Source organism: Heteronotia binoei, chromosome 1 (genome assembly GCF_032191835.1).
Source record: "Heteronotia binoei isolate CCM8104 ecotype False Entrance Well chromosome 1, APGP_CSIRO_Hbin_v1, whole genome shotgun sequence".
In the NCBI taxonomy this organism is placed as follows: domain Eukaryota; kingdom Metazoa; phylum Chordata; class Lepidosauria; order Squamata; family Gekkonidae; genus Heteronotia; species Heteronotia binoei.
The window spans coordinates 101,243,012-101,518,184 of NC_083223.1; the positions used below are offsets into that span (position 1 = coordinate 101,243,012).

A 275,173-nucleotide genomic window follows, 5' to 3' on the forward strand; every position below is an offset into this window, starting at 1 on the left:
TTAGTGGTCCCAGGTCTGATGAAGACTGGAAAGAAACAAGTACTTAATTGATTGGCTTGTTACCACCCTACTTTGGGACTTGAATATACATGTTTTGGACATTTGGACTGATTTCTATATACTTCTTAGTAAATTGGTCACTAGCCTGCATTTGTTGTTGTGTTAACCTCTGTGTGTGGCCTGGAGATCTTGCAGAATTAAAACTACGGTAGTCTCCAGACTACAGAGATCAGTCCTGCTGGAGGAAATAGCAGCTTTGGAGGGAAGACTGTATGGCATCGTGGGCATTTGATGAAATTGCTGAGCAGACAGGTTAAAACGGATAAAAGGAAGTACTTCTTCACCCAAAGGGTGATTAACATGTGGAATTCACTGCCACAGGAGGTGGTGGCGGCCACAAGTATAGCCACCTTCAAGAGGGGTTTAGATAAAAATATGGAGCACAGGTCCATCAGTGGCTATTAGCCACAGTGTGTGTGTATATATAATTTTTTTTGCCACTGTGTGACACAGAGTGTTGGACTGGATGGTCTGTTGGCCTGATTCAACATGGCTTCTCTTATGTTCTTATTATTAGATGCTGGATTCCTCTCCTCTCCAAACTCTGCCTTCCCCAGGTTCTACCCCCAAATCTATAGGAATTTGCCTATCCAGATTTGGCCTCCCTAGATTGACTCTTCCTGCTTTATGAGTCCGGAGGTACCTTTAAGATGAACACAATTTTTATTCAAGGGCTAAGCTTTTTGTGTGCAAGTACACTTCTTCAGATACACACAAAAGCTTAGATGTTGAATCAAACTGAACTCAAACTTCGTCCTGCTGTTTCAGAACAACATGACTTCCCACCTGAATCTTCCTACTTGATTTTATTGTTTCTCTTCTCATAAGAATTAGAAGGAAATTATGATAGTGTGCCTCTGGCTTATTTTAGGTCAAAATGTGACCCACTTGTTGGTTCCAATCTGGGAAGAACCCATGTTTAGACTTTAAAGGCTGCTGGATATAGAGGCTGCGCTCTGAATCTACTCATTTGGAAATTATTGCACATTTCACTACAAGTCTAATATCCATTGAAATATTAGTAAAAAGAGGAGACCGCTCTATAAAACAAAGACTTTAGCATGCTGTTTTCTGTTTAAACATTCTGCCACTCCTTTATCATGTTATCCTTTATCTACTGATAAAGAAATCAAAACATTTCAGTTTTGGCTGCAAGGCGTAGACAGTTGAACCTTTCTAATTTTTAGTCCTTGAGGCCCCAGGGTCTGTGTTGCACTCTGCTGAGACACCTACAAAAGTGTGAAAATAATGCCTCTATGTTAATTTATAAGAATGTCCAATTAATTCTCTCTCAATGATAAAAAACCCCTCCCACTATTTATTAAAGTTTTCCCCACAGCAATACATATCTCTTTAATTAAGATCAGCAACAAACTAATGCTTGCTTTATTCCCTCTGGTTTTTAATTAGCTGTTCATTGATCATTATTCAGCAGACGCTTGACATTCAAGTAGAGCAAAATAAACAATAGGACAGAGAGGCTCGCTTAGAAATCATGCTTCAAGAGTAAAGAAAGCTGTCCTGGTGTAAAAGGCAGCAGGGAATATACTGTTTGTGTGGGGGTGGGGACCCATTCTCATAAGCAAGAACATGAAACATTAAAAGCTATTGTGATGTTTAACGCAAGATTAGACATCATATACTGAGGGTGCTCCAGTCTACCAATGATGGATTTAGGTTTCTTGTCTTTCTGAACTAGGAACTGCATGCAAGGCAGGATGTTGTTTCTGGGAAAACCCCATAGCAGGATGTAAAGAGTTTACGATCAGCCTGGATTAAGGCTCAGGCTTAATCCAGATACCCATGTGCACAAGAGCATGTTGCGTTCATCCTAGCACATACAAGGATCTCTCCTCTTCCTGCCAAAGATACGATTGGTGCCATCTCTGGCTACTTCAGTCATCTGTTTTCAAGGGATGGAATTAACATGGGTACTATGTGTATGCTTGTTTTCTGTTTACATAAATATCTAAATTGGGCCCAGATTATTTGAACTTCTGGGCTGCCAACATCTGTGCAATAGAGCTGATCTTTGGTCTGCTCCAGATCTTGTCATGATTTCAGTTTTTTTGACACAAATAATGTTGAGTGCAGTGCAGACACCATGGCCACGGTCAGACACACTGTTTAACACATCAGTGAGGTGCTCCTGTTTTTGTCTGTCCTTATTTGAATTGCAGTTGCCCAATCAGACTTCCTGACTGTAATCCATCCCGCCGTGTGCCTCTCCCATTATTGATTGATCAGACAGCCCAGCCTGGCACATTCTCTCTTTAAAAAAAAAAAAAAAAGCCTTGGTGCATGTGCATAAACAATGTTGGTTTTGTGTGCATGTGCTTCTATGAGTGTGGACTACACAATGATTGTGTTACAAATCTCAACCTCCCCTTCCCGCCCCCCCACCCCCCCAAAAGCATTTGTGGTTGCTCAGAATGTGTCTCTTGTGGCATATGAGGCCCCTGCCACCTTTCACCAATGATGCGGTTTAAGTGCATATCACTAAGCAGGGCTTTCTTTGTACAAAAAGCCCAGCAGGAACTCATTTGCATATTAGGCCACACCCCTGATGCCAAGCCAGCCGGAACTGGGTTCCTGCTCAAAAAAGCCCTAAGATTAAAAACAACATGGTGCCAATCCAGGACTGACAGGGATGCAAGTTGCGACAGTTTAATGATGCTGGAGTGATCAGACAGGGAAAATCTATTAATGGCTTGGCATCAAGCATTTAGGACTGAACTTTATGTGCTGTCAACTAAGTCCAGAACTGAATCAGGGCAGGATAGGTTGCCTGCAACTCACCAACCATTCCCAGATGTTGCTCTCTGGACGTGTGCTTAAAATCCAACATGCATTCATGGCTATGTTGGATTTTAATGCATGTCTGACTGCGACCCATGAGTAGCTTTCTTTCATATCACATCCACCTTCCGGGCAGGGGGAGGGACTATTGTCTGCCTCAGCCTCAAGTGGGTCATATATCTTTGTTGTCACACTTTCAATAACTTTCAAAGGTGCCCTTGGGTGGCTTCTCATGATAGGAGGAAGCACTGAGATTTGATATGCTATCTACTTTTCATGCTTTTGATGTAATGTACAAAGTGCAAAGACAAACAACATCTTCTACCGGAGGCAGCTCACCAATCTCACTTCAGGGTTCAGGTGGAGGAAAAGAAACAATGTGAATTTCCCTGTTTCCTGTTACACCAGATGTGTGAAAAGTGTATCCAAATATTGCAAGGAAGCAGTAGGCATAAATATTCCCAGTCTTAGTCTAATAGTCTAATTTCAGAGTGAGATTTGGGTTCAAATCCCCAATTGGTACAAAACCAGGTATTCAAATATTTAGTCCAACAGGGCAAATAATAGCTCCTTGGGGTCAGGTCAGGAATATGGCTCAATCCACCTTTTCCTGAATGCAGAACTATCAGTGCTTGTCTGGTTTTGGTTATCAGTCATGAAATTCATTGGGTTATTTTGTGCAAATCACTCTCATTCAGCCTAACCCACCTTATAAGGATATGGTAGAGAAGGGGAGAAATGTATAAGCTCCACTGAGCTGCTTAGAGGAAAGACAGAATAAAAATGTGATAGAATTAACTTTACTTTAAAAGGGCTTCCTTCCTTTCCTCTTGAGTAATGAATTTGGCCTTACACACATCCCATTACACCTCATTGTCCCGTTATTTCATTGTGAGTCTTCTGTCTTCTCTCCACTGGGACATCGTATCAGGACAGTGTGGTCTTTGAACTGTGGTGCCTCATGGCTATGTTACTTCAAATATGGTACAAGATGCCACTATCCTCTACATCTTTTATTTATTTTCTGAATATATGTTAGTAAGCACAACAAGGGTTCAAAAGAATCCTAGGAACTCTTTTAATAGTGAGATTTATGTTTAAGCAAAACGTCTTTACATTCAATGAAACCAACAAATGTGCATGTGTGGGGAGGAGTTCCAACCCCATTTTTTGCAATTCTAGCAATACTGTAATTTGGGTAGCATTTATAATAAATAAGAATACTTATTGCTGCAACAGTAAAATCAACATAAAATATGAGTGTAACACTGCATACAAGTTTACAAACTTCAATAGATTGTACATTGTATATATTACTTCCACACACAAACTTAGACAGCTTGTGAGCTGCTTTCATGTGGATCGAAACTAAAAAGTCATAATGGACTTCACAGTACCAGAAATGGAGTGGAATGATCACACCACTAATACGTTTTCATGGAGCACCCAGGCGATCAGATGCCTGGAAACCTGCCATGGATGCGCTTCACCCAGGCAGCCACTGGAATTTGCCAGTGGGTATTTAATCCATGTGGGAGTTGTTTTAGCACAGGGTAGGGACAAGTGGGGCACAGGAGCCAGATGTGCACATTTGATCACGCCCATTTGATCCAGAGGGGAGGAGTGGCTATGTTGGGCCAAACTGCTTGTGTGATTGCACCCACAGAATATTCAAAGCAAGAGACAAAGAGAGGTAGTTTGCCATTGCCTGCCTCTAAGCTAGGGTTGCCAATCCCCAGCTGGGGGCAGGGGATCCCCTGGTTTGGAAGCCCTCCCCCCGCTTCAGGGTAATCAGAAAGCGGGGGGAGGGGAGGGAAATGTCTGCTGGGAACTCTATTATTCCCTATGGAGATTTATTCCCATAGAAAATAATGGAGAATTGATCCGTGAGTATCTGGGGCTCTGGGGGGGGCTGTTTTTTGAGGCAGAGGCACCAAATTTTCAGTACAGCATCTAGTGCCTCTCCCCAAACTATCCCCCAATTTTCAAAACGATTGGACCAGGGGGTCCAATTCTATGAGCTCCAAAAGAAGCTGCCCCTATCCTTCATTATTTCCTATGGAAGGAAGGCATTGAAAAGGTGTGCTGTCCCTTTAAATGTGGTGGCCAGAACTCCCTTTGGAGTTCAATTATGCTTGTCACAGCCTTGATCTTGGCTCCACCCCTAATGTCTCCTGGCTCCACCCCCAAAGTCTCCTGGCTCCACCCCCAAAGTCCCCAGATATTTCTTAAATTGGACTTGGCAACCCTACTCTAAGCTGCAACCCTAGCAGGCCTATAGGTACATTGGGGCCCCTCAGGGTCCCGGCCCCACCACTTCAACACTACATTGGGGCCTCTACATACACCACTTCAACACTACATTCAACAGCTACATTGGTGCCCCTGAGAGTCCTGGCCCCACTACCCATTGCTGACAGGCAGAGAAGAAAGCACTGCCACTCCTTTCTCTGCCTATCCAGTTGCTGCTGTGCTATAGCTTGGCTTCCCTCCCTCCCTCCAGTTATGGCTGGTGATGTGGTGAGTCACCAGTGCCCCCTGGCCCCCCTAAATGAAAAATCCTGGCTATGGGCCTCACTAAACATGGAATCCTGGCTATGGCCCTGAACCCTAGCCTTCCTTGGTGGTGCTCTATTCATGTACTGACCAGGGCAGACCATGCTTAGTTTCTGAGAAATGATGAGATTGGTCTAGCCTGGGCTATCCAGGTCACGGCCAATGTTCCATCTAAGCTGCAGAGTCTTGTGAGCAAAAATTCCACTTTGTGAGCTAATGGCATTAAAGTCGTGAGTTACTGCATAAATTATTGTGCTCTGGGGCCATTTTTCCTGAGCTAAGACAAAAATGTGTGAGCTGGAGGCTAAAAATCTGTGAGCTAGCGCATACTAACTCAGCATAGAGGGAATACTGGTCAGAGCCTCATTAGCACTAAGAGAAAACAAAGAAGTGTCTTGCCACAGAACAGATCTTACATAATGAAGATAAGCAAAGATAATTCTGTGCTAATTGTGAGGTAATTGACTCACAGGCCCTCTGTCTCTACTCATGTGGAAACTTGGAAGGTCAGACTGCAGTAGGCTTCCCAACCCTCCCGCCCTGGCGGGGGACTCCAGAATTTCCACCCTCTTCCCCTGCTTCCCCAAAAAATGGAAGCGGGGGGAGGGGGTGGAAATGGCGCCGGGGAGCATGGCCAGCCACCGCATCCCGGAGCCGGCAAGGCCGCCGCGCCGCTGCTGCCCCCCTCCCCTCCCACCGCAGCTGCTCCTCCGAGATGAGCCCAGGCTGAGCCCATCTCAGAGGAGCAGCCAAGAGGCGGCAGCAGCACAGGGGAGGGCGAGGCAGGCCAGGAGCATGGCAAGCCGCGAATCCGGGCCCTTCTAGGACCCGGACTCGCAGCTCGCCACGCCCCTGGCCCGCCTCCACCCCCCCTCCGCTTCCACCCCAGAGGCGGCAGCGGTGCGGCGGCCTCTTCTCCGCTCGCCGTGGCTGCTCCTCCGAGATGGGCTCAGCCTGAGCCCATCTCGGAGGAGCAACCACGGCGAGCAGAGAAGAGGCATCAGCTGCGCAGGGGCGGCTCGCTGTTTTTCCCCCTCCCCTAGCTCCACCCCATTGTCTCCTGGCTCCAACCCCAAAGTCCCCAGATATTTTGGGGGTTGGACTTGGGAACCCTAGACTGCAGCAATCACAACAATGGCCCTCTCACTCCCTGTGTAAACCGTTTCTTTCATGCTGCCAGCAACTAGTCATCTGTTCTAGAGCATCTCCTGCTGAAGAACTAGTACTTGAGCACTCTTAGTTGTACTGCTGCCTAGAGTTTCAGTTTTGTGTCTCCCACTTTGTTCATTCAAGCTAATGCTAGGTCAAACAAATGCACTTGTGCTCTCTGGTGATCAGCCACAACCCCTTCCCTTTATACTTCATAGACAAACGTGACTGAATCGGGTTTGATGTAGGTACAGAGATCAGTGTACCTGTGGTCAAAACATTATGAAATTTTATTAACAAATAATAAGCACACAGAGCATTTTTAATTTACAACGGAATGAGCAAAAAAAAGAAAGCCATTGAAATGCAGTTCTAGTCTTAACATATCCTACATATCCTGTACATATCCTAAAAAAATGATTAGAACAAGGTTACATTACTTACGCTTTAAGTTGCATGTTGCAGAAATGATCCTTTAATGTAGTGTCCAAGTGTTAGGTTTCTCCTCTTTATTCAGCAGTTCGTGATCGTGATGACTGCCATTGCAATAGAGCTTTGGTGTAAAATAGTTTCGGTAAGAACCCAAGATAGCCAAGAGAGTTCAGAGAGCAAAAGAGCTTCTTTTTCCTGTTCAAGGTCTTATAATCTTTGCATTGCCCATCCCCGGTGGGTCATCTTTCTTTTTCTGTCCCAACAGGAAGATATGGTGTTTCCCATTTGGTATCCCAAGCTCTGTGGCTTAGGTGTGACTTTCCTACCCTTTGTTCTTCCCAGGCCTGGGACCATCTGCACATCTTTGGAGCTGCATGGCTCAGGTGCTCGGAGATGAGTCACTTTTCTTCTGTGCACTTTTTCCTTTCAGTTGTTTAAAAGGTGCTTCCTAACATCTCAGCCTCTGCAGAGTCAACTATTTCTGGGGTGTAAGGCACTTTACCACACTAATGTTTATGTTCTCCATAAAGTTGGTTCACATATGCCTGACAAACACTAAATGACTACAGCATTAGGTAGTGACTTATGTGTGTGAATAAAGCACCACATATCTCAAACCAGAAATGGGATTTTAATGCCACCACTCAAAAGTGTGCTCTCTGAAATGACTTTACCTATCCTCTCTTGCCATCTCTTATACCCTGATCTTCATCCTGGAATACCTCATTTTTTGTTTCAAATATGTCTTCAAAATACATCTTATCCTCAACAAAAGCAAAATATGTGACTGTCTATACTTATATGCCTTTGTTAGCATTCTTTCTTAGCCTAAGCACTCCTTCTCATGTTAACCTTTCTTTTCTTATCAATTTTCTTCCCTTTTTACTTCTCTCCAGTGTTGGTATTTAAATTGTAAATGCCTTGAGCAGGAGTGGCCAAACTTGCTTAACATAGAATAAATGTCAGATGTTTGAGAGCTGAAAGACATGGATGTCAGATGTTTGAGAGAAGGAAGGAAGGAAAGAAAATGGATGGGGAGGGAGAGGTGGAAATAAAGCAACTTTAAATACATCCTCAAGCCGCTGGCTGTCTTGGCTTGGAGGAGTGATTTAAAGAGACAAATGCCTTCACCAAGCTGGTCATTGGGGTGGTGAGAGCTTCGGAAGCCATACAGTATATGTGAAAGAGTCACAGTTTGGCCATCTCTGGGCCTTGAGTCAGGAACCCAAGTCAACATTTGCTTATTTGTTTATGGATATTGATGGTCAAGTGGATTGTAATATACTGTAGAGAATAAGACAACTGCCTTGAATGTATGTCACATTACTTGTATTGCTAGCAACATGGTAGGAAGTTGTGCCAGGAGGTGGGTGGGAACAGAGGGAAAAGTTTTGGATCTTATGTTAATTTCCTACCTTACTCCAACAAGAATCTTCAGAGGAAGAAGCAAAGGTTTTGCTTCTATTTTCTGTTGTGGGGCAGCCAAATAACCAGTTCTGCTGTGGCTCCATTTTCCCCACCTCATGAAAGGCAGCCTGCCTGCTGCAGAGATTCCACTTTCCAAAAGAAAAGTCACAGGATGAAAAAACAGAACAATCAAATCTACTGTAGTAGAACTGGAGAAAAAAGAACACTTTGGTCCAGAGTAACATTGCTAAGAAGAATCCATGGAGACCCTCTCCCCATCATACCACCGACTAAAGCAAAAGATACTTTATTAGCAATGGAGATCAAATGAGCAATTAAAAAAAATACTTTTCTGAGAATTTAAATACCGCAGGTTAAAGAAACCCTAACAGTAGACCCCTTGTGTAAGCATGTGTGGTATAATATTCCAATTAAAGATACATTAAACCCTTTCAACACTATATTCCGTTTATTAGTCTCTTTGATCCGTGCTGTGGCAATCACACAGCCCCCACCCTGCTGCTGAGAGAGGCCCAGGCTGCATACACACAAGAGGAACATTCAGAATGCTCATGCACATGCTGGCCAGGTGCGAGGCGGGTGCAGTGCACACCTGGCCACTCAAACAGCCGAGAAATGCACCCTGCATTTGTTTTAGAGGTTTGCTACCAGGTTTCCGGTAGCTATTTAATCCAATCCCAGTCTGTCCTCAGACAAGGTAGGTACAGGTGGGACTTGGGGGGGCGGACGTGCACATGTGATCATGCACAGGGCTGGCCCTAAGGTTCTCTGCGCCCCAGGCAAAGCTGCCCCATGGCACCCCCTCCGCGGGGATGCCCTGCAGCGCCAAGCCCCGCTGGCCCTCCCCTCTGCCCACACCCCTCCCTCCCTTGTTGTTTTATTTGTGGTGCCTCAACTTGGCGCCGTGCTTCATTCCCCATGCACCTGTGCGCTCACAGGAGCGTGCCAGCCTCCCCTTACCTGGGCCGCTTTGACCTGGGTATTTCCACAATGCGTTCTCTCAAGAGAACGTGCAATGCGATGAGGCTTCGCTCCTGAGCAAAGCCTTGTCGTGCTGTGCTCTCTCTTAAGAGAACGTGTTACAGAAATGCCCGGGTCAAAGCGACCCGGGTAAAGGGAGTCTGGCATGCCCTATGAATGCGCAGGGGGGGGGAGCGGGCTGGCAGGCCACCTTCCGCCCCCTCCCCCCGGCATGCTGAGAGAAGTGACACCAGCCTCCCCTTACCTGCTTCAATGCATGCATCTCCATAAAGTATTCTTTTAAGAACACGATGAGACTTCTCCCCTGTCCCAGAAGGGAGGGGTGAGCGAAGCCTCGTCACGTCCTGCGCTCTCTTAAGAGAATGCTTTAAGGAGACGCCCACATCAAAGTGGGTAAGGAGAGGCTGGCATCGCTCCTCTCTGTGCGCTGGGGGGGGGCGGCAGCAAATTAGGTGTTTGTCTGGGGTACTGGGAGGGGGGGAACCCAATTCAGCACCCCCTCCCAGTGTCCTAGGCAAATGTCTAATTTGCCTAGTGGGCAAGCTGGCCCTGATCATGCACACTAAATCCGGAGAGGAGGTGTGGCTAGAGAGGCCAAATCTCTTGTGTGATCACTCCCATTGTAGCATTGTGAAAGATTCCCTAATTATTATAGGAAGAATGAATGTCTCCTTTGTGCCATGACTGAGAAGATGAAAGCTTTCTTTTTCAACCAAAGGGGTTGGTATTTGGCACTAATTTCATTATCAATGGGGAAACCCTCCTTCAATCTGCTTGAGGTGTTTTCCAAACAATTATTTGAGCAATTGTATATAACAGTGGTGGCCAAACTTTCTTAATGTAAGAGCCACATTGAGTCAGTGTGAGATGTTTGAGAGCTGCAAGACATGAATGTCAGATGTTTGAGAGCTGCAATGTAGGAATGAAGGCAAGCAAATAGATGGGGGAAGGAGAGAGAGGTGGAAAGAAAGCAACTCTAGCTTTAAATTTATTCTCCGACTGGCTTGGCTTGGATAAGTGATTTAAGGAGAGAAATGCCTTTGCCAAGCCTACTTATTGGGTAGTGAGGGTTTCAAGAGCCACACAATATGTGTGAAAGAGCCACATATGGCTCCCAAGCCACAGTTTGGCCACTTCTGGTATATAACCTCCCCCCATATCTTGTTTCAGTAGGTTTTGAATGCTTGTTTTGGAGATCAGCTATATATGTTACCCAATGTCTTCAGCTTACTCTAAGCCTGCAAACTTGTCACCCACAAAACTGAACACAAGTTACCAGCAATACTCCCTTTAAGCTGTGGAGTCTTGTGAGCAAAAATTCTACTTGTGAGCAACTGGTATTAAAATTTCATGCTTGACCCATTTCCAGGTTGGAAGCCATTGCCCAGCTCTTTCTCAGCCTGCTTAAAAAATAAATATTTTTATCCTATAACATCAAAATTTAAAGTTTAAAAGATGGCTCTGAAGGGGAGAAAGAAAGGCAAAAACAAAGAAGAAAAAATGCAGTGTTTAACAGCCTTTTCCCCAGCTCCAGACATACCATCCACCTCCTCCACAACACTGGGGAGGAGTGAGTCACTGGCTGAAGAGACTCCTCTCACTGCAAACTTTTTAATGCAGGCACCAACCAAACAGAGGCAAGAACAGAGAAATGATATAATAGAAATGCCTCAACCTGTGACCCAACGTTTGGATGAATTAGAAGAGCTTCATAAACACACATGCCAAAAAGCAGAGACAGCTTTTCAGGAAGTAATGGAGCTCAAGAAAAAAAATACCTGAGACACCTTCAGATACTTGGGCATGGAACTGACTTTGGACTAACGAAGCCGTGAGTTATGTCTAAAGTTCAGAGGGTTCACATCAAACGCTGAGGCTGGAACAGAGCTGACTATATTTTTGGCAAACTGGCTAGCAGCTACACTAAATCTTGAAACCGGAATTACACCCCTCCTTGCAGCGAGCTTATTGCACTGGCAAGGTATATGAAGAATCCACCTCATCATCATATACCAGAGATATACTGGTAGAATTCAAGAATCTTCGAACACAACACAAGATTCTTGCAGAGGCAGAGAGAGGGGCGGTTTGGACTATCAGGGGTTAAAGATCCAGGTGTATCCTCATCTCCCTCCTGAATTCTTAAAGATCAGAAGAGATCTTAAAGGCACGACAGTTAAACTGCGGGACTTAGGAATAAGATATAGTTGACTCCAAATGGGCAAACTTTTTGTGCAACAAGGTTCAACTTATTATACTGCCCACGACTCTGCCTCTGGTAAATTATTGCTGACTGCTTTAATTCCTCCCCCCCTGCATCGAGAGTAAACAAGAGGAAGGAGCGCTCTCCCCCTACTCCAGTTAAAGCAAGTCGTGTATGCACTTTTGAAGATCATGGAGATTTTGAGAAGAGTTGACTCCTTTTTAAGAAATTAGGTTTTGGGTACAATTTATAATGGAAGCATAACTCTCTTATATTAGAGAGTGGTGAGACTGTTGTAAGTGTCTGGGCATGTTCCCCCAAGGTATAATCAGGCCATGGAAAGTGGAGTCTTGTTCTCCTCCAGTCCTTAAATTTTAAGGTCTCCAAGGGCTGAGCTATATATTATATTATTTGTAGCATAATTTAGTTCTAATTTGATTTGAAATATATAATGTAAAGCTAATATAATGAGCTAAGATTAACTTGTGAATTTTATAAATTTTATACTTTAATCTTTGAAAGAAGAATGAAGGAAGAAGACAAAGATGAAGAAAACATGAAGATACAATGTTTAAGTGATATTAAGTTTGTACAGTGTAAAATTTTTGTTAGAGTTGTTAATTTTTAAATTCTTCCTTTAATAAAGAAAAAAAATGCAAAATAATAATAATAATAATAAAAAAATTGCATGCTACTGAATAAGTTGGCTTGCTCTGAGGCCGTCTTTCCTAAACTAAGACAAAAATATGTGAGCCAAAGGCTAAAAAACTGAGCTAGCTGACACTAACTCAGCTTTGGTTACCAGCTACCTATTGTGGCCTGCTAGAGGCTCAGTAAACATACAGATTTTGTTCTGCCTGTTTGCAGAGTGAGCATGGAAGCATTTGGAGGCCCACAATACATGGGTTATGTGCTCCATTTGACTTTGTAGTTTACAAGTAGTTTAGGCATCAGGTAGTCTAATGATAATGAAAAGGTATGAATACTTATCATATTCAGTGAGAATAATAGCCCACATGGACAAGTAGTGTCTATTCCCATTGGCAGCACTCACCTAGGGTCTCAAGCAGAGTCCTTTCCCAGTTGTACTACTTGAGAATAGGATGTGGGACCTTAAACAGGCAAAACAGATGCCACAAAGCTATGTCCTAATTCCTCAAAAGGAAGGCCTTGGTTTGATCAAGTGAGAATAAAAGAAAGTTTTTATAATCACTCAGAAAAACAAGCTTTCTTGACTAAAATTTGAACTCAAACCAGTCACTCAAGTATTAAATCCCAAATGCTAGAAAACTGTACTGTTCCATACAGGCTCATAATTATATATAATTCCCCTATGGAGGTAGCCAAATGGAGCTCTCTCATTTGCTAATGGGTGCATTCCATGCACTCAACAAATAATTGGCCCATCACAGCTCACTCAGTGTCTCTGGCCTCCCATTGGCTACTCCCCTGCCCCTGCCTACTGCAGCCTGGAAATGTTGAGCAAACCACCAAAATAATCTTACCTCACAGACAGACACATCTCCAACTCTTCTCCATGTCCTCTCTTTCAACTGGCCTCACAAAAAACATCACCAGTAACAGAAATCTGCTGCCCTATCAACACCCATACAGACAACTTCCCAGCACAAGCAGCCTCTGAAGGCCACAAAAACAGCCAGGGAAATGCCGCTGTTGTAATGTGACTAGGCGGCAAGGACTGGTCCCACTGGAAGCATTTCCTCACAGGCCATGGCTCTTTCCTGTCACTCCCTCTCTCCCTCCTCCCCTCAGCCTCACCCCTACCAGAGGCTGTTGCTAGGCAACCACCTTTTGTCAGTAAAGGGAGAGGCCTCAGCTGAACAGAATGGCATGCAGTTCACTATCCAAAGCAGTTATTTTCTCTAAGGTGGGGAGAGAGATCTGTTGTCTGGAGTTCAGCTGTGATCCCAGGAGATCTTCAGGTTCCACCTGGAGGTTGGCTATCCAAGGCCTGGCAACACCCTCTGGGTGACTTGATGCCACCTGGCTGGCATGACTTAACTAGGCCTGGCTGTTTGCTCCTGTTCAGCCCCCCTACGGCAACCAGGGTGACTTAGCAGTTGCCAATTCCAGGTTGGGAAATTCCTGGAGATTTGAGTGGTGGAGCCAGGAGAGGGTGAGTTTGAGGAGGGGTGGGACCTTAGAAAGGTACAATGTCATAGACTCCACCCTCCAAACTAGCCATTTCTTCGCAGGGAACCACTGTCGTCAATCCCCAGGTGAGGGCTGGAAATCACTCAGAATTACAACTGCTCTCCAGATGGCAGAACTCAGCTCCCCTGGAGAAAACTGCCACTTTGCAGGGTGGACTCTGTGTCATTATACTACTGCTTTGGTTCCCATTGTGGAGAAAGACTACTTTTCCTAGGTAGAGGCTGCAGAGATGGGGGAGGAGATCGAAAGCTGAAGTCAGATTAGTTCCCCTACATAAAATAGCCACCTTGAAACACATCTTCCATGGTATACTATAACACAACCAGGCCAGGCCAAAAAAACCCAGATTCCACCACAAGCTCATGCTGATGCTAAAATGCTGCAAAGCTGAATATGGCAGGAACAGGTGGCAACAATGCACTGCAAACAAAAGGAATGCTGAATTTCAGTGTCTGTGTGACCGTTGTCATTCCCCCCCCCCCGCACTTCCCATAATTATTCTTCTGACTGGCATGACTTAGCTAGGCCTGGCTGTTTGCTCCTGTTCAGCAGCCAGCCCCCTATGACAGTCAGTGTGACTTAGCAGTTACCAACTCCAGGTTGGAAAATTCCTGGAGATTTGAGGAGTGGAGCCTGAAGAGGGTAGGATTTGAGGAAGGATGGGACCCCAGACAGGTACAATGCCATAGACTCCACCCTCCAAGCCAGTCATTTCCTCCTGGGGAACCACTGTTGCCAATCCCCAGGTGAGGAACAGACGATCACTCAGAGTTACAACTGCTCTCCAGATGGCACAGATCAGCTCCCCTTGAGGTGGGGGGAGTGAATGTCTTCACTTGGGTGGCTGGAAAGACAGCAAGGGGGGCACTTGTCCAGAACCTCTTTCTAGAGCCTGTTGTATTTTTCTCCACAATGGGCCTTATTCCCAGTGCTAAAATCAACTGTTTAATCTATATTGTGCATCACTTATCTTGTTGCTCCATACTTGTGACCCATTCACACAATTCATTTGTTAAATTTAAATCTCATTTCCATTCATCATAGAACCAAAGGGGAACCCAGGAGGGCTCCCATCAAGGCAATGGCTAGACCCAGATGGGCTTAGATTAATCAAGATTGCTCCTTGTGTGTCTTCCAACAATAGCGAGGGTCCAGTGCAATCTGGAGTCCTTTTAAATCTTTTTACCTTAATCTGGTTTGCATTTGCCTGTGGACCATGCAGACAGAATGTTACAAGCCTACACAACTAGTACTATGTTGTGTAAGTGACACAGAGCCCATCATGAGCAAGTTGGTGTATCTGGTAATCCTGACACAACAAACAATTTAAGCTGAGAAAAAGTCAACACACCAAGAAAGGGTGGTATTGTTTCATGTTACCCCTGTAACAATCTGTGCTGCCCTAAGTGTGTTAAGGTTCCCCATACACTGATGAAATACTGTAGTTCCTAGGGATGCATTTCCCACTGCTACTGCTGTAGTAGAGCTGGAAAAAAGGAGGAATTGCATGACATATCATCATACCTTACAAAGGAGGCATAGTATGGCACAGGAAAAATCCATGCTAAGAGCAACAGGGGTGCAGCTGAAGTTGTCATCTGGATCCCTTACTCCCACCCCTGTGTTGAAGTCACAATGCAGGTGACATTGAATGACTTTATATTGGATTCAACTTATTGTAGCATAACTGGGAGAAAGTACCAGTATAGGATAAAGTTGTGTGCATCAAGTCTTAATATTCTACTGGTAATGGAATATTAGATATGCACTCAGTTTTTCATTCACTAACTGATAGTAACAGAGTAATCTCAGCTTTTCCTGTCAAACTGGGTTTAAATTAGCAGTCCTCTAGAATTATGGCCAAACATTTCAATGCCTTGTACAAAAAGCACAATAGGGTGCTAGAGATGGCATCACTAATTTTGATGGCATTCAGTCAATTGTAATATTTTGGATATAAAACAGGAATGCAGTGAGAATTTCTGCCCCTTTAAAGAGGTAGAAAAATTATGAAACTCTTTTGAAAAGAACCTGTTTCTCATTCATCCTGCTTTAACAAGAAATCCCATATTTCAAAATAAACATTTTCAACATATAAATTAAAAATATTCCACAGAAAGCACGGGCACTAAGCATGAGAATATCTTACCTACATTACTTGGGCAAAACATATCTATGAATATTCTGGAAAATTCACTTTCAAATAAAGAACATTTTGGGAGGTCTTTTAAGATCTTCTACTAAAACTAAATAGGGAAATGGAATGTCATGAATAGGGATGGACATGTACCAGTTTACAGGTCTAATTTCATCACCATCCAGGGGCCAGTTCATGCTCCATTTGCTCTGTCTGAGCAATTATGGTTTTGATGGACCACAATTTTTAAAAATGGTCTATTTGGTCCACTGGAGCAATCTGTGGGCCTGGCATGCCTAGGGAACTGTGGGCCTCGGGAATCCTTTGAAGTGCTGTGAGTAAGCTCAGGAGCCACTGTGGTACAATACAAGTCAGCTCAGGAGGTATTTAAATCCTTCTGAGCCCACTTCCAGCTCACTGGCGTTGCACTACAGTGCAATCTGGAAGTGGGCTCAAGAGGCATTTAAATGCATCCTGAATTCACTGCCATTGTGCCACAGCGGTGGTACAACCAGGAAGTGGCCAAGACATGTAAATGCCTTCTCACTTCCGGATCCTACCACATCATGAACCTCAAGAACCACAAACTGGTTTGTAAACTGGGAAAGTCCGTGGAATGTTGTGGTTCATGAAATTTACGAACCATGAACCTCCACAGACCTCAATTTTTCCACTGCGTGACCATCCCTAGTCATGAAGGCAGCAAGTAAATACAGACGCCAATTTATAGATGCCATTTCACAGAAACACCTTTTATACCTTTCCTGCAGTGGCTCAGCTTTCCAAATATTCCAATTTGAGAATTTAGTGGTGATAAAGAAAGCAAATGTATCATACAAAATATAAAATTACCCAACAGTTCTATGTGCAAAATGCAAATGAATATAGAAAAAATGCCTCCATGTATTTTTAAAAATTGTTTTAAGAGAAATTGTTGATTAGTAACTGAAGGGCTTTTCTAGATGGAGACATACTACTGTGAATATATCTATGGCTAGATGGGGAAGTAAATACATAGATGAATGTAGTATTCAGAAACTGGGGCTAAGCACACACAATTACACTAGATTAGCAGTACTAGTGCTGAGTACCTCTTCAGGTGGAGAAAGTAGGTTTAGATTTGCTCCTCCCTTTGGGCAGATAGCTGCCTGCTAGAAAATGTGGCAGAGCTTTGTTAAGATTTAAGTCCATAATAATGTTATTACACCAAGGGACTTGGTGTAGTTTTGAAGTTCCAGTGACCCCTACTATGCTCCTGCAAGCATTCTACCCTTAACATTTCTTGTAATACTTATAGAGCTCTTCGCTTAGATTCACCTTAGATTATTTATTGATTTCTGAAAGGTTTTTCTCTTTGTTTTGATTAAACTAAACAGGGCTAAAGCTCCAGGTACTGATATGGAAGAGAGTGGGAGAGAAACATTCTTTCCACACAGAACAGCCTTTTGTTCTAACATTTAACTATGCACTAAGAATACTGCTCAATAAAAGTCATTCTAGAATAATTAGTTCTTTAGAACAAGAGCAAAAATCTTCACAGCTCTCCTAGACTGAATACAGATGTTTTTTGTCAGCTGCATAACAATGATGATGTTCAGGAGCCAAATGGCCAAGGATACCCATACTCCTCTGTTAGAAATCTCACCCAGCTGTGATTTAAATGAAAGAACAAAATCCAAATATAAAATGCTCTCTTTTAATTACTAAATTAAGACAGTTAAACATTTTCAAAATGTAATCTTGCAAATAAGCAACAGAGTGTAATTAAGACTTTAAAATTATTTTTTAAAACCTAAGAGAAATAGAAATAATGGGATTTTTGTTTCTTTTGGTTAAAAGTAAGTAATTCAAGGCTGTTACAAACAGACAACTAAAAAAAGGAATACTTGTGTGCATCCCTCCATTTCCTCCCTCCCATATCACATGAGAGAAGTGCATAGTAATTCCACTGGAAAACTTGCCAATATAATGAAAGTAATTTTCATTAGCAGTACAGGACATCTAGAACACCCACTTTATGATAGGAAATGGTACACACAAAAGCTTATAGCTGATGTTTGATGAATAGTTAGGCAGGTGGACATGGCTAAAATGCTATGAGGTTGAGACTATTTGCATGTGGTTGCAATGTTTATTAAATTAAAAAAATCTGAAAATTTTCAGCATACATATTTTGATACAAGAAAGTACTTGCAGTTTCAACCTTCCAGTCCAAATGGGTAATTGGGTTTCCTTGCTTTTAATAAGTTTGTTTCAATCTTGATCACAAAATCAAATCACGCAGTTGTCAAATGTTGCTGGAAACTCTGCACATAATTTCTGAAAGATCCAAAGTTACAACAACCTACAGGTATATAGTCAAACCAAAAAGTGCAATCCAATTAAAAAAGTCATGCTTGGCAAAAGTCAAAAACTCACTGGATTTCAGAATCTTACCAGTGTTTCAGGTCTACAGTGAAATTAGTCCCACCCACCCACCCAGGTGCTTTGCAGCATGGCTAATCAGTTTTTGAAATGAGTTTCCTCTGCAATAGCACCCACTGACTAGTATATACAAGTATGAATATTTTTACATACATTTTATATATAAAAAGCAAACAGAACAAAAAAAATAAAAAACCCAGGACACTGATCCTGATTTTATTTTGTTAAAACATGAAAAAATGTAGAGAAAGAGAGGCCACTTTTGGAAAATAATACTTTTAGGTGAATCAGGAAAAGACTAGTTAAAATCACATAGTTTTGCATTATTTTTTAAAAAAGGAAAGCACTAGGATCCGTTATTGGCACTGAATTACTATTTACACTGAACAAAGTTTTTGCAGTGTATATAACATCAAAACAATGCAGGTTCAGAGTCTTTGATTAAAAACAAAACCAAATGTTCACTTTCTGTTCATAGAAGACATTCAGATCTTTTGGGCAGGTAGTTAGGTCTCGTCTTCAGGACCCAGCACATCCTGATGCTTTAAGATGCTACTTCTGGGAGCAGCCAGTCACTGTATGTCAGTGGTGAGTGGGATACCTGAAAGTGGAAGTCTGCACAGACCAACAATTTACAGGTTGTCACCTGGCTGGTACTGTGGTTCAGTTGCAGTAAAGTAGTCTTCAAGGAAACCTTGCAAGTACTCAAAAGTTGGGCGTTCCTCTGGGTCTTTCTTCCAGCAGTGGATCATGAGCTCATGAAGGGAGATCGGACAATCCTGAGGGCATGGCATCCTATAACCCCGTTCTACTTGCTCCAGGACTTCACGGTTATTCATACCTACAAGAGATAGCAATAATATATATTTAATGTATACCCTTGAATTTTTGCAACAGTCAGAATATCACACAAGCTATTGTATATTTTAATTCATAATACACAAACAAACCATGTACCATGGAAATGCTACTAGTACTAGACTATCGTAACACAAAAGTTCTAGAATCTCATAAAGTCCTAATATTGGAAAGGATCTTATAAGGCAGTCTAGTCCAACTCCGTTCTCGGTGCAGAGACTGTGAAATTCCTAGTGTGCTATCTTGCCTCTTCCTGTTTCAAATAGGAAGTGACTTCCAAGTCATCTCTGCCCTAATGCTCCCAGGTATTGCCAGTGGCTGGTATTGTTATCACTGATAATTAGTTTAACTGTTCTAACCATTCGAAAATTTATCCTAGTATTTAACCAAAATCTACCCTCCCGGAACTAAAACCCCTGTCTTGAGATACTGTTGTCAGTGATTACAATCAGAAACCTGTACTAGCAAAAAATAAAAGAGAGTTTCTTATATGGATGGACATTTCAGTTTAGGTTGTCCATGTTAGTCAAAGCTGTTTACAAATGTATTAAAACAATTATTACAACATAAATGAGTAGCAATTTAAATGTTACACAAAAACATGTAGCAGTAATGTTTGTTTTAAAAAATAAGCATGGAGGAACTGATAAATTCAAAGGGTAGCATACTGGGCTAAAACGTGTACTTAAATATCCATTGTAGAAAGAGTGTGCTTATTTAAAAATTAGGGTGAAGATGTTAAAGAACAATATTTCTGTAGAATGCAGCTCTTTGGAATCATGTTTGATTTTAAAGAGCAGTTTTAGTAGTATTTTGCCTACTTAAAAGCAATTTCAGCGCAAATAACTCTTATACTGGTATATGATTCTACTTTGAACAAGTATAAGAATTCCTGAATTCACAAAGACATAGTCATATAACTGGAAAAATACAGAAATTAATGTCTACCACCAGAAACCAAAGAGGTTTTACTCATACAGTGGGAAGAGTTTTGTCTACAGATCCAGTCCCCACCCCCAGTTGGTTCTGGCCCATATTACTTCAGTTTATCTCCTGATTTCCATACACATTTTTGTACCTTTAGTTTTTGCTCTCCCCCGTTATTTCCAGTTGTTTTGAGACAACTTTACCCCAATCTTTTTCTGGAAGTTGATTTTAAGTTGCCTTTCCCCCCATGCTTAATGTTTATGTTGGTTTTCTTTGTTTCACCCACTCCCATCTACCTCCAGCCCACTTTCTGATGACTGGACAGTCATCATTATCAAACTACTCCCTCTTCTTCCCCCACCTTGAAGATGAGTGTTTTACAACCCAATCCTAACCTCCGTGGCGCAACTGCAGTGCCACTGGTAGACTTCCTAAGGACTTTGGCATGCTTGGGAGTAGGGAGGAGAGAAGCGTAGCTTGCCGTGAGGGAGACCATCACCATGGCAACTCTGCTGGCATGCAAGAGGTGGAGGCAGCTGGAGGGGAGGGCCAGCCCACCTTCCACAGATTGGCCAGTCCTGGCACATGTGCCATAGCTCGTAACAGTCAGGGGTGGGGAGAGGCCACCCTGGAGAGGCTGATTGCCATCCCCAACCCACCCCGTCAGAGAATGGAGCCAATTGTAGGCGAACAGTCAAACTCCTGTGGTTTCCCGGCATGCCTGCAGGGGACATGGACATTCTCCTGGTGACAAACACAAGTGGGCCCCCTGCCAGCTTACCCGGCCTTGGAGACTCTCTGTGAAGCCTTGACGCCCCCTGCGGTGTGCATGGAACTCCTCCCCCAGGGGCCGCAGAACACAGAGTGCAGCCATGCATCCACTCTATTCAACCCCCTCTGCCCACTGTTGGTTGTGCCCTGAGCACAACAGCCCTGTGGGATTGGGCAGGCTGTCAGGCCAGCCAGACTGAGGTGCGGCACCCAGCCTCCTGTGGGAGGAGGGGGGCAAAGCCCCCCTCCCTTGTCCAGCCTTGTGCATGCAAGATGGTTCATAGTTCCCCCCTCCCCCCCATGACCAAGTGAGCCTGGCCCCAAGACGTTCCCCCAGGGAGCCCACCGACAAAGTGGCAGAGGGGAGGGGCACAGGGAATGTGCAGCAGACGGCAAGCAGGAGAGACAAAGTATTGCACATCGCAGACTTTATTGGGCTGGAACCAAGTCCAACAGTATCCCAGGCACAACTTGGACAGTCTTGCAGGCTGCAGGGCTCCACACTCAGAGAGGAGAGCAGGAACAGCTGACAGCTGACTGAGTAGAGAGGAGGGCAGGAACAGCTGACTGAGTGGGGGGGTGAAGGCTTGATCCGCCACACTTGGAAGCTTCTGTGTCAACTTCCCACCTGTAAAAGAGAAACAGAGATCAAGAGCCAGTGAAGGAGCAGCAGCTGCAGCACGAGGCTGTGTTTTGCTGAGGGGATCTCTTAAGGGGACAGTCCCTGATCCACCTCCCCGCAGGCATTGGAGCAGCTGCCAGACCCCCCCTTCCCCCGGTGCCCTGCCAGCAGTGGGAACAATGCAGAGGACAGATGGGGGGGGGCTCCAGCAACATGGGAGCCCTGTGGCATACACCCCCTGCTTGAGTTTGCAGTCTGGGTCCAGTCCTGGAGATGCTGGCACTCTGCCCAGTCGTGAGTGAGTGGAGGGGGAGGAACTTTGGGGTGTACAGTCGTACTTACCCATTCGTGTGCGACCACCTCGGCACGCTGAGCCCCTGGGGACTGGGCACCTGTTAGAACTTGGGAAAAAGCAGTTAGCCACAGAGGAGACGCCGCGCTCTCTTCCTTGCAAGTCAAAGAGTTCGCCCTGCCCTGCCCAAGCAACCTCGCTGTGCAGTGCCCATCACCAAGGTGCCTCATCCCTTGCTTTAAGTCCTCGTGGCGGGGAGCTCCCCAGCAGAGCCCCTTGCTGCATGGCCTTCCCTACCTAATGACCTGTGTGAGGCTGGAATGAAAGAATTTCTAGGCAGTGGGGAGTGGCGACTGGGTGTTGGGGAGGGGGCTTGCCCAGCCCGGGGTGCACAGGGATAGGTGAGCCACTTACATGACTCCCTAAGGGGTTTGCAGGTTCTCATGGCAGCGGGGGCAATCTTTGTTTTTGGTTTCAATGAGTGCCTGTAGGACATGCCACCGTTTTCGTGGACTTAACTTTATGCCTCTCAGGGTGTGTGTGTCATAGTCCAAAGTCTTTACGGAGCAGCCTAAGCCTGGCTGTGCCCCTGACTCCACCCCCTCCTGTGCTGACGTGGCTTGCTCTGCCAGACTTATGCCTCCACACGAGCACAGCCCTCCGGTGCTGCTGCTCTCGGGTGGGGCAGCGCTCTGGCGGCCCTGCGCCTACATAAGTCACCTCCGCCATGCGCAACTGTGACTTCCGCAGGTGCAAATGCGACTTGCACCAATGTAGGCAATAGTTTGCTCCCAAAGCACTTTCGCCCCCCCGATGGGATTGTACTCTTAAACACTAACATTGATATAGCATTGTAATTATAGGTTTAGCAGGTTCTCTGTATTCCCAGCTTTCATTTAAAAAAAAAGTAGGGGAGAGGCATATCTCCACAAGGGAAGGTATTAAGATACTTTTCTTAAAAAAGAAAGCTGTGAATTCAGACAACCTGCTAAATCTATCATTACATTGCTATATCAATATATCATATTTTAGTGCTTTTTAAAAATGCAGCCATAGTATCAACATATGGATATAAACATGGACAAAGCATAAAAGGGTGCATGTGCTGTGATACCACCAATGATGCCATCACCCTTCCTTGAAAATCCTGATTATTTAAGGCGTGCGCAGAAAAAAACCATGACTCCACCACTGTGGAAATGTAGCAGGAGAACAGATATATAGAACTGTTTCTAGCCAAAGTTCAGTACTTGTGGATTGACTGCCATAAAAAGAGCAAGTGAAGCATGCAGAGAAGCCCACAGTGCTACAACAGTTTCTACTGTCTGAATCAGGATCATATTGCATACGATACATGTATTATTTCTTTTGATCCTGATCTTAAAATCTAGTGCTAGGTGAAGTACCTCCCCACTGTGTATGACTCAAACATAAAATGCTTTTAAGGAGCACTTCTGTAGAGTCCTTGTAAGCTTCCCAACAACCATACAGACACCAATCTATCATGACGTATTCTGATGTCTTTGCTTACCTGGATATGGCACTCTCCCTTTTGTGACTAACTCTGTTAGCAATATTCCAAAGGACCAGACATCTGATTTTATTGTAAACCTTCCATATAATGCAGCTTCTGGGGCAGTCCATTTTATGGGGAACTTTGCACCTAAAAGAAAACAAACAAATTACCATCAAGGTATCTGACAAATAGGTGACTTCATTCTGTGGGTGTGATATTAAAAACACAACTGTACTGCCTGATTTATAAATACAGAAAACTTTGACTTGATATTCTGTACAATTATGAGCCTTGAGAAATAATTCACATTTTTTTACTTGACTCTAAATCCCAGCTATCTAGATCTGACTGCTGCCACAATGTCGCCCATTTCAATAACAATAAAGGCTTTCAAATAAATTTTAAATCAGCAAAAGCTGGAATTCTCAATATCCACCACAGGACAGTACATTGGGAACTGTGGAAATTCTATTTGTTACAAACACCTAAACTATCAGGCTGTTTTATGAAGAAATACCTGGTTGTCTATGGAACGTGGGAAAGTCTTGAATTGTTAAAGTATTCAGAAACGATTCCTAAAGGGATGGGTCTTCCCTATTGTTATGTCTAAGATGGATAAGAGCATCCTCTTGAGACTGCCTTCAGTCCAATCATTTAGGAAATGAGGGCATGTAGAGACTAGCATCTTTCAGGAACAGTGTATTCAAGTCTAGCTTTAGAAGACTGAATTAATATTATTTTTCTACTTTAATTTTACCACCTAGATGGTTTTCATATTGTCTTTCAAGGAGACATACTACATATTGGAATTTAAAAGCCATATATCTAATTCTCAACAGTCCCCTCTGCATGCAGATACTTATTTCTGCAAACTGAGGGCACACCCTCCCCTGACAGGTTTTTCTACAGATCCAGGGGACTTTGTGTATCTGCAGAAAAACCTAAGAAAGATTTTTTTTTTAAAAAAAATACATTGGAGGGGCTTAAATTCCACCCAAACAAAAAAGTGCTGTCTGCATATGTGCAGGCAACACAACTTACCATTGAGGGCCTGGCTGCGGACTCAGATATCTCAGAGAACCTATATGCAGCAAAACTGTCTCACTACAGCTCCAAGTACAGCACACCTGATGAGGAGCAAGGCCCATGCTGTGCCAGGGTGCCAGAATTGGACAGCTTGAAGAAACCCATCAGCAAGAATCCATTGCTGGAAGTAGAGGAGTCATCTCTGCCCCCACTGGCAAATAAGAGTGGTGGTGGTGGCAACACTGATATCAAGCCACCATCTTCAGTGGACTTCCTGATCAACAACTTTGACAGGAAGGCCCCACAGAGAGGCGAGGCTTCCCAGAGAAGCTGGGTCTTGCTGGCAGAAGAGAAGCAAAAGAGAAAGAAGGGGAGATGGGGCAAGGGGGGAGAAAAACAGAAATAAGAGGAGATTGTCTGAGGGAGAGAAGCAGAAAGAAGGGGGTTGTCTGAGAGGGGAGAGAGAGAAAGAATACGGGATTGCTGTTGGAGGGAGAGAAAGAGAAAGAATGGGAGACTGAGGGAGGGAGAGAGAAAGAGAAAGAAGAGGGGCAGATTGTAAGGGGGAGAGAAATAGTGGAGAGAAAGAGAGAGGCAGACTGAGAAGGGCTGGGGAAAAAAGGAAATTGTCTGTGAATGGCAGGGGTATGAGAGGGGTAATACATGCAAAAGGTAAGAGAAGAAGAAGAGGAGGAGGAGATTTCATGTATACCCTGCCCTTCACTCGGAGTCTCAGAGTGGCTTACAATCTCCTTCCCCTTCTCCTCCCCATAACCGACACCCTCTAAGGGAGGTGGAGTTGAAAGAGCTCTTTCAAGAACTGAGAAAGGGGGTAAAGTAAGGTGTGACGGACTCAGGAACTTAGCCTGAGTAGCTGGAGAACAGGCTTGCAGCGATTGGCTGAAATGTTGCCCTAGCAACGAAAAGTAACGAAATGAGGCTTGCTTAGCAGAAAAACACCTCAGGAGTTGAGTTCTATCTGGGGGAGTCTTTGAGTTAAGGCTGTGAGGCTGAGCTCCTTGTGGAAGACAAAGCCGTGTGTCGTCTCTGTCTGAAAGAGAGTTTGAAGCCAGAAGGGGGCAAAGCCAAGCACCTTCTGTGGAGGAAACTCTCTGAGGGAGATTTTGCCAGCACAACCAGGCAATCTCCTGTGCATAAACTGAGATCACACAAACACAAATAAGGGAGGACTGGATTCTGGTGATCAGCAGGGTTATTCCAAGACTCAGACCAGGAAATTAGCTAGGGTTGAGACACACCAGGTGTGAGGTGTGAGTCCTGGAGGGAAGTGTGGAGTGTCTTGAGGGAGAATTAAACTGGCACCAGTCAGGAGTTCTATATGTGTGTGTGAAGAGTGACAGTCAGTTTGCTATTTTTTTTAATTTGAGTAGCCAGAGAACAGGGCTATTTGATCTGAACTGAAGAACATTCTAAGGGCCCAAAAGGCACAGTCCGCCTGCCATAGAATTCAGTTGTATTCTGAAGCCTGACTGCTGTTGTTTTAAAGCTCTTCTGCCAGTGTTAAATACTTTTGAATTTTACCTCAGCCTGACAATTCTCTGCATTCAGTATTTGATTATTTGCCATCCATCTGCTGCCAACTGATTTGTCTTTTAAAATATTGAACAGATAATCAATTTATTTTGATCCCTCTCCCTTGCCTTTTGTTATCCAATAAATCTGTTTTGTGGTTTCTGAGTTTAATACTGTCTGGTGCCTATTATTTTTGAGAGTTCTGACAGGATTTCTGAGTGTGTGCTTAAGGGACTGAGGGAAGGTGTCTGGGGAGAAATTTATTGTGGTTACCCTTCCAAGCAGGCTCTGACCGCTCCCTCGCATAAGGATTGCTAGAGAAGGGGGTAGGGAGGAAAGCTGACACAGGAGGGGTGAGAGGAGAAGGGGAGGTGAGGTGAGGGAAGATTGATAGATAAGGGGTCTGAACGACAGTGGAGGGAACTTTGATTCAGAAGGAGGGAAGAGGGAAGCAAAGGTGGGGGAATGCCCCCACTCTGCAAGTTTCTTGTGGGACTCCTCTTGTTAATATATATTACATAAGTATTAGTAATTAATACTAACTTGTTTTGCAGAGTAAGATTTTAGACCTAGGCTGCTGCTAAAGGGGGACCCCTGAATAATTAATAAATACCCCTATAATAATGAATGAAAGAATGCTTCTGCCTTCAAAAAGAGGGTGTCTGATGCAATGTTCATTAGTAGCACAGACAGCCTTCAGTGGGTGTGAGTTCACAGATGTTTATTAGGATAACACAAAGGGGCCTCATTGAGAAGCTTCTTGCTGGAGCTGATAAAGCATGGAGACAGGAGGCATGGAAAAGTACTAAAAGGAATGAAGGGAGTGGGGAATGTTGAACCAGATAAATTTGTGAGCCTGCCTGCTAAGCTTGCTTTGTGCTTAAAAAGACAGTCTGAGGATCAGGGCCGAGGTTCAGTATTTTTGGAGCTATGATGCTCAACTGGATCCTGCTTTTGGTACCAGAAGTAAAAAACCTCGCTTCATACCAGTAATGTGTGTGGCTCTGTTATTTTCCTGCTACACTGCTCTAGTAAAGACTGTAATATTGTGATAAAAAAACAGAGGGCCCTAAACAAATAATTTTGCATGTGGCTAAAGTTTTGACAGCTGTGATAAAAATCACATTGGTAGCAAATCTTAGGTTTCCTTTTTAGTCTGTTTCTGACTCACTGTTTATGACTTTTGAATGTGTAAACATTAGTTAAGAAGAAGAGGCAATATATAACAGGAAACCACAAAAAATATTAAAACTGCTGATATGTGTAGCTAGCAGATAACAAGCTCTGTTTCATAAAGCAATCATTTGCATGAATGTCTGAACTGACAAAAGGCATTAGTGATAGCAGGGCTTTTTTTTCTGCCTGAGTCCACTAGAGCAAAGCTCTGCCTGGGCTGGTCAGGGCTCTGGTTGTGCTGAATTAACAAGTGGCCGTCTGCAGGAGCTAACCTCCTGGGCTACTTTAGACACAAAGATGCAATGCTTCCAACTTACCCTTCAAACGTCCCTTTGCATGTAAAAAAAATTATTTTTGCAAGAAGATCAGAGAGGACCAGCAGCCAGCCAAGAGTTAGCAAAGTTGTTGCGTTGCCTTTCATCTACTGCCAAACAGAATCCTCTTTATTTGACACAGTGTGCGATGGCATACTTACCCCTCTCCCTAAACCTCCGGATTCTCCTTCAGCTCATATAGGACAATTGCTCCTTTTTCCAATTTGCCCACAGACACGTTCCCACCCCCAAAGAAAAGGAACTAGAAGTCAAGCTGCAGTTGGCCTCAGCTTAGTACAAAAGCCATGTTTGATGGTCCTGTGCTCATTAGGATTATTTTCTTCCCCTCCACTTCAGGGAATCATTTGCGTTGGGGCTCCAAGACCTCCTAAGCCAATTGAGCAGGGACAGAGGCTTGAGGCAGCGTATGCGTCAAGAGGGTTTCTTGCCATGAGTGTAGGCATACTGTATGCACTGTAATAACCCTAGGCATTGTTTTGCTATCGTCCTTGCTTTGCTGGCTGAACACTATCTCTCTTTTGTAACAAGAACAAGTATTTATTTAGTTCCATTTATATCCCGCCCTTCCTGCTGAAGCAGACTCAAGGCGGCTTAGATACGCAAGTGTATGCATGGGTATAAACATATAATAGGGCATAAAAACCATAAAACAATTTAAAAACATAGAAAATTTACATTTCGATGCTATGCAAGGTTGTTGCGTAGTTCTCAGGAATTCAGATTGCACCTGCAACAGGGCCTGGGAATAAAACTTTGGAGGGAGGGAAGATACGCTTGGTGCCTTAACTTTGTTAATATCATGGTTACTTGAGGGTATATGAAGGGATACAATCCCGCCATTGTCAGTTTTCACAAGGACTGTCCTGCCTTGCGTTGCCAGTCTATCAATAAACATATCTTGCTTCAATAAGAGTGTGTGGTCGATTGGAAGTTCGGGAACTTGACATATTGTGAAAACTGACAATATCACTTATTGTTAATGACCATGTTGGATGACGGGAATGGCACAAGGACCCTCAAGATAAACCTGAGGAGGCACCAATAGGTCTGCAGTCTCTAGGATCCCACTTTATCACCACCCAGCTGGAAGGGCAATCGATCCTAACCTGGGAGAACTGGCTGGTTCCATGCCCGCAAACCTGAAGATCTCATTTGTCGGGGATGTGAGGAGAGCAGCACACCAGGGGTTTGAGCAGTGAGGATGAGGGCAAAGCGGGCGCCACTGTCGGCGGATTGGGACCCCTTCGCAACCCCTCCAGAGCCATGGAAGCCAAAGTGTGTTTCAGGAGAATATGAAAGCCCAGAATACCCAGATGCATGATGACATGATGAGCATGGGAGACTATATCCTTCATGAGGTGAGAACTCTCACCCGCCAGCTACAAGGCATAGCTGGACTAGTCGCTGGGGCATCTCCACCGCCACCACTGCTAGTCCAACCAGCTGCACTGGTGGCACCAGCAGTGCCAGTGGCACTGGCGGGAGGAGCCGGGGGTCAACCAGCTCTGGCAATATCTGCCGCTCTGGGAGGCCAATTGGGAGGGCTGAAGGCATTGGATATGAGGTTCAATGGTGAGCTGGCAAAGCTAGGGTACTTCCTGGTGCAGGTTCATGGGTGCCTATGCATTTGGGAAAGAACCTCCCACTCTGAAGAGGCCAAGATAATCTATCGGGGTCCTGCTTGGAAGGGGCAGCAATGGCTTGGTATGTGACCCTCCACAAGACAAGGGCACTGGAACTCAGAACCGCCTGCAACTTGCTGTAAGCCTTGAGAGAGCAGTAGGAGGACCCCCTCCAGGAGATGGAGGCCAGAATGGTGCTGAATGAACTCAAACAAGGGTCAAAGTCAGTCTAAGAATATATGGCCAAATTCCAGATGCAGGCAAGCAACTTTCACAGGTGGGATGAGTGAATGAAGATCGAGCGGTACAAGAAGGGCCTTAGCTCCAGTATCTTCACTAAGGTGCTGGCAACTGACAACCCCAGTGGCGTGTGAGATCGAGAACTGCCAAATAATTGTCAATTTGCTCCACCAACAAAAGAAATTGGGGTCACAAAAGAGCTCTAAGGGAGAGCCAAAAACCGCAGCTAAAAAGACCCCAACTTCGGTGGGAAAAAAAGAAAGCTGAATCAAACATTGGCTGTCTTTCAAATGTGGCGGGATGTCCGTGCAGGGTTGAGCCGGCTACCTCTTCAGCCCCAAAGAAGAGCAGAGACAAGAAGAAGACCCCGGCCCCAAAGAAGGTGACGGGTAGAACTGCGTTTCTCCACTTCCTGACAGGTGGGGACCAGGCCGGCATAGGGGCATCGTTGGGTGAGAGGAGTGGGGAAGATCAGCTGGTGGAAAACTCCAACAACCTGCTGTGATTGGCACAACCCAGCAGGTCCTGGATGTCATGGCACCACTACAGGTGAGAATCACTGGAACTCTTTATTTTCTGTTGGTAATGATAGTGGACCCCATGGTAAAAAGATTTATGCATGTGAGGGCCCTAATAGACTCAGGTTGTATGAGGGACTTAATCACCCCGGGAACTGTTGAGGCTTTTGACTTACAAAAACGGGTCTTGTCCGAGCTCCTCCTGTTTGAGCAGATGGACAGGGAGCCAATGAAGGGGGACCATGTACCCACGAAACCAAACTGTATGCGGTGGGGGTGGGGCCGCATTGGAAACGTCTCTTCATGGAGGCCTCCTTGGCAAATTTCCAGATGATGTTGGGGGTTGGCTGATCACGACCCCATAATCCACTGGAGTGGCCATGCAATATTCTTTAGAGATGAAAAATGTGACTCTCATGTGTGGAAAGAGGAATTGGGTCTGGAACCCCCACCTGCCTTTTTAAAAGGTTATGCCTAACTAAAGAGGAAGCAGAGTCTATCCCTTTGGTGTACAAGAGACTTACGGAGAGTGTTTGAGGAAAAGAAGGCTGATGAGCTCCCCCCTCATCGTCCTACGGCCTGTGCCATAGAATTAAGAGGGGGAATGAATGCTCAAAGCTAAGTTGTATTCCATGTGCCGGTAAGGGATGGGGGAACTCCATAAATTTATTGATCTGAACTTGGCAAGGGGATTCATACGATCTGCCAATTCCGCCCCCCCACTGCCCCGGTCCTATTTCGGAAAAAGAAGGATGGAAGTTTGTGGATTTGCATGGACTACAGGGGCATCAACGTGGTATCTATGTTGAATGTGTACCTGATCCCCCTTATCAGAGACTTTGCTAAGTGAAATTGCAAAAGGGAAAGTCTTTTCCAAACTTGATCTCCGGGACGCTTATTATCGGGTAGAAATTAGGGAGGGGGATGAATGAAAAACAGCTTTCAACATACCTATGGACCAATTCAAGTATCTGGTGATGCCTTTCGATCTACAAGGGGCACCAGGAGTGTTCATGAACCTGATTAATGACATCCTGAGAAAATTCCTATTCAAGGGGGTCATTGTTTACCTTGATGATGTGTTAATTTATTCACAAGACCTGGAGTCACATGTAAAACTAGTCATGGAAGTGTTACAGACCCTCTAAGAGAACAAGCTAAATGCTAAGTTGTTGAAATGCAAATTTCACAAGGACTTCCTGGGGTACAGGATGTTGGGGAATGGTTTAGCCATGAACCCAGAGAAAGTTAGGGCTGTGGTTGAATGGGACCCTCCCTGGACCAGAAAACAATTACAATCATTCTTGGGATTCTCCAACTTTTATCACTGTTTCATCAACAACTTTGCTCAAGTTGCCTTTCCCCTAATGGAACCTTTGAAAACCAAGGGGAAAGGGGCAGAGGCAAAACGCCCCAGACCCAAATTGGATTGGCCTTCAGAATGCCATAGGGCAGGGGTGGCCAACAGTAACTCTTCAGATTTTTTTGCCTACAACTCCCATAAGCCCCAGCCAGCATGGCCAATGACTGGGTCTGATGGGAGTTGTAGGCAAGAAACATCTGGAGAGCTACTGTTGGCCACCCTCGTCATAGGGTGTTTGACAAGCTGAAGAGCTTGTTTATCTCTGAACCTATTTTGGCCCACCCCAATGAGAACAAAAAATTTGTGGTTCAATGCGACGCTAGTGATGTGGCCTGCGGAGGGTACTCCTCCAAGAGGGAGAGGATGGCAAGTTTAAAAAAAGCATCCTTTGCTCCATTTGGTGCATACAGTCCCAGTAATAACGGGGTTTTTTGCATTTAATATTATTTCTACTGCTACAAATCTTCCATCTTTATCTTTATATACTAATTTCGGGTCCAATTCTTGTTTAATATAAAAAATCACTCCCCTTTTCTTTTGTTCAGCCAATGAATGAAATTCTAGTCCCAATTGCTTATTCCATAAAAATTTGTAATCCTTTTGATTGATATGTACTTCTTGTAAACAAACTATATTACAATTTTGCTTTTTAATCCAATGAAACATTGCCTTTTTTGTGTGGTGAATTTAGTCCATTTTCATTCCAAGATAATAATTTGTAATCCATCATGGTGCAAATTCTTTATGTTCTTCATAAAATCCACGCAGTTCCTGTGTGCTTGTAATTGTAATCTTTTTTCCTTGTAGCTCAAAGCTCAAACCTTCAGGTATTATCCATCTATATCTCATTTCATTGTCTCGTAATTTTTCTGTCAATTTCTGATATGCTCTTCTGTCATTTATCACTTGTCTTGGCAACTCCTTCATAATTCTTACTCTGCTGCCTCCCACTATCAATGTCTTTTCAAAGCTTTTATTCATTTTTCCCACCATTTCTTTTGTCATATATCTTATAACCACATCTCTTGGTTGATTTTTTTTTTTGGCATATAGTGAATTCACTCTATACATATAGTCATACATGTTTCTAGTTCCTTCAGGATCTTCCTCCAAAAATTCTGCAATTATTTTTATTATATATTCTTTCAAATCAGTTTCTTCATCCTCAGGTACTCTTCTCAGACGTATCTGGGTCTCCATCAATTTGCAGTCATGAATTGCCACTTTTTCTTGTATTTTTAACAAGGTGGAATCATGTACTTTCACTCTCCCTTCCACCTCTTGCACTTTTTTTGATGTCACCACAGTCTCATTTCTGAGATCCTCTATATCTTTTTTTAGCTCTTCAATTTCTTTTCTAATTTCTTTTTTGGAAGCAGTTATCATCTCTTTCATCCCTTTCATTATCCTGGCTTCCATTGCATCTAATTGGTCCTGCATTTTCTCCAGTGAAGCAGTCCTTGCATGGGTTTGCTTGTGGTCTGACATGTAAAAACACCGAACATTTTGACCTCACCAAATTTAAAAGAGTAAGGCTTGCTCTTTCCAATAAGCCTAATTTTGCTGTCCTCAGAGCCTCATGGGCTCAGATATTAATTTTTAAAGTTTTTATTTTTTCCAAAATGGCGGTCGCAACTTTCTGCTTCACTTTAATTTTTTTTTCCTTTTTCCTCTAGAGGCTTCTAAAATGGTTATTAACGATAATGTCCAATAATCTTTACCTTATAATAGTCACCTAAGTCGGCTCCACCAATTTTTAATGTCCCGAACACTTTAAAAATTTTATTTAAATTTTAGCCTCCTAGCAATGACTGCCGATGTTTTTCTATGATATTATAGTCCTAGAGTAGGCTGGCTGCTTCAATGATTTCCCTTTTCCATCCGATACTTCCTGCTTTGCTTGCAACCAAATCCCATTTTCGCTGGTAGAGAGATCTCATGATATTTGATGTATTTCCTGTGTTGACTGTGGGAGCTGCAAATCTATGACGATGAGGCTTTTTCTCCAAAACCGCAAGTAGACAAAACAATAAATTCCTTTCCACTTTTTAGCACTGTCCTTTAAATTTACAAAGTCCAAATTTCGCCCCTTCTCCTTCCAAGCTTTCTAGATTTCAATTTCCCACCTTCTGATTTTATTTTGTTTAACTTTAATTAGTCCCGGAATGAAAGATAGCAATCTGTACCTTTTCTGTAGTTATCCAGATCAACACTAGTCTTGTATAGCTTTAGATGTTTAGCGGTATCAAAGAAGATTAGGATCCTGTCGAGCTTATGTCAAATAAATGACTCTGGAAACTTCTGCAGATGATGAAAATGCAACTCGTCTCTGGAGACCCCTCAAAGGAGCCCCCCCCCCCCCGGACTCCCTTTTAGCCAAGGTAAAACTCCTCAAAGTTTCCTGTGCATATCTTGGACTGATCTCTGACTGAGAAAAGTAGGCAGTAGGCATTAGATTGCCTTCCACTACCCCGAACAGAAGTTCCAGCCTGCTCCCCTTCTGAGAAGGAGTTCAGTTTGGCATTTTCCAACCCCAGAAGTCCGGGGCCTGGGAATAAAACTTTGGGGGGAGGGATGATATGCTTGACGCCTTAACTTTGAAATTGTCATGGTTAATTGAGGGTATATGAAGGGATACAATCCTGCTATTGTCAGTTTTTGCAAGTACTGTCCTGCCTTGCATTTCCAGTCCATCAATAAACATATTTTCCTTCAATAAGAGTGTGTGGTTGATTGGAAGTCTGGGGACTTGACAGCATGCAGAGGCATAAGCCATAGAGTGAGGAGGCAGGCAGAGCGTACTGCCAAAATCCAAGTGGCAGCTGCCGGGATTCCTAGGTGGGTCTGCCACTGAAGCTGGAATCTTGACTTTGTGAATGACAGACCATGGGGGAGATGGGCAAAGCAGATCAAAGGTTGTGCACAGAAATCTGGAATTCCAAATTAATAAGGTGCGGAATTGTTGGCTTGCACTGTGCAAACCGTCCTCCCTTTTATTAACAGCTTTCAGTAAATGCTATTTTTTAAAAGTTGCATGGTGTTTAAGCCTTGGAGAAAAGTAATTTAAGCAAGCTGAAGAAAAAAACAGGGTTTCTTTTGTAGTTTTTCAGACTGCAGAAAGGGGGGGGTCTGAGATCAAGATGTGGGCATAATTATGGATCCACTGTTTCAACAAGCCAGGGCAGGTGTGTGGAAGCAAGGGGGACGGGCCTTCCTGCAGTGCATCTAGGGAGGGAAAACAGAAAGCCCAGTTCAGGGAAGCTGTTCAAAAGTGTAGGTCCAGAATGTGAGTGAATAACCAGCTTGATGTTCTAAAATGAATGACAAGGATGCCCACTGGGAACAGTGGGAGATGCTTGAAGGCCCACTGGATACAGTGGGAGGCAGAAATACCAACTGACTTGCATGGGCTCCCTTGAGATGTATCACAGCACACAGAAGTTACAATAAAAATGTAGAATGGATTTGGTGAAACTTGCCCTGAATCTGGAATTACAGTCTCTGTCACTAGTTTACGTGTATCTGGGACTGGTATGGTAGTCCCGAAAGTGGAACGATGGTCCCTTGGCTCAGAGAAACTGCTCTGTGACAGGATGAGAACCTCCAGAGCTGAATGATGGTCCATGTTGTCAATGATGACACTGCTGGCAATGTCAGGGGGTGTGGCCTAATATGCTAATGAGCTCCTGCTGGGCTTTTTCTACAAAAAAGTACTGAGTGACAAAGTGCAAATTCCCCCAAACACTGGGACTTTGGAAAAAAAATACTCTGCCGGTCATGCCCCAGTTGATCTGTGTTACTCAGCTCTGTGATTTCCTCTTCTTTTCATCGAACACTTTAATTAAAATCTTTGGGCTTCTATTTGGATTTCCTTAAAAATTACTTACAGTTTCCAGAGGTGCTTAAAAGAAGTTTTGAGAAATATGACAAGTTCCTATTATTTTAGCAGTAGTTCAAATTTCAAGGAAGAACTCATAAGAACTCTGATATTTAACTAAATAGAAGCAGATATAGGCTTGGTTCTGACATAATAATATCCCACAGTTGCAGCTACATGAATGAGCCTATTCCCTCTTCCCCCTCCCTCTTGCCTTCATGCATGGTAAGATAATTAGTTTTCCAGGTTCATGGCCAATCACAGTTTGTTATAACAGCTGAACTGAGAAAGTACAAACCACAGATTGCTAATTCAGCTGTACTGAAAGGCTATAATCCGCTGCTAACCAAGAAATAAACAATTGCCTTCCCCTGCACAAGGAAAGAAGGAAAGGAAGGGATTGAATCTGAACCAAGAAAGGTTCTTCTAAGATCTACTTTCTCCATTTCAGTACTGCATTAAAATGCCAAACGTCTCCTGAGAAAGAAAACATGATGTGTGATGGCAAAGTCCTATGCTGACATAACCAGCCTTGCTATTACATGTGTATGTTTCTTCCAAGGGGCCAAATAGTAGCTCTTACACTAGGAAAATGGTTAAATACCCCACTTTCCTCCAAGTCATGGTCCAAATCCAAGCATGGGGAAGACTGCTTGAATGGCCATTCATGAATCTTCTGGTGTCTTACCTAGTCCAACTCTGTATCTTTCAAAAATTTCTATCTCTTACCTTCCTCACATAAACTTTATATCTTTCTCTACTCCCTTACTAGAAGGGTGTCATGTCCCCTAAAATCTGATTGCAATAATTATATATCACAGAGAGATTCTCAACTATCTCACTTTTAAAATCTACCTTAATTATAAAGGGAAAGTTTCAGAAAGAATTATCATGATAATTTTTGTAATTCTTTATGCATTATCTAAAATGTATGAACAAAACTCTAGAAAAGCACAAACTGTTGCTAATGCCTTATAAATGGCTTTCCAAAATGGTTTATTAAAACAATTTAGAATTTCCAGTTAAGCAAAAAAAAAGAAGTGATATGTGTAATAATGAATTATCAAGATTAGAGTTAATACATTTTTACTTAACATTTTGATTGCTACAAATACTTTTGTCCCTTACATTTAAATTAGTATTAACAAAGTCTGTATGCATTCTTCTAGGGGCTAGACAACAGTATTGAGATTAGTAATGCTTTTCTTACATTTTATTTTAGTCTCACTGAAGCTATTACTATTTTGAACTGGTCTATGAGAATATAAAATATGAACACTCTGATGGATTTATTCTCTTCTAATAACTGTTGTGACAATAAGACAACTTGATTATTTGACGATTCTATTTTGGTTCTTACTAGAATAATAACTTTAACCTATGATGGCTATATCAGTCCATAGTCTAATTGCTTTGTATCAATATGTTATATTGCACTGTCTGACCAGTTCCTAGATTTTCTAATATGTACGGAACATCAGGGAAAAAGAGAGTCTTCAAATTTTTGTACAGCAGTATTCATAACTGCTGCTATTCTGAACAGGTGTATGATTTAATTTTTAAAAATGCTGCTTTTCCCTGAAGTGATGGAGAGCCGTTTATTTAGGACTCTCATTGTTATCCTAAGGATGTTAAGCCCATAGGACTGTGAAGGGACCAACATTCAGGGAAGCCGAGATATGGGGACTGGTGGACAAAATTCAGGGGGCAAAAACTTTCCTGGGGTCTTGTGAAGCTTTAGTTGTGCTCCACTCAGTCAGTGCATTTCAATTTATTTTCATTTTAAATCTGGAATGGAGTGAATGCCTTTGTTTCAATTTATATGAACTAAGGAAAACAATATTCTAGCTTAAATACATGACTATAATTTCTGTTTGTGCTTTTAAAATACATCTTGTTTATATTTAGTTAAAGCACATATAAAGTCTGTGATTGTGATTAGAACTCCTGGCTCCCAAATAATTAAAAGTGATTTAATTACATATTAAACACTGTTCAAGCAACGGGTCATATTATTATTACACTACTGATGGGATGTCTGATATTTAGCCTTTTATAAATGCAATTTTGCTACTGTAGACATTAAGCTTCAACTGGCACCTACTTCATCAGATGTAAAAAGCGTATCCTTTGTGTTTGTGTATAAATATAAAATTACAAAATTAGACACATGACTTTAGAAAAAAATATTAATAGACATAGACTATGGAAACTCAATAGAGGATATAGGGAATCCCCAGGGGCTGATACAAAGAGAATAGGAAAATTTTCAGAATCTTTAAATAATAAAACAGGAAGGCATTTTTGGCAGGAATAATTTGGCTGGAAAGGGGTGAGGAAAGCTGCTGGTGCTTCTTTGACACAATTGCGAAGGCTTATATAGATATACGGAAGGTGACATGGTAAAGCCCAGTCCTGTCAGATATCAGAAGGTAAGCAAGGTTGGTACTTGGAAGAGAGACTGCCAAGGAAGACTCTGTAGAGGAGGGCAATGGCAAACCACCACTGCTTCTCACTTGCCCTGAAAGCCCCTTGCAGTGGTCACCATGAGTTGGCTGCAGCTTGACAGCACTTTACGCACATATATAGATATATAGGCTATACTAATATAGAGGCTTATAAACTACTGAATGATGTGAAGAAAATTAACAGTGAGAATTTTTTTTCTGTCTCAATGCCATAGTGCATTTGATTGGCAGTAGATCCAGGATAGCCAAAAGGAAATGATGTGCTGCATTTATCAGTTTGTTGAATAAATTAGCATAAGAGGTGACATCCATTGGGTTAGAAGACAATTAGACAGATTCATGGAAATGGACAGGTCTGTGAGAAGGCATGACTGGTGATGGCTAAATAGCACCTTCATGTTCAAAGGCAGTACACTCTTCAATGCCAATTTTGGAGGGGGGGCAACTGTGCAAAATAGCTTTATTACCTTTATTCCCTGCTGATGAGCTTCCCAGAAACATCTGGCTTACTGGTGAGAGAAATGTTACAGCACTAGAGAGATCTCTGGTATGATCAAGCAAGCCTCTTACTCTTATGAAAGGTACACAAGATGGCTCTGGGTGACTCTTGGCAGGTCTGGTGGCATTTTCCTTCTATTTCTAATCAGGAAATTATATTAATTGCAAATCTATAAGCTGTTATTCTTCTTGCCTCCCCTGACTTCTAACTTCTGGTATCTGAATAAGTGTATGTTTCAGAAATTATGTTTCTAACTGAAGTCCGTTAGTTAAAATCAGCAAGAGGGATCATAGTTCAAACAAATGACACATGATAAACAGCCTTGCTGTTCTAAAACTGTACTCATAAATCAAATAGTGATTTACATTCCATTTTCACGATTTCTAAGCACACAGAAAATCATCAACATTTTAGCTGGTCTGTCAACCTTTTCTATAAGGGCAATCAAGATTACACTGTGTGCTGACCCTACCTTGTCTGGCTGTGTATTCATTGTCTTCAATTAATCTTGCTAATCCAAAATCAGCAATCTTGCATATTAGACTATTTCCCACCAGGATGTTTGCAGATCGTAGATCTCTGTGTATATAATTCATTCGTTCAATATAAGCCATCCCTGCAGCAACCTGTTAGATGTATAATACACAATGCACTCTCCTTATTGAAGAAAACAGAAATTTAACATTGATACATGTAACTAATCATATACTCCAGGGTTACCTGTGCTGCCATGTCCACCAAGTTTGGCAATTTCAGGGCTCTTCCTTCTCCATCCTTTAAGAAATCTAGCAAGCTTCCTGCAACACAACATTAATACATAAAGAAATGAAGCTCCTTCCTGAAGCTTAACAGCAAAATTTTTGACTAAAAATGAAGTCGTACCAATTTTAAAGAGGTAAGTGGCAAAAAGGATCATTTAAAATATACAACTGGAAAACTTCAGACTGCTATATCATTCAACTGCTAAGTAAGACTTAGTGAAAATGTTAAGCTGCAGAAGGAATGAGATTAGTTCAACTAAATAATCAAATTTCACAATTTTAAAACTTTGTCTTATATTTTCTAACACTTGCAAATATTCTGTTTAATGCATTTTTTCATTCAAAGGAATCACTCCATTAGTAGTATTGGAGATCATCCAAATTTGAACACATAAGATTAAAGAAAATGGTTTATACTGAATCATATGATATGACTGGTAGTGGCTCTCTGGGATCTCAGATGGAAGTCTTTCACAATACAAAATAACTCATCATTTTAATTGGAAATGCCAGGGATCAAACCTGAGGCCTTCTGCATGCAAAGCAGATGTTCTACCACTGAGCCACAGTCTCTCTCATGATGGACCATGAAAGTAGATAAAGGTATAGTAAGGTTTTCTTAATAAAGCATTCTTTGCGGAAGCATAATACCAAAGCTTTACTACTTTTATAGTTAGTCTGAAAAAAATCAGGACAAAATAGAACAAAGGCTATCCAATCTTAAATAAGATCAATCAGTAATTTTGCATAAATATTAAGAAAGGAGGTAAAAAAGTACAGTTTATTGGAATTATTTATTTATTTAGAGCATTTCTTTGCAGTCTTTCCACCCAAATAAGGTCCCCAAGGCAATGAACATCAAAACATTAAAAGCATTTAAAATTAATTATCATCATAGATAACTCCCTAATGAAATTGACCAAATCCAGCTCTCCCAATGGCTGGGCCCAGTCCTCTCTCCCACCCACTCCTACCCACTCTCTGTGGCATTCGGCAGTGAAAGTAGACAGCAGTGGTGGGAAGACAGAGAATGAAGGTGACAATGAAACTAGGCAGCAAGGCCCCGCCCCACCAGGAGTATTTTCTCAGAGGCCATGGCAGTCACCTCTTTCCTGTCACTCCCTCCCTCCTTCCTCCCCTTAGCCTCACCCCAGGAAAGATGAGGATTGAACCATTAGGGAAGCTGCTAGCCAGAGGCTGTTGCTAGACAACCAAGCTGAATAGAAAGCCACAGAGTCCATCCTCCAAAGCAGTTATTTAAGAACATAAGAGAAGCTATGTTGGATCAGGCCAGTGGCCAAAAAATTTTATACACACACACACACGCACTGTGGCTAATAGCCACTGATGAATCTCTGCTCCATATTTTTATCTAACCCCCTCTTGAAGCTGGCTATGCTTGTAGCCACCACCACCTCCTGTGGCAGTGAATTCCACATGTTAATCACCCTTTGGGTGAAGAAGTACCTCCTTTTATCCGTTCTAACCCGACTGCTCAGCAATTTCATCGAATGCCCACGAGTTCTTGTATTGTGAGAAAGGGAGAAAAGTACTTCTCTCTCTACTTTCTCCATCCCATGCATAATCTTGTAAACCTCTATCATGTCACCCTGCAGTCAACGTTTCTCCAAGCTAAAGAACCTCAAGCGTTTTAACCTTTCTTCATAGGGAAAGTGTTCCAAACCTTTAATCATTCTAGTTGCCCTTTTCTGCACTTTTTCCAATGCTATAATATCCTTTTTGAGGTGGGGTGACCAGAATTGCACACAGTATTCCAAATGAGACCGCACCATCGATTTATACACGGGCATTATGATACTGGCTGATTTGTTTTCAATTCCCTTCCTAATAATTCCCAGCATGGCATTGGCCTTTTTTATTGCAATCGCACACTGTCTTGACATTTTCAGTGAGTTATCTACCATGACCCCAAGATCTCTCTCTTGATCAGTCTCTGCCAGTTCACACCCCATCAACTTGTATTTGTAGCTGGGATTCTTGGCCCCAATGTGCATTACTTTGCACTTGGCCACACTGAACCTCATCTGCCACGTTGATGCCCACTTACCCAGCCTCAACAGATCCCTTTGGAGTTCCTCACAATCCTCTCTGGTTCTTACCACCCTGAACAATTTAGTGTCATCTACAAACTTGGCCACTTCACTGCCTACTCTCAACTCCAAATCATTTATGAACAAGTTAAAGAGCATGGGACCCAGTACTGAGCCCTGCGGCACCCCACTGCTTACCGTCCTCCACTGCGAAGACTGCCCATTTATACTCACTCTCTGCTTCCTATTAATTAGCCAGTTTCTGATCCACAAGAGGACCTGTCCTTTTACTCCATGACTCTCGAGCTTACTAAGAAGGCTTTGATGAGGAACTTTATCAAAAGCTTTCTGGAAGTCAAGGTAAACAATATCTATCAGGTCTCCTTTGTCCACATGTTTGTTCACCCCCTCAAAGAAATGTAACAGGTTAGTGAGGCAAGACCTTCCCTTACAGAACCCATGCTGAGTCTTCCTCAATAACTCGTATTCATCAATGTACCTACTCATTCTGTCCTTGATAATGGTTTCTACCAACTTTCCTGGTATTGAAGTCAGACTGACTGGCCTGTAGTTATCCGGATCTCCTCTGGAACCCTTTTTAAAGATGGGGTTAACATTTGCTACCTTCCAGTCCTCAGGAATGGAGGCAGATTTCAATGAAAGATTACATATTTTTGTCAAAAGATCCACAAGTTCAACTTTGAGTTCTTTCAGAACTCTTGGATGTATGCCATCCGGACCTGGTGACTTATTAGTTTTTAATTCATCTATCAGTTGTAGGACCTCCTCTCTTGTCACCTCAATCTGACTCAGGTCTTTCAACACCCCTTCCAATATAAGTGGTTCTGGAGCAGACAAACACTTCTCTTCTTCCACAGTGAAGACGGAGGCAAAAAATGCATTCAGCTTCTCAGCCATTTCCCTATCTTCCTTCAGTAATCCTTTGATCCCTTGGTCATCCAAGGGCCCCACTGCCTCCCTGGCTGGTTTCCTGCTTCTAATATATTTGAATAAATTTTTCTAATATATTTAAATAAATTTTTATTGTTGGTCCTTATATTTTTTGCAATATGCTCCTCATAGTCCCTTTTTGCCTGCCTGATCACAGTCTTGCATTTGATTTGCAAATGCATTTGATTTGATTTCTGTCAGTACAGGGAGAGTCCACCCTCCAAAGCAGTTGTTTTATCCAGGGGAAGAGAGCTCTGTTGTCTGAAGTACAACTGCGATCCCAGGAGATCTTCAGCCTGCACCTGGAGGCTGGCTGCCCTAGGCCTGGTTGCTTGCTACTGTTCAGCATCAGCCCCACCTCCATGGTATAGGAGGGGTGTCAGAGCAGGGTCTGTCAGACCCAGGTTCTTGCTGTAGAAGCTGACTGGGAGATTTTGAACCAGTCACAGACTTTCAGCTTAACCTACCGCACAGGGTTGTTGTGCAGATCACATGAGGGGCAGAGGAGAATGATGTAAGTTGCTTTGGTCCCTCCCACTGTGAAGAAAGACTGTCCTTTTCCTAGGTAGAGGCTGCAGGGAGGAGAGAGGAGATGGAGAGCTGAAGTCAAAGGGCCAGATAAAAGGAAGGAGATAGGGTTGCCAACTCAAGGTTGGGAAATTCCTGGAGATTTGAGAAAAGAGAGCATGGAGAGGGTGGAGTTTGATGAGGGGTAGGGCCTCAGGCAGATAATGCCACAGACTCCATCCTCCAAACCAGCCATTTCCTCCTGGGGCACCATTGTTACCAGTCTCCAGGTGAGTGACTGGAGAAAACCCTAAGGTGTTCTGTGATAATCAGCCTCCAAAAAAGCATAAAGATACTTACATACAAAACACACTTCTATGTTATTAGAAACACTCTCAGACAAACCATCTTATAAACATACCCTGATATACAGAACACCTACAGTGAAAACAAAGGAAGGACACAATCTAGAAAGTTCATAAGAAGCAGTCCCACGTAGTCAACAATCAGTCCTTCCACATTCATAGTCTTGAAAACTGTAACTTAATTGTGTGCAAAAAATTGGAATCTTGCCATGCTCTGATAGAGTTATTGAAAGCTGGTCAAAGCTTCTAGTGAAATGAGGGAATCTAAAGTACTACCTCGTCACTGTGTTATGCTGTGTACATAACATATTTGAAATTGGGACTATTCAGAAACACTATGGGGTCTCCTTAGGAACAACTGGACTAAGGATTCCTTTGAATGTGGAAAGACCGATTGTTGACTACGTGGGACTGCTTATTATGTGCTTTCTAGATTGCGTCCTTCCTTGGTTTTCACTTTAGGTGTTCTGTATATCAGGGTATGTTTATAAGATGATTTGTCTGAGAGTGTTTGTAATAACATAGAAGTGTGTTTTGTATATAAATGTCTTTATGCTTTTTGGGAGGCTAGTCACCACAGAACCTTAGGGTTTTCTCCAGTCACTCTCTGCCAGTTTCTCTGTTTGTTGCATAGTCTCCAGGTGAGGGCTAAAGATCACTCAGAATTACAACTGCTCTCCAGATGGCAGAGATCACTCCCCCTGGAGAAAATGGCTGCTTTGCAGAGTAGACTTTGTGTTATTGTACCCTGCTGAGGTCGCTTCCCTCCTGCTTTGGTCCACAATGTGGAGAAAGACTGTACTTTTCCTAGGTAGAGGCTGCAGAGAGGGGAGAGGAGATGGAAAGCTAACGTCAGAAAACAGCCAAGTTGAGGCATATACTCTATGGTATACCATAATTACAACCAAGTCAGGTACCCCGCCCCCCCCCAGATCATGCCACAAGCTCATGCTGATGCTAAACACTGCAAGGCTGAATATGACAGGAAAGGGCAACAAAAATGCACTGCAAGCAAAAGGAATGCTGAGCTTCAGCATCTGTGTGATTGTTGCCATGCCCCCCCCTCACACCTCCTCCATAATTATTCTTCCTTATCTCCATTCTGGGCCTCTTTCAGGGCTTTGAGCCACCACAGAAATGGGACACACACACACACACACACATGCAGGGGTGGGGTGCAGAAGCCAGCATCTGTTTTAGCTGTGGGGTGGGTGAGAAGACAGCAAGGGTGCAGTGAGTGAATGTCACGGGTGGGGGGGAGTAGTGGTGTGCCAAGGCTGTGGGGGGCAGTTGAGAGGAAGAGGTGGTTGTGGGGGGTAACTGGAGGGGGGTGGGAAATTTGGGGGTGTGGGAAGACACCAAGAGTGGGGGTGGAGTAAATGCCTTCACTTGGGTGGGTGAGTGGGAAGGCAGCAATGGTGGGAGGTCACTCGCCCAGAGCCTCTTTCTAGAGTTTGTTGTATTTTTCCTCACAACAGGCCTTATTCCTAGTATAGAAAATAATTCAATAAAAACATAAAAAGTATGCAAATACACATAACAGCACAATAAGTTACTGGGGGGGGGGGTATGCCAAACAAAAGGAGGGAAAATGGCATGATATAACCTGATTTTATCAGATCTTTGAAGCTAAACAGGGTTGATATTTGAAAGGGAGACCACCAATGAAGATTCTGAAGACGAAAGTAAGAGTAAGCCACCTTTGCTTCTCACTTGCCTCTAAAGCCCCTTGCTGGAGTTGTCACGAGTTGGTTGTGACCTGATGGCATTTTACAGACACAACAATGCCAAACAAAACAAAAAAGTTGATACATTGATTTAGGAATACCCTGAGGAAGAATTCCCAAATTTTGGCGCCATGACCAAGAAGGCCTAATGTGACCAAGGTTTGTTCCCAAAGCCAGGTCTGAAGCCTGATCAAAAAGGGCTCAGGGCAGATGTCTCATTCAGGAAAACCTGGAGCTCCTAGGCCCCTGCTTGCTCAATTAACTTCCCCAGAAAAAGCAAATTAGACACTGGGTAAGCATACACTCAATCAAGAGAGTAGAATAATAATTCCATATATAATTTAAAGTTACACCTTCTTACTTCAGTAGAAACAGTGGGTCCAAAGTATAGTTAATTTGCATCAAAGAGCTAGTGAGTACTTCCCTACTCTGCAGCCATCTACAGTTAGGTTGAGATCAGATGAACCAGTTGCCACGGCAGCCTCTTGGCTTTAAAAAAGTCAATCCAGGTTGAGATGTGCTGTGATGATCAGACAGCGCCTGCCTGGTGGCCAAGACAGGCATGGTCTGCACATATGCAGGGTGGAGTGTACAACCCGCTTCTGGGTGTGCATGGCATGCCTGGGCCAATCACAAAGCCTAGAAACGTGCCAGAAATGTGCAAGGGAGGCACAGCAAGGACTTTGCCACCAAGAAGTTCCTTTAATGCATTGGGAGTTGTCTTACGATGAGGTAAGGACAAGCAGGCCACAGGGAACGGATGCATGTGTGTGATTGTGTATATTAAATCCACGGGGTAGGAGGTGGCTATGGCGGGTCAAAAAGCCCGTCTGATCACAACCTCAGTTTGAACATATTAAACTAAGGAGCTATTCTTAACCTACCTTTACTCATGTACTCTGTGACTATGTAGATGGGTTCTTCAGACACCACAGCATAAAGCTGGACAAGTTTGTCATGCTTCAGCTTTTTCATAATTTGAGCTTCCTCAAGAAATGATTCTGGGGACATTGTACCAGGCTTCAATGTCTTTATTGCCACCTTAGTATTTCCATTCCAAGTACCTACAACAGGAACCAAACATACAGTCAGATAAAAGATCCCATGATCAAAGTTTGCATGTTGTAAATATAAAAGTACCAGAGTGCTAAAGAGCAGGAAATGAGGCAGTAAGAAGTGAGTGCTACTGATCCTGTACAATTTTAGTTACTCTGTTTAAACAAGATTCATACACTGCGTTGGCTACAGTGTCAAGCACAGATGCAGCAAAACAGCTTCAAATCCTCATCTGTGAAATTCACTCATGACCATATGCAAGTAATTGTATCTCATCTTTGTCAACCTAACAGGGTTATGTGGTGAAAATCCAGCCCTTTGTTCTTGGAGAAAGGGAGTAATACAAATGGAACAAATTAAACAAGAACTGTTAAACCTCACTACTATTGTAGCACCAGGGTTAAGTTTAGTGACCTAACTTCTATAGGATTTCTCATCTTCTGTTGCTAGTCCCAGGATGGAACCACCAGCTGCAAGGCATTAGGCCTTGATTACCAATTAAAGGCTGGTGGGCTAGTAAAAGAGGAGATTTCTCCTCCTAGTTTTAGTCTTCTGAGCTGCTTGCTCAGGCAAGGAGCTGTGGTGACCTGAGGATCAGTAAGAGTATTATTGGGAATCCTGGTGGATTTGGCTGGACTGCCTCAGAAGGGACTGCCCGTGGAACTCTAAACCTTTTAGCTATCTACAATTGGCCTGAGGGTCAAGGTAACTAGACAGCTTTTTAAGCTTTTGTTATTTTGTTACATGGTGTTGGGAAAATACCTGTACTATCAGAATAAAGTTTGTTTAACTTTTTGTTTGGTGTCAGTGGCTTGCAGTGCCTTTTGGCCCTACGCAGAAGAGAATGCGAATGCCATAAGCGTCTCTATGGACATTTGGAGATTGTTGATCTTTCAGGGGAAAGAGGGTTGGATTGGGCCTGAAAAATACCAGTCTGGTGGCAGCAACCTTGGGGGAAGGTGGAAGAACTTTGCCTCCCTCTTGGGATTAGTCTTAAAGTGCCCTGGTAGTAAGTTCCTAAGACTGGCCTCCTCACAGGGAGCTGGGAGGTGGCTAGCGGGGCTACTGGGCACCACATCTATATATTTTGAAACTTTGAAAATGTTCCTGGGATGCTAAATCTGGACTAAATTGGCAATCTCTACTGATTACCCCTTCTTCCTGCAAGCCTCCCTCATGCCATTCCCTTGGGCCCTCTAATAGCAGAATTTTGTGGAGATCAGTGGTCTGCAGAGGGAGGATGGAGGCAGGAAAGTTCCATTCTGACATGAAAAATTTTAGTTTAGATCCAACCCAGTATGTACAAATATTGTTTCACAAACCTGGGGAAGGATGAGGAAGGAAAGTTCCTACACTACAAAGGACTACATTACTTTGCAAAATTGAAGTTCTCATGACTCCCAGCAAAAGACTAGATCCAATGGATATAGTTCACTTTTAGCAACTCTTCTCCAGAAGTTTCCTGAAAAAGTACTTCCTTGAAAAAGTACAACTGCTCTCACAAGACTGGAGGAGGATTCCTACACAGTCCCCCTCTTTGTACTCTAAGGCATATTGTTCTGGATGTCCCTGGAAAGTGAGCAGCCACTTCTAGCAGGTGTGAAGATTGTAGAGGAAGACAATAAAATAGCATCTGTGAACTCACTCTGTTCCCAAAACACTGGATCCTTACCAATGTATTTACTGCTGCAAAGGATATTTATGTCATTATTACTAGAGCACCCAGTTTCTGAGGAAATTATCAGCTGAGTTCTAATGTTGATTGATATTTCAGTGCTAAAATTAGTTGATTTTACTTGAGACAATTTATCAGAAGAGAGACTATGGCATGAATCCTGTGAACTATTTTCAAGTGCATGCCTTTTCCTTCTGTACTGGCATTAGCACTTCTGTTTGTGCAAGGGTTCACTGAAAACCACAATCTTTCAGAAACTTAAGTGCTAGTGGAAGAGGAAGTGAATTCTGGGTAAAGGCTGTCTAAAATGCATGGAACTTCCTAATAGAATTCAAGCCTATGGAAAAATAAGGAGAGCTGTATTTATACCCTGCCCTTCACTCAAGTCTTACAAGAGCAGCTTACAATCTCCTTCCCTTCTTCTCCCCACAACAGACCCCCGGTAAGGTAGGTGGGGCTGACAGAGTTCTGAAAGAACTGTGACTGACTCAAGGTCACCCAGCTGGCTTCATGTGGAGGAGTGGGGAATCAAACCTGGGTCTCCAGATTAGAGTCCACCACTATTAACTACTACACCAAACTGGCTCTCCAGTTACCAAATAGTATTCTTTCAGAAAGGTAACATATAGAGAAAACATATGCTGTTCAAGTTCAAATTAGATATGCACTGAACCAGCACCTGAGTGTGTGGTAATGCACAGAGCTATACCTACTGCAGCTCAGTTATTTGTTGTAATGTTTGATTTATTTATAGCCCCAAATGTTTTCTGCCTAACCTAAATGTAACCCTGGATTTTTTTCGGTAATGTTCTGAAATAAGCACTTTATGTGAAAAATCAACAGACTGTACGATTATAATTGTCAATGCATACAGTATGTTTCCCCATATACTGCTGAAGCAGCAACACCTGAGTTTATTAAGAAAGGCTGCTTAGCTATTTTTTTGATCACCCAAATACTATATGAGTTTTGCCCTCACTGCAATAATACCTCCTAGTGTGGTGATTTACTTTTCCTCATAGAGGTTTACTAAAGCTATTAACATACATGGGATAAAAAGATTAAATAAGAGATAGTGCTTAGAGGGTTTAGTATTATTTATATTCTTTTTTCACATTTAATTTATATTCTACCTTTATTTGATTGACGTTGTAGTGGTATAGATATTGTTCCTGGGCACTCTGCCATTCAGGGAGGGACTTATTACAACTGCTTAGTGATGGTCAAGTAACTGCATCATGTGCCTCTGGAATTCTTTTCCAAAATAAATTTGTCTATCCTTTTCTATTGACATCTTCTGCAATCAGGTGAAGATTTTTTGTTTTGTTCTGTTTAGCGATTCTGTTTAGAATTCTTCCCAATTTTTAATTGGTGTTTTTATGTATTTGTGTGTATATATATATTTTAGCTTTGGTTTTAATTGTTTTAAAATGTGATTTTGTGTGATTTAAACTTTAAAAAATCTGTTAGCTGCCTTAATGACCCTGATGAAGGTAGAAAGGCAGGGTATAAATAAAATTAAGTAAAATAATGATACCCTTGTTTCTGGGTAGCCCTGGTATCTGGTGCAAGTTTTTTATGGTCCAAATTATGTGCCGTTTCTTAGTTCCATAAAACATGAGAACCAAAGGCACCAGCCCTTATCTGCCCAGTCCTACCCTTTCTCAGGCTAACTGTGATGAAACTTAGGAACTCACCTTTGTCATTGTTCTTGCTTTAATTTTAAGTACATATATTGTACAGCTAACTGCACTGATAGAATAATAAGTTGGATCCAAAATGTGCTTATGGAAGAAATTTCATCTGGGAAGGGAATCTATGGCTGATAACAGAAGGGCAGTTTGGGCTGGGCGCTGGAACACCCTCGACTTATTGTCTTGGGTGACTTCAATGTCCATGCTGATGACGCAGCCTCTGCTCAGGTGACGGACCTGGTGTCATCCATGTCGACACTAGGACTCTCTCAATATGTGACATTACCCACCCACCAGGCTCGGCACACGATGGATCTGATCTTTGTGGCAGGAGTTGTAGTCAACCGGATTACTGCTGAGTCAGTGCCATGGTCGGACCACTATGCCCTGAAGTCCCGTATGGACATGTCACTTTCACCCCCGTTTAGGCGATGAGCATGTTTTGGCTCACCCGCAAAGCCTGACAGACCCAATGCGGTTTCGGATGGCCTTGAGGGATCCCTGGAGGCTCATTAGAAGAGCTTGCGGAGTCCTAGAACAGCTGACTTTCTACAACCATTGATGAGATCGCACCTAGGCTTCCTCTTCACCCCCACTCATGACTCGCACCGTGGTATACCCTGGAATGGCAGTCAATGAAGCAGCAGCTTAGACGACTGAAGAGACAGTGGCGATGTACTCGGGATGAAGCAATGAGAACATCTTATATGTCATTTATGCGGACCTATGAGGTGGCAGTCAAGACCACAAAGAAAGCTTACTTTGTGGCCTGGATTGTGTCTGTGACCTCACGCCCAGCCCAATTATTTAGGACAATTTGGTCTTTAACTGCCCTACCACAAGGCAGATCAAATGCTAGGGAATTGGAAATTGGCTGTGAGGCTTTTGTGAGTTTTTTCACAGATAAGGTCTCATCACTCCGCCATGACCTCCCTGCCACACTTGAAACAGTAAGTGAACTCAAGGCTCCGAATACGTCTTCAGGTCCATTTCTGGATCACTTTGGCCTACTCAGCCTGGAGAAAGTTGACAGGATTCTCATCTCTGTGCTCCCTATAACTTGCCTTTTGGATCCGTGCCCGTCCTGGCTGATAAAAGCTTGCTGGACGGTGTTATGTGATTCACTTTGATCTATTGTCAACAGATTCCTCATAGAGGGGTCTTCCCCACACCTCTTAAAGAGACTGTGATCCGCCCTCTCTTGAAGAAACCATCTTTAGACCTGACCAATTTGGCCAACTATCGGCTGGTGTCAAACCTGCCCTTTTTGGGAAAGATTATAGAGAGGGCGATGGTGACACAGTTACAGGGTTTCCTGGAGGACGCTTCCACACTGGACCCATTCCAGTCCAGCTTCCGCCCAGGCCACAGGACGGAGACAGTGCTGGTTGCCCTCATGGATGACCTCCTGAGACATCTGGATCGGCAGTACTGCTCCTATTAGACCTGTTGGCTGCATTCGATACAGTCGACCACCAACTGCTGTCCAGCCGTCTTGCCAATGGGGAGATACAGGGGTCTGCCTTACAGTGGCTTTCCTCTTTCCTCCAAGGTTGGGGACAAAGGGTGGCGATTGGGGAAATGTTGGCCCAGAGACACCACTTATTTGTGGGGTGCCTCAGGGGGCAGTTCTTTCTCCATTGTTGTTTAATAACTATATGCGCCCCCTTGCTCAGATAGTCAGGATGTATGGGCTGGGTTGTCATCAGTATGCGGATGACAACCAGCTGTACTGGTAGCAGCCACTGTCAGAGCTGCTTTTTTCCACCTTCGGTGAACACGGCAGTTGGTCTCCTACCTTAAGCATGGTGACTTACCAATGGTGATCCACGCCTCGGTCACCTCGAGAATTGATTACTATAATGCTCTCTACAGGGGGCTGCCCTTGACTCAGATTCGGAAGCTGCAGCTGGTGCAGAATGCTGCAGCCAGGCTACTAATGGGGTTTCCCCGGCAGGAGCACATTCAGCCTGTGCTGAGAGCACTGTACTGGCTGCTTGTTGCATACCAAATCCGTTTCAAGGTCCTGGTATTAACCTTCAAAGCCCTATATGGCCTAGGACCTACCTATCTGCGGGACCGCCTTGCCCCACTGATTCCCCAGAGAGCACTTTGATCAAGCTCTCAAAATCTTTTGCCTGTCCCTGGGCTAAAAGAGGTTAGGCTTAATTCCACCAGAGCAAGAGCCTTCTCGGTTGCAGCCCCAATACTCTGGAACACCCTCCCAGAAGCCATCAGGGCCCTGTGGGACCTATCGCAGTTCCACAGGGCCTGCAAAACTGAACTGTTTCGGATGGCATATGACATCTAATGGGAGAGGGCTGCCACCACATCTGGATCCATTGCACTTTCATACTAACTGCCTAGGATCTGTATGCTTTGAGAAAGGAAATATTATATGCCTGAAGTAACGCCACTGCAATTTATCTGATTGATTGTTTTAATATTGCTTATTGTTTATTGTGTATTTTATGTTGTTAGCTGCCTTGAGTCTGCATAGAATAAGTGGAATATAAATATAACATAAATAAATGGATGGGAGGCATCTCAAATCAGGCCAGCTCAGAAAGAACCATCCTGAATTGTCAACATGCTCCAGCGCAAGGTACCCTTATCCTGCTCATGGGGTGCCTTGGTATGGTCAGATGACTGCTGCACACCATTCTCTTGGCGTGGTTTGTTTTTCTTTTTTCCATACATTTTTAGTGGGCATGTGCATATGTGAGCTCATGTGCTTTGGGTAGTTTGTTTTTTAAAAAGCTGGAAGCAGCTTGGTGGGTTCACACCGCCAAGGTATCTCGCTTGCATGCTTCCATGCCCAGGCGCCAAGGAGGCGACTGGCGTGCAGCTCAAAAATTTGCTACCACTTCAAAAGTGGTGTTTTTTTGAGCTGCTCTGAGAACACTGGAGGATGGGATGAGCACGAGATGGGGTCGAGCAGCAGTTAGCGTTTGGAAGGATTTTTCATGTCAGTTTCTGAGGCATCTCTGAGTCAGCCCAAACTGCCCATCTGTTATCAGCCTACGATTACTGTGGATTTTCCACTCAAGCTACAGTCCCACTTGCTGCAAGCCTCCACCTGGAGAAACAGCTTTTTGAATGATGCTGTGGAGGCTTCCAAAGACTGGGGGGAGGGGGGGGGAGATGTTGGAAAGCTTAATTCCCTAAATCCAACCCTATGCTTTGCAAAACCAGTGAAGAAGTGTTTGTAGTGCAGCATTAATGCAGTGCTTATCACGGCTTAACCCCATACAATTCTGAACTTGTCTTGCACTGTAAATAAAGAGACTCACCCATTATTGATGGACTATATCAGAAATGGTAGCTGAATCTGGCTACATCACATTACTTAGTTTCATTTAGACTTTTTTTTTTTTAAATTGACTTTTCATGACCTTTGCAATTATTCATCCCAAAGAAAACAGTTTCACTGCCTTACCACACCACACTTCAGCGAAACAGCCCTGACCCAGCTTCTTTTCCAGAAACAATGAATCCCGTGCAACTTCCCATGCATCCTTAGCCAATCCGACAGTTTGTGGAGTGTAATTCGATGCAATCACAGTTAAGTTAAAACATAAACCATCAGCTTTCTCTACAGGAAAGGAAATTAATAAATGAAATTCTTATAATCTAGGTAGCTATGCGTGCACTAAGAAAGATGGAAGATGGTATGTTGTTCACTGCCCACACTTAGTTAATTAAAATGCCCGTAGTAAACCTTTGTATAACTGATTGGAATGAATGAAGCTTGATTTGGTAAGATGAAAGTAGCTTGTCAAATCTGACACCTACAGCCAGGGACATACAGTATCAGCTTCCTTTAAAAAATATAAATTATTCAGTGCTTTGAATAAAAGCTTTTTAAAGTCAATGAAGATATCTGCTTTTTTGATACTGTTGGTTATGATTCATTTTGCTTCCACATTCCATCTTCCATCTTGTCTCCATATCTGAGAGCCTATTTAAAAATAGTAATATTAGCTCGGCATACCCATCCATACTTCCCCAAACTGCCCATTTCCCAGTCTCTTGATCAATTGTAGTGATTCTCGTGGGATTTCCCAGACATCTTTGGTTTTGACTGACAGATCAGTAAGCCTTGGCATTCCTTTATGACAAGGGACTACTAAGCGGCAGCAAAGACCTGCAGCTCTCTCTGATGAAGCAGAAATGAAGCCAAGGGGAAAGAAAAGAGTAACAAACATGAAAAACATGGCAAGCAAGAAAACAGTGCAAGTAAACAAGTTTCTTTATCTGTTAGTAGCATTTGAAACAAAAGCTTGAGGATAAATAAACAGCACACTTAAAACATTTGATTGAAAATATATAGAGGTATTTTAAATACTACTGGGTGATTGCCTGAGGATGTCACATAAGTACAGAGAAGGCAGAAGGGTCTGTCAACCATAGCTGAACTCACCAGCTCTTATAAAAATTGTATGTGGCAGAAGGACCTACAGAAGGGAGGCTAGAAGCAGCAGCAGTTCAGGAAAGGAAGATAAAGGGGCCCCAAGGAAGCAACAGTCCAAGAAATAACCTAGATAAAATGTGGTGGTGGAAGAGGGAATCATGCAGAGATATAAAGAGAGCCACAGGAGCAATGTGTATAGCCAGGAGTGAAGAGGAGAGGAAACTATAAGTTCAAAAACAGCAGTGGCCAGTGAAGTAGTAGAAGAAGATGATATTGGATTTATATCCCACCCTCCACTCTGAATTTCAGAGTCTCAGAGCGGCTCACAATCTCCTTTACCTTCCTCCCCCAGAACAGACACCCTGTGAGGTGGGTGAGGCTGAGACAGCTTTCCCAGAAGCTGCCCTTTCAAGGACAACTCCTACAAGAGCCATGGCTAATCCAGGCCATTCCAGCAGGTGCAAGTGGAGGAGTGGGGAATCAAACCCGGTTCTCCTAGATAAGAGTCCGTACACTTAACCACTACACCAAACTGGTCTAGAAAGCAATGAACAATTGCTGCAGAACATTAACTTAGAGGGAAGAGAATTTTGTAAGCTTACTGATTTAGAGAGGGGTGGATCCTACCCTGTCCTGCCACTCTGCTGAGTGAAGTTTGAAGCCTCCCTCCAGCCCAAGGAGCCTTCCTGCGACTTGTGGCTCTTCCACTGGAGGAAGGCTTCTCAGAGGATGGATGGATCCACTTCATTAACTATATTCTCCACAAACAGTAAGCAGTAAAACCAGAGAATGTAAAATCAGTAAAATCAATAATACCACTAAAACAGTAGAACAACATAGCAGCATGAGAAACAGTAAATAATTCAACATGGGTTCCTTAGAACAGTTTCAGTAAGATACATGCTGATAAATGGCTGGCAGTTCTCTGTCTAGAAATGGGATAATGTTGTCACTGGCCCATTTCCACACATGTCACTGCTGGCTATTTATCAGCAGTGTACCTGCACCGTGCTGTGAAAACTGCATCTGCTTTGACTATCTTTAACAGATGGTAGCTGATAAGGATGCAGGCTCTCTCCTTCTCAATTGTTGCTCAGCAGCATCCATTTACTGTTTTCCATCGTACTCCACTGGCTACTGCTACTCACATTTTGATTTGAAATAACTAGTCAAATCTGTAGCTGCAGACCTATAGTCTTTCATTATACAGAAACAAATGCCTCTTTAGCAACAGTTTCTCCCAACAGCTGTAAAATCTGCCATGGATTAATATTCTGGGACTACACCAACAGAACAACCAAGACAAGAAGTAAAAAAATATTGGCAGATAAGAAGCAGAATGTGAACTAAGTAGAGTTCAGAAGCAAGTAGGAGCGCTTAGTTTTGCAATACAATAGGGAGTTATATACAGTATTAATTATTAAATAGGCAAGGCATAAATTACAAAGTCTTCTAAGTAGTATAGCCTTAGAACAAGTAGAAAGAAAAGACCAGAATTTACAAAGCTACACAGAAACAGAACAATGCAGGATAGGCAATGGGTGCAGTCAGACTGGGAATTTGCCGCGGCAGTCTCTCGGCTTTTAAACAGCAGATACAGTTTAAGATGTGCCATGGCGATCAGACAGCACCCATCCACCGAGTCACAGGCTGCACATGTGCAGAGTTGAATGATCACACCGCTCCTGTGCATCCATGGTGCACCAGGCAATCAGATGGTGGGAAATGTGCCATGAAAGTGCTACAACGACTGCCACTGGGAAGTTTCCAGTGTCTCTTTAATGCATGTGGGAAGGATCGCAGCACAAGGTAGGTGCAAGTGGGCCGTGGGAGACAGATGTGCTTGTGTGATTGAATTTATTAAATCCAGAGGTGGGGGTGGCTATGGCGGGCCCAAAAAGCCCATCCGATCACACCCAATGTTTAGTAAACAGGTAATGTTTATTCTGCTTTTTAAAAAAATATTCAACATTCTTGGTTGTAGATATGTTACCCCAAATAAACAATTTAAAAATTAACATTTTTTGAAACAAAATTAGATCCTTTCAAAAATCTCTCTCTCTCTGTATTCAAACACACAAACACATTCTAAAATGTATATATTTAAAAGTATTCAATTATACAGATGCATTTCTGATGATTTCATAGCTAGGGAATGCTATTAAGCAAATAATATATGATCTCTTTAAAGTGAAAATACATATTTAGCTATAGTACATAGAAAAAAAATCATACATTTCTACCAATTTTACCAGGTAACTCCCTTTATAAATCGATATATTAAAATGGGGGCCTTAATGTGGTACTAAACAAATAACAAAAATCTGTTGTGGGTACAAAGGAGAAAATTAGCCCAAGTATTCCATATCAATCACAATCCACAACACATCTGTGCAATTCTAAGCAATGAACAAGGATTGTATATTTTATCCTAATACTACATTAGTAGTTGATAATGTAGCATTTCTATTCATATAAAAATGCAGATTTGCGAAAAATGGATTTTAATAAAACATATAAGGCCTTAGAACAGATGCGGCACAGGGGCTAAATCAGGCCCCCAGAGGGCTCCGAGCAACTGGCTGTCATCTGCTTCCTTCTCCCTCTATCTTGCTTCCTTCAGCATCACAGCTGGCTTTGCCAGGCTTGCTCAATTGCACAGGAGCTACAGAGCAAAACTATTTTTTCCACTGGCTGAGGCTTCTCTCTGGGGGAGGAAATGGGGGGAGAGCTTGCTTTTCCAGGCTCTCTCAACTGCACAGCAGAGCTATTGAGCTAAGCCTCTCTTCCTTCTATTGGCTGAGGCTTCTCCCCATCTTGGTCCCATGGAGAAGGAAGCAAAGAGCCAGAGTTTCCTTTGCCCAGTTCTCTGGATCCCATTGGAGAAATACAAAGAAATCACCTTTAAGACCAACAAGTGCTGTTTTAAGCATTTTTTTAAAAAAATTGTGTTTGTCTGTGTCCTTCATAAAGTTTATATCTCTGCTACCTAATCTTAAATAGGTACTCACATGGCCTGGCCTGAAAAGGTCTCATGTATGCCAGATCTGGCCCTCATAACAAATGAGTTTGACACCCCTGCTTAGAACCTCTGGAAGTCCTGTACGGTATCTTCATTGCAATTCAAGGGAAAACTTTTAATTACTAGTTTTCCTCAATCAGATGCAGCAAGCAATACGCATGAGCAATAAGTATGAACAACAGCTGTCAGTATCATACATTTGTGTTTTGTAGGGGATAATGTAAATCATTTGTAGACCACCTTTGCTATATCACAGTGAACACAATTAGTGAATTTTGCTCTGCTGCCTATCCTGTTTTGAGTGAAAGACAAGGGACAAATGAAAGGAGGGAAACACTGCCCTTTGTGTCCTATTCCTTTCTCATAGTGAGCCACATCGATGCTGACAAGAGCAGCTTCTCATCCACTTCTACTTTCCATAATCTTTAAACTACACTTGGCTAGGAGCAGCAGAAGCACCAGGAAAGGTGACCCTTTCCCTCTTCATGAAAGTGGTGGTAGCACTGGAGATGCTTTTGGAGGAGAGTCGGGATGAAAAAACAAACTGAGAGAGCTGCCACAACTACCAGAATGGTAGAAAGAAAGCTTTGCTTTCATATGATCAGTGGTAATGGAGGTTTTAAGGATAGCTCCCTGGGAATGCCTTTTATGGGTAATATTTAGTAGAGACATTGCAGATTTTCTGTCCTAGCCACACTAAACATGAGCCAGAGTGTGTGCACGCACGCACATAAATAAGTTCTTTTTTAAAATGAGATGGGGCCTCAACGAGGTATAATACCATAGAGTCTACCCTTTAAAACAGCTGTTTTCTCCAGGGGAACTGATCTATGGAGAAGAGCTGTAATTTCAAGTGCCCAGCCCTCACCTGGAGGTTTGCAACCCTATTTGGCAGCAAATTCCATAGGCACTCAAGACTATAAGCATGTGAAAACAGGCTCTGAATCGTTCATCAATTATAACAGCATTTGCTGCTCACTCAAATAATAATTTAAAAAGCAATTTTAACAGAGAAGCGAGTGACCCAACAAGCTACTTAAAATCTGAAGGCCAAAATCAAGATGATGCTGCCTGTGGTTATTTATAATGTGCTGTTCCCAGAATTCAGGAAAAGTTAATGCGTACTCACTGGGTGGATGGAGCAGCAACAGGAGGAAAAAGGGCTTAGCCCTCACACATTTCTGCAAACAAAACTGATTTTCCTCTCTGGTACCATTGGCAGCTGTGTGCAGAGGGAAGGGTTTGCAGAATGTATTTCTTTTCTTACTAGGTTGTATAAATCTTAACATTTAAAAAGTCTTTTGATTCTTTAATTGCTACTGTTTATATAGCTTTCTCTACTGTTTTTAATGGATTGGTTCCAACATTTCTGTACTGCTACCGGTGGAGTTTTTCTCTGATGCAAGGAGTGTTGGCTGTGCAAGGCTCTCTGTGCCCATGGAATACTCTGCTTGCATCACAGGAAAGCTCCACCAGTAGCCGAACAGGAATGCTGGAACCAACCCAGTATTTTCACTACTATTTATCAGTCTTTTTTTAATGTATATTTAAACATCCTTCCTTTATATATTTTTCATTCTAATGGATCAACATGTCAATACTGTGTATATTTTATTGTATCCTTTAGAACTGGAAAGGCGGGGTACATACATAAATACATTAGAAGGGCCAATAAACTCAGTGATACTAAGCTCCTTAACATTTTCTCCTGAAAGGGTTTCATAGAAAATATTTTATACCTTAAAAGAAGTGAGAATATAACATATATATATACATATATATATTTGCAGTTACCTGAATAGTGCTGAACAAGTTGCTGAAGTGTTTCAAATTGTGCCCTTGTTGTAATGTAATATCCACCATTGTCGAGTTTACGAATTTTATAATGTTTAACATGATCTCCTTTCATATCATCCCAGTCACGAATAGATAATGAATAGGCACCTATTAAAGAAGGAAAACAAAAGTTAAATGTAACTGGAAACACTTATTATTAACAGTAATTAAAATGATAATGTATTATAGTCCGAACAAAAACAGGGTTGTACAATGTAATTATGAAAAGCTTAAAGCCAGTTTTGTGTATAGTGGCTAAATGCATAGATTCTTATCTGGGAGAACATGGTTTGATTTGTCACTCTTTCACATGCAAATGCTGGAGTGACTTTGAGTCTGTCATAACTCTCTCAGAGCTGTTCTGCTCAAGAGCAGTTTTTGGAGAGCTCTCTCAGTCCCACCTAGCTCACAGGGTGTCTACTGTGGAAAGGGGAAGGAGATTGTAAGCTGCTCTGAGACTTTTGGGTAGTGAAGGGTGGGATATAAATCCAAGTTCCTCCTCCTTTTAAGAATGGATATGAAAATTGCTTCTTCATATCGTGTCCGTTCAGGGCTGTAGCAAGAGGTATAAAAACTGAGCATGTATCCAGGACTTTAGGAATGTAGTTTTTAAAGAGCTCTGAGAAAAACTAGGTATGGTTTAAATCCAAAGAGAAAAATGAGCTCAAAAGGCATAAGAGACTTTGAAAACACAAACTATTCCGAACAAAAGCAAATAGGAGACATCTAAAAAACCTGATGTGGCTGAACAAGAAACTCTCTGATGAACTGAGACCTAAATGTACGGGATATGACAGAAGGGATATATAAACATGAGGAGATACAAAAGAATAGTCCAAATCTGCAAAGCTGGTATCGAGAAGGCTAAAGAGCTAAGGCTTGCAAGGGAAGCTACAAACAACAAGGGCTTCTTGTTAAATGCAAAGCAAGAACAAGGAAGGATGCTTTGGAGAACGTGGTAAAATCTTCACCAGTAATAGAGACAAGGCAAACCAATTAACTCTTTTAGCCTTGGTATCTCCTATAAGGGGAATTATGTCCAACCTGAGAAAAGCAAAGCATGCAATCATAGAATCACAGAGTTGGAAGGTACCTCCAGAGTCATCTAGTCCAAACCCCTGCACAATGAAGGAACTTCATAAATACCACCCCCCACATACATCCCCAGTGACAATGAGAGGAATGACTTGCAGCAAAGCACAGGTAAGGAGATAGAAAACATCTAATTATACTAGATGAGTTCAAGTCTCCAGGGCTAGCTGAACTGTATTTCAGTGTACTGAAGCAGCCTGCAGATGTTATTTAAAAACTCTAATTCTAATCTTTGAGAATTCTTGGAAAAATGGGTGAGGTCATGGAAGACTGGAGACAAACAAATGCCACCCCAGTCTTTGAAAAAGAAAAACTACAGACTGGTCAGCTTGATGCTGGTGCCTGCTAAAATTCGAGAGCAGATTACTAATGTCTGCAAGCAACTAGAGAAGAAAGTGCTGATTACTAAGCAGCCAGCATCAATTTATCAAGAGTAAATTAGACTACACAAATCTGTGTTGGATAAAGTAACTTGGTAGACTATGGGAATGCAGTCAACATAGCATATCTTGATTTCAGCAAAGTATCTGACAAAGTATACCATAGTATGCTTCTGAACAAGTAGGCAAACATAGGATGGAAGATTCTACTTTCAAGTGAATTCATATTTGGTTGAGCAACTGTACCAAAGTGATCAGTAATTGTTCTGTATCAAGCTGATGCAAAGCTTCAAGTGGAGTACTGCAGGGGGTAGGCGCTGTGCTGTTCAGTGCTTTTATAAATTACTTTGATAAGGAGGACATAGAAGGATTGCTTATCAAATCATCAAATGCCACAAAGCTAACACCAAAGGAGAAATTATTGGGATTTAAAATACTCTCGATAGGCTGGAAATATTAGGTCAAGACAAACATGATGCATTTCAACAGGGAGAAATGTAAACTGTAAATAAAGAAAATGTAGGCAAAGAAACAAAAGCACAAGCGTGGGATGGGGGAAACTTGGCTTGGTAGCAGTATATACAGATAAGTATAGGTGTCTTAGTTCAGCACAAGTTAAGCATGAGAAAGCAGAGCAATTTCTTTTGTGCATTTTTATTCTCCATTCCTCCAAGGAACTCAGGGTGATAGACATCTTGTTCCGCCCCTTACCTCACATCAATCTTGTAAGGTGGACTAGGATGAGAGGAAAATGACTGCCACAAGGTCACCCGGCAAGCTTCAAGACAGAGTGGGGGTTTGAATCTGAACCTCTCAGGTCCTTGTCAGACGTCCTAACCTTTAATGTAAATGCTAAAGAATAATAATCTTGGGCTACAATACTAGGGTGTCCATATCAAGATAAGTATTTGTTCCATTCTGTTTTGCACTGGCCAGATCTTAGCTGGATTATTGTGTCCAGTTTTGGGACTACATTATAAGGAGAACAAACTAGGCTGTGTCTGAAGTAAGACTATGAGAATTATGAGAGGGAAACACTTGGGCATGTTTAGCCTGTAGAAGAAACAAGAGGAGACATGACCACTGTCTTGCAATATCTAAAGGGCTGTCACATAGAAGATGGGAGCAGACTTTTCTCTCATTCCAAAGAGCAGGATGAGAATGTATACAAATTACAAGGAAACGTATTTTGGCTGGATATTGAGATAAACTTCCTAATGGTAAGAGTTATTCAGCAGTGGAACAGGCTGACTTGTGTGATGGCGGATTCTTCTTCACTGAATGTCTTTAAGCAGAGGAAATATATACAAACTGATATTTCTTTTATTTACTACACTTATTTACATTCATAAATTCTTCAGCAACCTATATAGTAGCACTGGGGCCTTATACTTGTTCCAAAATGAAAAATAAGCATTCATGTATGCAGAAACAGTCTTCAGGGCAGACAAAATGTCTACTAAGCTGCAAACAGAGCTGAATGAGACTTCAAAAGTGCAAATTCAACTAGCTGTAGAAAAAATGTGGCTGGCTTCAAAAAGAATGTGGCTGCAGTTTGTGGCTGCAATTGATGAGTTGCCTAGGTTGAGTCTTGTTTCTAATCTGCATCGGAATGTTATCAATTTCACCAAGCCATATATTCACAAGAAGCTTAAATCTGGAGCTAGTTACAAAGCATAAACAAAATACGTTGCTGAATTAAACCTGCTGCAAATATATAACATACTTACAAAAAAGTACGTTGCTGAAAGAAAACTTACTCAAAATCTATCTTAACGTTTGAAAAGCCAACCTCATCTTAACAAGAAACGTACAAGGCTTCCACCACTGAAGGGCTGGTGGAAAGTTCTCAATCTGAACAATAATTGTTATTGGTATTAACAGGAACTACTGTTGTTAATTACTTGCAGCTGGGTTAACCCACTTCATCAATTAAAAAAATCCATCCAATTTTAAACAAAGTTAACACCAACACAGATATGAGATTCTTTCAGGTGCTCATAAAAATCTAAGCAAGTCCAGGCTTTGGCTTAAACCACATTTAGCATAGGGTTGTAATCTCTAAATCCATATTGCTTCATGATGTAACAAAGCTTTTTAAAATATATAAAGGATGTGAATTACACTTAAAAATAATAACAACAAAAACACAGATCATCAGTCATGGCCCTTTATAACAAAATGAGAAACCAAAGGTGCTTTATCCTGTATTTGTGTTCCAAAATACTTGTTTTTATGACTTGTGTGCTGCTTCCTATATACAGTAAATAACACGGACACAATTACATGAGCCACTCGTTTTGTGTTAAGTTGCTAATGTGAACCGATTTTATAGAACATATTCCTTGGGGGAAAGGAAAGGTCCCCTGTGCAAGCACCAGTCGTTTCCGACTCTGGGGTGACGTTGCATCACAACGTTTTCACAGCAGACTTTTTATGGGGTAGTTTGCCATTGCCTTCCCCAGTCTTTTACACTTTCCCCCCAGCAAGCTGGGTACTCATTTTACTGACCTCGGAAGGATGGAAGGCTGAGTCAACCTTGGGCCGGCTACCTGAATCCAGCTTCGGCCCGACTCGAACTCAGGTCATGAGCAGAGAGTTCAGACCACAGTACTGCTGCTTTACCACTCTGCGCCATGGGGCTGCTAATCCTTGAGGATGATGGAATTCCTTGAATTCAATGGTAAGAAGACACAGGGCACAGTTGCTATACTTAAAATGCCCCTGAACACTGAGCCCCTCTTGTGGTGTCCTAAAAATATCTGAACATATTATGACATCCCTAATGATTTTTGTACATCTGAGGTCCACTTGTGGTATATTTTGATATCCTGGAATGTTCTTAACTAAATACCAATGTTTAAAAATCACTTTTTAAATAGCATTTGCTAATGGAGTGTACTTGGCTGGGTCCAGACTGATAGCTTTGGGCACACTGGAAGCATCCCAAACTGGGCTGGTTTAAAATGGAGTGGCCGAACCCTGTTCAAATGATCCTCTGCAAAGCGCCCATATTCCACGTGGGATGCACTTCCGCACAGTCAGACAGTGCTGTTGTGCACTATCCGCATAGCTTGGTTTGGGTTTCTTTCCCCTCCATTCATTTATTGGTCATGTGCATGTGCGCCCATATGCTTGTAAGCAATGTATTTTTTTTTAAAGCTAGAAGCAGCTTGGGGTGGCCTAGCAGGTTCACACCACCAATGTACCTTGCTCATGCATTCTGGTATTCAGACGCCCAGAGAGGCAGATGCTGTGCAGTGCAAAAATTTGCTACCACTTTGTAAGTGGTAGCTTTTTGAGCTGCCTCAAAGATGCCCAAGGAAGAGGTGAATATGGGAGTGGGATGGGTGACAAATGTGTACATTTGGACTTGATTTTTTTTATCCTTCTGGGAGCCGTCCCTGTGTTTGCTTAAAGTGCCGGTCTGGACCCAGCCTTGAATGTGCATGTAATATCTATTCTGCTCTGTATTGGGTTCTCTTTAAGTAAGAATTCTCTATTAATAGATTGGGCTCTATATCTTGTTGGTGTCACATGTCTAGGGTAGCCATGGTCAACTAGCTTGATTTTCTATTCTTATAGATTTACGAAAAAAATATTGTGAGTTGGCAGAATTCCTTTTCAGTTTTAATTGTGGTAAATAGTGTTTGTATATATTTCCTCAGTGTTACATTGTGTTCCCTGTTATTCTTTTCTCTTTAAACAGAGATTGGATGACCATTTGTTTCACATAGTCTAGTTGCATATTCCTGATGTGAGCAGGGTGTGGGACTAGAGTACACCCAAGAATCTTTCAACTCTATGACTATAAAAGAGGACTTTACTTGGTTGAAAACTGATTGGTGCAGCTTTCAGTAGCTGAAGGTCAAAGATATCACTGTAGAGGCAAATGCCTGATAAGACCAGCTGTAAGTAACAATTTTAGCATGTGTAATTTTAAAAAAAATCAAGAATACTCTTCAACTGCTAGACAATTAATGGTCCATTTAAACCTCATTATCAGCAAATGCTTCCTCCACTACTCAAGCAAAATTGTTTTGATAAGAAATCAGAATGTAGGAGTCACACATTTTATTTGACCCCTTCTTCATTTTCAATCTTTAGGCTGCTAGAGGCCACCCCTCTCCCTCCCCTGGTGACAGACTTGGAGTGCAAATACACACGGGACACCCTCCCTTCTTTCTCATAGCTTTTTAAAGTATCCTTTAAGTGCTTTGGGGGGAAAGTGGGTGGTGGCATGCAATTTTAGGGGAAAGTGGGTGGTGCCATGAGAGCCAGTTTGGTGTAGTAGTTAAGTGTGCAGACTCTTATCTGGGAGAACTGGGTCTGATTCCCCGCTCCTCCACTTACATCTGCTGGAATGGCCCTGGGCTAGCCATAGGTTTCACAGAGGTTGTCCTTGAAAAGGCAGCTGCTGTGAGAGCCCTCTCAGCCCCACCCACCTCACAGGGTGTCTGTTGTGGGGGGAGAAGATATAGGAGATTGTAAGCCGCTCTGAGACTCTGATTCAGAGAGAAGGGCAGGGTATAAATCTGCAGTCTTCTTCTTGGAAAGCAGGCACTGGTTCTCAACATGATGACATCACTTTTGCATGATGTCATCACTTTGGGGCTGTTCCCGTCCCCCAAGTCCCCCACTGGAGACTTGGAGGCACCTGGCAACCCTATCTGAACATAACAGAATTTTATGCACTTGCAGCGAAGTTTTGACTTGTCAGTCTTGAACTCTGCATTTCCACCCTTCACTCAGATTGTTAAGAGTGGGATCAGACAATCATGCCCTCTACGGAAGTTATGATTTGGAACTCGTGATTATTCATCAACAAATCATGCTAGATTCATTTTTGGTACTTGCAAGTTGCATTAAAAATAAGTAATATCTGTTTAGGAAGCATTTGACGCTGACAGATCACTCAAAAGCTTATACACTTGTCTGTCTGCACAGCAACTAGAAAACTGGTCATGTTACCTTTGGTGGTTTCACTCTCTCGAATCAGGAAGGTCCCTCGTGGGTTACCAAATGATAACAGCTGTCTCTCAGCATCCTTTCGTCCCAGCTTGCCAAAGTACCACCTAAACAAAAACAGAATTGATAAAAATAACATTTTAAGTTGATAGCTTCTAAGAAATTGGAATGGAAGAAGGAAATTGAGTAATATTGCTTAATATGTACAGCTTCATAAATAAATTTTTTTTTTAAAAAAGATAATTAATGGAAATTTATGCAAGCTTTGTATCTTGAAAATACAAAAAAAACCCCAAAATACAAAAACTTATTGTGGAAAGTAAGTAGTACAGACTTTTTTTTACTATTAAAAAAACTGTTAAACTATAAAAGCAGTAGTAAATATATATTCCATGCTGCTGTTCTCTTGGTGACAGTTGTCAATATCTAGCTCCTGAGATATACTGAAAAGCCTTAACACAGAAGCATGCAGCTGTTTACTTAAAAGATTAATTTCCAGAGGGAACAGATTACATAACCAGGTCCACTGAAACTAACCATGTTATTTATTTATTTATTAGCTTAATTTATAGCCCACCCTTCTGACAGAAACTCTAAGTGAATTACAAAATATAAAAAACTATTCAACCTGTAGTGTAAGACAACAGATAATGCAACAGAACCAGGGTTACAGAATTAGAAAACAATGCAGCACTGAAATCATCACATCTAAAGATGAGTTATTTCTAAACTTGCATTATTATGCATTTACTTCTGGTCATTTAGCTTGTGCAAAATGCAGGCAGCCTCTATTCTATATAGATGTACCAGCTCTGACATAAAGGAAATCTAGACCGCAAGATGTTGCATGTTCCCTTGTTTGATTTGATGGAAACGAGCTTGTTCTCCTTTTTGTTCCATATTATTAATTTAAAATTTTTATATACTGCCTTGTTTCCTTAGAATGAAGACAACTGACAAAACAAGTAGCAAACAAATAACAATAACAGTCCATTAAATAAGATGAAAATGAAAGACACAGCCTGTTCTGCCAAAACACTTTAGCCTCCATCAAATGCCCTCTTGAAATAAAATGGTTTTATACACCTGGTTGCAAGCAGAAAATGAAGGTGCCACACACACCTTGCTCTGGTGGGCCATTCCGAAGGACTGGACTTTTCCAGAAAAAACTTGCAGCCTGACAGTTGCCAGACTGCCAATCCTAAGTGAGGACATAACAAGGAGAAGACTGTCTGCAGAATGTAGCTGGCACATGGGTGTATACCAGGATATGTGATTAATAAGTGTGAGGCCTCTGAAGATAGTACCTAGCACTTGGAATTAAAAGCAGGTACCAGTGTGACTGATGCAGCGCTTGAGTTACGTGTTCCGGGCAGCTCAGCCCAGACAGCAGACTTACTGACATAGTTTGTATGAAATGAAGTTTTGTAGGTGTCTTCAAAGGCAGCCCTAGGCAGACTGCAGAGTAGTCCCATCTGAATAATCATAGATAGATTGACAGAATCTAAATAAGGGCCACCTTATGAACTAAATGTAATTGAAAGATACTGTGAAAGAAATGCCCCTTGTAATAGGAACATACTAATATTCTTCCAAAGGGGAGCTTTCTTTCAGAATGATTTTAATAGCGAAGATGGGCAAAGAAACGAATGTGATGTTACACTGTTTGAACATCACCACAACAGTACAAATCCCTGTATTTCTTCAAGTACAGAATTAATCAGCATTCCATAAAATGAAAAAAACAACAACTCCATACTCCTCTGCTTGGATGGAGTCGACGGGGGCCACATAATTACTAGGAATGTAACCAGTTTCTCCTGTAGTCAAGGAACGAGCTTCCCACCAGTCTCCTTCCCTGCAAAACAAGAGAGAGCATTAACAAGAAGCCAAGGTCACCCCTATCAATTTAAAATTGTTCATAACTTTCAATCACTTCCCATTATTACAAGTTCATTCTGTGGACTATGAGTAGTGCCCTGTTACCACATGCTGCTCAGGATCATGAATTCTGTCAGCGCAGAGCATGTTCTAAGATACAACAATAACAAAATGGACCTTACTCTGAGCCAATGTGGCAATGTGGTTTTGGCCAAATAAATGCTCTTCAGTATTGTCTATTTGATTATGACCTTCTTTATGTGGCAAGAGCCAATTGGATAAAACTTTATATCCAGGATTCTAGGTGTGAATTGGATAATTTGAGGTTTCTTTTAGCAGGGGTGGATTTTAATATTACATTAGCAGTTGCCAAGGTCTTTTCTCAATCAATTAAGATTAAAAATTACTAAATCCTTATATAGGTATCAATAAACTTTCTTTTTAGTTTCAGTGTGACACTGCTGAGAGCCTAATCGGCTGTACTAGCAGTATCATTAAAGTAATTAATACCATTAATGTTTTATTATTTTTATTTCATAAGTTACTTCAAGGAGGTTCCTGGAGAGGTGGCATTGTTTTTTTCTTATTTTTTTTTTAAAAAGGGACAAATCAAATATGACATAAAAAACCCAAAATCAGCATTTACTTACTTTTTAAAAAAAGAAGCAATGGAAGACGAGTGATTTGAGCCTGATAAATGATACAGGGAAACTGTCCTCCATGCCATTTTCCTGATTTAAAAGTGGGGCAAACAGCAGTTATAGGGGCAGATTTAGACTGGGAAACAGTGAAGGAGGAAACTTTTAAAGAACTCCTCCTTCCACAAGTGCTGCTTCATTTACTTCTCTTAGTACCACTATTCCAATTCAATTTGTCTATCACATCCCCTAGATGATTTGGAACATAAGGGGAAAAAATGTGTGCTATCCGCATCATGGATTTCTGACATCATGTCTAGTTTAATCCTAATTCAAGCCCATAACATCAAGAAAGCCACAACACACTCATGAAACTTATTATCTTTCATAAACTGCAAAAAGCTATTAAAAAGGCTTTTAAAGAAATTGGCAGGTCTTGTGTATACTCTGTATGATTTATGAGGTCCTCCACCTTTAAATTGCCAAACATTACAACATACCTTGAACTGCTTTTGAAATTTACTTCAATGTTGAATATATATAGGAAAATATGTATTACTTGTATACTATAGTATGTGATAAAAGCACTTGTGTATATTTCACCCCCTGTAAGTATTAGAGGTTTACAAGATTATGCATGGGATGGAGAGGATAGAGAGAGAAGTACTTTTCTCCCTTTCTCACAATACAAGAACTCGTGGGCATTCAATGAAATTGCTGAGCAGTCAGGTTAAAATGGATAAAAAGAAGTACTTCTTCACCCAAAGGGTGATTAACATGTGGAATTCACTGCCACTGGAGGTGGTGGCAGCCACAAGCATAGACAGTATATATATACACAAGCATAGCCAATATATATTGGCCACAGTGTGACACAGAGTGTTGGACTGGATGGGCCATTGGCCTGATCCAACATGGCTTCTCTTATGTTCTTTATGTTCCTACATGGAAGTTATATTCTTACAGGAAAATAGTCTTTAGCAAAACAGCCTTAATACTGCATGAAGAGCTCTTTGTCATTGCTTGTTATTTTGCTTTTGATGTAGTTTCCAAAAATCCCACTAGATGGAGATATTTTATCACATCCATAAATAATTGTGCTAAGTCTTGAAAAGCTATATGAAAGAGTAAGATAGGCAAGAGACACATTTTTATTTCATATAGTAGACTCTTCATATATAGCTTTAATCATGAGACACACACACACATACACTGTGTACTTTAACTAACTTTCCCAAACTGGAACCCTAAGAGACATCTGGTGAGGTGTCTTAAAGACATATGTGTTGAAAAGCCACTTGCAGTGTGGCATGCAGGAAGTGAAAAGTTAAAAAGACTGTACCCTGAATGCTATCAAGCTTGCAGGCAGGGATACTGAGATCATTTAGCTTCATATAAGGAGTAGATGATCCCTTTGTGTCACTGTTGTCTAAAGGGGAACATTAATAAGTTGCTTATGTAGTAGTGTCAATTATAAAACCATACAAAGTGATCCTTTGATTTTTAAAAAACCTATATGTTTTGTGCCATATAGTAATATGGGGCTACATTTCCATCTTTTCTAGGAAAATCCATATAAAACCTATAAAAATCTTTTCTAGGAAAATCCATATAAAACCACAAAGGGTTGAAGGTTTGCTCAGTTTGTTTACATTTTGGGCATTATGATGCTCACATTTAATGGCATAACTGTTGCAAGTCCTGTAAATGCAACCAACATTATATTCCTTTTTTTCAGCAAAATATACAATGGACTATTAACAACAACAATAATAATAATAATTGGGTTTTATACTCCACTTTTCTCTACCTTAAGGAGTCTCGAAGTGATTTATAATCTCCTTCCCTTCCTGTCCCCACAACAGGCACCTTGTGAGGTAGGTGAGGTGAGAGAGTTCTGACAGGACTGTGACTGGCCCAAGATCACCCAGCTGACTTCATCTGGAGGAGTGGGGAATCCAACCTGGTTCTCCAGACTAGAGTCTGCCACTCCTAACCTCTATACCACATTAGCTCTCTTTAGTACTATTCCACTCTGCTGCAATATGCATACCCCATCAAATTATTCCAGTGTTGTTAGTTCTCTTTTCCCCCTGCATTTCAAGTTTCTTTTCAGTAAGGATTACTTGGAACTCATCCACTGATAATATGATTATAATTAAGAATTTGAAATAGATTTGCTTTTCAAGTACTACTTTGTTATTTCTTCAGCGGCTGTATCGTGAAGCATAAAAATAAGTGGTTAATGTAAATCATTTGTTAGTTTTATTGCTAATTTAAAAGCAAACAATAATTTTTTAATAACTGTTTTCAAATTTAATGTTGAAGTTTCTGAGCTTTAATGTACATCAAAGCTGTTCACCTGTGCAGATAATTAAATTACTTCCTCTTTTCAATTGAGTTTTCTACACTGCCAAGCATCATAGTGGCGGCGGGGGGGGGGGGGGATGTTATGTAGTTACAGCAAGAACTCATCTTGCCCTAGGAGCAGAAACAGGAGAATTTCTCTGGATATGTCCAGGACGCATAAATACTGTTAGACATATCAGTCAAACAGCAAGATGCAAGAGGAAACTGGACAGGTTGATTTATTTGCCTCTCTCTCCTCATCAACTACCTGCCTTCCAACCTTCCTGCTGTGTGCTGGATCATGACCAAGTTGCTTTGTGATATTTTATCATGACTGAATCCTTTTTTTCTTCCTCAGGAATAAGCTATGAGGACTTGCTAGGGTTACAACTTAGATCTGCATTTTTGATAATGGATTTGTTCAATGTATGCACAAAAATAATGACAAACGATGAGATATTACTGCATTTGTGTTTCAGATAGCATGCACAGCTGGTTTCCATTCATGAAATTCAGCAACTAAGCTGAGAAAGAAAGCATATCAAAGTCAAAAGAAATGCAGCAATGGAATCATGGCTGAAATGTCATTTTTACTTTTGTGTTGGTACACAGGGAGATATAATCAATTTAAATCTTTGGTGCTGGTCATTCCCAATTAATGCTATTCATTTTTTAATTTTTTTAAAAAATGCACATTTGCAGACTTAAAATGATCTTATTTGCTTTCCTTTTAATCTTTATGCCAATAAAGATTGTGATGATGATGATGATCTTATCCAAGTAACTTCAAGTAAACTTTTACTTCTCCTTACATTTTTTTAAAGTGATCTAACCTAAAGTGCATATTTCCAGAGTCCAGAAGCGGCTTGGGGTGGCCTGGTGGGTTCAAAAACACAACCAGAGGGTTTAAGTAAATTGGTGTTGTTTGCATTACAAATCACTTTATCAGCATTATGAATGTGATAAAAGAACATATACTTACGAGCTGTTAAGTATCTGAAATTTTTCTCCTTTATGAAAACTTAAGTCATCTTCTGTTCTTGCTTCATAATCATATAGAGCCACAAAAAGAGTTACACCTATGGAAAGACATGTAAATATGAATATACTCCTGGAAAGTATGGGAAAAGGAAAAAGAGGGCTTGTAGCTTATGCAGCAAGATTCTTTTTTATTGTTCAGAATTTGTTGGGTTTTTTTTTACATATATCACAAAACAGTATTTTTGTCACAATTTGTCTCCAAGATCAGATAAATAATCCCTAGCATTGATAAAGGATTTTTTCCAAGTCTGAAGTGTTACACATATATCATTGTATAGTAATCTGTACGAAACAGTTGCAGAGTTAATGAGTATTATTATTCCCATATTTCAGGGTACTGGTTGTTTGGGGCTCAGAAAAAAAGTTAATAAATGGTACAAATCAGATTTGAGCCAAAGACTTAAGTCATAGCTCAGACTCTTAGCCACTGTGCTATGACAGCTATCATAAAAAAGGGGGTAGACAACATTTTCAGTCAACTATTTAGACTGCAAGTGTATTGTGTGCATATAAAAGTGTAAATAGTGTGTATGTACATAAGGATTATGTATGAGTAATACGAATGGATATGCATGCTTGACCCCTGATCTGAACAGCCCAGGCTACCCTGATCTCATCAGAACTTGGAAGATCAGCAGTGTTGGTCCTGGTCAGTATTTGGATGGGAGACCACTAAGGAAGTCCATGGTTGCTATACAGAGGCAGACAAAGGCAAATCACTTCAGAACTTCCTGCCTTGAAAACCCTACAGAATCTCCATAAGTCAGCTGCAACTTCATGGCAAAAAAGAAAAAGTATCCTTGTGCCTGCAAATGGACAATTGTATGAGAAAGTGCAGATGAAGACCACAAAAACACATATGTGAATTACCATGCTCTCCTGTATTGTGACCAGCCCTTCATAAAAAAGAACCATTTTACTGCCCACAAGTTACCTAGTAATAAAAGGCTAACATCTTTTTATGCCCCCAAAATATTCCAGCATGCTTAACATAAGGATAAGAGATGCACTTGTTATGATCTACCTGTTCCCCCTCTTGTACGCAGGGTGCCAGTATGTGATGAGGAGTTGACACCACCAAAAACCGTCAATCCCTGTCCTCCAGTTGTGGGAAAGTTATTGTAGTTTGGAATTGAAGTCACACCAAAACTTGGATAATGCTGTGGGGTTGGATCTGTCCCATAACGATAACCTGAACTCTGGTTTAAGCTGCCATCTCTCTCATCCGTCAGTTTTGTTGCTTCTTTATCCTTACATTGCACACAGCCCATTATCTAAAATCCTGGGAAACATAAAAAAGGAAATATACTGTTAACACAATTCCTAGAATTAATGCTATGGCCCCTATAGATTGAAACTTGTCTTTGAAAGTTCATAGGCATCAAGTAGTTATATGTATAAACAGCAGCTTCTTGAACTTTCAAACTGGCAACTGCATTTTCCATAAGATATATGGGAGATCGCCAAAGTAGATTCTTTTAAGAGATAGCCTCCTTTTTGGCACAACCAAAGTACACTTTTGATATAGCCTGTGCCAGTCCTTTGCTTGCTGAAATGTGGATAAGCACAAGGGATAAACTATGGATTAAAAGGATGTAAAAGTACACAAGAGAACCACCAAGGCGATTAAAGGGGTGCAGCACCTTTCCTGCGAGGAAAGGCTGAAAACTCAAGGACTTTACAGTTTAGAAAAAAGACAACTAAAGGGAGACATGGCAGAGATTCATAAAATTATGCTTTTGTAGATAAACAGAGAGCGTTTTCGCACTGACCTTTTACTGGCGCGACCACCCTCTTCACAGAAACCGCCAAGAAGCAGGAAAACGTTTGAGCGGCTTTTGCGACGGAAGTCGCTGGCTCTTTTGGGTGCGCCGGCGCTTCTTGTGCGAAATCCGCGCAGATCCTCCGGTGTGAAGAGGGTGGTCGCGCCAGTAAAAGGTCAGTGCGAAAACGCTCAGAGCTTTCTCCTCCCTCTGCTATAATACTAGAACTCAGGGGCACCCAGTGAAATTCATAGGCAACAGATTCAGGAGAGACAAAGGAAATACTTCTTTATCCAATGAGGAAATAAACAATGGAATTCACTGTCAGTGGATGCAGTAATGGACACAAGCATAAACTGGTTTAGAATGGGGTTAGATACATTCATAGAAGATAGCTCCATTAGTGGCTACTAACCCTAATGAATAAAGGGAACCCATAGACACAGACAGCAAATATGAAGCAATATTAGGGGATTGTCCAGGCCTCTGTGCCCTGTTTGCAGGCACTATTAGGTAACTGGTTGGTCACCATGTGAAACAGGATGCTGGGTGAGATGGAGCACTGCTCTTATGTCAGATCTGGCCCTCATAACAAATGAGTTCGACTCCTCTGTTCTAAAGTATTTCTACCTCTGTTATTAGGCTTCCTTTTAATCTATTTCAGATTACAGGGATTTTCTGCTCTTGTTCTTTTTTCTGCTGTAGGTGGCAATGAAAAGAACCAACAGCTGCTGCTCATTCTCCTCTCCCCCTTTCATGAATGAGGGCCAAGCATAATTTTTCTACATTTATACTTGTAACATGCCACTCCCCTGTCTTGGTCTATCTCACACATGCAATTCAATGTGACATGAAAGAAACATTCCTACATTTCTTCTAAAATAATACAAATAGCATATATGATAGTCCAGGCCAACAACCTCAAGCCCTGGCAAAATGTGTGTATTTCCTCATCTGCTCATGTTTGGATCTGGCAGGGCCATCCCTAGGCTGTTTGGCACCCTAGGCAAGGCAAACTTCTGGTGCCCCCCCAGCATTGATAATGTCACTGAGTCACATTGAAGGGGGGGGGGCAGCCAATTTGGCACCCTAGGCAATTGCCTGGTTTGCATAGTGGCAGGGCCAGCCCTGGGCTCTGGGCATGTTTACCTCAGTAATTAATCCCAGATACCATATAATAATAATAAGTGTCTGGTTCACACTACCAAATTTCTCCAGAAGACCTTGTGAGTTGGTACAGAACCAAGTGGGAAAAGGCTAGTGTAGACTGGACTGTATAGCTAATGTACAGGCAGCTTTCTGGGCTGCAAATCTGCCAGCAACTGCTACCATAGTGACAGCTACCAGATTCTTGCCTATATAGCTTGTATGCATACATAACTGCATTGTATGAGTCTGCTTTGTTTCCCACCCACAGCATGACTCATGGGCAGAAGCATCCAGCATCTTTGTAGAGGCAAAGACAATCACAGCATGAATTTAACTTCCAGCCTACCCACTCCTATCAGATGACTCTGAGGGTGTATAGATCAAAAAAATCACAGTCTTCTAAGTCTCCAAACATCCAGGGGTCAACTTGTTCACCTTGCATTCTCTGAACAGGGCTGAAGAACAGTGTATTATATCTTCCATGTACTTTGGATAGTCATACTTTAATCAATACCAGTTACCATACAATCGTGATCTTGCAGCCTGCAGCGTAGCTGCTAGGCTGCTTGGATCTGTTTGCCCTCCAGGGCGGGAGAGTTGGTCTGCGCCCTGTTTGGGCGCGCTTTGCAGGGGGCGGGGTTTAGCCGCGTCAACGGCTAGCTCCCCGTCCCTCTCCTCAGTCCCTCGACGATCGGCCCTCCCACCCGCCCTGTCTGCTATGTGGGCATTGCTGGTTGCCTCATTCGGGGAGCCGGGTAGGAATTTTTTACGCCCCAGCTGATTGGCTGGTGCTGGGGTGTGTTTTTCGCCTACCCTGCATAGCAGTGCAGTGGATTGTGGAATTGGCTCTGGGAAGGTGCCTTTAAATAGGCGGTCACTTTAGTTGGCAGGTTTTAGGGGTTTAGGACACTATGCGGCTAGGGGAGGACTGTGAAGCATCCCCCACTTTGGGGGAAATTTGGGGTCTGGCATGATCGGCCTTGGGGTTTGGAGACCCGGGTTGGAGAATGCAGACTGTCCAGGAGGTTCGGCTAGAGGGTGCCTTTCCGCCGAGACGTGCGTCTGGGTTTGGGCCCTCTGGTGCGGGCCTCCCTGCTGGGCCTGCCTGGAGGGAGCTGAGCAGCTCAGCTCCGGAAGGGGGGCTGGGTCCTCGCCCGTTAATGGCAGGGGAGCGGTCACGGTGACCTCTAGCCCTGGCCAGGCCGCTGGTGGAGTACCCTTGCTGTTCATGTTGTAAGTTAATAAAGTGGCCCAATTTCAATCCAATGCATCGTGTCCGACTCGTTATTCTGACCTTGGTGGGCAATGTCTATAGTATTATGGCACCATGCTATCAGGAATTTTTCTTTCTTTTTCTTGCAAGAATGAATTCACTTCCACTTGCTGTATTACAAGGATGATTTACAGGCCACGAAAGGGGGTCTAAAGTTTGTATCTGTGATAGGTCTTTGGTTGAAACTGAGCATTTCTTCTTTTTCGTGTAATTTATTCAGATCTGAGAAGAAAATTTCTGGATCCTCATCATACAGAAGCCTGTTTGCTCTTGTAACTATCATTTAATGATGCTGTTAGTAGACCTAGATTTTAATATAACATTAGAATTGTTCAAATATATAGCTGCTGCAATTAAATGTTGTTTGCTTTTGACGAACAGCAAAACTTTTTTGTTATATTGTCTTTTTCTGATTTAACACCCTACTGGCTTTAAGTACTAGATGAAAAATATATCCTCAAGACACAGATTTTCTCTCTCCCAAGGTTCAGATATCAGAATTACACAAACACATGAACACATTTGCACCATTCTGTCTTTTTGCTTTGTTTCTCATACCACTTTAATTGTATTTGAGAAAATGTCAGATTTAGCAAGAATGTGCTTTACTGCAGAGGAAGGGGAGGATCTGACCCAAAATTACTGTTCACATGCTGAGCAAGCACGAATGTGAATTACTAACTGAAACTTGCCAAAAACAAAAAAAGGAAAAAGAAAGCAGTTATTCAAGAAATGAGTGCCAAATGAATAAGCATCTTGGAAAACTATGCCAGCAATGAATATGTGCATAGTCCTTCCAATTTTTTTTTAAAAATCAGGTTTATAGAAAGGTTAATAGTGACATCAGTATAACAGATAGCTCTTAAATGAATGGATTGTAGCTTCTTTCTTTCTTGTGTGTTTTCTGTGAGAGATTGGGAGGAGAGGGTAGGGAAGTTTGATGGAAAGGTTATTTCCCCTTTCTATTGTCAATTTCTACTTGGCTCTAGTGTGTGGGCTGAACATGTATAAAGGATGCTTGATTACAGGACCTTGTAAGATGTGACAGAGGGTGTAACCTACATGTTTCTTTTCAGGCCAAGACTTTGAAAGGTTCTCCATTCTTCACTTAAAGACACCAACTAAACATGATATCATTGGCTGCTAGTTAAGATTCAGAATAAACTAAAAAGCACATTGCTGGGCTTGATTCAAAATGACTCTAGGGGTTTTAATATATAATTACACCCTCCATGCACAGCTTTACATTGAGTGCAAGGAAGTTTTTTTGTCTTTAACACAAGCTTCTCTACAGTAAATATAGCCATTAATGCTTTGGAAAACCAAAATCTTGCATATGTCAACCAGCAAATGATGATATCATTAACAAAATCTGCAAATCATTTACACCAAACCCTTTGGAGATTTATATCAAACAATCTGTGTTTAATTTACAATAAACAGGTTTTTCAGAGTAAATATATTAAATGGCATACTTCCCCTCCGATCTCTAGATTTCTATGTCATATGATTGATAATTTGTTGTGGATATTATGTGTGAATTCTGCACAAAGACCAATCCTGATGCACTTTTCCACTGGTTGTTTATAGAACCAATGAAGCATTGAGTGCACATATTGTTTTACTCTGGGCTTTTCTGCATGCCCCCCCCCCCCAAAAAAAATCAGTTCTGATCTCATACTGCTTTGCTTTATCTCCTAATTTTGTGCTTTTAGTTTCTGCATAATTTTTGTTCTCCCCCCCCACCCCCGCAGTCCTTTTGAGGCCACTATTGGACATATGAAGCTGCCTTATAATGAATCAGACCCTTGGTCCATCAAAGTCAGTATTGTCTACTCAGACTGGCAGCAGCTCTCCAGGGTCTCAAGCTGAGGTTTTTCACACCTATTTGCCTGGACCCTTTTTTGGAGATGCCAGGGATTGAACCTGGGACCTCAGTGGTAGTTGCTCTACCACTGAGCCACCGTCCCTCCATATGCATAATATTTTTGTCAGTTTTCTTTGTCCTGCTCACTCCCATAAACCTCCAGTTCACTTTTTCGATGATTGGACTGTCATCATCAAGCTACTCCCTCTCTTCTCCCCACCCTGAAGCTGAGTGGTTCAGTTTTTTAAAAGAGGCATTAAAATACCCATATCATGTTGTGATGATAGTGTAAATAGATTCTCTGAATTTCCAGCTTCCATTACAAAAAAAACAGTAAATCTGTAATCCATTCCCTCAGAGAGGTATAAGGAAAAATGCCTATCTCAGCAAGGGAATGAGTTAGGGGCTGACTTTTTTTTTTAATGGAGACTGGGAATTCAGAGAGCCTGCCTGAACTATCATTACAACACTATCACAATGCAGCCATGATATCAATATATTCATATAAGCATGTGCAAAAAATAAAATAAACTGACTTAAAACTGTACTTAAAACTGTAAAAATGCAGAGGAAGGGCAAATGTTTGAAAGAGCTGTGCTCAAACTGATTCCAGTGCTGGTGGATCAACTGCTAAAAAAATCAGGAGTAAGTTGAGTGTGCAGAACATTTGTTCAAATTTTTATATGTGTAATTCTAATTATTTTATATTTTATTATGATGGAGAAGAGGAGGAGGAGATTGGCTTTTTACTCTGCCCTTCACGCAAAGTCTCAGAGCAGCTTACAATCTTCCCTTCCTCTCCCCACAACAGACACCCTGTGAGGTAGGTGGGGTTGTGAGAGCTCTTCTGAGAACTGCTCTTGAGATAACAGCTCTAAGAAAACCTGTGGCTGACCCAAGGTCACCCAGCAACTGCATGTGAAGGAGCTGGGAATCAAACACAGCTCTCCCAGATTAGTCTGTGCTCCTAACTACTACATAAAACTGGCTCTGAAAACAATTATTCTGTGCCTGCAAGATGCTGCAGTTGCCAAAGTGACAGATTACTTATGCAGGAATAAAGAGACACAATGAACTTTTGTGAAAAGGATGAAGAAGGAAAATTTAACACTGTGTATAGGTTTTAAAAAGTTTAAATGCACAAAAGCTATGGTTAATAAGCAAGAAACAAATTAGTTTTAAAACTTATTTTGGAAGAAAAAACAATAATGAAGGCAAATAGCATCCAATGATCTTTTACACTGGCACCTTAATCTTAGATATATTAGTTCAATTTATCTGCAACACCTAGAAGGTCTTAGTAGACCATATGCTGAACACAAGTCAGCAGTAGGATGCAATAGCTAAAAAAGGCAAATGAGATTTTGGGCTGTATCAACAGTATAGTGTCCAGATTAACTGATGGTGTCTCTTTAGTCTGCACTGGTTAGACCTTACCTAGAGCACTGTGTTCAGTTTTGGGAACCACAATTTAGGAAGGATACAGGCAAGCTAGTATGTGTCCAGAAGAGGGCAGTGAAGATGGTGAGGGATCTGGAGACTAAGTCATATGAGAAAAGGTTGAAGGAGTTTGATATGTTTAGCCTAGAGAGGAGATGGCGGAGAGGTGATATGATCACCATCTTCAAGTACCTGAAGGGCTGTCAAATAGAGGATGGTGTGGAGTTGTTTACTATGGCCCCAGAAGTTCAGAACAGAACCAACAGGTTGAAATTAAATCAAAAGACTTTCTGCTAAACATTAGGAAGAACTTCCTGACAGTTAGAGCAGTTCCTCAGGGGAAAAGGCTTCCTCAGGAGGTGGTATGCTGTTCTTCTTTGGAGGTTGTTAAACAGAGTCTAGACGGCCTTCTGACAGCAATGCTGATTCTGTGAACTTAGGCAGTTCATGAGAGGGAGGGCAGGAAGGGCTGCATCAGTGCTTAGTTTTCACGGCTCTTTCTTACACACCCAGGGAAATGCTGATCAGCACTTTGGGGTCAGGAAGCAATTTTTCTCTTGGCCAGGGATCCTGGAGGTTTTTTGCCATCTTCTGGGCGTGGTAGAAAAAGTACTCTCCGTGTTACAAAACAATGTCAAATTATAATTGCAATACTTTCCATTACAACAGTATATTACAATACAATATAAATTCCAGTGACAAAATACCATCCAAAGCACACAACTTCACAACTGTCCATAAGATGATATCAAATTCATTTAGTACAATACAGTCCAACGATGATGCGTTCTGAAATGCTGAGAGATGGAAAAAGAACAATAGCAGTCTGATAAAGAAATAAATTAGAGAAAGCCTGGAAAACAGTGAATAGTAAGGAGATAAGGCACCGTCAGACTACTGCACTCAAAATCAATAAGAAGGTCCCAGAAGAAGGATCCAAAGGATCCAAAAGGAGAACAGATCGGTTTTGCATCATGGAGCACAGAGAGTACTTTTTCTATCATTTCCTAGTTGTTACACCTCCATGGTCCTGGCATTGTTTGACATCTTCTGGGCGTGGAACTTGGGTTGTGATATCTGTGACTTTCCTGCATCATGCGGGGGTTGGACTAGATGAACCTTGAGGTCCCTTCCAACTCTATGATTTTATAAGGAGATATAACTGTAACTACTAGTGTTAAACTTTCATAATGGAAATTAAAATTAGTATTAAGGCAAGACATTTTAACCTGTTGCCAGGCATTTGTTGGATAATCTGAATCACACACAAAGTTGAATTTGTAGAAAACCCAACCAAATCTATTGAAAAATCAGCCTGTGATACTTAGATTTTGAATGTATGCCATATTCCCTATCTCAGGGAAGCAAAAAGTTAAATTATTTAATCAGGGGTCATTTTGTAGGGGGAAAAGGTGCAGGAGCTCAGTAGCATATTCATTTGCATATGCCCCAGGATCTGTGTGCAGTGAGGGGAGAACTCCCTGCTGCTTGCAAACCCTGGCTGGAGGTTCAGGAGCTGTGCTCCTGTGAACTCATGCTGAATTCAAGCCCTGTATTTAATCAATAACATTTCCCATTTCCTTCTTTGATATGAGTGTCTGGACTTATGAGACTGTATTTTTATTTTAGATAACCATTATTCCGTTTTCTGTTTCCATCCTGGGGAAGGAATAGAATGTTCCAATCCCCCCACCCCCGCTACATGGTAACTCATACAATATGACTATAATGATTGATTCACTAGAGAGAAATTACACTAATTAATAAAAAGTTTTCCATAGTTTTGACTATGCAGAAGTAAAGTAAGAGGACAAACCCTAGAAAAATTAATAACCGTTCCCTCAAGAAATATGAGAAAAACCAACCTCAGGCCCTCGAAACAGAATACTTTCCCCCAAAAGGTAGATGTCTCTGTCTCCTCCTGGTCACAAAAAGCTTCTCAAGGAAAAGCTGTGCTCTGGGCAGCACTCCCTAGACTCAACTCAGCGGGAAAACTCCAGTTCAGTTAAGGGGGCTAGTCAATGCACAGCTAAACTTACAGAGCATAGTAGTTTGTTTCTCATATTATTGCCAAGGGATACCTGTTGCTCATCCCAACCTGCTTTGTAAATGGTATACAAGAAAACACTGTTGCTTGGAAGCAGGGCTTTTTTTGAGCAGGAATGCACAGAAATGCAGTTCTGGCGGACTTTGCATCGGGGGATCTGGCCTAATATGCAAGTGAGGTCCTGCTGGCCTTTTTCTCCAAAAATGTTAACTACCACATAAAGTAGATTTCTTTTCTTGAATTTCCTTGTACTTTCCCAGTTGCTGCTTCCCGTGTTACTTTTATGAAACAAAGTTATGGTTCAGCATTTTGGGCATTGTGATGCCTTTGACCAGAAACTACAAAGCAAGATGGTAATATATACAGTTCTGACCATGTGACTGTGTACTCTAGAAAAACAAAGAACAAAGCCATTTGATTGCTATTTGCATTTAGGTTGGATGTGTAACAAAACTGGCCATTTCAGATGAAATGTAACTTATTAAGAACTCTCTGAGAAAAACTGAAGAAAGCTCAAGTAACAAAAAATTGTGTTCTTTTAATAGAGTTCCATAAGGAAAAAAAATCTAGCAGTATAAAGGGTACAACGTAAGTCAATAGGAGGAAAGCTCATCAAAAGCTATCTTCCTAGTTTTGTTATTCAGAAAACACTAATCAAAAGCTATCTTCATAGTTTTGTTATTCAGAAAACCACCTCTCACATTTCTGCTCCGAGGCACTATTTTTTGAACAACACTAGGATATATTCACCACCAGCTGAAAAGAAACAGGAAAGTCAGTGTTCCATCTGGACAGCAGTAGCAGAAAACTGACTTCACTTGCTGTGCTTGTTTAAGGAACAGTCAGTGTGGTAGAACTGGCTTGGTGCCCATGAGTCAGGGGGTCACCTGGCAAATCCGCAAGAAAACACATTAGCACAAAGTGGCTGTTTGAGCAGGCATGATCAAAAACTCTCCAGTGCAGCAAATGAAAGAAGAGGAGGCTCACCTCCAAACTCTTAACAAAAGGCCACTTTGCCACTCATCCTAGTTTGTAGAAAGTTCCGTTGCTAGCTAATTCTGTGAGTGTTAGGGCCTTTTATTTGTTTTTTTAGAAACAGAGAATTCTTTTTCATTTTCTTTGCTTGTACCAGTTTCAGTCAAGGAAAAAACAGCGCCCATTGGGGAAAAATGAGTAACTGCAATACCAAAAAGAATGCAACATATCAGTGGGCACAACCAAACTTGTGCATAAGAAATATCCCAGATTTGGAAATTGTTGGTTTTTAGCAAACTGATTTTGACTGAACAATATTCACTTAATATTACATAAAAAATAAGCAAACAAATACAAAAAAACCAAACAAAGAAGAAAAATACAACTTTAGATTGCAGACCACTAGGTGATAAAAATGGGGGACCCACGAAGACAGGTAGACAGATTGCATTCCTCATATCCCCTTTCCCACTACTTCCTCTTTCCCTCCTCCTGGCAGTTCCCATATACTCATCCCTTTCCCTGCTTCCTTATTTCCTGCCCACCCACAAGCCAAACCTACCTTTTATTTGCCTCCCATCTTCAGTTATTTTTACTTCATTTATACTGCAGTTTTCTCCCCAGTGGAGACAGGAAAGCAGTTTATATCACTTTATTGTCCTCCATTTCACACTAACAAAACCTTCTGAGGTAGATTAGGTTGGGAGTGTGTGACTGGCCCAAAGTCATCAATAAGTTGCAGAATGGGGAATCAAACTTGTGTCTCCCAAATCCTCACCTAAAATTATATACCACCCTGGCTTCTGTATAGTGGCTGCTATTGAATAATAGTGAGCAGCTGAGCCTGGACCCAATCAGTCCTCACTCAAAAGCCAAAACAGGCCTGTCCCTCTCCTCCTTTTTACTGACAGAAACCAAGGCTAGGAGGCTGGCAATATTGTTGAAGTTGCCAGCTCCAGTCTTCAGATTTAAGTATCCACAGATGAGGCCACGTTGAGAATTATTGATGACCTAAACTATGGAATTACTTAAACAAAGCAGAGAAACTAAAGACTGTGCTCAGCATTTTCTCTTCTTTGTAAAAGAAATAGAAAGTCACAGCTAGCATACATACTCATATTGAGAGAAGCAGTCTTTCCGTTGTGTTGAGTTCCAGGCAGCAAAAGGCTTTAAAGGTTAAAATCTTAAACTGAGACCAGAAACAGAGAGGGAGGGAGGGAGGGAGGGAGGAAATTCAAAATCTTCAGAACTGATGCAATATACTGAAGGTGCCAGGTTGGGGGTTAGGACTACTGCTATAGTGGGAGACAGCTTGGCCTGCCCCCACCTCCAAATTCCTAAGGCAGTGAGAAAAATGGACAGAAGGTCTTAGTGATGTACATTACGTCCTACATGAAACCAGAAGTGATGACATCACATGGGGAAATGCTTGAGGATTCAACCTGAACTATAGTTTATGGGGTATGTCCTCCCAATATTGTATTCATTCTGAGGCTGACTGGTAGTAGTCATGGAGCTTTGCCCTTTTAACATGATAAAAAATATGACAACATTGATCCAGTCCAAAGGTTTGTAATAGCTGAAAGACAGTGTGCAAACACTCCCCCCATTATCACTATAAGGAAAAAAGGTAAGACTCAGAGCTAAGTTTCACTGTCAAAATGTTGTGGGGCAACTGAGTATCATTCACCTTTTCATCCTTTAGTTCCTTACAGAGCTTTTCCTCATACCATGCCAAGTCACACTGCACTGCTACATGTATCACAGCATATTAATTATGGACAAAATTTGTCACATTCAAACAATAGGCACACCTTGAAAATCTGTTGTGTTATATGCTGTGTGTGAAGTCACTTCCAACTTATGAGGCAACCCCCTATGAATTAATGACCTCCATAATGTCCTAGCATGAACAGTCTTGCTTAGATCTTGCAAAATGAGGGCCATGGCTTCATTGATTGAGTCAATTCATCTCACGTTGGGTTTTCTTCTTTTCATGCTGCCTTCAACTTTCCCTAGCATTATTGTCTTTTCCAGTGACTTTTCTCATAATATGACAAAAGTATAGTAGCCTCAGTTTAGTCATTTCAGTTTTTAGAGAGAGCTCAGGCTTGATCCGATCGAGAACCTACTTGTCTTTTTGGAGGTCCACAGTATTGTTTCTAATTGCTCTCACTGCAGCTTTTCCTTCACTTTCTAAAATGTTGTAGATTTTCTTATATAAGAGTCTTCACACTACATCATCTTAACAATAATCTCCCTCCTTAACTTGGAGCTCTTGGGGTCTTTGCAACCACACACAAAAAAGCTTCATGCCTTTACTCACACTTATCAAAACATAAGAGAGAGGCAAAAAGGGCGACCAAGTCAAAAATATCTCTAACAAGTGAGATTTCAATAATTTTTCCAATAGTTTCATGTTGGCTGAATTAAGGAGAGGATTCTGATTTTTTTAATAGAGGGTCTAATAGCAGGTCATCAGTCTACAATTTAATTAGTGGCCTGGTGGAGGCAGTGGACAGTAAAGCTTATTTATGAAAAGTAATGAATGGCATAAAATTGGAGGAGTGAATGCCTCTGTAGGGTCTACCACCTTGAGACATGGACAACTGAGTAACTCCCTCATTCTCTGTGGTAGAAACAAGGACCTGTGGGTTGTTTTACCAAATATTGTACCATCTTTTCAACTGTAGAGTTGGCTGCTTTTCCATTCATTTCCACAGGTATGTAGATAACAATGGAAGTTGTCCCTGCCAATGGAGCCATTAGCCAGTCAATTGCAAATCTATAACACTGTAGAACAAGGGGTGTCAAACTCATGTTATGAGGGCTGGATGTGACATAGAATCATAGAGTCGGAAGGAACCTCTAGGGTCATCTAGTCCAACCCCCTGTACAATGCAGGAAACTCACAAACACCTCCCCCCTAAATTCACAGGGTCTTCATTGCTGTCAGATGGCCATCTAGCCTCTGTTTAAAAATCTCCAAGGAAGGAGAACCCACCACCTCCTGAGGAAGCCTGTTCCACTGAGGAATCGCTCTAACGGTCAGGAAGTTCTTCCTGATGTTGAGTCGGAAACTCTTTTGATTTAATTTCAACCCACTGGTTCTGGTCCTACCTTCCGCGGCCACAGAAAATAATTCCACTTCATCCTCTATATCAGGGGTGGCTAACGGTAGCTCTCCAGATGTTTTTCGCCTACAACTCCCATCAGCCCCAGCCAGCATGGCCAATGGCTGGGGCTGATGGAAGTTGTAGGCAAAAAACATCTGGAAAGCTACCGTTGGCCACCCCTGCTCTATATGACAGCCCTTCAAGTACTTGAAGATGGTATTCACATCACCTCTCAGCCGTCTCCTCTCCAGGCTAAACATTCCCAGCTCCTTCAACTTTTCCTCATAGGACTCGGTCTCCAGACCCCTCACCATCTTCGTCACCCTCCTCTGGACTCATTCTAGCTTGTCTATATCCTTCTTAAAATGTGGTGCCCAAAACTGAACACAATACTCCAGGTGAGGTCTTACCAGAGCAGAGTAAAGCGATACCATCACATCACGTGATCTGGACACTATACTTCTGTTGATACAGCCCAAAATTGCATTTGCCTTTTTAGCCACTGCATCACACTGTTAACTCATGTTCAACGTATGATCCACTAAGACCCCTAGATCCTTTTCGCACATACTACTGCTAAGACAAGTCTCCCCATCCTATAACCATGCACTGGATTTTTCCTACCTAAATGCAGAACTTTACATTTATCCCTGTTAAAATTCATTTTATTGATTTTAGCCCAGTTTTCCAGCCTGTCAGGGTCATCTTGTATCCTGTTTCTGTCTTCTTCTGTGTTTGCAACCCCTCCCAATTTAGTATCATCTGCAGATTTAATAAGCATTCCCTCTATTCCTTCATCCAAATAATTGATAAAGAAGATTACACACACACAAAGGTCAAGGGGCCCATTTTGAACAAGCAAATAGGGTGAGCCAGCTAGCTTCCTAGAGGCATGGGGTGCAGAAGATTTACTGACATTTATTACAGAAAAGAGCTGTTCAAAGATGTCAACACAGACAGAATTTTAGAAGCAAAAGCCTTAAGTTGGAGGTAATTCATACCCCAAACTGGTAATTCTCCACTATACTAGATCAGCAACTGTTTTGTCTGCAAACCTGGAAGCACTTTTGTGGGCGAAGCAGGGTTTCTTTCCCATGAGGTCCATTCCAAAATGTACACACATGATGTAAATTCCCCAAGAAACTGGAGCCACTGCACTCAACACGTGCTCAATCCACTACAGAAATTGTGAACCCTCCACAGATTCACCAGCCACCTGTCAAAGACCAGAGTTCAAGTCAGTCAGCCAGTCAGTCAGAACTCCTAAATCAGCCACTTTCTCCCACCATCTGTGTGATTCATCCACATCAATCCACTAAATCTCAAGTCTGTTCCCAGTGATGACTCCTTTCCTTGTACTTCAGTCCCACTCACAGACTTGACCATCCACATAGACACACATGCAACCCATGGTGGTGAGGCTTGAGCATATGGACTAACAACTGGAAGACCCAAGTTCATAAGCCCCTGCACAGCTATTGTGAGAACAAAAACATGGATGGAGAGATGGACAGGTTTCTTACCTGTAACTGGTGATCTTCGAGTGGTCATCTGTGCAGTCACACATATGGGTAATCCACCAGGATCGGGCCCGACCTCGGAGAATTCAACGCAATCTTGAGCGTTAATTTTAGCGTGCCTTCCCCTCATCCTGGGGCGGAGGCATCATCTGTGCATGCCTGGACGAGGGGGAGGCGCCTATCCCACTCAGTTTCTTCCCGCCGCCGAGAAGGTGGAAAAAATTAAAGATGAGGAGTATCCAGCAGCGGGGAAGGCTGGGTGGGTATGTGCGACTGCACAGATGACCACTCGAAGATCACCAGTTACAGGTAAGAAACCTGTCCATCTTCTTCGTGGTCTCTGTGCAGTCCCACATATGGGTGATTAGCAAGCTATTCCATCAGGAGGAGGGTGCTGGATCTGCAAGGAGAAGCATGAGTAGTTAAGACAGTATAAGGTGATTGTACTCACGTTAGAGCGTGAAGAATCAGTCAATCAAAGATGGAACGCAGCACAGCCTGCCCGAAGGCCGAGTCACGCCGAGCGCGAACGTCAAGGGCGTAGTGCGAGGCAAAGGTAGACGGAGAGGACCTAACCGCAGCAGCACAGATGTCTTCTATTGGGATGCCCTTGTAAAAGGCTGATGAGGTTGCAACGGCTCTGGTAGAATGAGCTCGTATATGCTCTGGTATTGGCTGTTTTGCCAGCTGATAACATAAATTGATGGCAGCCACAATCCATTTTGAAAATCTTTGGGTAGAGATTCTGCTGCCTTGGTTGTGAGTCGCATAAGTTACGAAGAGACTCATGTCCTTACGGAACTGCCGTGTCCTTTCAATGTAAAAAGCGAGGGCTCTACGAACGTCTAAGTTATGTAGAGCCCGCTGACTGGCATCTGCAGGGTGTTGGAAGAAAGCCGGTAGAGTGGAGGGCTTCCCTAAATGAAACGTTGAAACAACTTTAGGCAGGAAAGCGGGGTTGGGGCGTAAGACCACCCTGTTGTGATGGAAAATTGTATAGGGAGGATCCGCCCTAAAGGCACAAATATCACTAGCTCTCTTGCCAGTGGTGAGTGCTATTAGCAAAGCCATTTTCCAGGAGAGCAGATGAAAAGGAATGGATGCCATAGGTTCGAAAGGTGGTTTCATGAGCTGACTCAGGACGAGGAAAAGACTCCTGGTAGGGAGGATTTGTCGGATTCGAGGATGCAGGCGAATAACGCCCTTCAGGAAGGCTTTAGTAGCGTGGTGAGAAAAAAACTGTGGAGCCCTCAATATGAGGGTGGAATGCAGAAATAGCCGCAAGGTGGACCTTTAAGGAGGACGTGGAAGATCAGATTGCAGTGAAGAAAAAAGCAGGAGACTCAGCGAGGTAGGTGTGATCTGGATGGCGGTAAAGAAGAAACTGAGTGGGATAGGTGCCTCCCCCTCGTCCAGGCATGCGCAGACGATGCCTCCTCCCCAGGACGAGGGGAAGGCGTGCTAAAATTAACGCTCAAGATTGCTTTGAATTCTCCGAGGTCCGGCCCGATCCTGGCAGATTACCCATATGTGGGACTGCACAGAGACCACGAAGAAGATCAATATTTGCTTTGGGCCTCTATTTAGGGAGAAAAGCAAAGTAGAGAAGTCTAGAAAATAAAAATGATGCAAGAAAATCTCAATGCCCGTTTTATCTTAGCTTCCAACTACATCCCTGCTCTTGCATGCCACCCTCCCCAAACACAAACACTCAGAATCTTCCCTCACCCCAACAGCTATATTTTCTCTCATCTCCCATGGCTTTCCAAGTGGTTTCCACCATGCACCCCATTGCACGTACTTAAATTTTCCCCTTCCATGCCCCTCCCGTCTCTTATACTCCTCCAAGATACATTCTGGCATTCCCATTCCTACATTCCCCTAATACCCATTTCCATCAGCAGCTCCGTGCCCACTTTCACACATAACGACTTTCTCCTCTCTTCTTCCTTCCCTGCTCCTTCATATCAAAGGGCTGTTTCTTCTGCATTACTACGGAGAAAGAGGAAGTGAGGTAGGAAAAGAAGAAGAAGAAAGTGGCAGAGGCAGCTTCTGCTGATGAAGCAAAGGGGAGGCGCAGTATGCATCCATACAGACTGGAAGGCAGTGACCTCCCCACCACTGACAGGTGGAGGAAAGGGGGCAGCAGAGCACATGAGCAGCCTGGCCCAACTGAGAGACAGCAAGGGTGGGATATAGACACTCAAGCCAGCCCACCTGATGCAGGTCTTTTCACTGCTCTTGGCACTGCTGCCACCACTCTCCTCTTCCTTCCTTGCAGGATGGCGGACAGAGGTAGATGGGCTGGTTCTGGTCCCTGGGTCATATGGCACACCTGCCTTAATAAGTCCTTCTTCAAAAGCCAAAATAGGCCAGGAAAGGGTTATGCTCCCCCTTCCCTTCTTATGCACAGAAACTGAAGCTTGGAATTCTGTAGTTGCCTAGCAACAGCCACTGAGGGAATCCATTGCTTAAAGCTACATGCCCTCTTTTTATCATTTTCAGATTTTTTCCAACTGCCCAGTGGGGGTCCCCCCCCAATTTCACATTTTTCTGCAAATCTCAGGCCCTTTTCAGGTTTGTAGAAAGATCTGTCCTGCCCATTCACAGATCCAGTCAGTGGACATAGGTATTCAAAGATATCCTGACATTGCTATTAGAATATATGATACACATGCATGTATGTGGAGGGTATGTGCAGTGTGCTGCAGCCTATCCCCAATCACTAACTATTGCTAGCTTCCACATAATGTTAGGTCTGTGCCAATTCTTACTTACATTCCTCCAAGGATCCTTCATAGAGGGGGCACCAAGGAACTGACTATATCACACTCCTTTTTCAAACTTGTTACTACAACTGTGCTTTGAACCTTTAGACAAATCCAATATTTAAATAAGTTATTAGATGGAGTTATCACAGGATAACTGACAACATGAGCACAAAAAACCACAAAGGCATTTTTTGGTGCCTAACTTGTGTTCTGGATGCAGAAGCAATAAAATAAAGTGACATCTTTCACTTAGGTTTGCATCCTGTTAGTATCTGTCTTATAGAATCAGTTTGGTATAATAAGAGAAGAGGAGCAGACTCTAAAATGGAGAACTGGGTTTGATTTCCCGCTTCTCCACATAAAGCCAGCTGGGTGACCTTGGGCCAGTCATAGTTTTCTCAGAGCTCTCTTGGCCCTGCCTACCTCACAGGGTGTCTGTTGTGGGAAGAAGAAGGGAAGGTATTTGTAAGTCGCTCCAAGACTCCTTCAGGTAGTGAAGGGCAGAGTATAAAACTAACTCTTCTTCTCGTAGGAAGCCACATGGTATACTCTAATTTGAGAACAAGGTTCAACTGAAGCCAAACTGGGTGATCTTGGGTCAGTCACAGCTCTCCCAGCTCCCCAAAATAAGCCTAGCTATGCTAACTGGAGAGCCAGTTTGGTGTAGTGGTTAAATGTGCGGACTCTTATCTGGGAGAACCGGGTTTGATTCCCCACTCCTCCACTTGCACCTGCTGGAATGGCCTTGGGTCAGCCATAGCTCTGGCAGGGGTTGTCCTTGAAAGGGCAGCTGCTGTGAAAGCCCTCTCCAGCCCCACCCACCTCACAGGGTGTCTGTTGTGGGGGAGGAAGGAGATTGTGAGCCGCTCTGAGACTCTTCGGAGTGGAGAGCGGGATATAAATCCAATATCTTCTTCTAAAAAAAAGAGCCAAAGCTTCAGGCTGCCAAATAATCCTAGGATCCCTTGGCTATACCACACAAAATGCCGTATGATAATTTAATTTTTGTTTTGTATTTGTAGTGAGATGCTACCTTCAGCTACAATTACCATAAGGGGATATTTAAAAGCATATGCACACACAAACAAACATATAAAACACTGGAAAGAAAGGACATGTTTCACCTACTATTGTTTTCTCTGATAACTTGCAAAAGAAATCAAGTTAAAACATTTGGAATGGCTAGATTCAAGTTGCAAGCTGAATGCAAGGAAATAGGCTGGAACCCATAAAGAACTATAAAGGGTTTTAGCTACAGAAATCACTCTCTCCAGCAACCCATCTGCCAGTGTGCACGTTTGGTATGCTTCAAGGACACAGTGCAACCTTTTGTTCTCCTTCATCTGGGACCATTGCCAGGAGCTTCAGTCCCATCAATGAGCATGGGTGGGTAGTAGCTGGGTTAGAGAGGAGGGGAGTTGTTTGGCCTGTGGCAGCTGCTGTCTCTAGTTCATTTTGATTCCTGGAATGAATCCCAGGCAACATAATAGTAAGGAGCAACTATAAAATCTACAATAAAGAAAAATAAATGGTAATATATTTTATCTAAAAGCTGAATTATATGTTTAAGTTACTAGTTATATCTGGTATAAAATATTGTAATGAAATTCATGCAAAATGCCAAGGGTTTTATTGCCAAGATATTTTTTCAGGATGGCAAACTTTCTTAGTAATATAGGGTTCTTAACTTGAAATCTCAAAGTTTAACTGTTTCTGCTCTCACAAACAATATAATACTTCTGATTTCCTCCTGTAGGGGCTATAGCAATGTAGCCTTCTCCCTTAGTGATCCATATACCCGCAGAGCCTCTAGTGGAACCTTGGCAACATATCTTTCTTGCTTGACTTACCCAAACCTTCGTAGAGCCTTCATGTTAGCTCGCTTTGGTGTCCTTCCTTCTGCTGTGCTGTATGGGCGATTTAAGAAAATTCCATATTCCAACAGGTTTTGTGGTTGTGGTTCAAGGGACATAGAAAGTATTGAACATGTTCTCCTGCATTGTACATTTTACTGTGATATTTGTGCCATTTACTTAGATCCTCTTCTTCAAAATCATGAGGGACAATCTGATAGTGGTAAGACTCTTTTCCTATTGTCCTCTCATAGATCTGAAATTATTGAGACTGTGGCAAAATATCTGTGCTGTGCTTCTAAGAGGAGAGGAATATTTCCAATGTTGGGGTAATATGTGTTTTCTCCCTTGCTGATTGTGCTGTTATGCCAATAAAGGTGGTTGTTGTTGTTGATTTCTCTTTTGTCCGTCTCTCTCTACCAATAGGTGGCATGGGTCCAAGTACCTTGGATTAGGGTGGCCATAATTTCTGCAGGCCAGCCAGGGACACCTTGAGGGGGGAAGGAATGTGTGTGCCCTCCAGCGACCAGCGCCGGCCTCTCCGCCACCTCCCCAGCCTCCGCCTGCAGTGGAGGCCCGCGCGCGGGGCCCGGCGGCGGAGGCCGGGGAGCTGCCGGAAACAGGAAGTGACGTCACTTCCGGTGACGTCACTTCCGGCGATGTCATGCCACCGCCGAAAACAGGAAGTGACATCACTTCCTGTGGCATCATTTCCCCCGCGCCACCTGCCGGAAACAGGAAGTGATATCACGCCGAAGCAGCCTGTCACTAATAACACAGGTCGAGATGCAGGACAGGAACCCGGAAGTGACCGACAGGCTGCTTCAGCGGGCCGCTGCGCCGGCCCCCTGGGCCCCACAACGATGGGACCAATGCCACAGGGACGGGCTCGAAACACTCTATAACCCCTCAAAAGAACAGCAGTCTAGCTCGCTTCCCCCGAGCCCTGCCGCCATAAGCCTCAAGGGGGCTCATTTTGCGGCATCTCCCGGCGGGAGGGTGGCACCCGCACGGGACACATATCAAATGAAAGAGGGTTGTGGTCTGGGTTTTAGCAGTTTACATTTGCTGCGCAAAAGCCACGGCACTTTCTGTAACTCCGATGCAGATAGTGGGAAATCTGACGGACGCTGCGGAGAGAACAGGAACGTGACCGCGTGGAAAGCTGTGTGCGAAAACGGTACCATGGTTTTTAAAAGACAGTAGCAAAAAATCTCATATGTCTACAAACAAAATTCAAATGATTAGGCAATGTAGTATTATCTCTGCCATCTCCTTCAGACCAGTATTTGCAAACATTAGGAAAACTCGTAACAAATTGTTCTGCACTTTCAATTCAACTGCATTTTGCAAAACTGCTCCCCATATGGTTTGCCTCCTCACTCACTTTTTCCATTACCATATGGTTCTACTCTCTCCCTTTTCCACATATGGCCTGCCTTCCCACTCACTTTTCCCTTCCGGTTCTAAGGGCTGTTTCTTATCTGATGTTTAGTACGTTGGTGCTGACTACCAGGTACAAAAATACATGCAAATACTATCAGATATGAATGTGAAAAAACAGTCGCTTTTCGTATTGAAATATATGTAAAGAGAGGCATAATTTTCCACTTTTGTTTGCATGAATTTTAAATAGAGAAGCAGTAATTTACACAGGAGTATGTTCTTTTTATCTGTGCACTTTAACTGGGTATTGGCAACTGAACATAAATGGTCATCTAAGCAACAGCTATCAGACTCCTTAGCATCCTCATAATCTCTCTGGAGTGCCCATGAACTGGATGAAGTAGGTTTCCATCTTTACCCCCATGCTGAAAGTGAAAAAAGCTGGATGTGATTCATGGTTCTTGCCAAGCTGAGATGCTAGAGTTGCAGCCAACCAACTACTGCCAAAAAGAGATAGAGCTGAAACGCATAGCTAAATTTTAAGATTAAAGAGAAGCTGAAGTGTAATTACTGAATCTGAAATTCTCCTTTTAACTTGCAATGGAAACCAACCACCCATTAACGCATATGACTGATGTACTGCACAACCACTCTGACAAGGAACAGAACAATGACAACTGGGACCTTCCAAAATGATCTGCTGATAAATCTAATTACATACTATGTCATCCTACACAAGGTGGCTCACAATAATTAAAATCATATGATGTGTAAATGATAAAATGAATAAGATACAAATAAAATGTCTAAAACCCAGCAGTTTTGAAGGCCTCAGCTCCCAAGTGCCCTTTTAAACAGAGGCCCTTCTCAACCATCAGGGAAGTTCACTGGCACATTTTGTTAAGGATATAATTATACAATCCTGGGACTATTGCTTAAAAAAAACCTCCTTTGGGACTTATGCATCTGATAGAGTAGACTCTACCCTCCTATTAGGGATCTGGCCATGGATCAGTGTAGAGTGCCTGCTTTGCATGCAGAAAGCCCCATGTTCAATCTCCTTGTAAAAGGATCCAGTAGTAGGTGACCTGACATATCAACATCAAACAAATGCTGCCAGTTGGACAAGACAGTACTGACCCTTATTCAATTCAGAATGAGGCAGCTTTATGTGTGTTCATCTTCAGTGATCACAAACCTAATACTTCTACTTCATTTCATGACATTCTGTCCCTTCTACTTACAATCTTTTCTTATAGTCTGCAAGGTATCAAATACTTATTTGTTTTGCTACTGAAAATAAATATGCTTTTGCCTCTGAAACTGTTTTAGGGAATGCATTAAGCCACAGTGATATTTTCTAGTAAATTCATCATTTAGTGTTCCCTGGTCAACTTCAAGGGGAAAATGGTAATAACAGATGATTGCCAGAACAGCACGCAAAACCACTTGCCCACCCCCGAGACTGCTAACTTTGCAATAATGGAAAAAAGTAGAAACAATTTGTGGATTTAGCACTGCAGCATTTTGCAAGAAAAGAAGCCACTGGTGTACATCTACTATTTCTAAAGATGGGTTTTTTTTGCTAATACATCCAAAACTACTTTTTTAATTCATAGGAGATTGCAGGAAGAAGCTTCTTAGAAGAATGCATATGAAAGTAGTCAGAATGTGCCTTTCTGATTGTGCCCAGCAAGAGCAGTACCTTCTTAGCAAGGATTAAAGCATTAACAGGATTGCTCAAGATATTTGAGATTTAGTAGGTGGCTTCATTGACAAGTTGTCATCAATGCATTTAAATCAAACAATAAATGATTATTCTGTTATGACAGATAATAATTCATACTAAAAATATCACCTGTAGATTTATTTAATACCTCACTCTCATAGCAGCATGGTCTGTGCTGACCCCCATGGTAATTGCTCTTTGAAGGCTACAGAGGTGACAGTCCATGACTTGTTAGGATAGGGTGCGCTGAATGAAAAAAATACTTGCTCCAATAAACTTTGTCTGATTCATCGTTAAACTGTTTTTTGTTACAAATCTGGTCAGGCCTGTAACTATGGTGGGGCCCCTCCACTCTCACACCTGCAAAAACTGGCTGGCTCCACCACTTAGGTCGGTGCTGCCGCTTTCTCGCATGCACCCCCCAGACAGCAATGGGCGGCTCTCAGAGGTGCAACTTGTTTCCCCCAATGGAGTAGACATGCAGCTCATCTTTCAGTGGGGTGGGGCATGATGGGGGGCTGCTTTGCCTGCCCCTGGGAGATGAGCAACAGCTCACACTGCAGCTGCTCAGCACTACTCACCTTGCCTGGATTGCTGCACTCCACCTCCACACCCCAGCTCAGGCACTGCCTTGCAGCCAGGCAGGGCCCAAGGGTCAGCCAGAGCAGCCCAAGAGTAGGACCCAGTAAGGCTGCCCAGCAGCTGCTCTTTCTCCCACTGCCACCCCCTTCACAGCAGAAACGTCCCAGCCACCTTGTCTAGCCATCATCACGCTCTGGTCACTTCCTAAAAATACTTGGTTGGCTCCAGGACAGAAAAACAACTGATTGGAAGCCCTTATCTATGAGGACTTTGCAATGTGTGAATCAGCCCCCAAATGACTGAGGTCAGAATTTCTAGAAAACAAACATTATGAACAGATGAATCCCAGAATCGTGGTTGCATTAATGCAGCAAACACACAAAATGTCAAAGCACCAAAAAGGTAAAACCAAGCTACTCTTAAAGGTGCCATATGATTTTTCTTTTCTGACCAACCTTAAAGTTCTGTTGTAAGAATCACAATGTGAAAAAGTATGCAAAATGCTCTGAACACTCTAAAGCAGGGCTTTTTTCTGAGGGAACAAAGTGGAACAGAGCTCTGGAATCTCTCGTGAAAACAATATTATTTTAAAAATGTTTAAAGGTTCACGAGGGGCACTAGGAGAGTATGATGTCACCTGTGAGATCACAAAAATATTAAAACCTAAGTTTAAAAATTAGATTTAAATGAGGGTATGCCTGTCAGCAGCTGCGGGCAAGTGGGGAAGCAGCCAAGCCAAACAGTGCAAGAGACTCGTTGCTCTTGCCAGGGGTGAGACACAGGCTGCAAATCTGGGGAGAGTCTGGGGTGGGAGAGAAAAAATCAACTGCAGCCTACTGGAGAGAGGCTTTTTTCCCTCAACAGCAGTGTGTCCTGACTGCTGCTCCACACATGGACTCCCAAGCAAGTCAACTTGGAAGCTACTTGGCCATGCCCCTTGCCTGGCTCCTCTGATGTGCTGAGGCCTGTGTGACCTGGGAAGGGTGCTCCTTGGCCATAGAAAGTTTAGAAACTTTTAAAGTAGAGGTAAGTCCTAGCACATTAAAATAATATTGTTTCAAAGAATCCCATGTGTTTCTTCTTCATTTCCCTTTTGAGAGTTCCGGCACCCTTTTTTCCAGAATAAAAGCCCTGCTCTAAAGTACTGTATCAATTATACAGATGTGGGCTTTCTTTGCTTAGCATAAAGTTTTGATTGGCCACTGGATAAGGTAAAGGTGCAAGCACCAGTCATTTCCGACTCTGGGGTGACGTTGCTTTCACAATGTTTTCACGGCAGACTTTTTATGATGTTTTGGTAGTAACTGCCATCTCAGCCCAACGACTGAGTGACTAAAGATAAGCTGAAAACTGGCTGGCCCTGACTGCTGTGGCAACCAATTGTGGCAACCATTCTGTGGCTGCACCCACCACACTGTGTAAGAACTGTAAAGGTGCCTGTAGGCTAGGGCTGCCAAGCCCCCAGTCCGGGTGGGGATTCCCCTGCCCGGGAGGTTCCCAACTCGCTGGCCCACATTGGGAAGCAGAGGACTTGGCAACCCTACTATAGGCTAAAAAAAAAGTTGGGGTCCCTTACTATAACATGTTAAACATTCAACTTGCTCGGAACATTTCCCAAGTGTACAAGCAGTCAGTTTGAAGTTTGGTTTGGGGAGGAGGGGCAAGAGGGAATTTACTTTGACCTGGATAGCCCAGGATAGCCCAATCTATCCTGGGCTATCTAAGGAATATCAGGGTTGCAACATGGAGACAGGCAATGGCAAGCTACCTCTGAACATCTCTTGCCTCAAAATCCTCATGGGGTAGCCATAAATCAGCTGTGATGTGACAGCAAAAAAGGAGGGGATTATATTTAAAAAAAAATAAATTTCTATCATCTTTCTGTCCTTGGTGAAATGGAAGTATTGTGGAGCTGCAGCGCTGTCTTCTTCCAGACAGGTCCTTGTGTCTTAATAGTGATGTCTTTATATATAGTTATTCCATAGAGAAGAGTTTCAATTACTGCAGTAAAGTAGTAAACAAAAGAATGCCCAGTATCTCCAGCTCTCCTGATCTTCCTAGTAGCCTTATTTTCTGCATGAGTGGTCTTGTTCTACATTGAACCTAATCATGTCATACCTAATTGTAAGTGATACATACCCGTACATCTGTTTTCTCTGTAGAGCCTTTTAGAATTCTTTGAAGGGCACAGGAAGGATGTGGGCTTCTTTTTAGATTCAAATGAGCCAAATTAGCCTTACATTGGGTGCTACAAAGTAATGCCTATGTTACATTTAAGCGTGAGAAAGAGGAAAGGAAAACACCACACTACTCTATGTAGGTTAACAGTCTTGCCAAACTTCGTCTTCGTACTCAAATGGTTTTTAAACATTCCACATCCCATGCTAATGTATTAGGAATAGTTGCCATGAGAAATAGGAAATGTAAAAAATTATAACAAGTAGTTTATGCAGACAAAAAGAAACAACTATCTTTTCATCTGTTTTAAAATTTGTACATAGTTTTAAATGTGCAATACAGAATGTTAAAAATGCTCTCTGACTTCAAGGATGGAAAAGAAAACCTTATAGTCAGGAACATCTGTAGATGCTTGCAAGCCTTGGGCAAAAGGCATTTATGGACCCTTTATTACAGTTCTCTGCTTCTGTCATTTTGCTGCTCTTATTCCACATGCTTCTCCCTTCCTCTTCTCTCCTCCTGCTCATTTTGTGGTTTCCCTGCTCTTCTTTGCTTCACATTTCAGAACTCTGTTCCCCACTCTCCATCACAACTCCACCACAGGGTTGCCAGACCCCCTAGTGGATCCCTGTTGTCAGGCCCCATTGGCCTACTGCCAATCAACAGGCCAGCAGAGGGAATTTACCTAGAAAAAAGGGGAATCCAGACAACATGCAATGACATGTCTACATCACTGCTTATATAACCTGGAAGTGATGTCATCATGTCAGGAACATCAAGGTGATACTCTAGTTATTTGGACACAAACTTTATGGTAGAACTCAAATTTACCATGGAGTTTTAGCCAAATACCAGAGCATTACCCTGAGGTGCTGACATCAATTCTGGGTCATGTGGGCAGTGATGCAGGCACACTGCTACATGTTGGCTGGTCCTCCCTTCTGCTCCCAGTAAGTCTTCCCTCAATTGCCAACCAATTCCACCAGAAGAAGCATAGTACAATTCTTTCTAAGCTCCTTTATTTCTGTTGACATCATTGCACTAAAAGCAGTCACTGCTCTAATTTCTTCAGACTCTCTAATGTTCCTTTATATCTCAGTCAGAACAAGAACAGACACACTCCCTGAAACACCACAGCGGCCTTGTCCAGTTTCCCAGTGAGACAAGTCCTTGGAGCCAATGTTCTATCTAATTTTCCCCAATAACTGCTGTAATCTTAAAATGGACAGTGCAAGACTTGGGGGTGGTGCCCAGGGAGGGGCAATATGATATCACTGTTGATGTAACTTCCTGTAATGTCTGGGTCAAAGGCCAAAACACCCAACCCCTCCCCTTCCTGTGACATCATCTCCAGACCAGAGGTCAAAACAAGTCCCATCACTTCCTCTGACTTCACAATCAGGCTACACTTCATCCCTCCCCTTTCGATGACATGACTTCCCCATAATTCAGTTTTTGAAATTCAATGTTGAAATGCTTTTCCTCTTCCAGAGACATCATATCAATAAACCAGAAAGTAAATTGACCTCAAAATACCAAATTCAAAGCTGTCTTCTTTAGAATTTTGCTCTGTAGCAGTTTCCTAAAGTTGTATCAAACTCTACAAGTAGTGAAATATACTGGATAGATAAAGCAACAAAAATTCTCTCCACAGAAGAGATAGAAAATTGGAATTTATTTGTAGACATCAGTGTACACAATGCATGGAGAATTAAGCACCCTGTAGTTAAAGATCAACATCAAATGATCAGACCAAGTGTGCATACCAAGCCAGTTTAAAAAAAAGGAAAAGGAAACAGGAGACCAGAACCGCAGTCTAACTAAATTATCTCCAATGAACCCTGACTGAAAAGCCCTTGATACAACCATTGTTGAATAGTCTGGTTTAACTCAGAGTGCTGAATAGATAACATGACAACATGGAGAAGCGTCAAAGCAGTAGGGGGGGGGGGGGTTAATAGGGTTTGCAGGATCATTGAAGTAACCACAATACAACATACAGTAGTTTAATGAACACATTAGTATAGTTTGGGAAGTTGAGTTGTCACCAAAATGGCTTGCTTTTTATATCTGTAGGATGCAAGGAGCTTATAGAGAAGAAGCAATGTGGACATTGGATTTCCCCTCTGAAAAGAGACATCAACCTACTCCTTTTACAGGGGAACAGTCTTCTGATTTCCCATCAGCTGTGTGGCTCCTGCTGGGATCTCGATAAATTGTCATGATTCAACAAGGGCAAATAAAACAGAACTGTACCTCTGTGAAATGCAGAGTCATAACTGAACAAACTGTTTTGTTATGTGGACAAGATGGCACTAGGAACCCACAAAAACCTTTCTAATGACAGTGTGCTTCTAAAGAATGCTAGCAGCAATACAAGGACAAGTATATCTTCAGTAGGCAAGACTAACACTAATTAACCAATTTCAGATGGTAGTCCTTTGCTGATGCCCACAGGGAGTAGACTGTGTCAAGATCTATCTGTAACCCTGAATTTTGGTAGGATTTGATCCTCATTAATATTTGGAAATAGAACACTTCCAGTTGGTTGCAAATCTTTGTTATGATCATGTTCATGAGACTGAAACCACATTCATAACCTAAACTGGATGTAAGACACATGGCACTGATATCCAGAAGACATGCTTTGTCACAGAAGTGTTCCTCATGGAAAGCAAAATGGACCACATTGTCAATGGACCTCATCAAGCTACATTTGACTTTCTCTGCTACACTAACAGTGCAATCCTAAAGAGAGTTACTCCAGTCTAAGCCCATTGAAATGGATGGATTTAGACTGAAGTAACAACTTTCTTTAGGATCGCATTTAAGGTTGTGATCACACACACACTAAATAACACACTTTCAATCCACTGTCAATGCACTTTTCAACTGGATTTTGCCAGTTCACATAGTGAAATTCAGTTGGAAAGTGGATTGAAAGTGCATTATTTAGTATGTGTAATTGCAGCCTCCATCTGAAGTCCTGGTACTGGTCAGTTATCTTCACAGTTTCATTACTCTCAGAACATGGGGGGGAGGATATAATTTATTTATTTATTTAGGATTTATATCCCGCCCTTCCCACAAGTGGCTCAGGCAAATAAAGGCCAAGGTTGTTTCTAGACTTCTGCTTTTCCTTTGTACTGAGAGGTACAAAAGGCTTTAGCTCACCCCAACTCCGCTTAGAGGGAATGGCCTGGGAGTCACCCATTCATGCCTTTGAAGCCCCAAGTCCTGTGTTGGTTGTCTGGCAGGGGCTTAGCCCCCACCGAGAAAATCCAGGGGGAGGGCTCTAGCCCCCCAGCCCCCGCGTAGTTTACGCCTATGCTTTTGACAAAACTGACTGCAGTTTGTCCAAGCAAGTTAGAGAAAAATAAATCATAAAAGGCTGTTTATATCTTGACAATTAAATCTTGATTTAAAACCAGAGCCCTTCAAATACCTCATTAAATAGGAACCCTGTAATTGCCTCTATGTCTGTCTGCAGTTTTTCTGAAACTCTTGAAGGTCTTAATAAAATTCAAATGTATGATTTATAAACCAATTCAACTCTGACACAGATTTAAGAACATATGAATAAAAGGTGAAATGTTGGCACACAAGATTCTCTAACACTATGAAAGAGTATGAACAACATATATTGAAACATATGCAGCCTGTATACAGAAGATAATGAACCAGAAGGAAATCCAACACACAGCTTAATCACAGTGGTTTTAGTAGATTTACATGCATTCAACTCTGGCCTAGATGTATGTACACTCCAACATTTACTGAAGTCAAAGTAGGAATAATTACATTTAGGATCAATTGGAAGCCATATTGCCTGATATTTATTATTCTAGTAAGTTGTACGGTATAACTCTCCTTGTTAGTAGGACTCAGCAGGGATGGGCATGATGAGGACACTGTCCAAAACTAGAAATGTTGCTGTCAACCAAGATCATCACAATTGGCTCATTGTGATTGGACAAATTGGTATGCTCACTGTTTCTACTTTCTGCTTCTCACTGCACCTTCAGTTGTTTTAGGAAGATGTTGAAGGATCACTAAGCTGAAGAGACAACATAATTTCCCTTTGCTGTCACTACTAGCACATCTTCTTTATACTTCCTGTGTATTTAATAAGGGTTCTGGAATATGGGACAATCTTTAGTGCAAATCTTAGAGAGTGTGTGTGCATGTGCTCGCATGCATGCATGTGCCAAGAGAGATAAAACCAGAACTGGCAATTGTGTGGTTTGCTCCCCACAATCCCTCAATCTTTATTGTTAATACTAATTCAATGTTTTTTTAGAAAACTTACATGTCGCCTCTCCAGATCTGATCTAGGCAGCTCACAATAAAACAAAATCAAGAAAACATATACAAATGATACCAATGCAAACGTAGCAACAAAGCAGTCCAAGTCATTAGTATCAATAAATCAAACCCAGTCAGTACAATTATGCCAATTTAAGGGGGATGGGGATGGAAGCAGCCCATAAAAGCAAGCCAGGACATAAAAGCACACTAAACAAAGTAGTCTAAAATCATATTAGGAACATAAGATGAGTATTGCAAAATCAGATCAGTGGTCTATCCAGTCCAAAATCCTTTCTCACATAGTGTTCAACCAGTTCCTCTGGCGGTACAACTATAGAGCATAGAGGTCAAGACCTTCTCCTCTTGGCACTGATATTCAGAAGGTTACTGCCCCTGAATATGGAGGCTCCCTTCAGTCATGGTTAGTGGCCACTGACAGGTCTGTCCTCTTTTAATCTGTCTAAGTCCCTTTTAAAGCCTGTGACCATCATTACATCCTCTGGCAGCAAATTCCACATTTAAATCACTCACTGTGTAAAGAAGTGTATCTGTTGTCTGCCCTGAAGAGAAAAAGTTTGCTGTCAACTCCCTTGGGAGAGCAAAAGTTCTATTTGTCAACTCTCTTACCCCATGCATAATTTTATAAACCTCTATCATGTTCCCTTAGTTGCCTCCTTTTTAAACTGAAAAATCCCAGACTCTTCAGCCTTTCCTTATAGAGGTGCTCCAACTACCTAATCATCTTGGTTGTCCTCTTCTGTAGTTTCTCCAACTCTGAGATGTCCTTTTTGAGATACAGTGACCAGAACTGAACACAGTATTTCAAATGAGGCTGTACCATAGCACTGTACAGGGACACTATCCATCCATCCATCCATCCATCCATCCATCCATCCATCCATCCATCCATCCATCCAATTTTATCTATCAATCATCTATCCATCCTCCAATGTCCATCATCTTAAGCAGAAGTTAGAACCAAAATTATTTTAAAAGACCTTGTGATGCATAGAAGGATTTTACAACTGTCCTCCCTACTCTCAAGGCTGTGTTCCTTGCTAGATTGAAGCATCTCTTACATGGAAAGTACACTTAGATTCCCAGGTATTTAAACCAATTGACCTGTTTCATAGGTTGGCCAGCTACATCCCATTTCCCCTTTTTGGTGAATACTATGACCTTGGATTTTGATAGACAAGCCCTCACGATAACAATTAAGCTCAATTTTTTTTATCAGCTTGCAGAGGCCCATAGACATTATCACTGCATCATCAGCATACAGAAGGATTGGAACTTCATGCTTGGATAAATGTGGATGACATGCTTCTTTCAAGAGACAGGATCTGAGGTCATTTATATATAAATTGAACAACAGGGGGATTACAATATTGACCAATTTATTTTCAATCCCTTTCCTAATAATCTCAAACAATGGTTTGCCCCTTTCATTGCTGTCATACATTGGTTTGACAGTTTTATTGAACTATTTACTATGACCCCAATATCTTTTTCCCTCTCAGACCCCATTAGTTTATACCTGAAGTATATACTTAGTGTAGTATAAGTATATACTTTAAGTGTAAGGTGATTTGCATCACCTTACACTCTACCAACAATGAACTTCATTTATCAAATTGGGTGTTCACTCATCCAATTTGTGGAGATCCTCCTGGAATTCTTCACAGTCATCTTTTGTTTTCAGCATCCTGAATAATTTTGTGTCATTTGCAAACTTGCCACTACAATGCTTACTCCTAGTTCCAGATCATTTATGAGCAAATTAAATAGTAATATCGATCCTTGTAGGACCCCACAACTTCCGTCTACTCGCCATTCATCCTTACTGTACCTTTATTCCTACTCTCTGCTTCCTGATGTTTAACCAATTTTTAATCCATAAGAGAATCTGTCTTCTTATCCCATGAATCCTGAGTTTATTCAGATATCTTTGGTAAAGTATACTATGTCAAAAGCCTTTTGAAAATCCAAGTAGAATATCTGATTAAGATGAATGTTTTCCCTAGATTGCTATTCCTATTTCAGACAATCTCGGACTTGACAACAGATGTACCATTCAAACAATGGTAGGAAGATATACGTAAATTTGTATGGCAAGGGAAAAAACCCAAGGGTTAAATATAAGATATTTCATGATTTTAAAGAAAAGGTTGGTTTGAGTTTGCCAGATCTGAAACTGTATTCTGCGGTGTTGCCTGCTATGGATGAAAGACTGGATTTTGCTAAAAAATAAAAGATTGTTAGAACTAGAAGGATTTGATCTGAGACTTTTGCTTTATTAGCTTGATGAGCACCTGGTTTAAGCCCATGTCTTGCTGTTACTCTCAGATGTTACAAACTTCATTAGTATATGTTGCATTTATATTCTTAATCAGTCTGAATTCTTCATTAAGCCAGATATTTTTGGTATAAGGATGTGCAGCAGTCCTGGTACAAAGACACTTCTTTCATTGTTAGAAAGTATTTTGATAACGGCTTTGTAAATATCTCAATTTGTTGTGTATACATGAGCATGATATGAAATAGTTAGCATAGATATTCGTTTGTGTAGACTGTTTTTGTGTCATTGTAAATTTAGGATGCGAGTAAACAAAAAAGACAAATACAAGTACGGTATATTCATATAAAATTTATTTTCTAAAGTATGATGTCTGACCTTGTACACAGTGTTCTTTTCCATTATGTGTATTATATACACTGTGGTCCTGTTGTTTTTTGGCTATTGTACCTGTAGCAAAAGAAAGCACTCTGATGCATGTATTTGCAACCACTTGCATAAAATGCAAGGTGGTATAACAGACGATACAACAAAAACTATACAGAAAAGAAAATGAGCCACATTTTGGAGGTGATATACATGTGCATACACAGACATACTTTCCAACACTAGTTTGATAGGTAGCAAAACCTGATTTGACCTTTTTACAATGCCAGTGGCATTTAATTATCTACATATACAGAACTGACAATAATGCTAATTACCCATGGGGTGTAAAAGAATCAAACTACTGATGGGAAAACAGAATGGCACATGTATCTGCACACAGGCATCTTCTGTTGCACTCTTTGAATGAAAAGCCTATACAGTACGGTGGTCCTGAACAGCAGACTCACACCCACAGCTGTCAAGGGATCACTGCTGTCATTTATATGCAGCTGAAAATTTAGTGTCTATGTGAAAATTACCTTTGGCAAGAAAGTGCAACAAACCAATGCTTTTGTGAATGAATGAATGAATGAATGAATGAATGAATGAATGAATGAATGCTTTTCCTGAATGAATTTCACATTTTTGCAAGAATGAATTTCATATTGTTGCAATACTAATTCTGAAAAAAAAAATAATTCAGAATGTTTTGCCAAAAATGTGAAATAAATAACTATTTTTTAACATGGGTTCTTCAACAGCCAGGTTTTAGCATAGGATAATGCATTTACCTTCATTAAACCTGTTAGGCTGGATGTCTGTAAATAGAATGCGTTCACAGAAGTGCATCTTGCCTGCCTACTCCTTTCCTCTATATGCCCTGAAAAGAGATGCTTGCTGTAATCAGAGAAGCCAAAATGTCATGCTGCTCATGGGCTAAATGGGAGAGGGGGGGAAGGGCTAGTGCAAGAGTAGAAGGAGGAATTTCATTTGCATCCACTAAGATGCATGGCATTTTATTCAGGAGGGATTCCTTGGCCCTTTATAAAAGCACTTCTAGGCATGCAGGGAGCTAGTGGGAAAGGCAGAGACTATTTATTTATTTAAAACATTTCTATGCCACCTTTCTATCTAAACAGGGTCCCCAAGGTACTGAACAACAAACAGTAAAACATTTTAGATGTTAAAATAGTATTTAAAATAAAGTATATATAAAATATTTGAATGATGAAACATATAAACACAAAACACACGTAACAACACAATTCGGGGGGACGGGACAGTAACAGTTACTGGGAGGATGCCAAAACAAAACAAAAGCCTTGTTTGGCAAAAAATTATTGGCAGAAGACAATAGAGGAAGGGAGATAAATCTTCCTGGGAAGGGAGTTCCAAGGTTTTGGAGTGATGACAGAGAAGGCCAATCCACTTTCCTACACATCTTCTGCTTGAGAGCCAGTTTGGTGTAGTGGTTAAGACTAGCCAGCAGTATTCCCTCTAAGCTGAGTTAGTGTGAGCTAGCTCACTGTTTTTTAGCTTCCAGCTCACATATTTTTGTCTTAGCTCAGGAAAAATGCCCCCAAAGTAAACTAATTTATGCAGTAGCTCACAACTTTAATACCACCAGTTCACTAAGAAGACTTTTTGCTCACAAGACTCCACAGTTTAGAGGGAGTATTGGCAGCCAGGGATCATTTTGTACAAAAAGAGGTGCCAGATGTTATTACTATAACTCATTTGCATAACTCATTCACATATACCAAGCCCCTGACATCAAATTGTATCAGAAGGCAACACCCACCATTCAGGCTCCACCCCCCAAATCTGAGACTCCTTCAGTAGTAAAGTTCTGAGACTCCTTCAGGTAGTAAAGGGTGGGGTATAAAACCTCCTCCTCCGCCTCCTCATCCAACCCAATGATTTTTAATTCTTCTATTCCCATTCTTACTGGAAGTAAACTCTAACGACCTTGGTAAAATTTACAATATGATCCTATGTTAGGTTTGTCATTTGCCCAGAAGGGGCAGGAGATCTCCCACTCTGCAGCTCCTGTTGCCTGCAACCATTTTGGTGGGAGGAACAAAACAGACAGTCTCAGGTAAGTGACCATTTGGAAATATCTGTAAATAAGTAGTCTCAGGTAAGTGACCATTTCTCAGCCTCCACCCCTCTTTTGCCAAGTAGGTGTGACTTGCTTTAGTTGGATGTTCCAGAAATCATGTATGCAAACATTTGGAATGTGGCTATTATTAAATAAAAATCCCTGGGCAGAGGCTATGGCTACAGGGAAAGCAAGTTTTAGGCTAAGATGTACACACTGACACACTTTCGACACAGTAATGTCTGCCTCAGCCTCCCTGATGGTTTTATCAAAATGCACCAGGAAGTAATCAACTAAAAAAGAGGGAAGAAAGTTTTAAATTATACTGTCAACTAATAAACAATATACTTAGTTATTTAATTCATTTAAATTATTATCTATCTTAAGCCATCAGGACACAACTGATATATTTATATCAGTCTTTTCCTGATGGCTTAAGCTGAATAATAATTTAAAATCTTTACTTCTGTCCTTACAGGAACATAATCAAATATTAAGGAACCAGTACTAAAGTTCTTGATGGTTGTGAAATAATATAAAAGATATTATAGCACTGGAAAAGGTGTAGAAAAGCGCAATTAAGATGATTAAGGGGATGGAAAAAGAAAGGGAAAATGTATATGACTGGGGAAGGCAATGGCAAACCACCCCGTAAAAAAGTCTGCTGTGAAAACGTCATGATGCAACGTCACTCCAGAGTCAGAAACGACTGGTGCTTGCACAGGGGACTACCTTTACCTTTAGTAGGTTTAGAACAGATAAAAGGAAGCACTTCTTCACCCAAAGAGTAATTAACACATGGAATTCACTGCCACAGGAAGTAGTCGTGGTGGCTATAAGCATAGACAGCTTCAAGAGAGGATTGGATAACCATATGGAGCAGAGGTCAATAAGTGGCTATTAGCTACAATGTATAGATGGGACCAGGCCTTTTTATGCAGAAAAGGCCCAGCAGGAACTCATCTGCATATTAGGCCACACCTCCTGCATCACCATTGTTTTGCACAGGGCTTTTTTGTAGAAAAAGCCCAGCAGGAACTCATTTGTACATTAGGCCACTGCCCCTGACACCAAGCCTGTCGGAATTGCGTTCCTGCTCAAAAAAAGCCCTGGATAGGAAAATGATGCTGTGTCCGGGAAAGTGATGCTCTGTATTCTTGGTGCTTGAGGGGGCTACAGTGGGAGGGTTTCTGGAGTTCTGGCCCACTGGTTGACCTCCTGATGAAAGCTGAGTTTTGGCCACTGTGTGACACAGCGTGTTGGAATGGATGGGCCATTGCCCTGACCCAATATGGCTTTTCTTATGTTCTTATGTCTGGAATTACATCAATCTACTTCTGAAAAAAATAGTTGTTGGGGTTTTTTTTGCACAAAATGTTACAGCATCTGCCAGAAAACTACTTGAAAATGGATGTCTTGGCTTCTTATTTATCTAGCACATGATGTAATTACCCAGAAGATTAAAGAATGAAGAAAAAGCACTTAAAATTATAGGCTTTCTAAAATCAAGCCACTTCTAAGGCTATTAAATGGAAGCTATATTTGGGGTTTGGAGGAGAAAAATCTTTCCCCCAGCAATTTGAAAGATCCTCATCCCATGCTGTCCCCTTAAAATGCAAATTTGGAGACAGTGCATTTTGTAAGAAGCTTTTCCAGACAGCCAGGAAGGTGCCTCAGAGATGACCTAGTGAAAAGGGACCACTTTGAAAGTGGTGCCTTTTTGAATTGGCTCCTGGCAAGCTGGGGGCGGGACCAGGGCGGGAGGCAGATGTGGAGGCACTTTTTTGGTCCGTCTGCCTCCCGTCCCGCGGGCAGCTTTAAATGCCCATCTGGTATCACCCTTAAAGCCCTATACAGCTTGGGTCCAGCATACTTTAAGGACAGCATTCTTTCATAAGAACTGACCCACCACCTACTCTGGTCATCTTTGGAGGCCCTCCTTGAGATACCTCCACTATTTAAGACTAGATGAGTGGAAATCCAAAAAAGGACTTTCTTGGCTGTGGTGCCAAAACTTTAAAACTCCCTCCCCAGTGAGATTTATATGTCCCCTTCAATCATTGTCTTCTGCCAGAGGGTGAAGACTTTTTTGTTTTGTTTGGCATACCCCCAATAACTGTTATTGGCTCTCCTCCCCAGTTTTGGTGTTGTGTGTTTGTGGTTATGTGTTTTTAAATTACTGTATTTATTATTTTAAATGTCTTGGGAAGCAAAAAAATATTTCAAATAAATTAGTACCTTATTTTGAATATCATTATTTTATTTATTTAGTATTTTTTTATCCTACTTTTCTGTCTGGTGAAGATCCAAAGCAGCTTTCGGAAATACACCTAAAATGATATCAAACAGTATTTTAAAACAGACAGAAGCAAAAAATAAATGAGACATTTTGAGTTGATGTCCACCAAACTAACCATCTGGCCAAGTCCACAGGCTATAATCTATGGGCTAAGAACCACAGGTTAAGATCTATTAGCCACTTGCCCTTTGACTTGCACTTAAAAGTTCCTAACTTCCAGTGACTTAAACTGTGCACTTTAAAAGCTCATAAGTGCTGCATCAACATGTAACGGACTGTGAAGGGTTAATGCCTCACAGAGCCAGAGAGTCTTTGAGTGACAGGCTGCTCAAACAGATTTCACTGGTAGCAATAGTTGAGAAGAAAAAGTTGAGAGAATTCAGTTTAGTAATGACTGAGGACTTGGAAATGTTGAAAAGGAGATGGGTGAGAATTGGTAAAGACATTCATTTGGGCCAAAAAAAAAGGATAGATCTTCTAGTTAGAGAAGTGATTCCCTGCCTTGTTGGAAAGGGAGATAGCTCAAAGAGTGACGTGATCCCTGGTGTGTTTAGAGGAGGAATTTGGGTACTTGGTAGTGTATCCATGCCTTCTGAAACCTGAAGAGTCAGTTAAACTCAAGAAAGTGAATAGGAGTGTTTAGGAAACAGTGAAACTAAAGCCTCTCATTTCTAAGAGAGTCAAAAGCTTTAAATTCCACTTGCTGGAAACATATGAATGAGTTCATTATAGATTTAGCTCAGACATTTCATTCCTGATTTCACCTGACCCTGTCTGTTACAAGATAATGCATGGGATGGAGAAAGTAGAGAAAGAAGTACTTTTCTCCCTTTCTCACAATACAAGAACTCGTGGGCATTCAATGAAATTGCTGAGCAGACAGGTTAAAACGGATAAAAGGAAGTACTTCTTCACCCAAAGGATGATTAACATGTGGAATTCACTGCCACAGGAGGTGGTGGCGGCCACAAGCATAGCCACCTTCAAGAGGGGTTTAGATATGGCAGGGGTCTCAAATTTGCCTTAACTGTGCCTCTCTGAGTCAGGACACAAACAAGCTTCATTGAAGTCAATGAAAAGGGGAAGGGACACTTATTTTGCGGGATGCACACTCATTCCAGGCTTGGAGGAAGACAGCACACTGATGGCAGGGACGGAGGACGGGGGAGGCACAGGGAACTAGATGCCCTTGAAGAAAAACTATGGAGTTGCTCATCTAACTTCCAATTACTGTTAATGACTAAAGAAACACTATGCAAACTGCTAGAGATTTCTCATTGCTGGCTTCTGAATAACCTACTTTCTTGTCTCAAAAACATGAACAGTTCACTGAACTAAGATGAAGCACTACAACCCTAGAAGAGGCTTCATTTATTTCAATGAAAGATCTTCCAAATCAATACTCTAGCTTGTTTGAGATGCAACAGATATATAAGACTTATGGCTCATAAATTTTCTCCTGTCTTCCCTCTCACTTCCCCACCTAATTAAAGATTTTCACTTTTATAGCAAACTGTTCATTATGTTGTGGCAATTCATGGTCTTCCCAAACTTTTATCATCCCAAGTGAAGAAATCTTCCCAAGCCTTTAATCTAAAACAAGAATTGCTCACTGTTCAATCATCAAGTTTGGAAACTGAAGGAAAAAATGATGAAATGACTGGAAGACTTCACATCTAAAGCAAACATCCTTACATGGACCATCTCAAAGGAGTTCTATATGCCAAAATTGTACGTAGCAATGAGTTCAATTTTAAGAGAAGGGTATAAGAGATGAGAAACAGATGTAGTATGCCAATTCCTACACTGCCAATTACAAAGTAGTTTCTATGTACCGTTTATATAGTTGGGTGGCACCATTTCTGTGAGAGTTGCAATATTCGTTCAATGGTGGCATAATTAACTTTATTTTTAAGGCAAGGTTTTATATCTCTTGTTTAGATTTTGGCTCCAAGACTTTTAAGTACTTTATAAAAACCACAGCAGAATAAATAAAGAGACATTTAATAAATTAAACTGTCAAGTGCATTCCTTGCCTCCAGGCTCAGGTTGATTGCTTTCTCATTGCAACCTGAAAACATTGAAGAAAGAAAAGAAAAGATAAGGGAAGAAAATATTGCTATACTAGTGACCACAGTGGGAAACTAAATATTCCCAATTGGTATACAGAATAAGCTCACTTACTTCACCATTGACATCTCCAATCAATGTCTATTGTGATGCAAGTACTGGGCGGGGTGTGGAATGATAATTTTGCCTGTGTTTATATGATAAGACATGGAAGAAAAAAATCTTAGCACAATATACAAAGTGAAGGAAAGAATATTCAATAGTTGACATATCATCACATGGCATCAAAATACAATTAATTAATAGCAAAAGAAGTAGGTCAGCTAAGACAGAAAACAGTTTATGAACAACATCCTAAAACATCTTAGGAAAAATATGTAAAATGCTATTGCAATATGAAACAGAACAAGTGAAAGACTGTATGATCAAATGGATGAAAAACTTTGGAAAGAATAGTTCAATGACTCAGTGGGAAAACGTATGGATAAAAGAAATCAAGTTTACTGAATCTCAAACCCTAAGGGAGAATTGGTATAAAATGTTCTTTAGATGGTACATCACACTCAAAGAAACTGCAAAAGCTAACAATTTAGTAGACAATATTGATAACAAATTACTTTCCCCCTTATTTTTATGCTTTTGTTGACTAAAATATGATTGCTGATATATAAAAAAACTTCTGTGGTATTTTTGTCTTATCTTACTTTTTTCAATGTTTGTATTGCTCATATAAAATAAATATATATATTTTAAAAAGATTTCCAATTGGTATAGAAATTAAATTAGAATAAAAACATAAAAGCAATGTAAAGGACACAACTGTGAAGATACAGGGTCAGATCCAGACTATACAGGCAGTTTCCATAGATTCCCCCTTTCTGCTGAAGACTTTTGACATTCCTCAGGATGCCCTATCCCCAAAGGAGACCCATGGTACTGAGATCAGTGGGCTGCAATAGGACAGGGGAGATATAAACTTTCATTCTTCTGTTGGAAAATTTTGTATGATTCCAAACCATAATGTATAGATCACAACGTTGCTTACCAGAATTTCCACCCAGTAAACACAGCAACCTTTTATTCAGCACATTTTTTCAAGTACTTCTGTAAGCCTTGGTCCTGCAATAAAAAAGAAACAATTGCTCATACATTTTCATTGTGATCTTCCTTATCACCATACATTGTCCAAATACATGGCTGTCTCTGACAAATCTCCTGGTATAACAATCAAATGTTTATAATGCAACTGGGGCAGGTACCCACATGTAATGCTGATAAGTATATAGTTACTTTAGACAGAGGCAGCATTAGGGAAAGCTTTGATGCCACCATCTGCCTTTCATAAATATTCCTTTCTCCTCCTTGCAAAGGTATAAGTTACTACCAGTCTAAGTTGTATTAGCTCCACACCAACAGAATTTGAATGCACAAACTGTTTAACTTTATTTGGAAACCAAGGAAATGTTATAATACTTACAGAATTCCTTCAGACCTACTCAGACAGATGATTTCTTAGATTGCAATAATGCAAACAGCCTTCTCAGATATATGCTGTGTGTTCCATTAACATGACCAGAGGGTAGAAGGTTGCACCTGCTGGCACCACATTCAGCAAAATACCTATAGAAAACCCTTATATGTGTACACGAGTGTGTATTGGCTCCTCCAAACTATCAAGAATCATGCAAGAAGCAGGACCATGATTGCATGGTAACATGGGTAAGAACTTACTGCAGAGCTTTGGCTGAAAGTGTGGATGTTAGAAGGAGGGACAACATATAGGATTGCCAACTTCTCAATCTCCAGACCTAAAAGATCTGCTCACCTGGAGCAAATGGCAGCTCTAGATGACAGACTCTGTGACATTACATCCCTGCTGAGCTTCCTCCCCACTCAAAATCTCCAGGCGTTTCCCAGCCACAGTTGGGAACCCTAGTCAGTAAGGGAAGGGACGGTGGCTCAGTGGTAGAGCATCTGCTTGGTAAGCAGAAGGTCCCAGGTTCAATCCCCTGCATCTCCAACTAAGAAGGGTCCAGGCAAGTAGGCATGAAAAACCTCAGCTTGAGACCCTGGAGAGCCACTGCCAGTCTGAGTAGACAATACTGACTTTGATGGACCAAGAGTCTGATTCAGTATAAGGCAGCTTCATATGTTCATATGTTCAGCAGGCAAAATCCCTCAATGAGTGTTCAGCAACTGTATGAACAAACTTCTTTAAATGCTAGCAATGAATTATGTACAATCAAGTAGTTGTAGGAAATAATATCTCTAAATTACTCTAAATTACATCACCCACCTATTTAGTACTTATCTTTTTGGAAAATTGGAAAGATTGTAGAAACACACTTCTCAGTAGTTTTATTGTGAAGAGTAAAAATGCACATAAATAAGAAACACAACAAGACTGTGCATGTAACTGGAAACAATTAACTAGAGTTAACTGAAAGTCAGAATGACATACATGACATAATTCAGAGGTAATTTGAGAAGCAATAAGGGTAAAATGGACAAATGCCACTGTTTTGCCAACCCAAACTGAATTTCTCATGACAGCTAACTCCAGTTCTGCCTGTAGGCTGTATACAAAGACAAAATAGCTTGCAGAGTAGACAAGTAACACTGTCATAACAATTTTTGGTAATTGCCATTGGAAGAGAGTAGAGCCTGTGTCATGTGTTGCTGTATAAATCAGAAAAGATAACAAGCACGACTGGGAAAAGGTTGAGGTTGGGGAAAATGCAGAATGCCAACTAGGGCCTGTCAAGTCAAGTAAGTAGAAAAAATACACAGATTAAATACCTTAACTTTGGGTAGGTCAGGGCTGTTTCATCATTATTAAGACAGTGATAAATGGTGTTTATGATCCTTTGAGATGTTTGAAGTTTAAAACTTAAAAAAAATCAAAACAGGAAAAAGGAACAGGAAAGAAAAAAGTACATATGGAGCAGAAACAAAAATATAACAATGGTGCAGAGTTCTACACATAGATTTCTATAAAAGATTTCCAAATATCTAAAAATAAGTCCATATGCAATAGTTGTCTATATGCCATGCATTCAACTACTGATAAAGCTGTAAGGTCCTCAATCCATTGATTTACAGCAGGTGGGCACATCTTTCCAATGTTGTACTGCAAGTCTTTTAGTATGGATAGCCCATTTTCATTGACCACTGGTTAGCCTCCAAGAGATGGGCAGATAATCTATTAGAGACTGGTATACTTTTTAACCATGCTCATACAGACTTGGTACCCAGCCATAGTTAGGGTTGCCAAGTCCAATACAAGAAATATCTGGGGACTTTGGGGGTGGAGCCAGGAGACTTTGGAGGTGGAGCCAAAAGGCATTGAGGGCAGAGCCAGGAGCAAGGGTGTGACAAGCATAATTGAACTCCAAGGGAGTTCTGGCCATCACATTTAAAGGGACAGCACACCTTTTTAAATGCCTTCCTTCCATACGAAATAATGGATAGGGGCACCTTCTTTTGGGGCTCATAGAACTGGACCCCCTGGTCCAATCATTTTGAAACTTGGGGGGTATTCTGGGGAGAGGCACTAGATGTTATACTGAAAATCTGGTGCCTCTACCTCAAAAAAGAACCCCCCAGAGCCCCCAATACCTCCAGATCAATTCCCCATTATACCTTATGAGAATCAATCTCCACATAGGGAATAATGAAATGCCCAGCGGACATTTCCTTCCCTCCCCCCACCCCCCTGGTTTCTGGCGACTCTGAAGCGAGGGATTGGCATCTCTACTCACGAGTTACTGCCAACTTCTTCAAAGTAACACAGGCACACCATCCCAAGAGGAAGCCTTTCCAATCGGAGACTGAAGCCTCCAGAGGTGGAAAGTCACATGGTGGTGTGGGGGCGGGGAGGAGCCTGGGAAAGCGGAAGAACCCCCGCTGGGGCCTGGGGATTGGCAAGCCTAGCCATGGTCCAAACACAGCTTGGAACTTAAGGAGCACAGCCAGACTGCAAGCTCATTACTACAATATGGCCCATTTACAACATTAAAAACAATTCTGTTTATGAGACATGAGATTCTATGTATGGTATGTAAAGGAAGGAAGTCTGTGTTACAGAGATTTCTACTGGGTTTAGCACAATAATATCTGAACTCCATGCCCAACTGATGCTGTCCTTCACAAGGTCCTAATATTCACTTCAAGGAACACTAGGCCATAACTCAGTGGCTGCTGATCCCAGAACTTGATTTTGGTCCTTCTGATACCGCAGTGCATTCTATCAGGCTGGAAAAGAGGCAGTCACTATTTGTGTACTGAGTGAGATCCTCACCTGGCAATGAATATGTAAGTTGGTGGGAGGTATGTAGTGTATTGGCTCCTTCCATCTTGCCATTCTATGAAATGCTGGAATTCAACCTCTTCTGGTCATTTCAGTTCAGGGTTTCCTTGTGACTGTAACATTTTCTTTGTAGTCTCCTTTTAATATACTAGAGGCTTTGTTATACACTAGCCATAGCCTTTCTTTCTCCTCTTCTCACAAAACCAGCTGGACTCTCTTGGTATGAGTGTTCTTGAAGATACCAGAGATGGGCTCTAGTGCAAGTGGGCTGACCTGGATCACTCACTAAAGTATGCAGAGTGACGATGCCTCAGTAGGTAGCTGGAGCATCACTAGTGCTTGAAGAAGACCTTCACAGCCTGTATGCATTTCTAGATACACTTGTCTGGGTCTCTGGCTCTTCAGTGCCTGTTTACACTGGAAGGATGCTGGGCTACAACTTACGAGTATTCACTGTTGCCATTCTTCTTTGGAACTGTAAGAAATATAGAATAGACTCCTGATCAACTTTCTGAGGATGGCACCAGCTTGATGGCCACTCTGGAAAAAAGATGTTAAATGGCCTGGATGAAATGTCCTGAGAGGTTGGAGAGCTTGACTGCATAGCCCCAGGAGAATACTTTGAGAGTCCAAAGATCCATTTGTGAATGAAGTCAAGTTTCCTTGAAGTGAAGTAGTCTCCCTCCACTGGGGGAAGTTGGTGGCATCACACTTTGGTTTGCTTGCCTGTCCTGTCAGACCTTTCTGATCTAGGTCCACACTGTCTGAAGCAGTTGGACTGCTCCTTTCTATAAAATGGTTTTAGCTGGTTCCAATTAGATTTTCTTTGGTCTTCCTTATATGTTGGCAAAACACGTTGGGAGTGAAAGGAACCCCCACTGAATTGCCGCCTATCTGAATGTATCAAGAGTTCTCAGCATGGCTTTCATTTTATCTTTTGTCTTCACCAGAATTTTATCCAATCATCAAAAAGTTTGTCTCCCTTGAAGGGTTAGGTGATGACAGTGGCCTTTGAATGGAAATTAGCTAACCATGCTCAGAGCCACAAGGTTCATCTCACTGTGACTGCTGATGCCAACGCCCTGGACATGAAGGTGAGAGAATATGCTGCAAAGAAGACTGCTTTCTTTGAGGTGCTTGTTGGTTTCTGGTACTAGTTGTAAGATTTTCCTTGCCTTGACCATTCTCTGGTAAGAGACTGTGACAGGTGCAGCCACCTGCAAAAAAAAACCCTGCTATCTGCAAAAATTCACTGGAAAATCATGGCAGCGCAAACATTTTGTTAAGTAAGCTTGAGCATTGTTTAGTTGCCAGAGGGCTGGCCCATTCTGATTTGAGCTGCCTCTCAACATATTCTGGAAAGGTGACTACTCTTTCTGGAGGATCTTCCCTGGGAAGAACTCTCTATTCCTTTTTGGTATAGATTTTTGTTTGCCCTCAGAGGTGTCCATGTTATTTGCTTCTTGGTTTTCCTATAGAGCTTTGGAAAATAAATACTGGTAATACTGCTCTGGGATCTCTAAGATGCCTGTATCTTGCTCATCCAATAAGAACTCTCCCTCTTTCCTTTCCTTTGACTCTGGATTAGAAGAATCTAAATCCCCAACTAGGGAGGCATGTCAACTTTTCTTAGAAGTGGTGATGGTCTCCTTTTGGGCAGCTTTGGTTGGCCAAATCTGACAATGGGATTGTTTGTGTCCACCAATCCTACCTCTATCCTGGAGCAGGGAGGTAGAAAAAGAGAAACACCTTATGGGCAATCTTGATTTTCTATGGCCCTTAAGGGGCTTAGAAGAGAGACTATGCTCAAATTCCTCCCTCATCACCTACTTAAGGAAATCCAGGAGCCCAGAAGGGTATTCAAAAGAGCCCAAAGGCTGTACATTACTGGGGCTGAATTCTTGAATGGTAGTCTTCAACTGGGTGGCATCATTGTCTCCTGTGGCTGTGCAGCCTATTTGTCTTTGATTGGCTAGATGGGGCTCATCTGTATGTCAGGGCTGCTGTAAGGTATTTTTGCCACCTTTCTGGTCGCTCTGTGCTGTGGATGCCTTGCTATAGGAGTGGGTTCCAGCATAGGAAGCTTGTCAAAAAGGTCGCTATCGGGAGACAAGTGGCTTGAACTGGCTAAATGCCTCCGTGTGGTTGAGTGCGTCTTTTTGTGTGATTGTTTCTACGCAACAAGGGGTCGGCCATGGTGAAAGGATCAGACTGCATTTGGAATTTGCTGAATTCAGCAGTCTCCCTTGAGTCATCCAGGTTTCCCCCTTCAGTGAGATAACTAGCACACCATTTCAAAGCAGCTGCCACTTTTTTGGGGGGGGGGGGGGTGCTATGTCTAATTGCCTCAGGCACTTGCTGCTGGTTGCTCTCTTTTCTCCTGAGATTCAGATAACAGAATGGGAAGGAGAAGGAGAGAGGGGGAGGATTAGAGCTTAAGAAAATAAGGCAGTAATTAGTTAGAAAGGAAATGGTAATTTAGATAAGGACCAAAAATAGGGTTGCCAAATCCAATTAAAGAAATATCTAGGGACTTTGGGGGTGGAGCCAGGAGACATTAGGGGTGGAGCCAAGATCAAGGCTGTGACAAGCATAACTGAACTCCAAAGGGAGTTCTGGCCATTTAAAGGAACGGCACAATTCTTTCCTTCTATAGGAAATCATGAAGGATAGGGGCACCTTCTTTTTGGGCTCATAGAATCGGACCCCCTGGTCCAATCTTTTTGAAACTTGGGGGGTATTTTGGGGAGAGGCACTAGATGCTATACTGAAAGTTTGGTGCCTCTACCCCAAAAAACAGCCCCCCCCCAGAGCCCCAGATACCCACAGATCAATTCTCCATGATTTTCTATGGGAATAAATCTCCATAGGGAATAACAGAGTTCCCAGCAGACATTTCCCTCCCCTCCCCCCGCTTTCTAACGACCGTGAAGCGGGGGGAGGGCCTCCAAACCGGGGGATCCCCTGCCCCCACCTGGGGATTGGCAACCCTAACCAAAAAGGACTGAGGGAGTGAGATGGTGTTGTCTCCAAAGCTGCTCTCCCTTTAGAGGCAGGAAACAAACTAAGAGGGTGATTCCCACAGTCAGAATATGGGAAGTGAAGAAATTAGTTCCTGCCTTCCTGAAATGGAGGATGGGAATTACCCTTTCAAAATGCCCTCCACCTCAGAGGGAGAATACAAGCTTTCTAATCGTTGTCATCACTAGGAATGTGCATTCAGATCTATCTAAGCCTTAAAATTCCTTATCAGCAGTGTTCCCTCTCAGCTGAGTTAGTGTGAGCTAGCTCACAATTTTTTAGCCTCCTACATTTTTGTCTCAGCTCAGGAAAAATGGACCTAGAGCAAATTAATTTATGCAATAGCTCACAACTTCAGTCAGTCAGTTCATTAGTCACTGACCAGAACATGTAAGTCGTTTAGAACAACCTCTTAAAAAGTACCACAAAGAGTCTACATATTAAGATATGATGACTTGAGGGTTATAACAGTAAAAAAGAATATAAAAGATTATTATTTAACCCTTCAAACCTTTTAAAAACTCACTTTAAAATTTGTTAAAAGCTTTACAGTTTGGTCTGTTTGTCTCGCTTTTTGTGTTCTTTATAAACCTGGGAACAGAACCTAGCCACCTGTCTTGTTGTCTGGTGGTTCCTATATGACAGAAGATAATCTAATTTGAGTTTATTTGATCTGCCAGGTAATCCTTCCAACAGCGGGCTGATAATTTCCCTTTGACTCGCCGTATGAAAAGAACAATTAAAGAATATATGCTCCAGAGAATCTATTTCAGGTTGGGAACAGGAACAGAGCCTAAGTGCATAAGGAGTCCCTTTATACCTCTCCCCTCTACAACTGCAGATGGCAGGGACATACTCCTAGCTAAGGTAAAGGCCCTTCTAGTGTTGTGGGATTCAAGGAAGTATAGGCAGGCGGCTGGGGCAATTATATATCTACTGTTTGCTGAAGAGAAATAGTCTGGGGAACTGAGAAGATCTGTTTGCTGACAACTTTAATGCCAGTAGCTCACAAAGTAGAATTTTTGCTCACAAGACTTTGCTCACAGCTTAGAGGGAACATTGCTTATCAGTATTTTTCAGATATAATTCGGCACCCCAAATGTATTTGGATTTTCTCAGGAAAACCAGGGGGAAAAATCCTGAGAAAATCCCTTATATATTCAGGAATTACTGGTAGATCTGAAAACAGCAAGAGGCAGGAACAATCTCCTCCTGTTGGGCTTCTGCAGTTCTTTTAAAGCAGTGTTTCCCAAAGTGGGCAATATTGCTCCCTGGGGGGCGCTGGAACGATCCAGGGGGGCAGTAATAGCCTTGGGTGCAATTTGGGGGTGGTGAATAAAAATAAGGGGGCGGTGGAAGCATAAAGGAAGAAGAGAGAGGAAGAGAAGTGGAGAGAAGAGAAGGGGGTGGAAGATGTCAAAACATCACGTTTCTGGGCCAGAATTTCTAATTTAGAGAAAAATTCCAATTAACAAAAATAGAAGGTTCCTTTTTGTCTGCTACTTAGTGCGAATTCACCCAATTAGACTAGCAATGAGGACCAGAACTCCTTCCAATGAAAATATAAGAAGGATGCAGTTTATTTACAAGAGAGAATAAAAAAATAGAGGTGTACAGACAAAAAAGAAAGAAACAAAAAACCTTACTAGTCTATCCTAGCCAATACTTACTATAGCTAGCAGCTTCTCAAGGTTGCTTGCAGTTTCTCTCTCAGCAATGCAGTTCAAGTCAGGACAGTGGAAGCACTGAGGCAATCACACAAACTTCTCTAAAGAGTTTCAACCTGTAGTTTGCTCCTCATAAGGTTTTCTGCAGAGCGTCAAGCTTCTTACAGTCCTCTGGTTACCAGGTGGTTGCTTCTGTTGATTTCAGCCAACCGCAATGCCCCAGACACAGAGACCGATTTTCCACTTGCCTTACGCCACTCTCAAGTTCCTCTTCTCAGTGGGGCTTCCCTCCGATTTCACACTATCTGCCCCGGGGCTGCAGCTAGCATCCGTTTTTTTGCCCCACAAACAGCTAGCTGCAGCCCCAGAGCAGATAGTGTGAAATCGAAGGGAAGTCCCACTGAGAAGAGGAGCCTGAGAGCGGCGTAACACGAATGGGAAATCGGTCAGAGTGTCTTCTGCAGGGCCAGTGCATGGGAGTAGGTGAGTTGGCGACCACCTAGGGTGCAACTCTGCCAGGGCACTGCTGGGCACCCCTTACTCCCCCTTTCCAAGGAAGCCTACAAAGAGCACCCCATTTTATCACTGCCCACTGCTTTCAGGTTGAAAGCGGCTGGGCGGGGCACCTTTCCATTGCGTTAGTTGCAGCTGACAAGGGGAGGGTGGATAATAATTATAAAGAAATTTCAAAAATTGTCTGCGTATGGGAATGTTACTATGGTTGATTTTATAAAATAATTTTAGAATTTCAAGCTTAAAAGTGTCTTCTTTACAACATCTTTGTTTACTCTGTGTGTAAATATGTCACTGCATCTTTTAGTCCACTTCTTGGAGGTAGATTTCCAGGGGGCGCTGCGTAACTTTTTTTCTGAAAAGGGGCTGTTAGGCCAATAAGTTTGGGAGCCTATGCTTTAAAGAGTCTGCAGAAGACAGCCTCTGCTGCCTCATCTTGGGGCTGACTGGTTTAAACCGGGCTGCAAGAGAAGCCAGCCCAGGAACAGCCTCAGTTGGACCTCGCTCCTCTTGCAGGTCCATTTAACCCGAGTTGTAAGAGAAGATCAGCCGCAACATTGAGAGCTTTCTCAGCTGCGGCTGGCTCCTCTTGCAGCTCAGTTTAAACCAAGCTGCAAGAGAAGTCAGTCCAGGATCAGCAGGGGTGGAGGGAGCTGAAAGCTCTGCACCACCACAGCTGGGGCTGGCTCCTCTAGCAGCTGGGTTTAAACCAATATAAAAACGATTAATAAATTCGACTTTCACAAATTAGAGAGTGACTAAATGAAAACAATAACAGCAACAACACTTTGACTCAGTGTTTTCCGACTAAGTAGCAAAATTAATAACTGAATAAAATTTGCTGGCTGACAGTAGTATTGGAATTCTGCAGAAGGCTACAAACTAGCATATAATTTTAGCAAATTGTAACATATGCACAGAAAAATTCTGAAGTAATTTATTCTTTCACAGTGCTGTGGATACATTTCTTTTTAGGTGTTAGTTACAATTTCACAAGTTTTGTGATATATTAAAATAACACAGGAAAGTGACAAAGCAAAAACCACCACCGCTGGTGGATCTGAGCACACGAACTTTATATATATATACATATACAATGTGCGTGTGTGTGCCTGTGTTTGTCATGACTAACAGCGATATATCTATGCAAGATACAAATGCAGGTTCTTGCCATGCTTGCACAGTCACCTCATTCTGTCACAGATATGTGATAGAAGGCGTTTAGGTCTAGAAAGTGTTGAAACTAAACTCCAATTCACTTTGATACCTCCAAATTAATTATGCTTAGCCATACTGTCAATAAAAGGAAATCACAAAGAATGAACATTTTTAAGAAACCCACTAGAGAAAAAAACCAACTTCAACATGAGTGGTTAGATCCAGGCTAATTTTCCCGCTCCCAACAAGGCATTTATTTCAGTGGAACAGAATGATCCTGGCCTACCCCCTTTCCATGACAGCCTCCTGATCTTCCTGAATTTCTGATCCTAGTGAGTAATGGACCCAGGAATAGAATAAAAGGTCTCAAGGAAGAGAAAAATGGTGGAAATTACCCTACTTCGTCTGTTAGAAGAAAATTTAGCATGGAACCAAACTAAAAAGGTAAAGGTAGTTTTCCTGTGCAAGCACCAGTTGGTTTCGACTCTGGGGTGACGTCGCATCATGACGTTTTCACGGCAGACTTTTTATGGGGTGGTTTGCCTTTGCCTTCCCCAGTCATATACACTTTCTCCCCAACAAGCTGGGTACTCATTTTACTGACCTCAGAAGGATGGAAGGCTGAGTCAACCATGAGCTGGTTACCTGAACCCAGCTTCTGCCGGGATTGAACTCAGGTCATGAGTAGAGTGTTCGGACAGAGGTAGTGCAGCTTTACCACTCTGCGCCATGGGGCTACTTACCATGTTCTTACTCATTCATAATTTTCTTCTCTTCAGTCTGAACTGACAAGGGAGCTTAGGATTGCAGTACTACAGCTTTACCGCTCGGCACCATAGGGCTGCTGTTTAGAATCTTATTAGGAACCAACCTAATAAGATCCTAATTCTGATACCAGGGGATGGCTTAAGTAAGCCTATCGCAGCCTGCAGTAGCAATATAGTGAAGTTATACCCAATCAGCTGTCATTGAAGAGTTCATCTAGAAATTCATCTGCAACGGAGTCCCCCCCCACTGATTTAATAAAGAATTGATCCCTCTACCCTCTGTCCTCTCTCCAGTCATCTAGTCTGATGAGTTTGAAAGCAGTTGTCCAGATGGTACACATGACTAATTTCACATGTAAATCATGAACTGTTTTCTTCTCTGTCTCCTTCTTATTGGCCCTGCCTGTCCAGCTTTTTTTTAAACAAAAAAACAATATTCCCAATGCTATTTTTAAACCTTATTTTTATGCCTCAGATCTTACACACGGCATCTGCTATCTTCTTCTATGGGATCTTCTGTTGAAAATGAACATATACTGTGGTTGGGAATTTCAAGATCTAATCATCCACTCTTTAGCTATTCTTCTTTTACTTCACTTAACATTCTACCATGAATTTCCTATTGTTATCTAAACTCTTCTTTCCCATTACTCTTTGTAAGTATTTTAGAATCTCTTCAGAAATACTTACATGACCAGATTTATTAAGAGCTACATCTACCATTCTCTTAATAAATCTGGTCATGTAAGTATTTCATGGCTGACTCAGCCTTCCATCCTTCCGAGGTCGATAAAATGAGTACCTAGCTTGCTGGGGGTAGAGTGTAAATGACTAGGCAAGGCAATGGCAAACCACCACGTAAAAAGTCTGCCATGAAAACATAAACATCACCCCAGAGTCGGAAACAACTGGTGCTTGCACAGGGGATTACCTTTACATCTTCCATTTAACATATTTATTAAGAGCTACATTTTCCATTTAACAGAAAGAAAATTACTATTTAGTTCCAAAACTGAACAGCTGCAAGTTAGAAATTAAAATCCTAAAATACAAGTCAGAAGGCACTTGCCACCACTGTTGCTGGTAACAGGTTTTGTAATGTTCCAAGAACCCTGAAAATGCAGTCTGTCTAGAATTGACAGAGGGACAAGAAAAACGAGAGTCCCTTAAAATCCACTGCTGAGTCTGGGGCTCCTCCAGAACAATATTACATGCAGCTGTGTGGGCTGCAGAAAGGAGGCGTAATCAGCCCAAATAATTTTTTCATTCTTGTTCAAACACTGCTCGCACAAGAGCGTGGGAGGTATTTAGGCCAATTCCCTGTTCTTGCTGCAAAAGTACCATTCTATGAACTCATTCCACTCACAGAGGTATTTATATACAACAGAGACTTCTATCATACCACTGTTGTCTGCCTCCAATGTTTTATGATTTCAGGGGAAGGAAAGTTTTAATAAGCTTTTGAGTACAAAAGTAAAATGCAAAAATCATGCATAAAAATATGAGCAGGCCACAAGCCGTCCACAAACAGAGTTCACCATTCACAGAACACATCACAGCATTAAAAACAACAACAAAAAATTCACACTGGATGTTTTAGACTATTGCTCAGAGTTACCAAGTCCAACTCAGGAAATATCTGGGGTCTTTGGGGGTGGAGCCAGGATGTGATCACTTTTGTGATGTCATATCCTGTTATGTCACTTCCAGGTCAAAGGTCAAGTGATATAACTTCCCAAGCTCAACCAGTACTGATTATGTCACTTCCAGCACACCACCAAAAACCCACCCTGTCATTACAAAACAATATCTGTAACTTCGAAAGTCATGCATGAGTCAGACCACAAGAAAACTTTAGATAAAGCATCAAGAACGCTGTAGGATTGGTGGGGGGAATTATAGACCAAACAGCAAAATATATGTTCATTTGTACCCAAAATAAATGAATAAAGAACCTGATTAAAGCATTCTGGGTTTTGTTAAGCAGTTCAAGCTTAAGTAAAAACTGATCCAGGCCCCCCACCTAAAAAAAGGTTGTTTTGAAGCCGCAACAGAGAACTCCAGCAGATTCATTCCACTCAGCTCATACACCAAGCACAATTCATAGCTTCAAAACAGGCCATAAAAAGCCACACCGTCACAAAAATGCACTGTTAATTTGAAAATCATACTGCAATCACATTGTGCTTTAACAATTAAAAAAAGATTCCAACAGAATTCTTTATGCATACACATCACAATTAAAAATATATACAACACACATGCAGAGGCATCAACATCATCACCACCACCATCACCATCACCACCACTTATAGGTCGCCTTCCTCACTGTGACTCAGGGTAGAATACAAACAATGAAAAGCAATTCAATCAAACAGCAAGCACCTCCAATAAACAATGCATTAGGACTAAGATTACAGAACTGGAGAACAATGCAAATGAATGATTTGGCAAAAAAATGTCTAAAGCAGGGGTGTCAGACTCATGAGGGCCAGAGCTGATATTTATATCAGCTCTGGCCCTCATGAGTCTGACACCCCTGCTTTAGACAGTGTTGGGCAGGGCTTCAGACTGTGTTGGGCAGGGCCATGTGTGTCAATATTTTGAGCCTAAGACCCAGAGGAAAACATGAAATGGCTGGGCATTGTGAGCTTTTGTACATAAATTGCTTCATGTGATGGTCAAGAATATGTGAAGGCACCATAACACAGACTGAGGGCTATGTGTTTGTCTACAAAACTATAGTCCTCCCCAGAGAAATAATTATAACTCCTATGAGGCAGCGCAAGAACAGAGACAGCAATTTATAGTGGCCAGTATCAGCCTACTTATATGGGAAGCCTAGGTTAAAATCCCCAGTATGCAAAGAAAATGTGCTGGGTTAACTTGGTCTGGATACATACTCTCAGCCTAATCCACCTCATTGGCTTGTTGTTATTCCTTATCTAAATAATTCACATTGCTTTCCTAAGACTAAATCATGAAGGCATGAATACAGAGAAAAGGCAGAGGCAAACCCAATTACACCCAGGAGAGCCCTGGCATAAGAAGCCAACATAACACACACACTCTCTCTCTCTGTAGCAAGACAAAAAGCTCATACCTTGAATAAAACTTTATTGATCTTAAAGGTACTTTCTTTGTATCTCTCTTGTGTGACTGAGGGAAATGGACAAAGGAAGCTCTTGCTCTTTTCCTCCTCCCCCAGGAAACAAGGAGGGGAAAGAGCCTCAACCAACAGAAGGAAGAGAGGCTTGGTTCAGTAACTCTGTAGTGCGACCGAAAAAGCCTGGCAAAGCAAACTCTCCCTCCCCCCTTTCTCTCCAAGGGAGGAGCCTCAGCCAATGGAGAAAATAGAGGCTTTGCTCTGCAGCTCCTATGCAACTGAGCAAGCCTGACAAAGCAAGCTGAGACGCAGAAGGAAGCAAGAGAGGAAGAAAGAAGCAGATGACAGTAAGTTGCTCATGGACCTAATCGGAACCCTCTGGGGCCTGATAGAAGCCTTCTGGAGGCCTGAACTGGCCTGTGGGCCACATATTTGACACCCCTGATCTAAAGCATGGCATAAGAGTCCTGCCAAAAGTGAAGTCCTTTTAATTGATTTTGGTAGGAAAGATGAACGTGCACTTCACTCTATGCAAAATACATAACAGAAAGCCTTAACAACCTAGGAATGCCAGTCTCCAGGTGGGTAGCATCAATGAACATCAACTGTGAATAAATTAACTAACAACCACTTATAATATATAATCATGTATTCATTCAATTCTCTTTTGTACAGTAAATATCCAAAGTAGAAATTAAGTTTATACATCCAAATTCATCAATACAACCCATAATAAGAAATTTCAAAAATGTCTCTTAAAGGTGCAGAAATTTTCAAGTTTTTAAAAAACCTCTTAAAGTGCAATTGTCTTCTTGTCCTCTCCAAAGAGCAGGAAGAAAGTGCTTGTACCAAGCGGCTTTATTTTTTGTAGATGCAGAAAAAGCCTTTGATAATTTGAGTTGGGACTTTATGTTTGTAGTAATGGAAAAAATAAATTTAGGGGAATATTTTATAAAGATGACGAAAGCAATATATACGGAACAATATGCAAAACTGTGTATAAATGCAGATCTTACAAAAGAGTTGAAGGTAAGCAAACGTACAAGACAAGGATGTCCGTTATCACCATTGTTGTTTATAATGACTCTTGAAATTCTATTACAACAAATACAAAATGACAATGAAATAGGATTAAAAATCAGAGGATTCTCTTATAAATATAAAGCTTTTGCAGATGATATTGTGTTCATAATAGAGAATCTGATTCAAGTGTCACCGTTGCTGTTAGCTAAGATAAAAAAATATGGAGAGCTAGCAAGACTATTTATAAATAAAGGGAAATCGAAATTTTTATGTAAAAATATGCAACCAAATAGACTTAAGGAATTGCAAACGGTGACGGGTTGTGACGTCATGACTAAAGTCAAGTATCTTGGAGTGGAAATAACTATGAAGAATATTGACTTGTTCAAAAATAATTATGAAAAATTATGGTGTAAGATGGACAAAGATTTGATGAAATGGAATAGACTTAACTTGTCCTTATTGGGCAGGATAGCTGCAATTAAGATGAATATTTTGCCAAGAATAATGTATTTGTTCCAAATTATCCTGATTGTGAAGGATACCAAACAATTTAACAAATGGCAAAGGAAAATTTCTGATTTTGTATGGGCTGGAAAGAAACCAAGGATTAAGATGAAGATTTTAATAGATGCTAAAGAGAGAGGTGGTTTTCAGCTCCCGGACTTAAGATTGTATCATGATGCGGTTTGTTTGACATGGATCAAAGATTGGATAATGCTGTTAGATAAAAAACCTTTATGGTTAGAAGCTCATGGGAATAAATTCGGCTGGCACACATATCTGTATTATGGGAAGAACAAGATGGACGGTTTTTTCTCTCACCACTATATCAGAAATAGTTTATTAAACACTTGGATAAAATATAAGAAATATGGCGACGAGAGAAAACCGCTTTGGATAGTGCCAGCGGAAGTAATAAAAATAACAGCTGAATCTGATGAAGAAAAAGCGATGTCATATAATCAACTGCTTAAGATTCAAGGAGACAAAATTGAATTAAAATCTGCAGAAGAGTTAAATAATAAATATGACTGGTTTCAAATGCAACAAATTAAAAGCTTGATGGAAAATGATATTAAAATGGATGGAATTAGACGTGAGCAAACAGAACTGGAAAGGATCCTGCTTGGAGATAATGAAAAATTAATATCGAAAGTATATAAATTATTATTGAAATGGTTTACAGAAGAAGTAGTAAAATCTCAAATGGTAAAATGGGCAATTAATGTGAATAGAGAAATACAAATGGATGCATGTGAGCACCTTTGGAAGAATTCGATGAAGATCTCAACCTGTCAGAGTATTAAGGAGAATTGTTTTAAGATGATGCATAGGTGGTACATGACTCCGAAAAAGCTGGCTAGGATGAGTAAAAAGATGTCGGATAGGTGTTGGAAATGTAAAAAACATGAAGGTTCTTTCTTTCATATGTGGTGGACTTGTGAAAAAGCGAAGGAGTATTGGAAGATGATACAACAAGAAATCTCCAAAATTTTGGGTTACAACTTCAAAAAAACTGCAGAGACCTTTTTGCTTGGATTACAATTAGAAAAATTTCCAAAGGAAGACAGGACTTTAATTTGGTATTTTCTCTCAGCTGCTAGGACATTGTATGCGCAGGTTTGGAAACAAGGAACAATACCAGAGAAATGGGACTGGATTGTGAAAGTTTTATCATGGAGTGAGATGGACAAATTAACTAAAACTTTAAGAGACTATGACTTAGACTTATTCAAAAAGGAGTGGAAGAAATTCAAAGGATATATGGAGAAAGAGTGGAATGTAAAAAGACATTGGACAATTTTTTAGTATTAATCAAAAGTATTACATTTTGATAGATTAGTGGTACCTTTAGAATTAACTGGAAATTTATAACTTTGGGGAAGTCAACATTGGAGGGAGGGGGGGTGAAATATCATATGGTTTAGTATAAGAAAGAGTTAATTAAATATTGTAACCATGTGTTATTAATAAATTGTTAAAACACGAAAGTGCTTGTACCAATCCTTTACTAGTTGATTAAAGTACTTGCAAACATTTATTTATTTATTTATTTGGGATTTATATCCCGCCCTTCCCACAAGTGGCTCAGGGCGGCTTCCAGTGATAGATCCAACAAAATTACAGTATTTAAACATATAAAGGGATCAGCATTTAAAACAGATAAAAACAGATAAAACCATGGTTATCAATAAATATTAATAAATATTAATAAATATTTCAACTATATATAAAAGAAAGAAATCCGGCAAGTTTTCTTGTCAGTTTCATTATTTTACATCCAGTTTTCATGATATGAGCATGGAGAACTTGTATGGCCTCTGACAGATACTGTTGACCTTTGCAGCCATTTCTATACAATTCTTCCTCAAAGAGGCATCACATGAAGTCCATATCATTCCAAGCACAATTTTTGGAGAAGATTCTCATCTCATCTGAGAATCTTAAAGTCTGGCTGGTTAGAAAGTCTGGCTGGCGTTCTTGCCATCAGTGGCTGTGAACAGACTGGTAAGCCTGGGCAAGGTCATTTTGTAGAAAAATAGGTGGTGGAGCTCATCCAGGGATTGTTATGCAGCTGCACATACTATTCAATGGACAAGGAGGTGGAACTCTCAGAAGGAGGAGGAGGAACTCTCAAAAAGGTTCAGGAGCTGCACTCCTGTGAGCTCCCACTGAATCTGAAGCCTGGGCCTGGGGATGAAGTATTACCACTCCCATTCCCACAGCCGCCCACTTGTTCAGGAAGATGGGGATGGATAAGACAGATGCCAGCAGGCAGAACACATGGTCGGCCCAGCCCCCCAGGACAGCTTCCCAAGTTCTGGGGCAGGCCAGTGACAAGGGACCCACTCCCACCCCTGCATCCTCCCTCCAAACCAATAGTGTGGCTGGGGCTGCCCCCCCCCGCCCACTTGGGAGCACATGGCTGCAGACTGATATGACCTGGACTTGGCTTCCTGGTGTGTGCAAATGACTCAGCTGTGCAGTGAGGGGCTGGTGAATGCAGGGGAAAGAAAGTGGCACTGAGTCCTCCAGCAGCAGTGACACTCTAGCATCCACTCTATATGGATACCATAGAGACTGGGAGGGAGCATCACCTGACGGATGCCACTTTGTCACTTGCTGCCTATTATTTAAAAAACAGGGGAGGAGTTCTCAAACCAGGGGAACCCCCGCCCCCACCAGGGGAATGTCAAGCCTACTGTTGCTGGAAGTTTGTGGGTAGATGTTTCCCCCCCTATAATTACCATATTACAAGTATAAATTAAGTCCTGATTAAAGGTAAAATGCCAGCAAAAGATTAACATGTGGTATAAAAGATGCTGTTAAAACAATGAGCCAAATATGGCTGAACAACTTAGGTGATGGTTCTGACTAAATAGTTTCCCTCAAAAACATTGAAGGTATACTGAAGTACCATGGTATGAGTGAAATCTAAGCATGTATACTCAGAAGTAAATTCTACTTAAGTCATGTTTTTAGAATTGCCACCTAAGAGACCAAAATGAATAAGGAATTTCCCAGTTTGAGTCTTCCATTATGAACTCATTAGATGGCCTTTGGCAAATCATTCTGAGCCCCTTCCATCTTCAATAGACAGTTATCAACATTCACAGGTAATCCTTACTGGGCTACTGTACAAATAAGACGTGAAACATTCTGAACATCCTAAAAGCACTATATAAACTTCATGCATTATTAGGCTTGCTAGAAAAAGATGGAGTGCACTAGAAAAGCAGTGAACACATGTATAGCAATAATACAGAAATGCTCACCTTTCTTTTTTTCAAATGCCAGGAGTGAGGGGTGTGGGTAAATGTTAATTGACAAATGGTTTCTACCATGACAAATGATAGTGTAGCAATTTGCTTAAATGAAAAAGTCAGACCCTAGCCTAGTCTTGTACTCAAGCGCAAGAGAAAACATTTGCCCTCCCATATTCCCCTGAAATATTATCAAATGTTTTGTAAGAAACGTGTGGTTTGCAACCTGATTTTGCCATGAATGTAAATTTGACAAGACAATTTCTAGGAAAATGCAGTGATACAGAACAACAGTATCAAATAACCTGCTCTAGAAACAGCTTGAACATTTCTATCATCAATTATTACTCATCAATTATTACTTTCTCAGCTTCTACTTCAGTCCTTTTTAGAAAATGGCAGTGAACTCAAGATGGAATGAATGTTGTGATAGAAATGAACTTGCCAAGAGTAAAGCACACAAAAACCAGAACACATATTTTAAAAAATAGCCTTGTTACTCCCACATGACGAATGGCATTTCACTTGAAATTCTGAGTGTACAGCCACTCCCTTGAGAAGTGGGATATGTGAACACAGCCCAGCAAACTGCAATCTGGCTGATCAGGTACAGAGCTGAATATTCTACATCTCAACAGCAGTTTATAAGACATCCAGTTCAAAAATGTCTGGAAGTGGTCTTGGGGGAAGAGAATATGTTAGTCACAGAAGTGTTAATGTAACTAAACAGCATTGAAATGGCTTCTGAAGTAACAAATGGATAGCCATTGACAAGTTCTGCACAGAGTTATAAAATGGGATCCATTAACATTGAAGTTTTAGCAAAAAATGCAGGATTGCAATCCGGAACATTTATTCCATTAATAGCTTGCTGGAAAGCTTAACTGTCATTAACTCTGGTACTTCAATTGTCATATTGTAACTGGATTCAATGCACTGACATTACATCAATTTTTGTATTTGCAATGATGATGTCTTTGTAATGCATACGATGTGTAATTTTAAATAAAGATTATTTCAAAATGAAAAAAAGAAAAAGAAAGTACATTGCTGTGCTAGCTTGAATCACCATTCCATGTACTCTGATGAGACTCATAATGATTTTTTTTTGTTAACACTTTGAAACAGTTCTAGTCAAGGGTGGAATTCTAGCAGGAGCTCCTTTGCATATTAGGCCACACACCCCTGATGTAGCCAATTCTTCAAGAGCTTACAAAAATGAGCCTTGTAAACTCTTGGAGGATTAGCTACAACAGGGGTGTGGCCTAATATGCAAAGGAGCTCCTGCTAGAATTCCACCCCTGGTTCTAGTATAATATAGGTTGAAGTGTGACCTTAGGTGTAAGTAAACAATCAGAATCTGGAGAATGTCAAGTCAGAGTTATTAGTAGACAACAATACTAATCTATATGAACAAGCAATTCCAAGGCATTTCTGTCATATCCCCCTCGCTGAATTTTTGGGGAACAAGAAAGTCACTGGATTTCTTGATGGAAGAGTAACTTACATCTGGCACCTCTCTATGTCTCTTCAGAAAAAAAAAGTTAAGTCATGAGTCTGTGTGGTTTCATCATTGTTTCTTGGCTCACTTTAAAATTTATTTAACTACTGATTCCCTTCCACCCCAAATAAAAAAAAATTACAAGTTTAGGAATTTATATTATCTCAGATTAAGTTGACTGTAACCTTACTGCACTTTATTCTTTTGTTTTATTGTATAGCTAGCCCACCTGAAAAATTGCTCCGGAAAATTCTAACATCACAGATACCCAACAACATTACTAACAACGTTAGTTTCACTAAACAACTAACTAGGCTTGCCAGCCAGTCCCCACGTCTGTGTGGGGAGTCCCCTGGTTTTGCAGGCTCCTCCCCAATGCCAGCCAGTTTGCAGGCAGGGGGAAGCCTCATTCCAACAGCCAAGATGTACACCTTTAAATCTCCTCAAATTTAGAAGAAGCTTACAAACTGTGTTTTGGAATGTGTGCGTGCCTTTAAATCTCAGCAGGAGGAAAGCTGCATGGGGGCAGGGTGAGTAGACAGAGCCACGTGGCTCTTCCTGGTGAATGTGTGAAACTGTGAGAAAGGAAGAGAGCACAGTCTCCTCTGTTTTGTGTTCATTTCAAAAGTCCTTTGCATAGCCAAATGGTCAGTAAAGAGTAAACTAGAACCTGATTATGGGGTGGGGGGAAACTCCAACCCCTATACTGTTTTGTTCCTTACTTTCGTTTTCCTGTGTTAGTCTGAAGAAGCTGGTGGAAATACAGTAGACTGCTACATTCAGCAACTCCCATGAATAAATTTCCCCATTGAGATCATAAAAATATGGGCTTACAAACTCTGTCTCTTTTGTGAGTGTGTGTGCCCATTAATAAATCCATACTTGGCAAGGGACTTGTGGGAGTATGACAAATTTCACTTTCATTTAGTGGAAATACAGCTGCTGGGGAACAATCTGAAGGTTTAAAAAATAGGCTGAAGAAATGAAGACTGTATTCAGGAAAACTGGATTGCTTTATTGTTATTTTTATTTTTCGGGGGATGGGAAAGTCTCCTGGCTCCACCCCCAAAGTCCCCAGTAATTCCTGAACTGGACCCAGCAACCCTAACTATGTTGATTTTATTGTATCATTCTTTCCTTCTAACTGCTAGGATGGGGAGGGGAAGAGGCAAGCACTCACATTCAAAGAGACATGTACTATGTAACAAGTACACACTAAACATTTTGTAGATTGGAACAAACCCCTATTTATAGGATTCTTTTCAATGAATGAATATGTTAATACAGTGGGCCATTTATAGTAATTTCCATAGTCACAAACTGCACTTGGTGACTGACCATTTTAATGAACTGCATTCTGCAACTTGCAAACTTCCTTTTGAATCTTAAACAAGTTACAAGCACTTGTTCCATTGCACTCATTTTTCCACCACCAAAACACAGGATTTTACTGTGTTCCTAAGTCCACTAATGTTTAAAACAAACAGTACTATTCTTATATTTTGTATTATAAATTATTGTACATACTAGAATAGTATGATTAAGACTTCCACTGTTGCATTCTGATGCAACATGCTAGAAATATAAAGAAAAATTGTATACATTGGCATGCATTGCTAGCACTCTGAAATGGGAGGGGGTGATATAGGGATAGGAACCTCGCAGTAACTTCGTATTTCAATCATCATTCACAGAAAAATCAGTTTAAGAATGTCTCTTGTGAGCCACACAGCAAGTGTTCAGTACAAATGACAGCATCACTTCCCCTAGAGCAGTTCATTTACACATTAATTAAAAAAAAAATAAACTCCAGTTTGTAAGTAATTCCATTTCCTTGAAAACACTAAGGGCTTGATCTGAAGTCCTGAACTTTCTGCTCCTTTCTATGCAAATAAGTGTTATGTTTGCTGTCAGAGATTCTCCAGCTTATCCCTCCTTTTGATAGCAGAGGACAACTGGAGCCTCTGTGTACCAAGCACAGACTATAAACTGGAGTCACTGGACTTCAGTTATGAGACTTCAGCTACTACATAACAGACCACAAGCTCAAAACCAGGGAACAACCTTCAAATGTCTTTGTCAGCTGTGATAATATAGAGCTGAACTTTTGACTACAGAAAACACAATACTCTTTCGCTTAGAGCACTACACTCTGAATTCCCATTCATTTTTGAACACAATCCAAAACTCAGTATTGACCACTAAAGAAAGCTACATGGCTAGAGATAGGGTCTCTTTAGAACCATCAATTCCCGTACATAACTGCGTACTTGTAACAGATGTCTATGTAGACTTTCCCCTGATTATCAGTTGGTATTATGATAACAGGCATAGTGGTTTCTGTTAACTGCACTATGGGTTTGTTGTGATTTTATTGCGAGGTTCTTCATAAGCCATGGTGAAAACCCCCCATGGCTAAGAAAGCAGGATTTAAATTTTGAAATAAATGAACTTTGGACAACTGCATCACATCACCATTTTCTCTGATGAGCAGCCTAACTAAAATATAGAAGACCTCTCATATTTTAAAGATTGTTTCAAATGTCTTCCTTCAGTCAAACTTCTCCAGTGAACTGGAAAGCACAGATAATATGGACAGGTCAACTGCAGGACTGTATTTCAGCTTCTTTGTAGTACTGTGTTAAGGAACCACTCCAGTAGACAGCTGGGTCAAGATCTGTTTAGACACTCTCTGATCTTTACACAGGAACACTATTGCTCTCCATACACAAGTTGCTAAAGTTCTCAGAAAACTTACAGCAAGGTGACTGTGATGTGGGTTATTTTTCTTAACAAAAACATTGTTATTCATGCCAATTAATGAAGTTTTTTTTTTAAAAAAACTGTAACACTAAGATCATTAAAGCAAGAACTACAATTTCTTCATATTTAAAATAAGTGTTAGAAATTACAGTGTTCTTACCGGTAACACGCAGTTCTTTTGCATAGAGACGGCTTCATATTTTCCAAGTGGGCTGATATTTTTCATCACACTATAGCAAGAGTGCTTGCGGTTTGTCTGAGTACTCTGTCACAATCTGATTGTGGGCCCCCTCAAGCATTTATACATTTCCTGCTTGAAAATCAACTAATGTGTGAAAAAAACATGAAAACTCACATACAGATAACCTTAAGCGGTAACTGCATGCAAACCCATTATACTATTTATACACGTTACAAGCTACAGTTGTTTGCAGTTTTTCACCACTTATTTTATGTTTATACATCAAGAAATAGACATGTACAACTGTTACATGAGATTTACTTTTTCTGTGCTGAAGGTTTTTGTGTAGGAGATATATAAAGCATGGTTTCCTACCATGACATTATTTAATTTGCTTTACACTTAGGTACGCTTGGCCATGAGTAGGTCAGGGACAGGTTCCTCCCAACTCAAGTCACTTTCTCCATAGCCGCACAGCAGCTTCAGAAAACTAATCCAAGTGCTGCAGAACCTGATTTGGATCCAGACTGGGCACAACAGGAAAATGAAATGCCTCTGGGTGGGATGCTATTTGCCAGGCTTTTGATTAGGACAGCAATGGTTGCCAAGCTGGCACCTCCATCCTCCGCCTCTATGGGGTCCCCACCCTGACGTAGTGCCCAGTAATCTAAAACTGAAGAATGTGTATAAGACAGCGTTGGAGTGTACAATTTATTTTAGTTAACTGATTGCTTTAATATGATTGTATTTATTATTCTCTGTTGTAAATCACCCAGACCAGAGCCTTACTCTGGCTGGGATGGGGCGATTCATTAATTTGAATAATAATTGTGGGGTTGTACATGCACTGAATAATCTTTCATGAAAGGGAAGGAGCACTCATAACATCTGAAGAAGAAAACGAAGAACCCAAGAATTTACAAAGTATATCTGAATGCATATATAAAGTAGTCAGAGCTAATGGAAACAATCCTAAGCCTTCTAGGAAGTCCCATTTTATTCAGTGAGGCTTACTCCCAGGAATGTGTTCCTAGGACTGCAACCTATGTCTTTTAAAACTTTTAAAAATGAGATAGCAAGCTAATCTTACAAAAGTGTTATCTATTTAAATGAATATGAAAAACTATTAAGTGCATGCACATGTGGATATTTGTTTTCCTTACATACAGGAGATAAAATTACAAAAAGGAAAGGGTTTTACAACTCAGCCTGATCTAAAACTGCCCCAGGAAGCCTCTATTTGTCTTGTGAGCTAGAGTTGATGACTGGGACAAAAGGCTCCCCATAGCTATTTCAGATGGGGAAAGGCTGAAACTTCTTTTTGTATACCATGTTTGTGACCCTGTGAACCTAAAAAAGAAGTTTAAGAGACCTCTACAAGCTGCAAACAAGGAATTCCTATTGCATATCTGGTAAGGCCCTAAGTCCCAGCTGTTGAAATGGATAATTTTTCACAGCAATCCTATTTTCAGTGCCAAGCTATTGAAAAATTGCAATAACGAGAGAGTACTTTTCTAAGGCCGCAATCCTATGGGAACTTATTTATTTTATTTACAAGATTTATACCCAGCTTTTCTGGTCTCATCTTAGCCACCAGTGCAGTTGAAAATGTAAAAATACAAAATAAAAATGCATCTTAAAAACCAATAAACCCCCATACATTAGCAAAACAATTAAAACCAAATCTAAGATGCACATGCACAAACATAAAAACAACCATTAAGACATAGGTCAGGAAGGAGGGATCACTGAAGGAATGAAACAAAAATGTATTCATCCGCTGGCAGGAGACAGCAACAGAAGGGGAGAGGCCAGTGTCATTGGGGAGGAAGTCCCAGAGTTTTGGTATCATGATCAAGAAGACTCTCTCCTAGGTTGCTATCTGCCTAACCTCAGAAGTCAGGAGCATTTGAAGCAGGGCCTTGGTAGGTGACTGCAGTGGTTGGATAGTTTATGAAAGATAAGGTGATACATCAGGTAGAAGAAGACTGCAGATTTGTACCCCACCCTTCTCTCTGAATCAGAGACTCAGAGCCCCTTAAAATCTTCTATATCTTCTCCCCCCCCCCCCACAACAGACACCCTGTGAGGTGGGTGGGCCTGAGAGGGCTCTCACAGCAGCTGCTCTTTCAAAGACAACTCCTGCGATAGCTATGGCTAACCCAAGGCCATTCCAACAGCTGTATGTGGAGGAGTGGGGAATCAAATCCAGTTTTCCCAGATAAGAGTCTGCACACCTAACCACTACACCAAACTGGCTCTTATATACTGATCCTAAGCCAAATTTACGGAAATTTACAGAAATAAATAAGGCTTTAAAGGTCAACACAAGTACCTTGAATTGTGCTCTGAAACAGACTGGGAGCTAGTGTAGATGGACCAAGATTGGAGATATATGGTCCCTACAACCCATAGCAATCAACATCCCAGATGAAGCATTCTGCATGAACTGAAGTTTCTGAACACTTTTCAAAAGCATCCCCATACCGGATGAATTGCAATAATCTTAGTGAAATGTGCTCCAGTCTGTGGATACTTAAATCTGGAAACTGGGACCATTTGGACACAAAGGGGACTTTTCCTCCAACATGGGAGACACCCCCCCCCCCCAGGTCTGCAGAAAAATCTAAAAATGGTGGGGAAGTTAAGTCTCCCCCCAAACAGAAGAGTATTGTCTGTGTATGTGCACACTGTGGAGAGAGCGGCATTACAGGTGGGATGTAATGGATGGAGAGTGGTGGGCACAGTGGCCAGGAGGCTGAGAGGCATGAGAGGTGACGCAGCAGCAGCCCCCATTATAAACCTACCATGTCTTACATATAACTGATGAGAAGACAGACACACAGAAAGGAAGATGGAGGCAGAGTGACTCAAGGTGAAGGGATGCTGGGTGAGGAGGCTCCAGACTGGAAGCTCTTCAACTCTTCCTCTGGCTACTGTGAAGGCCAGGCAGATCTGGGGAGGGGGAGGGGATGAGAAAGTAAAGTAAGGTTGCCAGCTCTGGGTTGGGTAATACCTGAAGATTTGGGGGGGGGGGGTGGAGCCTGGTGAGGGCAGGGTTTGAGGAAAGGGGAGGCCTCAGCAGGATACAATGCCACAGAGTCCACCTTTCAATGCAGACATTTACACCAGGGAAATTGATCTCTATTTCAGGTTGCCAGGTCCCTCCTGGAACCAGTAGGTGATGGGGAGCTTACCTGGAGCAGCAGGGAGGCCCGTGGTATAGACACCAATGTACTGTAATGTGTCTATATCATGGACCATGCGACTAAGTAGGACTGGGGGTGACATTCTGGTATTTGGACAAAAAACTCCATAGTGAATTTGGCTTCTACCATAGAAGTTTTGCCCAAATACCAAAGTATCACCCCAACATCCCAGACATGATGACATCACTTTCAGGTCACATGGACAGTGACGCAGACACATCACTTTATAGATGGATCTCCCTTTTATGGGGGGGGGTAAGTTCCCCCCTGGTGGCCAGCTGATCAGTGGCAAGGAGGTGGAGTCTGGCAGCAAGGGACCATCACCTCCACCAGGGCGTCTGGCAACCTTTCTCTATTGACTGGATATTAGTTGTAATAACAGTAGTAGGGCATACTTTCCAGATAAAATTGCGTTAAGATTGCACTGTAAAAATCCATTTAACTTTTATCCAAATAATGTATCAAAATTAATTGGGTTTTTTAAAGTGTCAAATTCACAGTATTCTGGCTGCTGCATAATGGACAAAATACAATTCAACTGGGCTTTCTGTCTTCTCAACAGCTGGATGTATTTTTATGTGTTCAAATATTCTTTGACACTTCCTGGCACTACAGCACTTTAAAAATATGCTCAATTGGTTTCTTTTACATTATCTGTAACAGAGATTATACTTTCACTCTTCTTTATAATGTATTAATTGTGACCCCTCTGCTAAATAGCGGTAAATTGACAATTAAATCTTGGTAAATGAATTTTTTGTTGGCGCTGTTCTTAGTTCACATATTCCCAGCAAATGAATAGTTTGGCACAAGAAGCACCTAGAAAAACTTATTTGTATGTGGAAATCATTCATTTATATATTAATGTTTTATGAACATAACGCACTGTCCAACACTCCATCAAACCTTCCTGCTGTCCAACACATTCTAGCATGACCAAGAGACTGAATGTTGATAGGACTATTCAAAAGGCTTGACTGCTGGTGGCTGGATTTAGCTACTACTATTAATTTCTTTACAGTTGTCCAATATATCTTTCAACATTTGTATTTTTAATATCTAAAAATATAATTGTGGAGCCAAGATTTTAAAAAGCAAATTCTTAAGCAAGTTAACTACATCTGCTCTGTAAACAGATGCAAAATTACTAAGTTAAAATTGGTAAATGTTCAAAGCAAAATATTAATGACCAGTGTCTCACCATTCCACTAGCATTTGTGACAAATTTATACATTTTTAGATACAGAAGCAGACTGAAAATTAGTTAACAGCCAACTGTATAGATATGTATATAGAAGCTTAATCTCTTTTTGTTTAGGCAAGTAAAATCACCTCCCTTTATACTAATATACCCCATGAGGAGGCTAGGATGATAATACAGAACATTTTGGACACTAGACAGAAGCAGGAGTCTCCAACACATTTCTGTTGGACTTGATTTAACTTTGGAGTACAATTTTTTTAGGTTTGACCATTTGTTTTATTTACAAGTTAAGGGTGTTTCTATGGGAAGCCCTTTTTCTCCCAGTTTGGCGTGCCTATTCATGGCAGACCTTGAAAATAGATATTTTTGTAATCCCCAGAATAATCCTTTTTCCCCCCTCCATCATCTGGTTTAAAAGATACATTGATGACATCATGGCGGTGGTGACCATGAGTTTGTGGTTGCCCCTTTAACATAGTGGATGAACAGCGTTCATCATTCTATTAAGTTCTCTTATGTAGCAGACAAACAAATTATCACCTTTCTTGATACTTGTGTATACAAAACCAGGGAAAACACTTTGGCAGTTAAAATCTATAGAAAGCCAATGGATAGAAGTGCTCCACTGCACTTTCAGTTCTATCATCCTAGACATCTGAGAGCCAGTTTAGCATATAGCCAGATGATAAGGGCGAAGCGCAATTCCACTGCACTGCAGGTTTTTGAAAAAGAACGGGATAATATTTGCCAGCAATTTAGATCCCAGGGATACTCTAATAACATCTTACAGGAGGCTGCCACTAGGATCAATCAAGTTCAAGGAACAGCTCTTTTTCGGAATTCTTGGCAAGAACAGAATGACAGTAAAAGAAACAGAATAACTTGCGCTATGCAGTATTCTCCATTAATGCAATCCATTTACAACATAATTAAAAAATTTGGGTTTGTTGTGAAGGATTTGCCAGGATGCCAGGAAATTCCCAGGATGGGTTTTAAAAGAACTAGGAACATTGGGGAGCTCTTAATTAAGTCTGACTTTGCAGTACAACAGGACGTGGTAAAAAATATGGGCGGGCACTTTAAATGCGGCACCTGTTCCACTTGTGCGCTTTTTTATACAAACGAAGAAGTTTATACATCTGACCTCTGGTTTTAGAGTGTCCTTAAAAGAAACAACATGTGCAATGAAAAAATGTATCTACATAATCCTCTGTCCATGTAATAAAATGTATTTGGGTTCTACAATGCGCGCTGTATGCACACACGTTAGAACACAAATCACGCATGAAGAACCATGTGATAGATGCTCCACTCGTGGAGCACTTTACAGCCTTAAAACATGATCCCGAATCGATGCACTTTTGTGTCATTCTTAAATTTCCATCCAGATTACAGGACAAGGTGGATTGCCATAGATAGCTTTTACAACAGGAGATGTGCATGATTTTTAAATTGGACACCCTTGGCCCTCGGTGTTTGAACAGTGAATGGGATCTAACTTGTTTACTTTGATCTTGTATTAGATTGATTTAAGATCTATCCTTGCTGTATGTATTAAAATTGTGTGATTGTGGACATTGCTGTACCACGTAAGTTTGTATCTTTAAGGAATGCTAATTAATTAAACCTATATGTATATATCGGCTCAAGATAGTACGTATCAGCAACTCTAGGGTTTCCTACTGTTTGAAGTTGTGGGCGTTCTCACCCAATGTATAAGAATCTTTATCAGAAGGTATGTATAATCGTAATTCTGCTGATATGTACATATTTTAGAATTTTTATGATATTATAATAATGTTCATTTTATGCAGTTTGAAGACGCTTATGCGAAACAGGGGTACTAGTACAAACCTGTTGCCTTATGGATTGCTGGCTGCACCTGTTTATGAATTGGACTCATTGAACATTCATTATTTTCATCAGAACTTCCCTGAAGAAGCTTGAGCATTGTTCTGTTGAAAGAGGAGGGGCTGGTGTTCTGACTGAATTGTTCCTTGGACTGTATAAAGGACTGAATTTATTACTTTGTGGAATTGGATATATTATATATTTGTATTTGTTACAGTGTATGAAATATTTTGATTTATTGGAGGCTGAATTTCATGGGAGCTTTTGCTTTGTTTTCCTCTGCCTAACCTGGAGATTGGCAACAATGGTTCCTCAGGAGGAAATGGCTGCTTTGAGGGTGGTGTCTACGGCACTGTACCTGTCTGAGGTCCCACCGCTCCGTAAACCCACCCTCTCCAGACTCCACCCCTCAGATCTTCAGGAATTTCCCAACCTGGAGTTAGCAACTGTTACGTCACATTGGCTGTCATAGGGGGCTGCTGCTGAACAGGAGCAAGCAGCGAGGCCTAGTTAAGTCATTCCAAACAGGTGGCATCAAGTCATCCAAGAGGGTGCTGCCAGGTCTAGAATAGCCAGCCTCCAGGTGGAGTCTGAAGATCTCCTGGGATCACAACTGAACTCCAGACAACAGATCTCTTTCCCCATCCTGGAGAAAATAACTGCTTTAAAGGGTGGACTGTATGCCATTCTATTCACCTGAGGCCTCTCCCTTTACTGACGGAAGTTGGTTGCCTAGCAACTGCCTGTGGCTAGGGGCGAGGCTGAGGCAATGAGGGAAAGAGGGAGTGACAGGAAAGGCAGCAGCGATGGCCTGTGAGGAAACTCTCTCAGCAGGGCCAGACCTTGCTGCCTAGTCACATTACGGCTATGGCAGCTCCCTGGCTATTTCTGTGGCCTTTGCAGGCTGTAAGTGCTGGGAGGCTGTCTGTGTGGGCTGTTGATGGGGTGGCAGAGTGTTGCCAGCAATGCTTTTCGTGAGCCTGGTTGACAGAGAGGACACAGAGAAGAGTTGGAGATGTGTTTGTATTTGAGATAAGGCTGTTTTGATGGTTTGTTCAACATTTCTAGGACTGCCGTATATGGGGCAGGGGAGCCAGCCAATGGGAGGCCAGAGACATTGAGTGAGCCATGATGGGCCAATTATTTGTTGAGTGCATGGAATGCACCTATAAGTCAGTGTGAGAACTCCATTTGGCACCACCATAGGGGAATTATATATAATGATTATAACCTAGCTACTTCTGGAGTACTGATCACATGCAGCATTGGTACTAGAACATATGTCCACAGATAGAATATATTATTTTTACAAAGCCCTTCACTCCCTCCTAATGGTTGCCCCACAAGAAAGAAATGACCCACAAAACAAAACAAAAATCTTGCGTACAGGACTGGAAGGGCCAAACCTGTTCCCAGACAGAGGGGGAATAGGCAGCAGACTAGGAAGAATGAGGGAATCTGGTGCAGTAAACCATCCCCTTGCCCAGTTCTGAGACTTTTTGAGGGGCAGACACTCACCTAAAAGAGACCCTGGAGAGCATGACAGCCCAAATCCTGACCAAGCTCTGGAATGACCTGACAATGGTTAAGTCAAATGAAAGTAATCTGCATTGGTAGTATATTTATAACACTGCATTCATACATAAAGCCAGCTATTTGTCCAAACAATACTGAAAAAGGACAAGTACTTCTGGTGCTAGATGAAGAGATTTCAAAAGCCATCATGAAGATTTTTGTTGATAGAATCCATTCTACTATATCTCCAGATAAATTAACACAGGTCTGTCTTATGCTGAACATCAAACAGACAGGAAATTCTGATAATGCTTTGCACCATCTAACACCCTGGGAGTGTCCTATACTGGATATATTATATTCTAATAGCAAAGTCTGTATACTTAACTCTGGTGGCTAGAGCTGCGAACAGGCAAGACAGATCTTTCTACGAACCTAAGAAGGACTCCAAGTTTGCAGAAAAATATGAAATCTAAAAAAAAATACATTGGAGGGGGGCTTAAAAATCTGAAAATGATAAAAGAAGCGCCTGTGGCTTTAAACAACTGACTCCCCTCACAGGCTGTTGTTAGGCTACAGTATTCCTGGCTGTGAGGAAAACAGCAAGGAAAGAATGCAGTGTAGTTTCTAGCCTATTTTGGTCTTTGAGGGAGGACTCATTTGGGCTAGGCCTGACTAGGGTTACCAGCTCCAGGTTTGGGGAGGTGAGAGGAGAGGCATCAACCTAATATAATGCTATCGAGTTCACCCTCAAAAGCCATCATTTTCTACAGGAGACCTCTGTCATCTGGAGTTTAGTTGTAATTCTGGGAGATCTCCAGGTCCCACCTGGAGCCTATCACAACAACAAATGGTAAACCAGTGGAAGGAGTTTACCAAAACAAGATAAACATTGCAAACCAATTAAGCAAATCAATCGATATAATAAATAATGTATTCCACAGTCTTATGTCTCTTATTTTATATATATCAATTCTCAATATCCAATCCAAGAATCATTCCAAAACACTTATGAGTCTTAATAATTAAATCCAAAAATCATGAAAAGTCCACATGAAACTGAAGTCCACACTATGATGTCACCCAAACAGTTGATTGTAGCAATTAGTCATCTAGCTTCTACTGAAGGTGAAAGGCAACAACATGTGTCCTATGTTGAATCAGCACATTTTAATTCCCATCTTTCTTGGGTCGCTCATTATTTATGTGGCACTAGAAGAGAAAATTTAACGGTGTACCAGAATAAACACAGGTGTTCAGTGCAGTTAAAACAGTATTGCAATTATAACACTTACCAATTACTGAATTCAAATAAACACACAACACTTGGTTGTCTTGTCAGTATTGTTGGCAGTAAAAGTTCTCATACAGAGCAACCACACAGCTACAATTAAATACTCACTGCCCCAACATTACAAACACAGGTGTCTATTCAAATGCATTGTATTTAAAGGTATGTCACATAGTCACAAAACCATTGGCATTTACACATGATGAACATTTGCACAAATGCAGCCAGATCTAGTGATACATTCAGTCCTTTGGGAAACTTGGTTTGAAACCTTTATATATAAGAAGCTTCCTTTTGCAGTAAAATTCTGGTGGTGTCTTCACTATTCTACCAATGGGCATTGAAAGCGATGGCAAACCACCCTGTAAAAAGTCTGCCATGAAAATGCCATGATGTGATGACAAGCCATTGGTTGGTAATGACTCAGTGCTAGCTTTATGTACAAAAGAACAGTTTATATTCTCCAGTTCATGACTACAGACAATACAGTGGGAAACGACAGGGGCTTCTTGTACTTTATGACAGATCCTGGATCCATGCTCCAGGACCCAAATTTTCATACGGCATATGCCTGGACCCATGTAATATTTCTCACACAGACATTTTATTACGTAAAATACCCTCTTGGATGCTGGTACATTCTGACATACAGATGTTAGTGAGAGGGGGGATTCCAACTCCTTTCAGGACATTTACTTTGTGGTAAATGTCTCATTTGCCATCAGATCATGGAAATCAAACAGTTGACCTTGAATAATTTCAGTTGGAGGCTTAATCAATTTATAAACTGTGAATTCAAGAGGGTCATTTAAATGCCTTCCTGTTCCTTCTTCCTTCCCCAGAAAGCTTGCTATGAAAGGAATCAACAGAAAGAAATGGGATTGCCTTATAGAAGCTGAATAGATTCGGCTTCTATACGGAAATTATCTATACAGGAAGCCCAAAAAGATTAGACAATCTGATTCAACTTCTGGACAGCCTGAATAATATTATATAGGTATTATATGGGGTTTTTTTCCAGCTAAGCCAAGCTGAATCCACATCCCTAGTTGCCAACTCCAGGTTAGGAAATTCTTAAGAGATTTGGGAGGTGGAGCCTGGGGATGGTAGAGTTTTCGGAGCGGAAGGATCTCAGAAGGATACAATGTCATAGACACAATCCTCCAAAGCAGCTATTTCCTCCATAGGAAGTAGGGTTGCAGGAGGTCATCCAGAATTACAACTGCTCTCCTGATGACAGAGATCAGTTCCTCTGAAGAAAATGGCAGCTTTGGAGGTGGGACTCTACAGCATTATACCCTGCTGAGGTCACTTCCCTGCCAAAACCTCACCCTCCCAAGGCTCTACCCCCAAATCTCCAGGAATTCGCCAACCGGGAGCTGGCAACCCTAATGGGGGAACTGATCTCTGCAGTTGGGAGATGAATTGTGATTCCAAGCAGTGTTCCCTCTAAGCTGAGTTAGTATGAGCTAGCTCACAGATTTTTAGCCTCCAGCTCATACATCTTTGTCTTGGCTCAGGAAGAAGGACCCCCAAGCACACTAATTTATGCAAGAGCTCACAACTTTAATGCCAAGAGCTTACAAAGTAGAATTTTTCCTCACATGACTCTGCAGCTTAGCGGGAACATTGATTCCAAGAGATCTCCAGGTTGGCAACCCTAGAAGGAGAGAAGGAAGCAGGAAAAGGGAAGAGGCTGGGGGGGGGGGGGGATGAGATGCCTCCTGCAAGTCCTTGCGGGTTCCCACTTGTGTTATCTTTAGCTGAAACAGCAAAAACAGATGCTTTAGGTTTTGGGTTTTATCGTGGTTTCATAGCCTGTTTGTGGAGACAGCTCCATTTAGAAAATCTCATACGCACTGTTAAGAAATACCTCTCTTTGATTTCCTATTGCCACCAGAAACTGTGCTCTGCTACATGTCTTACAGCTCACATTTCATTATTAAAAATATTTATATCCTGCATTCTTTCCAAAACACTTATGGAAATATTACATCAGTAAACTATTAATGCACACCTTAATGTGGTGAGGGGATTTGTGCATGTTAGTGAAACTGAGAGCAATACTGTAAGGGATCTAGACTCTGTCAAGATGCTAAACTCTTAGCAAAGTCATTCAAAGTAGAATGGTTACTGAGATTCCAGACTAAGATGCATCTACGTCCTTCAGGAATCAACAGTAACATCAGCAGAAAAGAACAGACAATTCCAATGATGATGGCGGCAGAAGACTCCTTAAAGGATAGCTATTTGGCACCAGCAATAGCGTAAGATGAGACTGGTGGAGCATCTTTTGTAGACAACAGCAGTGTCACTTCAGCTAACCCTGCTTAGTACTGAACAGAAGACGGCAATTACAATCCACTTCTGACCATCTCTAACCTCAAAAATCTTATGACAAGATAATCTAAAATGGAAAAAAAAAGATATAATGCTGGAAGATGTTACTTCTGGGTCAGATGGCAATCAATCAGCTACTGGGGAAGAGCTGAGGACAACTATGACTAACAGTATTCTTAATAACACAACTAGACTAAAGCCAAAAGGATGTTCAGTTGTTGACATGAAAAAGTCAAAAGGGAAGTCCAAAGATATTTGACGCATATAATAAGAACATAAAAGTGGAGTGGATTAGGACATTTTCAGTCAAAAAATTACAGTGTTTTACTCAAGAAATGACAAAGACAGAAGAAATGGAGTTGCTCTGATAGTGAAGTGAGATGTAGCACAGGCAATCAGGAGCTATAATGCAAAGTCTGACCAAATACTATCAATCAGACTTCATGGAAAGCCTATCAACATAACCATCAAACTAACATCCCAACTACAGAGCCTGATGAGGAAGAAATTGTAAACTTTTATGCAAGTGTCCAGGAAGAAACTGATCACAAGCCTAAGCACAAATGTACTGATAATCATAGGTACCTAGAATGCAAAAGTAGGAAGCAAAGCAGAATCAAATACTGTTGGAAAATTTGGGATAGGGGCACAAAACAAAGCAGGAGAATAACCTCATACAATTCTGGGAAGAAAATAGTTTGCTGCAAACACGTTTCAGGAAACCAAACATACAACTGTATATATGGACATCGCCAGACAGCTGACTGAGAAATCAAACAGATTAATAATCAGAAGCAGAAGATGGAGAAGCTCTGTTTTCCCTACTTTAACAAGACCAGGAGCCAACTGTAGTACAGACCATGAACTGTTAATATCAAAAAAATACAATAAAGCTGAAGAAAAACACCAAAACATTCATAGTGTCAAAATACAATGTAAGCAACATTCCTGAAGAGCTTAAAGACATTGTAACGAACAGATTGGCATTACTAAATTCAAATGAACATGAACCAGAAGAACTATGGGTTGAAACCAGAGATATTATTAAGGAAGAATGAGCTTTAAAAACTACTCCTCTAGCCAAAAGAAATTAAAGCCTCAATGGATGACTGATGAAATTCTTAAAATTGCTAAAGACATTTGAAAAACAAAAAGAAAAGGTGACAGAAATAGAATCAGAAGTATAAATGTAACATTTCAGAGATTTGCATGGAAAAACAAATAGAGATATAATAATCAGTGTAAAGAAACAGAAGAAAACAGCAACAAAAAAGAGCTCTGTTCCACATGATCCAAGGAATCAAAGAAAAATTTAGAGCATGGTTCGACATGCTGAAAGATCAAAATAGAAATAATTAATTAATTGAAGGGGACAAAATAAAGAAAAGACAGACACAACACACTGAAGAACTATACAGAAGAGATGAAAGGATGACAAATTCCTTCCAAGAAGAATTCTTTAATTCTTTCTAAAACCTACAGTTTTAGAAAGTGAAGTGAAAGCTGCACTGAGAATAATTGGGAGAAACAAATCATCAGGAATAAATGGGATATTAGTAGAACTATTCCAAGCCACAGAAATGGAATATGTCAACAAATATGGAAAATAAAACAGTGGCCCACAGACTGGAAACACTCAATTTACATTCCAACTCTGAAAAAAGCAGACATCAAAGATCTATCAGAATATCACATCAATTGCTCACATGAGTAAAGTGATGCTCAAAATCTCACATCAAAAACTGATCCAGGTGGGTAGCTGTGTTGGTCTGAAGCAACAGAACAAACGGAGTCTTTGTGCGCACACAAGAAAGTATGTATCTGAGGATGTGTGTGTACACACAAAAGCACATACCTTGAATAAAACTTTGTTGGTCTAAAAGGTGCCACTGCACTCTGTTTCACAACAAAGACTGTTACTTTATACAGAACAAGAAATGTCAGATGTTCAAGCTGGATTCAGAAGAGGAAGAAGCACTAGAGGTCATGTTGCAAATTCAGGTTGTTTATATTGAGAGAATTCCAGAAGAAAATCAGTTTGTGCTTCATAGATTACAGCAAAGTTTTTGACTGTGTGGATAATGAAAAGCTATGGTTGGTTTTAAAAGAAATGGATATGGCACAACATCTGATTGTTTTGATGTGTAACCTGTACTCCGGACAAGATGCTGTTAGGGCAGAACATGAAGAAACAGAAAGGTTTCCAATAGGCAAAGGTGTATGACAAGAATGCATTTTATCTCTGTTCAATCTACATGTAGATCATATCACAAATATTAGATTTAGATGAAGGTGGAGTGAAAACTGGTGGAAGGTACTTTTAACAATTTGAGATCTGCAGATTACACCACTTAACTGGCAGAAAATAAATAGTGATAACTAGAAATATCTACTGATGAAAGTTAAAGCAGAAAGTGTCAAAGCAGGTTTACAGCTGAACATCAAGAAGACAAAAGTAATGACTACTGGGGAAATAAGATTGACAATAAGAACATAAAAACATAAGAGAAGCCATGTTGTATCAGGCCAGTGGCCCATCCAGTCCAACACTCTGTCACATAGTGGCCAAAAAACCCAGGTGGCATCAGAAGGTCCACCAGTGGGACTAGGACATTAGAAGCCCTCCCACTGCTGCTCCCCAAGCACCAAGAATAAAGAGCATCACGTACCCCAGACAGAGAGTTCCATCTATACCTTATGGCTCATAGCCACTGATGGACCTGTGATGGACAATGAAGAAAGAGAAATTACTAAAGATTTTCTATTCCTTGGTGCCATCACCAACCAAAAGGGAGACTGCAACCAAGAAATCAGAAGGAAATTGAGACTGGGAAAGGAAGCCATGACAGAGATAGATGAGATTCTTAAGCGTAAGGATGTGTTGCCGGCAACGAAGATCAAGTTAATCCATGCTATAGTATTCCCCATTATTATGTATGGGTACAAAAGTTGAACAATGAAAAAAGCTGTCAGGAAGAAAGTTGATTCCTTCACAATGTGGTATTGGAAGAGAGTTTTATGGATACTGGGAACCTCCAAAAAGACAAGCAAGTTGGCTCTGGATTAAATCAAGCCTGAACTCTCCCTAGAAGCTAAAATGACTAAACTGAGGCTATTGTTACTTTGGTCACATTATGAGAAAAGTCACTGGAAAAGACAATATGCTAGAAAACGTTGAAGGCAGCAGCAGAAGATGACCCAACATGAGATGTATTAATTCAATAAAGGAAGCCATGGCCCTCAAGTCTGCAAGACATGAACAAGGCTGTTAACAATAGGATGTCTTGGAGGTCATCACTGATTCATAGGTCACCATAAGTCAGAAACAACTTAATGGCATTGAACACACAACCCTTCAGAAGAATCTGTCAGGTATAGAAGAAATAAGGAACTTGAAGCATTAGCTATGGCTGTCATGGGGGAGGGCAACACCTGTACAAGTCAAAGCACTACAGGTTAAGGGATAGCAACTGCTATACATTAAAGACTGAGGGAGAGTCTCTGGAGACAAGTCAATGAGGATGGCATGAAACAGTTCGTTGCTTTTTTTCTGCTCTAAACACGGTAGAAGATAAAGTCAAGATTCATGAGCAGGTGATACTTGTCCAAAAATTAACACCTGTTCTCTTTCATATTACCTCTTCCACCTAAAGATGTAAGATTTTGTTTATTTGTGATTTATAACCCAACCAATGGTGATGAAGAACACTCACAAAACAAAGATGAGAGATTATGGGTGCGATCAGAAGGGCAGGTTGCCGTGACAGTATCTTGGCTTTAAATAAGCCACTTGAGTTTGGAGTGGTTTCTGTTGATCAGATAGCACCCCTAAACCGGCATCATAGCACCATGGGTCTGTGGTTGGTCATCCATATTACTGACATGCTACTCACCACGTTCTATGGGTTCTCTCCATCTAACTCCAGGAAAACAGTGCAAATGCTAAGGGAAAGCTTGGGGTATACCAACACTTGCTCTTCCTGTAAATCCTGATTCCTGTAAATCTTTATTCCAAATCACGATTCCAAACAGCAGATTAGATTGTTCAACAGGGATGAGCCAGCAAGAGCTATATCCCTGGTTTTGATTTCTTTCTGCTCAGCGCTCCTACTTCTATGGTAGGGGTGGCCAAACTGCACATGCAGCTTTTTGACACATATTGCGGCTCTCAGAGGTCAAGGAGGATCTTAATGCAGGCTTACTATCAAGTAAGCGTGCTTAGCATCAGGATCTCAGTTAGCCTCTGAGTCCTGACCCATAGGTAGTTGACTATTTCTGCTGTGTTAAAAATAAGCAGGCTTGCAAGCTCTTCTCCTCTACCATGGAGTTTGCCTGGAGACCTACAGCAGGGAAAGAGAGAGCAAGAGCTGAGGGAGCCACTGGAAGGAGAGAAGGAATTAAAGAGAGTGGTGCAGAGTTCCCCCTTAGTCTCATAGCTCTTGTAGGAGCTGTATTTGGTATCAAAGCATAATGATGCAAACTGTGGTCAGTGATTTATGTGGCATATGTGTGTTTCCTTCACCTACTGGTGCCACAAAATAATTCCCTATTGCTAGTCTTATGGGGAATGCTATTCCTGGTTTTTTTTTTAAAGTCTCCTTTTAGCATGGACATGTAAAGTGCATACACATGTTATCTTTCTGTGCAAAGAAAGTATTAAGAGTTTTAATAAAGACATGTTTGCAATATTTGTTCGTGTCTTGTGGCTCTCAAACATCTGAAGTTTATTCTATGTGGCTTGTACGTTAAGCAAGTTTGGCCACCCCTGTTCTATGGTATGGTGATCACTACAGGTAAAGTAATGCCTGTAGTACAAAGCACAGTACTATATACTGCTAGTAATTGCAGTTTATTAGTGCAAACATATTTACAAACTACAGTTAGCATAAACTTTGTTTTTTTAAAATGCATTTCAAATCACCTGGATTGCAATAAACCAAATATCATTTGGCCGTATGCCTAACAGTTAAGCTTCCTTAACAATGATAAGGTAATACATCTGAAATTAGCCTTATTGGATTGGATCCAGTGACAGTGGGAAAGACTTCTCCTGTCTTCCTTCCTACTGCAGACTACTGATCTTACTAAAATATTGTTTGTGAGGAACCCTCGAGCAGCAAATCAGAAGTCTACAGTGAGAGAGGCAAACAAATCAACATAAATATATTCTGGATTCAACCCAATGTGTTGATTAATGATGCTGGTGTCAACTAGATTTCTGTATTTTCATTACTTATGATAGAATGAAACACTGCACTCCAACTCAGTAAAAATAATTCCAGTGATATAAAACACCACTGCCTTCCACCCTGTCTTAAAAAAAAAATTAAAGTGCAAAAGAACTTCTGTTTTACTGCGTTTCTTTCCTGGAAGGAAAATACTGTGTGGTGGATGAAGACAGTTCTTCCCAGAAGAGACTAGTTCAATAGCTTAACGGCTACTTTTACTGCATTGGTTTAATTCATCTAGTTATGTAAATAGTTTTAAAAGCACTCACAAAGGAGTAAAGTTACAAAAACAAAAAGTAACCATCTCAAGAAGTCAAAAAGTCTAGCCAGACAAAACCTTTTCAGACTTGCTATTTTTATTCTGACTGTGAATTCCTTAACAAAGTTTGAAATAAATCCCTACAAACTTTTGATAACCAAGCTATGCAACTTTTGGCTACATTTATACAGACAATGTGGGCAAGTGATGCTCTGTATTCTTGGTGCTTGAGAGGGGCAACAGCGTGAGGGCTTCTATTGTGCTTGGCAGGGACAACAGTGTGAGGGCTTCTAGTGTCCTGGCCCCACTGATGGACCTCCTGATGGCACCTTTTTTGGGGGGGGAGGGGCACAGAGTGTTGGACTGGATGGGCCATTGGCCTGATCCAACACGACTTCTCTTATGACACATTCTGTATAATCCCCATCAGAAGCTGGCTGCAAGCACATCAGTCTTCCCCCAGACTCACATGTAGAAATGCACAGCAATGCATTTCTTGCTTCAGTTCCCCATTTGTTAATGCAGGTTAGGGATGCCAGACCTCCTACTACTGCAGCAGGCCACCCATCTGGCAGGGGGATTTGGGGGGCATTCCGAATGTCAACGGGAACATCATGTGGGAGATGCTCTGGGTTTTTTTTTTGGCAAATTCTAGAGTTAAATTTGGCTTAAACCACAGAATTTGCCCTAAAACCAGAGAGTCCTCCATGTGACATCCCTGACATGACGACATCACTTCTGCAAGATGTCATTGTATTGGCAACATTGCACGGTGACATCTCTGTTTAGAGGAGGGGTTTTCCCCCACTGGCCAGCCAGTCTGTGGTGGAGAGGCGCCCCTGAAAAAACAGGTTGCTTACCTGTAACTGACGAACTTCGAGTGGTCATCTGTGCAGTCACACACATGGGTCTTGCCGCAGGCAACGGATCCGTACCTCGGAGCTCCAATAGCTCGCCTATAGCGTCTTTTGGCGCGCTTTCCTCCCGCCCTGGGGAGCAGGCAGCGACTGCGCATGCCTGGAGCGGGGGGAGAGCGCCCATTCCACTCAGTTTCTTCCAGCCGCCGTTGGCACTGACACTATACCAAGTTAAGCAACGATTACAAGAGGCCAGCAGCGGGGAAGGCTGGGTGGGCGTGTGTGACTGCACAGATGACCACTCGAAGATCGTCAGTTACAGGTAAGCAACCTGTTTATCTTCTTCGTGGTCTCTGTGCAGTCCCACACATGGGTGACTAGCCAGCTAAATGTCCTGGAGGAGGGTGCTGGTAAAAGAAAAAAGTCACGTAACCCAATCACATCATATTATGCAACATAGAGATGGAAGCGGATGCACTCACCCCTGACTTCAGTGGAAGATGGATCTGAGGACCGCTTGACCGAAGGAGGCGTCACGTCTCGCACGAACGTCTAAGGCATAATGGGAGACGAACGTGGATGGTGAGGACCACGATGCAGCCGCACAAATGTCCTCTAGGGAGACGCCTTGCAGGAAAGCCGAAGACGTCGAGACCGCTCTAGTAGAGTGGGCCTTAAGACCTTTGGGCAGAGGCTGTTTAGCCATCTCGTAACACAACCTGATGGCACTAACTACCCATTTAGATAGTCTTTGGGTAGATATTTTGTGTCCTCTGTGAGGATTTCCGTAGGCCACAAACAGATTAGGGTCCTTACGGAAAGGTTGTGTACGATCAAGGTAGAAAGATAAAGCCCTTCTAACGTCCAGAGAATGCAGGGCTCGTTGTCCCTGGTCGGATGGGTTGGAGAAAAACGTTGGTAGAGAAGTTGAAGTCGATAAGTGGAACTGGGAGACAACCTTCGGAAGGAACGCAGGGTCCGGTCGCAGAACAACTTTGTCCTTGTGGAAAATAGTGTAGGGAGGATCGTGGCGGAAGGCGCATAAGTCACTTGCCCGTTTACCTGAGGTAAGGGCTACCAGCAATGCAGTCTTCCAGGAAAGAAGGTTAAGGTCTATGGTAGCCATAGGTTCAAAGGGAACTTTCATCAAGCAGGAAAGGACTAGCGATAAACTCCAAGTCGGGACGAAGGGCTTAACGGGTGGATTGAGGTGCAACATGCCCTTAAGAAAGGACTTAGACAAGGGATGGGAGAACACAGTTTTGCCATCAACCGGGTTATGGAACGCAGAAACTGCAGAAAGATGAACCTTTAAAGAGGAATAACAGAGTCCTGATTTCTGTAGAGAAAGAAGATAATCAAGGATCAGGTTAAGGGGTGCTGACTCTGGCTGCAGGTGATTAGACGTCGCGAAAGAGCAGAAGCGCTTCCATTTGCGTTGGTACGAAAGTCTAGTGGAAGGCTTCCTTGCGTTGAGGATGATGTTTGCTACCTCTGTGGAGAGGCAGGCGGATGTATTCTCCAGGCTGCCAAGGCCAGAACGCGAGGGTTGTGATGCAGAACCTGACCACTGGCCTGTGATAAAAGATCGCCCGCCGGAGGAAGGCGGTGGTACGTGTGGCGGGACATTTGTAGAAGCCTCGTGAACCACGGTTGCCGAGGCCACCATGGAGCAATAAGGATGCAGTCCGTGCCATCTCGTGCTATCTTTACCAACACCCGTGTCAGAAGGGGGGTTGGTGGGAAGAAGTAGTGAAGAGGACCTGTCCAGCTGTGAAGGAAGGCGTCGTTGCCCCTCCTGGAATAAAAACGAGGACATTTGGCATTCTCCCTGGAAGCAAAGACGTCCACCTTGGGCGTTCCGAAGCATCGGAAGATACGACGAAGGTAGGTCGGATTGATGGACCATTCGTGGTCGTCTATGCGAACCCTGCTGAGGGAGTCGGCCAGAATATTCTCCACATCCGGGAGGTGAATGGCAGTCATGTAAATGTTGTGCTTGACACACCATTCCCAGAGCAGTACGGCTATACGGCACAGGCGGAGGGATCTGGTGCCTCCCTGCTTGTTTATGTAGTAAACTGTTGCCATATTGTCCGTGGAGATCTGAACGTGTCGGTCCCTTATCAGAGGGAGGAACGATTGGAGGGCCCTGTGTACAGCAATCAGTTCTAGGCAGTTTATGTGCATGGCCCTCTCGGGGGGAGTCCAAAGCCCCCTGACGGTCTTGTCCTCTAAGTGGGCTCCCCATCCCCACTTGGAGGCGTCTGTTGTCACGACAGCCATCGGAGGAGTCGGTAGAAACGGCATGCCTGCGAGCAGATTGTCGGGTATAGTCCACCATGTGAGAGATAGAAGTGCTCTCTGTGGGACAGTGAGTAAAACGCTCTGTGGTTGCGCCTGAGGATGGTAGGCTCGTACAAACCAGAGCTGTAGTTGTCGCATCCGTAGCCTGGCAAAGTAAAGGACAGACGTTGTGGCGGCCATGAGGCCCAGCAGGCGTTGGATTGTGAATGCAGACTGACGAGGCTGTTGTTGAACTGACTTGGCTAAGGCAATGATAGTTAGTGCCCGATCCTCGGGGAGGAAGGCACGATGGAGAGAAGTGCGCAGAAGGGCCCCTATGAACTTGAGGTCCTGGGTAGGTGTGAGGTGAGATTTTGAAGCATTCACACGAAGGCCCAGGGATTTCAGAAGGGTGAGAGCTGTGTTGAGGTTGCTCTGCAGTTGATGTTGAGTCGGAGCTATGAAAAGCCAGTCGTCGATATATGGGAAGACTGGGATGTTCCGAATGCGAAGAGCAGCTGCCATCACTGCCATGCACTTGGTGAAAACGCGGGGTGCAGTGGAGAGGCCGAATGGCAGGGACACATATTGGAAATGGTCCTGGCCCATGGCGAATCGCAGATACCTCCGATGTTGAGGTCGAATGGTCACATGGAAGTAAGCGTCCTGAAGATCTAGAGAAGCCATCCAGGAATTTCTGGGAATAAGGGGCAAGATGGACTGCAGGGAGATCATTCTGAACTTCCTGTATTCGATGTGCCGGTTGAGGTTTCGCAGATCTAGAATGGGACGCTTGCCTCCATCCCTCTTGGGGACCAGAAAGTATCTCGAATAGAAGCCTGTCCCTCGATGTTGAGGAGGGACGGGTTCTATGGCATTTTTCTGGAGCAAGTCCAGAATTTCCTGATGGAGGAGTGTAGACGGGGGGGTAGCAATGAAGTAGTGGTGGCGAGGTGGAGAAATGAACTCGATTGCGTAACCTAGGCGCACGATGGTCAGCACCCAGGAGTCGGTTGTGATCGAGTTCCAAGTGGGAAGGAACGGAAGGAGACGTGTGCTGTAAGCCGGTGGGGTTTGGAGAGCAAGTGGGTTTTTGAAAGAGTCAAAGAGACTGCTTAGTCTGGAGGGAGGCCTTCTTGGTTTGTTGGGGCTTAGGTATCTGTTGGAAATGAGGTTTTTGTTGTGGACCCTTTCGCCTCCAGTAGTCACTTTGTTTTGGTGACCGTTGTCGTTTTGGAAATGATGGTCTCCAAGTTTTCGATCGATTGAACTGCTGGGAGTTTGGTTGGGAAACTCCCAGGCGTTTGGCGCGTTTGCGGCCATCGTCAACAGAGGTTAGCACTTCGTCCGTGGACGCATGGAAGAGGCCTAGGCCGTCGAAGGGGAGGTCCTCTATCTTCTGCTTGATGTCGGGCTGCAAGTTAGTAGAACGCAGCCAGGCATGACGGCGCAAGGCGACGGAGGAGGCGAAGACCCTCGAAGAGCAGGAAACAGCATGTCGTACGGTGTTTATCTGCTGTTTGGAGACTCTGGACAATTCTGACACCAAATTGGAGACCGTTCTCTGAGAGGTTTCAGGGAGAGAAGGGATCAAGGGTGTGAATTGATTGGCTAGATTGAAGACATAGGCAGAAAAATAAGCCAAGTAATTGCTGAGTTTAGAATTGGTAGAGGCCAGAGTAAATAACTTCCGTGCCAAAGTATCCAGTTTTCTCCCTTCGCGATCTGGTGGTGTAGGGTGTCGTGAGGGCTTGGCCTTAGTGGCAGAATGAACTATAATAGAGTTGGGCGCTGGGTGAGTCGCCAAGAATTTAGCATCCGGGGCATGAACCCTGTAGAGCGAGTCAAATCGTTTGGAGGTAGGTGGGACAGAGGCCGGCTTGTCCCACGCCTCTCGCAACCCTTCAAGATGTACAGGTAGCATCGGGAGAAGCGACCCTGGTGGGAAGTCAGCTTGTACTAAGTCATGTACAATGTCTGAAACTTTAGGAGAGTCAGACGGCAAGGCAATTTGGAGAGCGTCAGCCATCGTGGTGATGAGATTTAGATATGCTTTGGAAGCATCTGATGGTGAAAGGCACAGCTGTGGTGCAGACTCCGAGGCAACAGAGGCAGGGTGGTCCTCTGAATCCGATGAAAGGGAGGATTCCCGATCAGACTGGGAGTCGTCAACATTGGAAGAGTGGTGCGGTGCGATCGATTCCGAGGCCGAAGCCCGAAGCTTAGGAGCGTGACTGTCCTGGGCTGGTCGAGTCGGAGAAATCCGGATGGGAACCGTCGGGGCTCCGGGGGGGATGGTACCGGGTTTATTTAGGTCCCGAGGGCGATCAGGAACTGGAGACGGAGCCGACTGCCGAGGGAGGTGATCGGATTCTCGAAGCTCGGAGAAGTCTCGGAGTCGATCGACGTCACGGGGTCGAGAAGAGTCTCGGATTGGAGGAAGGTCTCGGAGCCGACCGTATGCTCGGGTTCGGTGAGAATCATATGCTCGGGTTCGAGGAGAGTCGTCATAGCGGATCCGAGGGGTAATGACATCACGACCCAGGTCTAGATATCTGGAGCGGTGAGTACCCTCGTAGGAAGGAGAACGAGATAGGCGATGACGAGACCTAACCCTTGGTGAAGGCGATCGTGACTGAGAAGAGTAGTCGTAGCGCGGACGAGATGAATAGTCGAGGTGTGGGCGCACATACGGGTCATACCGGTCATAGTAGGCGGAGGAGCTGGAATCGCGGTGTCTACGCGGGGAGCGAGAGCGAAACCGAGGAGGCATAGGCGTCGGGGAACGTGATCGAATCCGACGCGGTATGGGCTGGGTCTCTGGAGAACGCGAACGAAGTCGGTGAGTAGAGCTTTGGGTCGCTGAATCCCTATACAGGGGGGAAAGTGCGACATCCTGGAAGGATCCGAGTCGAAGTGAAGACTTCGCGTAGTGTTGAGTAGGATCGGATGGGTCGGGTTCCAAAAAGTCAGACGGAACCACGCTGCGGACCGACGGTGAGCGAGACTGAATAGGAATCACCTCTACGGCCGTAGAAGAATGAGGAGTGAGCTGCGGCATGTCAGTGATTACATCTGACGGAGCCGAGATTTCTGACGGAAGCAGGAGTTGAGCGGTCGAGGTTGAGGCATCCATAGGGTCAGGAGCCGAAGTCGAGGCCCGATGCGGGTGCGAGGTCGGGTGCGACTCGGTCGGGTGCGACTCGTAAGACTTCCTCGGAGTCGAATCAGTCGCTTTCGAGTGACGTGGTGCTTTCGGCGCCAAATCCTTGGAGCCCGAGCGACGCGATTTTTTTGAAGACTTATGGCCGGTCCCGGCGTGCTTCGAAATTTTCTTTGCGGACTTGTGCGTCTGCTTTTGAGAGAGAGGCACGTCCGAAGTGGCCGAATCTCCCGCTCTAGGTGGGGGAGGCGGCGAGGCAGACGCGGGCATCGCCCGCAAAGACAGTTCAAGCAGAAAGCTCCGGAGCCTTGCTGCATGATTTTTACGAGCCTGTTTTCCGAAATTCGCACAATGTGCGCAGGAGTTGACCCGGTGGGCTTCTCCAAGGCAGAAGAGGCAATGGCTGTGGCCGTCAGTGGTGGGGATCTTAGCCCCACAGCGCCTGCACTTTTTGAACGTAACCTTCCCTTCCATGCGCTCCGGACAAGGGAGGGGAGGGAGGGAAAGAAAAGGGGAAAGGAAGCGCAGAAACGGAATTTTTTTTGTGTATTTTTAGGGACGAAAAATAGTAAGGAATAAAAAGGCGAGGTGAATACGATACCAGATGGAGATAAGAATGGAGAAGAAAGCGAGCTAAGGAGGAAACGCAGCGAGGTAGGTGATGTCCGGGCGGCGGTAGGGAAGAAACTGAGTGGAATGGGCGCTCTCCCCCCGTTCCAGGCATGCGCAGTCGCTGCCTGCTCCCCAGGGCGGGAGGAAAGCGCGCCAAAAGACGCTATAGGCGAGCTATTGGAGCTCCGAGGTACGGATCCGTTGCCTGCGGCAAGACCCATGTGTGGGACTGCACAGAGACCACGAAGAAGATCCAGTGGATCCCACCCTGGGACATTAGAACTGGCAACCCTACTCCCAGCCAGAGCCAAAGTAACAATCAGTCCAAGCAGGCACTGGTCTATGGGCCCCCATGCCTTTAGGGGCCCTAGGCCAGCTTCCCCCAGCTTCCCCTCCCAGCCTGCATGCACAGCCAACAACTGAGCTGCTCTTTGCCCAACTTGCCTGGTGTGGCTGCTGCTGGCATTGTCACCAAGTTTGCCTCTTTCTGCCTCTCCCCTGCTGCTTAGTAAAAGGGGCTTTTAAGAAGGTGCCTGCAGGCTGCAGTGGGGGCCATGGGCGGTGTGTCATGGGTGATGCTGAAGGACTGCAGAGCTGCCAGTCATAGCAGAACAAGCAGCTCAGCCCTCCAATAGCACAGCAGCTGGTCCCTTAGAAGAAACTGACAGTTGGCTACTGCCGCCCTCGTTCCCTGCAGCTGAGCAGCCACAAGCACAGAGCCCTCCCGATTTACCCCCACGAATGACTTGTCTGTGAGAGAAACTTTGCCAGGATTGGGCCCTCAGACGTCGAGAAGCACGGTCAAGGGCGAGGCGTTCCCTGAGTCCTGAGTTCTAACAGGAACCTGGTTGCTCGCTTAATGGAAACAACTGCAGCAAGCTATTAAGCTCCCTGCCCTGGACAGATTCCTTTGTGGGAGCAATGTGTCTAACTTTGTGACTGCCTTCACCTTGGCTTGCTTTGAAACCTGATCCTTTGCTTCTGGACTCCTGGCTCGAATGACTCAGCTTCTGGTTAGTGTTTTTGGACATTTTTCTTTCCTGGCTCCTGTTCTGATTGGCCCTGACCTCGGACTTACTTGAGACTCTGCATTTTGGACTCTCTCTGGTGGTTCTCCCTCTACTCTTCAGCGTGTACCTGGCCTGGGACTGAGTCTCATTCCTGCTGGCACCCCAGAGTGTGACACGGTGGTGCGGGCACTCAGACTCTGAGATAATTTGCGAGGCCCCCCCCCCAATATTTCAGTTGCCTAGGGGCCTCCACAAAGTTTAAGCCGGCATTGCTCCCAGCATCCTGTTTTGTTGCCCTTCAGCAGAGGACATGGGTAGAGAAGAACAAGCACTGGCCTCATGCCTGCACAATTATGACATTTCTAGTAAAACTGGAAAAAAATATGGTGGATGCTCTCACATTTTGCAACAACAATGGTAAACCATGGAGTGTTTCCAAAATGCTAGAGTGCCTGCCATGCCACTTCCAGTAACTGGAAATAATACATATGATGCAATGCTGGTATATTAGCCCCCAATTTTCTCCCGGTGCAGCCTGGCAATCCTAATACAGGCTGATATTAAAATGAAATGGAGGAGATCGGATTTATACCCCACCCTTCACTCAGAGCAATTTACAATCTCCTTTCCCTTTCCTTCCCCACAACAGACATCCTGTGAAATAGGTGAGGCTGAGAGAGCTCTTTCAAGAACTGCTCTTGAGAGAACAGCTCTGAGAGAACTTGTGACTGACCCAAGGTTACACTAGCAGCTGCATATGGAGAAGTGGGGAATAAAACCTGGTTCTCCCAGATTAGAGTCTGCACTCCTAACTACTATACCAAACTGGCTCTCTGTTTCTATAATGCTGGAGGACATGGGAGGCTCATCCTCAACTGGAGATGGGGCAAATGGATTTTTGTATGTGACACTCCAGTCTCCAAAGGAAGCAAGATGCATGCACTTTTCTAAACCAAATGATGCTAATGGGCTTAGAAGTGTTTAAAATCTACCTATGATGACACTGGTAGGCACCCATGTCCCCTGCGTCCAGAGATATTAAAATAGATCTGGAAAGAAAGAATTGGGACAAAGGGCTGTATCAAATATTCTCCTGTCCTAAATCCAATACCTGAAATCCAGGACTAGTGTTATCAACCTCCAGTTGGCACCTGGACTTTTCCCAGAATTACAACTATCTTCAGTCCAGACTACAGAGATCAGTTTCCCTGGAGGAAATGACAGCTGTGGAGGGTGAATTCTATGGCATCACATCCCTGCTAAACTCCGTCCCCAAACTCTGCCCTCCCCGGCACTCCCCATGAATCTCCAGGAATTTTCCAAGCCAAAGCTGGCGATCATATCTACTGCATAACAGAGCGAGTGGGGAGGGCAGAAGCAAAAGCTTCAAATTGCTAGCAAAATCATAAGCAGTCTGTTAAAAGGTACTTGGCTGATCATGCTTAGCCTTTATGGTTTATTTTAAAAAGAGACACATTTTAAACTGCAGAGGTATTTGTATAAATGAACCTTATTACTATGCTTTATACCCTGCTTTTTTCCCCCAATGGGGACCAAAAGCAGCTTAAATTACTCTTCTCCCTTATCCAATTTCTAGATGAATGTTTTCAGTTAATTATGATTGATGATGACAAATGATTTTCCATCAATTTTAACCAGTAAATAGGAAGAACATTTGTTTCTTAAACATCTGTTGGGGGGATGTAGTTGCTCCTTGGGAAGTTTTAAGTTACAAAACTGAGAGTGCCAGGATCAGCAACTGAAAGATGTGCAATTTTAAAATACAACTTGCTATGATTAATTCTCATTTTAATGTATTTTAATGCATAAGTAGAATACACTTTTAGGAAGCTCATGTAACATACTCTGGGCACCTAGACTCTTTATGTATTATACCCCCTTCCCACACACAATGCTAACAAAAATCAATATTGGAAGTTCTTCTAATGAAAATGAAATTCCCCAAGTTTGCCATTGAAGTAATCTAGGACTCAAAGCAAATGTATCCTCTTTTGAACATTAACTGAACAGGCAAAGCCATATAGATCTATATTAACTTCTGGTACAATTAGAGGCTCTGGGGATAGATTTGTAGCATAAATTCAGCTGTCATGTTAACAGCCTCCAAGGATATTTTTTTACTCAGCCCATGCAATTAGAAACATGCAGCCCTTTCATTTTTCTCCAAAGCTAAACTTGCTTCTGAAAAGTAAAGCTGGGCCTTTTGAAGTCTGGGCAGTTTTTAAAGCTGAGCATTTTATTAATAAAAACATCATAAAGTAATATGATGCCATTTAGCTAGCTTACAAATTTAACCTCCATTTGTTTGTAGTTTAAGTTTTAAACATATTCATTTCACAGAACAAATGATAAACAGGAAAGATTGAGAGTATTTTAATATACAAGTACACTGATCTATGTTATAAAGAAATAAGCATCACACTATTTCTTATTTATGGTTTTATGTCTAGAAATGTCTTCACAAAGAATACCAGATGGAACCAAAATGAACACACAAAGGCCAATATCTTTCACACCCTAATCCTTACAAAATAAGCTGATTTGGTATACCAGTATGTGGCAAATATGTAGGGCCATAGTGATATGTCATGAATAGATTATGCGTACCTGTGAAGAGTAACACAAATGGGAAAACACAGTGCAATTACTTCACCATGTACCACATAGCTCACAACACAATATGCCTTTAATCACACTTAATTTACTCATTGGTTTTATGTTCACAATGATCACATTGTAAATTTAGTAGTTGTATGTCTAGCCTGCAAAGTTATCATGAGCTACAAGAACCATGTAAAGGCAAGCAGAATTTCTCATGCCTGAAAAGAGGAAGAAAGGAGAAGGAATATATCTAGGAAAACACACCCAGGACATGGTTTTCATCAAAAGAATGTTGGGGCTTACAGTTTGGCAAGATTTTTAAAAATTCACTGTTTGGGAGCCCAGGCTTCCTCCAAAGAGTCACCATTCCCAGTGTTCCCTGTGAGGTGATTGAACAATTAATTAGTTCTTAGATAGCGCAATCAAATGCGCCAAGTATATATACATTTAAAGAAAAATTAAACAGTCAAAATGTGAATACAAATTCATTCTCTATCTCCCTTCCCAGATCCCATTTCCCACTACTGTTCAGAGTAGCAGTGGGGAAAAATATTTTTTAAAAAGTGATGTCACTTTGAGTTTCCCCTGGAAGTAATGTTATAGCATGACCTAGAATGACTGTCCTCCATGCCCACGCCCCTCTGCTGGTTTCCAGGCCGTGCCAGGCAACCCTTCCTCCTCTACCACATCATTTACTGAACAGGCCAAGAACTATAATGTGCAAATTAACTTATACTTTGGGTCAACTCAGTTAAGCCAGTCTCCAAAAGGTGTAAACAGAATAATCTTCTGTATGATTGGATACAGGAACTAGTACATTCTGCCTGTGCTCAAAGCCTTTGGGGTCAAACTACACAGTATGTTTGGCCACAAGCTGGGTTGGAATTCTTACTTACCCAATCCCCACACATCCAATTTGTATAGGGATCATGACACATGGGAAGGGGGGCAACAGCCTTACTCCCCACACCATTTTCTTGCTACAAAATTGCTACAAAGGGACATTACTAACCCCTTAGTGGGGAGGGAAGCACTTCCCTAGGGCTAGTTCAGCTGAGGAAAAGGATATGTGTGGGGGCGGTTGGAGTTCCTACCCCTCCCCCTTGCCATGATTCCAATTCAACTCAAGCCTTGGGGAAGTAAGTTCCCTACAACTGTGGCTATGAGACAAGTAAGGGCAGGGGAACTTATAGTCAAATATATCATGTAGTTACAGGCATCTATCTTTTCCATCTAACGTTACAGAGTTTTTTGTACTTTTAAATGAGATACTTCCATTCTTTTGCTTCTTGTTACCAGAAGGGTCAAGAGCCCCATGGTGCAGAGTGGTAAGCTGCAGTACTGCAATCCAAGTTCTGCTCATGACCTGAGTTCGATCCCGGTGGAAGCTGGATTCAGGTACCCTGCTCAAGTTTGACTCAGCCTTCCATCCTTCTGGGGTTGGTAAAAGAAGTAACCAGCTTGCTGGGAGTAAAGTGTAGATGGGGAAGGCAATGGCAAACCACCCTGTAAAAAGTCTGCTGTGGAAACGTTGTGATGCAATGTCACCCCAGAGTCAGAAACAACTGGTTCTTGCACAGGGAACTACCTTTTTTTACCAGAAGGGTGCAACCATTTAAAATCTACATGCTTGCTCACAATCTACATGCTTGTTCACAGAGCCTGATCATGGCCAGAGGCTTCTCCTGCCCTTCACTGTCTGTTTTGTAACATTCAGCCTGATCAAGACTTCTGAAGAACTTGAAAGCTATATTTGTTGCCAGCTGATGCAGTGATGGCCACAAGCATAGATGGCTTTAAAAGGAAATTTAGACAGATTTGTGGAGGTCTGATCCATCATTGGCTACTAATCATAGTGACTAAAGGGAACATCCATGCTCAAAAGCAGAAAACCTCTGAATGTCAGTTCTAGGAAGGAACACTGAGGCAAGGCTTTGACTTCTGTGCCCCATTGTTGACCCTCTACAGTAAGTAGACAGACCACTGAACTGGTCCAGCAGATCTCCTTATGTTCTTAAATAATTGTACCAGCCAGAAAAATTGTTGAGATGATGGTCAGAAAAATTGTTGGACTGGTGTTCCGGTTATATTTTGTTGTGAAAAATGATAATTGAATATTGGTGGAAATAGCTGCATACAGACAATAGAGCTATGGAGAAGCCCTTGGCTGATGAAGATGTTCAACATCGAAACCGGTCCCCCTATGGATCATGGGCTCGTCATTTGACTGTTTACTAAAGACCAAGGAGTGGAAGTCTAGCGCTTGATGAACACACACAGAGACTTTTTGACAATTTATTTTGAACATTTACTTTGTATAGATATATTGATGTTATTATAATTAGAAGACACTGTATTGTGCCACACAGTTTCTTTGTTCTCTTAAATAATTCATAGCATTTGCCCAATCATTTCATCTATCTTCTTGCTGCTGTTTCCAACAGCAAGCCTTCTCTCTGTCAAAACATCCTTCCACTGACTTCCCTGGTACTTTCCCTATTATTCCTCAAAATGCCTCCCCTCTTGTTCTAAAGATGTAGCAAAGCAAATTCAACTAATCATAATTACAGTAGCAGTGTAAACATATGAGGCTGTCATACCAAGTCAGACCTCTGGTCCATCAGGCTCAGTATTGCCATCTCTGACAAACAGGCTCACTAAGAGAAGCAACTCACTAAGCATTCACCTCACAGTTTTAGACTAGATCATGAAACTACCAAGAGTGGACAATCAAATAGATCTTTCAAGCCAGAACACAATGCATCAAGTGCCAATGGTGCTTACTGCTGAGTAAAAAGGTTTCACTACTGCAGGAAGTGTTAGAAATTCCACACATTCTAATTTTCAAGTACTTTAAACAACTATGAGGAATTGATGCAACAAACCTGTATACAAAAAAATATTGACTTAGCATGAAACCAACCAAAACAAAAACACTTACCTAAAGCTTTATTTATATGTTAGTTTGTAAACCATTAAGGATATGATCCTAGGTGCACTTATTTGGTAGACCTTCCACACCATAAGTGATATTTATTTTTAAGTAATAATTTAAGTTTAGGATTATGCTGCACAGCAATTAAAGACAACACTCCCCTTTCATATTTAAAATGTTGGGGGAAACAATTATTACATAGAAGGTTAAATGTTCCATCGAGTGGCAACCAACTCATGGCAATCCCATGAAGCTCCACCTCATTGGGCTTTCAAGGTCAGAGATGAATAGAAGTGGTTTGTCATTGCCTTCCTCTGCATAGCAGCCCCAGACTACCTCGGTAGTCTCCCATCCAAGTATTGACCCTACTTAACTTCCAACCTTTGACAAGATCAGGCTAGTCTGGGCTATTAGGGATGCTGCATCTTTACAAATACAGCCTTTTAATAGCATCAATTTGTTTTATATTCTCAAGTAATCATCAGGCCATAAAGGGAGCAAAAAAAGTTCATAATGACATGGACTTGGATTCTATACCTCTGTTCTGCTCAGAGAAAGCATTTCTATTTGCCAAAGAGAGCAAGAGCAATTTTTGGCAATTTTCTCCACTCACTGCAGCTCCTTTAACTTCTATGTTTCTAGAGGTTCAGTGATCTATTTGGGTATAATTTCATAGTGCAGAGAAGACTGCAGCTGGAATGAAAGACTGGAAAAGTTTGTGCAGTGCGGATCAACTTGTGCTGCATAGGAGCCAAGCCATAGACCACAAGAATGGGATTTCTGCTTAGCAGCTAAAGACAAGAACACATGTTTGGAAATTAATGTTATGTAGTTACATTCATAGAACGTGTGTATTAAAAGAAGCTCTCTAAAGCTGGCTTCAGATGGGCAGTTTAAACGGCCCCAGATACAGCAGGCAAGCACACAAAAAAAGTGCATCCAAACACATACATCTGCCTGCTGTCCTGCTCCAGTCCCCAACTCGTCCCCGACTCACCTGGAGCTGGCTAAAAAAGGTACCTATTCGAAGTGGTGCCTATTTGCTGGGGTGCCTCCAAAGCACTTCCAGGCCATCTGGATGGCCAAGAAGTGCCTGGGGAGTGGCAGAGTGCCCTGGATACTCCCCTGGGGTGTCTGTGACCTGTCCCTGTTCCACGGGCTGTCTGGATGCTCCAGGGCACTCCAGTTTACACCAGCTCACTTCCAGGTCGGCACACTGCCGCACTGACCAGTGGTCTGGATTCAGCCTAATAGTCTCATCTCCTTTTTTCTTTAATGAAATGCCTACACAGCAACATGTCAGTCTTCTTCACATTTTAACCAGCTTATTGTAGGTAGAATTATTGTTCCTGATAGGCTTCAATTAGACTGATTTCAGGGAATACAATATAGAAAACAGGAAGCTTAAAAATGATATTGAGAGGCAATAAGAGTGTTTTGGGAGTGGCACTTTCCAATCACAAAGCAAAGAACAATTTAAAAATAAGACAAAACAAAGCAAAGAACAATTTAAAACACAAGACAAAAGAAAATTTAAAACATGATAAAACCAACACACAAGATCAAAACAGTACAATTAGATCTGCCAAAGCGATCTATCCTGTACCAAAGCATTTTGAGAAAAGCCCATTTTGCATGCCTTCCTGAATGTAGAAATTTAAGGGAACCTTCAAATCCATTCTGGTAAACCATTCAAAAGAAGATGCATTCTCTCTCCTCTGAAAGGGAAAGGATACCAAGGGAGCCCAGAAGACATTTCTTCCCCTTCTTAGTGAATCATGAATCATGGTCAAAAAATTCCGTTGTGAAGGTAATACACATCAGTAACTTTATTATTCTTATTCCTAAACTAACCCCTAGCATGCTTGAAACCTTACAAAGCAAAATCCACAGCAAGGGATATAGGCAGTGCACTATGTGAGGGAGACAAAGACAAAAGATAAGAATTCTTTTAATAATACAATAGTGTGGGGAATGTGGCTGAAGTAGAGTCACTAAGAAGCTGCAGTAGGCAGTAATGGGCACCAAATTTATAAGGATTCTCCAGCGAGCCTTCCTCTTCATCCAATGGAAGAGCCACTTAAGTTGGAAGAATTTAGGCTGAAAGACTTCAAACTTTGCTACATGGAGCAACAGGTATGGGTAGGATCTATCCTGATATACCTAATACTAAGATCAACGGAAAACAGAAAGAACTGTATGACAGTAGCTTCTAGCACCTGCTTGAATCTTTCACCTCTGGAGACTCAAACACCACATGCACAGCACATGCCCACAGCCAGTTTAACATTTAAAAACTAAGAATGTGCACCTAATATTTCATTGCTGCTGACAGACACTGCTGAGAGCTAGCCTTGAAGAATTGGCTTTTTGTTTATCACCAGAACAGTTGTGGGTCAGGCAGCATCCCCCACACTATTTAACTATGTGGCTTCATGAGGAACTGGAGAAGAAAAACTTATTCAGTTTCCATGACTAGCATCTCAGCCACGAGAGACAACAAATAATCCCATTGATATGAGTTGTGGCCATTATGGGTGGGGGTTTTTTCCTGGTAAGCTGTAAGCCGCAAGCCTCATTTAACAAAGACCAATAATATGCCAACCACATTAAAATGCTTATGCTAAAAAATACCTTAGAAATATTTTGCACTTTAAATTGTAACTGGATGTATTATAAATACTGAGTGAAGTGAATATATGCAATTTTCCCAATTTGAAGGTAATGTTTTTTCCCTCTTAAATGCTGAGCACGCTCTAGCCCTGGTCAGTATCTGGATGGGAAGCCATCAAGGAATACCAGGGTCACTACACAGAGACAAGAAATATTTGCAGTAGGATATGGGGTTATACTTACATGCCCATTTTCAAGCCCTTAATGGCTATTCAAGAATTTCCCCTCAGTTCAGTTTGAGCATTGTTATAATTGACAAATTCACATTCTCATCCTTTAAATGTCATTGTACTCTCTAGCTAGCATGTTAGAAGACTTTCCCCCTTCCTGCCTACTCTGTACACTGCATATAACTAGACCAGGATACATAATTATGTAGTTGATATACAGTCTGACAGTTCATAACTCTCTTCTCTGCACACTACTTCCTGGCTGCCCCACCATTTCATTTGCTGTCTTCTCTCTTCAGTCAGTCAGGAGAAATGCATGTGGGTTTCACAAATTCCTGTTTGTTTTTCAAAAGTATTACAAAGGGTGCCAGTGTGGGTCAATGTTCCCTTTAAGGAAGAGGTGTCAAACTCATGGCCCATGTGCCAGAACTGGTCCACCAAGGGCTTTAATCAGGCCCACAGCTCTCTTCCCCCCTCTCCCTCCCCTGCCTGCCCTTACCCTTTCAAGATTGATCTGTAGGAAGCAGAGAATAGGACTGGTTGCTGGCTTCTCCTCTGGGCTCTATTAAAATACATTGTAAAGAAAATGTGGAGTGGATTTTCCATTCCCAGAGTAGTCTGTCTGTGCCCAGAGATTTTACTGGAAAACCCATTCTACATTTTCTTTGCAACTTGTTGTATATAGTGGAACAGTCTGCCCCCCTCCCAATATCTGTATGATTCAGTTTGGTCCTAATGGGTGGAGCATTTGTATCAGTTTCCAGTTTTGTATGTTAATTCAAAAAACCCACAGCTTCAGATCTCTCCTTGCTGATGTTTTGAGCCAGCTTGTCTCTGCTGAATGGACCTGAGACTGGATGCCTAAGTGAGTACTCAACGGGAACCCATAGCCAAAGTCAAAGGGGAACATTACACCTGGAGAACCACAGGCACTCTGAGTAGATGGGGGGTGGGGGCAGGAAAGAAGTTTGCAGTGCCCAGACATTTCATGTCTTCCTGGGCTCACAGCATTTTATATTGTTAGTTTCTGCTGTGATCTTTGTGCTTTTTCTTGATGTTTTATTTTTTAAAATCGCATTGCAAAATCCCACTATTTCCCCAACTCTCTATTTTAGGCAGCTATCTTTTAAGGGTAGGGGGGGGGGGTGACCAACCACATTTAAAATATAGAATTCTACAAACTCAAGGAACTCAAGTTTTGCAGGGAAATAGAAAATTCTACAAACTCAAGGAACTCGAGTTTTGCAGGGAAATATTAGTTTCAACACACACATCCTCCTAATATGTGGCTCCAATGCTGTACTGAAAACAAGTACTGAAGAGGACAGCCAAAATTATTATCTCAAACCAACCTGGACAAAACCCTAAAACCCTGGAGAGCTACAGCCACTCTGAGTAGACCTGTTTTTTTTGGGGGGGGGGGGAGGAAGGAAGGAAGGAAGATTGGGGAGGGAGATGTAGAAAGAAAGCAACTTTAACTTTAAATGTGTTCTGCCACACAGTATGTGGGAAGTGCCACATGTGGCTCCTGAGCCGCAGTCTGGCCACCCCACTCTAGTTTTAGAGATGCTATCGAATGCTGAGCATAAGTCTATGAAGGTTATATATAGATGATTATTTATTGAAGAAGTATACTTCTCAGTCAAATAGGCTAAAATTAGGCAGTGATCAACCATAGAGAATCCTTGGCAGAACCCACCTTTTTCTTCACTTAGAATTTCTGACTCCTCCACCCATTCTTTCAATCTTATGCTTAACCAGGAGTAAGGCCCAATGTGAAGAAAAAATACAACAGGGTCTAGAGAGATGCTCTGGGTGAGTGCCCACCACCCTTGCTGTCTTCCCACCCGCACAAGTGAAGTCATTGACTCCCCCCATGATCTCAAAGGGAGCTGATCTCTGCCATCTAGAAAGCAATTGTAAATCTGGGTGATCTCCAGTGGATCCTCAGGAGGAAATGTCTTTCTTCACTGGGGGCGGAGAACCAAAGCATGCATCATTCTCCTCTCCCCCTGTGTGAACTGAACAACAACCCTGTGAAGGCAGGTTAGGCTGGAAGTGTATGACTGGTCCAAAATCACCCAGTCAGCTTTCACAGCAAGAACTGGATAGCAGCTGTAATCTCCAGCCCTCATTTGGAGGTTGGCAACAGTTGTTCTCCAGGAGGAAAGGCCTCTCCCTCAGAAGCCTGTATTGATACCTTAGGAATTTCCCACCAACTTGGAAAGGTACCGTTAAAGGTCTTTGGGCGAGGGGCCCCCCAGCCTTGCTGCCTTTCCACCCACCTAAGCGAAGGTATTAATCCCCCCACACCTCAAGGGGAGCTGATCCTGCCATCTGGAATTTCCTAACCTGGAGTTGGCATCCTGCAACCTCTAAGGAAAAGGACAGTCTTTCTTCAAAGTGGGGGGGGGGGGGAGGACCAAAGCAGCTTACATAATTCTCTTCATTCCTCTCTCCCCTTTGATCTGAACAACAGCCCTCTGAGGCTTCCCTATCTCCTTCTCAGGCAACCATCTTGGGGCGAGGCTAAGGGGAGGAGGGAGTGAAAGACAGTAAAGGTGGGACAGCCATGCCCTCTGAGGCAGTGCCAGGCTCCCTGGCTATTGCAGTGGCCTTCGGAGGCTATGTGTGCTGGGAGGCCAAGTGTGGGCTGTTGATAGGGCCTTTCGTGAGGCCAAAGGAGCTCTGCAGCCCTTTCTGAGGCCGACTGACAGAGAAGAGCTAAGAGATGTGTCTCTCTCTGAGGTAAGACTGCTTTTTGCAGTGTGCTCAACATTTCTGGGCCTGCAGAAGATGGGGACAAGGGAGTCAGCCAATGGGAGGCCAGAGATGGGTGACCGATGTGTGGTGGGCCAATAGTGTGTTCCCACAGTAACTGCCAGAACTAAGGTTGCTTGTGTTTTACTATCAGAATCAGCTTCACTGGCTGGCAACAGCCACTTGGGCAGGAGAAAGGAGCAGACTCAACCAATGGCATGCAAGTACTCTTGGCTGCTAGTTTGATGGACCAAAGGCTTGTGCCGTACATTCCCACTGAGCCCCAACAAATCAGGATGGTCAGAATTGCAACCACACCAGGAGAATGATTTATAATAGATAAGGTTTGTATAGTTTCCTGATAACTAAGAAGAGGATAATTGTATTTACTAAAGGGCTTGGCTCAGGTCTGATCCTGATAAACTTCCAAGGAGAACATGGGAGCTGCACCAGGCCCTGTGGTGACTGCCTGGGACATTGCACTGGGCCCAGCAGTGGCACAGTGCAGTAGCTGTGCTGAGCCCAGTGATGGAGTAGCATGGGAGTTACACTGGGCCCAGCAGTAGCACAGTCTAGTGAGAGCCTGAGAGTGCTCTGGGCCTGGAAGTAGCTGCCAGACTGCCCAGAGTTCCACACTGGACCCAGCAGGAGCTGCCAGAGAGCTCGGGGGCCACACTGGGCTCGTCAAGAGAGTGGGGGGGACAGGACTGGTGCATCCCAGTAGGTCAGGTAGGCAGCCACCTAGGGCACTACCTGGCCTCAGGGGCAGCTGGCTACTCCCTCCCCACACATGCCCCACCACCCTCAATGCCACTCCCCAAGTTTCTCTCTCTCACACACACCTCACTTGTATTTACTAAAGGACTCAGCTCAGGTATGTTAAACTTCCAACTTCATATACTAGAATTACATGTCCTCTTGAAAAAAACACCTGTCCACCAAAGCTTGATAAAGTTTCCCATGCCTTGTTCATTTCACCAGATAAAGGTGGTGGTGGTGGTAAGAAAAACCAACCTCAGGGAAACTGTGAGGAACAGGATGGTTAAATAAATAACCAGCCAGAAAATACAGTCATGTAAAAGAAAGAGGAATCAGATGTGAGAACCTTTCCTGACCACAAAGAACACATTCCAGATAGGAAAAAGACATTAAAATGTGCAAAAATGCATTATTCATTTGGAAATAGCCATCTATTCACTGGTGACACAAAAAATACTGGATAGTCTGAGTACACCACCACCTTTGTAAACATCTATGAATTCAAAACTGAATAAGAACACATTAAAAACTTTTCACATATCCACCTCAACAATGGAAAGCAAGCTGAAATGTTTTTAATATGTGAAAACTGTCATAGCCTTTTCCATTCTTGCTTTCTGTCATTACTCTGGTCATTCCCACAAGACAGCCTCATCTGACATAATCAAATTGCTCCACAAAACACACTTTTTGCAAAGATTTTCACACTCTACCATGGCCTCACATTTCTTTCTCTTTCTGCTACTATTCAGCCAGAAGCTACCTCATGTTCAATAAACCTTTTACTAATCCTCCCACAGTTCTTCTCTCGCCTCTGTTGTCATCATGTTCAGCTCCTGTAATCATGGGCTATCCCATATCTGTGTTCTGTACAGCATGAATATGATGTTGGTACTAAGTATTGCCTATCAGTAGTTGTAAATCATCCTAAATCAAATAGCTACACAAGACAAAAACAGAGAAGCAGGACAGGATCTGTAAAAGGTTAGATGGGGCAGAATTTAACTGAGGACAAGCAGCAGTGAAGTAATGCAAAAAGAAACATTTGCCCATTTTGCTCAGCACTGAAATTTCAGTGATGACACTGGGACTGAGGTAGGTTTTCCAATCCCCAGCTCCCGGGGGGGGGGGATCCCCCAGTTTTACAAGCTCCACCCCACCCCCAGCCAGCTGGCGAGCAGGGGGAAGCCCCACCCCCATAGCCACCATGTACCTCTAGATCTCTCGCAGGTTTAGAAACCTGCAAACAGGTCCCATTTTAAAATGTGTGTGTGTGCCTTTAAAGTTGAGCAGGAAGTACTTCACGTGGAAGGGCCAGCAGCAGAGCCTCCTGAAAGCACAGCACCTGAGTTTGTTTTCCTTTCCTTTCTCAGCAAGTGTGTGTGAAAGAAAGAGAGCAGTGTAGCCTTTGTACTTTTCAGATGTCCTTTGTAGGAACCAGAGCCAGTAAGTATGTGTGTGTTTGTGAGTGAGTGATTGAGAGAGAGAGAGAGAGAGAGAGAGCACTCACAGCCCCTGTACTTTTCAGTTGTTGTTTTAGGGGAGCCAGTTAGGAGTGTGTGTCTGTTTCTGTGCGTGTTTTGCATTGTTTTCAGAATCTTTGTATAGGAGCCTGTTTATGGGATGGAGGAAAACTCCACCTCTCTTTTTATTTACCAGTGTTAGCGTGAAGAACAGCAGTTCCTGTGAGTAAAGCCCCAGTGAGATCACAAAAATGTGAGCTTGCAAACTCTGCATTTTGGCTGCTTTTTGTGTGGTTACACTTTCATTTACTAGAATTGCAGCTATTGGGGGTTGAGGAAATTATGACTATTCAGGTGAACTGCACTGCTGTATTTTTATGTATTTATTTTGGAAATGGGAAAGTCTGTCTCTGCCCTCAAAGTCTCCTGGCTCCACCCCCAAAGAACCCAGATATTCTGAATTAGACTTGGCAACCCGAGACTGAGGCAAGGGCTTCAGCATTAGAATAATGTCACTTCATATATATTTAAAGGGGATTTAAATCAGTAAAAGATCAACAGTGGAGAGTTTTATGACATCTTAAAACAATTGTATTGTGACAACCAACAACTCTCTCTTTTCTTCTGCTGGGCCAATTTACAAAAGCCAGGTATCCTAAAACATTTTACTTTTGGGACTGGGATTGTGCACATCTTAGCAATGGGTCTTAGATGAACAAGCAAAGAGAACATTCACCATAAGGCAACTTTCTCCTAAAGCAGAATGTGAGCTCTCATTAGATAAAAATGTTAACTATGTATGATGTGCTTTCCTTCTTTTTAAGACTGGGAGCAAAATGGGGGGGGGGGGGGAGAGACACAGACATTCTGAAAACACATCTGGCAATATTAAGTCAGTTCATATCTGTACTTCAATAAAACACAACTAAATTTCCAATGCAAGAAAGATAAAAGTAGCTGCACACCACATTTTCCCACAATAAATAAATCAAAGATTTAATCTTTTTTGCTCTCTTTCTTGCCAACAGTGACAAGTTTAATTTAGGAAGTATTTGAACACTGGAAAACACGGCTGGAGAAAACAGCAGACAGTTCAATAGAGTCATAAGGCTGAAGTTCTAGCTCTAAATTCTGTTTTCTGCATTTCTAATATTGCAAGCCAAACATGCCTATTTTCATTTAATTACAAGGCAAAGGCAACACTGTATATATTAATTCTTGTTAAACAAGAATTTATTACTTGAAAACATTGCAAATAGGCTATTTAATTACTTTACCACATGTGAGATACTTAGCTTGAGATCTTGTTTGTTTAATAGAACATGACATCTATAAACCCCATGGGAAGAACCCCACATATTTTTATCTTCTCCCTTGAGACTTTTTTCAAAGTAGACATACAAGGAACAAAATAATCATATTAATGTTCCCTTCTTATTAAAAATTCAATACATATCAGTGGGAACTCCGCAATCAGGAGTAAAAATTTCAGTTGTACTAAGTAATCCCAGTTTTTAAAAATTTAGGTTAATGAGGTTAATGAAATTAAAAAGCATCACATAAAATAAAATTTGCACATTACCAAGTTTTTAGAAATGTCTTAATGTGCATATAGATAGAAAAGGGAGCAGAATCAAAGCATTCCTATGCTGAACATTCTTTTTACTTCCTCCCCCATAGTACTTGGCTTTGCAGTTTGATACTGTAGCATGTTAGACTTTGGCTGGTGAACTGAGACAAACACCCCTAGATTTTATTGGTTGAACCGGGCAGTGCATCATATGTACAAGAGATGCCTGCTGGACTGAAGCTATCTCTATGTGTGCTTAGTACATTGAGCTTTTGGCTTTCAAGGAATGAGATTATATCGAGGGCCTATATGGTCGAGGGCCTGTCTACCTTAGGGACTGTCTCTCCCCATATGAGCCCCAAAGAGTACTGAGGTCAGTGGGAAAAAACTGGTTGACAATCCCTGGGCCGAAGGAGGCCAAATTGAAGACCACTTGAGAATGGGCCTTTTCGATGGTAGCTCCACACTGGTGGAATCAACTTCCGGATGAAGTGCGGGCCCTGCAGAGTCTTGATCAATTCCGCAGGGCCTGCAAGACCACTCTTTTTAAGATGGCCTTCGTCTAAATATGGAGTTGTTAGATCCGCTGTTGACATTTCCGCCACTATATTCACTGAAGGTCTAAGATGTAGCACCATAAATGTTAATTTTAATAGTAATGTTGGTTTTAAATGATGGTTTTATTTAATGTATTATCTATTGAATTGTATGAATGTTTTATTGTACATCAAATTTACATGTTGTGAGCCGCCCTGAGCCTACTTCGGCAGGGAGGGCGGGATATAAATAAAATGTATTATTATTATTATTATCCTTGAGAAGATATACACATGAGACTTTCAGAGATCACTCAGAACACCCACTCCCACAGTGATTCCTCTGCTGCTGTCAGGAAAAATGAAAGTCTTATGGTAGAAAGGTGTCATGGTAAGGAAGATGGAACAATTAATCCTAAGAAGGGAATCTTTTCTTCAGATGGCAAGGTAATATTCTCTTATATCATGGATACTCCTCTGGGAATTGGGTTGCTTTGGGGTGTGAGTTTTGAACTACAGCAATGTCGAGAAATAGTCTGTTACTTGCAATGGTCTGTTACAACGTGAAGACATGGTTTGTTATTTTTGCCTGGGGCAAAAATAGCAGATGTCTGTCTGGATATGCTTGTAAGTAACGCAGGGGAGAAGCAAGCGACTGTGATGCACATCTCCACCAATAATGTAAAATGCAGTCATGTAGTACTAGATGAAAATAGGTTGTTAGGCAGAAGATAAGAAATCAGAACCTCCTCAAAATGCTGCTTCTTTCACATGCAGGATCAACCAGTCAGAGATTACGGGTCTCAAAGCATGAGCAACAGAACAAAGCAGTAGACAAGTTGCACCTTTAAGACCAACTAAGTTTTATTCAGAATGTAGCCTTAAAGGTGCAACTTGTCTACTGCTTTGTTTTATTGCTTCAGACCAACACGGCTGCCCACTAGGATCTAAAGCATGAAGACAGTGGAACCTGGGGGAAAGACTTCAATTTAAGAACTAGGGAATGGTTTTAGACACCCTGGGTGCATTCACACACACTATATAATGAGCTTTGAAACTGGATTTTTACTGCCTATGAATGGCAAAATCCACCTGCAAACAGTTGCCATGAGAAAGCACCCACTGACTGTACAAAAACAGACAAGCTTCGCGTGACTTGAAGTGGAAGCAGAGCAGTTTGTAAACCTGACAAAAAAACTGCCAGAAGCTGGAGAGTATCTTGTTCAGGATGACTAATCCTAAAGAATGACCAGTTAACTGGTTCACTGCTGGGGCCTCATTCCTTCACTGCCAGTTCCTATAAGCCATTGCTTATTACACTGCCCATGCAGATTCAAGCATGTACCATGCCTTGAACATGAAGGTTGGCACTGGTTGCATGTGGGACCGTTTGTCTTTGCGTAGGTCAGTTTTTTGAGCCACCACCTAATGCTGTTTGCAAGAGTGGGGGACATATCCACATTTTGTTGCAGTGTCATATTGAAATGCTAACAGCAATCACCACAGGGCCCTTGCATGCAGCCCAGTTCACAACAATGTCTCCATAGATTTCTCTTCTTTGAATGTGGAAGGAGGAAGATGATAGATAGATGATAGAAGACAGATACATATAATTATAATTTTAAAAATTTATACAGAATATAATGAATGTGGATGACAAATATCAAGTTGGCAGCCCAGGAGATCACCAGTTTCTCTTTCTGAACCTGTAGCAGAAAGTGACTCTCCTAAGAATCTATTATGACTCCAAATCAGGCCTCGGATTCAGTGGGAACTCATAGGAGCACAGCTCCTGAACCTTTCTGAGAGTTCCACCTCTTCCTTCCCACCTTGTCCATTGAATAGTAGGTGCAGTTGCATAACAATCCCTGAATGAGCTCCACCACTTTTCTACAAAACGACCCTGCTCCCAAGTACTGAATGCTGCATTGAGATAGTATTAATAGATTTATCATATTGATCATGAAATGGTTTTTCTACAAGGTATTGTATATTTGTTGCAATGTCCTTAAATACCTTGTCCCTGGATGCAGTTCTCAGAAGAAGCCATTCGAGTAAGAGTGTACACTGATGCCCTATGCTCTGAAAGAGACTACCACTGAAGCTATCAGTTGGGTGCAGATCTCCAAAACAAGGAATGATCAGTGACAGAAGCTTGGATTGGAAATGCCTCTGCTGGTAAGATGAGTAACTTTCAATGAGACAGTACAACCAGAACATAAAAATAAGATTCTGCCAGTTCTTCTATAAACCATGAAGACTCCTCAGCTGCAAAGCTTACACTGTGGATGTATTCAAAATCTATACATCTGTTTATGTACTTAGGATACATTATTCTCCAGTCCCCTTTTTCCTGAGAAGGCTCTTCATTTTTCCTGTAATAGGCCAGGGTGTACTGTTTCTGAGAAGATGATTGTCAACTCACTGGTGCTTTAGTGGCTGAGCAGATGTGATGGGGGCACATTTGTGCTTCTGTCATAGGACCAATGAAGGAACTCAATGTAGTAACTTATGAACATAGTGTTTCATCACCAGTAGTCTGTAGATGTGTGTAGCTCTGCAAAGTGGAAGCACTAAGCTCCATTTTTCTCCCCTCTTTCAGTTCTTAAAAGGGGCTTCTTTCTTTAACGGCTGAGGGGTAGCTCAGCTGTCAGCCACCTTTCAGCTATTAAAGAAGACTGCAAGGCTGCAGGAAAGCCAGCAAGGTTCTTGTCAGTTTGGTGCTTCTGTGCTCATGCATTGAGTGGAAAGGGGATGGAAAGGGGGTTGTGGCCAGTAGGGAAATGAATATAAATGCCTCTAATCTGCTAGCTGCAACTTCGACTGAAGGGAAGCAATTTTGTGCCCATGTGCAGAACCAGCCCTGATCTAAGTGGGTATCCCATAGAGAGTATGGCCTGCTTCCTTTTGTATCAACTGTGGCGTCTGTGCCATTTTTAAGAACAGATGAAGCATCCAACCTTCTCTCATTCACCAGTCAGTGGTGTGGGTCCTTTGAGTTTTGTGCAAAAGCAGAAAGACATTTTTAACAATTAGAAGACTGGAATACAACGAAAGTGAGTTTGGGGAAAATGGTTCTTGGATCATTGCTGGACTGCTTGCAATATTATGAACAGATCTAATTGCATCTTACTGTTATCTCACTCACAGGAAATAAATGCCTCAAAAGTAATGGCAAGACTGTACCTGACTGTATTTAATCTGATCAGCCAAAAAAAGGGGGGACAAAAATCCTTCTTCCACAGCCATAAGTACACTTTGAGAAGCACTGTTATTGGTTTTTCCCCCCCACTTGGAAATTGAAAGAAAAAAATAAAGTTAAAAGTCATTTCACAGATAATTTAACCCAGTGGCCTTTCCAAACTACTCACAACTGGATCTGAATCCCCAACTGCAGCATACTGTTAAATTTATCTTATTTTTAATTATTTTCATTCCACCTTTCAAAAGACATTTCCAAGGTGACTAGTAAAGCATCTATAGGTTATTAAGTGCTGTTTAATGATAAAAAGCAAAGACACAGCCCTGACTGCAATCTTACAATATGGATATGTGTCTGTCTCTCTGTCTCCTTCAATGGAAAAGGAAGGTATGGGAAAGAGACCACTTGTAAGAGCAGCCAGTTGCAGCTCACTGTTCACAACTGAAGACTTCCATGACATCTGAAACACAGCAATCATCTCTGCCAGATGCCCAGTTAAAGCCCTGTTTTTACACTTCAGCCAAGTTGGCAGTGTACGGTTTGGATGTTTGACAGGCCTGCTCTATTAAACTTACAGGTTACATTAGAAACTCAGCTGGATAGCCTAAGAGCAAAACCATCAATTAAAAAAATGATCTGTGACAAGTAAACAGCAGCCAGTAACAAAGGTTAAAAACATATACTTATTAAAAACCACTAACTACAGCACACAATTCAGAACTAATTCAGAACAGAAACACAATTCCTACATAAACTGATCATACACACTCTACAAAATTAACAAAAGTCTGAACGAACAGAACATTTTTTAAAACCTGACTAAAATTAGATGCCATATGAATAGCAATCAGAAAAGTTACAGCAGCACCACAAACCAGGCCATACCTTTAGTGACCACCCACTTAACCTCTGATGGTGGGGGCACACAGTTTCTACAAAGTATCTTGGGTAATAGGTATGTTTCATGTGACTAGCCATACTCAGTGTGGACAACCTGCCCTCAAAGGATTTGCCTTCTATACTCTCACAATGCAATTCTAAATAGAATGACACATTCCTAAATCCACTGACTTCAATGGACTTCAAAGAGTGTAACTCTGGTTAGGATTTATTTATTTATTTGCACTATTAATTGGCTATGTTCATCCATTTGTAATGTTTCTCCAAAAATTCTAAATTGACAGTAGTGCCTCAATGGTGCAGAATTTAACTCTATTATAACCAGGGCTCTTTTTGGTAGGAAAAGCCCAGCTGGCACTTATTTGCATATTAGACCACACCCCCTGACATCACCATGGTTTCACATAGGGGTTTTTTTGTAGAAAAAGCCCAACAGCAACTCATTTGCATGTTAGGCCACACCTACTGACACCAAGCCAGCTGGAATTGCGTTCCTGCTCAAAAAAAGCTCTGATTATAACTTACTAAATCTTATGACTTTTTGCATATGCAAGTTCTAACAATGCCTACTTGAAACAGGGCTTGAGATCTAAAGCATGAACAGAAAAGCAACACGTGGATGCTGAAGTTGGGAGTGGTAGTTACCGTGAGGGGTCCTTTTCCACAGAGGTAAGGAAGACATCTTTATAGGTTATTCCAATGTTCCTCTAGAGAGGCAGGAAACACCTTTTTCTCCTTCCTTTTGGCACCTTTGAGATAACCCTCCCCTTTCAGGTTTGGGACTCCGAAGAGCAGTAGAAATCCTGCTAACTCAACTCTAGCTAGAAACAGAAGTTGTTGTTGTTGTTGTTATTATTATTATTACCTTTAATTTATATCCCACCCTCTCCACAAGTGGACTCAGGGCGGCTAACAGTCAGTTCAAAACTTCAAACAATAAATACAATTAAACAGTTTAAAACTTCAAAACTTCAAACAGTAAATACAGTTAAAACATTTTAAAACATCCTTTGGTGCTGTTAAGTAACAACTTAGGTGGGATCGTCCTTTACTAACAGTGAACCCATAGTGATTCCAATTTCTCAGTAGTGTAGGGTGGCAGTCCTCTCTCGTGCCAAAGGCCTGTCGAAATAACTCGGTTTTGCAGGCCCTATGGAATTGAGAGAGGTCCTTCAGGGCCCTTATGGCCTCCGGGAGTGTATTCTATATTTCAGGTGTTGCCACTGAGAAGGCCAAGGAGCATGTAGAGCACAGCCTGGCCTCCCTTGGTCCAGTGATGGACAATAGATGTTGCATCCCTGAGCGAAGTGCTCTCTGGGGAACATGTGGAGAAAGGTGGTCCCAAAGATAGACAGGCCCCCGATCATATAGGGCTTTAAAGGTCAATACCAACATTTTGAAACGGACTTGGAACACAATAGGCAGCCAGTGCAGTTCTTTCAGCACTGGCTGAATGTGCTCCCATCAAAGGAGCCCCATTAACAGCCGCACTGCTCTGTTCTGCACTACCTGCAGTTTCTGAGTCAGGGTCAAGGGTAGTCCCATGTAGAGAACATTACAGTGATCTATTCTCAAGGTGACTGTGGCATGGATCACCATTGCAATTTAAAACAATTTTATTATAATGTAATACATTGTAATTTCATATAATCACTGGTTATTAAAAATTAATACACATACATTACATTTTCTCCAACCCTCCCCCCTTTTTGTGACTCCTGGCAGTGCAAATTTTACCCCCTTTACAAACCGTTCCCTATTGCTATTTTATTTAATTTGTTAGAAGGTAATAAACTCTATCTATTAAAGAATCTTTCTTTATAAAGAAAAACATTAAAAAGAAAAAAAACCCATATTTGTATTCCAACTTGATAGTAGTCCTTTTTCAGTCCTTCACACAAAAAAATGAAAAACATAATCCAATAATCTCATTTTTCTTTTTCTTTTTACTGTAATCCATATAAATTTTTTTTGGGGGGGGGGTTAACCGTTGTCAAAAATTGCCAAATGTCCTTTAACGTTCCATTGTTTTTCAATGTACTTTAGAAATTTTCCCCACTCATTTTTAAACTTCTCTAGATCTTGTTCTTTTAAGATTGTCTTGACTGAAAATGTCAAGACAGTGTATGATTGCAATAAAAAAGGCCAACACCATGCTTGGAATTATTAGGAAGGGAATTGAAAACAAATCAGTCAGTATCATAATGCCCCTGTATAAATCGATGGTGCAGTCTCATTTGGTATACTGTGTGCAATTCTGGTCACTGCACCTCAAAAAGGATATTATGGCATTGGAAAAAGTGCAGAAAAGGGCAACTAGAATGATTAAAGGTTTGGAACACTTTCCCTATGTAGAAAGGTTAAAATGCTTGGGGCTCTTTAGCTTGGAGAAACGTCGACTGTGGGGTGACATGATAGAGGTTTACAACATTACGCATGCGATGGAGAAGGTAGAGAAAGAAGTATTTTTCTCCCTTTCTCACAATACAAGAACTCGTGGGCATTCGATGAAATTGCTGAGCAGTTGGGTTAGAACGGATAAAAGGAGGTACTTCTTCACCCAAAGGGTGATTAACATGTGGAATTCACTGCCACAGGAGGTGGTAGCAGCTACAAGCATAGCCAGCTTCAAGAGGGGGTTAGATAAAAATATGGAGCAGAGGTCCATCAGTGGCTATTAGCCACAGTGTGACTGTGTGTGTGTGTATAAACAAAATAAATTTTGGGCCATTGTGTGACACAGAGTGTTGGACTGGATGGGCCATTGGCCTGATCCAACATGGCTTCTCTTATGTTCTTATTCTTGTAAGTTTGTCCATTTCACTCCAGTGCATAACTCCCACCTTTCTGGTAGTTTATCTTGCTTCCACATTTGTGCATATAATGTCCGTGCAGCTGAAAGCATGTACCAAATTATCGTTCTATCTTGTTTTTGAAATGTTTCCATTCGTAATCCCAACAAAAAAATATCTGGCGCCTTCTTAATATTATATCCCAAAATTTTTGAAATTTCTTGCTGAATAATTTGCCAAAATTATTTCGCCTTTTCACAAGTCCACCACCTATGGTAGAAAGATCCTTCTTGTTTTTTACATTTCCAACATCTATCCGACACCTGATTGTTCATTTTTGCCAGTTTCTTAAGTGTCATGTACCACCTATATAACATTTTAAAGCAATTTTCCTTAATGTTATAACATGTAGATATTTTCATAGAGTCCTTCCATAAGTGTTCCCTTGCCTCCATCTGTATCTCTTTATTTATATTTATTGACCATTTTATCATTTGTGATTTAACTACTTCATCTTCCGTAGACCATTTCAGTAATAGCTTATATGTCTTTGATATCAGCTTTTCATTTTCCCCAAATAGCATTCTCTCAGGTTCTGTTTGGTCTTGTCTTATTCCGTAAGTCTTAACGTCCTGTTCCACCAAACTCTTTATTTGTTGCAATTGAAACCAATTATATTTATATTGTATTTCTTCTGCCAATTTTAGTTCCACCTTTCCTCCTTGAATTTTTAGAAGTTGTTTATATGAAAGCCACTTCTCTTCCTTGATATCTGAATACAATTTTATTACTTCTGTTGGAACAATCCAATGTGGTTTGCTCTCATCCCCATATCTTTTATATATATATTTTTATATATCCAAAAACATTTCCATGACCTTCTAATGCTAGTAGTTTTCTGTTTTGTAATGTCATCCATTCCTTAATCCACACCAGGCATCATGATACAGTTTTAAATTAGGTAATTGAAATCCGCCCCTTTCGCATCTGTCAAAATTTTCATTTTAATTCTTGGTTTTTTCCCCAGCCCATACAAATTCTGAAAGTTTCCTTTGCCATTTATTAAATTGCTTGTTGTCTTTCACTATTGGAATTGTTTGAAACAGGAACATAATTCTCAGTAAGACATTCATCTTAATTGCCAAAATTCTTTCCAACATAGACAGATTCAGTTCATTCCATTTTATCATATCTCCACCGATCTTACGCCAAAGTTTCTCATAATTATTTTTATACAGATCAATATTTTTCATTGTTATTTCCACCCCTAAGTATTTTACTTTAGAAGTAACTTCACACTCTGTTAGCCTCTGCAGATCTTCCTGTTTATTCTTCGACATATTTTTACACATAATTTTTGATTTTTTATTTATATAAAAAACCTGCCAGTTCTCCATATTCTTGTATCTTACGAAGCAACAATGGTGTTACACGAGTGGGATTCTCATTTATAAGCATCACATCATCTGCAAATGCTCTGTACTAGTTCCTTTATTTATTATCATTTTTCTGTTAAATCTGCATTAATACAGAGCCTTGCTGATTGTTCAGAATATATCGCTTTTACCATTCTTATAAAGTCATCTCCCAATCTCAGTTTCTCCATCACTGCAAATATAAAATCCCAGTGCACATTATCAAATGCTTTCTCAGCATCTGCAAAAAATAATGCTATTTCTTTCTCAGGGTGCTTTTCATAGGTCGTTTTCGCACTCACCTTCCGCCGGCGCGACCCCCCTCTTCACCACGCAGGATCTGCGTGGATTTCGCACTAAACGCTGCGGAGCAGCCAGAAAAGCCGGAAGCTCCCGGCGCAAAAGCCGCTCAAACTGAAACCGCCAAAAAGCAGTTTGGCATTTGCGCGGCTTTTGCGACGGGAGCTTCCGGCTTTTCTGGCTGCTCCGCAGCGTTTAGTGCGAAATCCGCGCAGATCCTGCGCGGTGAAGAGGGGGGTCGCGCCGGCGGAAGGTGAGTGCGAAAACGACCATAGTATTCAATGATGTCTATACATGGATCACCATTGCTAAGTTGTTGTGCTCCAGGAAAAGGGCCAACTGCTGAGCCTGTCGGAGATGGAAAAAGGTGGATTTGGCAGTGGCTGCAACCTGGATCTCCATAGTCAAAGAGGTCTCAAGAAGCACTCCCAAGCTCTTGACCTTAGGGGCCGGTATCAGTGGCACCCCATCAAGAGCTGGTAAAGGGATCTTCCTTCCTGGGCCACCTTGACACAGATAGAGAACCTCCATCTTTGTCGGATTCAGCTTCGACCGACTCAGCCTGAGCCAAGAGGCTACGGCTTGTTAACGGAAACATGAATAGCACTGTAATAACATTAAGTATCACCTACATGCCAACTTCAAGGGAAAATGCAGATAAGGATGAAGAGAAAGATATCATACTGAGCAGAAAGAGATGATGAAGGGAGAGGCAAGATGTCCTCCTTACCTCTGAGCAGAAGGACCCCTCATGGAAAGTACCAATGGTTTGTTCTCCCTCAGAGGCAGAGGACATCTTTATGGGACCTTCCAGAGCCATGTCCCTATTTGGGTGGGTCATCATTGTCTTCTGCCGTGGTTACAATATGTTACAGCACTCTTCTTCCAAAAGCAGCATCCACCAGATGCTATTGTGTGAATCTTGTAATGTCTGATGAATGCTGAGATAGAGGACCATGTAGCTGCTTTGCAGATCTGCTCTACAGAAACATGGTTGATGAAGGCTGCGTTGGTGGAAGCACAATGTAGGGAATATGCTGTAATGCCTTTGGGGACCGGTAATCCCGGAGCTTTATATGCTTCTATGATGCATGTTTTCTGGGTTGAACTGATAGCATTACGGGACATTCTATCCCATTCTCAGTGGCAAGATGTTAATAAACATGCAGTCCATCTTGTGTATCTCATGAGATCTGGCTATATAAACCTTCAGAGCTCTTCTGACGTCCAGAGTGTGCCAGATGAACTCTCTCAGGTGTTTCGGTTGTGGACAAAAAGAGAGTAGGCAAATTTCTTGCGAATAGTGAAATCTTGAAGCTGCTTTTGGGAGGAAGGTAGGATCTGTTCTGAGCACTACCTTGTCTTTATGGAAAATACATAGGCTGGTCTTTATAGACAGAGCGCTGAGTTCCAATACCCTTCGAGCTGAGGTTATAGCTACGAGGAAAAGGACTTTCATGTGAAGCCATTTCAAACTGACTTCAAACTGACTAGGGGATCAAATGGAGGTTTGGTAAGAGCTATTAACACTGTGTTGAGCCTCCAAGTAGGAAACTGATGTATCTGAGGAGGTGCCTTTGCCATGGCTCCCTGCAGAAAAAGTTGTATATGAGGGTGCCTGTACCCTCCGAGGGTAGGGAGCACCATTGTCAGTACTGCCACTTGTTGTCATAGGGTAGCTGCCTTCAACCCCGACTGGAGTCCATCTTGAAGAAATGCGAGGATTGATGCCATTGTAGGCAACAAGAGTTCCATTTTCTTCCATCTGCACCAACGGACAAAGGCCTTCCAAGTGGCATTATAAATTCAAATAGTAGACTGGTGTTTAAGGCTGTTTTCGTAAAATAAATCTTTATCTAATATCTGTCATCAGCCCTTAAGAGAAATAGCTTTTTTTCCCTACACTTGTGTTCACATATAACAGCTTCTTCCAGCAATACACAACAAAATTGTGTATATGTTTGTTTGTCCTGTGTATAGAAAAACAATCCTACATAATGCCCCTTAAACATCTCCCCCTCTCTCGTTCCTTTCATTAAATAAATCCCTCACCACCTCCTGATTGAAAATTATTACTAAAACAAGTGTTCAATTTTTAATAAGCATTTAAAAACAGCAAGATAGGCAAAGGTTGATTTCCCCACTGATGGCAAAGGCAGGGGAGAGAGTACCTTCGCATCCAGCAGCTTTATCTATCACAGCTGACAATGGGATCCAGTCTAGATGTGTGAGGCTATATGCCACGTTTTCTATTAAAAATACACTACAACAAATTTTGAATCCAACTAGTAGAGGAGAATGTCTATTAATATAATAAAGAAAATAAATATTGATATTGACGCTGGTCTATAAGAAGGGCTAGAAGTTACACAGCAGACGATAATACAATTGCCAACTTTGTACTTCGGTTCATCTATGGAAAACCAAAGTGCTTCTGAGCATGCACAGCATGCCTTTACATTCTGAATATACATATCTGTAAAACAACCATTCTTATTTAGCTTCAGAAATAGGGTAGATGCACTTAACCCTCTTTGATATTTAATTCTTTGAACAAACATCTGAAAAGTGGAAGCCCTCCTAGTTAGATGTGCATAACTTGAAAGAAGCACATCCTTTTATATAGATTTAAGAGTACAAATTTTAAAATACAGAGCAGAAGATACTCTGTGTTCCCATTAGGAAGAAAGAAGAGGCATAAATGCTTCTCCTGCTTCCTTTACCACTTTCCCCCCCACAACCAGTGAACTTACCTTTACCCTGTTCAGCTTTTCCTTTTTCCCTAGTCCTGGTAGCTTCTACTAGGGAAAATTAAGGTTCAGTTGTACAGTGATGGCCTCTAGGCTGGGCCCAGTTATGAAATGGGGAACATGCAAGGACTTGAAGAGGTAGGGTTGTTAACCTCCAGGTAGGTTTTGGAGATCTCCTAGAATTACAACTGATATCCAGATGATAGAGATCTGTCCCCCTGGAGAAAACAGCTGCTTTGGAAGGTGGATTCTATGGCATTATAACCTTCACTGCCAAATCTCCAGAAATTTCCCAACCTGGAGCTGGCAACCCTATCAAGAGGCACCTCACTGTTTCTCCTGTATCCCCCTCCCTAGACCTATTTGTCCCTTTCCCTCCTCCTGTCAACCTTTCCCTGATTTCTTCTATCCTTACCACCCACCTACTCGGTCCTTATCTTTCCCCAACCTTCAGCTTTATTTATCATTTACTTATTTCATTTATAATCTGCCTTTCTCTACAACGGCACCCAAAAGCAGCTCTACCTCCTTAGCCTCACAACAACCCTGTGACATAGGTTAGGCTGAAAATGTGTAACTGGACTAAGGTCACCCACATAGCTTCCACAGAAAGTGTGGATTAGTACCAGGACCTCCCAGCTCCTAGACTGAAACTCTAACCACTACATCTCACTGGATTTTGTGAGGTGGTTGCTGTTTAGAGTTGTCAACCTCCAGGGGAACCTGGAAATCTCCTGGTATTACAACTTATTTCCAAACAACATAAATCAGCTCCTCTGGAGAAAATGTCTCCTCTGGAGCATGGATTCTATGGCATTCTACCCCACCAAGGTCCCTCCCCAAACCCCACCCTCTCTAGATTTCATTCCCAAATCTCCAGACATTTCCCAACCTGGAGTTGACAACCCTACTACTGTTGAACAGCAGCAAGCATCCAGTGAGTAATGCAAGTCACCAGTGATCACTTCCAGGCCTGTCCCTGATTAATCCTTCCTCATGGATTAAAACAACCCTAAAAAGGTTCTTCCTCTCTGTCTTTTACAGAAACTAAGACTTGAAGACTGGCAGTATTGTTGCCGATGCCTAGCAACTCCCACCATTCTCGCTGCTTACAGCATTCATTCTTAAAGGTATGGGTGCAACTTAGGGTTGCCAACTCTGAGTTGAGGAATACCTAGAAATTTTTTTGGGGGTGGAACCTAGTGAGGGCAGGTTTTGGGGAGGGGAAGGACTTTAGAGTTCAACCTCCAAAGCAGACATTTTCTTCATGGGAACTGATCCATGCCATCTGATGATCAACTAATACCTGGAGTTTGGCAACTCTAGCTCATTGATTTGTCTTGTTTGTTCATGTCTCCAGTCTCTGGATTTAAATATTTAAATATCCATGAACTTGATCATATTGAGAATAGATATACTGAAGGCTCCTAATGAACATGAGGAGGAGGAGACACTGGATTTATACCCCAACCTTCACTCTGAATCTCAGAGTGGCTTACAATCTCCTTTACCTTCCTCCTCCACAACAGACACCCTGTGAGGTAGGTGGGGCTGAGGGAGCTCTGAGAAAACTGCTCTTGAGAGCAGTTCTGACTGACACAAGGTCATACTTTAGGGACCGCCTGCATACCTTAGGGACCGCCTTTCCCTGCACATGCCCCAGCGAGCACTTTGGTCTGGGTCTCAAAACCTGTTGACAGTTCCCAGCATCAGAAAAGTGAGGCTCAAATCAACAAGAGCCAGGGCCTTTTCCGTTGCTGCCCCTAGCTGGTGGAATGAGTTGCTGGAGGAGGTCAGGGTCCTATGAGAGCTTCTACAGTTCCGCAGGGCCTGAAAAACGTGCATTTTCATGATGACAACACCAGCAGCAACAGGATCAGCCCATAAAAACATTACCAACGGTCTACCTCATCACACTACGGTGATCCTAGGACCTCTTAGAATGGCTAACCACCATGAGAACTTGATAGCTGTCTGAAACTATGATGCTAGCACACATAGATGTTTTAGAAATTGTTTTTATGTTTATGTTTTTATTGTTGTTTTATTTTATTTAGTCACTCTACTGTGACTTGTGTGACATTTAATTTGTGAGCTGCCTTTGGCGTGGAGGGTGGGATATAAACCAAATAAATAAATAAAACACCAGCAGGTACAGGTGGAGAAGTAGGAAATCAAAGTGGCCTTTAGGCCCACAGTTGATTACAGGCACATATGTTGGGATTTGCCTTTCTCTGTCCTAGATAGTCTCACATCTTTTCTCAATGATTCTGCGCATTCTCTATGCAAGATTTAATGGACTACGCAGATGCAACATCACAAATGCAGTTATGAAAGGGGCTACAAGAAAACAAATATAAGTTAGTTGGCATTACAAAAAGAACAGCAGACTATCAATGCAATTTGAACCAGAAACTACAACGGCGCAGATTTCACATCTAGGAGAAATACACTATTATAAAGAAAGTGATTTTGTAGGTTTTGAATGTTAAACAAGGAAAGTAAACCTTCCCTTTAAAAACATATTATGTTGTTTATTTTGAAATCACAAGAAGTGTAAGGTTATCTATCAGAATGCTGCTGCGTAATGGTCACCATCTTGGTGCCATGTTAATAAACCCAAGGCCCTCTAAAGTCATTACCTCAACAAAACAAGGGAAGAGGAGAACTAAAAGTATAGGCTGGAAAGAGAAAAAATATCAGATGTCTCTTGGTTTGCTCTTGGCTTGCTTCACTGCCAGAAAATTGGCAAGGAAATTCATGAAGTCACTCTGTGCTGGAAGGGCAGAGTGGTATTGGCAGCAGCAGTACTGCCAAGTGTTCTACAACAGTTAACTTTTTTTAAAAAGCCAGTGATTTTTCACAGAAAAGAAAAAACATTATCCGTACCTGAAAATTTTAGATAGAAAGGCAGATCCTCAACTGATAAAAATACTGATCACCTATCAATGGATTCATAATGATAACCACAGAATCTAGTTGGGAGAGACCAAAGGTGTACATATTACCTACAGATCAACTTTCATAAACCAGACTACAGGGTTCCATTATCAGAAAGAAAACACACAGAAGCAACTGATAAATTGCTTCCAGGAACAAATCCCATTGTGTAACTGAGAAGAAAATCTTAATGGGGCACAAAATCGCGTCACTCAGTATGCTGCAGTCTGAGTTTCAAAGCAAAGTAGTTCCACATGTTCCTGGATGGCCAATTTTCTTTTGCCAGCAGATTCCCATGCCTTGTGGGGCATTTCTCCACATACCCCAATTTTGAGAGATTCAGGAAGGTGTTGCTACAAAGGCAAGTGGAAGCCCTTGCATTCATATGGAACACCAATGCTTATTGGATGTTTCTGATCCCACAAGAAACTTCAGTGACCAAAATAACATTGTCTAGGAAAGTAAGCATCATTTCCCTCCTACCATTTATGCATGTAACTCCATACCTATTTTCCTATCATTTAGGCGTGTCACCTATAGGCCCAGGTGACTATCAAAATGAAAATAAAAATTAGAGAAACATGCTGCTTATTTGTCACTAAACTCGTCACTGAAATTCTGGAAAAGGAACTTATGGGCAGTGTGATCTGTTGGTATCCTGCAGTTCCTTTGGAATACTATTCCATCTGAAGGCAAAGTCTCACATCATTGTTTTTCACTTGGGAGCAGGCCTGCCATTACATCATGTCAATTAAGAATAGCTGACAATTGCATTTTTTGTAGCGCAATATATAGAAGCAGGAAACAGTCCTTTCCCAGCGCTGCTTCCGTATATTTCATGGAAATAGAAATCATTTCCACATGTTTTGCTCTGCCTTAAAGTAGCACTGTTTTGAGGAGCATCCAGATGGTGTTGCCCTCTATTCATCCTGCTTCTGTTTCCCTCACTCTGCTGTGGTCTTACACAAACTTAGTTATGTATCTTTTTAGAAAGACTGTAACCAAAATGCCTTTAGACGTCACATGGACAATAAAGGCTGCCAAGTAGCCTCGGGCATCTGGGGGGTTACCAGGAGCAAAGAGAAGTTTTGGCTGGCATTATGGAAACACTCTGGTATTTGGGCAAAAATTCTATGGTAGAAGTTATTTTTACCACAGAGGTTTTGCCCAAATACCAGAGCATCCATGCATTACCAGTGATGTGATAACATCACTTCTGGTGCGTGCCAGAAGTGACATCACCACCTAGGCCTCCTTTTGCTGCTTTTAAGTCCCTGCTAGCTAGCTGATCAGCACCAGGGGAGGCTCCCAGGAGTGGGGATCCCCTGCCCCCAGCAGGGGCCTATGACAACAAAAGTGAGACACACAGAGAGATAGGGAAGAAAAAAGGCAAAGCCACTGTGTATAAATGTCCAAACAATCTTGAGAAAAATCACAATACTTATTGCACTCACAATATAACACTAATATATATTACAAAAGTTCAAAATAAGTCACAAGCAAGCACAGCAACAGTGCAGCACTGTATGGGCAATCCAAGCCGAAAGTCCAACTGGTAAAGTTCAAAAAGTGATGCAATCACCAATATCTTTTGAAGGACATCTTCAGTTTCAACGCTGCTGACTAGAATCCACTATGGACAGAAGTCCAGTGCTTCCCTTAAGCCCTGAACCTTACTGGAGAGAATACAGAGTTAGAAGCATTGAAATTTGAAAAGATTATGTTCTTTGAAGTTTAAGCTTGGACAAAGCTTTCTGCAAAAATGAGGTCCAAATATCCAGAGATGCTTGTTTAGCGGCTTCCTTTACAATTGTTGGAATTTGGTCCATAGTGGATGTTGGAACAGGAGAAAATTGTGGCTGCAGGAGAAACTGCTGTGCATATTTTGCTGCTACTGAGATGCCTCTGCATTCATAGCAACCATAAGAGCTACACAGGGAATCATCACTGTATGGAAGCAGCCATACATATATTATTTCCAACTGAAGTAATAACTGATTTCATACCAAAAAAATTGTACCTACATAGAAAGTGTAACAGAGTCCCAAACTAAAGTGTCCTGAAGAAGGTGATCTCAATCTGAAAAAGCTCCTTAGGTGGCAGGTTTGGAGAACGATAGCGGTGGAAAGCAGTGTTCCCTCTAAGCTGAGTTAGTGTGAGCTAGCTCACACATTTTTGTTTTAGCTCACAAAGGATGGCCCCAGAGCAAACTAATTTATGCAGCTGCCAAATCACTCACTCACAACTTTTATGCCAGTAGCTCACAAAGTAGAATTTTTGCTCACAAGACTCCACAGCTTAAAGGGAGTATTGGTGGAAAGTGCTGTCAAGTTGTAGCTGATGTATGGTTTTCACAGCAAGAGATGAATACAGGTGGTTTGTCATTGCCTGCCTCTGTGTAGCAAATGTGACCTTCCCTGGTAGTCTCCTGTTTTGACTCTGCTTAGCTTCTGAGATCTGATGACATCAGGCTAGCCTGGGTCATCAACATCAGGGCATTTTTCATATTTACATGAAGACAAAACTTCTACTACAAAGAACATTTATAGCTGAAGGGTAGAAGAAGCATATGATTCTTTACATTTTCTGAAAACAGAGCAATCAAGATTTTTTAAAATGTGATAATGCCTAGCTTTCTTCTTACTTTTTCTACACCTAGGCCACAGTGCTTATGGTCTGGTTCAGGGACCCCAACCTTTCTGAGCTTGCAGGCATCTCTGAAATTCTGATGGAGGGGGTGGGCTCAATCCCAATACAGCTGACGTAGGAGATGAAGCCAACCACAAAATTACTGCCAAGGGAGGCAGAGGACATCCTAGTGCACAGGAGATGGCAGGTAATTAAGAATGGGAGTCAGTGCCACTATAGTGGCAGCTGCCACTGAAACAATATTATTTTAATCAGCATGGCCACTCAGATCTTTAGTGGCCAATTAGAAGCCCTGCTGGGCAGAAGCCCCACCCATTTTCTAAGAACACTTGAGGGGCATTAAGAAGGGTAGCACTGGGCAGCATGTTGGGACCCCTGGTCTGGTTTACCAATCTAAAAGACCTTTTCATGCAGTAAGAGCTTCCAGAATATAACATGCATTCAAGCCCTAAAGAAAGGGGGCTCAGCCTGGAGTCTCAAGTGATTACTTGGAAGCAGCTGTCATTTTCTATAGGCAACCAGCTCTCTAGAGCAGCGGTGTCAAACATGCAGCCTGGAGGGCTCCTATCAGGCCCCCGAGCAACTGACTGTCATCTGCTTCCTTCTCCTTCTCTCTTCCTTCCTTCTGTGTCTCAGCTTGCTTTGCCAGGCTTGCTCAGTTGCACAGGAGCTACAAAGCAAAGTCTCTACTTTCTCCATTGACTGAGGTTCCTCCCGGGGGGGGGGGGGGGAGGGATGGTTTCTTTTGCCAGGCTGTCTCAATCACACAGCAGAGCTACTGAGCCAAGCCTCTCTTCCTTCTATTGGCTAAGGCTTTTTCCCCTCTTGGTCCCCTGAGGAAGGAAGGAAAGAGCCAGAGCTTCCTTTGCCCAGCTCCCTGGATTGCATGGGGGAGATACAAAAAAAGCACCTTTAAGACCAAAGAGTGCTAATGTTTTAAGCATATTTTATTTTAAGTTTTTAAAAATCTTTAATTGCGTTCGCCTGTGCGTGCTTTATAAAGTTTACATCTCCACTACCTGGCATTATATTTTATGACATATATGGTCCATCCTGACAAGGTCTCATTTATGTCAGATCCGGCCCTTATAACAAATGAGTTCAACACCCCTGCTCTAGACACCCCGTCTTTTCTACTTTCACAACCACAATAACATGTTTCTTCTGTTTCTCTTTATGTGTGTGTGTGTACTTATATTCTACAGGCCGTAAACTGTAATCAGACATGAAGCGTTCAATATTATTTAAGCTGTGTTAAAAGATGTGCCCCCAACTTAGAAAAAATGTAAGGAGACAGACATTAGGAAGGACCAAAATGCTTAAATAGCTCCAAAGGCTTGTAGGTGATTTATACAGCATATTTGCTAGAAGAAACAGTTGGATTAGGACTCAGTTTAGCGACTGCATAACTGGGGTAGAGATGCTTCTATGAGGCATTCTGGCTAATAAAATTTCCAAAATCCATCAACAAGAGATTTCCTAAAGTTTCATAGATAGGAAGCTACAAGTATAGGCCCACAATACTTGTGGGGGAGACTCCCCCCACCCCACCTTTTCTTCCCAGGCCTGCACCCAGCGCAACTCCCAGGCCTGTGCCTCTGGCACCAGCATGTCCAGAGTGGCTCCCAGGCTGTACCAATGCTCAGTACAGCTCCTGGGTTGGGCAGCCATCAGCACTAGACTCAGCGCGGAGCCCTGGGCTGTGCTGCTGCTGGACGCAGTGCAGAGCACTGAGCTGCACTACACTGCTGCTAGAACCAGCATGGCTTCCTGCTTTCATCAACCACCAGCGGTAAGCACTTTTGGAGGGAATCTGAACCTCACACCATGTTTGTTTTGAAATTTTCAGATCTTTCTGCAAACCTGAGGAGTCCCTGGGGAGCTAGTAATATACAGATTAATTTTCTAACATTTTGATTCCTTCATAAGTTTCCAAAAAGCTTAGAAAAGAAGACTGAAAGCTGTTATACATAGTACTAGCACCCAGAACTGGAATAAAAATTGAACAGAGATGGCCTTAAAAATGAATTAGACAAATTCATGGAAGAGAATTCTGCTGAAGCTATTAGTTATAAACATTTCTATGCTCAGAGGCAGTAAGTATTTGAATATCAGATGCTGGCAACAAATAATGAGCAATGGCTCTTGTCCTCATGTACTATTTGCACTCTTCCTGATGGAATTTTGCTAGCTCCTATGAATACAGATTCAGGATGTAATGAATCAAAATGCCACATAAATATGACCCATTTATTAATGCTGAGGAATGCTGCCATCAAGATTCCATTCTGTTTGCCTCTCTCTGCCTGCCACCATCTTGACACCGGCTCTTCTCCATGGGAGGCTGAGGGCAAGCAGAGATGAAGCAGAATCTAATGGATTTTTTCTATAATTTCATTGTGCTCAGTGAGAACAACAGCAGCCTCTGAGAGAAATATGTCTCTTTCTTTACCTGGCCCTGACGGTTAACCAGTAATGAATCAAGGTATGGGTAGACAAAAAAGGATTGTGCTGCTTTACTAGTCCTCCCAACATAAGAACATAAGAAGAGCTCAGCTGTATTAGATTGGTGGCCATCTAGTCCACCAACCTGTCCCATATAGTTGCCAACCAGTTGTCTTGGAGGGGCCAACAAACACAGAATAGAAGCCAAGGCCTTCCCCTGAGGCTGCCTCTGAATATGGTATTCAGACGTGCTGACTCTGAATATGGAGGTGCCTTTAGTAACCATGGCTAGTAGCCACTGATAAACCTATCCTCCATGAATTTGTCTAACCTCTTTTAAAAGCCATCCATGCTCATGGTCATTAGTACAACCACTGCCAGTGAATTCCCTATTTTAATCACTCAAGTAAAGATTTATTCCTTTCTGTCAGTTCTGAATCTATTGCCCATCAACTTCACTGAGTAGCCCTAAATACCAACATTAAGGGAAAGGGAGAAAAAGATCTCTACTTTCTTCATCCTGTGCATAATTTTATAAATCTCTATCACATTCCCTCAGACATCATTTTTCTAAACTGAAACGTATCAGAACTCTTTAGTGCCCAGGGGTGTAAATATGTGGCCGGCAAGCCAGAACAGGACCCCAGAGGGTTCCTGTCAGGCCCATGAGCAACTCACAGTCATCTGCTTCCTTCTCCCTCTCCTCTGCTTTCTTCTGTGTCACAGCTTGCTTTGCCAGGCTTGCTCAGTCACAGGAGCTACAGAGCAAAGCTTCTATTTTCTCCATTGGCTGAGGCTCATCTCTTGGGGAGGAAGTAGAGATTGCTTTGCCGGGGGAGGATTTCCTTTGTACGGTCCCAACAAGGTCTCATTTATGTAAGACCTGACCCTCAAGAAAAATGAGTTTAACACCTCTGCTTCACCCTTTCTTCACAGGAAATGTGCTCTGCCTCTTAACCATCTTAATTGCCCTCCTCTGTATTTCTTCCAGCTCAGAAATACCCTTTTTGAGATACTGTGACTAGAAATGCCCACAGTACTCCAAACAAGTTCTCACCATAGATCTCTACAGGGACATTACCAATACTGTTCATTTTCAGTTCTTCTCTAATATTTTGCAACATGAATTAACCTTTTTCATTGCTGCCACACACTTGAATTGCCTTCTTCATAAAGCCAGCCGCTACAACCTCAAGATCTCTTTCCCTTTCAGTTTCAGCCTGTTCAGACCCCATCAGAGTATATTTATAGTATTTTCTGCCAATGTGTATTATACTTAACAACACTGAATTTTATTTATTTATTTTAGTATATTTCTATTCCAACCATTCCCCATAGGGCTCAGGGTGGAGCACAACATATAATAAAACACAATAAAAACATTTTATGAACAGACAACTCAGCAGCACTCAGAAAGTTTCCAAATCATCATAATATTGCCCAGCCTGGCCGTCTCACATTACGACAAGATGTTATCCCATAAAGATGGCAGATATTATTCCATTTTATAGCACAGGTGACAATGCCAACAGGGGAGGCCAACCAGATCAAGAAATAGATGCCCACAGTCTCAACTAAAAGCCTGGCGGAGCAGCTCCGTTTTACAGGCCCTACAGAAAGCTAATAAGCCAGGTAGGGTCTGGAATCTGGATCTCGCTAGGGAGCTGATTCCACCAGGTTGGGGCCAGGACTGAAAAAGCCCTGGCCCTGGTTGAGGCAAGGCAGACGTCTCTTGGGCTGGGGACAGCCAACAGATGTTGGGAGGCCGAATGTAACAACTTCCTGGGCATATATCTGCAATTTAGAAACATTCTCCTGGAGTTCTTCACAGCTACCTTTGGTTACCATCCTGAATAATTTGTTATCATCTGCAAACCTGAACACTACACTTCTCACACTCAATTCCAGACCATTATGAACAAGTTAAATAGCACTAGTCCCAACCAATGCTCCCTCTAAGCTATGGAGTCTTGTGAGCAAAAATTCTGCTTCATGAGCTACTGACATTAAAGTTGTGAGCAAGTGATTTAGCTACTGCATAAATTAGTTTGCTCTGGGGTCATCTTTTCAGAGCTAAGACAAAAATGAGTGAGCTAAAAAACCATGAGCTAGCTCACACTAATTCAGCTTAGAGGAAACACTGGTCCCAAAACTGATGCTTATCAGACCCACCTCTCTCTACTGTAAGAAGTCTTCATTTATTTCTACTCTCTGCTTCTTGTCATTTAACTAGTGTTAATCCATAAGAGGGCCTGTTCTCTTCTCCCATGATTGTTAAGCATATTTGGTGAGATTCCTTTTCAAATGTTTTTTGGAAGTCTAAGTATATAGTATCTACTGATCACTCTCATCTACATGCTTGATAACTTTCTCAAAGAACTCTAAAAGACTGTTGAGGCAGGAGAAAGACTTCTATTTGCAGAAGCCATGTTGATTTCTCCTCAAAGGACTTTGTTTTTCTGTGTGCTCTGCTGTAACTTGACTGCACTTTACACACACAAAATAATTCTATCTTTAATAACAGTTTCTGCTAATTTACTTGCAACATATGGTAGACTAACTGGCCTGTAATTTCCTGGATCCTCCCCAGATCCCTTTTTATACTTTTCATTAAATAAACAATATCGTACTTGAGCTCCTTAAAAACCTTCAGATGTATGCCATCCGTACCCAGATTCATTCACTTTCCACAGTGAAAACAAATGCTAAAAAATTTCATCTGTTTCTCTGCTATGTCCCCATCACCTTTAAGCAATCCTTTTCTTCCTTTGTCAATCAATGGTCTTGCCTAACCAGTTTAATATTCCCAACATATATTAAGAAATGCTTATTGTTGGCCTTGATGTTTCTAGCAATCCTCTCTCAAATTTTCTTTTTGCTCCCCTTATTGTCCATTTACATTTGCTTTACCAGAACCTATGCTCCTCTCTTGTTCACTTCACCTAGGAAAGCCTTCCACTTTTTGAATGAAGCTGTTTGGTTTTTTATTGCTTCCTTGACTTGGGTTGTTAACTATGCAGGAATTCTTTTACACTTAGTAGTACATTTCCTAACTCAAGGAATGCATTGTATCTGTGTCTCAGTTAAGGCCAAACTATATGTTACAACACAAGTGAGTCATCACAGGGACCTGCAGCTGTACTATAGCTGTGAGTTCCCAGTGGAACCTTCATTTAAAAGTGTCATGGGGGCCCAATTAAGATCGGGACCTTTGTCGGGGGGGAGGGGAGGAAAGACTCCTGCCCCATTCATTTTCCTGAGCTGAAATGGCACTGGAGGCATTTTATTTGCCCTGTTGGGAGATAACATGTAGCTTGGGCCTTAGTGTAGTTTTTAGGAGTTTCCAAACATCCTAGAGAGATTTCATTCTCCTTTTAAACTTCCTTTTGACTAGTCCTCTCAATAACCTAGGTTCACATTAGCATTCTTGACTAAAAGATTTTTCATTCACATGGACTCCATGTAGGACTTTATGAATTTTTCAGCACAGTAACTGCCTCTTCAACAACGTTCATTTTTCCTTATTTGGCAATGTTCGTAAAATCTGGCAACTCTTTCCATTTCATCTCCAGCCACTCAAATAATATATGAACTTGCTCACCTAGGTTTCCCTCCATATCTTCAAGACTGGGCAAAAAAATAAATCTTTTGTTATCACCTCCAAGATTCAAAAGCATTTCTGGAGGTTTAGAAATTCTCAAAGTTCTGGAGCCTTCATTGCTGAACTTTTGACCAGAGCAGGCAACATCTAGCACCAATGAGTGCAGAGTGAGTGCAACAGATGAGTGCCTCACATACATGCCATGCCATTCAACCCAATGTTTCCACAGAGCATCACTCCAGACTAGCATTTCTATTAGGGTTGCCAAGTCCACTTCTAGAAATATCTGGGGACTTTTGAGAGTGGAGCCAGGAGACTTTGGAGGTGGAGCCAGGAGCAAGGTTGTGACAAGCACAACTGAACTCCAAAGGGAGTTCTGGCCATCACATTTAACGGGACCTCACACCTTTTAAATGCCTTCCCTCCAATGGAAATAATGAAGGATAGGGGCACCTTCTTTGGGAACTCATAGAATTGGACTCCCTGGTCCAATCTTTTTGAAAATTGGGAGGGTCTTTTGGGGATAGCACTGAATGCTATGCTGCAATTTGGTGCCTCTACCTCAAAAAACAGGCCCCCTACAGCCCCAGATACCCATGGATCAATTCTCCATTATACCTATAGAAATCGATCTCCATAAGGAATAACAGACTGCCCAGCAGACATTTCCCTCCCCTTCCCCTTTCTGATGACCCTGAAGCGGGGGGAGGACTTCCAAACTGGAGGATCCCCTGCCCCCACCTGGGGATTGGCAACCCTAATTTTTATGCACAGTATTTCTTTGGGGAGATCCAATTATCCATATCTGCCTAGTCACTAGTATATTTGTGTGTGTGTATCTTTGCATATTTTACAGAACTGGAGCATACAGACAAAGAAATTAAGTCTAACCTAGATGGCCCAGGCTAACTTGATCTTGTCAGATCTCAGAAGCTAAGCATGGTCAATCTTGATTAGTACTTGGATGGGAAACAGCCAAGGAAGTACAGGGTTACTATGCAGAGGCAGGCAATGGCAAACAACCTCTGTTCATTCCTTGCCTTGAAAACCCTCCAGGTTAGCATGCTGGCTGTGGCTTGACAGCACTTTCTGCCACTATCACCAGCCCCTTGGTACTGGGAAATTAGAAACATAGGCACTGACTGGATGAAAAATACAAAAAGTCCAAGAATGATATAAGTGTGTATGCCAAGTGTCTCCCTTGTTATCTGCATTCTAAAACAGACTCAACGCACATCAGGACCCCAATGGGAGGAAAAGAGACACCAAAATTTACCATGCAACTTTCCTTTGCAGAGCAAGCATCAAAAGTTAGTGCTTGTAACACAGGGACCATTTCACTTCCTTGCTTGCAGTTTGGCAATGATGATTTCCTAGGTGAAGGCCATAGTCTCTGAAAAGTAAATCTCAATTCAGTGAATTGGTGAGTTACAGTCAGGAACGTGTTCTCCTCTACACTGCCTATGGAATGAGGACATCTCCCAAATTTTCTCCAGATATAAAAACAGAAATAAATGAACATGACTGCTAAGCTGATTAAGAAGAACATATACCATTACAATTTTAAACAATCAATACAAAAATATTAACAAGCAAGACAACCCAAATTCAAACCTGAATAAAATTGGACACTGTAGGACACTGTAGGCTGAGCAGACTGTTGTTCTGGTCCAGCAAGGCTTTTCATCTCTGTAGTCTGACACTAACTTTTGTCAAAGATATTAACTTTCAAACCAAAACACCTCAGTACAACAAATAACCTTCTTGCACCTGTTATAGGCCTTTAACTCTGTCGGCAGCTGTTGGGTATTGCATTGATCATGCTTGAAATATTTACTTCCTAGTCAAATAGCTGACATTATATACATGTTTCACAAATATAGTTCCAACTCAACAGATACCCAGAAGTACTACAAATATGTTCAGTGTCCTATTTTCATAACAAATAATCAAAATGATTCCTGTGACACAAAAAGGACACTTGGTGTGCATATGCAAAGCAGGGGGAGGGGGTTTACTATGTTCCTCTTTCTTGAAATCTCTGGTCTACTATTAATGCTTCCTTAACATCAGGAACAATACAATCCAACACAAGAACTGTAAGAACTGTTCCTTGTTGGTTCAATGTGATGAATGCATAATCATACTTGTATATGACTTTACAATTTATTGCAGTGGTTTAATAGTGAGAAAAATAACTGGGCATCTCTCTAAAGACTTGAGAAATAAAAAGGACTCATTTAGGAAATGAAAGGAGGCTCTTATAACCAAGGATGAATTTAAACAAATAACCAGTGCTTGTAGAGAAAGAGTTAGGAAAGCTAAAGATCACTATGAGCTGAGGCTAGTGAGAGATGCTAAAAACAACAAAAAGGGTTCTTTTCTTAGAGCAAGGACATGGTAGGCCTATTGCAAGGACTGGAAAGTGAAATTGTAAGAGGTGATGAAAAAAGAACAGAACTGCTCAGTTGCTACTTTTTCTCAGTCTCCTTTTGTGAGGACTCAACATGGCAAAAACAGAACATATGATAAGGGAAAGGAGTTGAAGTCTAGGATCAGCATGGGTAGTACATAAACACCTAGTTTCTTTAAATGAAACTAAGTTGCTGGGGCCAGATGGACTGTATCCAAGGTACTAAAAGGAACCTGCAGATGGAATTTCTGCCCATAATTTTTGAGAATTCTTGGAGAACAGATGAGGTGCCAGAAGACTGGAGGCAGGCAAATGTTGTCCCCAGGCTTTTTTTTTGTAGCAAGAACTCCTCTGCATATTTAAGCTACACATCCCTGATCTAGCCAATGGCCCAAGAGCTTACAGGGCTCTTAGCACAGGGCCTACTGTAAGCTCCAGGAGGATTGGCTACATAAGGGATGTGTGACTTAATATGCAAAAGAGTTCCTACTACAAAAAAAACCTGGTTGTCCCCATCTTCAAGAAGAGGTGGAAAGGAGTAACCAGGTAACTACTGACCCATCAGCTTGATATCTATACTTGGGAAAGTTTTAGAACAAATCATCAAACAGCCAGTTCTTGACCATTTAGAAAGGATGGCTGTGATTACTAAGCGCCAGCATGGGTTTCTCAAGAACAAGTCATCTCAGATTAACCTTATCTCTTTTTTTTGAGAAAGTTACTACCTTGCTTGTTCAGGGGAATGCTATAGACATAACATTCTTGTTGACAAGTTGGTAAAATACGGTTTGGATCCTATTACTGTTAGGTGGATCTGTAATTAGTTGACAAATCACACCCAAAGAGGAGTGACAAGTAGAGAGGAGTGACAAGTGGAGTGCCTCCAGGATCTGTCCTGGGACCTGTTTTGTTCAACAACTTTATAAATTATTTGGATGAAGGAACAGAGGGCATGCTTATTAAATTTGCAGATGATATTAAATTGGGATGGGTCACAAATACAGTAGAACAGGGGTGGCCAACGGTAGCTCTCCAGATGTTTTTGCCTACAACTCCCATCAGCCCCAGCCAGCATGGCCAATGGCTGGGGCTGATGGGAGTTGTAGGCAAAAAACATCTGGAGAGTTACCATTGGCCACCCCTGCAGTAGAAGATAGGGACAGAATACAGGATGATTCTGACAGGCTGGGGAACCGGGTTAAAACAAATAAAATATATCTTAATGGGGATAAATGTAAAGTTTTGCGTTTAGGTAGGAAAAATCCAATGCATCATTATAGAATGGAGGAGATTTGTCTTGGCAATAGTATGTGCAAAAAGGATCTAGGGGTCTTAGTGGACCATGCACTGAACATGAGTCAGCAGTATGATGTGGCTAAAAAAGCAAATGCTATTTTGGGCTGTATCAACAGAATTGCAGTGTCCAGATCACATGAAGTGACTGTATCACTTTGCTCTGGTAAGTTACCTAGAGTACTGTGTTCGGTTCTGGGCACCACAATTTAAGGATACAGACAAGCTAGAATGTGTCCAGAGGAGGGCAATGAAGATGGTGAGGGGTCTGGAGACAGGAACGGTTGCATCAATGCTTAGTTCTCATGGTTTTTTCTTATACGCCCAAGGAAATGCTGACTGCCACTTTGCCGTTAGTCAGCAGTTTTTCTCCAGGCCAGTTTGGCAAGGGACCCTGGAGGTTTCTGCCATCTTCTGGGCATGGAGCAAGGGGAGATATTTATGAAGTTCTTATATTGTGCTGGGAGTTGGACTAGATGACCCTGGAGGTTCCTTCAAACTCTGTTTCTATAAAACATTCAGCATATACTAACATGGAGAGAAGTGCACGTTAAGTTAGAACAAAAAGTTAGTTTTCCAAATTATTAGGTAAGTATCTTTAGCTGCAATAACTAAAAACATTGTACTGTGAGACATACTCTTCAAGACAGTGGGCAGTTTCAACTTGTTGAATCTCATATTTATTACATCATAAATCCAATGCGAATCATATCATGCCTAGGATTACAGTGCTCTTCCTAATGAAGCCCAAAGGGCTGCTGGCCCCTGGGGTCTCTTCTAGTACTCCACCCATATCTAGATGGATAACATCATTCAGGCTCCTCAAGCAATATAATTGTTGCCTATTAAACCATACAATACTTGCAAATTCAGAATTTTATACATAGTAAGCATCTGTCTTCTTGGCTAACTTCTTTGTTGGCAAATGCTGCCAACAGATATCACATGCAACATCCAGTACTTGTCCTCACTGAAAAAAAAAATTCAGTAGACAACTTGTATTCGATAAAGCCCACTATTTGTCCCTCTAAAGACAGTTTTCATTTTTAATTAAGAAAAAAAAATCACATGCTATTTTATGTTCTATAGCTATTAAAAGATTGAGATACACTTTGGATCAGCCAGAACCGAAAAACCATGTTATCATATACAATTGTACTGCTGTGTACAGCACTGCAGCAAATCATCACTAGTTTGAAAAAATAGTAAAAGACTTTGAATAGTGATCGTTGAATATCTTCCTTTTACTAATCAAAGAGAACAGTGAATGTCTTATCTAAATGTTCTAAAGGATATATGTGTTCTAGCCTTAAGGAGGTGGAAATTGTTCATATGAGATAAATGATCCACTAGGAAAGGAGCTGCTATTATGCCAAATTCTAAACATGGCTTTTTACAGGCTTTAGTTAATGCCTGTGCTCAGCAGCTGAACTGTTTCCAAAGAGTATACACAGGAAAGGCAATTATTCTGAGGATAGCAAAAACCTGAATCTAGATTCCGCTGTGCAGAAGCAATACATAAAATAATGCTCAAGATTCGTAGTGCTGATATAATGTTCCTGCCCCAAGCTCTTCTTGAAGAAAGACAAACACAAATGCTGTAACAATAAAACACAAACACCCAAAAACAAAACAAATCCCCTTATTCTGATCTTGGAAGCCAGCCTTGCCATTTACACTTAGATAGCAATAGTTGTATTAGCATTGCTACCCTTTCAGAAAAGAAAAGGTACTACATGATACAGGAGCAGTGCCAAAGTATATGTGATGGGAGCGGGATAACCAGCTTAAGTTCTTTGTGTCTACAATAAATTAAGTAAATATCCATGTGTGTGTGTGGGTTCTGAACATAAAAATTGGGGGACATCATAGCAATGTAACTAAAAAACTTTCAAAACTTTATTTCGTATAATGTTTCATTTGCTCTGTGTTCTGAAATCTAAACTTCCTTAACCATATTTGAAACATCTACATGTTACAGCTAACAGACTGGTACATCTATTTAACAAAAATGAATGGACATATTCCTCCAAACACTTGCATGCTTAGACCCAAACTATATGGTAATGGCAGCAGACCCATGTTTTACACCCAAGCATGCCTCAGTCAATATGTAAAGTAATATATAAAGTAATAGATCTATTGTAATAACAAAAGACAGGCATGTGAGTAAGGAGTAACTGAAACTACATTAGATACATTTCTAAGGTAGTATCTAGCTGGGAATAAAGGCGATGAATAGGTAACATTTATCAAGGTAAGTAGTGTGCATGTGGGAGTTCAGCACACCCTCACCCAAGTGTCATCTTTTTCTTAAAAATTAGATATTCAGTATTCTCTTATAGACACTTTAAAACTTAAATTCACTTGCAGTGAGAATAATACCCCCACCCTGCCCCCAAACATGGGCAAGAGGATATCAAAATTGTTTAAAATGCTAGCATAACAGTCACTTGTATATATTCTGTTTAAGAGAAGCAACAACAGTTGCTTAGGTAGCAGGAGGAAGGATGTGAAGTAGAGGATGTATACAGACAGGAAAGTGACATGCTTTTCCAGGCAGAATTTTCAGTGGATTTGCATGCCCGGTCTCCACTTGTGAGGACTGGAATGAACCACAGAGATTTCAGGAGGAGGTGTGTGCATTTTTGTACTTCTTGTAGTGGGAGTTTTAAAGTGTTGTTTTTTTTTAATTTTCCTCCTCTACTATATCTGCTGGATGAATAGCTTACAGTATTTTCTACTTTAAAGTAAGAGTTTGCCCCTCCCCCATTTGAATTCTAGAATCTGCAGTGTCAAAGTCATGCATACAGCAAAAGACAAATTTAATATTTCAGCAGAAGAGTTGGTGAAATGTACATTGTCACTATACAATGCAAGCCTGATGCATGATGCCCAGTTTTCTCCACTAGCCTAAATTTGCTTGAAAAGGGGCTAAGAGATTGGCGGTCTCTTCTGAAAGAACAAGAAGCCGCCTCTGGGGAAAAGACAAAAATTAACTAGCAGTAAGAGGAAGAAAAGGCTCTCTTTCAAAACCTCACCACCCTTGGGGCATTTTGTGCATCTCTTCTTTCTTTACTGAAAACCCTCTTTGTCACACACACAAGCACTGCAAGTTTTATTTGCAAGGGATGGAAGAGTCGTTTTATTTATTATTTCTTCAACTCCCCCTTTTTGCAGTTAAACTGCAACAAATAAGAGCCTGGGTATGAATCTTGGTGGCTCTCCCTCCTCACTTCCTAAACTAGTAAAATCTCCAATCTGTGTGCAAGTTAAGGAGGGTGGAGACCTGGAAAAATTTCAACATTTTTCAAAGGGAGAGAAAAGCAGCATGTGTGCATTGAAAACCCAGCTGTATAGGACTATCAATTATTAAAGGATTACATCACCCCAGTCATTATCACGCTCTTCAACATTCAACACACCACAGAACATTATCTAATTGATCCTCTCACAAGACAATGTGTCACCCCACCAGGAGTTGTCAAATGCTGTAATTTTAAGGGGGTTTCCCTTCTTCTCAAGAAGCATCTTGTATTCCAGATTCTCTACACATCACAGAATCTAGCAGGCAACAGCCCTTGTTTCAGAAAGCTCCCATCCTGTGAATCAAAGAAAGCCCCCACTCCCTAATATCCTGCAAATCAAAGATAACATCTGTAAATCATCCCTTATTTGAAAACTGCATCATTTGATAACAGTGGTCACCATCACTGCAACCAGCAGGGTCACAACAAGGACCAATTCCCTGAAGTGTCAGGCTCTCATATCAATAACCACATCTGTTTTGATGGCACGACTCTGGCACTTTTATAACGGCACCCTCCCTTCCTACTGTTATACACACACTCATACACAACATTCCAGAAACCTAGTACCCCCAAAAACTTCTAAAGCCAAAGCCTCGTGCTAAGATGATAGCACAGAACCTCTTCAGCCAACAGGAACTCCACCCAAATTATCCATGTACAAATGCCATATGCTGACAGCAGGCTCCTAGACCTGTCTAGATACCTAGTAAATCGCCGGATCTATATGCATTTAACGTATATTGTTCTCCGGAACGTACATCATTCTTCTCCCACCCACCCCCCTCCCCATTTAACGCAATGATGGCACTGCAAATGCAAGCCATTTCTGTTGGCAAGGATGGTTCCGCCCTCCCCTTCCACATTTACCCGCCGCCCCCCTCCGAAAGATCACCCCGCCCACGTTTCTACCTACTACTACCCCTTTGGTCGTTCCCACCTCTCCTTTGCCAGGCGCACGTTATACGCACCGGGCTCGGCGAAGGGAGATCTGAATGAATAAAGCCTTGGAGCGATACACTTCCGAAAGAGAAGTGCGCACACACAAAGGGGGTGGGGGTGGGGGAAACCGCCCAGTGCTACAAAAGCCGGCGCATGCCCCACTCCCCCTTCCACGAGGCAGGGGCTGCAGCGGAGGGCGGGCAGGAGAGGCGCGTTCTGCTTCTTACCTGAAGCGCAGCAGGACTGCGGGGTCTGCAGAGCCACCTTCGCGCGGGCAGGCGGACGCCCCCCCTCCCTGCTCTCTGCGGGGTCCTGAGGGCGGCGGTCCGAGTCCTTTCTCCAGATGATTTCTCGCTGCTCTCAGCCAAGCCCTTTTATTACCAAGGCAAAGACCGAAATAACGAGGGGGGGGGGGGAGGTGGACGTCAAAACTCCCCGCCTCAGCAGCTGCAGGGCTCCAAGAGCCGGGCGAGGAAGGGGGCGGCAGCTTTGTCTGGCGCAAGGCTGCCCGGAGATGTGCTCGGGCAACGAGGCTCGCTTTCCGTCTGGCTCTCTCTTTCAGCCTCAGTCTGCCTCCTCCCCTCCCAGCACCATCCCCACCACGGCCGCCGCCGCCGCCGCCACCCAGGCTCCTGACAGATGGCGCAACCGCAGCATCGCTACTTTGGCGCGCCTCCTGGCCAGCTCGCGCGGACGAAGCCTGCACTCCGCTGCCTTCTTTCACCGTCCCTCGCCTCCTCACCCCTGCGTCAGTTCCCAAAGCAGGGGGCGGCCTAAGACTGACATCCCGAGCCGACCTATGGCGAAGCGCCTCTGGGACAGGGGACTCCGATCCTTATTGGCAGGCGCAGCACTTGGAAAGGCGGGAGTAGCGGGCTTCGTTTTGTACAGCGCATCAGCAGCCCAGGGTGTGTTCGTGTTTCTGACAGTGCTGCGTTAGGAAAAGGATTGTTTTAGCCACACGCCTAAACAGAAGGGAAGCCAACAGGGGAAAAGAGCCTTCCTTTTCATCGTATGCCGTCTAAACCAAGCACGTATTTCCCCGCAATGCCGGACGCTTACACCACACATCAGCATTCCTATCAATTTGCCTCTGCAATCCCAATGAAAGTAATTAGGACCGGGGTATTGATTAGCTGGTCAAGGAAGTTTTAAATAGTTCTTCTGGCCACGTGAAATGTAGAGGACTTAAAAAGAAATTAGTCGGGGGGTGGGACTAAAAGTGAATTTCCTTTTAGTTGTGCAAAATACTGGGAAGGGTTAAGGAAGCTGCTTTGTGTGAGTCAAAGTTTGTAGTCACAAACAGCTGATGCGGGTTGCTCTCCTATTACTCTGTTTTATATATATATATATATATACACAATTTAAAAGTTGCCAGTGTTCTTTACTCCAAAAACTAATACATCCATGATAGGGGTTTCCTCACTGAGTGGTGAAATACTTTCACTTTAAAATTTCTTTAAAAACAAAACAAAAAACCATCAAATGGACATCACAGCCACAATGAAATGGCCATAAAACAATCCAGGTCTAGTCTTTATTATGCTTTTTAAATACTAGCTATGGATTCCCTGGCACAAAGCATCTGCTTCATATTCTCCAGTAAATCAGAACTCATTAAAATGTTGCAATTCCTCCACAAAGAATTATGAAATTCTAAGTTCACCCAACAGTGTATTCTGCAGCAACATAAACTATTTTGCTAAAATAACTGTGTTGATGACAATGTGCGCTATGTTGCAATCCATTCATGTGACAGATCCTACTAAATGAGTAACTCTTAACTCTTACAAAAGCACACAAAGCATTCACATGAAGCCCAACATGCATCTGAAGAAGCAGAGTCTTGCCTAAAAAAACTTACACAACACATGAAATAATAAACATGTTATTTGCCTATGCCACGGAACATTTAATTATATATAATAAAAAAAGGTAAAGGTAGTCCACTGTTTAAGCACCAGTCGTTCAGAGCAGTAAACCCCAAGACTAAACATCAGTCTCTGGGGCCACTGGTATAAGGGTCAAACAATCTGACTCTTGTCATGGATATTTGTGAAGCTGGGTTCAGGTAGCCAGCTCAAGATTGACTCAGCCTTTCATCCTTCTGAGATCAGTAAAATGAGTACCCAGCTTGCTGGGAGTAAAGTGTAAATGACCTGGGAAGGCAATGGTAAACCACCCTGTAAAAAGTCTGCCATAAAAAACATTGTGAAAGCAACATCACCCCAGAGTCAGAAATGACTGGTGCTTGCACAGGGGATGACCTTTACCTTTATCACACACTAGTATGGACTTTACATTTGTGAAGCCCATGCCTCTATATAGTTTGAGACAACAGGTTTGGAAATGAAAAACAATGTGCTTTCAGAAAGATAACTCAAATGGTCCTTTAAATGAAAGAATCAAGGTTGGTCATTGGTACTTTTTTCTTAAGAATGGAAGTGTGGACAAAAATTTGCACATTACTTTTCAGTTCAAATTTGGTTGGACCTTTGAAGGTAAGACAAAGTAGCCAGCTCGAGGTTGACTCAGCCTTCCATCCTTCTGAGGTCAGTAAAATGACCTTTGGGGAAGGAATCCAGCCCACCAACTCATTCCTGATCTAAAATAAGAACATTGCTTTTCACATTTTCTTTCTTTGTCAATAGTTGCAGGCAATGTCTCTGAATGTTGCATAAAATAATCCTATGGATCTTTACACAGAAGTAAATCCCACTTTCAATGGGATTTGTTTCAAAGCAAGTACAGTCTGTATCATTAGAGCCTGAGAGGACTGAATTTATAACTTTGAACAGTTGTTTCTTTTATCTCACAATTAATTAAAATTTCTAAGCTTTTTGGCACATTCCTAGCTTCTTCTCTGTAACTTCTGAGCAACATATGTTTATCCTTTGATCATGCATCATTTGAAATGTGCTGTTTTGACAGTTTCTGTGAGCCTTAAGAACCATGTATGAAAAGTACCTTTGACTTTCATATAAGCTACTTAACTGAAAAACAATGTTTCAGAAATTAACAACCCAATACTATTCAGAGTTAGACAAATAAGGCAGTTGATTTAAAGGATTAGATCATCTCTATGTGTGGCCTATCACCACCTACAGTAACACTGCAATTTGTCATAAACATTCACATCCAATTTATGATCAATTATGTCTTAACACAAGATTTTTTCTACTAAAGGGATCTCTTTGATATGATAGATTAAAAAAACATTTTGCAGCAATTATTGCATATGAGACATATTTTTAAGCTTCAGTGAAATATGCATTCATCACCTCACTTAGAACAACATATTACATATGTTGCTATTATTAATCACAGTGCTGATTGTTCTTTTTACTTCTCAATAATTTAAAACTGTCAGAAATTACAATCTGCGGACAGGCAAATAATTTTAACATGGAAGGCCACTATGAACCCACAAATTAGTGGGCTGAAGTTATTTTAGCTATTCTAATAGCACGCAATGAACATACATTCATATTATTTCTGCAGACAAAAAGAACCATTCCTAAGTGCTATAATACAGGAACCGTTCTTTTTGGTCTGTGGCTACATTATTACCAAGACTCCTTCTCTTATATTTGTACATTATTTCCACAGTTTATGGGCTCCAGTTTATGGGCATATACAATATATTCCAACACTGAAACCTCCTTGACATGAAGACTGATGAAAATCTATTTTTATCAAAGGGTATAATCTGTGTGAACTTCTTCAGCACATGTTCACTGAAATGAATGAGAGCACTGAGTGGGGTTTGTTTGCACACGGCATCACTCCACAAGTTGATATGAATATATTTTTTTAAAAGTGTGCCTGTATAACGGGGAGTGTTGTCTCAAGCAAAACACTTTTAATCTATATTTTTAAGATTCTTCTTTTCCTTACTATTAGGATAGTTAAAAACTTCTATTTTCCTGACTTTCCAAATAGGTAGTCATAATCCACATACATAAATAAGAAATAAAAACTTACTTATGCATATTCAACAATGGAAAGTAAAGCAAGAATTAAACCAAACCAGCTTGCTGGGCACTTGTGGGTCTATCAAGAGTCTTGTAGGAGAATATGGTTCTTCTATGCTATTTTTCAGGGAGGGGCACTATCCATTCATGTATTTCTTTCTGAAAATATGGATACTCCCCAACCCTTTGTAGCATTCCTATTTCCCCTTTAATGTCATCTCATTTTTAAAAAGCACTGGTCTGTTGTGATTTTTATTTCCATGTGCATAGCAATTGTTGCACATGTCTGATATGAACTGATATATTGTTATTTTGTCTCATCTCCTTCAGAGGGGTGTCTTATGAATTATGATATGCTTAGTGTACAGTATTCTTTCCATCATCTCACTATTACCCTACCATAAAGGTAAAGGTAGTCCTCTGTGCAAGCACCAGTCATTTCTGACTCTGGGGTGACATTGCATCACAACGTTTTCACAGCAGACTTTTTACAAGGTGGTTTGCCATTGCCTTCCCCAGTCACCTACACTTCCTCCCCAGCAAGTTGGGAACTAATTTTACTGACCTCAGAAGGATGGAAGGCTGAGTCAACCTCGAGCCGGCTACTTCAACCCAGCTTCCGCCAGGACTGAACTCAGGTCGTGAGCAGAGAATTTGACTGCAGTACTACAGCTTTACCACACTGTGCCACAGGGCTCCTTTTATCCTACCATAACTTGTCCTAAAAATGTCATTCATCTGCTATGGAGCCCCTGAAGCCCATCTCTACCTCCAGGTGTTTAATTAGAGACTGACTTCAGTATTGTTGTATCATTTGGAAGACCTGGCCCCAAACAGCTGCTGCTTGTACTTCTGTAGTTCATGCAATAGTCCCCTCAAATGGACTACCTTCAGAGAAGGAGTGCCACTTCAGTTTCTTCCTTTCCCACGTCCTCTCTCTTCCTATCTGCTATTCATCTACTGATAATGAGTAGTGCAATTGCCCTGGTTCTGGCCTCTCACTGGCCTCCTACACTTCCCAGGGTATGGTAACTGAAATACAAGATATCTATACATTAACATCATAACTTCCTTCCCAGCTCAAGCTGGTAAACAAATGGCTGGCCACTTGGACCCTAGAACCATCTAAACAAATGCACAAATGAGAAGCATGATGAGGGGGAAAAGTCCTGTCCAACAGTCCCTATCACTAGTCCATTTTGCAAAATGGTATTGAAGGGTGCAAAAGGGGGAGCTGAGTTAAGAACAACAAAAGCAATCTGGTAATAATAATTATTCTATTATGCTTGAGTACACAGGATACATTATGGTTGCCAATCCCCAGGGAGCGTGGGGCAAACAAAAAAACCACCGTTATTAGATCACAGCGGTTTTTTGTTTGCTATATCTCCATGATGCTCCCTTTTTATATTGAATCGTTGGGGATCGCCCGGTTTGGAGGGCCTCCCCCTGCTTCAGGGTCATCAGAAAGCAGGGGCGGGGGGAGGGAAATGTCTGCTGGGCATTCCATTATTCCCTATGGAGACCGATTCCCAAAGGGTATAATGGTGAATTGATCTGTGGGTATCTGGAGCTCTCGGGGAGCTGTTTTTTGAAGTAGAGGCACCAAATCTTCATCATTGCATCTGGTGCCTCTCTCCAAAATACCCTCCAAGTTTCAAAAGGATTAGAGTCTAGACCAAGGGGTCCAATTATATGAGCCCCAAAAGAAGGTGCCTCTATCCATTATTTCCAATAGAGGGAGGGCATTTAAAAGGTGTGCAGTCCCTTTAAATATGATGGCCAGAACTCCCTTTGGAGTTCAATTATGCTTGTCACAACCTTGCTCCTGGCTGCACCTCCAGTGCCTCCTGGCTCCATCCCCAAAGTTCCTGGCTCCACCTCCAAAGTCCCCAGATATTTCTTGAATTGGACTTGGCAACCCTAGGATACATTTAATTTAAAGTTATGGATCTGCACACTAACAACCTTACCCTTATCCTGGTAACATTCCATGGGTATTTGAGCTGGGAGCTTCATATTTGTGTTCCATGTTATAGCTTTTTGAGAACTAGGATTCAGTGTCTTAGGATGCTAGACTTTGGGTTGGTACATGTTTGAAACCACTTGTTGAGTCCCTAACCTCATCTTCCTCATGGGTTTATTGTGAAGCTAACATCACTTAGCTCTTTGAAAAGAAGACAAGATATAAACAAAAATAATTAGACCACAGACACATATGCTTTCTGCGCAGATCTGGGGGAAGACTATTATCAGTGTTAATGAGTAAACACAAATAAGGAAAGGGACAAGGAAATATGAAAACTGACAGTCTATTAATGCAATTCATGCAGCTATACACTTGTAAAACAATGGAACTCAAGGGTATAACTCTGTTTAGGATTACTGTAAATAGAAATAAATCTATGATGCAATCTGAAGTAATGCTAGATATTAAATGAAGGGGATAAAATTATAGAACATGTAATCTAAAATTGGAAACGACTGGTGTTTGCACAGGGGACTACCTTTAACTTTAATCTAAACTGTTCATACATCAAGAATACTCAAGATTCCTGGAAATGCCAAATCTGTTGCAGATAAGTGAGTTTTATCATCTGTAAAAATTCATTATTATTTAAAAGAGACTACAGTAATCATGAATGATGTGTATCCAGTAATGATTTATATATGCAATATGTGAAATAATGCAGTAGAACTTTCAGAAAACAAAAATATGAGAAGTAACTACATGAAAGACAGCAATGTCCTATTGGTGATCTATTTGATAAGTACATTGTGTTCACTGTCAATGCATTAGAAATGTACATGTGTATCCCTACACTTGGTAGAAGACAACAGTAGAGGGAGAAAAAATTAATCTCCTCGGGGTGGGAATTCCAAAGTTTTGGCATTATGACCAAGAAGGCCCTTTCTCGGGTTGCTGCCCATTGGCCACAAATGAAAAGGGTACCTGAAGCAGGCCTCTGAAGGTTCATATGGGAGAAGGTGGTCCTTCAGGTATGCTGGCCCCAAGCCCTACAAGGCTTTAAAGGTCAAAACCAGCACCTTGATTTGGGCCCTGAAAAAACCAGGAGATGCAACAAAATTGTGGTGATTAGTCCCTTTGACCACTCTAGTCAACATTCTGGCTATAACATTCTGTACCAACTGTAGCTTTCAAACAGTCTTCAAGGTCAGTACCACATACAGCACATTGCTGTAACTTAGTCTTGATGTTTTCACAGCATGCACTACAGGTGCAAGAACATTATTGCCCAAGAAGGACCACAGCTGGCTCATCATCCAAAATTGGTGAAAGGCACTCCAGCCGCCACTGCTACGTGTTTATCCAACAGGAGGCCCAGGCCCAGGAGCATCCTCAAGCTACAAACCTGATCCTTCAGGGGAAGTGCAACCCCATCTAGAACAGGATATAACCCATTTCCTGGTCCCTTCCCTCATCAGTAGTTCTTTTATATTTAAGCAAGAATATCTGATGCTCTGTCATAGATATTTTGAGGAGTGTCAGATATGCATGGAAAACAATGGTTGAAATTCTGTTGTTAGCCAGTGTGGTGTAATTGTTAGACAGATTAGGATCTGGGAGACCAGGATTCAAGTCTCCGTGATGGAAGCATGGGCCAGTCATACACATTATGCCTAACTCACTTCACAGGGATGTTGTGAGAATAAATTGGATAAAGGCGGTATGTTGTCAGCCACTTAAGTTTCACACTGGGTAGAAAGGTGGTGCATACATGAAGTAAATAAACAAATACTTGAGAACATACTTGAGGCTTTTTGTGAATTATACAGATACATTTATGTGCTAAATGTGTAGGATGTGTACCTCTGCTTGCACTTGAATCAAAATATCATAAATATATCAAAACATGGTAATCATTCAGAGCTAACTACCAGGGATTCAGAACTTACTACTGGGAATCTAGTAGTGAGTTCTGAATTCCTGGTAGTTAGCTCTGAATGATCTCCAAAGTGCAAGACTTTCCCACAACCTATTTTCCTATTCTACATGAAAATAAAAATGATTACTATAAACAATTTCATGATGCCAGCTGTGAGTGAAGTGCCCCAGAAGATCCCATAAAACAAATCTCAACTAAAAGACTGCATACTTAAAGGTCATGTTTCCTTTAGTGGATAAACTTCAGTTCCTCATTTTTGGCTGGACTTTAAAAAATAAAAGCAAGCAGAGACAGGTAGGTGGGTGGGTTAGCAGACACGGAGAGCAATCATAACAACACCACGCCTAGCTGAGATAGGAACATGGAACCATTGAGGTAATCTGTCATTATGTTGCCTCTAGACTTGCAGTAGGACAGCACCATGCATATGTTTCCATCTGCCTGATAGGTCAATTTATTTATTTAGTACATAAATGTCACCTGTCCCCTCCCTTCACAGACATCAGTCTATCAGAGTATGTCCTGCAAAGAACAGAGAACTAGAGCAGCAGCCAGAACAGCAGGAGTGGTTTCGTTTGTTATTGTTGTTGTTGTTAGCTTCTTCACCAGTTTTTAAAAAAATAAATTATATGAACACATGACTTAGCTAATTAATGAATAAATGAATGAAACATGTTGTGGCAAAGTGGTAAGCAGCATCTTACTATCTATTTTATCTAAGTAGTAGATCTGGTCAGGGAGTTTTATTTATCCCTATCAGCTACCTCTACCTCCTTTCCACTACCACCATCCAGAGTTATTACTTAAACAGCACCTCTTCATTATGCAGTAGTTTACCAAAATTTATGGTAAAGTCCCAGTTTAAGGTCAAATAACTTCATGCCTTATTCTTGGTAACTGGTGGTACATGTGACATCTTAGCAAGATACTCTAGATTTAAGAAGAAAACAAAAGTTTTGAAGAAAATATACAAAATATCCAGACATACCTTTACTGCAAGAAATGCATCTTACATTAGAACAGGTGCAAATAAAAGAAACAGCTAGCACAGGCCACATCCTAATGGGTCCATAATACTTCAGGACAAAGTGGAAGTGTAACTGAAGTAGCCCAGAACTGCCTTTCAAAACTCAGGTCGTTTTCGCACTCACCTTAATCAGCAGCGACGACCCTCTTCACTAATTGCCGCGGAGCACCCAGAAGAACCGGAAAGTCCCGGCGCTTTTGCGGCGCAAACGGAAACCGCCAAAAACCAGTTTCCGTTTGCGCCGCAAAAGCGCCGGGACTTTCCGGCTCTTCTGGGTGCTCCGTGGCAATTAGTGCGAAATCCGCGCAGATCCTGCGCGGTGAAGAGGGTCATCGCTGCTGATTAAGGTGAGTGCGAAAACGACCAGAGACTAAAGAGTTGTGAAAACCTTGCCAGAGGCCTGCCTTGTGATGTATTGAGATTGTCCTCAGAAACACTAGCTCAGTCTTCAATATTCAAGAAAATCCCAGCAAATTGATAGAGTGATTCAAATCCTATTCCTTAGTTAAATGAATAAAGGAAGGAGCATCTCCTGTAACATATTAACACTAACCCCCAAGTGACTCCAGTGCTGCAACCGCCGCTTCTAAAGTAAGAATTGGATCAATCATGTACAAGTTCTTTTTCAACTAATAAAATATCAAATTGCAGTTCCAGCTAACAGAACTTATTACTCTTCAAAAATACACAGTTCTAACAGGTTCTGACATTTATTGAAAACTGAAATGCAAGTCTTTTTGTCTGTACCTACCTCTTTATGAAAGAATTAGGCCAGTTCACATAAACTGGCCACACTCTCCAGCTGAGCAATTTCTTCCCCAAAGTTATTTTGAAGAACCATAGAAACAGCAAAAAGGAACCTTCTAGTCCCAACTGCCAGATTACAACTGTCATATACCCTCCAAGAATAAGAGCCTCATAGTCTTATTGGTTCATACAACTAAGAATAATGTATTTTTAAAAACTACTTTTGTCTCCAGAATGATAAGTCACACAGTGATTCTTGGGTGCAAATCCGTCAAGTGCCAAGAGTGGGCAAGGTATCTTGATGACAGATGAAAGTAGGTTCTGGGCCAGAAACAGATAGGTTGGCAGGCTTCTGCATGTCCACAATCTGTAATTTTTTAAAACTTTTTTTTTAAAACCTTTAGATAGAAAATTGTATGCCTACAATTGGGATTTGTCATGGTGCTTTCCAATTCACTATCCAGTTACCTTTATACCACAGTTTGGATATTCATCCTATGATTGTCTTAGCAGGTCAGATTCTAACACACATCACAAAAACAAGATATATATTGTTTGACAATAATAAAGTCACTTGTTCTTTTTAGTTTGTGTCCTTAAGTCCTCTAGACATTGAGTTTAATAGATCTGATACAGCTTTTATGGTATCAGGGCCAATTAATTTTACTTAGTAACAGGTAATGGTATAAAATATGGAGCACAGGTCCATCAGTGGCTATTAGCCACAGTGCCACTGTGTGACACAGAGTGTTGGACTTGATGGGCCGTTGGCCTGATCCAACATGGCTTCTCTTATGTTCTTATGTTCTTATATCCTTCTGGAAGAAGACGGAATACTAACCCATGGAGGGAGATAAAGGTCACTTTCTGCTTGAGTATAATCACTACTTTGCTTAGTTGATTCCAAAAATATAGTGACTAGTCAATGTAATATAGTGGGCTAGTACTGTGCCAGTCAGATCCTGTCTCATGATTAAAATGGGAAATGGCTTTTCATAATTATCAGTGATGTAAATCAGTTCTATTTGTTTTTAAATTGCTGGATGATTCACCTCAACAGTTTCTAAATCATTTGTTCATCCCTTGTTTTGAGCTGTGGGTGGGTCAATACAAAACAACTCTTTCAAATGTATGTGGATACATAAGTGTTGTACAAATGACTACTTCAGTAGCATATCTAAAAAGATGTGAAGCTAAAAATAGGACAAGCCAGATTTCCACACTAAAGCTTTGAGATACATGTAATAGCACAAATTGAGGTTTAAAACTTTCTAGAACTTTAGAAAAATAGATTAGCTATTTCCCATAACTTAGAAAAATAAAATCTTCTATTTACCCCACTGTTGATTTGGTTGATGAGAAGTACACACTTTTGGAAGGAAGATGACATTTTATTTAAACTTTCAGGAAGATATTGTGGTTAAATCGGCTTTCATCCTTCTCCAGTAATCTCTAAAGCTGCTGAATCTTCTATAAATACATATAAAAATGAATTAAGAAGCTAGGATTTGAGACTATATGATAGGTTTGATTATGTAGAGACATATTTTTCTTTGCTCTGGAATATAATCCTGCCAAACTGTTTTATTTGTTTGAGAACAAGTTTTTAAAACCATGTTGCCTCATGATTTTGTATGTATTTAGAACACGGAAAAGAGGGACTTGGTTACCAGGGACAGAGTAGGAATTACAGGTTTTTTTGCCCTACTTTATCAGTTCTTAATTACATCATCACCCTATCTGTTTGCAGAAAGAAAAGGAGGGCTATTGCTGCTTAGCTGGGCTAGTGTGGCAGGAAAATAACGAAGTCCCACACATTGCTTGGTATGAAACGAGGTATTTTACTTTGACATCAAAGCAGAATTTAGTCGGCATAAGCCCCAAAATGACTAAATTCAAATCATCAGCCCTCAGACCGTTTTTATTCACAACCCAAAACAAGCAGGCAAGCCCCCAGCCTTATCTATTCAAATGCCCCACCTTCCTGTATTTTTCCATTCCTTGTCCCTCTGCTTATCAGCAAGAAGCTCCTTTGCAGGGCCTCTTTTTATCTACTTTACAACCTTGGATTCACACCCATTTGAGCTGTGTGGCCCCTTAACAGTTACTTTTAAATATTGCATCAGACATTCTCTTCTGAAGGCACAACCATATTTTCAATTATTATTATTTTATAGGGGTATTCATTAATTATTCAGGGGTCCCTCTTCACTAGCAGTTCCCACATGTTTAAGCTCAACTAGAGGTAATGCTAGGAGTTCTGGGGTTAGTGCTTCTGAGCCATCTTTGTGGGAAGGGCGGGATATAAATCATAAATAAATAAAATAAATAAAATACCAGCGGGCGGGGGGCTGATTGGGCTTGAAACTACTGGGGATGGAGAAAACAGTTAACCCTCTTCTTCCCATGGCTTTATCTGAGCTTCAGATGGCTCTGTGGAGCCACTTGTTTGCCCCGCTGTAGAAAACATAGAGGCATACGCAGTCCAATGAGGTGACTGTTGCTGGACAATATCCACATGCCTTGGGTTTAGACATTTAAAAGAAAGGGAAGTATCTATTCCTGAATGGAGCCGCACAAGACCTAGTGTAATGTATTTTAGAGCCACTCAAAGATCATAATGCTTTGACACCCCCATATAACATACAAGTGTTCTGAAGAGATGTGATCCTCTTGACTCTCTGATTTCTTTCACTGATCTCTAAACATATAGGAGTTTTCTCTTTGGATGGTAAATGTGACCTCGTTAGGCTTTCTGGGCCCAGGAAGTATGACACGGTCACATTTAATAAGTCCCCAAAAGTTAGGGCATTAGGAAACTGAAGGGGGAAGTCAGAAGAGATATCTTTAAGGCCACTAGGCAATTATTAAAAACTTTGTTTTGGGTGGTCAGCAGACCTTCAGGAACAACATTGTGTTTGTGTCCGCAAAACTGCTGTCCCTCCAGGCCATCGTATGGTAAAATTCACAGCGAAGCATAGGGTTACTGCCATTTGTCCTGATATTCAATGTCACATTGCCAGGACTAACACAGTGTTTGAAATGCTATCAGCCTTAAATACATGAGAGTATCCCTGTTTTCATCTGTGAAATATTGGAGGATGTGGATTAGTATTTTGATGTGTTTTAAAAGTACAGTGAAATCTATAACATCAACTAAAATATTTATTAATTATACTTAGAAAGACCTGAATTATTTATGAATGGGTCTAGGCCTAGTGGGCCATACAGTCATCCTAAACTTTTGCAAATAAAAAATGAAGCAATCTTGTATAGTTAATCTCAAGTCAATAAGGGTTTGAACAGCCTGACTATGCACAGGCTTCCAGCTCTAATAGCTAAAGTACTGGGCAGTATAACTGCACATGCTGAATTACTGAGATATAGTTCATTAACACACACACTTATTACTTTACGATGACAATAATTTTTGTCTGCATTATGTTACAGTATACCATGCATGCATTATGTTCCATAAAATGCATTTGTTAGCTCATCTGTGTGGGTGAAGGAACTTGCATTTTTCTCATGCTTATTCTCCATTTGTGCTGCAGCTTTTAAACAATGGAAACCATTTTAAAAATCCAGACTGTCAGAGGACTCTTTATTGGTTTCCCCACAGCTATCATAAGTGCTCAAAAGCAATGTGAATTTCCAGCATAACTATTCTGAAACCTTGGAAGAGCTTTTTTTTTTTTTTAAATCACTCTATCTTTCAAACTGACTTTGTTTATAGCTGCAGTTTATTACAAATAATTTAAAACGAAGACAAAAGACACAACAGGTATAACAGAGTATAAAAATCCTGAGAAGGAAAAAAGAAGAAAAATACATTAAAAAATCTTTGCCAAAGTATCACAATTATGGTGCAATATGTAAAGCAAAAGAGACTGAATAAAACAAAAAGGATAAAATGCATATTAGTTCACATTTCATGAAAATATTATCTTATAACATACAAGCTGTTGGATCTAGAGTAGCTAGAATCAGGTTCAAATCCCCACTGAGCAAGGACAGCAACTGGATGATTATAGACCAGTTGTTATGTATGGGCCTAATTTAGCTTCACATGCTGGAAAAGGTTCAGAGATTTCTAAGCAGCTCACATCTGTAGCTAATGCAGTTAACAGTTATTTTCGAAAGTTTTTTTTTATTTACGTACACAGCCGCTAATAAGCGATTTATCGAGGTGAGGCAGTGTTCGATCATTCCATTGCGCAGTGATATCCTTTGTATTTGCTTGTGGCGGGAAAGCGCTGGTGCGCATCAGACGACTCACCAACGATGGCGCGTTCAAACGCAGAAAATCCGCTCAGGAACCATTGTAAGCGTCCTGATCCGGATTTAAAGCAGCATCAAAGTAATCCGCGATCAAGACGCATCAGCACGGGACTTGCACGAGCTAAGTACCGTTTGCAGATGCTGACATATGGACGACCAGTGAAAATCCGACATGATTCTGGACTCCACTAATGCCGGTAGCGGGATATAATGAATGTCTGACCTCACCCAGGGTTATCGTGGAAGCTGCTGTAAGCTAACTGGAAAAAGCAGGAAAAAATTATGTAGACACAAAAAGAGACGGGTAAATAAGTATTTTCAAATTCCTACTCTGTGCGAATGTGTTTGTGTGTGTGTGTGTGTGGGGAAGTCAGGAAGTGTGTGTGTGTGTGTGGGGGGGGGGGAAGTCAGGCAAACAGAAGCAAAAAGGATCTCTCAAATGTTCGCCTTAAGTCCTGGAACACACTCCTGGGGAAGGGGGTGGGTGGGAGGAAATGGTCCTCTTTACAGAATTGTCTTGGGAATAATGCAGGTATGGCATTATGGAAGGAAAAAGAGGTCTGCAGACAAAGGAAAATCCTCCATACCCATTCTGCTTTCACCTTGTAACACATCACAAGTCTCTTTCAGTACGCCCATAGTTTACCAGCCCCCCTCATCACCTTTGTCCTATATACTAAAAGTTTCACTTCACATATCTAATATAATGGGCTTTAGCCAGGTCTCATATTAAGTGGGAGCTCACAGGAGCACAGCTTCTGAACCTTTCTGAGAGTTCCACCTCCTCCTTCTGAGAATTAAACCTCCTTGTCCATTGAATAGTATGTGCAGTTGCATAACAATCCCTGGATGAGCTCTGCCACCTATTTTTTTTTACAAAATGACCCCTGGCTTTAGCCCATGGAAGAATATACTATGATAAAATATTGATCTTTAAAGTGCCACAGACTCCTTTTTGGTTGAGCTGCAGCAAACTAGGGTGGCCATAATGTCTGAAGGCCAGCCAGGGACACCTTTTTTGGGGGGGAAGGTAGGGGTGCCGGAAACAGGAAGTGATGTCACTTCCGGTGACGTCATGCCACCGCCGGAAACAGGAAGTGACATCACTTCCTGTGACATCATCCCCCACCACTTGCCGGAAACAGGAAGTGACATCACTTCCTGTGACATCATTTTCCCCGCGCCACCTGCCGGAAGCAGGAAGTGACATCACTTCCTGTGACATCATTTCCCCCAAATGACATCATTTCCCCCAAATGACATCATTTCCCCCAAATGACATCATTTCCCCCAAATGCCACTGCCGGAAACAGGAAGTGACTTCACAGCACTTCCTGTGACGTCCCCCAAAATCCCCCAAATATCACCGCTGGAAACACCAAGATTATTTATAGAGAGGGAAAGGGGGAAGTAAAGTTAAATGAAACTCTTTTTTTACTTTTTTCAAAGTGAGAAGACTAGAGAGAACGGGTTCCATGCTGAGAAGCCAGTCAGATTCCAGTGAGATTCCAGTGAGACTGTGCTGCATAATGCAGCCTATTTATTTTGTCCTGTTTGCTCTGTTGGCTCTATCTGCACCACCTTCATCACTTTCGGGGTGTGGATCCCCCAGTGGGGTGGTCTCCCGACTCCCTCCGCCGGCTGTTTCTGATAGCCCTGCGCCCCCTCTTTCATTTGATATGTGTCCCATGTGGGTGCCACCCTCCCGCCGGGAGATGCCGCAAAATGAGCCCCCTTGAGGCTTATGGCGGCAGGGCTCGGGGTAAGCGAGCTAGACTGCTGTTCTTTTGAGGGGTTATAGAGTGTTTCGAGCCCGTCCCTGTGGCATTGGTCCCATCGTTGTGGGACCCAGGGGGCCGGCGCAGCGGCATGCCGAAGCAGCCTGTCACTAATAACACAGGTCGAGATGCAGGACAGGAACCCAGAAGTGACCGACAGGCTGCTTCAGCGTGCCGCTGCGCCGGCCCCCTGGGCCCCACAACGACCAGCGGAGGCCGCGGAGAGGCCTCCGCTGGTCGGCGCTGGTCGCCGGAGGCCCTCCAGAGTCTCTGGAGGGCCTCCCAGGACCAGCGCCGGCGCCTCCGCGGCCTCTCCGCGGCCTCCGCTGGTCGCTGGAGGCCCTCCAGAGTCTCTGGAGGGCCTCTAGCGACCAGCGCAGGGACGCTCCCTCCCTCACTCGCCGCCTTCCCTGGCGGCGCCCGCGGCCCACCGCCTCCGGGGCTGGCTAAACCGGGACCTCTAATGGTCCCGGTATAGTCAGCCCGGGAGGCGGGAATAGGGGGCCAGAACCGGGACATTCCCGGGTGCCCGGGACGGTCTGGCCACCCTACAGCAAACTGACACAGCTACCTCACTGGAACTTTTTTTGTTGATCCTAAAGGAGAAACTATTTTAACAGAAATTGTATATGACATCTACCTTCTTCTCCCACCAAGGTGTTCCAGCCTTCCCATTAGAGCAGTTCTAGCCATCAACATTTCTCAGGAATTATAGTGCTTTTGTGGATGTCTAAGGATAGGCACGAACCACAAATCATGAGCTCATGGACCTAGTCACCTAGCATAAGAACTGAACAAGGGTTTATGCCTGAAACAGCTGAGCCGCAGGGGAGCCTGATCCTGCAGCTCAGTTTTTTTTGGACTCTAGGAACTGGCTGCCCTGATTAGACTGGAAACAGCTGAGCCACGGGACCAGCTTGCTCTGCATGGTTCAGCAGTTTAAAGGGGCTTTCTTGGACAGTCAGATCCAGCCAGATGTTTTGAGCATGAAACAGCTGAGTTGTGAGAGCAGGCTGCCCCTACAGGTCAGCTGTTTCCATTCTCTTGGTAGCCTTTATGGTGAGGAGAAAGCAAGTGTTTAAGCCTCTGCTTTTTTGCTTCCCGTGAGCCCATGAATCTCCTTGAACTGCCTTAAAAGGTTGTTGAGGTTTGTGATCAGGCTGTAGTTTGTGAACTACAATAAGGACAACATGAGGCCGTGAATAATTATTTTAAAAGAGAAACAAAATTTAAGGAAAAATTTGATACTCGGAACTGTAAAAACATGTAGGGTTGCCAGGTTCAGCTAAGAAAATATCTGGAGATTTTGGAGCTGGAGCTGGGAGACTTTGGGAGTGGAACAACTTTCTCATTCCACAAAATAAATAAAAATACAGCAGTGCACTTCCCCTGAATACAGTTTTCATTTTCTTGTCCCCCAGCAGCTAAACTTCCACTAAATGAAAGTAAACACACACACTCTCACAAAGCAGCCAAAATAAACACAGTTAGCAAGCACACACTTTTGTGATTTCACTGCTGCAATTTACTCATATTGTTAAATATAACCATCTGCTGAATTTTAACCAGCTTCCTCAGACTAATAGGAAAATGAAAGAACAGCCTAGGGGATGGAGTTTTCCTCCAAACAAACAGAGGGACTGAGAGCAATGTAGCTCTGTCTGCATACCCTACCCCACTGCAGCTTTTCTGCCAAGATTTAAAGGCACACACACATTCAGAAACACAAACAGTTGCAAGCCTTTCTAAACCTGCTGAAGTTGAAAGGCACATGGTGGCTGTTGGGGCAGGGCTTCCCCCTGTTGGCCAGCTGGCTGACAGCAGGGCGGAGCCTGAAAAACTGGGGGATCCCCCGCCTGGACCTGGAGATTGTCAAGCCTAAAATCTAGTGTTTGTTTGTTTTCTAGTCCAGATAAATGCCCTTCACTCTAGAACAGGGGTGGCCAAACTGTGGCTCTTTCACACATATTTTGTGGCTCTCAAAACCCCCACCACCCTGCCAGCCAGCTTGGAAAAGGTATTTGTCTCTTTAAAGCACTTCTCCAAACAAAGCCAGCCAGTGGCTTGGAGAATGCATTTAAAGTTGCTTTCGTTCTACCTCTCCTCCCTTCACCCATCTATTTGCCTTCCTTCATTCCTTCTGGCTTTCAAACATCTGGCATTAATGTCTTATGACTCTCAAACATCTGACATTTATTCTATGTGGCTCATACATTAAGCAAGTTTGGCCACCCCTGCTTTAGAATTTACCCCAGTGATTCCATGTGGACTACACTTTGTCCATGAGCTGGGATCCAACTGCAAGCTCAGCCAGAAAATGTGAAAACTATAGAAAATGAGTCATCTCTCACCGAAGCACAGAACGCTCCAGAGTTTATGACTCTGGGCAAGTAAGAACAAAAGGTTTACTATCTCACACCTTTCTGGAATAGAACAAAGTTGGAGTCCAGGAGCACCTTTAAGACCAACAAAGTTTTATTCAGAATGTAAGCTTTCATGTGTATGCACACTTCATCATATGATCTCACACCTGAAGGGAAAGACACTGGGTCAGCCAAATGTCTAGATAGTGGGAACAACAGGACTCACCCCAGCGCAGAATGGACTCCCAATAAAAGATTATAAGTTCTCAGGACAAAAGGAGAAAGTTCTCTTTGCTTCTCTTACTCTCTTTTCTCTTGGACAGGCACAAGTCATAAAGGACTAAATCTTGATGGGACCATGTGTCATGGGACAGTGAAAGAAGTCCCAGGTCTAACAACTAAGGTAATATTGGACTTTTAAATTCTTCAGCTTCAAGTTTTGCTAGCCTATCCCAGCAACAAACACTGTTAGGATAAGTATACAATAGACTATGAGGACTGTGTGTTTTCACTATTTCTTTTTATCCTTGTTCAGCTTGATACTTAAACAGAGTGTAGTCTTTTTGTTTATTAAACATTCTTATATTTTAAATTTTCAAGGCTTCATCTCTGTAAACAATGTGTATTCTGTTTTGCTTTCCAAAGAGTGGTAAAAGGGTAGGGCAGTAGGTAAGCTTACCATGACTAAAGCATTAGGGTTGCCAACCTCCAGGTACCACCTGGAGATTTCCCACTATTACAATTTATCTCCAGATACCAAAATCAGTTCCCTAGAGAAAATGGCTGCTTTGGAGGGTAGACTCTATAGCATTGTACTCTGATGCGTATACTCCCCTCCCCAAACCTCACTCCCCTCAAGGCTCCATTCCTCAAATCTGCAGGTATTTCCCATCCTAGAGATGGCAACCCCAATGAAAATGCAAAAGTGTAGAAGTGATCATTCCCAGGCTAACTAATATGAGCAAACTGGGAGATATGGCACCTATATATCTGCAGAGTGCTAAATGTGCAAATCTGTCCCTTTGAGATTTGTTGATGGCAGTGTTTACTAACTGAAGAGCTGCTGGTACCTTCCTGGTAGTAAGGCAAAGGAGTAGCATTGCAAGCAGATAGTTGGGACAGCCATGAGGTTTTTCTCCAGGGGATGGCACTTGCAAGTATGTTCCTTCACATCAAGCAATAATAATCTATGGAAATGGTTGTGGCTCTGCCAACTGCTAATCAGAGAATGCATTCCCTTTCCTTTAAAATGTATGCCTGGAATTTCATCCTAAGTATATGCTGCCTTTTACAATAACACAGTATGAAAAAATATCACTGGGTGTCTATGGCAAAAAAAGAGAACATAAAACTCAGTATGGAACTGAAATTAACACTGTATCATATTGATTATTATTGTTTAACAATATATTTTCTTTAGTAGTCCACACAACAACTTTTCCTTGGTTTCTTGTTTTCGCAGATGTTCAGCTTATGAAATTTTGATTTTATAGAAACAGCAGATATTAATGCCAGGAGTGTAGAATTAAGTGATGCTGAGTTTCACAGAAGGTGGCAATAAAAGCACTAGCTTGGTATGAACTTGCAACTTTTTAAAAAAAGATAGCACAAGGTGACACAGCAGAGAGCAGGTGCATTGAAAGAATGAAACTGGAAGCAAGCAAGTCAAGCACCACATGGGGTGGCAGTATTCCCTCCCCTAAAATCAAATCCCCTAAAATCAGGCCTCAAATTCAGTGAGAGCTCACAGGAGTGCAGCTCCTGCACCTTTCTGAGAGTTCCGCTTCCTCCTTCTGAGAGTTCCACCTCCTTGTACATTGAATAGTAGGTGCAGCTGCATAACAATTCCTGGATGAGCTCCACCACCTATTTTTCTACAAAATGACTGCTGCCTAAAATCAACCTAAACTCAAATCGAGGTTTACTAGCTAATTTGACCCGGGCTTTTTTCCCCTGTCAGTCCCAGTATTTATCTTTTGTGATGCCAACAATTAGTTAACAGTTTTGGCCCTTAAAAAAAATATCTTGGGGGATGCTTCACCGGTAGAAAATGAAGCTACACTTCAATATTTAAGTGAAGATCTGTCTCCTCTATATGATGAGGTAAAGTTGGCTGAGATTCAGGGCGTTTTGATCAGCTTCCCCTAGTGGTCAGCTGGAGAGTACTTATTGTTAATACCACACTGCATTCAGATGGGCATTTTGGTCCACCATAGCCACCCCACTTCCAGATTAAATGTGCATGATCACAGTCTAGGGTGGCCAGACCGTCCCAGTCTCCCGGGACTTTCCCGGTTCTGGCCACCAATTCCCGGCTCCCGGGCTGCCTATACCGGGACCATTACAAAGTCCCGGTATAGCCAGCGGGGAGCCGGCGGGCCGCGCGCGCGGGCGGGGAAGGCGGGGAGTGAGGCAGCCAGCGTCCCTGCATGTGCGCACAGCGGTGTGCGCATGCGCAGGGACGCTGGCTGCCTCACTCCCCGCCTTCCCCGCCCGCGCGCGGGGTCCGGAGAGGCCGGCGCTGGTCCCTGGAGGCCTCCAGAGGCCACCGCCGGCAGCGTGGAGAGGCCGGCGCTGGTCCCCGGAGGCCTCCAGAGGCCAGCGCCGGCAGCGTGGAGAGGCCTCCGCTGGTCCCTGGAGGCCTCCAGAGGCCAGCGGAGGCTTCGTGGAGAGGCTGGCGCTGGTCCCTGGAGGCCTTCAGAGGCCAGCGGAGGCTTCCTGGAGAGGCCGGCGCTGGTCCCTGGAGGCCTCCAGAGGCCAGCGCTGGCAGCGTGGAGAGGCCTGCGCTGGTCCCTGGAGGCCTCCAGAGGCCAGCGGAGGCTTCGTGGAGAGGCCTGCGCTGGTCCCTGGAGGCCTCCAGAGGCCAGCGGAGGCATCGTGGAGAGGCCTGCGCTGGTCCCTGGAGGCCTCCAGAGGCCAGCGGAGGCTTCGTGGAGAGGCCGGCGCTGGTCCCTGGAGGCCTCCAGAGGCCAGCGGAGGCTTCGTGGAGAGGCCGGCGCTGGTCCCTGGAGGCCTCCAGAGGCCAGCGCCAGCAGCGTGGAGAGGCCGGCGCTGGTCCCTGGAGGCCTCCAGAGGCCAGCGCCGGCAGCGGAGAGGCCTCCGCTGGTCCCTGGAGGCCTCCAGAGGCCAGCGCCGGCAGCGTGGAGAGGCCTCCGCTGGTCCCTGGAGGCCTCCAGAGGCCAGCGGAGGCTTCGTGGAGAGGCCTCCGCTGGTCCCTGGAGGTCTCCAGAGGCCAGCGGAGGCTTCGTGGAGAGGCCTCCGCTGGTCCCTGGAGGTCTCCAGAGGCCAGCGGAGGCTTCGTGGAGAGGCCTCCGCTGGTCCCTGGAGGCCTCCAGAGGCCAGCGGAGGCTTCGTGGAGAGGCCTCCGCTGGTCCCTGGAGGCCTCAAGAGGCCAGCGCAGGCTTCGTGGAGAGGCCTCCAGAGACCAGCGGAGGCAGCGTGGAGAGGCCAGCGCTGGTCCCTGGAGGCCTCCAGAGACCAGCGCCGGCCTCTCCGGCCTCCGCAGCCGCCGCCAGCCCCGCCAGCAGCCCGGAGGAGAGGCCGCCACCGCCCTGGATCCAGGTAAGCCAAAAGCGGGGGGGGGGGGGGGCGGCTGGCGGGGGGGGCGGCTGGCCTTCCTTCTTTCCTTCCCTCCCTCCCTCCTTCCTCCCTCCCTCCTTCCTTTCTTCCTTCCTTCCCTCCCTCCTCCCTTCCTTCCTTTCTTCCTTCCCTCCTTCCCTCCCTCCTCCCTTCCTTCCTTCCCTCCCTCCCTCCCTCCCTCCCTCCCTCCCTCCCTTCCTTCCTTCCTTCCTTCCAGCCTGTCGGTCACTTCCGGGTTCCTGTCCTGCATCTCGACCTGTGACAGGCTGCTTCGGCGTGCTGCTGCGCCGGCCCCCTGGGTCCCACAATGATGGGACCGATGCCACAGGGACGGGCTCGAAACGCTCTATAACCCCTCAAAAGAACAGCAGTCTAGCTCGCTTCCCCCGAGCCCTGCCGCCATAAGCCTCAAGGGGGCTCATTTTGCGGCATCTCCTGGCGGGAGGGTGGCACCCGCACGGGACACATATCAAATGAAAGAGGGGGCGCAGGGCTATCAGAAACAGCCGGCGGAGGGAGTCGCGAGACCACCCCACTGGGGGATCCACACACCGAAAGTGATGAAGGTGGCGCAGATAGAGCCAACAGAGCAAACAGGACAAAATAAATAGGCTGCATTATGCAGCACAGTTGAGAAAGTGCCTTATCCCATATACTGATGAAGTATATACAGGATTTGAGAACAAAATTGTTTCCGGCGGTGATATTTGGGGGATTTTTGGGGACGTCACAGGAAGTGCTGTGAAGTCACGTCCTGTTTCCGGCAGTGGCATTTGGGGGAAATGATGTCATTTGGGGGAAGTGATGTCACAGGAAGTGATGTCACTTCCCGTTTCCGGCAGGTGACGCGCGGAAATGATGTCACAGGAAGTGGTGTCACTTCCTGTTTCCGGCGGTGGCATGACGTCACCGGAAGTGACGTCACTGGAAGTGACGTCACTTCCTGTTTCCGGTGGCGCACACACTTTGCGCGCGCACACCCCTACCTTCCCCCCCTCCCCCAAAGTGTCCCTGGCTGGCCTTCAGACATTATGGTCACCCGAGATCACACACACACATTTGGTTACCATAGCGCAATCACACCTACCTTGTGCTGTGATGGCTCAACAATGCTTTAGTCACTAGGTACTTCCTGATGGTAAACTCCTTGCTGCTCCTCCATAGCACATTTCCAGCCATCTGAACAGCCAGGGCATGCCAGGTTTGCACCCTACATGTGCAGAAATAATATGACTGCTCCTCTCAGTGTGTGCATGACCGGTGCCTGTATTAGGCACTGTCTGCTCACTGCAGTGCAGCTCAAACTTAAAGCTGAGAGGCCACTGCAGCAAAATGCCCATCTGCAAGCAGCCTGTGAGGCTACACGAACAACATATAGGTGTTGCCTTCCTTCCTGCTGAGTTGCAAAAAAACCTGTCCTCAGTCCATCTTTCTCACAAACTGAGGCAATTAGAAATTCATAGCAGAGAATCATGCAGAGATGCAGTGGGCAGCTTTCTCTGAGTAATAATTTTTGGTGTTGCATGATCACATTATCTGCTCTGTAATAATATAAATGATAAATGGGACAATTTGTGAGCTACTTTTGCAAAATGGGCTTTTGGCTTGGATGTTGTTGTGCTAACTCTTGACTGGTGGCATAAAGTCTTTTCCATGGTATCATCAGAAATTGCAGCTGGAGGGTTTTCTTTTGCATTTACTTGTTGGAGTCCTTTGAATAGCAATGAATGTAGGATTGACAGTAGAAGAAAAAATGCATTGCAGAAGGATGCTACAAAATGCTTTAGCTCCATACTTTTAAAGGTCTCAGGTCTGTCTTGATTAATGTCCTTTGTTGTATGTATGTATTTATGTATGTATGTACAGTATGTATGTATGTATTTAAACTTATATTCTGCCCTTTCCCACAAACTTTCCCAGTGAAGTGCTTTCTTTTGATAGTTCACTAGTGCTAGCCATATTATAATATCATCACTATCACTAGAAATAATGAATTGCTATGTTAATTTAAAAAGCAACAGACTGGGTCTACCTATAGACTAGGTGATCTAAATACTCAATATACCCTTCAAGTATATAGAATAAATATTTAACAAAACACCTAAGTTCAAATAGCACATTATTATTATTATTATTATTATTATTATTATTATTATTATTATTATTATTATTATTATTATTATTCCTCTCTTCCTTGGGGTAGCCCAGAGTGATATGTACAGTATTCTCTTCCCAAAGTTTGTCTTCTTAAATAGGTAAAGACAGAAGATAAAAGATTATGACTGCCCCATGGCCATCTGGTAAGCTTAACGGCTGTGTAAAAATTTGAACTCAAGCCTCCTTAGTCTAAATAGGGCTGCTAAAAAACTCCCAAGCAATAATCACTCTTCTCAGCCCACCCAGACTCAACCCATGTATCATATGAAAACTGATTCCTCTTTCATGGGTCACTCTCCCATGATACTGATATGTTGTGCCTTTAAGGCAAAACTAGATGTTTCCTTGGTCCCTCCACACCAGTTACAAGCCTAACTGGGCTCTACCTTATTGTTATGAGATATTACCCACAATTGCTGAGTCACTGAGGAGAAACTTGAATTAGGTCTGGTTTGGCCTTTAGTTCTCTTCCTCTGAGATCTTGAATTGAAGGATCAAACTAGATGATACTGTTTCCTTGAGTCCACCATGGGGGTCTTGGCATCATTTTACAACTTGGATTTTCTTTTACTTTTAAAACTACCACGGGAGGGTTGCCAGGTCTTACCTGGCTCCCGGTGGGGGATGTCCCTCAAAGAGGTTTTACTCAAAAGCTAGAGCACCTCTGAATGATGTGATTGGTGTGATGACATAACTTCTGGGTGATGTCATTGCATCAGGTACATCGGGTGCCGATGGAGCTCTTTGGGAGTGGGGATCTCCCCACTGGCCAGCTCTGTGCCAGCGGGTTGGGAGCCTCCAAACCAGGAGAACCCCCACTCCCAGCGGGAGTCTGGGAACCCTACCACAGAGGTATGATCCACTGGGAACTACAGGCAGGCTGATGAAAGACTATCTCAATGTCTCTTCTCTCAATTTTCAAGAGCACAAATGGACAGCTATTTCAGATCTTGAAAGTGGTAGGTGGCAGGAGGAATACAGGAGCCTCTCATCACCATGTGCTGCAGTCCTCAGTAGAATTATCTCCCACAGCACTTTTAAAAGTTAAAAAAGCCCCTTTAAAGTGATGATGTTTCTCTGTGGTAGTCTCAAGGAGCTGGTATTGTTGAGTTTGGCCCTAATATTCTAGCCATTACACCATACTGGTTCTCAATCTCAAAATCTTTTAAATGCTTAAGCAAAACATGAAGGAAATTGAACATGCTACCTTTTATTTCCAAAGCCAGCTTGGTGTACTGGTTAGGGTGTCAGATTAGGTTCTAGGAGACCCAGGTCCAAATCCCCATTCTGCCAGGAAGTTTGCTAGATTACTCAGAGCCAGTCTGTCTCTCAGCCTACTCTACCTTACAGAGTTGATGGGAAAATGATCTACACTATTCTGATTGCCTATAAAGAAAAGCAGGATATAAATGTACCAAATAAAATAAATAATAATACAAAGTGTCACAGGGCGCAGGCAGGAGGGAGTCTAAAGCCGGTCCAAAGTCAAAGTTCAAGGAATCAGTCAGGAGCCGAGTTACCACAGCAAAATCGCAAACCAGAAGGAGAAGTCAGTGTCCAAAGCCAAAGGGTCAGGGTGCCAAGGAATTCAAACCGGTCAGGAACTGGAATCAGGAAGGAGCGTGGATGCAAGCCAGGGAATCGACTTGTTGCTTCCACAAGGTTGCCAAGTCCTGGGCATGAGTTATATGGGCACATCAATCAGCCTGCTTCCTGGATGACCGTAGTTCCTCTTGTAATCAGGGCTAAGAGATCTGAAGCACTGGCATGCGGTGCGTCTGTTTTCTGACAGTGTCTGTTGAAGACACAAGCGCATTCTTGAGATGGGAAGGGGAAAGCTTGGAGGAGACTGATTGTCAACAGCCGGGGTGGGCGCCTAGAATGTGGAGGGTGTGATTGATGGCCCAGCTGTTGGTTCTTCCTAGTCTGTTAACCGTTCCAGCTCCCCCTCCTCAGGGCTCATGACACAAAGCAAGTTACTATACCAAAAAAGTCTGTTATATAAAAACCCTGTGGTTCCCATAAATAATTTCAGTTATCTTTACAACAATTTTGTAAATCATGGATACAAACCATTATATCCATATAACAGATGGGGAGTGATAGCCTTTCCTTTCCAGAGTTCCTCTGATCAATAGATCTTGAGCAAAGACTAAAAGAGTACTTCGTTTCTGAAGGAAAATATGATAAATGGGAATTTAGCAACCAATAAGATTATATTAAGATTACTGTCTAGCATCAGATAGGGAATAGCATTCCTTTGAGAATTACTGGACAATTAATGTGATAAAAGAGGTAAGCTGAGGTGGTAAAATGCCAAATAATTGGGTCAAACAAACTCTATAAACACAAAGTATTGTACTATCATAATCGAGCTCGGTGAAATGACGCTTGACAATACTGAGGGTCTCTGCCTTAACCAGCTGAAGAATTTCTTCTAGTGTAAGGCCCAGCTGCTGTAATCTAATGTCAATGGTCTTCATCCATACTGAGTAATAAGCGTCTTGTTTGAGAGAAAACAGCACTCCATCGACTTCTGTGACAAAGATAGTCTTTATTCTAAGCTTAAAAGCACAAAGCCATGCTCTAGTTTCCAATGACATTTGGCCTAGTTCAGATCTGAGAGGCAAATCTGAAACACATTGAGGGACGCTCAGTATCCTACGCAAAAACTGACAGAGGGGATGATCAGTAGATTCTGAGATTACTGAGATCCAGATAGCAAGAGTCGCTGGGAAATTATTTTTGAACACCTGAATTGCACCATGGATATATCTCCCTCCCCTAGAGAAAAAGAAACGTCAGTTCAGCTGGTTTACAAAGTCCTGGAAAAGTTCAGTGGTTCACAATATCCATCAGAAAGGGGCATGCCATTAATGTGGGCCAGACCCTAAAGGATTATGGCAGGGGTGTCAAACTCATTTGTTAGGAGGGCCAGATCTGACATAAATGGGGCTGAACCATGCATGTCATAAAATGTAATGCCAGAGAGCAGAGATATAAACTTTACAAACACAATTAAAGATATTATTTTTTAACTTGAAATATAAACATGCTTAAAACTCTTGCAATATTTTGTTTAAAATGGAAAGGTGGGGGAATAGAGGGATTTTGCAATGCAATTTAAAAAACATTAAGAAAAAACACAAGGGTCACAGCAGAAACTAAAAAATATAAAATGCTCTCAGCCTGGGAAAACATGAAATGGCAGGACAGGACAGGGCATTGCAAGCTCCTCCCCCCCTCCCCAGAGTCTACTCATATTGGCTCCTCAGTGTAATATCCCCCTTTGGCTGTGGATTCCTAAGTTAGAGTACTCACTAGGCACCAGTTATCATGTCCATTGAGCACAGACAAAGCTGGCTCAAAGCTTCAACCCTTCATATTCAAGGGAACTCCAGGAAGCTTCAGCTGGCCTTAGGAATGCTGGGAAATTTCACTGAGCTCTACTCCATTGAAGCACATTGCAGCACAGACACAGTTGCAAGGAAAACGTGGAGTGGATTTTCCATTTAGTTCTCTGTGCCCAAAGACCTGAATGGAAATCCACTCCACATTTTCTTTGCAGCTTTGCTTCCTGTTTTAGCCTCTGCAAAGACAAGGAAGAATGAGCTGGGAACTTTGGCAGCCTCAGAACTTCAAAGAGTGAAGATGGAAGGGGATACAGAAAAAAGAATAAAAATTATACATAGAAATACCAGTACATTTACGAAAACAAATTGGTAATTTAATGAGGCAACCAGGCAACCATAACAGACTGTTAAAGAAAGAAGGAAAAAGGAAAGAAAGGAGGAAGATAATAATATATATAATGTAGGTGTCCTATCACCTACCAACACCAACCAATTGCTCCCCCCCCCCCATTATTCCACATAGCTAATTAGCCTGCTAAACTATGGTCTGTGTCTTCACAAAGACATTCTCTGACAGAAGAAGAAACAAAATAACTCCACAGTAAAACAGATCGCAAGCCTGTGACCCTGAAAATAAAAGCAGAAGACAAAACCAGCTAAAAACAACGAAAAGAAGGAATTCTTCATGGAGCAAACAGGAACACTGCCACCCAGCCAAGCCGGAAACCAGATGTCCAAGTGGAGTGCTATTCATGACAGAGTACTGAATGCATGGTTAAGATTAGTCTGGGTCTGAAGACTTAATTTACAATTTATACACTAGTTAAATATTCCACCTGCATGTTTCTCTACAAAGAAGAACATTGCTCTGCCACAAGAGCAGAAAACCATGAACTCACTGCATGGAAAATCTACTGTCAACAAAGATAGGCTTTGCTGCTACCATGTTCCTAAAAAAAAAAAAAAGGTAGTCCCCTGTGCAAAGCACCCGTCATTTCCGACTCTGGAGTAATGTTGCCTCACGACGTTTTCACAGCAGACTTTTTACAGGGTGGTTTGCCATTGCCTTCCCTAGTCATCTACCCTTCCCCCACCCCCAGCAAGCTGGGTACTCATTTTACCGACCTCAGAAGGATGGAAGGCTAACTCAACCTTGAGCCGGCTACCTGAATCCGGCTTCCACTGGGATTGAACTCAGGCCATGAGCGGAGAGTTCGGACTGCAGTACTGCGGCTTTACCACTCTGTGCCACGGGGCTGCTTACCATGTTCCTACTCCATTCATAATTTTCCTCTCTTCAGTCTGAATTGACAAGGGACCACTTCTCAAGTAGCTGCTTCATCCTTTGTAGAATTCCTACACAAAAAAGAGGAGTTAATGCATTGACACACATGTAACAAACTACACACAGTTTTTGCATGTTTTCCTGCTTAGACATGCTTTTGTGCAGAAAATTGTGATGCCTGAATTAGCCTTATATGTATTTGTGTAATCAAAGAGAAGGGGAAGCCAGAGCAATGTAGGTTTTAATATCACTTTACATTTCAAAAATAGAGCTTTTAAAAATAGATTATATGGTTGCATGCTGAGGAACCATGCATGGTTCCTCAGCATGATCATCCAGCTACACGAAGACCAGCGAGGCCAAGTCAGACACTGCAACGACCTCTCGGAGCCCTTCCCAATAGGCACAGGTGTAAAGCAAGGCTGCGTTCTCGCGCCAACTCTCTTTACGATCTTCTTTAGCATGATGCTTCAAAGAGCCGCAGTAGATCTAGATGATGACGATGGTGTATACATCCGCTATCGCACCGATGGCAGCCTGTTCAACCTGAGGCGACTAAAGGCACACTCCAAGACAATGGAAAAACTCATCCGAGAGCTACTGTTTGCTGATGATGCTGCACTCGTCTCCCACTCGGTATCAGCTCTGCAGCATATGACGTCCTGCTTTGCAGAGGCTGCCAAGCTATTCGGCCTAGAAGTTAGTCTGAAGAAGACAGAAGTTCTCCACCAGCCTGCACCCCAGGAAGATTATCACCCCCCCTGCATCACTGTGGGTGAATCAGTTCTGAAGACAGTCCAGCAGTTCAGCTACCTGGGGTGCATCATCTCCTCAGATGCCAAGATCGACAAGGAGATTGACAACAGGCTGGCAAAGGCAAACCGTGCATTTGGCCGACTGCACAAAAGAGTGTGGAGCAACAAGCATCTGAAAAAAGGCACAAAGATCAATGTTTACAAAGCGGTTGTGATGACAACCCTCATCTACAGCTCCGAATCGTGGGTTTTATACCGTCATCACCTGCGACTCCTTGAGCGCTTTCATCAGCGCTGCCTTCGCACCATCCTCAACATCCAGTGGAGTGACTTTGTGACCAACACTGAAGTCCTCAAGCGGGCGGAGGTTACCAGCATTGAGGCACTGCTGTTGAAGACGCAGCTGCGCTGGGCAGGGCATATTTCTAGGATGGAAAACCACTGCCTTCCCAAGATTGCCCCGTATGGCGAACTCTCCACCGGCCATCGAAATAGAGGGGCACCAAAGAAGAGGTACAAGGACTCCTTGAAGAAATCCCTTAGCACCTGTCACATCAACCATCACCAGTGGTCTGACCTAGCCTCAGATCGCAAAGCATGGAGGCACACCATCCACCAGGCTGTCTCTTCCTTTGAGAACGCACGCATAGCTGGTCTTGAGGACAAAAGGAGATTGAGGAAGAATCGCACTGCTACAGGACCAACCCTAAATCAGACTTTTCCCTGCAGCCGCTGTGGCCGGACCTGCCTGTCCCACATTGGTCTTGTCAGCCACCAGCGAGCCTGCAGCAAACGTGGACTATTGCACCCTTCTTAAATCTTCGTTCGCGAAGCCAAGCCGAGAGAGAGAGAGAGAGAGATGGTTGCAATATTTTTAAAAAACTATTCAGAAAATCTGAAAAGGGCTGGTGTCACATGATGATATGGCAAGGAGGGCACGAAATCATCATGGGGGTGTAATTTTTAGTTTGGTAATGATGATGATGATATTGGATTTATATCCTGCCCTATACTCTGAATCTCAGAGTTTCAAAGTGGTCACAATCTCCTCTACCTCCCCCCCTCCCACAACAGACACCCTGTGAGGTAGGTGGGGCTGAGAGAGCTTTTTACAGCAGCTGCCCTTTCAAGGACAACTCCTACAAAAGCTATGGCTGACTGTCAAGCATGCCATTTCTATATGCTATTTCTAATGGTGTTCAGCAGACAAGCCAGATACAAAGCAGAACACTCTTCATGCTCTTCCCCCCCTCCTTGTTGTTTCCTTCTAACCAAATGGTGCATAACAAAATCCATCTGGACCCAGGATGTTTGGAGTAACCTTGTGCTAACGGTGTAGAGTGCCTCTCCCCCAGATTCACACAGCCAGGTCTTATCAGTTCCCAGAGAATGTGTGAGAAAGGGAGATGTTTTTATTAGCTGACATTCCTTAGTCATAAAGAGATACTAGTGAGTAGCCTTTGAACCGTCAACTTAATTTGCATCTTTATGTTATCCTTTTGAAGTTATCTGTAACCATTCCCTTTGAAGCATGCCTATAAGTTACTATGCAATGCTATGTATGTCATTACTTCCAAGGAGTCTGTCCTCGGGCAAGCTATGGAGTTTCAACAATAAAGCAACTTTTGATTAAAGAACAAAAGCTTGATTATTGAGAAATATGGATGCTTGACACTGACCCAAGGCCATTCCAGCAGGTGCAAGTGGAGAAGTGGGGAATCTGTTGGGTTTTTGATGCAATTTCACTTCCTGTTGTCATGAGTTAATTAAATGTTTGCATATGCATGCTGATGTTTAGCCAGTGAGATTGGTAGAGCCAATGAGAATGTTTGCATGTACGTCCCGCCAGAGGTTAGGTGTCAATTTGCATAGTGACCATTGTGGGAAAGCCCTAATAGGCTAATCCATATATTTGGGTGGTGGTATAGGGGAGAGCATATGGTAACTTTTATTGCCCTTTGTGTTAAGCCCTTAGATCTCCATGCAGTTGAAGTTAAGACTCGAGAGTCGAGATGTAGCTTAGAAGCTAGATAGGATATGGAATCCTTTCTTTGTTTTCTAGAAATCCCAGTCATCCCTTTCCTCATTACTAAAGTAAACTACTTTTATTCTTAAGCTAAACCGGGTGCCTGGCTGTTATTTTGTGGTTCTCTCCATGTTACTCTGCTAATCGTATATCTAAACCCCAACAGAATCAAACCTGGTTCTCCCAGATAAGAGTCTGCACACTTAATCACTACACCAAACTGGTGAATATAATATGTACCTTTGCTCTTAGAAACACATGCTCAAGCCAGCTAGTGTGGTGCAGGGGTTAGAATGCTGCATCACGGGCTGGGAGGTCCAGGTTTGAAGCTCCACTCTGCCATGGAAGCTTGCTGGGTAACCTGGGTGACCTCACATGCTCTTAGCCTGATTTATCTCAGAGGGCTGTTGTGATGATAAAATAAAGAGGAAAATTATGTAAGCCACTTTGGATCCTCATTGGAGAGAAAGGTGGGATATATATTAGTTACATAAACAGAACAAATGCAATGAGAACTTTCTGTTTTAAGGGAATGATTTTTGTGTGTGTCTTCCATGGAAAACAGATATTTACATGATAGAATGTGACTGATGAGATCATAGCCTAATATTCTGAGATCTGTGCTCTAATGCTGTGTGTATGTGAGGTAGGATACACTTCCCATATCTGAATGCAAGGAAAAGCAATACTGTGAAAAAACAAAGGGAATGACATAATCTATACTACAGAGCATATTTAGGTAATGTTACTAAACAATAACATAAAAGCAGTTCGCCTCAGCTAGAAAAAGAGCACAGTGAGGCAATGCATCTGACAAAACACACTGTCAACACTACTGATAAGAAATCCCTGAGCAGGATGTGCCATGTGAAGATGTGCAAAAACATCAGGAACCACAGTACTGTAAAGGAAACAAAACAGGAAGCATGTTCCGAATAACTACAGAGCAGGCCCTAGACAGGTTGCCCTGCTTAGTCAGGAAAGAAGGCAGCCATAAGTTCAGGGTGAATGTTAAATATGAATGTTATCAGGGTGACAAAATTCTGCTTGAGATGGGCCATGGGAGATTCATGTTGACATCCTTCACTTTCCATGACTCATCATACAGGCATGAGAAGGAAGCACATTGGTAATAGGACAGAAAGTTCTTCTGTGACTTTTTTGCAGCAAGCAAACACATGTGTTAGACCAAAGTCAGAATTGATGAGCAGTTGTTGAGGTTTCTGGACCAAAGAACATAGAGAAACTTCATAGATGGTTTCAGAGCCACGTTCAGTTAAACTATCATGTAATTAGTACATCACACTTTCTCAGTTACATTAAATAAAATGGAGAGTGTATGTGTGTGTATAGCAAGGGGTGGGGAGGTTTTGGGCTGTTGACAAGGGGTCATTGTAAGCCCTTTGTCAGAATCCTGAACATTCTGTTCTCTGTTTCTGACTAAAGACTCCAAAATGAACTATGCTAGTCAATTAGTGTTAAATCCTGTGTGTTCAGATATCAAGATACTGGAACACCATACTACTATTAACATAGACAAATACAATGTTGAGAACTGGCATACTAGTTTGATAACATACTTATTTTTAAAAAGCAATTGTATAGACAGAACAAAGTTTGAATCCAGTGGCTCCTGAATTAAACAATGTTTAATTCTGAGTATAAGCTTTCATGTGCAAGCACACTTCTTTAGATCTGTATGTATCTGAAGACATGAGTGTACATACGAAAGTGTATACCCAGAATTAAACATTGTTTGTTCTATTGCTTCAGAACAACACAACTAACCACCTGAATGTATAGACAGCTACTCTATAGCCTTCTTAACCTAGCTTACAAAGATGTTAGATAAATTCATAGTGAAATAACTATTGTGAATAATATAGTGAATAACAATGACTATTTTGTACTGTGGCAGTCAGATGGAATCAGGGATCAAGCACCATTCTTTGGCCCAGAACAAACTTGTAATACGTTCCTTCCCCAATCTCATGAGTCATGAAAGACATATTTCTATTTTATTTTTGAAGTGATAGCAATTCACTGTGTAATGATAATGGGCTTGCAACAGTGGCTTCCTGCCCCCCCCCCCCAATATACTCACACCCCTCTCTTTGCAAGGGCCAGGATGGAACTTCCATGTGAAGAGGCAGTATAGCTTTGAGCATGCTAGGAGAAAAAACACTATAAGGTGACCATCACTCTCACGTCTTCCTTACGAACTCCAAAAGCATTTAGCTAACTTCCTGAGGCCTGTTTTGTTCAACTTCTTTATTTGGATGAAGGAATAGAGAGAATGCTTATTAAATTTGCAGATGATATTAAATTGGGAGGGGTCGTAAATACAGCAAAAGACAGAGACAGTTTTTATAAGATTGCTGTACGTTTTTAATGTTTTAACTATGTAAACTGTGTGAAATGTTTAATTTTTTAGCTATGTAAACTGTGTGAAATGTTTAAATTTTTATATTCTTATGTTAGATTTTATATGCTGTAAGCCGCCCTGAGCCACCTGGTGGGAAGGGCAGGATACAAATTACAAATAAACTAAACTAAACTAAACTAAAAAGTATACAAGATGATCTTGACAGGCTGAAAAACTGGGCTATAACAAATAAAATAAATTTTAATGGGGATAAATGTAAAGTTCTGCATTTAGATAGGAAAAATTAAATGCATCATTATAGGATGGGGGAGATTTGTCTTGGCAGTAGTATGTGCAAAAAGGGTTTAGGGATCTTAGTGGACCATACTCTGAACATGAGTCAGCAGTGTGATACGGTGGCTAAAAAAGCAAATGTAATTTTGGGCTGTATCAACAGAAGTATAATGTCCAGATCATGTGAAGTGATGATATCACTTTGCTTTGGTTAGACCTCACCTAGAGCATTGCATTCAGTTTTGGGTACCACACATTAAGAAAAATATAGACAAGTTGGAACATGTCCAGAGGAGGGCAACAAAGATGGTGTGGGGTGTGAAGACCAAGTCCTATGAGGAAAGATTGAAGGCACTGGGAATGCTTAGCCTGGAGAGGAGTCAATTGAGAGGTGATCTGATTACCATCTTCAAGTACTTAAAGGGCTATCATATAGAGCAGGGGTGGCCAATGGTAGCTCTCCAGGTGTTTTTTTGCCTACAACTCCCATCAGCCCCAGCCATTGGCCATGCTGGCTGGGGCTGATGGGAATTGTAGGCAAAAAACATCTGGAGAGCTACCGTTGGCCATCCCTGATATAGAGCATGGGGCAGAATTGTTTTCTGTTGCCCCAGAAGGTCAGACCAGAACCAGTGGATTAAAATTAAATCAAAATAGTTTTCAGCTAAACATTATGAAGAACTTCCTGACAGAGCGATTCCTCAGTGGACCAAGCTTCCTCGGGTGGTGGTGGGCTGCTCTTCCTTGGAGGTTTTTAAAAGGAGGCTAGATGGCCATCTGACAGCAATGCTGATTCTGTGAACTAGGCAGATCATGAGAAGGAGAGGAGGAAGGGTTGTGTCAGTACTTAATTACTTTGGGCTTTTCTTACATGTCCAAGGAAGTGCTGATTGCCACTTTGAGGTCAGTCAGCAATTTTTCTCCAGGCCAGTTTGGCAATGGATCCTGGAGGTTTTTGGCATCTTCTGGGCATGGAGCAGGACTCAGTGGGAATGTATGTGTGTGGGGAGGTATTTGTGAATTTCCTGCATTGTACAATGGGTTGGATTAGATTCTGTTCTAGAATGAATAGCTATTTGCTGTTGTAGAATCTGAATCCAGCAAAGCAATTTTTATGTTCTTTACTCTCAGATTCATAGAGCTTTAGAGCCAAACCGTAAGTTACACACAAATTTCTGTAAACTTACTGTATATTTTCAACTTAAGCTATTTTGGGTGGACAGTTGTCAGCTTTTCTCTACTTTGCTATTCTTTTGGATCAGCATAATTTGCAATACAGCAAACCATGATATGACTGAAGCTGAAATCTTGACTCAGTTGGTTACGATTTGCTTTCTGTGAAGTTCTTATCATCATTTAGTAGCTAATGCATCTTTGTACCTCTGGCCATTATGGGCCAAACAGTCCCAAGGTATGCCAAGCAAGGATGCCTCACTACATGCAGGGTTGCCAGACCCCCAGTGGGGGGATTCCCCTGCTGTCAGGCCCCACTTTTCTACCTCTGATCAGTTGGCTGGCAAGGGGGACTTACCTCCCCAAAAAGAAGGAACACCTGACATTTTAGCAACGTGCCTACGTGACATCAATGTGATCCGGAACTGAATTAACTTCTACCATAGAATTTTTGCCCAAAAACCAGAGCATTGCCTCAATGTCCCCAGTGTGCCTACATCACTTCCAGGTCATGTTGGTGAATCATAGGATGAAACGCCCTGCTTCCAGTAAGCCCATCCCCCCATCCTCCAGTGGCTGCCAGGAGGGACCTGGCAACCATAGAAGAGTAGTACAGTGATAAGCATGATGACATGCATTAAAGCACGCTGCCACGCTTAACCCGTTTCAATCCAGCTTCTGGCAGGGTCACAGGATGGAGACAGTCCTGGTCGCCCTCACAGATGACCTCCAGAGGTATTTGGATAGAGATGGTTCAGTGGTACTGCTGTTATTGGACCTGTTGGCCGCTTTTGACACGGTCGATCATCAGTTACTGACCTGCCACCTTGCTGACGCGAAGATTCATGGGTTGGCCTTACAATGGCTCTCCTTCTTTTTCTCCAGAGTCGGGAACAGAGGGTGGCGATAGGGGGGAAACTATCCCGATGGCGCCCACTTACATGTGGTGTGCCATAGGGGGCAGTTCTTTCTCCAATGTTATTTAACATCTACATGCGCCCTCTTGCCCAGATTGCCCAGAAGTCTGGGCTGAGTTGCCATCAATATACAGATGACACCCAACTCTATCTGATGATGGGACTGGACTACTGTAGGACTTCCGGGGTTGGAAAATGGTGAGCTGAGTTGCTTTCCCTAACAGGGGCAGGCTGGCACTTCTGTTTAGGGTAGTAAAAGGCAGATCAATGCCTTCTGCCTACATTTCTCAGCTAGAGAATTGTCCAAGATATACACAGATACTTTGAGGAGACTTACCTTGGCTGAAAGGGAGTCCCGGGGGGGGGGGGGGGGGCTCCTTTGAGGCTTTGAGGGATCTCCGAAGAGAAGTTGCATATTCATCATCTGCAGAAGTTTCCAGAGTCATTAATTTGGCATAAGCTCGGCAGGATTCAAACCTTCTTTTACAATTTTAAACATCTAATCTGCAAAGGACTGGTGTTCAGTTTGATAAACTACGGAAAAAAGGTACTATTTGCTATCTATTCATTCTGGGACTAATTAAAGTTAAACAAAACAAAAGTAAAAGGTGGGAGTTGGAAATACTGAAAGGAGAAAAAGATAAGGGGCTAAATTTGAACTTTGTAAACTTAAAAGACAGCGTTAAAAGAAGAAAGGAATGTATTGTTTAGTCAATCTGTGGTTGAGGAGGCAGAACCATCGTCACAGACCTGCAGTTCTCATAGTCAACATAGGAAATACATCAGATATTGTGAGATTTCTCTACCAGTGAAATGAGATTTGAAGGCAAGAAAAGCAGGAAGTATTAGAGGAAGAAGAAGGAAGTCAACGAAGCAAACAGCCTACTCTAGGATTATAATACCAGAAACATTGGTGGCCATTGTTGTTGGGACTAAGTTTTAACATTGTTTTTAAAGTGATTGGGACATTTAAAAATGGTGGCATTAACAGATTTGGCAATTAAAAAATTACCACTGTTGGATAGTAGATAAGAAGATTTGAACGGGTAAAAGGGAAAAAAGGAAAATTTTTTAAAGTGAAGCAAAAGTTGTGACTGCCATTTTGGGAGAAATAAAAACTTTAAACATTAATATCTGAGCCTGGGGGGCTCAGAGGACAGTGAAATTGGGTGCATTGGAAAGGGCAAGCTTCACTTTATCAAACCTGATGGTTCAAATTTAATTTGGTGTGATTAAAATTTTTGATTTCTTTTATATGTCAGAGCCAAAACAAACTCGTGCTAGGTCTACTTCAATAGAGAAAATCCAAGCCCAATTAGATGCAATGGAAGCTAGGATAATGAAGGGGGTAAAAGAAATGATAACTGCCTCTAAAAAAGAAATAAGAAAGGATATTGAGGACTCAAAGAAAGAATTAAAAAAAGAAATAGAGAATCTCAGAAATGACACTGTGGTAATAACAAAGAAAGTACAAGAAGCGGAAGAGAGAGTGAAAACACATGACTCCACCTTGTTAAAATTACAAGAAAAAGTGACAATTCATACTGCAAACTGATGGAAACTCAGATCCGTCTGAGAGGTGTACCTGAAGATGAAGAATCAGACTTGAAAGAATACATAATAAAAATAATTGCAGAATTTTTGGAGGAAGATCCTGAAGGGAATAGAAATATGTATGACTATTTGTATAGAGTAAATTCACTCTATGCAAAAAAGAATAATCTGCCAAGAGATGTGGTCATAAGATTTATGACAAAAGAAATGGTGGGAAAAATTATGAATAAAAACTTTGAAAAGTCATTGACAGTGGGAGGCAGTAGAGTAAGAATTATGAAAGAACTGCCAAGACAAGTGTTAACTGACAGAAAGGAATACAAAAAATTGACAGAAAAACTACGTGACAATGAAATGAGGTATAGATGGATAATACCTGAAGGTTTGACCTTTGAACTTCAAGGGAAGAGGATTACAATCACAAATACACAGGAACTGCGATTTTATGAAGAAAATAAAGAATTTGCACCATGATGGATTACAAATTGATATTTTGGAATGTAAATGGACTAAATTCACCACAAGAAAGAAAGGCAACGTTTCATTGGATAAAAAACCAAAATTGTAATATAGTATGTTTGCAAGAAGTGCATATTAGACAAAAGGATTATAAATTTTTATGGAATAAACAATTGGGACTAGAATTTTTTACATTAGCTGAACAGAAGAAGAGAGGAGTAGTCTTTTATATTAAACAAGAATTAGACCCGAAATTGGTATTTAAAGATAAGGATGGAAGATATATAGCAGTAGAAATTACTTGGAATGCCAAAAAAAGTTGTTGTTGGGAGTTTATGCTCCAAATGGTTCTAAAGACATTTTCTTTAAAAATATTACACAACATCTTGATGAAGTGACCTATGAGCAAATTTTATTGATGGGGAACTTTAATGGAACAATTCAGAATATGATAGATAGATCTGGGAAGGAAAAAAATGATAAAGAAGGGAAATTGCTAGTCTTTTTTTGAATCATAACACCTGTTTGCTGTTCTGAGAGCCAATTTATTATCCCGTCTTCCAAGTGTCGTGAGTCAATGTCTTCTGAAATACCATGAATGATAAGGTTTGCCCTTCTTGCTCTGTCAGAGAGGCTTTTAATCTGCTCCTTTAAATAAACTATCTCCTTCCGATTTGTTGACGCTGCCTTATCAGCCTTGTTGGCCAGCTGCCTAATATCTTGCAGATCCTTGTTTATCTGGCTAACTTCATTATTAATTTTAGCAACAGTCTCCTCTATTTTGTTCTGAGACTGCATCATTAAAGCTTGAAACTGTGCTATCTGTTCGGAAAGCTGTTTCACTGTAGTGGCAGCCATTTTAACGGTGCTAATCACTGCCTCCGGTTCTTATCTGTTTTCCAAAATACTCCCTTTTTCTCAGTGCTAGCTGTCTTCTGAGCACGCCTTTAACTTCTTTGACTCTCTAGCTTCACTGCCAAATATTATGACCCCAAAACTTCAATATTTACTTATCTTTCGGTCCTAATCTCTTTTCTTGTCCGGAGAGGGGCGAGCCGAGGCTGTTTCTCTTCAGAGCGTGCGCATTTCCACCCGCTAGTCTTTTTTTGAATTGGTCAAACAGGAGAGTTTGGAAGATATATGGAGGAAGTTTAATCCTGAAGTATGGGACTATACCTTTTTTTCAGCTAGACATAGATCTTTCTCTAGAATTGACATGTTGTGGATTACTAAAGATTTGGGGCTTATAACAAAGAAAATAGAGATATTACCTGAAATAGGAGCTGATCATAACATAAGAACATAAGAGAAGCCATGTTAGATCAGGCCAATGGCCCATCCAGTCGAACATTCTGTGTCACACAGCGGCCAAATATATATATATATATATATATATATATATATATACACACACACACACACACACACACATACACACTGTGGCTAATAGCCACTGATGGACCTCTGCTCCATATTTTTATCTAACCCCCTCTTGAAGGTGGCCATACTTGTGGCCGCCACCACCTCCTGTGGCAGTGAATTCCACATGTTAATCACCCTTTGGGTGAAGAAGTACTTCCTTTTATCCGTTTTAACCTGTCTGCTCAGCAATTTCATCGAATGCCCACGAGTTCTCGTATTGTGAGAAAGGGAGAAAAGTACTTCTTTCTCTACTTTCTCCATCCCATGCATTATCTTGTAAACCTCTATCATGTCACCCCTCAGTCGACGTTTCTCCAAGCTAAAGAGCCCTAAGCGTTTCAACCTTTCTTCATAGGGAAGGTGTTCCAGCCCTTTAATCATTCTAGTTGCCCTTTTCTGAACTTTCTCCAATGCTATAATATCCTTTTTGAGGTGCGGCGACCAGAACTGCACACAGTACTCCAAATGAGACCGCACCATCGATTTATACAGGGGCATTATGATACTGGCTGATTTGTTTTCAATTCCCTTCCTAATAATTCCCAGCATGGCGTTGGCCTTTTTTATTGCAAACGCACACTGTCTTGACATTTTCAGTGAGTTATCTACCACGACCCCAAGATCTCTCTCTTGGTCAGTCTCTGCCAGTTCACACCCCATCAACTTGTATTTGTAGCTGGGATTCTTGGCCCCAATGTGCATTACTTTGCACTTGGCCACATTGAACCGCATCTGCCACGTTGACGCCCACTCACCCAGCCTCAACAGATCCCTTTGGAGTTCCTCACAATCCTCTCTGGTTCTCACCACCCTGAACAATTTAGTGTCATCCGCAAATTTGGCCACTTCACTGCTCACTCCCAACTCTAAATCATTTATGCACAAGTTAAAGAGCATGGGACCCAGTACCGAGCCCTGCGGCACCCCACTGCTTACCGTCCTCCACTGCGAAGACTGCCCATTTATACTCACTCTCTGCTTCCTATTACTCAGCCAGTTTTTGATCCACAAGAGGACCTGTCCTTTTACTCCATGACTCTCAAGCTTTCTAAGGAGCCTTTGATGAGGAACTTTATCAAAAGCTTTCTGGAAGTCAAGGTAAACAAAATCTATCGGGTCTCCTTTGTCCACAAGTTTGTTTACCCCCTCAAAGAAATGTAACAGGTTAGTGAGGCAAGATCTTCCCTTACAGAACCCATGCTGAGTCTTCCTCAATAACCTGTGTTCATCAATGTGCCTACTCATTCTGTCCTTGATAATGGTTTCTACCAACTTTCCCGGTATTGAAGTCAGACTGACTGGCCTGTAATTTCCTGGATCTCCTCTGGAACCCTTTTTAAAGATGGGGGTGACATTTGCTACCTTCCAGTCCTCAGGAACAGAGGCAGATTTCAATGAAAGATTACAGATTTTTGTTAGAAGATCCACAAGTTCAACTTTGAGTTCTTTCAGAACTCTCGGATGTATGCCATTCGGACCCGGTGACTTATTAGTTTTTAATTTGTCTATCAGTTGTAGGACCTCCTCTTTTGTCACCTCAATCTGACTCAGGTCTTTCAACACCCCTTCCAATATTAGTGGTTCTGGGGCGGGCAAACACTTCTCATCTTCCATAACCCAATAATATGGATTACAAAACTGTCGAAAAAGTCAAGAAGATGGAGATTAAATGAAGATTTACTACAAAATAAAGAAATAGTGACATCTCTAGAAAATGAAACCAAAGCGTACTTCCAAGTAAATGACAGAGAGGATATAGAATTTCAGATGGTATGGGATGCCTACAAGGCAGTAATGAGAGGATTACTAATAACATTGAATAATAAAGACAAGAAAGCAAAAGATAAACAGATGTTGGACATTCAAAATGAAATTAAGAAAAAAGAAGGTGAATTAAGGAAAAGGCCAGGAAAAAAGCAAATTATAAGGGAGATTACAATATTGCAAGCACAAATGAGACATCTGTTAAATAAAGAATTGAAATGGAATTTGAAAAAATTAAAACAGAAATCTTTTGAGGGAGCGAATAAACCTGGAAAAGATTTGGCCTGGCAATTGAAGAAAAAGAGAGAAAGTAAAATTATTAATAAAATTGTGGCTGATGGAAAAGAGATGATAGATCAAGAAGGAATAAAGAGAGAATTTTTAAAATATTATACTAAACTATTTAAAGGTGTTAAAGTAAAGAAGGAAAAGATGGTAGCGTATTTGCAGAAGATTAAAATAGCACCCTTAACTGATTATATGGAAAAAGTTTTGAATGATCTAATTGAAAAAATAGAAATTGAAGTAGCGATTAATGCAATGAAAATTGGAAAGGCTCCTGGACCAGATGGATTTACGGCAATTTTTTTTAAACTGTTTAAAAATTAAAAAAAAATAATTAATAACGTACATTTCATCCTTGATTGTTTATATGCAACTGTACTTTTAAGAGTGAACCAGGTGGCATTCTGGGGAAAAAACCCTGAGATTGCAGTTAAAGATAGCCGTTAGCAGACTTCAGTGCTGCAGTGAATTTGTTTCTGAAAGTCAATTTTAGTTCATGTTTGCTTTGTTCTTAAGAAATTTAAAAATCAACATTTTCTACATGTCCTGACTTTTTCCCTGAGTGGGTTGTAATGCAAGAAGCTTTTTCTCATGATGAACTGCTGGGGATGAAAAGCACATCATAAGAAGGAAGCAATTTAGGTGCATGGCTATTTGCTAATGTACATTCTCTATTTGTCCCTTGTTTCCCACAATTATTACATTATTTCCTTGTAGACATATGATTTTTTCCTTAATCTTAGCTTTCATCTCTCTGTTGGCTGTTGGGAAATTGAAGAACAGAGCACAGAAAAATTTATGTTCAGTGGTACAGTTCATTGTTCATGGTGACACAGTCAAATCATTTTTGAAAGATCAATTTGCCAGTCCTTTGGCTCAATTCTGCTGCAAGATCAGTTGCTGCTCATCAGGCTTCATTCTGCAAGCAGCTTTTCTGAATGTTATTACCACATATATGTGATACATATAAGCAGGGCTGGCCTGCCTACTATATAAGCAGGGCTGGCCTGCATTTTCTTAGGGCGCCGGTATGACAGGGCACCGAAATCAGCCCTCGCCCCCTAGGCAAATCCCTATTTGCCTCCTTCTTCCTCCTTCCCTCACAATTTTAATGCCCGGGAATGGGCAGTGAAGCACTGCACTCCCGGGGTTCTTTAAAGGCCGCCCCCCGCGATCATTAAAATTGTGAGGGAGAGGGAGAGAGGAGGTGCCATGGAGGGGAGCAGTGGTGCAGGGGGGGGCAGTGAGGCTGCCTGGGGCACAATGTGCCCTAGAGTCAGCCCTGCATATAAGGTCAGTCTCCCTTATATATTTTAGGTGGTGGGGTGGTTATAGCTTAGTGGTACATTATCTGATTTGCATTCACCTAGTTCAACCCCGGATCAGGGAGTATGTTGTGAAGTGAAAAATCTCTACATTAGACTTTGAGCTGCTGCCAGAATGAGATCCTGGCAGATGCTAATCAAAGCTGCTCAGTATAATGTCCTCTATATTCTGGTTGATAGTTTCCTTGTCTTTAAAAGACTAGAGATAGTCTCTGTCATGTTATTACTGTTCAGATTTGGGTATTGCATATTTCATCACTGTATTCTAAGTCAAAGCATGACAATCTAGATGCCACGATGTCTTTTGATCTTCCAGAATGGCAGCCAGTTCTATGTTCAGAGACAGCGAACCTTATTAAAGGACTCCATACTCGGAAGGCTGCAGACCTGATGGTATTCCAGCAGGCTTTATTATTAATAACATGGACCGGTGGTTACCTCTTTTGGCTAATAGTTTTACTAGAGTGAACTCTGCTGGTGTGATTCCCCAAATCCATAAAGCTGGAGATAAGGACATTCCTAAAGACGGTTGCCTCATTAGTTTGTTGTCAGTCATAGGTAAAATATAAGCAGCATTTTTGTTGATCCCACTTGAATCCTGGATTGCCAATTTTAGACTGACCCAGAACAGGTGAGATTTCATAAGGGACTTAGTACATTCAATTACTGTCATGTGTTATTCCACTTGATTAGTAAGTATGTCATTTCAAGGAAGAGCCAATCCTCAGGTGGGGGCAGGGGATCCCCCGGTTTGGAGACCCTTCCCCCGCTTCAGGGTCGTAAGAAAGCGGGGGGAGGGGAGGGAAATGTCTGCTGGGAACTCTGTTATTCCCTATGGAGATTTATTCCCATAGAAAATAATGGAGAATTGATCCGTGTGTATCTGGGGTTCTGGGGGGGCTGTTTTTTGAGTTAGAGGCACCAGATTTTCAGTACAGAATCTAGTGCCTCTCCCCAAAATATCCCCCAAGTTTCAAAATGATTGGACCAGGGGGTCCAATTCTATGAGCCCCAAAAGAAGGTGCCCCTGTCCTTCATTATTTCCTATGGAAGGAAGGCACTGAAAAGGTGTGCCATCCCTTTAAATGTGATGGCCAGAACTCCCTTTGGAGTTCAATTATGCTTGTCACAGCCTTGAACCTGGCTCCACCCCAATGTCTCCTGGCTCCACCCCCAAAGTCTCCTGGCTCTACCCCCAAAGTCCCCAGATATTTCTTAAATTGGACTTGGCAACCCTAGTCTTCATAGACCTTTCCTATGCATTTGATTCCATATCTAGAAGCTGTTTAATAGGCTAACAAAAAATTGTTGTGACAGAAAATTGTTGTGGAGAATTAAAAATCTCTGTACTGATTGCACTACCCAAGTGTGGTGTAATAGTGAAGGTCACTTAACTACTTCCTTCCCCATCATCTGGGGGGTTTGACAGGGATGCCTTTTAGCACCATCTTTATTTAGTTTGTATTTGCCTGATTTAGCAGGGTTTTGTTTTTTTTTTACTGATCCTTTTCCACATTCACCTAAATTACTGGATGTTTCAGTCCCTCTTTTATTTTATGCAGACAATTCAGTTTTACTTTCCTGAACCCGGGCAGCTCTTCTTTGGGCTTTGAAGAGGTTCCATACTTATTGTTTGCATGAATTAATTTTTATTACAACTAAACTTATTAATTTGCTACAACTAAACTAATTACTTCTGTCCCTAATTCTTTGACCAAAAGAAAGACATGAATAGTTAATAGGCAGAACATCTCATAGGTTTCCTCTTCTAGATATTGAGTGTTTTATTTCATTCTACCTTGTCCTGGAGATTTCATAAACAATTAGTCACTCAGGAATCTATATTTACTATGAAGGTAATTTTGTGTTTCTTTTTTTTCTAATGGGACACATTATATTCCAGCTGCTATTAGAGTTTTTAACTCAATGGTGATTTCATAACTTTTGTATGGCATCCCTATATGGATTTCTGCTGTAGATGATTCTATAAATAGAGTACCATCCTTGTTCTTTTGAGCAATCACAGCCCCCCCATGAGCATTTCTATTGTCCTTTGTTATAAATTTGATTTTAGCTCTATAGAAACCAAGTTCGTCATGCCTGTGTACATGTCTTTAATGTTTGATTCAGTCTATTTTTTTGAGGCCCCTGAAGATAGCTTTGTAAGCCTAACCCTCAGCAACTATTATAATGCTTTTTGACTCCAGCTTTTTGAACAGAAGCTATCTCTTTTAAATCTTAAGATGGAAGATCTGTTTTTCCCCCTCTATAAATCAATGCAAAAAACATGTGGTCAAACATTTATGCCAGAGATCGGAAGACACGTTCTCTACTTGCCTTGGGTCTTCCATTTAAGGGTAAACGCCCTTCTTATTTAGATTCCTTGGTTAACCCAAAGTTATATAGGGCCTTTATATTCATGATTCAACTGTATCTTTTCAATGGTATTGCTGGGTTGTCTGCTGAGCATCCCTTTTTCAGGTCAGTTTTGTACCTGCCCCCTCCAGTCTGTGGACTCTCTTGTACATATTCTTCTGCAACGTCTTTATGTGCTCCAGTTTAGGCTAAAATGGATTATGCCATGCCTTGATAAATGTACTATGCTTCCTCTAGCAACATTAGAGCAAAAGGTTATCAGGGCTTTTTTTGTAGCAGGATCTCCTTTGCATATTAGGCCACACACCCCTGATGTAGCCAGTCCTCCAAGAGCTTACAGAAGGCCCTGTGCTAAGAGCCTATAAACTCTTGGAGAATTGGATACATCGGTGTGTGTGGCCTAATATGCAAAGAAGTTCCTGCTACAAAAAGAGCCCTGGATTCCTCACAGAGGATTCTGATTCCCAGTGTTGCTTGATTTTGAGGCTGCAGAGAAGTGTCAAAGAGACGTGTTAGACATGGGTTTTATTTAAGTTTTTGATTTTATTGTTCAATACCTCAGTCTAAGTACAATGCGGGGAGGAGGAATAATAATAATAATAATAATAATAATAATAATAATAATAATAATAATAATAATAATAATAATAATAATAATAATAATAAGAAATATGAGTCTCTGGAAAGTCACTGTCAGAGTGAACAATACTGACCTTGGTATACCCATGGTATGACTCAGCATAAGGCAGATTCATGTGTTTATGTGTTCACAGAACTGGTCACTGTAGTCTCTGCTTAAGAATTAAGATTTGAGAATTATGAAAGTACATTTTGTTTACAAGAGAATGATCTCATTCAGCCACGAATAAGATGATATAACCTTTTGCATTATAGGCTGCTTGCATGAATAGAGATTAGCGTATTATTTTGCTGCTCAGTTTGGCTTGACCCATTGTAAGTTAAGGATGTGCAAACACCCTTCGCAAATGTAGTGGGGGCAGGGAGAGAGAGCAATCTTAGAGTGTGTGTGTTTATGAATAGTAAAAAGTAGTATTTTAAAATTAAAAGAATAATAACAAGATACTAACTGGATAAGACAATAATGCAAGAAGATAGGGGGTAATGATAGGAGAAGATAGGGGGGAAAGGAAGACTCAGCATAAAATGGATTGATTCAATAAAGGAAGCCATGGCCTTCATTCTGCAAGACATGATCAAGGCTGTTAATGACAGGATGTTGTGGAGGTCATTAATTCATAGGGTTGCTATAAAGTCAGAAACAACTTGATGGCACTTAGCACACATGGACACACAATAACACAAAAGGTCTTGCATAGATTTTTAAGTGGAATAGTCATTTTTTAAAATTACATTTTGTCTAGGTGTCAGATTTTCATGTTAAATTTTGTATTTCTTTCACCATTACATGTGAGATAATTAATGGATTCCAGCTTGCTCTAAAAATCCAGATTTTTATTTTATCATGAGAGTGACCTCTAGTGTATAGTTTGCAGTGTGTATGTCCTGGCATTCATTGTCTTAAATAAAGGGGACTTTTATTGTCTCTTGGGGAAGCAAGAGGTCGACAAAATAGATTACTCTTGCATTTTAGGTGCAACAAAAATATTCCCTCCAGATGTTTGCTGTTTACATATAATAGGCCAGATATGTTAATGTTCTTTCATGTGCAAGAAATTAGACTAGAATCCACCAGCAATTTCCCTGTTATGATTTCAGATTTATGGTATCTGATTCTTAAACAGTGGCAGCATCTTGGAAGGATAGCCAAATGGAATCTTACACACATTTCATGAAATGCCCTGAATGTCTTCACTGGCAGGTCTTCAGTCATTTTGTGCTCCTTTGCTCCTTGCGTCACTGGTAAATAGGAGAGAAAAAACATAACAGCTTGCAGGCACAGCCGAAAGTTAGCCAGCCAGAAGCTTCAACTGAAGGACTACACCACCTGTTCACAATTTCTCTTAAGCAGCCTGGACTTCAACAGGAAAAAATCCAACTGCTCCCCTCCCCGAAGAAATATACTGAGGAATATGAAAAGGTGAAGTTTTGAAAGCAGGACCACAATCACATAAAATATTTACAAAGATCACCTGGGACAACTGATTAAATACCAGATATACCAATGAAATAAAATGCTGCTTGGTCAAGTAGTCTAGTTATGAAGTTTCCAGTGATCAGTGAGAATAAAGACTCACCACTAAAGGACTTTTTGCACACATGCCTACAGAGCAGGAGTATTTGGGCAGCTGGCTCACTGGAAGCTAGCCACGCACACACAGAATCTTATTCTACATACTGAGCTTTAGAAAAACCTTCAGGAGAGATCACATTTGATTCATAATTCAGCTGGGCATTATACAATGGATCAAGGCATATTTGGAGCCTCCAAGTGATTATGAACTTTGGTGACACCACTGCACGTGATCCTGATGAGATTAGACAGGGTTGATCCAGCTGGTATAGAATAGGAGTGTAACTGACAGCTTGGCAATGTTGACCAAGGAACTGGAGATCTTGGGGAGAGGGTTATAATAGTATGCTATGAAGAAGGTTTCATGGAAGCTAGAATAAGAAGAGAAATGCCTTGGCCAATGATGCCAAGTTCAGTGAAGGCAAGACGACAAGCTCTTTACAATTTCAGTCCAAATGGAGGGGTTAATTTTGCTTTTCCTGCCTGCTTTCCTAACTTTGTAATGGTTTGTGGACAGCCAATCAGGATAAAACCTCTTTAAATAGTCTTTCCTACAGATCTAGGATGAATTCTAGCAAGTGGGTCATTGTTCAACTAATTACAAAATTGTCAGGTTTAGGATTATAGGAATAAAGCATGGTTTCAAATGGATTGAATTGTAACGGAAGAGATCAAACTGTAAGGTTCTTAATGTAACCCCCCCCCCCCCCAAAAAAAAAAACCCCACAATAATTGATTCAAAACAAAAGTGACCACATAGAGCAAATATTGAACAGACTCCCATGGTGGTGGCAACAGGGGCTTGGCACAGCACGGGGAAGTTTCGTGGCAGCTGAGTGTGTGGCCTGTGTGGAGCGCCCTCGGCCCTAGCCCTGTAGAGTTGCGTGCTAGATGGGTCCATACTCCATGCAGCTCACTTACTCACAAATCCAGAAGCATTGGAGCAATTAGGCCCCTGTTCAGTGGCATCCCTCAGCAAGAAACACCCTGTCAGAAACCCTGACTGAAGACTAAGGGAGCCAGGCAGCGAAAGGACTGCAGTGTCTTCTTATCTCGATGGAAACTCCCTGTCACACACTTTTTTTTGTCCACGCAGTGCTCTCCTACTTTGTGTTGCCATAGGAAGGAAAACAAAAACCTTCCTTTGCCCTGGCTGGTCCCCACTGGAGCAGTGGCAGGAGCAGCCCCCAGCCTCCTCTACATGCAGTTTAAAGGCCCCGCTGACCAGCTGATTGGTGGGCCCTTTAAATGGCACAGGGAAGTTGATGGGTCTTCCTGCTGCCTCTCCTGTGCAATTTTAATGGCAGGGGTGGAGGAGGAAGTGCCAGAGGCCCCAGGAGCTGGTTGAGGGCCCAGAGTCAGGGGGCCGTGCCCAGAAGTCCTGGGGCTGTGCCCCCACAGGCTCCCTCATAACTACAGGCCTGACCAAACCTTGAACTTAGTTTGGTACTCCACTGGGAGCCAATGCAGCTGGTGCAGCACTGGATGTATATGTGCCATCTTTGATGTTCCTGTCAGGACTCATGCTGCCACATTCTGATTGTCATATATTTTATTTTTATACAAACAATACAACCATTGTAAAATGTAAAATAAGATAGAAATACCACAATTTCATTTATACACAACCAGTCACATTTTGGTCAACAAAAGCATAAAAATCGGGGGAAAGTCATTTATAATCAATATTGTCTAATAAATTGTAATTAATAACATTTTTCTATCTATAAAGTTGTTGAACAGATCTTACTTTGTTATGTACAATTTACTCACAGTATATACATTTATTTTGGGCTAGTCTACATACAGTTAAATTTTCATTCCTAACAACTCTAACATTTCTGACCTTGGGTTATTGTAAGTGTAAACATTTTAAATGTATATTACTCAGTTTTGTCTCTTAATCTTTCTGGACTTTTATCATTTTGTTTATTATTTATATTTATCTGCATTCTGGATCAGTCAGAGCTTCTAGGTCAGTCTCAAGGCGACACCAGCATAGAGTGAGTTACAGTAATTCAGCCTGGAGGTTGCCATTGCATGGATTACTGTGGCTAGGTTAGGGCATGACAGGAAAGGGGTCAACTGTCAAGCCTTGCACAGATGAAAAAAATGTGAGCCTGGCAATTTCTGTGACTTGGACCTCCATAGTCAAAGAGGCATTCAAACACTCCCAAGATTTTGATGGACTGTGCCAGTGTCAATGGCACCCCATCGAGAGCTATGTCCGGACTCGAGGGAACCTCTTGACCACAGCCAGCCAACCAGTGAGTTGAGCACCACCACTTTCACCATTGGGCGGGGGCCAACAGACCTGGCGATGCCCTTTGAAGACTCTTCACTCTTCTCATCTAGAACAGACAATTTTCTATGACAGATCAAGTAAACAAACAAACAGCTAAATCTTTTGGAATAACCAGGACTTTTTTTGAGAAAAAGCCCAGCAGGAACTCATTTGCATATCAGGCCACACCCTGACATCACTATTGTTTCATGCAGGAGCTCATTTGCATATTAGGCCACACCCCTGATGCCAAGCCAGCCAGAACTGTGTTCCTGTGCATCCCTGCTCAAAAATAGCCTTGGGAATAACTCTATCACAAGCTCCTCAATACAAGCCTAGATATGAAACAAAGTTCCAGTTTTCCTATCAAGGCTGCCATTGCCCCTATTACCAACAACAGTATCAATATCCTCAACAAAGATCCTTCTCTCAGTTGATGCAACAAATTTGCTGTAGATCTACCTCGAGGATCAAGTCTGGTCCTACTATCCTACTGCACACCAGGCTTTGAAGGCTCACACAAAGGCCTCCAGGTCTGTTTTCTGACTATCACCAAGGGACTACTCAGTCAATCCCTGTTTCCAAGACCTGCCACAGTGGTGCAGTATTACATCTGATTCTTGGGTGTTGTCTGTTGTTGAGAAAGGTTACTATTTAGAATTCAAGCACTTCCCTCTGGTTATAACATTCAAAATAATGTGTTATTGTGAAAGGGTGCTGTTCAAAGTGTAAGCCTTGGTGCTTCACGGTTTGGTTATTACTCCAGATTTTTCTTGATCAATAAAAAGGTGGTGGTTTATGTCCCATTTTGGATTTAAGAGGTCTCAGTTTCTTCCCCAATGTATGGAAATTCTGAGTGGTCTCCTTGGCCTCAGTCTCACAATTGTTCAACCCAGGAGACAGCTTTGCAGTCTTAGATCTCCAGGATGCTAATTTTCATATTTCCATTCATTAAGATCATAGGAAGTACTTACGATTCTTGGTTCAGGGCACTCTGTATGAATATAGGGTACTCCCTTTTGGTTTAGCCACCGCTTCTCGGGTATGTCAGTAGTGGATACTGATCTTAGAGAGTCTCTATTTCCTCTATCTGGATTATTGGCCGTTTATGACCCCTTCCAGTCTAGAACTCCAGAGACTTTATTGCTGGCTTAACAAACTTGTGTTGTCATCTTTGTTCTCCTGTCATTGCCACATATTGATTGTGTCTTCAGTGCATGAATGATGTGGGGTCAGTGACATAGTGCTGTAGTGTAGGATAACTGAACTGAACTAGAAAATAATGCTGATGTTACTGTCTTGTATTTGTTTCTACTGCTTTAAAATACATATGTCTTTGTTGTTCCTGCCCTGGCAATAGTCTGTGTGTTGAAGTAGCAACTATATTTGGACCCTAGACTTGGCCTGCCAATTCACTTCTTGCTGGAAAGCATCTCCTATGAATGGTGTTAATATGCACCAAAGATAGATTAACTTCATCATTAGTATTCTGAATGTCTAAACAGGCATCATTATCCAAATTATATGTTTAAAAAAGGGGTTTTTCACACGGGGGCAAACTGGAAAAAAATATTTAAACAGAAAGCAAATTTCTCTTTTTGCCATTTTCTGTATTCCCATAAAGTGATGCTGAAGTAAAAGTGTTCCCTGAGTTTTACACTCATTTTCTTTTCCCTCTTTAATCTAACTGTGAAATCATAAAACTTACTGTTTATGCCAATGCTTTGTCACCATGGAGACACTCATGATGTCATGCATTTATTCTCCAGAGATGGCCTCCCTTGCTGGAAAACAAACAGGAATGAGGCCTTTTGAATCAGAAATTTATCTTAAAACAATTTGCTGTTAGCCTTTTCATTCTTCATCATAGCAAGGATCTTTGATATGAACTCCAAGACCATTGCAATGATGCCATTTTGATAATTTAATGTAGTTTTTGCACTTCACCTTTAATTCACTCTTTATATTCAATTGTAGATTTTGATACCCCATCCCCTTTAATAACATATCATTACTGGCAGTAACACCATTATATTTTTTGCATATTTTCCTACATTATTATGCAAATTTTATCACATCCTGAAAGCAGCACTAGTCTGTGGCTAGAAAGGTTATTATTCAGCCACTTTGCATCAAGATATTATTCAAATGTCTGTGTACTTTAGGCAATACTCATGTGGCTTAACTGAACAAAAGTAGCTGAAGGACCTTAGAATCCCAACTCTAAAGTCTTTTCAGTTCCCCTAAGAAGTCAGCTACCAGCTTCTTTGTGATAACATAGATAAAGGCCAAAGACAATGAGACATTGAAGATCTGTTATTTGACCACTCCTCTCTTGACATTTCTTTTAATAGCAACCAAGGGAGGACCTGGATTGGATTGGGATTCTAGAGCTGAGCACTATTTTACTGATTATGTGCTTCACTTAAATGGTTTTACTTGCTTGAGTAGGGAAAATATACCAATTTTTACCTGTTTTCCTAATAGGAGCAAATAGAATTCTGAGTGGGGAAGATATCACAAAATGTGGCTTTCATGTGGTAGTGCAGTGTGGGAGCAAAAAGGAACTCTGGATTCAGAGGAAACATATTTCTATGCAGGGTTTCTGATTTTCTTGCATTCTTTTATAATTTTAAATATTTTTCTGAGCTTTCCCAGTTTATCTCTTTGGAACAATGGCATTGCTTGAGTAAATGCAGTGTTTTTGCTTTGGTCCTGTCAAACACCAATAGCTTCCTTGAGTAATATTCCCATTCACACATTCTACCTCTTAGCTTGCTGTATGATAGTGACACACTGATTTCCCCGTGTGTAGTAAAGCAACACATCACAGTCCAGGGTATGCTAAACTTTCTTGTGTCTCAGTTCACTAAATAGGATACTAAAAAAAAATTAGTCCCCAGCTGCAATCTGATGCCTCATTTTGTGTAATTAATAAGCAGCTGTTTGTCTTTTCCATTTCATGTTGCATACAGGGTTGGCCTTGGCTAGTATTTGGAAGGGTGACCTCCAAGGAATATCAGGGTTGTGCTTCAGAGGCAGGCAATGGCAAACCACTTCTGAAATAAAAAGCAAGCCTAGCTCACCACCTAGTGCTGCACAACACTAAAGAGCTAGAACGTCTGGCTGCCAGAAAGTCTTAGGATCTCCTGGCTATTCTACACACAAGACCATATGACAATAACAACAAAAAAGTCACTTTTGTTGAAGCATGCATGCCTATTTAATATTTCACACTGCTGTAATCTCCTCACTGATCTCATAAACCACCCGAACTTGAGTAATAGCTATTACAGATTTAAGTTTGTTGTCCTATAGCTTTAAGACTGCATTCTATAGCTAAGAGATTTTGCAAAAGAGAAACCATAGGTGGCAATCCTGTGCTTATGTCTACCTCCTCGCCTTCCCTAATTTTGACACTTAAAACTGAAAGAAATGCTTTTATGCTCAGCTTCCAGCCTCCATTTCCATGGAAACAGAGAGCTTGATTATCCATTTACTCATATGGATGTAAATGAATAGCATTTCCATCATAGTAGTAGACGGATGTGTATCTGTGAAAGACTAAAGCATAACGAGAACAAGGCTTTCTGTCTTTTATCTGGATTTTAACAGTAAGCACACAAATCTTATATAGCTGCAGTATTCTAACATTTGACACCAGGTGGGCAGAGACAAAGGATGTGGATATTTGAAACGGAAGGCTAAAATACATCTCCAAAAATAACAACTGATGTTCTTTTTGATTAAAGCTTTGAAACAGACTATGCACTGCATCAGCTGCAAAGGCAATAGGGCTTGGGACAGGAAAAATTGCCCAGCGCAGAGATTTCTTTGAAAACAAAACTCTCTGATGAGCATGCCCAGGACAAGGCTGCCTTGCTTTCTTTCAGGTATGGAATTTGGTCTCCTTATAAGTGAAGTCAGTCATGATTGTACTGATTAATACTGAGAAGTGATTTGTTTCCTGCAGTGACACCATAGGTTCTGTTGGGAGTAAGAACATATTTCAGGTCATTGTTAGGGCTGCCAGATATTCCCCCCCCCAAAAAAAAATTATCCAGATGCACTAAGACTGAGCGTCTCCACTCCCCAGCCCAAATAGCACAAAGCATGCTGTTTGTGCTGGCAGGAGCACCCAGCCCACATGCAAAGCGGCAGCAGTGGCTGCTCATTTGTGCTTGTGCTTGGCACCGCCTCCTCCCAGAGCAAACAGCACACAGCATGCTGTTTGCACTGGGAGAAGCACCTAGTCCAAGCACAAAGCAGTGACAGCAGTGGATGCAGCTTGGTACTTGGGTTTGGTGCCACCACCTTCTCCAAATCCAAATAGCATGCTTTGCTGTTTGGGCTTGGTAAGGTTTCCAGTTAACCCAAACAGTCTGGTATTTTCATTGACTGTTCAGAAAAAAACTGGAAAAATAAGGACATTTAAATATGCTCTATTTTTTTCCTGAACAGTCTGTGAAAATATTGGACTGTCTGGGTCAATACTGGACACTTGGCAACCTTAGTCACAGCCTGCAAAAGTGTTTCAACTGTTGCAGTCTTGGTGTCTCTTTTGGTTCCAAAGCACTCTGAACACCTCTCTTTTTGACAATCACCCCTCTGGAGATTGACAGCAATCCTAGGCAGGTCAACTCAGAATTCTCCTCAAGCCTACTGAGCAAGGTTTGCTCCCTGGAAAATGTTCTTAGTATTGTGCTGCAGGTCAGGACAGCCCAGGCCTGTAGCTACAGTGGGGGGCCTGGGAGAGGCCAGGCCCAATCCTTTCAACCCCCCCCCCTCCATTGGAGAGTCCCCAATCTGTCGCCTTTACTCACACCCATTCTGAACAAGTAGTAGCATTGCTGCTGGTCTTTTTGCTTTCTTCTCTCCCCTTCCCTAGCACAGCATGCACAGCAACGTGTGGGTGTGGGGGAAGAGTCAAGAGGTCTCTGACTCTCTGAGAAAGGGGCACCTAAGAAAGGGGTGGAGGGAGCAGAGCTGCTGTGACTGCCCAGGTGAAGAGGGGTTAGCTTGTGAAACTCAAGGCAGCTTACAGTGCTGAGAGCCCTGGGCTGCCAAACTGAGTGCCCCCCCCGCCCCCACAAACAACAAATCCTGCTGTGGGCCCCACCAAACATGAAATCCTGGCTACGGCCCTGGGACAGCCTTAACTAATCTGGGGCATATGAAGTACAATAATCAACAGCTTGCTTGAGCTGCTGCAGCCATAAAGCAACATTACTGCTGTATAAAACACAGGGAGCAAAAGCCTGCCAGTTATTTTATGGTTCGGTTGAGCTTGCAGCTCTTGGCAGAGAGAAATCAGTTCAGCCATATTTTGAAGTGCAGATACTACTCTTTTGATTTGCACTCTAGGGAAATGCTGTTCTCTAACAAACAGTTGTTAGCAATAGAATTGGCAACTCTGGGTTGGGAAATTCCAGGAGATTTGGGGCGAAGCCTGGGGAGGGCATGGTTGGAAGGGGGAACGGAGCTCAGCAGGAATGTGATGCCATAGAGGCTGTCATGTCTTCTAGTGGAATTGATCTCTGTAATCAGGAGGTCAGTTGTAATCCTTCTCACTCTCCAATTCCATCTTAGAAACATAGAGCTGGAAGGGACATCCAGGGTCATCTAGTCCAACCCCTTGCACAATGCAGGAAATTCACAAGCACCTCCCCCCTGCACACACACCAAGTGACCCCTGCTCCAAGCCCAGAAGATGACAAAAGAAAAAAGAAACTCTCCAAGATCCCTAGCAGAACTGGCCTGGAGAAAAACTGCTGACTGACCCCAAAGTGGCAATCAGCATTTCCCTGGGCATGTAAGAAGGGCCCACGAGAACTAAGCACTGATGCAACTCTTGCTGCCCTCCTTCTCATGAGCTGCCTAAGTTCACAGAGTCAGCATTGCTGTCAGATGGCCATCTAGCCTCTGTTTAAAAACTGCCATAGAAGGAGAGCCCATCACCTCCCAAGGAAGCCTGTTCCACTGAGGAACTGCTCTAACAGTCAGGAAGTTCTTCCTAATGTTTAGTCAAAAACTCTTTTAATTTCAACCTATTGGTTCTGGTCTGACCTTCTGGGGCAACAGAAAACAACTCTGCACTGTCGTTTATATAACAATCCTTCAAGTACTTGAAAATGGTTATCATATCACCTTTCAATGGTCTCCTCTATAGGCTAAACATACCCAACTCCTTCAACCTTTCCTCATAGGACTTGTTCTCCAGACCCCTCACCATCTTTGTTGCCCACCTGTGAACATGCTCCAGCTTCTCTATATCCTTCTTAAATTGTGTTGCCTAAAACTGAACACAGTACTCTAAGTGAGGTGTAACCAGAGCAGAGCAAAGTGATTCAGTTGCTTCACTTCATCTGGTAAGTCCAGGTGGGCAGCTTTATTGGTCTGAAGCAATAGAACAAAGTAGGAATCCAGTAGCACCTTTAAGACTAACAAAGTTTTATTCAGAATGTAAACTTTTGTGTGCATGCATACTTCTTCAGATGAGTAATGAGGTACAGTGAGCAGAGCTACATATAGCTGGTAGGCAGTGGTTTAGAATGCAAAATGGTGCAAAGTTTTCACTTTATCTGGATACTATACTTATGCCCCAAAATCACATTGGCCTTTTTAGCTACCACATCATCCTGCTGACTCATATTCAGTGTATGGTCCACTAAGACCCCTGGATCTTTTTACACAAACTACTGCCAAGACATGTCTCCCACATCCTATAATTGTACATTTGACTTTTCCTAACTAAATGCAGAACCTTACAATTATGCCTGTTAAAATTTATTTTATTTGTTTTAGCCCAGTTTTCCAGCCTGCCAAGATCATCCTGTATCCTGTCTCTGTCTTCTACTGTATTTGCTATCCCTCCCAATTTAGTATCATCTGCAAATGTAATAAACGTTCCCTCTTTTCTTTCATTCAAATAATTTATAAAGATATTAAACAAAACAGGTCCCAGGACAGATACTTGAGGAACCCCAGTTGTCACTCCTCTCCATGAAGATGAGAAATCATTAACAAGCACTCTTGGGTGCCACCTGTCAATCAGTTACAGATACATCTAACAGAAATAGAATCCAAATCACATCTTATGAATTTATCAACAAGAATATTATGTGGAAACCATGTCTATAGCATTCCCCTGATCCAGCAAGGTAGTATCTTTCTCAAAAAAAGAGATAAAGTTAGTCTGACAGGACTTGTTTTTGAAAAACTCATGCTGGTTCTTAGTAATCATAGCTATCCTTTCTAAATGCTCAAGGGCTGATGATTTGTTCTAACACTTTTCCAGGTATAGACATCAAGCTGACAGATAGTTACTTGGCTTTTTTAGGCTCCTTCAGTTTTTCCTTCTTATAGGAATTGTTTGTGATTGTGCCATCAATATTCACTTTTAATAAACACCCTTAAGCCATAACTTTAAAACTGGGATGGGAGATTATTTGGGATTACTATGTTTCCCAAATCCATCATCTTCACTTCACTTCACAGACATGTCTTCTTTATTTCTGATTTGGTCAGTAGTACCCCATGGATACCATCAGCTATCTCTGAGAGCAGCATATGACCTCACAAGTTGCCAGGCTGAAATTTGAAAAATGAGGACAACCTGATATGTGGGTATCTGAAACTTTTCTGAACTAAAGGAGACAGCTTTAAAATAAGAGACAGTAAAATGATGAACACCCAACCACCCTAACGTGGAGAGTAAGCCTCAAAAGAAAGATTTACTTGAAAGAGTCCAGAACGAGTTGGTTCTCTGTGAGAGATTCCAAATGCGAATATGTGTGTCAATGTGAGTGTGCTGAGGAGAGCAGGTTTGCAGAGGAGACAGAAGAGACTTTGTGCACAGTGCTGGCTCTGACACAGCTCTGCCTATTCACTCGCTTTCCGATTCACTCCTGCCTTCACAGGAATATGCAGTGCCTTCTCATCCCTGCCATCCTTATCATTTTTTATACTCAACAGGTAAGTTTTCTAGAAAGATTTCCTAGCCACAATAAAGGCTGAAGCTTTTGTTTCTGCTCAGTTAGTGACATTTTCTCTAGGAAATTGCTTGCACATAATATGGGAGAAGCTATATTGCAACTTGACTTAATTATTATGATGTACAGCCTTTTATAAATTCTTAAAACCCTTTTCTGGAATGAGGTTTAAAAATTTCTGTGGAAATCTTTTTTAAAAGAGCACAGAACAAATTTTCTTCTCCCACAAGTAAACATCTTACTCCTCCTTAGTTATCTGCTCTGGTGCAGTAGCGCAGCCTACCGAAGAATCTGGCTTTAGAAAACTGCTTTCAGTTATGTTTATTAAATCTACTTGGACAATCAAAACGCATCCCAAAACATGATAATGGGCTTATTGAGACATAAATCTACTCCCCCCCTTTTCGGAAGCAATCTCCATTTCTCTTCTTTCTATCTATAAAGCTTTTAAGGAATATTAAATATTGCACTAACAACCCTTCTCCACTAGAAACAACAGCAATATTTTTTGCTGTTAATTTACCTCAGAATTATTTTACCTAATATGCCATTTGCTTGAAATGATTGCTAGACAATGGCTGTATTTTTAATTTTGCACAGAGGAATGAGAAAAGTGTGGAAGGATTGTATCATATGGGCGGATAGGAAAAAAAGAGACTAGGGAAAACAAACATTAGGAAAAAATGGCTTGTAAACAGATAGGTTGAATACATTTTCTGTTATGAAATGATGGACCTCCAAATAATTCTAAGGGGAACTGATAAAGTCATACAACTATGACCTAAGAAATATTTTCATATCTTTATAAGCTTGAGAATCTAATTCTTTGTTTAGCTGGCTTTTCACTGCGTATCGTTCAGATTCAAATTATGTCTTCCAAACTTTGGCATGATTGAATGAGTATATATTGTGCTATGTAGTGATATATCTATATGGATAAGTGATTTTAGTCACATAGTCTATGGGTGGGAAAAAGTTAGATTTCAAGACACTAGTGGAACACTGGCCTATTTCCAATGGACCACTTAACTCCTGCTGGCATCAGAGTTTTGCAAAAACTGCTGGAGTAGGCAGAGATTAATCCAGCAACTACTTCTTAAGCACAAATATACTTGATCAGTTGAAATTATTTATACCTGAAATTTAAAATGTATCAGTAGAACACAAGAATTCTACTTAAAAAGGTAGACCATCCAAGACTAAAGCCAGCCCACCTCTGGTTATTAGTACAGTACAGAATTCATGACTGGCCAATATTTTATGAGAAACCAAATATTTTGAGAAAAACCTTTCTATAAAGGTTGAATCACAGTGATATCTATTCCAGAATGAAGTACAGTTTTTACATCTTTGGAACTAGATAAATATTAATGCAAACAGTAACAGTAGTTGTCATAGTAATATGCTGATGAAGGAAAAACATCTACCTTTTCCAGTTTCCCCTGATGCTTAAAGAAAAATCCTTGAGAGCTGGCACTGTCTACATCAAGCTAACTTTATAATATGCACAACAAATTAATGCCTCTTTTTAAATAAAAAGTGCAAATTCTGAGAAGCCAAGATACTGTCATCAGAGCTGTAAAGAAATTATGACTGTGAAAAGGAAGTGATTGCATGGAAAAAGAAGATGGTACAGGTCAAAACATAAGGACTAGCATTTCAAAGTATGCAGGCAGGATGGGAGGAGATAAGGAAGTTTGATAGCTGTTAAGATATTGAGTTGGACAAAGGTCCTGTGTAGATGATCACTGAGTATACAAGAGTGTATACTCTTCTATGTGTGTATGTATGGGGAGGAGGAGAGGATTGCCAAGTGCCTACCAATTGCTGGCAAACTCCAGCCCCATCCTCATCTGCCTGTGCTTGATCAAGTGAACCAGGGCTGGTTCCAGATTTTGAGGGGACCTGGGCAGAGAGTGCCTAGAGCCTAGGGTTGCCAGGTCCCCCCCTGGCCACCAGTGGGGGATGGGGGGATAGTGTTGTCAGATCTACACTGAAAAACTTGGAGATTTGGGGGTGGAGCCTGGGGAGGCCAGGGACCTCAGTGGGGTACAATGCTATAGAAGCCACCTTCCAAAGCACCAATTTTCTCCAGGGCAACTGATGTAGCCTGGAGATGAGCTGTAATTCCAGTGGATCTCCAGGCCTCACTTGGAGGCTGGCATCTCTACAAGAGCCCCTTCCTTTAATCTCCCTACCACCAGGCCCACCTTTAATGTCTCCCTTCCCACCCTGTTGTGTCTTGCATTTCAGTCCTGAAATTACAACACTGCGAACACTACAGAGGTGACCAATGGGAGTCCACTGGTCACCGGACGTAGCTCACAAATACGCTCCGCCAATCAAGATCTGTGGCGGCAAGTTTAACTGGCCAGGATTGGACCTGGCCAGGCAGAGGGTTGTTCCGGGTAGTGTATATAATTGGGGATCCAGCCCGTGTTCTCTCTCTTGTGATGTACTCGCTAATAAAGCCTGCTGCCTTCAACACGTCTCGTCACTCAGTACATTACACACCCGCTGCCTCACATGCCTGTACACCCTTCCCCCACTTCCTCATATGCCCTCTCACCACCTGTACCTACAGACATCTGCATCACTCACATGCCTGCTCCCTGATGATGCTGGACAGTGCATACAGCTGGGAGCATGGATGGCAGAGTGCTTGCAAGCAAGTGGGTGGGCAGCAGGGGAGGCATGTGATCAGTGGTAATAGGCCCTGCCAGAGGCCCTGTGCCCTGGCAGCTGCCCCACCTCAGGATATGCTGATACCAACCCTGAAGTCAGCATTAGGAGAAAAAAAGAGGGAATGGGGCTCATGTATGGTGTGATATCACTTCGGGGTAACTACCCAGAAGTGATCCTCCCAGCACTCTACCAATCTTTATAGTCTTTACCATAGTGGTTAGGGGAATTCCTAGCGTGTTGTGGGCAGGGCTTTTTTTTGTAGAAAAAGTTCATCAGGAACTCATTTGCATATTAGGCCACACCCCTGACACCAATCCAGCCAGACCTGCATTCCTGTGCATTTCTGCTAAAAATAATAAAAATTAAAAAAAACCCTGGTTGCAGGTGGGCCCTCCTCCTCTCTGATGTTACAAAACCTACACTTTCCTCTTGCAGGCTCAGATAAGTGATAATTTTTCAAAGACTGCTTTCACGGGGGTTTGTTTCCTGCATGGAATTGCAAAAAACCTCTGAATTTAATGAGAGCTTCCAGATGATATAATGCTCATGGTGAGCATGACACCTCCTGGGGTTTTTCTCTTTTGAACAATTTTGAGCCCTTTTGAGCCCCTTTGAGCATGACACCTCCTGGGGTTTTCCTTTTTTGAACCTCATTTGATTCAGCTCAAACAAGGAGCTGTGAAGTGGCATAGGGGAAAATGTTCATGGTGACACACCATCAGCAATCAATATAGGAAGGAGGGATTGAACTAAGCATCCTTCAAAATAGTGAGGGGCAGAGGTGAGGAGGTGGTGGCAGCAGAGAGTGGGCAGAGCTCTTGCTGCTGCTGCCACCACCATAACAAGGACATGTTTTTATGTGGAAGCAGCCAAAGTAGAGACATGAAGGTGGCATGGAGCCACTGCAAATGTTTGAGTGGAAAAAGTGACATGATCATAGAGACAGGAGTGTAGCAGAAGCATAGCAGAAGAACACCATGCAGGGCTTTCCCCCCAATATGGGTATTGAATGGCTATGGGAGAAGAACAGAAGCAGAGTCCTCTTTTTAAAAAATTAGGATTTGCATTTTAGGGATTAGAATGGGGAGGGGGTCTGACATTCTACCATTAAGCCCTTTCCCTGAAAGATTCTTATAATGTTCTACAGAAATGCCAAGGTGCTTAGATTCCAAATGTTTTTTACAGAAACCCTCCCTTGCCAGGTCTTTTTCCCTTCTATTGATATTATTGAAGCTCTTCCAGCTATGTACCCAGTTCTCAAATATCTGGCTTGAGTGTGGTATGCAGTTGGATGGAAAGACTCATACACAGTCCCTTGTGCCTCCTGATTAGCATCTCTTGACTTAGCTGCTCAGTCTCCTGAGCAGCCTTCTGAGCATGCAAACAGTTTCGTTAAAATGTGTGGTATGGTGCTGCACCTGTGAATGTTTGCATGGGCAAGTCTCTAAGCAGTATTTCTAACTGTTCAGAAGATGTTACACAAAACAGGTGCCCAAAGAGGGTTTCTTCTCTAAGCTTAAACATAAAATAGCACCAAGTCCCACCTAGAAAGTTGCTGTTGTTATCCTGCATGTGAAAGAAGTATCATTAATATACATGAATATTCAAGGGAACATGGGAAATGTCCCAAGGAAAGATGGAGCTGTTTGCCCTATGATAGACCCATGCTCTATGGGGAAGTCCATCCATGTGAAGAGATAACTCAGCTGATGGTCTGTTATCCATATTGGACAAGAAGGGATGAAACAGGGTGGCTATAAGATCACAGAAAGCAACTCCATGTCACAATTTCCTTGCAAGTGGATCCTCCATGTCTATCCTCCACAGTTCTATGAAAGAAGCAACACATTGGGAAGAGCCCAAGTGAAACTTTTTTTAAAAAATCCAGTTTTTGCTGTTGCTGTGGAAATATTGGCCTGTGCCAGGAAAGTTAAACCTACACCTTGGTGCTGGAAAGCAGGGTCAAGGCATCCTGTTCTGCTCCACTTGCTCCTAAAGTCATTCTCATTTGAGAAGAATGGCACCATGCCTTGAAATGAAATGAAGAGGAGAAGGTTGATGCCTGGTATAGTAGTGTATGTGGCTGCCACAGTGATACCAGGTGGAAGCAGAGGACATGTTAACTCCTAGCTTTGATGTTAGGACCTTAATGTCTGAACTTATGATAGGGCTGCAGCTGACATGACTGGGCTGAAGGAGAAAACACCATGAATTTTACACTGTTAATCACCTTTGAAGGCATTGTAGGCAGGAGGGAAATACATTTTAACATTAAAATAATGACAAATTTTAACATACCCAATTTCTAGCCATGTAATAATGCTAGAGGTGAGTTGATATTAGGAACAACTTCAAAAAAGGATTTTCTGATCATGGGTCTTAGTTTTTTACAACAAAGGTTTCAGCCTAAGCACCTTTCTTTTTAGAAAGTAATCACTGCACTTTTGTTTAAGCTTTCCAGCTCTCAGATAAGCCCACCTATATGAAAGCTTTGTTGCAGGTCACCTGGCACCAGGCAGCAACAAAGAAAAACTGCCAAAAAATCTGCAAGGAACAGTGAGGTTCATTGGCGCAAAGAGATATGCCACTGGCCCTGCAGGTGCCCACATGTGCCAACCTGCGTCCCCGGAATAAGCCTGGTGAAGGATGGCTGTGGATGCTGCAAGATGTGTGCCAAGCAGTCAGGAGACACCTGTAATGAAGCTGAAGTCTGTGATCCACACAAGGGGCTTTATTGTGACTATTCTGCAGATACGCCTAGGTATGAAACAGGAGTGTGTGCATGTAAGTCCTTACTTTTTTTTTTTTTTTTGCTTCCCCCCCCCCCCCAAATGAGAATTGTTGCAGCAAAAGAAAAGTTCAGTTTGTGATATCTCATGTGTTGCATTAATGACTCACACTCCTGTTTTCTTCTGAGGGAGGCTTAAAAGAAAACAACTCCAGACAACAAGTTAGATTTCTAGCTAGAATAAAAGACTGACACTATGAGTGCCAAACTTTCAAAACTTATTCTTAGTAGTGTTTGATATAGCATTCGAAGTAAACCCCATCCTGCATCTTTCTCTCTCTTCTGATTTCTATTGAGAATTGTGGTGTATATATTCTGCATACCAATGAGAAAACCAGGTAGTGTGTGGGATTGGTCTCTCCTGATTGGTTAGTTTCACACTTGGTGTATCTTTTGAAATAGGATTTTTCCAGCTGGATTTACTGTGCAGTTGCCATTAGTATTCTTCCCCCTGCCCCCTATCAGTAGTCAAGGAATTTAACACTAACCTGGGATGGCTGGTGGAAAAAAATCACTGGCAGGCACTGCTTTAAAAATTTAATGAGCCCACTTGACCAGAGAGGCAGAGGGGAGGCTGCTGTACACTTGGTGGAGGTTCATGAGGGGGAAGATGGAGATGTCAATGCTTTGCAGCCTGAGTCCCCCCTCCCCAAGTTGTTATTTGGAAATGAGATGACAAAAGGGAAATATCAGATGTTGAGATGGACCAGACTTTTTTTTTTAAAAAAAGAGGCTGCTGCTGCCCCAGAGCAGGTCCCACAACATTCTCCTCACATTTTAAATGTTTGTGGTCAGAGTCAATTTAAAAGGAAATCTTTCCCCCAAAAAAAACAAAATTGCCCAAAAGGAGAATCAACCTTGCTGTTAATTGTACCGAACTGGTTATTCCTGCAAATAAGTCAGACAAAGGCAGGGTTATTTTACTTTTTTACTGAGCAGAGTTATTTTACTTTTCTAATCTGCTATTTCAAAAGACATGCTTAGTGCGAAGCTGACCAATAAAGAGAGACCAGCTGGCCTGTTAGGGGGAGGGGGAGGAAAGTCTGAGGAAATGTGTCTGCTTTTAAAAGCTTGGAAGTGAACTAAAAGGAGGAGATGGAAATACTCCTCTGAAAAACCATTCTTGGAAACTACGAAGATACAGTGGAATGACAGCACAGCAGAATGCTTGGAAAAGGATGTGGCAGGAATTAAAAAATCTGATAGGAGAGTGAGGTAAGTGCGCAAGTGCATATAGAAGCAATTTTTTAAAGTGACAGGAGTGCAAAGAGAGAGCCATGGTAAACACAAATGCAGAAAGGGCCCTAGCTAGTATACTGGTCTGCATCAAATTTTTATTTATTTATTTATTTATCTGAGATTTATATCCCGCCCTTCCCACCAGGTGGCTCAGGGCGGCTTACAACTTGTAAAACTAACATAAAATATGAAATTAAGCATTAAAATTAACATTTCATAATTTATAGTTAAAAATCTAGGCAATTGTTATATACATAAACGTTAAAAACATACAGCGGTCTTAAAGCTACACTCAATTCAAATTCAATTTCAGGTTCAGTATTCGATGTTCAGTGTTCAGTGCCAGTTAGTTGTGGGCCAGCCGGAAGAGGGCTGTCTTACAGGCCCTGCGGAATTGGGTAAGGTCCCGCAGGGCCCTTACCTCTTCCGGCAGCTGGTTCCACCAGGATGGGGCCATTACGGAGAAGGCCCTGTCCCTTGTAGCTTTCAAACGGGCCTCCTTTGGCCCGGGGACAACCAGAAGGTTTTGAGTTCCTGATCTCAGTGCTCTCTGGGGAACGTGTGGGAAGAGACGGTCCCTCAGGTAGGCAGGCCCTAGGCCATATAGGGCTTTAAAGGTAATAACCAGCACCTTGTACCGAACTCGGTAGAGTATTGGCAGCCAGTGCAGAGCCCGAAGTCCCAGCTGAATGTGCTCCCACCTTGGGAGCCCCAATAACAACTGGGCGGCGGCGTTCTGCACCAGCTGCAATTTCCGGGTTCGGCACAGGGGCAGCCCCATGTAGAGGGCATTGCAGTAGTCCAACCTCGAGGTGACTGTAGCATGGATCACCGTTGCTAGGTCGTCGCGCTCCAGGAAGGGAGCCAGCTGCCTTGCCCGCCTCAGATGGAAAAATGCAGACTTGGCAGTGGCTGCTATCTGGGCCTCCATTGTTAAGGAAGGCTCCAGAAGTACCCCCAGGCTCCTGACTCTATGCGCTGCAATCAGTGGGGCACCTTCAAAAACCGGAAGGGGTATTTCCCTTCCCGGACCCCGACGGCCCAAGCAAAGGACCTCTGTCTTCGCTGGGAAGTATAGGGAAACAAACCAGGATGAAGCCACTATGTTTCCATTCCTTACTCATGTTAAGACCATTGTTAAGACTGGGTTCAAATCCTGATCTGATATCTCCTACTAAACCATAGGCAGTGGGGTGGCCTGAATGCGATGATTACACTGATCAGAGTTATTTTACTTAAATCATTTGCATGATGAGTCAGACCACTGGTTGATGGACTATTCTGACTGGCAGCAGCACTCTGGGAATGCAGCCAATGCTGTGTTTATTCCAACACCTGCAGCTCTTTAAATGGAGATGCCTGGGCTGAAACGGCAACATTCTGCATTGTAAAGGATGTGCTCTTATCATTGAACCATAGCTACTACTTCTATTGACACCATAGTTTTATTTATTTCACTCATTTAAAACATTTTTATGCTGTCTTTCTACCTGATCAGCCAAGGTGGCGAACATGAAAACATTTGAATAATTAAACCATTTTAAATGATATAACAGTGCAATAAAAACATATAAACAAACAATGCAAGAACCAGAGAGGAGGGTGGCTCACCAGCCAAAGCTGGTGAAAGGCACTCCTGGCCACTGTTGTCACCTATTTATCCAACAAGAGGTGAGAGTAAGGAGCACCCCCAAGCTACAAACGTGCTCTTTTTGGGGAGTGCATTCCTATCCAGAACAGGGGTAACCCATTTCCTGGGTCATGCCTTCCTTTCTTCCAGCAGTACCTCTGTTTTCACACCATAATCAGTTACACTGAAGAAGAAGGTACAAAAATTTCAAGCAGTGTCAGCACAAAGCACTTAAGTGGCCTAAAAACCGAAGAACAAAGATACTCCTGTCCTGTGTTGTGAGTCCTGCATCACAGTAGCATTGCTAGAAATTCCAAAGGGGGGGAATACAGAAATAACTTTCCGCTCTTTGAAGTGATATTAAAGTTCTAAATTATATTATTAGTATATATCAATATGGCAGCTGAGAAATATTTTATGATACCTGTAACTGAGCATCTGAAAGGGATAGTCCACATACAGTTTTTCTTAAGTGTTCTAATGTTTCTTTATTGCTTGAATTATGTAAGCTGACATGTAAAATTTTAGCTGAAATCACAAAGCTATTAATGTTGTAAATAAATAGTTTGTTTTCAATGTTCCAGATATGATCGCAGTGGGCTGTGAGCTCAGTGGTATACACTATATCAATGGCCAAGCTTTCCAGCCCTCTCCTCTATATAAGTGTTTGTGTGTCAATGGTGCAATTGGATGTACGCCTGTATTCATCCCAAAGTCAGCACCCAATGAATGTGCTGTGCTGAATGGCAGAAGGAAACCTGGACCTTCCAAATGTGTGCCAGGAGAGCAGAAGGAGCAACAATCAACAGGTTACAGATTAATGCCAGGTAGGCAAAGCAAAAGTGGTCACCTATTTTATGCGTACTTTGATTTTTAAAAAGCAATTATTTATGATTTAAAAGAGAATAATTAGCATTTTTATCAAAAGGCATAAGAATTTTCTTGTGTTGGTTAAATAGCCTGGGGGGGATTATTTACTGTAATAAACAACAGCTTTTCTCCCAGGTTGATTTTGGTGTATGCAAGTACATTGCATGCCAAGAGGTGGTTTCACAAAATTAGTTGTTACCCTGGCTTTTTCTAATAGTCCAGGATTTATTTTTGTTTTTAACATTTAAGTCTTCCAGATTTTCAAATTACATTGTCAGTATATCAAAAGAATATCAAGCAAACTAGAAATCCCAAAAAGGATGGTCTGCTATACAGAAAATAGTTTAAGAAAGTAATGGCAGCTTTTGTCTTTGTTAAAAAAAAAAAAACACCCTAAAAAAAACCATTACAGGTTATAAATGGATAGTACTTCAAATAAGACAAGTAACAATATGGCAAAAGATTGGAAAAGACAGGATCCAATGAAACAGTAGACTAATTTCTACGAAAATGTTGAGAGCTTCCAAATAATCTAAGCAGTTAATGATTTATATGCAATTAATGCACAGATGGCATAATATATCACAGTGGAGAATTAAGATTCAGGTTTTCCATACTCTTGCCAAATGCCAGCTTTAATATTTTGCTACCTTCCTTGCTTTCCTCATGCACTCTTCCTACTTAACAACATTTCTATTTTAATGCAGATCTTATTTTATATACTATAAATATATAAAAACCAACAACTTTGTAACTTTCCTTTATTTATTTCAGATCTGTGCCAGGCTTTTAAATTTGCTTCCTGCACTGCGATTTTTAAGTTGCTGCTTACTTCCCAGGTACCCTTACATTTCTGGGCTGTCCCCTAAGCTGTTTCAAATATGATCAATCACTTTTTTGAATGTCACAAGATTTAATCCTGTCTGTCATCCCTCTGGACCTTCACCAGGATTTGCTACACAGCGACTGTAAAAGCAGAGTTAAAGAAACCCAAACTGATAGAGAACTAAATTCATAGTACACGTATTCTGGTAATTGCAAGACTAATGCCCCTAATCTATTTCTGCCAGTACTTCAATAGGCTGGTCTTACTATATTATAAGATGTCTTCAGTATTAAGGTTGCTTTCTGCTGCAACCCTGAGATTGAGTCATGACAAACAAAAATAGCTTCGCCAAGATGTAAAATGCTTAGTATTAGGGAATTGCATTGGCAAATTCCTCTAAATTTTAATAGGATAAATCCATTTGCCAGTTTTGCAAGAAATCCAGGGAAGCCCAAGAGGAGAACTGGCAATAATTATTATGCACCATGTCTTATTTTTAGTTGGCTTGCTATTGAATCAAAACTGGGGTCATGATAAATTCTGCTACTTTAAAACTTAGGGTGAGGTGCCATATGTTTCTGTCTCCTAGCTTTCAGAGGCATACCACTTGTTCTGAAGAAGAAATGCCTGGTACAGGCAACTCCATGGACACCTTGCTCTCGAACCTGTGGTATTGGTATATCTGATAGAGTGACTAATGAAAACAGCAAATGTGAAATGAAGAAAGAAAAGAGACTGTGCTATATTCAGCCATGCCAAACAAAATTTCCAAACATACTAAAGGTAAATAGTAGTGCAGAATATCATTTCAGCATCCGGCAGAAAGCTATACGTTATAGAACTTGGAGTTTTCAAGGAACCAGTATATGGATATGTGCATATTATGGATTGAGGAACCAGTATGAGTGTTTTTATTATGGACCGAGGAAGCAGTATTTATTGTGGATTCAGGTGCCATAAACTGAATTACCAAGTGCCACATCCTTATAGATCTTCATCCTCGTTCCAAGATGAGGCCCAGCCAATCAGGTATCAGAGGTACTGTAATGTAGCTAGTGTCAGGTCTGAGCTCGAGGCACCAAGGAAGTATTTCCCATTCTGGTGTGTGTGAGTGTGTGTGTTGTGTGAGGTGTCGCCAGGGTCTTGGAAAGAGCAGAATACAGAACATGCAAGTGCTCATATTTGTGGAGTTACTTAAACTGCTCAAGAGCCGATGAGCTGGAAACTGAAAACTTGTTTTTTTTTAATAACACCTAAATATCTCTGCAATTTAATTAATGAAATTGTATATAAAGTTAATATTTTATTCCTTTATATTTTAAGATTCCTAAAGGAAAAATGTGCCAGCCTACATTTCAGCTTCCCCAAGCAGAGAAATTAGTTTTTTCTGGATGCACAAGTAACCAGAGATACAAACCTACCTTTTGTGGAATGTGCTTGGACAACAGATGTTGCATACCCAGCAAGTCTACTGTGATTACTGTGCAGTTTGACTGCTCTAAGGAAGGCTCTTTCAAGTGGAAGATGATGTGGATAACATCTTGTGTTTGTCAGAAGTCATGCAAGGACCCAAGAGATGTATTTTCTGATCTCAAGCTTTTATAAAGGTGTAGTATGAAAGTGAGAGTAGTCAAATGTCCAATTAAAATTATCTCTAAAGTACAGTGAATGGCAGTAGCTAAAATTACGAGTGCTGAATAAGCCCCACCTACCACCCAGAAGGTCATTCATGAAAGTCTGATACTTCGTTCTTTGTCTTCTCTTCCTCTCCAATGACAAAAGCATATTACAGTGGCAAGATCTCATGTTTAAAAACTGGAATAATGTGCCCAAACATAAACCATTTATGCATTCAGTTCCTTAAACAGGGATGCATATTTCAGATAAGTATCTACAAACTCAAAGTATTTCTAAAAGGCACTGTGTGTGGAAAAGGAGCACAAGAATCCCAGAGAAAAATGGTAACTGCAAAACAGTAAACCAAAAAACCCACCCACAAAAAGAACCTATTTCAAACCATATCCATGTAATGTGCTAAAGCTATTGGAACAGCTGATTTGTTGTTCTTTTATAGACCGGCCAGTGGTTGAGGAAGAGAGGTGATTAGAACCTCTCTATGCTCAGTTTTCTATTTGTATGAAGTTTTGTGCTATGAGTTAACATCCAGCAGTGGTATGCCCCATTCCACTACCTCTTTTAGCTGCCTAAGTTGATACATGCTCAAAAACAGAAGCTCTGTGTCTTCATAACCTTAGTATTATTATCATAGACAAATTGTGTTATAAAATGAAAACTATTGATCTTATATTGGGCCGATGTGAATGATAAATTCTTACAACTTCTAAAGAGCTCCTCTCTGTTCCCTGGGACAGGGTGATTGCCTTAAGAAGCCATTCAAATTAAAAGCCCTCCCCCCTCAATCCAAGGCAATGAAGACATTAGGGGTGATTACAGACCGGCACTTTGGCTCGACTCAGAGACACCTCTGAAATCAACAAAAAAAATCCTTCCAGAGGGCAACATCTGCCACCCGTCCTCACCCCGTCCTCCAGGCACCTGAGACTGGCTCAAAAAGCTACCACTTCCAAAGTGGTACCAAATCTTTGAGCTGGCTGCCATTCGCCTCCCCGCCGTCTGGATGGGGAAGGGCACAGCAAGGCGACTTGGCAGTGTAAAACTGCCAAGCCGCCCCAAGCCATTTCTGGATTTTTTTCCTGACAAAACCATTCAGAGTGCATGAGCACTTGATCTACAGAGGGAAAAAAAGATGAATCCAGCTTCTGAGGCGCCTTCCTGTGTGGAAGTGTCCAGCTGCCTCACAGACGGGATGGGGACGGCTTGCAGAGGACCATCTGGAGGCTTCAGGACGGCCAATTCAGGACGCCTCCCAACTGCCCCAAATTGCCTGTCTGTTATCAGCCTAAGTGTCTTGTATTTTTATTCAAAAGTAAGTTT

General features: G+C 42.1%; 2 protein-coding genes across 5 annotated transcripts; one reads left to right on the forward strand and one right to left on the reverse strand.

Moving 5' to 3' along the window:
- Window positions 1–18,031: 18,031 nt before the first annotated feature.
- Window positions 18,032–205,296, reverse strand: FYN (FYN proto-oncogene, Src family tyrosine kinase). 4 transcript variants are annotated; one of them, XM_060238280.1, is made up of 13 exons: window positions 204,754–205,296; window positions 110,533–110,606; window positions 71,420–71,677; window positions 70,337–70,433; window positions 66,246–66,344; window positions 64,490–64,593; window positions 58,005–58,154; window positions 52,214–52,369; window positions 45,234–45,413; window positions 38,708–38,784; window positions 38,460–38,613; window positions 23,346–23,477; window positions 18,032–19,185 (listed from the first exon to the last, which is right to left on the reverse strand). In XM_060238280.1, exons 3-13 carry the CDS (start codon window positions 71,664–71,666, stop codon window positions 18,977–18,979), a joined length of 1,605 nt encoding a protein of 534 aa, XP_060094263.1. In that variant the 5' UTR covers window positions 71,667–71,677; window positions 110,533–110,606; window positions 204,754–205,296; the 3' UTR covers window positions 18,032–18,976. The 4 variants fall into 4 exon arrangements, with proteins under 4 accessions (XP_060094263.1, XP_060094249.1, XP_060094256.1 ...); XM_060238266.1 differs by lacking the exon at window positions 52,214–52,369 and adding an exon at window positions 52,769–52,933; XM_060238273.1 differs by lacking the exons at window positions 52,214–52,369; window positions 110,533–110,606 and adding an exon at window positions 52,769–52,933.
- Window positions 205,297–262,025: 56,729 nt separating this feature from the next.
- Window positions 262,026–273,918, forward strand: CCN6 (cellular communication network factor 6). The gene is made up of 5 exons (XM_060258621.1): window positions 262,026–262,163; window positions 267,355–267,649; window positions 271,107–271,349; window positions 272,808–273,001; window positions 273,542–273,918. The coding sequence occupies exons 1-5, from the start codon at window positions 262,113–262,115 to the stop codon at window positions 273,821–273,823; spliced, it is 1,065 nt and encodes a 354-aa protein (XP_060114604.1). The 5' UTR covers window positions 262,026–262,112; the 3' UTR covers window positions 273,824–273,918.
- The last annotated feature ends 1,255 nt before the right edge of the window (window positions 273,919–275,173 follow it).

Bases quoted from the DNA above. Each gene is read 5' to 3' on its own strand.
- CCN6 (XM_060258621.1), top strand. From the start codon at position 262,113: ATGCAGTGCCTTCTCATCCCTGCCATCCTTATCATTTTTTATACTCAA. The intron at 262,164-267,354 runs GTAAGTTTTCTA...CCTATATGAAAG, and splicing joins TCATTTTTTATACTCAACAG to CTTTGTTGCAGGTCACCTGG. The intron at 273,002-273,541 runs GTAAATAGTAGT...TTATATTTTAAG, and splicing joins AATTTCCAAACATACTAAAG to ATTCCTAAAGGAAAAATGTG.
- FYN (XM_060238273.1), bottom strand. From the start codon at position 71,666: ATGGGCTGTGTGCAATGTAAGGATAAAGAAGCAACAAAACTGACGGAT. The intron at 70,434-71,419 runs GTAGATCATAAC...GTCTTTCCATAG, and splicing joins GCGTACAAGAGGGGGAACAG to GTGTAACTCTTTTTGTGGCT. The intron at 58,155-64,489 runs GTAACATGACCA...CTTCTTTAATAG, and splicing joins AGAGAGTGAAACCACCAAAG to GTGCCTATTCATTATCTATT.